The sequence below is a fragment of the Bombus terrestris genome, chromosome 13 (assembly GCF_910591885.1).
Source record: "Bombus terrestris chromosome 13, iyBomTerr1.2, whole genome shotgun sequence".
NCBI classification, from domain to species: Eukaryota; Metazoa; Arthropoda; class Insecta; order Hymenoptera; family Apidae; genus Bombus; species Bombus terrestris.
In genome coordinates this window covers 1144525-1432882 of record NC_063281.1, presented here as the reverse complement: position 1 = coordinate 1432882, position 288358 = coordinate 1144525, and the positions used below count along the sequence as shown (strand labels likewise).

General features: G+C 38.0%; 2 protein-coding genes, 3 long non-coding RNA genes and 1 other non-coding gene across 8 annotated transcripts; 2 read left to right on the top strand and 4 right to left on the bottom strand.

Annotated features, from left to right (window-relative positions):
• Nucleotides 1-62454: 62454 nt before the first annotated feature.
• On the bottom strand, nt 62455-72535 carry LOC100643707 (transcription factor HES-1). Of its 2 annotated transcripts, none has more exons than XM_048411249.1 (4): nt 72283-72535; nt 71075-71704; nt 70412-70507; nt 62455-65860 (listed from the first exon to the last, which is right to left on the bottom strand). In XM_048411249.1, the coding sequence occupies exons 2-4, from the start codon at nt 71165-71167 to the stop codon at nt 64682-64684; spliced, it is 1368 nt and encodes a 455-aa protein (XP_048267206.1). In that variant the 5' UTR covers nt 71168-71704; nt 72283-72535; the 3' UTR covers nt 62455-64681. The 2 variants fall into 2 exon arrangements, with proteins under 2 accessions (XP_048267206.1, XP_048267205.1); XM_048411248.1 differs by lacking the exon at nt 72283-72535 and adding an exon at nt 71761-72161.
• Nucleotides 72536-103041: 30506 nt separating this feature from the next.
• Nucleotides 103042-206574, bottom strand: LOC125386185. The gene is made up of 3 exons (XR_007226127.1): nt 205103-206574; nt 169138-169332; nt 103042-103369 (listed from the first exon to the last, which is right to left on the bottom strand). It is a non-coding gene; the product is annotated as an uncharacterized LOC125386185 (long non-coding RNA).
• A 1606-nt stretch (nt 206575-208180) lies between these two features.
• LOC100643823 (EF-hand calcium-binding domain-containing protein 1-like) lies at nt 208181-209841 on the bottom strand. Its single transcript, XM_012315274.3, has 5 exons — nt 209642-209841; nt 209418-209578; nt 209280-209360; nt 209087-209197; nt 208181-208911 (listed from the first exon to the last, which is right to left on the bottom strand). Exons 1-5 carry the CDS (start codon nt 209766-209768, stop codon nt 208723-208725), a joined length of 669 nt encoding a protein of 222 aa, XP_012170664.1. The 5' UTR covers nt 209769-209841; the 3' UTR covers nt 208181-208722.
• Nucleotides 209842-210307: 466 nt separating this feature from the next.
• On the top strand, nt 210308-210381 carry TRNAI-AAU. Its single transcript has one exon. It is a non-coding gene; the product is annotated as a tRNA-Ile (tRNA).
• A 15447-nt stretch (nt 210382-225828) lies between these two features.
• Nucleotides 225829-232725, top strand: LOC125386183. Of its 2 annotated transcripts, none has more exons than XR_007226121.1 (3): nt 225829-225961; nt 231755-232094; nt 232331-232725. It is a non-coding gene; the product is annotated as an uncharacterized LOC125386183 (long non-coding RNA). The 2 variants fall into 2 exon arrangements; XR_007226120.1 differs by having other exon boundaries at nt 225829-225986.
• Nucleotides 232726-268085: 35360 nt separating this feature from the next.
• LOC125386182 lies at nt 268086-271986 on the bottom strand. Its single transcript, XR_007226119.1, has 3 exons — nt 271797-271986; nt 271614-271733; nt 268086-270443 (listed from the first exon to the last, which is right to left on the bottom strand). It is a non-coding gene; the product is annotated as an uncharacterized LOC125386182 (long non-coding RNA).
• Nucleotides 271987-288358: the final 16372 nt, after the last annotated feature.

Below are 288358 nucleotides of genomic sequence, written 5' to 3'. Positions count from 1 at the left end.
ACACTTCACCACGTACGTCAGCCAGAAGTTTCTTCGAGCGCAAGACATTCTTCCTCGGCTGGAGAAATCGTGTCAACGACGTCGAAGAAACTGGAGGAAGTCGATGATATAGAGGGGGTAAAATTAACCCTCCGATAATTTGCATAACCAGGGTAGACGTGTGCCTGGCACGATCCTAATGACAGGGTCCGTGAGGCGAGGCGCGTCGTTATTAGAAATTATTAGAGGGCACGCTTAAAATCAAGACTCTTTCATGCGATGAATGTCCAGTGATTAAGAAGATAAAATTATTCAGTGAGATCGCACGGGAAATCATTTTAATTAGTAGAGATCGTGACGGTGAATCAGCTGCGCGATTCAAACGTCTTGTCGCTTTATGAAACGAAAAACCCTTCTTATCCAACCGACGGCCAATCAGACCCCCGTTGTGCCACTTTCCTACCATTCAACCGTTCCTAATTAAATATTCGCGATTAATTCGTTCAATTATTACCCGAACAAGAATCGCCTTTTTCTCAATGTCGATGCTTGTTTCACCCTTTTTTTCTTTTTCTTTTTTTCTTTTCTCGCGGTCCTTTTACTTCTCCCTGGATTTCCCATAATAAAGCATTAACGAGCGTAGAACGCGCCTTGAATGTTGCATTTACTCAGCGCGTAAAACGTTTACCAGGCTCGAAACGAACGTCAGACAATTTCCAAGTTTCACGTGGATGTAATAGATTTTTACTCGTGAATCATGCAGAGGAAAATTTGCCAACTGTTTAAAAATTACAACGATGCCACCGTTCATGGCATAAATGCGCTAACACCTTCCCTACTTTTTATGTAATTCCGTTTTGATGTTTCTTTTAGTAAAGAGTTGAATGGGGCTGAATATGGATTTCTTTCTTCTGTATATGAGATAATTACTGATATAGAATATGGAAGCAAGGCAAAGTCTTTTTCAGCTATCTGTGTCTTAAAATGTCTTTTAGAAAATTATTGAACTATTTTTAAGGAATTGTTTTGAAAAACTGAGGGCTATCAAGGATTAAATTATATATACGAATTTTGTTCTAATTGTACTATTCCGTAAGTTAATAATCATTTCATTGCAACGATACTTGTAACATAGTTTTATATGTTATTTGGTTAATAATCGATAACCAAACACATATTATTTGCGACAAAGCAAGCTATATCAGTCTTAAAAGTTATAAACCGTTGGAAATAGAAATATGAAATTACATAAACATTCACGGTACAATTTTTCAGGAAACAACTTACTTCCGCAAATAAATTTACTTCCAGAAACTGACATGAATAATCATAAATACTAAGAAAGTTCTTTAAAAAACGTTCGCAATGTCACGAATTTTCTCTATATTTTAATACATGATATCGATCGCTGTGCCTTCAGTGCGGCTCAAATTGCCCTGAAAAATAAACTGACGGCGATTTAACGACGCAGCTTCTTAATTTAATATCTCGTATCAACTGCGATCGTGCTGCGCGTGATGCCACGATGTAACTTTTATAGCAACCGCGCTGATTAAAATACCAGGCCGCGACATTACGAATGCAGCCACGACGAAATGAATGCGTTTTGCATTACCGCGGTTTCACGGCCGGTGTAACGTTCGTCAGTGGAGGAAGGGCGACTGCGACCTCCTATCTTTTATGGCATAAAATTTTGTCGAAATGAGAATTGCTGTTGAAAAATTGATAGACTGGCCCGCGTACTGCCCCGTGTTTCCCGCGCTACAGATTGAGTTAAGGTTCATTTGTTCTTTTCCTCCTCTCGTCTCTTCCTTTCCTCTTTCTCTCCGTTTCTCTCCCTCTCTTTGTGTATGTATGTATGTGAATGTGTTGTACACGCGTGTTAGCTCGCCCTCGTTGGCACACAACATCGTGTCCTCGGGCGTTTCGCGACAACGCGACGCAACTTGTACGGAAACAACCCGCTTACAACGCCTCTTAATTCGGCCACGGCTAACGTTGCGCTTTAAAACAGTCGCGTCGCTTCATTTTTACGTTGGCCCGCGTCTAAAAAATTTCATTTCTACAGCCCCTCGGCTTATCAGAATTCCGCCACGTTTTGGCTTATTCAGTTTTCAATTAACGATTAAAGTGATTGGTTACGCATGAAAGTATTAAGATTCGTAGGCACTTTGAGTGGATGTTAGAAACGTTTAATCCATTCAGTATCAGTGCTCTTTTACAGGAGTAGTTGCGTGATACGATTTTGCGAGCCGCGAACTCCATTTCTGTATAAAAAGAACGAGTACAAAAATTATGGAGCTTTTCATGTGAAATATATCGGTAAAATGATATTTTACTTATCTCTTAACTACTTCAAAAAATGAATTTATATCGGATATTGATAAATTTATAATCAGAATTGATATCGGCTAAGGATTTTTTAAGTATTTTGAGCTAATTTAGAAATGCGTTTCAAAACTTTGAGATACGTTTTGAAACATTTCGTATCACCTAATTTACCTCCCAACGTTTAAATTGATAAACAGGTAATCCATCAAAGAACGATATTATTATCTCCCGCGTTTTAATTGCTCTCACTTGAACATCTACTTAAACATAAACAGGAAACAGTCACTCCGATGAAAGGTTCAAAAAATTCTCTAGAAAGAGATTCTGAATAAAGAGATTCTCAATAAAGATCCTTAATCAATAACTTCAGTCAAAAGAAATCCACATTCTCCTCCCCAAGCCTAAGAAACAAACTCGACGTATTTCAATATAGCACCAGCACCACATACATCGTGACCCTTCTCGCGATATTTCACAACGCGTTAACAGCTCGCACGCGTAGGCTCCCTATCGTAGCGCACTCATTTTACCGGCGTTAAACAAAACTGCCTCACGGCAAACGTACAATTTTCAACGATGCCGCTCGTTTCCGTCATCTAATATTCAGGCTGCAAAATCGCTACGAATATAAGCTAAATATCCTAACGAAAATAGTTGAGAGGCTGGGTTCCAAGCAGAGAGAAACAGAGAGAGAGAGAGAGAGAAAGGGAGAGAGAAAGAGACAGGCAGAGAAAGAGACCAAATGTGGAATTTTTATTGCGAAAGAAATATGAATATATTCCATTAACTAGCACAACACGCTTGAATACAATAACGAGTTAGGATGAGCTCACTGAAAAGATAAAAGAAATTTAAACAACGAAGCGAGATGTCGCCGAGCTCGCCGTAGGAAAGAAAAACAAAAGTAGTAGGCATTAACTCTTACTTATTGTGGCGAATAAAAGAATTAAAATTACTATGAATTTTAGTAATTTTTGTATTAAAACTTATTTATCGTATTGCTAATAGTTGTATATTCTGTAGCAAGCTTATATTTATTCATTGCTCATATTAAATATAAATTTATTTTGTAAAATTATGTTGCCTTTGTATACCTCGTTGCCTATTGTATAATCTTATTTTATAAACTTTCTTCCGACACTGCATATATATCGAGTGGTACATTTGAACTGCTCATTTCATCATCAAGGCTATATACCACCTTTAGTTAGTTTTCGATATACGTTCATATTCCTCGCAATACCACTATATAATCAAAAACAGTGGATTATCCTTACCGTATAAGTGAATTGTATTAATTAAAATAAGCTAACTTCTTGTTTGTTTAAAGTTTACAAAATTAATGTAACTATTATAATAGATTTATATTAATAAAAGCCAGCAATAGACTCGTTTAAACTTCAAACTTGAGAAATATGTATGAAACGCACTTAAATACTTTCCAGGATATATAGAACAGTAAGAGTCTAAGCCGATCCGTATCAGGATGCGTCGCACACACGTGTATAATACAACCGCGTAAACACGCGTATATCCTCGATGATCCCCCGCACGCGAACGATCAACGTTGCAGAACGAAGTTTGCGATAACTTTATTGTAATAAGATGAGCCCAGGCATAGGAGAAGCTACTCGCTCGATGTCACGGACGGCCTGTGTACGGGGCTTTGCGGCCGGTTTTCCAGCGTGTCGGTAAGTGAGAAGGGTGCTTCTGGACTTTGGCCTGCTCGTAGAAGATCATTATGAGCCTGAGTCGCCATGGTTACCAACAGGCCACCGATCCCGAAAATGTGAGGGGAAAGCCCCAAAGCGAAACGGTCAGCCAAGTATCACGTTTGACTTTAGAGCCGATTCACCGATGGCACCCCGTCCCTCACAGTTTTCAATGGAGATTGTTATGCTTATGTTGCCAAGGCATATGGTGTTTACATATGAAGTATGTATGTTCCTTATCAGGAGCTACAATGAGAAATATTTCGCTTGATTCCTGTTTTATGGAATTGGGGTGGCTTCTGGTGTTTGTTGAGGATTGTAGAGATGGTTTTGCGAAGATTGTTTATTGAGACTTTCTTTGGACGCTATATTTGTAATGCATGTCGAAATTAAAATTCCTATTTATGTAGGAACACTTATTCGTAATGAAAAATATTCATTCTATGCTTTAGAATTATGTTGGCATTGAAGAATACGAGTATAAATTTTGAATTGTAAATGATAAGAATAATCTTGTTTTATGAATGTTACTTTCTCTACTGATTTTATTAAACAATATGTCACGATCACGATTAAGTTCAAACACAGACTTTCGCATATTTCAAAAACTAATATCTTAATTTACTGTAAATTTCGAACGAAACTACAAGATCATAACGATCAGGATAAAATATTTTTACAAAGGAATAAAGAAAAAAGATCCTTCCACCATTAAAAGTAAAACTACAAAGAATATGGAACGCCAGAACGTATCATTAGAACGATCTCGTAATTCAGTAACTCTCAAAAGAAATTCCAAATCCACCACAATTACCACTGCGATAAATCAGAACGATCGTAAATCGTAGACAAAACTCCTATTATCTAAGATCGACTGAAAAAGGGTGCAAAGGATACGACGAGTAACACGTGAATATTTTCCAAGCGAGCGTTTCGCCGGTTGTGTGTCGGTGGCGCGCAATAAAATCCCATCTTGCGGTTCTCGCGTGCTAAATACTTTCGTTTTTCTTCACCAACGATGTACTTGGCCAGCCCCCGTTATTCCACAGGTGTTTGGCACTTCCGTAAGCGATAAAAGCCCGGCTCCAGGCCGACTTCCCGCCCTTTTCTCTCTCCGGCAATCTTTTCGCGCCACTTCGAGCGAACCACCGTTTCGTCGACGCCGTTCGTTCGCCCCGTTCACCCTCGTTTCTTCCTTCTTTTTTATCTTTTCTTTCTTCTTTTTCCTTTTTTTTATTTTTCTTTCCCCTCTGTACATTTTATGCCATACATATAACACATCGATTCATAGGTGAGTCCTTGGAACGGAAAACAATTCGTCGTACCCGAAGTATCTACGAATGTTGGACTATTGTAACGACACGACCTGTACAAACAACAACAACGTCGATAGAAAGAAAGAAAAAAAGAAGAGCTTGACAGGATGTAACGACACACACAAGGATACAGTCGTTGAAGCCGTGGTACAGTTCGGTTATGGTACCAACGACGTATCGTCAGCGAAACGCGCGTAACCGGCCTATGACGGATCGCAGATGGCCGATGGGCACGGCCCATAAAACTTATTATCCACCTTTTACAGCCCGGTGGTAAATTTAAATTGGTTTTAAAAAATTCGCCGGCGAATGGCCTCGCAAAAAGGATCGGGTTTTCGAAATTGACGACGTCGCTGAAACTCGATGGACGAGGCCCTCCGCCTCCGATGTTCATCCCTCTTCCGTCTCAGTCCGTCCCAACCAAGATTAATATTATCCACGATTAATTTGCCCTTCGTTTGAACATTATCGATGATATCGTCGTGGATATAGTGTATTTTATGCGACGTTTCCCATGTTTTGGAGGATTGAGGAACATTAGACTGATTTGTAAAGAAATTCTTGTTATTGTGTTTTTTAAAATAACTCTTGTAGGATTAGGAAAACAAATTTGTAGAAAGAAACTTGTCTCGAAGAAGATTAATATGCTGATTCTAAGATTTCTGTTTCTATGTATATATAAAGCGAATGTAAACAATATAATGATATATTCGAAGAGATACATGGCGTGAAGAATACCTACTGCAATTAAAGAAACTTTATACAATATGTATGGAAGATTTCAGATCATTGTCTGTCTGATGAACAAATAAATCACTCGATTATAAAATGTCGAAAACCTATCAATTGGATTTATTCATCTACACTATAAAACATACTTTCCAACAACAGACCCCGTCCACCGTATCATCCATTTCAACGGCTAGACTAAACATGGCGTACACGACACGTACTAAAAATATCTAAAAAAAATGGCTAACTTCCTCCAAAAAAATTCGATCTACCTGCGATTCATCCTATTCTCAGAAATGGATGCTTATTCTACTAATCCATTCCCATTCTTAATCAAGTAACAATCCAAGAAATCACTAAACTCATATTTCACTCTATCTATATTTTAACGAAATATTATCAACTAAAGAGTAAACAGAGCAAAGGAACAAAAATATTAAAAACAAATGAGTAAATAAATAAGGATTGCGAACTCTGGTCTTCAAACTCCTAAAATCACTAACTTTAATTGTCACCACCCATAATGTGAATACTTAATGTGAAAAGTGAATGTTATTTAAGAACAAAAGTTTCAGAATGCCTAATATCACTAACTTCAAGTTTCATTGTCTATATCCTAGAATAATGTGTAGCCGATTATAAATATCGGAGCACGCACTCATTACATTTATTGGAAAACTTGAGCAAATTTCGATGCTAAATATATGATATAAAAATATACGATACAAATGACATAACTAACCTTCTTCAAGAACAAAAGTTTCGGAAACCAATGCGGATAAATAAAGATTAGAAACATTCATCTTCAATTCCTAAAAACATCCGTAACTTAAACTTCCTCTATCTATACTCAAACTTTAAATAAATTTAAAGGTGAATATAGAATAGAAGAAGGATGGCAAACAGCAAACTGGCACGTAAACAGATAAGAATCGCCAACACCGGTCTTATTATTGGCCGAAGTTTCGCGATGTTCTCCCCGGACGGGTGGACTGCATTCGAAAAAGAAGGATGCCCGGTCCCATCTATATGCTCCTCTATCGATGCTTTGTACACGGTCGTGTGTGGAGGTGGACATACAGATACACGGCACATCGGGGCAGGGGTCTACGAATCGATAAAAACGCATCCCAGGCAGGCGCCAGCCAGAAGAGGACCGCGCGGATGAAAAAATGCGAGCGGGGTTAATGCGCTGATCATGTCATATCGAGGTGCTCGCTAAACAAATACCCAGCCGTCGACGGGGACACGACGTGGATGTACGAATGTGTCGACACTCGCCAATCCCCCTATGATCGACGTTACACACAACCCCCTTCTCCCTCAGAAAAAGGGAGCGGGTGCGACAGAAACGTTCGCCGCCTCGCGATTTTCTTTCGCGATGTTCAACTGTTAGACGACTTTTTAACGTCATTTCCAGCGAATCCAATGAAATTGTTACTTTACTGAGAATTACGAGACTCCGTAAAGTATATTACAGGATAAGAGTGTTTATGAGTGATTGCAAAATCTGTAAGAACGTTTTTAGAGAGAACGGGTGGAACGTAGATAAAGTAGAGCTACAATTTACAACTACTAAATGGATATACGTATATGATAAATTGTTTGGAATTATTATTTCCTGCGCGTTTCGTAAATTGTACTTTTATGTACGAACATATATTACAGTGTGTGAATTCGATTATTTCACTATATAAAAACTCATCAACAAAGAAGAATTTGTTTTTTTAAATTACCAACACGCGTAACTTTAGTAACGAGTGAAAAAAAAACATGAAGATTTAAAGATATATAAGACATTCGATATTACAGTCATTTATAAAAAAAAAATCCATTTCTAACCATCCCAAACGATTCTGTCCTACCGTACTTGACAATTTCTCCAAAACACTGCCTCAAAGAATCAATCCCTCCCTATTTCAAATCTCTGTAACTTTATAATACTACCGATTTTCAGAAGGTCCCACGAAAGTATGTTCAACTAAGGAGCACGACGATTGGCGAGGGAGCCGCTGGCGCACTCGAGCAACCCCCGAACGGGCGATCCTCTGGGTCGACAGGCAGAGCGGGGGTGGCAAAGTGGCGAAAGTCCGCAAGAGTCCGGGGCAGTCGGTTGAACGCGCGCGTTAAGGCTCGCCAAGGTTTCTCTGATGTAATAATATTTCCATCCAATTCGACCTGAGGCCCACCCCCGGTATCCAGCACCGGCACCCCCTCGATATATGCACCCCCTTGGGTGGCGCAGCTCGCACTCGACCGCGCGCCCTCTCACCATCGTCTCGCGTGCATCCCCACCCCCAAGCGTGCCGGGGGGTGGCACGTCGCTCACTACGTCATCTGTCCCCTCGACCAATCGACGGGCGGCGCGCATTTTTTCCCCGCGTCGAAAAAAAAGCCGTAGAAGCATAGAACCGAGAGGGAGCGAGATAGGGTGAGAAAGTCGGACGGGGGTGGGCGCGTGAACGAAGAGCGGAGCGTCGGAAGAGCGAAAGAGGATACCGATACACCGGTGGTACCGACGGCCGGTTGCGGGGGTAGAAAAAGAGCGCGCGGTTCGGCATTACCCCCGGAGCCCCGTTGCGGACCAATCGCCATACGTAAAGAGGCATTTTTTATGGGTGCCGCTCGGTCGGCCGGTTTGTGTGATAAAAATTGACCTAAGTCCTCCTCTTTTTTTTTCTACGTCGACCCCTCCTCCGCCTCCGCCCGTCGTCCGACGACGAGGATAACGTTACACTGGCAGGACGAATAACAGACAGAGACGCGTGGACCGGTTGGAAAATGAAAGAGACACGTTGCCGGAACGAACGAACGAACGAGGGAGAAAAGACGAGGCCGTGTATTCGGGTAAGCAAGAAAGAAAGAGAGGAAGAAGTACGAGAGAGGAGGCGAACGAACGAACCGCTCGCGTTGCGCACCGGCTATAACTGCCTAACATTAAAAAAGATGGGCTGTGTACGGGGTGGCGGTGGCCGGACGGACGGACGGACGCGCGCGAGAGAGCAGGATAGGAAGGGGTTAGAGGAGCAGGCGGAGGAGATGGTTGCTGCTGGCACGAGAGGTGGAGAACTAGAGCTAGAGGAGGGAGGGAGAGGGTCGTTGGGTTGCGAACGACGAGCACGGTGAGATACAACTGCGTTCCACGTATGTGTCGTTTCGGGGGTGAGGAACGCCAGGAAGATGGGATGGGTCGCCGTGAACCTCGGGTTTGGGTAGACCTCTCTCACGCGCTCCGACCATTGGAGGGGGCGCAAAATAATGCGCATAAAATGTAGCGTATTTATCATGGAGATAAAATGATGTGCTCGACTTTCAGGCGACCGACGCTGTTGGCATGCAGGTACAGTCCCGTCAGAAATTCGCCGTGGTTCAAGCTTGTGATCGTCGTAACGCGGTGCAAGTAGCTGCAACGAGACGAAACGGGGTATGAAACGGACTCTTATGAAGGGTGGCCGCGACATCGTGCGCGCCGCAACACGTGTGAAAGTGCCTCGATAACTTCGGCTATTAGAGAGCCAGAGGCCGGCGTACGCGACATTGTAATTGAAATCGTTCGCCCGAGTATGAAACGTGTCTTTCGTTTCTCCGCCTTCCGGCCGCGCTTTATCTTCCGCCGACATAAATATCGGCAATCGGGATTGCGTTGCTTAACGCATGCTTAGCAACCGTTCCGATACTCGTGTCGCAAATTGTTTCGTTCCTTCTTCAATTTTGATGTTCGAAATCTTAAGACATTGGCATGGTATTTAGAAATTCGAGAATGACGAAGGGAAATAGGAGGTGACTTTTCATACTTGACGTCAAAGTTCGACGTTCAAGATTAAGATTTTTATAAACTCTTAGTTTGTAAATAAGTTTCAAATTTGCAATTCAAAATTAAAAATTGACATTCGAAATTTAATCTTTCAAATTTTGAATCGCAAATTTAAATTTTCGAATTCAAAAAATTTAAAATTTTTACAGTTTGGAATCTGATATACAAAATTTAAACAAAGAAGCCCAATCTCTGTCCGCTAATCGGTATTTTGGATAACAATTACACCAATTTTTAAACAAAAACTATTGGCGAATCGATTTTCGAAAAACAGATTCGCCTCGTGATCAAAATTTCTGTCTGTCATCGTGCTTTCATGAAAAAGGGATCCTAATTTCCTTTTCCAGGCAAAATAGGGAGCTCCAGGACGAATTTTCCAGTGAAAAGAGTTAATTATACTGCATTCGACGAAAAAATCTCGAATTAATGATTCGTCGATGCCGTCGCTATCCAATAACATGCATTATAAACACCGGAACACGGGCGATGATATTCCTTTCCTCCTATTCAAAATTCATTCGTGTTACTACTCCCTGTCTGACTGTCGTTGTTGTTGAAAAAAATATTCCCGCTATGCGCCCTTGTATTCAAGCAGAAAATGATTCCCAAATTAAATTCGCCACGAGGATTTGTGTATGTGATACTCCTTTTACTTCGAAACACTGCGTAATTGCACGTCCATCGTTCCTATTGTTTTCCTTTCTCGTTGATCATTTCGAATAGCCTGAATTATGCTCTTCGGTCGATTCCTTTCGAGCAAGGTTTCATTGGAACATCCTAAGGACCATCCTCAACGGGACAAGATGAAGCTCGGCTCGATCTTGGATCTAAATTCCTGTCAGTGGACGTGTTTACCCCTGCGTGAACCCTGATGGATCGTAAATTGCCAATAAAATTATGAACTAGCGTCGAAAGGAAATTGGATGAATGTCATTCGAATCTTTCAATTTCGGCACCCCTATTCGCACCCTTGCGTTACCATATCCGGCCCGTTAGCAAAGATCTTGAATCTGATCGTGCTTCTTCGATGACTTTCAATGACGAAAGAATTCTCCTGTTCGATGGTACAACTTATTTATTCACCTATCTGGAGAATTCTTGTAACATAGTGTTAAATGATTATTATTGATTGACACATTGTGCTGATTACTTTTATTATATTATATTAGCACTTGTATTGCTATGTTAACAGTTTCTAGAGGCACTGACGTTTTGTCTGAGGCAATCGAACACTGTATTGTGTAAATTTATAAATGCAATGTTCAGTGCGTTGTATTTAAGGGGTGTTATTTACGAATAATTTTGTATTTGTGATTAAAACAGTAGCAATTGTATCAATTTCTATATACAAAATTGGATTTCCTATATACATACAAATTAATATTGCGCGTAATAATCGCCGTCTGTGTATAATTCTGCTTTAATAAAGATCGAAACAATTGTGATTTTCTATACACATATTTAAAGTATAATGTGTAATTAATTTTAAAAAACATAGAAGTGTAGATATCTCAAACAACACGCAAGTGGATTAAGTAAATAATACAAAGTTAAAAGTCAGAATCCATTTGATAACAATATAATTAATTTAAAGGATACGACAATTTAAAGGAAACGATCAATCTTAGATCCCATTTTCTGAATACGTTGTTCTATCAATAAAATATTAATATTCGTCTAGATTAATCGAAAGAACGTCAGTCGCGGTCGATAAAGAGAAAATTTTAAATAATAATAATTGAAAGTATTAAAAATGGATTCTGTGGAATACAAACCGGCCGCAAGTAATTTCTAATTACATTTCCAAACGATTGAAATAATCAGGATATTGCAGCTTTTCTTATGTTTCGCCGCGGAGTTACTGTAACACATTGTCTTAACTAAAGTGAAACAATTTTAAAGATTCCGTGATTAATAGATTATAAATATTGGTATTATGCAAATTTATATTTTTTACAAACATGATCAAACAAATGCAACGTACACAGAGATGTATTTCGCATACTAAATATCATAACGAGTGCTGTATCTTGAATATTCTATATATTTTCCCGCACTATGTGTACTTTGAACCTTTAAATTTCTTATTAATGTGCATAAACATTCCGAATCTATTTTTTGAAATATTATAGAAATAACTTATTTAACAGGTTTTCAAAAATTCCCTAAAATTCGATGTAACAGAATGCATCGCGACGTCTAAGAGAGCGAAAGGGGCAAAGGAACGAGACGGTCGTTCCTCTCTACTCCTTTTCAACCCCCATAGAAAGGACCTCATCAATTTCCCGTTTCCGTGGGAAGGGACAAAAAACAAACTTAATATGATTCTGACTACATGAAGATGCAGCCCAGCGAAGTCCTTTGTTTTAAACGAGGGTCGTTTGTGGTCCTGTCTATGTACCACGCGGTTCTATACTTATACAGACGCAACAAGGATCGCGCTCGCACACACAAGGAGCTTTAGCTACTCTGTGTGTCCACCCTTCGTAATTCTATCAGAAGCCAATCACGTCCGGCGGAGAGGGTGCTCTCTCATATCCATACATGCGGAAAATCGTTCAGGCGGAGATGTCGATTCCTGTCCCCGTGTCTTATGAAAATATTGCCCTATTCGTGTGTGGGGGCGAAAAAATAGAAACATCTGTGAATTTGACTTACTCCCTAACTTCGTGGAACCCCACAGATTCGCGTTCTTTAGGATGAAGAGCCCTTCGAAAAGGTTTCTTTGATTCGGGAGGTGTATGGTCAACGTGAACATACTTGAGAGTAAATGGGATTGAGAAGTGATGGTTGCGTGATAAGACGCGAGACGAAGTTCGTTTGTGGATCTAAAACAGTGAAATTATAAAATGATAAAGAAATATTAAGAGATAGAACAGGCGAAAAACTTTACAATCGACTGAGTTGATAATTATGAAAATTTATCACTTACAGAGCGAAAGAACATAAAAATGTGAAAGAAATGTAGCTTTGATAATTACATTTAATTAATTCGGAGGAAATAAATGTTCGGAAGATACTCTAACAGCAAAATGTAGAAGAAACTATATAAAATAATTGTAAAATTAATCTCATGATCAATACCAGATTTTTCAATCTTAATTTCAACCTTTCAAACCTATCTACTTTCATGAATTATTAAAAAGAGGAGATGAATAAAGAAAGCATATCGACATTGTACTAAAAACACCATGACTCTTCAATAACCCTCGTACGCATAAACTTATAAGAAAATTTTCAGGAATATTACGAAATCTTAACATAGAACTTATCGCTTACATGGTTGAAACAGAACTGACTTTGAGTCTCGGTCATGGAAAGTCGAACAGCCGGCGCTCGAAATCCACACCGTATTCCAAACCAGTCAAAATGCCTTACCTGAAAAATGTTATTTTGTATAGATTTCGTTCGTATCTCTTGTAATTCAACGAAGTTAATTACCGCCGAGGTTTCTCTGAAGACATAGGAAATATTCCCCAACTTTTAATTTATTTTCACAGCAAGATAAATGATAAAATAAATTGATTAAATAAATAATTAAAATAAATAAAATATTTGAAATTGATCGTCGTTTTATATTTTTGATTGTATCGAAAACACATTAGTCTTTTCCTTGTATAATACATAAAATTGTATAATTCACTGATATTTAATCGTTTCATTACCGGTAATTTTTAACGCAATTTTAACCTTAGCCAAGAAATTGTTCTGCAATTTCATTATGTACTACATACGTAATAGAAAACGATTTTCAAAATGTAGTATAATCTTCTGTTCCTTGCATTATACGTATATGCGATCAATGATTAGATATCAAATTCAATACATTCATTGTACCATTGCCAATGCCTGCATACATTGAATATACTATATCGTTTGAGGACTTACAAAATGCATAAAAAAGAAATAGATATGTACATCGTTAAAAAATAATAATAATCTCGTATAATCTTACTGGCGTGATTATAATTAATTCCAAAATTCGAAATTCGTTTTCAAATTACCAAAATTCAAATCCCAAAACATCCCATTACATTTATATACGTATAATTGTACATATAATTATGTAACGTAATGATATACGTTAAAAACATACGTTTTGTACATTTTATCAATCATCATTGTACGAATATTTTCATTTTACAGCCACGAAAAGCAAAATAGTGAATCTTAATAATCTGAATATAATTCTCATTCCGTAACAATATTTTCACGTATATATGCCCAATTGCAAAAATTCGACGAAAACCATCCTCTGGAAACATCCTGTCACCCAAATCCCCAGAGAATCTAATTCACCGAGAAAACAGTAATACAGCATGACTGTGCAAGACACATAAAGAGCTTCCGCGAAACGGTGTACAATTCCGTGGAAAGGAATAACGTTAATTCCGATGAAAGGTGGAACATTATCGTTCCGGTTTCCGTGGAAATCAGTTCGCATACGTAAGTGTGTAAGGTGGCCGCGGGGGGTGTAAGCTTCTTTGCCTTCGTCTTATCCTTCGTTATCAAATGTCAGGCACGCTCTCTTTCGAGGTGCTTAAATCCTTCCTGTTCCCTATGTAATATGAGAAAAGTACGCGCGACGCGTTACGTCGGCCGCAGAACAAGTGAGAAAAAGTAGCTTAACGGGCTTTAAATTCACGGTATCTTTCGCGTACGAGAAAGGTCCACTTACAAAACAACGTCCCGTAAATCCGGCCCACCCTCAAACTCTCGACATCCAACCCCTTCTCGCCAGTAGTTGCATTATCTTTCGCGGAAAAGGAGGCAAACATTGCACGCGTCGGCGAAAGCTTTTCGTTTCCGTAATATTTTAAAGTTATCGTGTCTCGCGGCCGCGAATTTATGCCTCAATAAAGTTTTTTGACCTCTCGCGAAAGACTAACGAAGAGGCAACGCGTGTATACACGAGATAAATCGGATTTACGCATCATGTTAATGAATCATTAAACGCTTTATTCCTCTTTCTACAAGTTTCCTCCTTTTCTCGCGTACATTGTGAAAATTATGAATCCGATTTATGTGTTCTCCGGTGACATGTATGTTTGTCGTTTGGATAAAACGTACTATATCATTTTCCTTTTTTATTACAATTGTCTGTGCACAGATAAAGAAACGAAGAAATGTAGATGTTTAATTAATCTTTAATTCTCTCTTCCTTCAATCTTTAATTACAGAGAGGAGCACATAAATTGTTCGATCGTATAAAAAGAATTAACACGAAAGAATAAACATTTAGAAAAAATAAACTGATATATTTTTTGGAATCTGCGTTGGCTAAAATGCGAATAGAGGAAGAAACGATACTACTATAAGTAAAAATTACTATGAAAGAGACACAAGAGAGTAACAGCATTCCCCGTCGACATCGACGACATATGGAAACGACGCGAACTCCATACGAGACATGCAGACGCATCGTCGAGGGGTTTTAAGGATTTCCTCTCCTTTTATTATATTTTTCTTTTTTTTTTTTTTTTTTTTTTTTAATTGAAGGGTTCGACGATACGTCCTCAGAAAGATCGCGGCGGTGAATCGAAGAATCGTCGATACGAGTCTGATGCGGACGTAAACTCCCATTCTGTTACGAGTTTTCGTATACATCGATGGCTATAATTAGTCATCGATGGAGGGTCGATTTTCATTGCAACATTTATAAGCGGATAAAGGACCGTTTGGAAATTCAAGTGTCTCTTTCCCTTCGTTTGGCGTACTCGAGCACAGCGAAAAATCGCGAAATCTGGAAACAAAAGTACGTTCCCGTAAGAAGAGGGTATAATATGGATCTCCATTTGAAATAAGCTCACCCCGGTTCCCTCTACCGACCTCCTAGCACCCTCCGTTGTATCTAGTTTGTTGCGTTTGAATATTCAACGCAAGTTTTTTCTCCTTCTCTCTTCCTTCCCTTGTGTGTTTTTTCTTGTCTTCTTCCTTCTCCTCCTCTTTCCTTCCTTTTTTTATTAGCCTGCTGCCCCTCGCTCCTCTACGTTTCTCTCCTGCTCGCGCGCGCAACTACGGCAACAGACATCTTTATTCATTGCCTTTCCAAAGATATAATTGAGTAATTATTTATAATATATCTAGAATATGCATGCTTCACTTCTCCGGACGGAATACATTACCGCTCACTACCCCTAAACGTAACCTCTTGTTACCGTTTGGATTTCTAGCTTGCACAGTGGTTAACACAGTGGCTCTCACCATACTGCGTTGCCTTCAGATCGCATCAACGCAATTTCTGTATTATTCTCACTCTTCTTTCTGTCTTTCTTCCACTTTATTTATTATCTCCGTTTCTCCTTTTTATATTTTTACCGTCGCGTATAATTAGGACCGTGTTTCGTTAAATTTGCAAAGCTGTCGGTCATTTCGAGAACAAGACGAGGAACTGTGTATAAACGTGTGAATGATTGTTAAGAACAGAACAGATACATGGCGAATTAAAGGCAGCAACCTTGTAACAGCAGTGTCAGGTTTGAATCACTTTCTGCAATATTGCTTGCGATTGATGAACTTTTATTACGTAAAAATTTATTAAAATACTGCTCTATGCAGCTTTCCTTAGAACCCTTTGCGATAAATTACATTCTACGTTTACAAAGAACATTCATCAAATCGAACCTCCAGATCCATAATTTACTTCATTTATAATGATCACCGATAAAGTTGCAAAGAAATTGCATAAAATATAATTCCCCGAGGAATCTAATCGTAGATGCAAATTTTGTTAGGAATATTTAAATTACCGTTGCAATAATCCAGAAAATAAATGATTTACTTGATCGTTAGTCACTTTCAATAAAGTTACACAAATCTTTGATAAAGTTGCCAAAGGTATGGCGTTAGTTTCTCATCGGGCTTGAAAAAAACGACGATTCGAAGAGCAACGAGGGATAATGAGCCAGAGGATTAATCCTTGGCTTGTCCTGGAGCGTGTAGTTCGTATTACCTGTTTATGATTGCTGCTTATCAACAAACTTAGCGTTCTTCGTGCAAAACGGGCGCGAAACATGAAACCCTGTAGAGCGGGAAGCCATAATTTCGCATTAAGCGGTAATCGCAATCGGAGTAAGTAATCGATATATTAGTCGTCCGTTAATTAACGTCCTTGTGATCGCGATATAGACTGGCTGGCCTGTCAACAGCGAAAATTTATGATCACGGTGCCCGTGTTAGAAATCAGCACGAGGCATATCCTTTTCGGGTCGAGCGTTCTGATAACTGGTTTATGCAACCAAGAGAAAGGCTCGCTTCTTTCCTCGTAACGCCAGATAAAAACCGGTCAAATCCCGAGAAAATTATTGGCCGGTCAATCACGACTGGCGACACTGTGTGTTTAGCTCGTTCTACGACGAAAGGATAATCGAGAGAATGATTTCGTGTGATTATCTGGTTCACTGTTGAGAAATATAGGTTGAAAGTTTATTTTATTACGTTGGCGAGGTTTGAATTTATTTGATTTATGTGAACGAGTGTTTTCATATTTTCTTTGAGCACTCGGGGAATTATTCTCTTAACAATTTTCAATGAGCTCCTTTGATTACCTGTTGAATCGCCGAGATATGTATATAGATTGATAAGTTCTTTTATCACATTGTTTAGATTTGAATTATTTAGTTTATAAATGAGCGTTTCTACATCCTCTTTGAGTAAATTGTGGGGAAATTATTCTATTAATTATTTGTAATAATCGTAATTTATAGGTTGAAATTTTATATTGTCACGCTGTAGATTTGAAATGTTTGACTTATAACTAAATGTTTCTTCATTTTCTTCAAATATCTTTTGGTAATAATTGCTGACAAATTTTTTCAAGATTTCGCCATGTATCATTTTTAGAAATTATTTGAAAAAGCTGTAATCGCTTATAACGCAAGTTCCTCTGAACTGATTTTCATAAAATAATAAAATTATAATACTGTCGCTACGAGGAAAAATTTTTCGTCCATAGTAAATTAATCGGTTTGTTGATTAAAGAGAAAAGTTAGAAACGGTAAAAAGTTTCGTATAAAGGATTTAGAGAAAGGGAGGTGCTAAGAGTCCAGCCGTAGCTAGCTGCAACGGGCCCTATTTCACATTTGGAAGAAATTATGGCGTGTCTGTCGCGTGTCTGGTCGCAGTTAAACTGCACTGTTTGACCTAACCCACGTCTTGCTCCGATCTTTTCATTCTTTCCTTTTTCCGTCGTCTTTATCTCTTCCGCTATCAACTTTTCATGGCCTTACTAATTCCTTCCATTTCCTATTTCCTACTCGCATCTCGCTATCCGATAAAATAGAAGAAAATTACTTGTTGATTCTTGAATTTAAGAAACCTTAAATAATGATTCAAATAAAATAATCACCAGAAATAGGTATCACTATGACAAATTGTTAAGAATTGTAATTTTATCTTTTCCTGACAACTCTGATTCTCATTCTAAACGTTCTTTAACGTTCTGTACAGAACGTTTCTATACTTCGGAGAACCTTCTCGACTATTCTCTCACTCAAATCATGATTTTCAGCCATTGCTAAAAAAATATAAAAGCCAAGCTACTTGATACTTGACGGGATCTATTCAAAAGGAACGAACCATACTATTCGACAAAATATTAATTCTATAAAAAGGCATCCCCTTCCAATTTGTCTCAAACTTTACAACATGCTCTTTTTAACAATCCAATATCCGCCAGCTTTCTCCATTTAAACAACCTTCCAATAAGAGACAATCCGAGCAAACCCATAGCTTTCAAATACACACTAACGAAGGTAGCATAAAACGTCTCGAAAAGCGGTTCGTCTCGCGCACCATACAGTTCCATTGATCATTCGAGCACGGTCGATCGAGCGATTCCCCGACTAGCCTTTCAGAAAAATGCCAAAACCGTCGATGAAAGGATAGAAAGAGGAGAGGGGGAGGAGAAACGGTGTAGGAGGATACACGGTTGGTATCCCTGAATGGCAAGTTGCCGAAAATGGCGTTGGGAATACATCCCGGCAATTACCATTACGTGCCTGAAGTTGGTTTGCTGGCCGGGTAGCATAATGCTGTATTTAATGGGCAGGCACTGCAGGCCGTGTGTGACACGATATACGAGGCTGAGTCAACATATATCCTGTCAGATTTTTAAAATGCCCTGATTTACAATGACCATTGTACTGTCCGCCGCATATCTATTGTCGCGCCCTTGCCAACGGGATATAACCGGTCATCTCTGTCTAACTACCGTGTTATATTCACAGCGCGATCTGGTGCACCTTACGCGAAAGGACCTTCTAACTACGTCACGTGCTCGCCCAGTTTCAAGACCGTTTCTGCCAAGAGATTCTGCGATAAAGAGAGTTCGATCGTTCTTGCGCAAGTGGGCAACTACCATGTGGATAATCATGGGAAGATTCGTGTTTGATCGAAGATTGAAAGTAGTAATTTCGTATGAATATTCGAGCTTCCTTCGTAATTACTTCTTTGTTGGTTAGTGCTCGGTTTGATTGTCGTGATATATCGTAATTCGCTTGTGAAAATCCGAGTTTTAGATTTCAAACTTTCACGATCACTATCGTGTCACTTCACGTCTGCCCCGAAAACATAGACTGCAACGATGATTATGAAGAATAAAATCATTGTGGTTTGAAGTATGTAGAATACGAAGGACGAAGTTTGGCTTACTCGTAACGTTGTAATTAAAATACATCTTGTCAAAAATCAGAATGTTTTCGGGCGGTAGTGTACGAACGTGAAATGAATCGACGACTTTTACTTTGGGACGGTGAAATCCGACAAACTCGAGACCCTCGTTAATGGATAATTTTGTACAATATCGACAATGTTGGAACTTCTACAATTTTGTAACGTCTTAATAAATACTGTAACGATAACCGACGTGAAATGAAATAGTAGATCTAATTTTATAAGAAAATTAGAGCGAAGAACCTGTATTGTTAAGTTTTTCTAATAAATTTTGTCCATGTCAGATAAGAGTAGATCTAATAAGAGATCTATATTTTTGAATATCCATCGATATCTTGATATTCGCACGAAGAACTTTTGTTGACAATATGTATGTTTACTACATCTCATATAAATATTTGTTGTTAAAAAGAGTGAAATGTTCAATATCTAACAGTGATAAGTCACTTTTACTCATAAGGAAAACGTAAAGTAAAAAGTAACGAAACTTTTAAGTAGATACGAGTCATTTGTCGTCAGGCACAGCCTATAATCTGATTCTCTATATCCACTTAAATATGCATCACTTGAAAAAACCTTTTTAAACCGAGCTAGTTCACGTTGCTAAGTACCTCCACATCCTCTATAAATTCACCGACTGTTCCATGAAAGTTCCTTAAATTGCAATATAAGCATCGTAACTAATAATCAGCTTATAGCCAACGACTTCTTGATCGGTAATCTTTACACGGAATACATCTTTGTATTTCCATTTATCCGATCGGAATCAGGCATACAAAGTCAGCAAACAAAGAGGCAAGAGACACGCGGTAGCGAGAGGGTAGCAATTTCTCGAGGTATCATTACATCAATCCAACATTTGTAATAAAGCGTCGCAACACTGCAATTTACCTCGAAACATTCGAGACGACGATTAAACCGTGCCAAACAAAACCTCCTGGAGAATACATTCTTTTTTCCAAATGCTGCCTACCGGATCTTCGTGGTCGTCGAGGAAATACACGTATCGAGAATGGAATATTAACGACGCCCTTGAGTTCGACGGACTTCACCGTCCGAAAGTAAAAATTGCCGATTCATTTCGCATTCGTACACTATCGCTCGAAAGTATCCTGATTTTTGACAAGATGCATTTTAATTACCGAATTATGGGTAAATCAAATACATGGGTAAATACATTTGTTTATCTTTTACTGATGTACACATTTCGGAGAATGTCGTAAAAATTATTTAAAAAGTGTAAAGATACACGTATCTTTTTATGAAAGATATCAATTTCTAAAAAATAGAATAAATAAGTTATTTCTTGGAAGTAATAACATTTGATGTGTTCTGTTACATAAATGAACTTTACTATTCAAACTAATATAATGATTTTATTCTTTATCATCGTCATAGATACATATTATAGATTATTATAATACGATTAAATTGATTCTTAAAAGTGAATATATGATAATAAAATCGGCATTTGTAGTCGTCTCGTGAAAAAATCTCTGTCTTTGGATTTTTTAATCCCTGAAGTAAGCAGTTCTGATATTAATACAAGTAGCGATACGTTGCGATGTTGCATTCTTAGTAAACTGCAGATATTTATACATTTATGACAAAGTATGCAAAAATGAACACAAATGCAAAAATATGCAAAATATATTTTATAACAAAAGACATACTTCTATCCGAGTTTCTATGTCTATAAAAATATATCTATGTCTATAAACATCCACAATCTAATTATTAAAAAATAAATAATTACTAAACATAAATATCGATACCAATCCCCTCCGATCGGTTTTCAACCAAAAAGTTCTCCAGGAGGGATAACCAGAATTCCAATTTGTTCCAAAATACAAATTCGATGTTCCTTTATAAATCTGTGGATTCTGCGGAGCAGATAGCAACCCCAAACTTTTGACCGGTAGTGTATGTACGTACGTGGGCACAATAATTGGCCGATTTTACTCGTCCCAGTCACGCACCATCACCCAACGAAACGAAGGAAGACGGTTTAATGAAATCGAAGGCGATATAGTTTGCTTTATGATCAAGGAATTGTTATTCGTATCCGTACAATACGGCACGGGTACCGGCTATGAATTGATTCACCGCGATTCTCGCTGGACCGGGCCGGCTTAATTAAGTTATCGATTTATTTTCTATACATTGTCCAACCGTAAAACCTCCCTTAGCCAGTAAGTAAACGTTTATGTATCTCGTCACGTTTCAACGAAGAGGATACACAGATGCTTTAACTCAACGTCCCCAGGAAAACGATGCTGATGAGATCGAGACGCATACTCGTGAATCCCGATACCAGCCAAGTTACGTACATCTTTCTTTCCCCTTTATTTAAATCACGCGATGGCTATGATACGAGTTCACGCGAACAGAAATCCGTCGATTGGCTAAGGCGAGACACCTTAGCTGCCGTTAAGGGAACTTTGATTCGTACTAATTAGCGTCTTCTCGGTAGCGCGATGATTATTCATAGGTCGCGTTGGATATTTAAATCGAGGGCCCTGGCTACAAAGGACTGCATTTATTCCAGCTTAGTTCGCGGTCACGAAATTTTTTACAAAATTCCGACAGAGTTAACGTAATTTAGTCTACATTGTGTTGTAAATTATTCCGATATCTGATAGTATTATAATTATGTCACTATTATTAAGATAAATGAGTTTTCTTACTCTGGATAAATATATTTTCGACATTTCCAAATAAATTTCACTAAAATTTATGTCTGTAACTATTCTTCATTCATACACCCATCGTTCTACTCCAGATATTTTTGAATCACATAACACAAACTCCTATCATTCCCACTTATTACAAGTAGGCTATAAATGTTTATGCAAGTTTATATGTTAATGCTCAATGGAAACTTGTCTCAGCTAAATGTTATGATGCCATACTTTACTTTAAATAATATTCTATATTAATTACTACATATATTTTATATATTGCAAAAGTTGTCATCTTTCATCTGTACTCTGACTGTAATTGAAAAAAAGTTTTACACATACGGTACTACACATTCGATTTTCATAGTATCAAATCTTTATAGTCATATAAAAGTACTATCAAATGGTACGAAATTTAATATACATGAACCCAATTATAAATTCAATGATGTCCCAATACTTTTTGTAGTCGCTCTATATGCAAATCATTGCAGCTTCTAAGAAAAACAGATAAATCGAATTCGATCTGCATCCTAAATCCATATCATAGAGTATCAGCAAATGTATCTTAAAAATTCGAGCTAAAGATCACAATACCGATCTTGGTAAATTATTTCGTGACAAAGTCTTTTCGCGTGACGTTTTTCAGGGTTTATCGAAATCTCGTCTCGCGTACGGTAAATTGCGAATCCATTAAATTAGGGTAGCGTTCGGGGCGGTCGTAAATTCGTTGGCTAAGTCGAAGACTCGCGCGATGCCACGACGAGGTTCCATGGTAAAAAATCGGTGCCGGTAGCCGGACGAGAAGAGACCTAGGAGTGAAACGAAAAGGCAAGCAGGGGAACGTGGCTGATTGTAAGTTATATGCGACTTGGGTTGCTTTATATCTCCGGAGCAACTTTCTGCTCTCGTAAAGCTGCTTCTCGTCCCGTCTCTTTCGCGCTCGAAAAACGTTCCCCGTCCTTCAAGGCTTGAACACGTCGCCGGTTTTTAACGCTGTAGATTACTTCGAATAATTCCTTCTGATCCCTGCAACATCCTCCTCTCCCCTCTTTCTCCAAACAAAACATCGTTAGCGTCAACGTAATTACAACCTGTGTAAAACTCGTTCAACGGATAATGAGATTTCTTCTAGGTGAACGGACCGGGTAAACGCGCCATGGAATGTTTCGACTATTCTGAAGACATCGGAGACGTGATACGTAAAGATTCGAGCGGAAAAACGGCACGAGGACTTGTACAATTTTTGAAGAATTATGAGATTATCGTCTCCCCTGTTCTGTATCATTTTCATATTACTTTTTGAAAAGTTATCTGTTGTTTTTGATTAGTTGGGATGGCATTCTTCAGATATTACATTCTGCAATTACGATTAAACCGTGGAGTTTAACACTTACAGGAAATTAAAAAGCGCAAAAATGTACAAAATGTAACGTAATAGTGCAAACATATAAAAAGTGTTGAAAGTGAAACAAATCTTTATGTAAGTTCATCCAAGTGCCTTAGTTATGTTAATACGAATATGCAATTGCATAAGAATCCGCAATCTAATAGTTATAATACTTTTCAAGTATCATCGTAAATTAATAGAATAAATCAAAACTTGTTAGACCGTTTTAATAAAGTATGTATTAGATTAAGCAAAAGGTCTTTCCTTATTAGCTATTAAAATTTGTGTGTATCCATAACCGTAGTAGTTAAGGTTCGTCATTTTGAACCTCTTCGTACACTCGTTTTAATTGTAAACGGATGACGTTATGAATTTTGAATGGGATATTGCGTTACCGTCGTTGTATGTGGGGTTCTGAAAATTCGAGGTGAAAGTGAAATATTGGCAAATATTTGAACGTCGATGATATATATATATATAGTAATATATATATATATATAGTAATATATATATAGTAATATAGTAATATATATATATAGTAATGAAATGAAAATAATAACGGAGAGATAATATGTGAACCGTCATTCGATGATTTTGCATGTATCACGATCTTTGCTTTGTATTTATTCGTGTGTAATTTTCATTTAATTTAAATTTTCGAGAATTTAATTATTCAATGTAAGATAATTATAAAATTTAAATATCCTGAGGTATTCTAGAATTAAAACTATTCATCAGTGAAGATTACTAATTATTCGAATTGTTTGAATAATAAAATATTCAAACGATATTCTACAATTTGATCAGAACATCTGCAAAGAAAGTATCCAATTATTCATTACATAATCTTTGTCTTCCTTTTTTTTACAGATCCAATTATCTAATATATATATAAATATATGTAATTAATAATATATATTAATATATATATTAATTACACATATAACAAAATTTTATTTCCATACTAACTGCAAACCATAATTCTATTTATCCACATACCCAATATTTTTTTATAAAGTCCCTACACCTAGTATCTGTTCTAAAATTAAAACTATTCATCGACTGCCAACTATTCGAATTATTTGAAATGATAAGATATTCTAACGATATTCCACGATTTAATCAGTACATCGTCTACAAAGAATCTACCTTGTCATTAATTTCACAATTCCTATCTTCCTTTCTCTACAAACGCGATTATCTAACTCATAAAATTCAATTTCCGTAGTAAACCTTAAAGCACAATTCCACTTGACTATCCAATATTCCTCTACAAAATCTCTACACCTAGTATTTACATCATCCCTCTCATTCCCTTCATCCACCCAAGTAGACACACCCTAACCCTTGCCATTAATGAAGTACATATTTAGCAGGTCCTACGGAAGGAACCTTAATGGATGACGATTACTTTCGAAGTTTGAACCCTCTGGCTAGTTCCAAGCCCTTCTGAATCGAGCGGAAATGCAGCTGGTGAACGCAGCGAGTGAAGAACGGACAAGAGGTCGAACGTGTTATTCTTCGGATGACCTGAAACACTTCCTTATACAAACGAAGCGAAGTTGAGGTACGGCGTTACCCAGATCTCGGGTCGCTGGCTGATGGCCATAATCTGAGCGGGCTGGTGGTGGAGTTGGCCGCGCGCGCGGGGGCTGGGGTTAACTTATAATAACAGAAGTTGCTCGAGAGTTCAGTGACTGGACAGCGCCTAGAAGCTCGGACAGCTACGACAGGGATGAGGGATGGGTCGTCGCCAAGTGTCCGGCCAACAGAATGTGAGCTATAGTACCGGTACAAGACGTGAGACCTGGTCTCACGTGACCACCAGCAAACTAACCGTGGCGTATGCTGCACAAACAGTGTCGAACTTTGGTGCAAATCGTGAATTTAGAACTTCGATATGTCTTGGTGATACTGCTTGGGAAATTGGCCGGTGCGTCGGAACGAATTTCTTCGACGGATGTATGTCCAACCATCTCCGGCTGGATTCAGGAATTTCGATGGCACCGTTGCTGCTTGGTTCCTCTTCTTACAGATTTAATCCATCGAAATGATTTTTAAGACGTAATATATATATTCCTTTCCATACGTTTTCATGTTCTATCAAGAATTGCGCTTTCGATAAGTAGTTGGTTGTTCTTCTTGCGTGTTTCGTTCATTAGAGTATCGCAGAACTTCATTTATCTCTATTTATTGGAACGAAATTTTAGTCAGTATCGGATTAACTAAATTTTTGCTGGTTGAATTCACTTATCCGGGCGTGAGTTACTACTATGTGAACAGAAAATAATATATAGGTAGTGAGGAAAATTTATATGTTTATGTTTATTCGCTCTACAAGTCCAGGTAAATGGAGTTCTGCTGTAGTTTCCAAATCTAAATTATATATATTGTATTGTTTTCTATACGTCTTTCTTTTCTCTTTCTCGAATGTTGCACTCCTCACTAATCGTCTTCAATATCTTTAATGTCAATACAAAACCGGTCGTAAACTGAGATTTTTACTGACTAATTGTTTGTTTATTTCTTATTTATCTGCGCAACGTTCTGACCTCTACCATAATGGTTGATACTTAAGCTTTATAAAATTTATTGACTTATGTGGGATTAAATTCACAGAATACACAGGATTAAGAAACATAGAATACTGAAATTGTGATGAAGTCGTAATTTTTTTGGATGAATAGTCCTTAAGAGATATTAATAGAAAGATTGGAATAAAACCTTTGTATAATCCGTTGACTAAAATAGAATTTATAGGTAAAAGACGAATTATGATTTGATATGAATATTTTTATTGTTACAAAGCCTAAAGAGAGAAAATAAAATATCTTTCTCGGATATGCTGATAAATAATTGAAAAGATGACATCTAAGATTTACATCCAATATTTACCCAGAGAGTTAGGGTTCTATAAATTACACTGTGGTTGCTCGCCTTCCAGAATTCTCAGAAAATACAGCTTTACATTAATATTAGTATTCCGTTATAACTTTCTATTAGAAAATTGTGCTCCGATCAATAAAGCTAATTGCAAGACCAAGCTTACACCAATTAAACCTTGAAACCACTTCAACTTTCAAACAACCATTTTGCTTACTAAAATAATAAACACGCGAAACACGATCTTAGCTACTAAATCATCCAACCAATTCAATAACATACGCCATAAACGTTACACCTTGAAAGTTGCATCTCGTTTTATACCATAACTTCTAACATTACATCTACTAAACATTTATCCTTCTCTTATCCTACTCGGATCAATTTCGGTCAGCTTTCAAAAAATCCCAGACGCCATTATCGTGGCTGGCGAGAATTAGAATAACTCATATTAAATGAGAACATCCTAGAACCTAACAGTGATCGCGTTCGAGTTTCAGTGTTTGAAAGACAAATAGATCGGTAGCCTCGAACCGGATCAGCCGAGATTTTGAAGTAAAACGTCCGCGAGCTATACTGCGATATCCCGAACGCGACGCGGTAGGTGTACTCGTTAGAAAATGTCGAATCGATGTTCTTGCAGGTACTCTGCAATGCTCGGTTATCTGAATCATGGCCTTCATAAACTATCATTGGTAAACAATTAACATTCGTGTAGAGCTGCCCACGCGGTATCGCGTTACCAGCCAGCTTAACACGCTCGTCCGATCGGCCCTAACAATTTGCCTAAGGGCTGTTACCTCGTTAAGTGACAATCAGAGGCGTTGACTTGAAATACTGCGTGCTCTTGTCAGACATCCGATGCTGTTACCGTCGCGTCCGTCTTTTCAATTTGAACGATCGATTATTGAAACATAAATGGAATACAAGGATCTTAAGGTTCTTGCTTGATAATTGTTCGAATTTGAGTAAATGAAGTTGGATGTTACGATTGTTGCTGTGTAGTGGTGAAAATTGAGTTGCGTAGGTGGAATATGAGGCATTGCTTTATGATTCAGTAACTTTTTATGGATAAATATTTCTATAAATAGATAGCATATTACAAAAATTTGTCCATGAATGGACCTAAAACATATTTTCTAAATTGTCTGATTTGAATATAAAATGTTCAAAATAATTTTCATTCAATATAGGGTTTAAAGTTTTTTAATTTCCACAATTCTCTTCTAATACTCTTCTAAGAGGAAACAAATCCTTTTCCATTCATTTCCCGTAGACATGAATTTGAATTTGAATACTCCCCGGAATAAGAAAGAATTTTCAAAACTTTCGATAAAATTAAATTTCAGAAATGTTTAAGCTTGAAACTTTCCCTCGTGTATTCAAGAAACAATTTAATTCAGTAATAAGAAACACGGCCGAAAACCGGCGAGTAGTAAAATTTATGGAACGCTTATAGAATAAAGTGGTCATTAAAGTAGAAGGGGATCGAGTACTTAAACAAAATGAACCGTCAGACGGAACAAGCGCCGATCGAAATTACAAGAAGTCCTGCGATTTATGTCGATCGCGTTACTTATACGATCGCAATCATACCACCGCGGAATTGAATATCCTTACAGTGGGGCAAGATTAATTGTTACATTCCGGATACATCGATAAATTACAGCAACTATGATGGCAACTAAATTGCATAATGATACAGTGGCGTATTAATAATGCATATCGAGGATCGGGGTGGCGCCGACGAAAAACTCGGTTAGCTCGATAACGATTAGAGGGAATTTATTTTTCCTCCGTCCGCTGCGTCACCCGCTAATTTCGCCTTGAATCAACCCCCTTCTGACTTAAACAAGGGGACAAGTGGCATTTTTTTATCACCGCTTCCGGGCAAAAACTCGCGAGTTATTATCTTCCGAACTTCGTTTCGACTCTCATTACGAAAAAGTTAAGTCCGACGAATTATCGAGAATTATTAACCCGTATCAGAAGGGTAGAAGACGATCAGAGGCTCGTTCCATCGGCACTGAGATCGGTATCGATATACGTATCAATTAGAGAACGCATATTAATGAGTGGCCAAGCAACCGGGCGACGTGTTACTCTTTACTGCATGATCAGAAAGCGAACAGGTATCCGTGAGTATTTGACGAGGGATCTAGAGTTGTCCCAAGCCTCCAACCTGGAAAGGGAGAAGGAAAGAGAGAGAGAAAAAGAGAGAAAGAGAGAGAAAGAGAAAGAGAAAGAAAGAGAAGAGAAAAATAAAAAGCAAGAAGTTGATTGAATTTTACCACGGCCTCGTGTACCCGCGGCCACATATACACGCGAATACATCGTATAGAAATACGCGGCGAGGGTTAAGCGTGTGTATCGGTATATACAGGTATGGGAAGGCTCGCGGGACACTTGTGTGTGTATTTAGTAGTCGGCTGAGCGAGCATACTTACGGCGGCCACTTTCGATGTGACGGTGTTATAAATGGGAATTGAATCGAACCACCGTCCACGCCTTCCCAAGGTTATCGCCCGGCTGAAATCTATAGGGCAGAGATACAATCTAGTAGACACGCTCCGTAAATTCAATTACGCATTAACAAAAATCCGCGCCGCTGCTATTCACCCCCTCCGCCCGGAGGGGGATAAATTGCCCGGAGATAAGATGAATGGTGACGCGATATTAATTCCGATTTTCAAGCCGGTGCAACGATTCTTAATGTGATCCTCGCTCTACTCCGGGACCTGGATTCTAAATGGCTAATATTCTTATGGCGGTGGGTACATTGTATCCTATGTAGGAATGGGCTTTGCCATGGGAACTGCCATGGAGACAGTATTTTGTGATAAACTGTTTTTATAAAATGGTCTGTAGGTTTATTAAAAATCGTCATTATGGAACTTACGCTGTAAGTAAAATAATCCTTGGTATATAGTAGTTGTAGTTAGTACTAGTGATAAAGGAAATAGATGTTAGATGATTGGTCCTTACTGATAAAAATGAAGAAAATATTTTACACCTTTGTTAAATAGGAAGTTATAATTCTAGAAGGTTATATCGTAATTAATTTATCCCTTAATGTACATACATTACATTTGCGACTCTAGTTAACTCTAGTGATAGAATGAAATAACCCTTAATTTTCAGAGCTGTTAATGATTTCTCGAGTATCATCCTGCAGGATTAATTTCTTCTTTTGTAATTGTGGTTTTTAATGCAACTTATAATAACTTATGAGAATTAATAAATGCCTTCGACTTGAATTCATATACTTCCAGAGCTTGGAAAAATTGAATTTCCAAAAATAAAACTTCGCATCAACTTGCAGCGAGCACGAATACGTTCTTTCGATTTTCCCATTGAGAATATTAAAACCAATCGCTTTAATTACGATTAGAACCGATGATGTATGAGGAACGATCACAAAAGAAAATTGATTAAATTACCAGGAATAAACTTTCTACCTTCAACAAAATTAACTTTCCCACATCTTCGACTAGAACTTGATACCATTTAACCCGCATATTAATTATAAAATTATCTCTACAAGACGAGTACCAAGCATTGGTCACGTTCTACCAGCAAATTAAAATCTACAAACTTCGAACGAAACTCTAATTTTTCTTTCCAGTGAACTATTCAAAGATATCAGCATCGTAACAAAATTGTTTTTAATTCTGATATTAAATAAAGTAACGCGAAGAATAATGAAAGAAAAACAAAGTAAAGACGATCTTCTCGAAGCTGAACCGACCATTCGATCTTCCAGAAGAAAATCACACATACGTGATACTCTACGATTGATATTATTTTCACCGAGAGGAGCACCCCAAGTAGACGCCACAAGGCTCTATACTGCTATTACGCGTTATTTGAATGCGTTACGAGAACACATAATGAAGTGGCCTGCCGGCATTTTATTGTACACCTTCCTGGCCGGTTTTTCGCGTCATTCGGCACGCAGCTGGGTAATCATCCGCTCGGTATGATAGGACTGAGGCTACTGGGCGTGGATAAATCTGTAAGCTCAATAAGGCTAACTGTGATTAAGTGCTTTTGAGGCTGTACAAGACACCTAGCAGCGTTGCAACCTCCACCAACATTTATATCGGTTCCGTGAAAACGGTGGCGGATAGAATCCAACGATCGACACAGGAATCATGGATTTTTCCATAGAAATAGTTCTTAATCATTTTTAGATTTTAACTATTAGAATTTAACTTCAAACCACAAATTTTCATATAGATTCATACGCAATCTAATACAATTCAAATACAATTAATAGACTGGATCAATACAATTAAAAGACTAGAAGCTAAGCAAAAATTTGTTTCATCAACTAAATATTATAACGAAAACAGTACTTTAGAAATTTCATATACATGTATATTTGCATGTTACGTGTATTCTACGCTTTCTTATAGCATTAAATTTCCCATAAATGCATAGAAATTTGCAGTTTGATAATTACTCACTAATATATTGCCCCTGTTTACTATCAATAATTACCAAAAAATTTGTTTCTCCTAGCTCAAGAAATATTCATTTGTGAAATAGTTAAAATAACTGAAATAATCCTTAGACGTCGATTAATGCTGCTTCTCGATAGGTCAATGTACAATCTTACGCAATATTTTGTATTATACGTTTTAATTCATACTTGCCAGCCTGTTCTTTAACTGAACGATGAAGGTATGCGAAGAAGATCATGGCGAAGGGAAGCGTGCAAATATCCATTTCCTTTATCGCGGTAATTTATCTGTCAAGCGTTTTCGTTCTCAACTAACGGTACCTTTAAGTAACGAAACATTAACATAATTCGTGTCGCGTAAATTAACGGTGATCTACGAACGGACATATGTAAATTAAAGGCTCTTTTTACGAGATCATGATCGAAATATTTGCTTAATATACCTTAACTAAGTTGTTTGATAGACGAGCATGTTTAAGAAATCTTGTTTATCCATGGTATTCAGAACAGACTATAATTTATGGCATAAATGAGAAAAATTCGGCAAAAAGATAGTTTCACGGTGATTTCAAGGAAATCAAGTCCGACAATTCTCCGGGTATTCGTGTAACGACTAATTACGAGTCCTGATTAATGAGACTGCTTATAAATCATCATTATATTATTTACCGTGTAAGAATTAACCTTCCAGTATTTGCTCAGTTGTATGTATGTACCCACGTTTACGTCAATCTTCCTTCTACCAGTAATTACAGTCAAGTATTTTTAAAAATACCAAATAAATGCCTTGTATGTTCGTCCAAAGATTTTTGCAAAATACACTATTCCTTAAGAAGTATGTACGCTTTAAACTGAAATATATCGTCAAAGAAATTATATTGAAAAGTCCGTATGTTTTTCCAACTAGAAAAAAATGGATAAAAAATTCAGAAGAAGCTTCTGCGATTAAAAATGTTCTATAAGAGAAACCTCACCCCTTTTTTACAAATAAATTATTATTATTTGTTGAATATTAAGTCTCCAAAAAAATAAATGAAATTTTGCAAGTGAATTTCGCAGACTACTGGATATTTAATTATCCTATTCAATATAAAGTTATTAAATTGTAAAATTGTAAAAAACGTTATGTAATTCTCATGGTAAAAAATCTAATCTTTATTTTAAACATATTTAAATAAGCTCAATTATTCTGAAATATTCCTCATTGCTCTGTTAATTGCTGTCTTTCATCTTTCGGACAGTATACAGATTCCATTATAGCAATGTTTAAAAAATATCTCAGAATCTGAAATTATGTTATAGACTGTAAAACCAACAGTTTTCTACACTTAATGGAAATTATTTGCGCAACAAAATTCTAGACCTGCGACATGTCAATTAATTAATAAATTATTATGCAAGAAAATTCTAGCAACGTTAATTAAATACTCAATTGCTCGAAGGAACCAGGTTTCTATCGTTACTTGGTCGAAAACAGAACGTGCAGGAAACTCAAGTAATGTAATACCAACAACGGGGGCAAATAAAAACAATTTAAAATGATCTGGCTTGTCATTAAAGGTACAATTAAAAATGGTTCTGCAATAAAATTGCGCATTAATGTAACGAGTGTCGAAGCCACGGCTGGTATCCTTCCATCGCATCGCATCGTTGGCGTTTATATCGCCGTGGCAATTGGGAACCCGTCCAAGTGAACCAATTTCAACGCAACACGAAGAAGGTTGCGCCTCGTCTCGCATAATTAGCACGTCGAGAAGAAGCCCGGTTCTTTGTCCAGTTCGGTCTCGCAAGGTGCAGGATGATTTCCACCTCGCGAGGATACCATTACCGCCGCGATGGAATTATACGCACGCAGAAGTCGCGCGGGTAATAAATCATGCTCGTAAAACGTAACGCGAAAAGTACGGTCAGCTGTCCTCGGACCACACCTTCAGAAATTCGTTCCGTGTCCATTAATAAGTAAAATACCCTGCTCCAAGTAGGCCGTACACCACGGTTAACTCGAGCCGAGTAATTAATTCTCGTGTCGCGTTGAGACGTTGCACGGCTACTTTTTTGCAACATTGTTGCTTTCTACACGAGGTGTTGCGAGACTTTCTGATCATTTTATGCGAGCTTGTATAATTCTTAAAAGGGTGGTAGAGAAATGTGTTAAGGATACTATACCTTACAACTAATATCTGTGGTGGTTGAGGAATAGAAGAGAAAGAAATTATTTTGGATGGTCTAAGAGATTTACGATCTAGTGTTATGTAATTATCAAAATTGAAGGTGACAGGTGTGAGATACGACTGATCTTTTGAGGGGAGTATCACGATATCCAAATACGACATTCCAAATTTCGTTAAGGCTTGTACGAATTCATGATATCGATTTGTGCCTTGCACTAACTTATTATATAAAATTACATACTATGGCTGCAAAAAGTATTTAATACCATTGTGTTTATTATAACGTCTACACAAGTATTATATTATTTAGTCCCAAATACGTTAAATTTCGTATCATTTAGTAGTATTTTGATATGAGAAGATTCACAGAATTACAAAAATATTATACTGTGAAAACGAAATGTTGATCTAATCAAAGAACTCTTCATTGGAAATAAGGATATGTATCAATACCGTTTGTAGCCACTGTAGTTATCCAACGATTTAACAACTATGTAATTTATGTTCTTAAGTATTATGCTAATTTAAGATGTAGCAAGTCATCACAAGTTTCCAGCAAACTAGTGGTACAATTTAGAAAAAAAATGAATGTACACGTATAAAATAAATCAATAAGATCGATTAAAGTTTTTTATAAGAAGCATCATTTTCTATTCGAATAATGTTAAATATTCGTGAAATATAATATGGTGAAATATCAATTTGTCTAGTATGAGTTTCTGAATTCAGAAAAATTTACTTATGGCGCCACATCAAATATTTTATTAGATATACAACATTGAAATTAAGAATATGTAACAACTGAAGATAAGAATCGAACTGTGGAAAATGGTCACAAGAATATTCACAAGAATACATGGAACATATTTATTATGTTATTAGAAACACACGGCTTATTTCCAACAAATTTAAGCGCTACATCGCAAAGAATCGAGCGCGAGCTAATCAAATCCCGCCACTTTGTTGATGCCATTAAGCGAGAGGTTAATAACTACGGCACCAAGAGGACAACTCTTCCGCGATTACGGCAATTGGAAGATGCTATCTCGTTGACCGATCAGTCAGAACTTCGATACTCCATTGGCGCATTAAAGGATCGTTCACGAGAATTGAATTCTCATGTAATCATCCCGCGCTTCATTTTCGTCTTCTTAACGAGTACAACGGAACACAAAGCGCGGCGGCCTAACGAATACCAAATTGAAGCCAGACTACTTTGTAGCCTGATTAGTCACCCCGTCTCCCATAAACGTCAAAATTATCCACCATGAAAAAGAGAACAGCGAGTAATAAAACGAATTGGCAATTAAAATGCGTGCTGATTACCAAGCAGCTCGGTAAAAAATCACTCCTGCGTACGGTTCATCCGATGACTTAGACGAGCGGATGTGAAACGCCGCCATGGTCCAACTGTTCGCAACAATGTACGATAATGAAGAATTATCGTCGCATAAGGTCCAATGGAATAGGCGCTGGGCTACTCGTTAGCGGATCGAGATCGTAAAAATCATCGCGGTTAAGCGCGAACAGGGCATACACGCGCGCTGCGTTCGTTGTCAGCCAATCGAGACCCGAATGGTATCGCGACGAGACGAAGAGGAGCAATGCGGCGAATGCGTCCAGAGGCGAAGCTCCGCCCGGAGGACCTGTCCGAAAGAAGCCCGTGTTGCTCGTCAACTGCAACTCCTTCGAGCGGCATCACGGGGCCCATACCTCTTCCGTAAATCCATACAAACTTGTTTATCGCGATCGGCCGTCAGTCGCGCGCGGCTAAGTCCTTAAATCGTGCTCGTTGCCGCGGATTACCTGGTGGATAAGATGACGCCGAGCCGATGTCGCTAATGAGTCCGAAATATCGATGTCTCGCGATTGTGAAAAGCGGCCCGAGATACTTTTATAAAGGTTGATACAAATGTAGATTTTGAGACTAGATTTTTGTAGAATCATTTAGGTCTTTTAATAAGTTACTGAATCATTTGGAATTTTTAGACTTAATTAGATCTAGGATAGATTATTGAGTTCTCTGGAATTTTTTAATTTCTTCAAATGGAATTTTTGGGAATAATTTCTTTGGTATTGTTGAAGTTCATCGAACGAAATCTTTGATATTATTTTCATCATAGCAACACGAACTTGTCTCTCGTATATTTATTTGACAATTTATATTGTATGTCGCCAATTATTGTCTCGAAATTCCATGAATTAAATTAAATATATCCACATCGCCTTAATTGCAAAACACTATAACCTTCTATAAGAATCGCACCTCAGATTTTATTGCCATTTTAATTACACTTATTAATTACATTATTATTAATGGGAATAATTTCAGCGAGACGTCTGACCAGTTCAGTTCTCATACCACTTTTACAGTCTTGCAATCAATGGTCATGTAAAACAAAGTCGCCTCACATGTTTCATGTACACTAAAGAATTTATATTACATCCATAAATAAATAAACAAACATATACCAAATCGCAATCTATAAAAAAATATAAGAACTCCTTTGGGAACTCGCATAAAAAGATACGACATAAAATAGGAAAAGAAAAATGTATCATACATTTCGATGAAAAACAAATGAAGGCCGCATGATTTTCTGAATTTTACATTACCTACTTGGTAAGTAAAGAAAAGTACGTAAGTATCTTAGTACGTAGTTAATATAGAAACAACATACTGTATAAATTCTCAAGATTTTATATGAACGGAGCGTAATAAAAATACTTCATTCTAAAATCGAATAAAATGTGTTTGTATGATCTTGATAAAAAGAAAAATATGACTCGTCGTGTCTTTCTTCTATAATCTTCAAATATCAAAGCTTGCAATTCCGTTAGGAAGAATAGTTGGACGGACATGCGATCACTCGGTTGCATTGAATGCAGAATAAACGAGGCGAATCGAGCGGCGTTGTAACAAAGTTAAACGGTTTGAAAGTCCCTTAAGTGAACTGTCCGTGGTGTGTTCACGCCGTTTCAAGTCTACCTCCCTGTATCCAATGTAATCGTTCCGCGTGCTAGCCTTCGAACAGTAGGAGCCTTTAAGGAGAAGGTTCGAGGGCACCTATCGGCCTCTCACAGAGCACATATAAGTATTGGGGCAATATTTTAGCGGTACTTTTAATTTCGCCGTGATCGTAAACATTTCGACGAGCGAGGGAGCGCGAACGCTGGCGCGAAAGAGCTCACGCGCGTTACGTGGCATGCAGGAGAAGCAAGGAAACAGAACGGACCAGCCGAGAGCTGTGTATTTGCATATTTTAATGAGGCGCTGCCCGTAGAGTGCCGCGGGAGTTGGACGATGCAGCAGGTAGCCCTCAGTTTACCCTGGCTAACGTCAGCCTCAAATGCCGATGATAATGCGACATGGGGAGCCTAACGGCGAAAATGCGCTCCTGTCGGTGCTTCAAACGACCGCGACCATTCTCTGTAGTTTGGAAAATGTCCCTTTTTGACCCGTGATTCCGCTTTGTTTCTTTGAAACTGCACGGGGCAAGAATTCTTTTATTGTTTTATCCTGTTGCTTTTTTCCTTTAACAATAGTATTGGAAATTTAAGTTGTAGGATTCTATCAATACATCGGTTCTTTCTTTTGAACGTATATAGTTTGCAAGTTGGTTTTTGAATAATTAAGGCAAATGTTAACAGCAAAGTTTCGAGTAATAAAATATTTTAATTGATTTATATCTTTTGCACGACATTATTTACAATAGCATATTTCAGTATCCTCACATTTCAATTTACTTAGAGAAACACACGCACACGTACGATGTGTGAATTTTACTATGCTGTATACAGTAATTACAGTAAATACCCATAATTTTGTAATTATATTTTGTTAAACATAAGGAAGTGTTCAAATACATTATACGTACATAAATGTGACGAAATAAATATCATATTACGAAGACAATACGCCATAGTTCCGAAACTGTTCAACCTTTAAAGTTAAATTCAAACAATATCATTTACGATCAATTACAAAATTCTTCATATAATCCTCAAATGATTTTCTAATAAATTTTCATCTCGCGTTTTCATTCAAAAATCTTTCTCACATTTTTAAACTATATTTCTAAACGCAAATTTCTAAAACACTATAATTTATTGCATTTGAAGAACCGTATCGAGAGAAACAATCGATCTGCAGAACAGCAACACGAATCAATTTCCCACAGACGATGAAAGGCTCTCTGGGAAGGAGTTAAAAATCGTGGCAATAAACAAGGGACTTTGCTAATAAAGCTAGATTACGATTCTCTCAAGCATAGACAAGCATTATCTCGTGCAGAGCGCATTAACTCGATCGTCCGCGCGCAGAGAACTCGTAAACCGCTTAGGTTACTTAATCAAAGAAATACTCCTGCCCGGGAATGCAAATTTTCCCTCATCGAATTATGATCGGTGTTCGATCAACAGCTCCTTTATTACGCGTGGAAACTCGTGTATCTGGATTTCAAGCTCGCGAAACTCGCGAGAAACGCGTCGAGAAATCGACTTGGAAACCGGTCCAAAATACGTTCGTTGCCTCTTCGAACTGAGACTCGGCAGAAGAATCCTTGTGATCTCCTTTAAGCTTCGCGCACCGTCGATCCTTCTCGATCTGTCCTTTCGTTTTGCATCGTTCCATCGGCGCTGTCGAGGCCATTCCAAGCCGAAAGGCGTTAATTATAATTAGCAGAGGCGAGATTAGTAATTAACACTTGGGGGTAATCGCGAGCGTTGCGTGAAGATACAGCACGAGCGACCGAGCAATCGTGTTTATACGTCTCTGTGTGCTCGTTTTTCTCTGTGTGTCGGAATCGTGTATACCGTGCACAGGCTGTGGTTCATCCGAGTGTGCGAACGCGGATAATAACGCCTGGGCTCTCGAGAAGGCTGCCGAGGCAGGTCGCCCGATTTATAACGCAGATAATAATTGCGGGCCGAACTTAATATTCATGAGCCAATCAGATTTGCTCTCCGACTCGACGGGACTCTTGCAACCTCCGCGGGCCCTTTCTTGAGATTCATTGTAGTATCGTACTCGCGCGACAACCACGCTCTTTATGCATTCTGACATTGTATCGTAATCCTTTTATTTTAATCGGATTTTTAACGATCGACGCGTATGATGGATTTTTGAAATATATTTGTAGCTTGATGAGTCGGTGGGCGCTGCTACAAGATTTTCTATGAACTCCGAGATTGAAAGATTATCTTTCAAGAAGGAGATTATTATATATGGTGTTAAAACGTGATGATTACGACGAATTACGAATTTTAAAACTGATCTGTTTCAGAGAATACTATTTAAATCTTACACTATTTTCATTGGCGAGGAAGGAAAACAGCAGGAAAGATATTTATAACCTTCCTTTTCAAATTTAGTTTCGACAACTACGAGAATGTGCTGGAATTCTTGGTTGATCGTATTATGGAAATTTCCAAAGTGCAAAAGATAAAAATGCTATCGATCTACTCTTAGATTCCTTGAATCGTCAAATATCCACAAGGATAACAATTTCTAGGTCAAAATATTCCATCTTCATTTCACCGTAAAATTTATAATCTTAGAAAATAGTTCTCTCCAAAGTCGGATTTGTATTGAAAATAACAGGTAAGACATCGTACCTATTCTACCAGTAGTCGTATCATTGGCGACTATATCTGATAATATAGGTATATAGGGGAATATCGGATGAAATAACCGTGAAACGAATAGGATTCTATGACGGCGCGATCTACGAATTGTCAGAACGGAATGGTTATTATGTCGGTTGATTGCATTCGTGGCGGACAATATTAACGACGATTCGAACGTAAGAGGGTGGCTATCGATGCACCACTTCCTACTGATGAGTCACTTTAACCCGAAGCATGAGCATTGATGCATGCTGGCAGTTAATCGACGTTATGCACCCAGTCGAATTACAATGGAACAACCTGGATACGAATGGTCAATAATCTGAGCGAATATACGTCCGATCGTCAGATCCATCACGTTCTCGAGGAACATCGTTAATTTTATCTCGAGGATTCTTTATCCTGCGCCCGTTTAAGGCCAACGTCGTCGTATATGATTATGGAAGATATATCCGTGCACGATCAAATTCGCGGAATACCATCGGTGTATATAAAGTATCGGTCAACGCGACAGTAACATAAGTATACTTGACTGACGTTAATTGTGCATAATTTCCTCTGTGCCCTTCGCCTGATCCGCCTTAACGAAACACGTACGTTACGTCTTACGGCATTTCGGCCCGCATACGAATGAGTTGGAACGAGATCCCGATGGGGAACGCTCGTATTCCTTACATCTCTTCTGCTTTTATATCACTGTTGTTGGGTTTGATTGTCTTCTTGGAATAGGAAGTGAAGATATTTTAATCTTCGATGGTCATGAAAAACCAACGTCGACAAATTAACATCAGTTATTTAATAGACAATAGCTTGACGAAGATCCATTTGATCTATCCTTCTATATCACTGCATTTTGAAAAATTGTATTTTACAGCATTACTTTGAAACGTATTCAAATAAATTACCACACACAACAAATAAATGCCACAGACGAAAAAAAGTGCAAAGAAAAACTTGAAGAATTAAAAGGTAAACAACGGCAACGAATTATCAAATTATAATTATAGTTTATTATACTACAAGACACATCATTGTGCCATCCTCATATATTAACATACTTTAAACATTTCATTCTAAAATTCCACATTTACCTGTTTCGTTCTTTCGATTATTTTCCATTCAATTTTATTTTTCTAACAAATATCTCAAGTTCATACGCGTGATTTCTCATTTTAAGCGTATATTAAAATCTTCTTGAAACATCGCAAATCCTTTTTGCCTGCTAAAAGCAGAGCGGGATTAAAATATAACAATTCGATGCTCGTAACAGAATAAAATTTTAGGTCTTGGTATATATACGTATGTATGAGTGGACTCTAGATATTTATACAAATTCATATTTTTTATGAACACGACTGAACAAATTTCGATTTGTCGTATCAAGGACCATTTACAGCATCTTAGTAGCTTATAAGCTATGATTAAAAGCATTATAAAGTAAAAACTTAAAATGAATCATAACTACATTCTAAAAATTCTTAAACTGATCTTCTGTCTGTCATAAAGTAGCATTATTACCTCTGTTTCTATTAATTTAGAATTATATTCTTTTCGTAGAGTTTTCTTAAAACAATGAGGATCTTTGCAACAGTCCAGTATAAGCAGTGTAAATTACTTACAAAGGTCCTCAACGAGTTTAAAGCTCTCTCTACCTTTCCCACTTCGAGCTTCCCACGCTTCGTCTTACAACTCTGCCACGATTCTAACCTTGAGAAAAATACATCTCTCTACAGCTTCTAAATTCCTCTTCTCATTAGAAAGAAAAGAAAGGGAGGAAAAAGATCATCTTCAAAGCTCCTTTACTCTTACCAAAATTCTTCGTAACATAATAAATTCCTTAATTTTTGCTTAACCAAGATCATGAATGTAATATTCTATAAGTAAATCGGTTCTTTTCATAAAATATTTATAGCGATCGAAAGTATCGCTAATATAATGTTGACAAAAAATATCCATTTCTCTTGGTTTATTACTTAATCGTTTTAATCCTTTCTTGAATTTCCATTTCCTTCGTCATAACGTTGACGAAAATTCACGCAAGGCAATTCGTCTCTGGCGCGTTTCTGCCATTCGAAATCGCCGACCATTCGCCATTCATCTCTCTGATTTCCCCTTGAACGGGCGGAAAATCGAGGGTGACAGGACGATTGCACGTAACGGCAGCGGCGCTTGGAGGAGTACGCGGGCATAAGTTGGGACCATTCGAAACATTGCGCGGCCACATTTTTTCCTGGCGGCCACGCGCGAAATTAATAACCACAATGAAGCGACTGAATTATTCGCGGCTGGTCGCGCGGCTCGAAAACAGTCGCGGGAAAAAAAGTGTCGTCATTTGCAGCGCGCGGATGACATTTTAATCGCGCGGTTGAACTATCGCGAGTTTTCCACCTCCTTCTGTCTGTACGCGTTGAAAAAAGAATTAACGAACAAACAAACAAAAAGAATTAAAGTAAAGAAACAATAGCATCAAAAAAAAAAAAAAATTTCCCCAAGAGGAGGCAGGGGGTGGTTCTGAACGGGGAGTGCGGAGCGTATGACAGAAACAAAAACAGCGGCGACCGAAAAAAATAAAACTGGGGATAGCAAAAGCAAAGAAGAATAGAAAGGGAAAAGACAGAGAAGCTCGAACAAAAATATGGCCACGATTTTTGCAGCCGGGGAAACTCACGGCGGTGCGCGGCGCGGCGTTTCGAATTTCGACGTTGGATACACGGACGCGGGGACACGGTCGGCGGAGCAGTTTGGCGGTGAACGCGGCGCTCCGAAATGGCCGGAAGCCCCGGGTGTTTGTAAGTTTCGGCTAATAGAAAAAAATGACGAGGTGCCGGGTGTACCCCCCGTGTCCATTTCCAGCCATTATTTTTATTCCGGTGCGTTTTACCGGAATGGCCGCGCGCGCGTCCGCTCTGCCGCCAGACCAGAACGTACCTACCAACCGCCATCTATATATGAAGGCGGCGATGGCGCGGTTCTATCTCTTTCGTATCCCATCCTCTCTTCCCGTCCTGTTCCTCACCATCGCCAAGCGGTTCCTCTCTCTTACCACTGCCACTCTTTCTGCTCGGTCCCGCTCGTTGTTTCCTCTATCTGTCTCTTGCCTTCTCCAACGCCTGTCTCTATCCAACCTGATCCCCCTTCACTCGTGTATGGACGATCACCGCGCACTTCGATCCGTGTATCTCTGTCTGTCTCGTTCCAGCAGATTTACACACTTTTTTTCGCGGCCAACTGTCTGTCATTAGACGCAGCACGTGGATCGACGGGGGAAGAGTGGCACAATAGCGCGCGCGAACGCGCGACCAACGGCATCAACGGCCGTTGCGGGGGTGCTGGTGCATCGGGTGAGAGGGGATCTACCGGCCAGGGATGAGTTTCGGGGGAGCCGGGAAATGCATTTAACAAGGACAGATAGTGATTTAATTTTAAAAAATTGACGGAACGGCACACGGGCGGAGCTGCACACCACTGCCCTCTCTCTCTCTCTCTCTCTCTCTCTGCTCTGCTCTTGTCTCTTCCTCTTTTATCATTCCACTCTCTCTAACCTTCTCTCGGTTTATACTCTCTCGTTCTTGCTCCCTAATTCTCTCTCTGTCGCTCTCTTTCGGCTCTCTGCAGCCCGCTACGGGGGCATTGATTAACTTTCGACAATGTCAAATCGCCGGCAACGCCGCTCTGCCGACGCCGACTACGGCGATGCAACCTGCGTTTTTTAACTCATTTGTCTGCATTTTCGCCGTATCCGCCCGTCGCCTCCAGCCCCTGTCTCTCCCCTGCCTCTCTTTTCGATGTCCATACACGCACTCACACATCGGCGGACAGGGCTCGACGAGGAGGCGTAGGGAGAAATCGTCCCCGCGACCGGTTCGAATAACGCGGACAAATTACTACGACGCTAGTGCATTCGTGGCGTGTCTAGCCTAAGCGATCGTCGTGTTGCGCGATTTTAACCGGCTAACGGCCAGCGATTTTGCAGATTTTTCCGACAAACGATGCGACCCCGTTGTCCCAGGAAAGTTATATCCCTCGCTGGGGGAGTATTTTGTTACGTAGCCTGCATACACAGCCTCCACGTATCGTTCGATTCCGTGCATTTTTTTATGTATACCATTTTTTATGTGTTATATATATATATATGTATAAAGTATACACTTCGACAACGATAATAGGCAACATGGAAGTTTTCTATAAATTTTCATAGAAATTGTTGGTTTTGCGAGCGCGGGCCACCACGTCGATGACCAACAGACAGTGAGAGAACACCCTTGCCAACGTATCAAGGCATCGATCCGCGGTATCGATTTATGGGCACAGAGATGCCCTGGTCGGTCGCAGCCACCTAAATATTTATAGAATAAAAAGGCCGCGCTTATTACTTCCACGGTTTACCGATATCGCCGCGCCTAAATAACATCAAAGAGCGGGGAAAGTAGCGGCCCGTGTGGAGTGTAAATTATTACGTAGGAAACGACCGGCCGACGTTCAAGCGGCCAAGTGACGTGATCGGGGTTTGGGGGCCGGCAGGCAGCCGTTTCGGTAGGCGGAGGGATGAATCGCTCTCGAAAAGCCGTGACAGAGAGAATCTAAAAACCGGGCAAGTTTCCGCGAGAACGATGTATAGCGACGACTAATGAATTAACGCGCGTGCGGTATGTCCGCTTTGAAAAAGACCAGCGGTGGCAACGGAGGCAGCGGCGGTAGCTTTCACGTTACTGCCACTGCGAGGAAAATAAAGCACAATGTTGAATTATAGGATAGCCAGAGGGCCGGCTCGCGGCGGCTTTTAATGCTAATTTAATTATTTAAGCTTTTTATAAGTCAATTAACGGACGCGCCGTGTTCTATTATCGCGAGCCGACGAATCTCGAAACTTTTCATCTTCCGACGTTTGAAAAGTCGATGGTTTTAAACTGTTTCTCGTATGAATGTATTTTCTGAACAACATACTTAGGTGTCACGTAGAATTGCGCATGAAATGCTAATCGATTTATATAGCTAGAAAGTTCTTAAGAAGACGGATTTGATCGAGAGCGAATATAAAAGTTTGTGATAGTTAAATGTAATTGCGAGTAAATCATTTTGTGTGCTATTTTTTGAAATTTTATCATTCAATTATTAAAATTTAGAATATGAAAAGGGTGATGTCGAGTTGTCGATCTATAATATTATCCGTCTGTCATTTCCCTAGCCATGTTTTAACTAAAGATTCTGTACTTACAAATTTCCGATTGTTGAATATAAATCAATTTCAGTTAGATTAATTGTAATTTTTGTAAATATTAATACAACACTATTTATTTTTACTAAAAACGGAACAGTACATAAAGAGATAGAGAATCTCCAAATAAATTCTAATAAATATTCCGTAGAAATTTTGACTTTCTGAATATCAAACATTTTAGTATGCTTGAGGGTCAAAATATAATATTCATCCCGCTTTACCTACCTTCTATTTTCATAAATCGGACCGATTTTTATTTTACATTCTACTACACCATAATGAAATCCTAAATATTATCTACGAACCCATCTCTCTTAAAATTCATCATTCGTCAAGTCGATTTACCTCTCTGACCGTCAGCCACCCCTCGAATATCTCACCCTCTATTTCTCGCTATTTTCGTCAGTCTCTTCTACAATCTTCTACTCATTTACCACGTATTTATCACGAATCATACGAGCCAGACTTTCGCGTAAATTTTTTACATACTAATGGCATCATCGGACGATCAGACTGCAGCGTTAATTAGCCAAGACAAAGGAGCACATTACTCCTCGTTTAAACAGCTCACAATGAATCTACATTACCATCGTGTATATAAAACGTTCTACCTGCAGCGTCAGACCCGCTGGTTGTGTCCACGTGTGCAATCTAACCGTAACATCGGCCTTAACACCGTTTCGAAGCTACAAAGTCGATTCACGGTGAACGACGATCGAAAATGGCCAACGTCTACTAGGCGATATTCACGACGTTGCTTCGAATTATAATAAGTTATTAAGTCCAGCCACCGGATCTTGGGAGAGGGGAGGGTGTGCTGACGAGGAAACGTGTAGCCAACGTTGGTTGGCAAAAGGTCGACGATACCGATGCAGAAGAGCGAGAGGTGAAGGAGGGGTTGGTTCGAGGATGATTAAACCCCCCCGAGACGGTAATTTTTCATGTCCGATCATAAATTACCGGGCAGCGCTGGGTTCGCATGCGAGGTGTACCAGTGTGTTGCGAGTTACGAGAAAAATTTCAGCCGGTATTATAATTAGCTATGTTAATTATGCATTAATTTATTATCCAGCACCGCGCGACGTTTTAATTATAATCTTGCCAGGGCCGCGGGGGCAACTTGAAAAGTAGTTTGGTAGTTTCGAGCCGGCGTACTCGGCCCTTCCACCTACTTCTCCTCCTGCCCTCTATCTTTCTTTCTTCATCTCGCCCTCTCGCGTCCTTCGACGTCCGCTACTTTCTCACCCTGGCCACCTTCCCTTTCTTCCTTCTTTGTCTGTGTGGATTCTCAGTCGAACTTTCGTCCTTTCTTTCTTTCCTCTCCTTGGATCGTCTCACTCGTAATATTCCTCTCCTTTCTTCTTATCGTATCTTTCTACTTGCTTTTTCTTTCTTCTTCTTCCTTCTTCTCGACGACGATCGCGCAAAAATAATTTCATTCGAATGCGCCGAGTTAATTAGGTTCCTTCGAGATCTCCAGCCGCTTCGCTGACTCGTCGAGGCTCCAGGTAGCAGTATTATTCCCGCGGACTCTTTATTTCGTCAACTATGCGCAACTTCTGGGGAAAAGATCCGGCTCAAGATGCATTTCTACCCGAGGAAATCTTTTCAGACTTTTTCCCCTTAACTACGGGCTCCTTCCATTTCTCGTTAATTGATCGATCTTGTTCTACCGACAGATATTTATTAATTTCACCGTGACCTTTGGATCGTGAAGCAAGAAACGGCTATGGATCGTCGAACTTTTGTCAAGTTTATCACATTGGAAGATCCTAATGTAAAAATACGAAGTGTATTTTAAACCGAATTAAATTGAATAAATTTTGCTAAAAAGTGACAAAACGATTAAACGAAAGTGTTTTATAGACGTTCCTTCAAGCACGCTGAAGAATCCTCTCTGTTTGCAATATTAATTTTTATCCCGACTTCATAATGCGAGAATTGTGTCCTGGTCAATTTTGAATATCAGATCCCGCTTCTTTATTCGATTAATTTACATCCAGCGTCGGTTTTAACAATAGCGGAACGCGAAAATCCAACAAAGATCGCCGAACGAATACTAGGTCAAGCGATGATTAAACTGAAATTCCACGGATCACCGATAAATTGTATTATACTTGAAGCAATTATAACGTAGGCTATCAATCTGTTAACCAAATTACAATGGTCATTCAAAAAAGATCCGCCCGTCTGTATAATTTTATTTCTCGACATAACTTCGTTTCGAGCAAACGAAAACGGCGTCCTATCCAGAGTTTCCAATGAGAAAAATATCTTCGGACAGAAAGATAGTTTGATAAACTTAATAATTATTCGGTGAAGACTAGTCAAGCATCCGAGCATCCTTGCGTTACATCTTGATATCTAATCTGTGGATATTCGAGGACTTTCAATTATAGTAAAATTCACGAGTGTAGGGGGAGTTACGGAAGAGAAGGATGAAGCGGGAGGACAAGAGAGAGAAAGAGGGTGAGAGATCGCCAATCCATGGTCGTGGCCGTGCAAATTGGATTGCAACGTACATAAGTATTCAACAAATGAAAATTGATTTTGATGCGGTGCCATTAATAACCTCGGCGCGCGCGGCACCGCATTGCCGGCGTCATTTAATGAATGCAAGAACGCCGAAACCGGTAAAGCGGCGTAGTGTATTTGTCATATTAGAGAAGTCAGGATAGACACAGCCCGTTAAAAGCACTTTACTGTTTCGCTAATTCCATTTATTAATGCAATAATATGACCAACGGGGCCGCTATTTAAATTTTCGCGGTCCGGCCGGTTGAGAGACACGCGGTCCGTGCGTTCCGTGTGATTTGCACAAGACTTCCGCGTCCTACGCACGACCGAATTCGAATGTCTCCGCGTCTTTTTAATCTTCCCGGTTTTCATCCCACTGTGAACAACCGACTGTTACCAAGGCTGGAAGTGCTTTCATCGCGCGTTCTGCACGTTTATCAACCGGCCCGGATACGTTTGATCGATCGGATAGATGGAATAATGCGGATGATACAACATTGTTCGCTTAACCGCGACGCGTGCATGCAATGTGTACGAGTAATTTAATTGATCGCACCTACGTGGCGTTCACACCTGTAGCAAACATTTTTTCGTTCTTTCGTGTAATAAGATGCGTACAAAGACAGTTTACGGAACAACTACTTCAATAGATAGATTAGAACCTTGCTTATCCCTAGCTCATTCATACGAACAAATTAATGTTGAGCCTGTATTATCTGAACTACGATCGACCTTAACTTCAATTGTACACATATGAACAAGTATTCTTATAATAAATATATTAATATGTTTGACCTTTGTTTTTATTCGAAACAAATTCAAATACGTGTAAACAAAGGAACAATTGAAATTGTAAATTTACAATTAAAATTGTAAACATTTAAATACTAATATTTGAATAGAATAATAAAATCCAATAATACGAAGAGCTTGTCAGGATAATTATCTAATGAACATCTAAGTATTATTGAAACTGCTCGGTTATAAGGAACAAGTTAATACTGAGACTCTGTTATTCATACGATCATCAAATTTAAGTTCATACGTGCGTATGTTCTTCGCATAGTCTTCAATAACATCTTCCCCTCCTTCTCTTCCTTCTCCTTCCCACCTCTTTACATCTCCCATTTGTTGGTTGTTTTTCAAACGTATTTGTTCGAAGCAAATTTATAAACATTAATCGAAATAAACAATAGGTATTGAAAAACGAAAATTATGATAAACATAAACTCGAAAAAGAAATTGAAAATAATAATAAATAAAATATACAAAAATAATGTACACACGTATGGCTCGTGTGTATTTCCGAATCATGCTTGCGAGTTAAAACTAACTCGATTAAAACTAATTTCCTATAACAACTCCGAAATACCAGTCTCCGATAGTTGAACACATAATCAACAAAATTGATCTGCAATAAAATCAAATACATTAATACATATTTCATACCCGCGCGAGACTTTTGAACTTTCGAAATCAACCTTTTGGCGAAATATAGGGGGAAAGTGACCCGAACGTAAATGTGCGTACGTATACATATATAAGTTCTCATTTTGGATAGGGTATGCATCCGAAAAACCGATAGAAAGGAAGAACAGGTGGGTCGGAGTCCTCGATGGTCCCGACCGAAACAATGCGGTTCTTTCCTGGTTTATCAGCTATTTTTCGAGGGAACAGGGCCGAGGCACAGGGTGAGGCGCGGCCAGGCGCACGCACGATATTTAATTTTCGTCCTGTTCCTGCGTAATAACTGGTTGCGTCAGTACTCGAAGCGACGTGAATCCGATTTGCGCCGAGTATCACGACAAAGCGCATCCCCGGGGGCAGGGTCGAGCCCGCGCCACACCGAGTAGAACTCCGAGGATAATAACGATTTGAGTAGTCGGGACATAATGCTAATTCGCAATTTGCAATTCTTTTTACGCGTTCCAACCTCACCCCGTTCCACCGTTCGCCACCATCACAACCACCGCTGTTGTACAAGCCTCTTGAAAACGAACGACGTCGTGGCCCGACATGGTCCACGGATGGGACGGGACTTCCATTGGATTTCTTACTAACTATAACACCCGTACGACGCCTCTTGATTACAAATTGCTTATTATGCCGTGGCGCGTTGGGCCAAGGGGTGTAGTCCTTCCTCCTCTGTTCGTACCGATATTCGGATGGTCTGACCGTAATTTTCGATGCATAATTTATAGTCGATTTAATGAGCCGCGAAAAAGGAGTAAAGAGCCGCGGGGACTATTTTTAATTATCTACCGGATGAGAGAGGGGCGGCTCTCCCGATCACCATCTCCTTTCTACCGTCCTTTCTTCGTCCTTCTTTCGATTCTGCCGAGCTTTTCATCTTTCTTCCTTTTTCCGATTTCTTCAATGTCTCTCCTCCTTTCTCTCTCTCTCTCTTTCTCTCTCGATCAGAGATACTTTATTACTGGCTGTTTCTACTGTAGTCTTTCCTCTCTTCTTTCTTTCTTACCTTTTCAGGAAGTTAGAGGAGCGAGGAGATGGATCTTTTTGATACACATTATATATGACACTAGTGTATAAAGTGGTTCGTAATGAATGTTGCGACATTTAATGAAGTATAAATAATTTCGGGCCATGAGATAGTAAGATCAAGTTATTAAAATTCTAATTTCTTGTAAATTGTATGGTTTGATTGAATATAATTAAAATGAACAATGCAAGCTGCGTGTTACTTCGTATTAAAAAACTCACAAGTTTTCAAAAACATATCCTTTTTAAATTATTTAATATCTGCTAACATTTATAACGTTATGACAATAAATTGAATGAAATCTTGTTCCTTGATGTCCAGGAATCAATTTTGAAGAAATGACGCATGTCTTCATTTATGAATCACAAATGTATACTGTGCAACAAATACGATACATAGAGAGCTATAACTGTTGTTAAACACGCGCACAAACGATGAATCGTATTAAAATTAATGCACAGATATATTGAACTATTAAATCATTGGTAGCTAATATTTTAAAAACAAGGTAGCCCGTTAAATCTTTTTCTTCAGACTCTCTACTCTAAAATTTCCTCATAAATATCGAGTCGGTAATTTAGACCTACAGATCCGATGGCCATAAATAACGAGATAAGGGATTAACCTTGATGGTATGCTGCGATAAAAGCTGCGATCGTTATATCAGGCCGTTTCTCTCGTTCGATTGACCAAATCAACAAAATCTTTCGGCGGTGCGTGATCGTTTGCAGGGTTTCGTCTCGTTCGAAATACATTCGCGTTTAAATTTCGATCGCACAATTTGCGAATTTCGTTTCGCGGTGCTTCGTCTGTTTATTCGACCGCGTGTCACCTTTGCTCCCATGGGCTCCTGCGTCTGTTTGACTTGGGCATATATTTAAAGTCGTCATTTACAAAGCATTCAAAAACAACAGAAACGCGTAAAATTACCTGAAGAGCGTGCGCAAAATCAGCGTACGCATTATGGATTCTCTTTTCCACACTTGTTCGCCACTCTGAGCTATCGCACCCTGTCATGTTTTGACTGTTTTGACGATGAAACTACGTACAATGAAAGACTGAAAACATTGAAACGTTTAGGGAAATATTTGATAATAATTATAATTAATTAGTTGAATACTGTATTAATTTCCTAGCGTGACCAGTTGTTTGTGACAAAAAGAGTAAAGATGAGAAAAGTACTTCACAAAACATATTTCTAGATTATGACTAGATTAGACTTCATGTGTGTACTTTGGATAAATCGTAATAAAAGATTCTTTAAAAATTCGTGACACTTAATTTGCATATACATATCGTAAATGTAGCTCGAATTCAAATCATAACACGGCGAACGCGTCGTCTGTATATTATTCGTGCATTTCATCACATAAATTGCGTAGAATATCTCATTTAACGTGGCCATCTAAAATATTTTCGTGCATTTTAATTTCCAAATATTCCATGATAGATTGAGTTATTTGTATTATCTCTGCTGAGTCTATAATTTTTTAAACTTCAAGAGCTATGCATCGCGTGTAAGAATAAAAACGACCTGAAATTATGAAATACACGATTTAAGTTTCATACATCATTTCGTACGATTCACGTAACATTGCCAGAATAAATATGTAGATTCGAAAGATATCGGAAATCTACATCTAATAAGAGCAAACTCGATTCTCAGCTATTAATGATGGATCTGGGAAATCCATCTTAGTGCTCCTAATAAATCTTCGATTCGAAATCGAAACAAACATGAAAATCTACTAAATATTCCTGTACCGCCATTACCTCACCCCTCGGTCAGCGAGCAGAATGACGGAAACGATTCCAAAAGAAAAATACGGTTACCTAGTTCTTCCGAGCATTGTAACCCCCGTAACGTGCTTTCCTTTTTTTCCCCCAGCAAACGTTCCTCCGCAAACCTCTCCGCAGAGAAATCTCTGGTTACAACACACGTCGCAGGACTAATAAACTATACCTAATAACTATTTCCATCCGGCAGCAATAACGTCGCAGCAACGGAACACGTACTACAGAACGAGCGCCCCTTCTTTTTCCGCCGTTCGACCGCCACTATTTTTGCAATTGCTCTCGCTTCCTCGGCCGAGCCGCCGTCTCTCTTCTTTCTGTCGCCTTCTGCACGCCGCACGTACACAACGCGATGTCTGCTTGGTGTTTCACGCATACACGCGTGCCACCCACGGCCAGCAACGCTCGCATGTTGCCCGTACCTATCAATCGTGTTCGGGGGACGCATTTTTTCTCCTCCACCACCGGGCGGACCTCCAGAACGTGAGGCGGAATGAAAATAGAAGTGCAGTAACGCCGACAAAAAAATGATGGAAGCCCCGGGCCGTGCAGTGGCATTTGGACGACCAGGAGGACGACGATGGTGACGAGGCGAGGACACGTCGCGAGCGTGAATCGGACACCGGTTACGCGTTCGACGAAATCACCGATCAGACTTTATGCTCTTGTTGTTTTGCGCCACCTTCTTAACGTTCTCATTCGTTTGATTCGTGATCGCAGAAAGAAATGGCATGTAAAAGGTTTAGAACGGAGTTGAGGGACGTGGAACAGTGGTGAGTTGTTAAATTGTTTGAGTAATGTCTTCATTCTGGCGAGTGATTGGTACAGGGTGGTAAAATTATGATTGGTGGTAAATTTACGGCTTCGGTCACCAGTAAATTGTTTTCTTGATGTTTTTACTTCTGAAGAATAGTCGGCGTGAGGAAGTTAATTCAGTTACTAAAATGGCTTATAAATCAAATGGTTTGAGTAACGTTTCCATTTTTTACGTGCATAACAAATGTTAGAAACATTATACAGTAGCGAAGTTGTGGAATTCCTATATATATTGTTTTATATACACTCGTTTCAACAAACAGGAAAATTTTTCATATTTGTTGAAAATTTGTGAAAGGAAGAATTGAACAATCTGAAGATTTTTATGAGTGTCAAATTGTCGTTTAGAATTCCTATCTTCATTTTTTGTAACTGTAGAGTTTGGAAGAATGCGTGAAAAGTTCCAAATTCGATGACAATCCGTTGACAGGATTAATCCATTATCCGAATCGTTCACCGCCAATTCCTCACCTTTCACGTTCCAACTACCAGTATCCAAAATAAAGAAAGATATTCCTCCAATTTCCCATGTTCCTCGAAAAAACAAACGAAGTCAATCACCGAGAGTCCAATCATCAATCACCGGAGAGGTCCGCGACGCGAGTCCATAAAAACCTTCTCGCCGGGACGTCTGTCACGAATCCATTCTTTCACAGGTGGGTCCAAGCGAGAAAGCCCAAAAAGACAGACAAACAAGTAAAAAAAGAAAGAAAAAAAATAAGAAGGAACAGTCGTTAACAGAGCAACAGAAGTTTCAGGAAAAGACATAAAGCGACGATGTATACGCGTCCGCGTGAAACGATCCACCCATGTCGTTTTCTTTCGCTCAAATTCACACGCCCCTCGCAGCTGGTAGACGGCTGTCACAGGAAGAAGTGCCGTTTCCGCGGAACACGCGTGTCGTCGTATCTGTTTTAATGGCAAATGCGTTTGTCCCAATGCATCAACCACTTCTGTCCCGATCCAGCCACTCACACAATGTTACGTCATGTACGTTTGTCATTCTGTCTTTCTCCAACGTTCCTACGAGCTTCCTTCTTTCATCCCTTTTTAACCAGTCAACTGGTTTTCCTCTACTGGCACGAGCATAGTCGCACAATAGTGGAAGAGGGCCGCGTGTCCGGTCGCGGAGATGAGAGTAACTGGGCATCGGGCTGCATCGTTCCTCCACCTCCTTCAACTCATCCCCTAGTTTCTCCGCTGTTCCCTCTATCCTCGCCTCTGCTTCGTGCCACAGTCGCGTCGGTCCTCGTGCTTTTTTAATGCTAAATGTAGCCTTTTGTTTGTGCGGGTGTATGGGAGATTCGGGCGAGGCGACCGGCCGGCCGAGGGCTTTTTTCAAATGCTAAACGCGCGCTTCGTGTGCCCACCCATTCCTGTGTGCCAGCCGTTACGTGTGGCATCTACAGGGTCGTACCGAACGAGGAAGTCGACGCACGCCCGTCGGCGTGACGCGTCGCGACACCCGGCCCGGGACCCGCTGATCCTTCAGTCTTCCTCGTTGTATGGCATTCATAACGCGTTGCTGACTCGTGGGGTAAAGTAAAAAGATTCTTTCTATAGCCGAGGATTTTAAGGGTTGTGGAGATTAATAAAGAACGAGGACGATCGTTTGGTTCTTGAAGTTGTAGAATTGCTTGCAATTTAGTCGTCGCAGGTCAAAGTGGTCATAAATCCACTTTCTGAAATGTTCAAAGATTTTGTGCTAAAACACTTGATCGATGCCTATCTTATCCACATAATTTTATTAATTTTCCCTGCTGTTTATTTTGTTCAAGTTAACCGATTTGAAATGATAAGATGAAATGATCGAAATGACGAGAAGTATGTGTTAATATATAATATGTATGAGGATTGAAAATTTCTCCTTGAAAAATCTTCTAATAGAGTAGGATAGTTTTCTGATCCTCTCTTCAGAATCAGACAACATGTTAAAAGTGTCAATATTTTACATATTAATAACGTATAGGGGTTGATATAGAGGATGTTTACACAAATTCCTGAAGAAAATTCACTTGAGTATGACGAGTATGTTGAGATACATCTTACGGATTAAGTTTTTTGCAGATAGACAAAAATGATAGAGCATTGCAGGATTAATTGAGAAATGGAAGAACGATTATAATCTATTGGAGAAGAATCGGGACAGATGTATGGAGAATATATGGAGAAGAAATCTTCAAATTCCATTGAAAGAAACGATGTTTCATATTGATGTTTCATCCTAGTTTCAAAACATCTTCCTTCCCTCTGCACTTTCAATCTTTAAAACAATGACTAATCCAAGAAATCCCCCAAAACTCCATCCAACGCTTCCTTCAAATACCACCTCAAAATACGACCGTCTTCATCGTCGATCATCGGCACGACGAGTATTATCAGCAATTTCCTCGACTCGCATCGTGTAGTTATTTGACAAACGCTATCAGACGACAAGCGCGGGCAAATCGAGGACGAATCGACGACGGTACAGACTGACTAGGAAAGCACGAACGGGTGCAGATTGGCCCGTAACGTATCGAGAAGCCACCGGGTACGTGAAAAGCTATAATGCCACCGAAGCATCGTGGGTGTTTCGGTGTGTGGGTCTGTTTTTCGCACACCGACTGGCCGTTCTTTTGTGCCGCCCGTTATTGGTATTGGTTAGTGTCCGTTTCATCCGCGAGTCGGCGCCAGTGTGTGAGGGTGTAATATTTTTTACTCTTTCCGAACAGCCACCCCTTCGGCCGCCCCTTTGCCCCTCGCTGTTAGCCCGAGTCACGGACCGAGAACCCCTTCGCCCCTTGCCCCCGAAATGGCTCCACGAAAGCGTCGCATTCGTATGCGTGGCTTCGATGGGTATTGATATATTATTCCCAATAGTTCGCGCTCCTTCTCTCTTCCTCTTCTTGTAGTCGGCCTCGCACCCTCCTCTTTCAGTACGTCCCTCTTGCTTCGACCAATTCATCCGCTCTCGCTCTTCGTTTTTTCTTTTTTTTTTTTTTTGGTCAGCACTCCGCGTTTTTTTCAATTATAATTCTTTTTCGTATCCAATCAATCATTAGTATTTCCATTGTCCTTCGGTATTTTCATTTGGCGTCGCGCTTCGAGCGAGATGGAACGACGCACGGCGGGGGTGCGACGAACGAAGAGCGATCGGGGGGTTTCCAAGTTTCGACGAGAGGTGCGAGGGGGGTTTCGTTGGTTGGTTGTTTCAGCTAGCCCGTTTTCCGTGGCCCCCTTCTCGCGCGTCCATCGTCCTCGAGCCAGCCGTACGCGTACGTTCCTGGTATAACGATGGCGTCGCCAACGACGATTCGTTAATGCGATTGAATATTAATTCTCACTTTGTCGACGCCTCTCCACTTTCCCGGCCTATTTTTTTCTCCCTTTCTCGGCCCGCCGATCTGTCTGCCTCCTTCTCTCTCACCTACACCTTCCAACCTTTGTTTCTCTCCGTCGATTTAGTAGTTTCCTCTCTCTTCCACCCTTTCCCACCCTTTGCCTTCTGCATGCGATGCGGACGAGTCCGCCGCCGGACGAACACCGCGGATGACGTATACCCGTCACCGCTGACACATCTCATTGACGGCTGAAATAATAGATGGCTTGCTTCCTCGGCTCACTATAGCTGCGCGTTAACGATGTATGCAATCCTTTTTTGTCTTTCGGACAGCGTTAATGCCGTGTTAAGGACCGGGAAAAATGTTTGATACGCTGATCATGGGACGTGTACGAAGGTGAATCCGGATGAACCGATGGCGGATAAGCTTCTGTGCTTCGCGGGAGGGGATTTTGTAACTCGTCGTTACGGTTGCATGGCGAATCTAACGTGCGATTTGTCGTGAAATATTACGACCCTTCGCGGAGAAATATGTATATGGCTTTGTGTTTGGTGAAAAATGTGATCATGGGAGATCGGTGAGATTTAAGGTTGAAATAATAGTCACGATTGGGAAAATCTATCGGTATCGGTGTCTTTTGACACGTTCGGTGCGTTCATCTTGGAGCAGAATCGACGTATGTTTCTGTAATAATTTTTGTACTGTCGATTAGGATGTGGAACGTAGATTTTGTAAAATCTTTCGCCAATTTTGCATTCAAAGCAAATACTCTTGCTATATAGTAAGTTAGCAGATATAGAGTATAATATTTATAGATACAGTGATGTTTAAAAACGTCTTTTAGCTGTTAATCCTTGGCGATAAAAAATATTACACAAATATTAGGACACCTACTCGTTACAATATCGTAATATTCCACTAAATTTTATTTTATTTGGAATTTTAGATTATAAGGCATATTATGACACGAATAAATTAACAGATTTATAATAAAATAATGAAGAAAAAGAAGCGGCAGAAAGTATGTTAACATCGCGAAGCGTTCAAATACTTATGGCTAGCAGCGTATCTTGAAATGGAGCAACATTTGATTCTCGCTTACTTTTTCTGAAAATATTCGTGGATTTGCGTCTCGTATGAAACCAAACCGACGATAGGATACTTAACTCAAAGTGCAACCAAACCCATCGTCATAACCGATCAAAGCACGTTTAAAAAAGCAGTAAAAAAGAATTAGCGAGCAAAGAACAGCAACGAGCAAGCAAACGGACAATTATTTCCACTCGAACGACAGAAAAGAAACAGAGAACAGGAAAAATCAAACGCCACCCTCGAAGGCCACTGGGGTCGTTATCCAGATACGTTAAGTAGAGATCTGTGGGCGTACACGAGACGGCAGAAAATAACGAGTTGAAAAGTGTAACGGACTGTTTCAAATGTGGTCCCGCGTTATCAGCGCTCCCTTTAGCACCTGAAAATTGCCTCGCGCTTTTTCCACGCGCGACGCACTTAATAAAACATGCTCGCGCTCCTCCCGCTCTTCGGACCTTGCTCATCCTCCGCAGCCCCTTCTCAGTTGCTCTCATACGACCAAACACGCACACGTTTCTCTTCGTGGACTGCACACACGTGCATGTACACATATATACACACGTGTATACAGTGCACACATGCCTTTAACACAAATCCACGTTTTACACGGTAGCATTCTGTTTTCCTTTCCCTTTCCTCTTCTTTTTTCCCTTGGTCACGCTTCAACACCTTTCCACCGGTCCTTCTCTCTCTCTTTCGAGTTTTTGCACCGCATCGGGAACCAGTCTCTTTATCTTCCTTTCTTTCTCTGCTCCCCTCTCGTTGTATGTCTATGTTTCTCTCTGTCTTTCTTGTTCCTCGTACTTGGGGGTTGCTTTCTTCCTTGTCTATCGTCCCTCACTTCTCCTTCCACTTGCACACAGGCTCGACCAAAACCTCTTTTGCTCCCTCGGTAGCACGATGCAGAAGTTTCCAACTGCTCCAGCGACAGCCAAATAAATGTCTCTCCTACTCCTTGCCCCGACGCTTCGCTCCTCTCTCGCTACACTCGGCTAATTCGGCACGCGTACACGGTAAAACTTCGTAACCAGCCCCCACTGGGGAATGTTTGGAGATTGGACAATTGGTCCGGATTTTATTTCCGCTTCTCTTTCGTTTCTAGAGAGGGTTGGGCATCGCGCGCTCGTCACACCTACGACGCCCCTTCGGTCTGACTCTTGGCGAAGCTTACGGCCGGCTGGATAATTGAAATTCTTCCCGCGTCAAGCATGTTGTGACGAGAATTTGCGTTACGCTAGCATCGAGTTTGTTAGTCCATTTCTTTCTTCATTTCTTCTTCGTTCGACATCTTTTCAATTCCTTCACCGATTGTGTCTTAGTCATAGATCAGATAGTGGCAAAAATTATTTGCGGTGAAAACTTTTGAAATTATTTTAATATCAATTGTTGTCACCTGACAACAAGGGTCCGAGATCACCAGAGATTAAGCGATAGTAAATAAGATTAATTCTAACCTTTTAACGTGAGTTAAACAAGAAAAAACTGTTCATTAACCCTAAGAAAATTGTAAACCTCCCATATTGTATTCTTTTATGTTTGATACATTGTTATGTATTACTGTCACGCGGTACAGCTTGTGTACCAAGTCTGGTCCAAAACTGTTATCTAATAAAAAAAAATATTGTCAAAGATTGTGACAAAGATTCGTTTTAGATTTTATAATAAAATTCGATCTTGGTTTTAAATCGTAAAGTTAATGTGAACTGTTTCTTAAATTATCTACATTGCATCACATTTCATTATTCCATAAATTATTTATATTACATTAAATTATATTTTTACATAGCATCAAACAGACGAATCAAGTGAAACTTGCGTCTAGAAAGCACTGCTCATTGTACTTGACTGCACATTGTACATCTGGAGAAATATTTGACGTGAATGTACATAACGAATGACTGACTGCTAGTTTTGAATATTAGGTATGAGAGAAAGCATTTGTATTTCACATGAAGAAGCAAAGAAAGAATGTATAGTAATACAAGGTTTTAACTATGCATGACTGAACATGTTTCGAGGATAATGTGTCTGCATAATTTGTCTAAATTCTGTAAAAAAAAAGGAGATTATGTGATTACAAGGAAAATAAATATTGTGTAGAGAGCGCGAGCACGAAATAGCTGATTGAAATTTACAGTATAAGTCAGGTTGTATTGTCCCTTTTGTTTCAATGACTAATATAACTATACCGATCCATTAAGAATTATTTGAATCAATTTATTTATATTATTATTTAGTTTTAAAATTATCTTCTAACCCTACCTGTATACTACATCAAAATAGCTACATATCAAAAGCAGGCATCTGACAATAGAAAGAGTCAAAAGATAAGGCGTCAAACTTTCTCACATAACTAAGAAGATCCAAGCACTTCTAAAAATTGCTCGATGCAACTCGGAAACTTGATAAACGTCCTCATAAAAGACTACACTTTATCAAAGCCGTCGAGATAAAAACGAAAAAGCGATGCCGTTAATTCCGACAAGAAGACAGCGAACGCCGACGTTCCCATTAGCCGTATCAACTTTATTCAATAAAATCGTTCTCCCTTTCGCTGTCATAGCGGGCGTTGTGCACGCGACAGTCTCCGGTGTTCACGGACGATGGTGTACACGTGTACATAGGACATAGGAAGTGCGGGAAAGGAAAGGGAATACCACGATGCTAGAGCAGAGAGCCCGTGGTGTACGTAGCGTTGTTCTCGGCCGATGGGCGTGGACAAACGAGCGGAAAAATGGCGGGGTTTGGAAATGAGATTTGCTGGTAAACCGACAATTTATCGTAGGTATCTGCAAAAGCATCTCTTGACGTTCCTCTGACCAGAGTTATAATTAATACGCTCTCGTCACAGAGCGGCCGACCAATATTCCGTCGCGCCCATACACGTATCGCCACGTACACGTATTTAATACACATTCAAACCTATATACCCGTGTCACGAATGACAGAGAGAGAGAGAGAGAGAGAGAGAGAGAGAGAGAGAGAACGGTTGAACCAGCCGTTATACGTCGCGCGCGCTCGCGGCTCGGCCTCGCGCGGACTCGGCGCGTAACTGGTTGTTGATTAAGTTTGAATGACTGATGCCGCAAAAACACATTAAAACTTGAATGAGTACAGATGAAAATTTAGTCGCTAGGAATCAAGAGACCGCAGAGGCAAATGGCCTGGCAGCCGCACATACGCGCGGACTAAACCGCTCTTCTCTGCCCCTCTCTTCGTCTCTGGATCGGACGCGCGTTTCTCTGTCGTGCATCCCGATCATCGGGACACCGTTACAGTCGGGCCGAAATATAACAACGCGAAAAACACTCCACGATTGCTATATCCGCTGGGCCGAGACACTCGCCCTCGGTTGACCACTGTGTAACGGAAACAACTTGCACCGACGATTTTCATCGGTGATTTTCCTCGATCTACTCCGCTCGTGGAGAGATCGTTCATCGTGGGTTTGGTTAAAGTATTTTTCGCGGGTGAAAACTATCGTGAAAATGTACTATAGCGTTTCTTGGAATCTCCCTGGTTGATTGAAACAGGCAATTTGGCATCGGGGAATTTTGAAGTTGAAGAAGTGGAGAAATTTTTGTACAATCTGATGGGCGTCTCTCTTCGTCGTACCTAGATTAGCAGTAGATTTATTCTTTGCAAATTGAACCTCGACAGATCATTTATTTATTGATGAGATTCTGAAAGAGAGACTCCTTTCTTTCTCTTCTTCTTGCAACACCACGGAAGAGTATTTTCTGTTCTACAGAAATTAAATTACTCTCAAAGAATAATTGCTTTCTTAAAGCAGGCTTATCGTGCTATCGACGATCAAGCATGAAAAATCGACTTCTATCCTGAAGAATATATCGCAGGTACTTTGTACTTTCTGTACACTCTCATCTTCGTTTCTTCAAATCGATAAGTTGTAGATTGCAGCATTGACAACCGACGGAATAAATCAACTCTCCGTCTCTTAAACTAGGATCAAATTTAGAAGTCGATCTTCCCAAAGCTTTCCCAGTACCATACATTTCTCCTGTTCTTCGAGATCTAACATCTTACCGATTATTCACTCTGATTCGCCATAAAAATCTTGTAACTCGTGTCCTAATTGGAGAAATCCACGTCAAACTCGTCTCCGTAAACGTATATACCCAGGATCTGGCGTTCTTCGTCCAAAGACGTCGCCCCGCCTCCCAATGCGCAGATAACCAACGAAGGCAGAGAAAGTCCAAATCAGGCAGAAACTGCAACTTCGATCCAATCGCGGTTCGAACGATCCATCTCGTCGTCGAGGCTCTTCTTCGATTGTCATAAAACAATTGGCCGGGGAGATTATCGCGATCGGTAGCGTCGTAAATACTTCAAAGATCGATCGGAAATCGCAAATCCAGTTTAGCGACCGATCGAGGACGGAATGGGAATGGGCATCCATCAACGTGCGCGCAATAGTAAAATGGCGGAGGGGGGAGGGCTAGTACAAGTGGAGCAGAGAAAAGGCATCGTTGCCCGTAACCAAGCGGGATGATCGTTTCCGTAATAAAAATCGTCAACCAGATCGTAGCTCACGTACAGATACCAGGACCCGATGTACACCACTCCCTCGTCGGCCAATCAGCTCCTCCCGTTCCGCCGTTTAATGTATTCAAATGTAAGCGGTAGCAGTGTTTATGTCTTGACATTGCAAATTGTGCCGGCTAGGCCATAACTTATAGTAATTGCTGCACACCGGAGTAATTATTTATACACGTGATATAGCGTATAGATGTCCTCCTCTCTCTCTTTCTTTCAGTCCCTGTCTTCGTCTGTCTTCTTCGACGAGATGGTTATTCCTACCACGGGGTATCTGTATCTCTCGGATGCTACGTAATTGTGAAGCGTGAATATCGAGAAGGGGGTCTGCCTCTTGCGGAACCCGCGATATTAATCTCGAGCCGTACGCCCGACGAATCGGCGACTTCGATGCCTCGCGCCACAGACAAGACGGAATCCACCGCGCAAGGAAAAACTGCTGCTCGCCGTTTCTCGCCGTTTGTCGGTTGGTGTCGTACTTATTCTACTTCGATATTCGAGTGCAATATAATGGTGCGATTGGAAGAAGCAGGAACATGATCGATCGTCTCCCATTTTAGTAAGATTTAGTAGAACGAAAGTGTAAATGAGTATTCGATCACCGTTTTGGCGATTATTCGCCGAGTCGAAAATCGAATATCCAAATACTTTAAAAATACTCTGAGAATGCTCCACAAAATGCTGGTTCGATAACCGCGGAAACAGTGAGCGAATTATGTCGCGCAACGTTCATGTAAGTGTTTGGTTCGGTTCGAATGACGGAAAGAAACTGGTGATGTGCAATTTCTCGGCTATTTTTTTTAATAAACATCATTTTCGCGTGTGTGAAGATAGTTGGATTCATTTTATCTCTATTGATTATATTAAGTTGTCCGAAAAGTTTCTTTCGTTTTATAAGGAAATAATAGACGCGATTTATCGAAATTTGCACGAACATAATAATAGAAATAGAACGAAATGGATCATACCTAATTCAATGAAATAATATAAAACAGAAATTGTTGTTCATCTATTATCACCTTATGATACGAAAGAAACTTTTCGGACAACCTAACATATAAACATCTAATAAAAATTTGGTAGAGGAAAGTAAGTTTCTCGTGAAATATTTGAAACAATATAAGTTTAATTTTGATACATGACGGAAAATGAATTTTCCACGGCTATCCTGTTTCCGTCTTTATCGAATATCGAAACGTCGTTATGCTCCAAAAATATTTGTTCGATTCTTTCAAAAAAATGCGTTTAGCACAAGCAAACGAATACTTGTTCCTCCATCTCTTTAATAAAATGAAAATACGAACGAGCATTATTTCGTCGGTTGTCGAAGGTTCGCTCGCGTTCATCGCGAAGAAACTCTTTCGGCGCAAATAAGTTTACGAACAGATTGCTCAATAATTGTTTATACTAAACGAACGCGAGCAAATGCTCTCGTTCTCATTTTACTCGTTTAACAAACAATTCATACGTAAGGTGAGAATTTAATAATTCATCGTACTTCCGTCATTTTTCTTTGCAATAATAGAAGTTCGTATATTATACAGATAAGTACATTCAATCGGTAGCAGTTTTGTTAACTAAAATTTCGTTCCAATAAATGGAGTTTAGATATATGGAGTTCTACCATAGATGGAAATTTCTGTGATCGAGTATCGAGGTTTTGTGAGATGAACAGGAAGATATAGTTGTCCTGATAATCTATTTTAGTGTATTTCGGTATTGGTATTAATCACTATTAGGATGTTTTGTAGACGAGCCGTTTGACACCTTGAAGGATACTGAAATATAAATTTGTGGAAAGAATACGGAAAATTAACGGGAAAACAACACTAACTTCTAGTTATTAATTGACACGTTTTAGTGAAAGTTACATACCATGTATTATTATAAATATTTTATGCATGTACATTTCGTTTTTCTTAATTGAAACACAATTCCAAAAGACGCAAAATATAATAGCCACCTACTACGTGTATACATATTATTTTCCTCGGACGACAAAAAATATTTTTTCAATGTTATATTTCTTGTCGAATATTTATAAATATTTTCTAAACAAATAAAAGCAGAAATTAAAAAGTAATTATCTTTTTCAGACCTTAACAAATTCGTCTCTGAAAAAACTAGATAAATACGCAAGTTTATTTTATTGGAGAAATATACACTTTCAGAGTAACGTTCGTTTTCACTTCTTTTTCCGCTTTCGAGCAGACAAAAGGTAAGCGATATAAAAAGTATTTTCGGTGATGTAACATGATTTTGTATTTACAATAAATTTAAATACTCTTCTAAGCAATTCGTCCATTTTGAATACTATAAAACGTTGAGAGCAGAATTATTCATGTCACAATGGTTACAATACGTCGCCCTAACAAAACTGTTATAGTAGGCAATATCAAAATATTTCATGCTGTATGCATGTATTTACTTTTAAAGTCGTTGCTGTTAGACCTTACTACGCTATCCATTGGCAATAGCAGAGAGAAATATAAGATCGCCAACGTAAGATCACTTATCAATTAAGATCAATTTTAATTAACGTGGCCGCGATCAACAAGCAAAGTTAGAAAGTTGTCTAACTAATAGTCAAGCAATTTTCTTGAAAAACACCAACACGAACGAGCATCTTTTGTTCTGAATACTATCGTGGTGCCATCTCGACCAACGCGAACGAACTTCTAGCCATAAAAAAATCGCGTGAAATTTTTTCAAAACACATTCACCTTTAGTCCACCGTCATAAACCGTGTAATCGATACATCTCTAGAAATTCTCAGCCAACTTAATTTTACAAAATGGACGAGCTATACGCGTACGTGACGCTTCGCCCGCGTATCGATAGGTCTAGAGTCTAGAGAAAATTACGGTGTTTCTCCTCCTACTGCCCCTTTAGTCCCATAAATCACGATCGAAATTAAGAATTTCAGCGACTAGAAGGGAAGACGCGCTCGTTCGTCGAGCAAACGCTAAGGGCATTCAACAAATTTCACGGTGTCTGTCGATAAATCAGTTTAAGCATTCAGCCGATGAGAAAGGGGGTGGTTTTGCGGTGTAACAGGTGGTTGAAATTCTCATTCGCCGCGCCTTTTTACTCCTTTATCGGCAAAAAAGGAAAGAATAAGTTCCAGTTTATGAATCGGAGCGCGTTTAACGCTTCTTAAAAGGATAAAGCGGCCCCGACGGCTTTTTCAACAAGGGAAATTGCTCAGCCTTTTACGGCTACGAGACTACGGGACATATCGATAGAAAGATCAGCTCAGACGATTTTTCTTTCTTTTTCCTTTCTTCCTTTCTTTTTACTCTCCTTTACACTTAATGAAATTTATATATCAAGCAGAGATTCGTTTCTCTGCGACGATTTTTATCGCTCTCTTCTTCCGAATCACGGAATACGGGGAACAACGGAAAAAATTCGTTTCATTTCTCTTTTCCTTCTATTTTTTCCACCTTTGTTTTTATCACAAAAACCGGCAATAATGAACTTAATTCGTAACGATGGTATTACATCGACTGAAAAAAACACATCACTCTTTTTAAATTCTTAGATTAACATACAAATTAAATAAGATCGACGATTATTTACATGACTATTCACAGTGAAAAACTTATCGTACAATATATAGTATATTAAAGCTTGAAAGTCTTTGTCAGCGAGGATACAAGTTGCATATTCCTATTCTGTCGACGTTACATCTAATTAGTCGTTGTCGCGTTTCTTCTTAAATACTATTTCTTTAAATTAATACTTCTATTACTATTACTTACTAAGCAGTCGGGATTCCTATTATATATAATCATGGTAAAACTAGTTTCAATAATGTCCGAAAATGTTTGAAAAGTAAACAATTATGTTTCTTCTAAGGCACAATTTTCAATATAAACGATCGTAATGTACTAGCCGAGAATTGTTTTAAACTTAGATCTAACCAGGAGACATCTCAATTGTGTAATACTTCTTTATAATAACTAGCTATTGTCAATTTTATGTACTTCGGTTTAAAAAGAATTTCTCCACTTCGGTTCAAAAAGAAAAAAATTTTTTTTTAAAGGAAGGGAAATTAAAAAACATGAGAAGGCGCGTTATATTTAAATCACCAGGGCCTCCACATATCGCCGTTGACGCCAGAAGGACCAGCCACTGCTACAAATTTGATAGGATTAGGATTAGAATTTCTATTAGCCGAGCAAGTCGCTCTACTTGACAAATCCTCCACAGAAACCGGCTGATCTTCCCCGGATTTTAAGGGACTGTTAGAAGAATTCATGGTAGAGCTGATAGGTTCTTGGTACCTGGCCTTCTTATCAGAGATTACTAAAAGACAATCCGAGCTATGTCTCTTGATTGCCTCTTTCTTCGCCACCATAGAATCGGTGCAATTATATGTTTTGTCTGTAATTACCGAAAGGGGTTGTCTTAAACTGTACGTCGCCAGTCCGTTGCCGCTTAACGATTCGGAAGATTCTGCAAATTCTTTTCTGTTTATATAACTCGTGTTTGACTTAGGTTCCGCAAAAATTGGTACTGGCGACTTGCTATCGCTGGTTGAGCTAATCTGTGGCTTTTGAGTCTCTGGCGATGAAGAGAAGCTCTTGGAAGCTTGATCGGGAATCTTGAATCGACGTTGCTGCTCATTAGGAGAGTGCGCTTGAGGATAGTGTTCAGATTGTTGACTCTCTTCACCATAGCTCGAGATGGATGTCGACGGACTCAACAGAGGACTCTGTGACCTATGAACAGTTGTGAAGGCGGAGCGCTCTCCAATTCTAGGGACAGACTCGGGTGCTGGTGGAAAGAATGGAAAGTTTGCCGAAATAGCAGCCGATTGTGGTACCAAAAGAGCTAGCTCTCCGGTCGGCAGTCTGCTAGGTATCAACTGAACACCGTTTGGTATCTGTATTCTGGCACTTCTATTATTATTCTCGTCGCCATTCTGGAAATCACTCTGGAAACCGACCTTCACCTCCGGATAGAGCCGTTCCGGCATGTAGGGCACGTAGTGGCTGTAGAACGGCGCCATTTGTTGGAGATTGCTAACGCAATTGTTCAAATGTGATACCAGTCGTTGCTTCACAACAGGATCCACGTTCTCGAGGTGACTGACGTACCGCGATACTTCGGTAGCACATTCAGAAAATCCGGAACGGAATTTCGTTAGCACCACCGGATCGGTAGCGACCGCCGTGCTCAATTGCTGACGCTGTACCGCTTGTAAATGCTTCACCGTCATCTCGAGGATATCGGCCTTCTCGAGTTTAGAATGCCTTGTCGGCTGTAAAATGGAAAGAACCGCATGTTAATAATTTATTTTTCGAGTTACCAGTAAATTTTCATTGATTAATTTCGATTTCATACGCGTACACCGACTTTCTATAAAATTTTTCGTACAATACGACGCTATGCCAGGGTAAAAAAACGAATCTCGAACGCAGTCGGTAATGCAAGAACTCAACAAGACACGGTCGAGAGAGGGAGATCTGTTTTATCGACAGGCGGTGAAAGCAAGAAATTAACCGGTACGATGAAAAGACCGTTTCCAACATGTTCAGAGGATAGCAATCGGAACCGTAACCCCAGGCTACCCTTCGCAAGCGAGCATTAATACCGATCGCTCGTTCAAGAAATCTGTGACGCCTCGGTAACGCCCACGTAATTGACTTGATACGACCTGTTACCTTAATAATAGACTACCAACTTCGGTAGCTAGTGTAGAGCAATTTTGTAGTTAGCCTACGGCCACGCGTGTTACATTTCGCGGGAATTTTTTCATCGCGATTCCCTATCGCGTAACTTCTGCATCGCTCTTATCGACTGCATACAAATCGTTTTCTAAACGACCAAATAAAGCCACTTTACGATGCGTGATATTCATATAAATTAGAAACGCGTTCAGGGAAACGTTTGCGAGACACGCATTTCCTCTCGAAGGAAAACTGTAGCAAGTAGAAAAAGCTTCCGTGGGAACCCGTTAGAAATTCGAAAGCGTCTCGAAAGTTTTTTCTCCACGGAGCACAACACTAGCCCTTTCAATATTTCTCAGATTGCCAGCAAGGCAATCCTACCTTTCAGAGGATCGATCGTTCAATACCGATGCACAACAACGAAATCCTATTGTGCCTTTCCTGTAGCATGATCCTCGTCCCAGGATCAGCCGAGTGCTCGCATTTTTATGGTAAACTAGCGGTCACCTTTAAAATAGGCGTGGGAGTCGAAGAAGAGATCGCTTACACATTGAGGCTCTTCTCTCTTCCCCCCAGTCTCCCTCGAATAAGCTTCCATTCGAATGAGAATAAGTTGACGAACAACAATGAGTCTTTAAACTATATTCGAAACGGCAAATTGCACCATTCAGCCTTTCCATTGCAAACAGAAATTATTATATTTATCCATGATTAAAAATTTTGTTCTTGGAATATCAAAAATATTAATCGATCTTTACATATCCTTTATGGTACTTGAATAGGATTTAAAAATTTCAGTCGTTATGTTCACGAACAATCCGTTCGAATGTTTCGTTGTTTCAATAATTTCAAGAGCCATCGACACGGTACAAAAGGATACATTTATAAAACTATTGCAGGATTCAGTTTAATGTAAAATTACAATTGACAAAGATTCTAACTTCTCTAAATCCAAAACTGATATTTTAATATATTTATCGAATGCTGTCAGAAACCAGAAAAAGTGATTAAAAATGTTTGACGTCTTCGTAAAATAAAGTTCACCAATAAGGTTCATGCTACAAGCAAACGCCTGTCAAAGGTTGAGAGGAAGAAAATCGATGCGGAAATCGATTTTCTCGTAGGCGAATACGACACCGAAGATCAGAGGGACGAGACACCTGCTAAAAGAGCAACTAAAAGCAAAAGCGTGGAGCATCGCCTCTTTTTTTTCTCATTTTTCTTTCTTACAGCGATCGGTGCCGTCTTCGCGAAGTTGGATCCTTAAAGATGATACGGTCAACAAAGGAAGGCTGCAACCCGAGATGAGATTCTTTTTTCTTCGTAATAATTATTTCGAGGTTCCCACGAACGCGGGGGGCGTTTCGTACGGGCGAACGGGACGGACACTGGAGCGAGCAGGTAGCGGAAGTCATCTGGACGCGGAGGAGAGAACGGTGAGAGCGCCTCGCTCTCTCGTTATGGCTCTGCCTGAGAAATCAATCTCGTTGGATCGAGTTACACGGTGAGGAACGTACTTATGTCCTCGGACGTTGAGAGGAAATCTCGCGGTTCCAATCGAACTTTTTATCGAAAATTGATCTTTTTAGATCCCATGATTTTTTATTTGCCACATACATTCAAAACTCAGAAGTTAGTTTGGCTTCGAAACTTTTTAATCTATTACGTACTGTACGTAACTTTCTAGCTTTGAAATTTTTTAACCTTGCAACTAAGATAGGTTTCATATTATTTAACACTCTGAATAATTAGTAACACTCGATGAACATATTTAATTACAAAACCCAGGTTGCTTTAAACCCTTTTAAATTTTCTACTATTCCATTACTAAAATTTGAAGGTTTGTTATCTTTGGAAGCTTGTTAGCCAAGTTTATTAACCTTAAAATTTCCTATTCTTGTCGAAATTAACTCAGTGTTTCAATGTTTCAACACGGTATTTAACAAAGATACTAGTTAATTAGTGAAGCTTCACAGTTATGCGAAACTAACGTAATTAAAATCTGTTTAAGACGGCAATTAAATGGAATGTGACTGACACCGGTCAGGTACATAGCCGAATAGACCTGAAGTGCCATTGTAGAGTCTCCAGTGGAGATTACGCGTTGGCAGAGAGGACTTCCACCATCCGTTCCCACGCCGAGGCGTCTAAAACACTAAAACTATACCCGTCCACCTCTTGCTACCACTAGTTTACCGACCTTAGTCTTGATTCTACGGTCGAAAAACAAATCGTATCGCGCAAGAGAAAGGCGGCGAGGGAAAAAGGAGACGGCCTGTTCAAACACTTCTGTGCCAACATCCGTTGCATGACCTCTTCCTATCAGTTTAATTAAAAGATCGACTCTTGACCTTTAGGCTAACAGTACCGAAACAATTTCGACCGACTGATGCTCCGTATATGACTGATGTGGCCTATTATAATTTCGGCCAATTTCAATTGTCACTTGATCATACGTGTGAATTATAATAAGAAGAAAAACTAGAAGATATATAAGTTACATTACGATAAATTATTAAACGAATTAGAATTATTGACAAACATAAGATTGCTAGGATAAAATTGTTATAAGCGATGTACAAATTTGTTTGTTTATATCGTTTGAAGTAATTATATGGAAGAATACAGCTCACTGATTTCAATGATTTGAAATCCCGATGTGGTGGGAAGCATGATTCTGACCAACTTTTCCTACACATATAATCTTCGCTCGACTTTAGCTTCTGAGATATGTTCATAAAAATACTCTTGCTACTTTTTATCTTACAATTAGGTTTAGAGTCAAGTTTAGATTAGATTTATGTACAGACATGATGGTACTATATCTGTATTCGTGGCTCTTGCTAAACTAAGTTGAGTTCCATTCTTATCTCTCTATGTTTACAAATTGAAACGTAAGACGTATGGACGCATCACAGCACGAATACGCCTATAAAATCATCATATCCGTACATAAGCTAACCCGACTTAACCCACGTCAAGAAAAAGAGGTAACAAAAGTATTTCTACGAATATCTCGGAAATTAAGCCGATGGTTATATGTATAGGAAAAAATTGTTTAGAATGTTAACCTCAACAAAGTATTCGAAATTCATCAAAATCGGCAAGGTGTACTCTCTCTTCTTTACATATAATTACCGTGTTTGATAGTAACTTAATACAGGTAATGCTATTGAGTTATTTAACTTCCACGTTTGGATCTTATAAATGATTCTACTAACTATCCTTAGACACTGTCGCGATTCATAAAGGTATTATAAATATTTTATCACAGAAAATGTATTCTGAATATCGTTATTTATTTTACTATTGTTTGAAATATTATTCAGCAGCCTAAATCTTTCTTCAGTTTCCATGAATAATCCTATGAAATTGACACTGTATCACAGCATACAAAATAATTGATTTAGAAATATAAACAACCACATTCATCTTCCTAAAACATATTATCTAAAATCAAACCAACATTCCAAAGATATTTCTCAATTAAACATCGTCAATGTGTCACGCTACAATGGAACATATCGGAAAAAAGACTAAACACCAAAAAAAAAAAAAAAAAAATAGCAAAATAAAAACCGAATACGTTATCCAAAAGAATAAAAAAGAACCACAAATACATATTGATTGTCGAGCCTTTGAATATCAACGATTCTAAATTTACCAAATATCATCGAGAGATCTCTCATCAGGATTCATCAACGCGCGCAAAATCCCATCAGTCTAAGTGGCAACGAGAAAAAAAATCTACGTTCGGTGTCGGTCGACAAGAGAGGCTGCGCATATTTTCGTGTTATCTCCCGTAAACTCGTATCACGTCGCTAGATAAGTCGTGTACCGGTCACGTTTTCAATGGCACGTTTCGGGCGCCGGCGACAACGTGGATTCCACGAGCGCTAGCTTCAAATCACGCGTATAGGCGCACACTCTCTTATCGTTTCGCGCGACCATTGCTGATGTCTGTTGTTCGTTCCTCGTCAAGAAATTTCGCCTGTCGGGTTTAGTTCGATTAAGCGATTAAAACACTTTGTCTGCTCGCGTGACATGTAATTGGTACGACTTCTCGATCGATCGCGCGAAGATCACCGTTATCAAACAGACCGATAAATGGCGCTCGACGGATGGAAAATAATGCTACTCACGTCTTTTTTCATCGCCTCGAGTATCAAGCTCTTCAACTCATCCAGACACTGATTTATCCGAGCACGCCTGCGCTTCTCCATGATGGGCTTATTGCTCTACAGTTCGAGAATCATTTCAGTTATGAAACGTTCGATGATCGTTGTAATTTTGATAGTTGCGGTTTTGGTAATTGATTTATGAACGAGTCACGTGAGAATTCGTGTTTCTTTAATCGGAATTGTATTTTACGGTATTTAAATATTTAAATTAATTTGCATTCCAACCAAGAGATTTAGAATTATACAAGTAAATAAGTACGAGCGTGCGATTTTAGAAAGTTCTTGATTCCTTAAATTTTAAATCATTTTTCCTTTTTAATATATAGCACGTGGTTTATTAAAGAAAATATAGACATATGGCTTGTTTTATTAATATTAATATTAACTATTGTTTAAAGAAAGTAGCCAAAACATATTTAATATAAGTGATAATAAATGAGAAAACCATTAAATTAATCTCCATAAATATTGTTTGCCACTCAAAATATCGAAAAATAATGATTTCATAACGGAAATACGAATATGAAAACTTTAATAAGACCTCCGACGAAATCTCCCATTGTTCAATTCTTTTCCCACAATTCCGCAACAACCAAAATAGTGGTGATTCAAACTAATTTTTACCCTTCTTAACTCCGCCTTGGTCATCCCTGGTTGCGTGTGCGATTCAGGTTCCTCCTCGCTGCCTGACATTTTGTGCTTATAATAATCCACCATTTATGCACTGCAGTAAAAATCACTATAACAAACCACACAAAACTGCACGTCTGAAAACGTCTTGCAATTCGTCTTTTTAACGATCCAAGATCACATCCACGTAAATATAACTAAACTATATTTTCAAAGTACTAAGAACGAATAGTATTCACAATATTTCTTCATAGTCCTTCGTGTGCACATCCCGATGGTGAAACTCCAAATGATGAACTGTCTTAAAGAAGGGGATGATCGTCAACAATACTGACGACGTCCTTCTTGGGGTATAGAGGGTAACTGTTTGACGTTTTGGATTCCGAAGACCGCATGCCGATGCACTCACCGTGTCTAGAGTGGGGTGAAGTGCGTTCTGGAGTGGGGTTCCGGGATAGCATTGGAGAGGGGAGGTCTACGGACCTACTGAGACTTGTTGATGTGTGGGAATTCACGCCGTCCCCTAGGACGCAACGATTTCGTCTCCTTCGAAATTCGAGTCTCTCTCCTATCGCTCTTCTTTCGTCCTCTTACATCCACCTCTTTTCTTTCACATGACGGTTTCTAAAAATTGGGAGAATCATCAGTATTATATATTGTAAAGCTCATATTTAATTTACCTGCCAGTTGTAATAACGAGTTGTTTGTAAAGTTGCCAAGTAAATTTATATACAGAATCTAATATAAAGTATTTTTTTTCATGATTTAAGTGGAAAACTATTCATATTGCAGTGATTTTTAGCGTCACGGCTATCGTATAAAGTAAAAGTTTGATAATATATTATGATTATAGTAACGATAAAATATATCGATAAAGATTTACTGTTACTGATTAATTATATACTACATCAAAATTTCCAAACTATTATTCTTATCTTCGTTGCTAGAACCTTTCTTCTTCCTGTTTTAGGATTTCTCTAAAATAATCATTGAAATCTGTAAATATTTCTATAGTAATTACAAAACATCTTTCCTCTTTCTATTTCCCGATCTCTACAAAATAGTTATAGAAACTAGCAGATGTTTTAATCGTAATTACAAAAGACTAATTTATAACTACCCACAAATTTCAATGGTATCATTCCTCATTCAAATCACGATGCTTTATCAAGGAAATTCAAAATCTTTGGTCGAAATCCCACCGATGTGGTTTTTGCGCGCAGTTCCGGTAATCGTGCACGATATCGTGTTTTCCCATGGGGTTGCGTGCGCGACGCGCGCGTTTCTCCACAGGGTCATTGCGTAAAAGAAAGAGTTCATTGATGAAACCGGCGGGCAAAGGCATTCGCGGTGCATGGCCCGGCGAGTAAACACTGTTTAACGTTTCAGAAGAATTCTCACACAGGGCCCTCATCCTCCCGTTGCATCGTTGGCAGCGTATCGCGCTGCGCACGCCAGCGTAGCTTATGACACACGTATACACACGTCCGGCACACGGTACCTCTTCCCTTCTCTGTTCGAACGTTTCTTTGTCACACACATGCTATTAACATGGCACAGAGTTAGGGTCGATCCGTGATCTCTAATCGACTGGCCTCTTGCAAATGCTTCGTGACAACGTTACTTTTTTTTTTCTTCATATTTTAGAGCCTCGCTTATCTCTTTTCCTTTCTAATTAAAAAATTTGAGACAACTAATATTTCAGTGCGCTTGACAGGCAGTATACTTGTTTTATTACCGCAGAAATTGAAACAAGAATTTTGGGGAATTTTGCAGACATTTTATTGGACTATTCTGTGAAATACGGTACTTTTGTTAACGTTGCTAACGTACCTTTTGGTACTGTTGTTAACGTAATTTAGAATAGAGAGTATCTTCGTTTCAGTATTAGCAATTATTAAACTGCGGATGCAGGATGACTGTACTTATGGGAAATTTGAAAGCGCAAAAGTGCATAGAATGCATGTAGCGTGAAGAAAGTACTTATATAAAATATTGAAAGTATAATAACATTTAATTGGTAAAACAATTCTCCATTTAAATCCCACTTCTTAGTTTCTACTAAGTATGTATTCCTAGAAATATGAATTTCCATAGATATCCACAGTCTATTAACTACTATAATTACTAGATACAAAAATGGAAGAAGGGTTGACGATTAGAGAATGTCTTGTTTCTTTCAAAATTGAAACATTTCTAGCGGTACACGAGCTAGAGGACAATTCAAATAATGTTATCCTGCTTCGGAGAATCGACATCGTTAGGGCATACATACTTTAATAATAAGTAAACTCCGGTCAAAAGCAACGTCGGCATTAAATGCAATCTTCAAACTAAGACGAATTTGAATTTTCCGGCACTCCCTCGACCAGTATAAGTAAACAAACACGATCGTAAGGAAACCAATTTTTCAGTCTGAGTCTCGAGCGATTTTAATAGCGATCAATACACAGTCTTAGCGAATTAGTTAGTAGCGAGCGTCTTAACAAACATTCTCTGCATCTATTATTTTAAAATATATTTAACAGTTTTCGAGTTATCTTGTCATTTAAATCAAACGATCAACGATCCTCCACATATTTCAAAAATACATACAATGGCTATTAAAAGTATTTACACACCATTATATTTATTGCTGCATATAACTACTAATTGGTAGGTATGTAGGTGATATTAAATTTTATATCATTTAGTTGTACTTGTATATGATCACAAAAATTTTGTATTATGAAAATAAAACGTAAAACATGATAAAAAAGCGTTTCGTTAAAAAATGAGAGTATGTGTCAATACTTTATAGCCATTGCGAATCAAATTAAATATACAGCTTGAAAATGCTTCATCCTTTTCAACAAATGTTAATATTTAAAAGCTTCATATATTTGTTCAAAAATGAAATCGACGATATTCTGTTCGTTAGAAAAATTCCGAATATGCTGCAATAATCCATATCACTGTTATATTTATTATATTGCAGGATGGAGTATTTTTACTCAGGGTCAACTAAAAAGAATCTCGACCTAACACGAGTAAAGCTGTAAAAAAAAAAAAAAAAAAAAAAAATGTCTTACGACAATCGTAGGGTGTTCACGACGAAATTGCAAGCGTGTAGATACGAGACAATAAACGCCAGACATTTGTTTCGCTGGCAAAATCAGTTACGGCCCGTTTCAAGAGGCAACGGCCACCGCAATAAACAGATAAACCTTTATGACCTACGATTATTGTGTCGTAAGCAAACTTTTACTTTAAAAGGTTCGGCACTGACCATTGCCAGTCCACCGACTTTGCACTACTTAAACGTCATCTTGACTGTTGATTTATTTCGTTTAGTCTCGTCAGATAATCCATAACGATTTTGGAATAGATATGAAAGTGAATTCATTAGATACATAATTTATGTCCCAGCTTAAAAAGCACTTTACATGTTATATATTTTAATTTATTAATAATTCTTTGTTAGCAAACTGAGTTTGGTGATCCAAGAGAAATTTAATTCTTGAGTTACTTTCCTCCCTACTTTTATTTTTGTCAAGGAAAGTTTCAAATATTCAATTGGACGAAATATAACAATCATCCTGAAATGTAAAATAGTAAAAAATATATACGAGGCTAGTTGACGAAAATTAATAATAGAGCTGAGACAAATTTTCTCAGGACTCTCTGAAATCTAAAACAATAAAAAAATCTAATCCTACGAAGTATAAAAAAATATATTTGTCTATTATCGATTATTATATCTAGAGATTCTAATAGGTATTTATTATCAAGCATCTGTGCTTTATTTCACGCGTGAAACAAGCATTTTGCCCACGAAATAATTCAGTTTATTCGAAATGAAATTCTCTCACGGTCGAACGTTTCCACCGAACCCGCATCAAAATTTTCCCGGACACTGATCATCGGCAATGGCGAGCACACAAATTTCAGACACACGAACCAACGCGATATTTGTCGAAGAATTAAATTTGCATGCTCAATATGCTTTTCATTATTCGATATTCGGCTGAATTTCACAGAACGTGGCTGTGTTTACCGAGATCCTATATTGTTGAATCAATGTTCGAACATTTATCTTGAAATTTCATTCACGTTTATCCTCCAAACGAACTATCCTGTCAGGACACATGACTTACAATCCGCGTTATCTCTTCGCATCAATAAAATTTTTATTTATTAATGGCTTAGATATTCGTCGTCGTTTGGATTTATTATCGTTCGTCATTATTGCTTCCCGAATCAATTATCGAGTTCATGTATCACAATTTCCAGACGTGACCGCGATAAGCAAGCTACGGTTCAAACAATTTTCAATTGCGTCATGCGTCACAATATGTGTGTGCGTGTGCGACGCGATAGTTTCGCGATAATAAATCGGTTCTCGAAACCAGCTGTGCCCCAACTCCACGAACTTCCGTATTAACATTGCTCCACCGTATTATACACGTGCGTGCAAAGCAGATGCACGAGCAGCTAGCCAATCTGAAACCTCTTACGCGCGATTCCAGATCGAAAAATCAAGATCCAACCCCGATGAGATCATGGAACGAATAAAAGCTGACGTTTCTTTGCAAATAAACGGGGTGGCCGGCCTTGTTTCTCAGTCTGTCGGTCATCGACTCGCTTTCAAATTTTTGCAGATCTGCGATAAAATATTCCAGGGGCAATGTGTATGAAATCTTGAAGGTTTGTAAATTTCGTGAGGTAATTATTGTTTTATAGTGCTTGATTGTGATAGTGGAGATTGCTTTGAAATTTTGTTAGACTCTAGACCAAAGTTGAGTGTATTTTTCTTTTTTTCTGTTTGCACTTGAGTCACGTACGACCATACTGTAGAATTCTGCATTGAACGGAAATTAATCAGACTTTGATCGAGTCTTTTGAGGGATAAAATATAATTTTAATTTATAGCTTCCTTTGCTAAAATTGTTTCTCTATGATCTTCTGGCATACGAACTGTCAATTTCAAAGTCTTCTATTATATTTGCATCTCACATACAACATTCCACATTTGAATGAAGTCATTTGTGAATGAATTGTTTAGAAATTATTAAGTGGAGCAATAAGTTCGTTCGCTTCTCATTAATGTACGGTGGATATATATTTGCAAGAACGTTACAAGAATTGCTTGAAAACTGTAAAGATATTTCAATTTATAGAAAAAAGGGATAAATAAATTACTCCTTGGTTAAATGGATTTTATGTGTAAATAGAAGTTGACGTGCTATTTTAGGGAAACGTAAATGAATTAATTGCTTAATTTAATATAATATAGCTAACTTTACACATTGAAAGGTAGAAAAAATGATGAAATTACAGATACTTTAAAAAATTTATCTTGAAATTTTGATTCATTTACGCCATCTGCTTTAGTAAATAATCTTGCGAAAGTTAACCAGTTGTCCTTTTGAAGTTAAATGTTAACTAAAAAATGAAGGTGATTAGTTCAGCTGAAGAATCCTTAACGAGTAGGAAAAGAGTAAGCACTTTAAAACTAAGTATTCTACGATTTTATTTCGGGTACTAATCATCAGTAAATAAATGTATAATGCGCTACGCTAAACTACAGCTTTGTCCCTGAGCTGGTATATTATTGCATAGCCGTGAAGGACCCCCTGAGTTACAAGAACGCTGTAGTAAAGACCCCTCCTTAATTCTGCATCTGCAAATTTTAGACTCAGAAGTTTCGACGAGGGTAGACTGGCTTCTACAATAAAAGAGGCTGCGGCCTTGAATTCCTTTTTTTTTTTTTTAAATTTTATTGTCTCTCTTGTCACGACCGATGATCAGAATTTACCGTTAACGTTCCTTACAGCACTTCTTACTAAGTGTTTTATTACCAGATCGGTTATCGAGGAAATACTAAAGCGTTTACATCAAAGTATATTATTGTGACAAATGATGTGTTAATTATCGCACACAAAGATTAAACAACGTTGTTACGTAAGAAGACAGAGGAAGAAGATAGAGTCATCGATAATTTGTGTTTTGGAATCGTTCCTTTGTATTTCAAGCTGTTATGTAGGTACTCAACAGTCAGATTTGATTTGAATCAACATATCAGATTTGTAGCGGCACATGAGCTGCAGGACAATTTGAATCATGTTGTTGTTTTGCCTCGGAGTATCAACATCGTTAGGACATACATAATGTAATAATAAATAAACTCCGGGCAAAACAATGTCGCCGCTACGTGCAAGATTTTATTAGCGATCAATACACAGTCTTTAGCGAATCTGTTTGTACTCATCGTCTTAGCGAACATTCTCTGTATTTCTTAATTATTTTTAAATATATTTGACGGTTTCAATATCAAGTAATCTCGTCATTTAAACCAAACGATCAACCATCCTCCACAAATTTAAACATAAAAACCTTAAGAAGATTACTTATAACGATTTTGAAATATTTCCCTTAAACTTTACAGGTTAATTTTCTGCAGATTCAAAATAGTAAATATTACAAATAGAAGAATCAGTCTCAAACTTTCTTACAAATCTAATTTTCAAAATGAAGCTTATATAACGGAACAAAAATTATTACAAATCTCGAACTTAAACAAATTTACATCCACAATTACTACATATATGTATTTTCATTTTGAAGAATTTTCTTCTCCATTATTCCAACTACAGAAACCAGTTCCCAAGCATGTGCTATGTATGTCCTAAGTATGTACTCAATATACCGGAATGGTGACAATCACAGGCCATGCTACAAAAATTTTCGGAACTTGAAACAGTCTGACGAAAAAAGTTCTCATCGTCCAGCATGAAATATATTTTCATTCCCATGATCCACAGTTTCCCATAAATATTCGGAGCTAGCTGTCATAACGGAAGGCGTTCGGTCAGATGTCGCGACCTCCTCATTAACCCCAACAGGCTGTTTAAAAGAGAGAAAGAGAGGCAAGAGGCTGGAGTGGTACGCTTGACCACAAAACCTCTTGAGGAAGATCAAGAAGGCGAAGCCACGGTCTAAATTTGGAACGCCCACCCTCTGCTACGAGAATCGATCTTGAGATACACCTGCAGCGAAAGGTCCGACAGGAAGGAAGCACAACACCGTTCCCTAGAATCTTGAAAATCTTTGCTTCCGCTGGCCGAGCGTGGGCTTCCTAGTTTCACAGGATCCATTTAATCGATTTCTTTCTTCGAGCCGGTTCCCTCGACCGTCTTAAAATTAATTTACTTTCACACGATTAATCCCGACTGTATTACGATCGCCTTACGGGTTGTCGGGATCCATGTAAATTTGCGCGAATCGATCGAGCTGAATATAAAGAGTGTGAACGAAGACTGAGTGAAACCGAGAGTCACCAAAAGAGGCCGTTTTTTGTATGAAAGATATAAGGTTTCGCGGTGTGTGAAAGGATGTTAAGCTGAGAATATTGCTCGTAAAAAATACCGAACGATATAGAAGCCATTGATAAAATTGCTTTAATTTGTTTTACGTACATACGCGTTATGCATTACGAATAAAAAGATAGAGAGTTTCAATACAATGGAATTAATTTGTCTTCGATATCTTCCCCACTACTATGCTTACAGAAAAATTATTTATACCACATAATGTCCCCCTGTATATCATACAACTTTTGTACGAACATTTTTTCGATAGTTTCGATACCTCGCGAGATTTTCATCGTCCCCATTTAAATCTAACACCTCGTATATGATACTATTTCTTAAATATCTTAAATTGCTGTAATTTCGCAAATTTCTAAGTTTTAATGTATGGGAAACTGTGAATGATTATCTTTTTGCTATCATTTGAATGTGAAAATTATATAGTAATCTTTTGAAATTCTAAAAAGATTCTACAGAGAATATAAATAATTGGTAAATTGTATTACATTTTTCATATTAGCATTAATAAAGGAGTAAGGTTTTTTCCATCAATGTACCACTGTACTCTGATATTTTTAGAATGATTCATCTTTCAAAAATTAAACAAAGAAATATTAATGATTGATAAATTGTGTAACATATTTTTTACGTGTATCGCAGCACTTCATTCTACAAAAAAAAAACTCGGATACAATTTTAATTGTGTCAGAAAGGCAGTGTGTTAGTAACGCATCTCTATATAGCAGTAGCGTAAGATCCGTTTGAAAAAATGCGTGTGTGGGGTCGTTTTTAGCCGACATCTGGATTACCGTCGCAGGGAAATGCTTAGATTGTGAAATATAGGAAAATATAACTCGTTTCCGTGGGAGTTCAATGAAAAAATATCTCGTTTGCGCGACAGACGGTGCCATTTATTACCATGGGGTATTTGTTTCAACGGGTGGGGTGAAATACCCATGAATTCTGTTGTAGTAAAAAAAATCAACCGTCTGCTTGTTTTACATATGCTTTCAGGCTTGTCATACGCTAAAATTACTTCAGGATATTTTTTCTCACATTTCGACGATCAAAGATTTCTTCTACACATTTCGTTCAAACAAGGTGATAGAAATTTCATTTTTAATAGTTAAGAAGCATTGCGAATATTGAATTTCTCGAAGGTTTATGTTTACAGTGTCATCTTATTCATTTCAAGGAGAATTTAAGATCTATCGTATAATGCTTTTAAAAATCTTGATCGTGAATCGAAAGAACCTTATTCAACTAAATTAGGTCAGTGTGTCGTGCCGCTGGGAATTGGGTCGTGTGCTGGACACACGCAAGGAAAACGATTACAATAGCGAATTCAGTCAGGTAGCTATCTTCGGAAGTACTGAAACCGTTCTTGTATCGAAACAAATCCTGCTCAACAACCACACGCGTGACAAATTTCACGATTGATTTTAAAGAGGTTTTTCAATTCTCGTTAGCCGCTTTTTTACTATATTTTACAACTTTTAACAAAGTAAAATCAAACCGACTCTTTCAAAAGCATTTATCAAGATGTAGTTATTCAATATATACATAGTAAAAACAACTACATAGATTGCGGATGTTTCTACAAATTAACAGTTTTATGAATATAAATGAAAAAATGGAAGCTAATTAGAAGTTTGGATTACCTTCTAAATTTTCTAAGAAGTATTTTACATTAAATATTGCTTATATTCTTGTATATAGTGGATATGAAAGGTATAAGTGGTATAAAAGGTATTATTTTCGTAATATCAAATTTTTTTAGATATATGATCAAAATAATGCGAAATTCAAGATATTTCAATTTAATGAATTATAATGCAAGTTTTACAATAGATGCAATAACATGCCAATACCTTTCGTTTATTCTAATATCTTTCTTTTATTACGTGTATATTGGACAATTTTGCATTTTAAAATTCCTAGAAATACACAAAAATTCATAGTGCTAAAATGCTAATCATTAAATGAATTTTCACCTCTCGATAATGTCCATATCACCCACCCAAAAACTCATTGATAAAATCCAAAGTAATTGAGCATCCAGTTGCATCGCGTTCCCAACAAATCATGGAAATGTCGTGCATCCGAAACCTCTGCTCCCTTGGTCCACCTCTCGCAGTTACGTCTACCCCTTTCTTCTCTGTGCACACCTAGTCACCCCGTATTCCTAGTATACTCCCTCCTTTTCCGGAGAATGCTTAGCTCGGTTGGCTCGTAGAAGTTCGTAGCTGGCTCCTCGACGTGGCGTAAGGAATCACCTGGCTTGGGTTCCCACGTTTCTGCGATTCGCGTTTCGCTTCACCCTTTTCGCCTTATATTCCGTCGTCCGCTTCTGGTCCTCGGCCGTGCCGGGGGATATTCCGGGCGCTCGTACTGCCGCACACGATGGAAAAGGGGGATTCCACCTGGTGGGGGAAGGAACGGTGAAAAGAAAAAGAGAAAGAAGAAATGAAAAAGAGAGAAGCATAGTGGCGAGAGCGGGAAAGAAGGAAGGTGGAAAGAAAGAAAACGAGTCGTGCCTCGTGCATCCATTATGGGGCCCTGACCGCTACGAAAGTGCGCGTGGCTGACACACGAGGGACCTGCGATAGGGAGCCGGCGTTTTATTGGCGAGGGAAAAAGAAAATGGTGCTAAGTCGGGATCGCTTCGTCAAACGGGCAGGTATGTATTTGCATAGAAAGGCAGAAATTTCATTATGACCTCCCTAAAAACGTAGCGTTAACTAGCGTTTCCCTTCGAGGATCGTGGGAGGTTACCAAGGCCCTTATGGGAATCCTTTATAAACTTTATACCATTCAGGATACCTGCCTGGTGAGCGAGCGACGCTTACAGTAAGTTCGTTTCTCGATTTATGGTTTTATGACATGTACTTCGGGAAGCGCTCCAGAGTGCAACCTAACGACGTGTCTGTGAGGAAAAAGTGGGTCATGTGGAAGTTTGAGAAATTAATTAACACGTTGTCTGTCAAGGGAATTTTATATATATTTTGTATATATAAATATATTATATATTTAAATATATATAAAATATTATGTACAAAAACAATATATATAAATATAAAAAATATATATATTTTATTGTATATATACATATATTGTTCTGTCCGCGATACATTGAGATACCATTTAATTTTTGCAAAATATAATATATATTATATTGTTGTGTACTGTATTTATATATTACACTGTATTTGTGCACTTGCTTGTAACAATGCTACCGTCTAAGCTATTCACATTGTTGACAATTTTTTGGTCCATGAAATTTATCACATTTTAATAATTCTAAAAAATTGAGTAAAACAGTTCCATGGTAGGTGACTATCGTGGCAGGCAACATGTTAAAAGTATGTAGCTACGAGTAGATGTTAGTAATGTAGAAAATCTATATAGGAATGTACAGATATAAAATTTGTTGCAAAATAGAATTGCGCGAATAAAAGACAAATAATGACCCTAGAAAGCATTTAATCGAAGTGATAGCTAATAATAATGCGAAAAACGATCTTAAGTATATGTCCTGGAAATAATATTCGAAATATAATAAAGTAACAAGCCAGCTACATAAATTCTAAAATGAAGTTAGAAGAATATCCACAAATCATCAATGAAATATTTCTCGTTAATGAATCATTGGTCTTCGTATTGTTCCATGACGAAGTTGAGATTAAGAATTCTTGAGACTGTTATGAGTATAGTAATTCAATCTTTTCAACACATCCGGCACAACTAGGACCACAGGGTCCAAACATGCGAGGTGAACGGTATTAAGAATCTGTTCACGAGTCCGTTAAAATCATTCGGCGGCCGATCTTTAGGAAATACGATCTGTTTAGTCTTTGCTGCTTGAAAATGAACCCCTGTCGTTCTTTCGTGGGACCAGGAGCAGAAAACTATCTGCTTCAACCGCATGAACGATAATCCGCAGCGGGGATTGTTTTCGTATTGTTCTTGTAATTGCCTCTGCTTCCAAGAATGTTACGATTTGCTAACGAGGGTTAAGTCATCCCTTTCTTAACTGAGAATCTTAACCGGAAGTAACGAAAGTTACGTTTCTGCTAATGAACATGATCTTGCGAAACAAGCTGTCTCTTTTTAGTTTAGTAACAGATGAAGATCACACGTGATAAATATGATTAGTGGATTTTTGTGAATTCTATGAATTTTGGTAAAAGGCAATAGTTTATTATAATATGGTTGCAGGAAGAACCGATTCGTTACATTCGAAGATATAAATTTATGAAGTTTCGTAAATGATATTTCGTAAAAGAAGTTTTGTAATGGATCAACAATATTATAATAACATATTTTAAATATAATAAATTCCACTTTGTAAAATTACATGGTGCATATGTATACTTCTTATTTTATAATTCTTCCTTTTTCACTATAATGTAATAATGGCTCACGAAAGCATCTGAACGATCTTAAAATATGCGTTCATATGTATGTTACACAATGCATTTTAAAATCTCATTATCTCTGCAATAAGACACTACTATCATGATTATTTTGGTAAAATTTGAAATGGATCTGAAAATGTATACATATAGAAGACGCGAGATATTAGTTGGAAGCATTCACCTTGCAATTATAATTAGTATTGGAACAGTCAATTATTAACTACATTAATTAATAACCCAATGTGCGAGACTATTCTTAGCGCTAATTGTATGTTGAAGACTAGTATTCAACTATCTACTAATTTTTCATTAATATACATCTGCATTAAATGTCTTGTAATTTCTATATAAATCTTCAGACTGATTTCAAATTTTACTATTACGGTCGCAATAGTGTCTACCGTGTTAACGAAATTTCCAAAATTTCACATGATGCACATAATATATCCATAACAAAATTCTGTGGCGAGTGTTAGGACACTTTGGTGAGCCATTGTATTCAAGCAAATATCTTTAAACTTAGCATAGCACGACATAGCTGAGCATCTCTAGCATTCTTGTAGATCCTCAGCTGAAAAGTCATAAGCAGTAGATTGCACAAGCGAGAGACAAAGGACTTGGCGAAAGCAGCGAGGAATATCACGTTGGGCCAGCTTTCGAAGCCGGTTGTCGTCTGCCGTGATTTCAGCGAGGTCGACTCGCAACCTCACCGCAGGTTGCTACAGCGACGTCGGCTACGACCTGGTCACAGGAGAGCGTCAACGAGAGCGGCGACGCGCACAACCTTGGTCCTCGTGGAGGCGCTCCTCGCAGTCAGGCGCCTCCAGAGAGAGAGAGAGAGCTGGTGAGAACACATCGCGCCACGCGTTCCCACCATCCTTCTCGGCAGTCTTCGTCCATCTCTTCGGACGTGTTCGGCTTTGGGTTCCCGATATCGGCGCCTGGGCTCCTCTACACGACGGGCCCGTAGTCTGCCTTTTTATTGCTCAAAATTGGCAGCATCGTCAGGCCCCTGTTTGCTCAGCCAAACGCCAATGATCAAGATGTGACAATAAAGCTTCGCAACTAGTTGCACGATGAAGATTCTTGCGTCCTATGTTGAAAGCAGGCAGGGTTAATTTACGCCAGAACGGATTTGGGCAGATGTGTTGTTTTAGGATTAGACGAATCTCCTTAGGAAATGGAAGTTTGTGATTTCAAAGTAGATCCTCTTTTTCAGGTTGCAGCTTTTTACGGATAGTACAGTTTGTGTGACTTCATCTTATTGAAGAGATATCCTTGGATAAAGTAGCAGATTCTTCGTAGAATCGGAAGTTTGCGTTGCTGGAGTTTATGTTATTATTTACAATTTTATGTTATTAATTTCTATTAATGTAAATACACACATATTTGGATAAAATATTAATTTCTCGTGGATTTTAGATATTTATGGCCCTGTAAACTCTTTGTCGGATCACTCAATGACTTTTTGCGCTGCTTCGCTTTCTTAACGTAGAAATGTCTTGAGATCCAATTTTTTATATAATTTCTCGCTCTGATTTGAATAATTTCATAGCTGCTCTCTCTATATATATTTTTTAATTATTTTACAAATATCATACTTTATTTCTAATGAATCATAATCCCAGTATACATTACCCTCTTTCGTTTAATCACCCGTGTTTCCTGGGAAATTCTATATTCAGCAATCTCTATTCCTAAGACACAAGTAATCTACCATTAATAACTGACCTAGCTTGATTTTCGACAGTTCCCCATATAATAATATAATTTACCTACGAAACAATCTAATCTTAATACAAACTCAGTTTCAATTCTGACTGATCGAAATTCCCCTTTAAATATTCGCATGGGTTCGCAGGCCATAGTTAAGAGAGAATTATATCCCTTATTCCTCTGAATTTCAAGGCGTTGAAGGATCAGCCGAGGCAGCAATTAAAAAGGACGATGCCCAGGCCGAATGGTTCCTTGCGCAAGCATCTGCTGTCCACGATGATGTAACACGACGTTTCAACAATAGCTCGTTCGTTGAAGCGGCGATCGACAGGTCCCGTTCCTCGAAAAGCAGCTCTATGCAAATTTTCCAGGACGTCCCATCGGGGGACACAGCACCTTCGGTGAAATTTGTCACTTTAGACGAGTTAGTTCACGTAAGTAAACCGGCTACTAGGCCCGCAGAAATCGCCACTGCTTGTCTCGCAGCGAGAACAGAGGTATTGTCTACGCTTTAGTTTATGCGAGAAGGCTGCTTCGTTTGAGAAAAAAAAAAAAAAAAGAAACGAGCGTAGCCTTTCTATTGCTTTGGGTTAGGTCTTAGCAGCTTCGTTTATTTCGGTGCTGTGCATTATTCGATGTTGCGAAGCCTTCTTTGGAACACGAAGGTCTAATTGGAGCGAAGAGAGTACGGCGAAGAATATAGTATTAATGGTACAGCTATGTTGAAAGTAAACTTTCTTGCGGCGTAGAATATTCCTGCAGTGAACTTTTCTGCAGTATAGAATATTCCTTCACTTTAATAAGTTTAAAAATAGTAGACTGCCTTGGTACATTCTAAACTAATTCATCGTTACTTTATACATACGGAAGTTATTAATAGTTTTCCTCTTTAATATTGCGCATAGTTCAAAATTTTATCTTTAACATCTTTCAATTCAATATCTTCAGCATCTTCAATACCCCAATATAATTAGTGTTCAACAAGAATCAATGCTAAGTTCAGGAATTACTTTTGAATAATCTTTATGTCAAAAGGCAACGAATTAACAAGTCTTACTGCATATCACTATGATTATCGTAATCGTCGGAAACCCAATAGTAGCCCAAACCTTTTTATGTCTCTGAAATGTCGGAACATTTATACTTCATATTTTTTTATGTAATTCGATGCTAACTAAGATGGTTGCATCAGCTGGAAGAAATATTCTCGTGCTTCGAATCTGAGGCATTGAACAATGCATCAGTCCAGTAGGAATTACAGGGGTCCTTCTTTCAGCAATCTTCGATTTGAAATGGCCTTCGGCTCCCAAAAATAACGGCACGCGCCAGAAGTCTGCCTGCAATAGATTTATTGATTTGCGGAATGCAGCTGGAGCGAAGAAACTGATGACGCACGAGGAAGACGTGGTTGACCTGATTCGATTATGTAAAATTTTAGGAAAACGTTTTTAATTATGTATTTTTGTATCACGATTCAGGACAGGAATAACAGAAACGTGCGAAAAATTTGTTAGAAATAAATTATTAAAAATTTTGTCATCCTTAATATAGAAGATATAAGTGTCATTGTAAGTTCAAAAATAATTTTTCCATTTAGAATTGACAATGAATTTATTATTTACATGAAATCAATAGACAGGAAGCAATTTTAATATAGATATAATCGTAGCAATCAATTTTCTAATTTCATATTATCCGTAATAATGACTCTCAAGCTCTATTCATAAAAAGTATCACGTCTTCCAATCCATGACTACAATTTTATATTAATTACAACAAATATACATCCTTATAAACCTCCTATGCTTTTAAAGGAAACATACCATTTAAACAAGCCAACAAAAATATCTCTAACCTCGACAACAATTTCTTTCTGTTTGGATACTGCCAGAAATCGTGACAAAAGTCAATCTTAGCGGGATACACGGATCATTTCAAGATGCACGCGCTATCTACCCAGGTTTTAGATCCTTGCCTCTTATTCCGACCTGTAGGGAAATCCCTTAACAACATTCGTCCAAGAAGGGTGCCGCGGCCTTCTTCGACCCTACGTTAAGAGGACCACAAACCATGAGCGAAGAAGGGTACATGCACAATGGTTACGCAAAATACATTTCTTGTCGGTAGTGAAAGGAAGGGGATCGCCTGGCACGCGACCAACGTCACCTGCCTACGTTTCTCTACGGCCTACCGAAGTCCTTGTATCGATTTTCTTCCACATGCAGCTGCGATGTCGTGCTTTCTTGCGTCGATCAGCGGACCGAAACGATTTCGTGTCGTTATCTGTTTCTGGACGACATATGGCAGAAACGTTGAGATTCTACTAAGTTTCGTGGGATTTCTCGAGGTGATTTCGCGCTACCTTCACTTGGAAATCCGAAGGCGTTTCCGTGCACCTGCTACTACTTGCTACGATTCGAATAAATTGCTTTCCGGGTTACATATGGTCCGCTAAAAATTTTCTCTGCCCCCTCAACCTTTGTTTCGTAGGATTTTGTGTTTTATCCGAAAATTCATTGTGTATTCAAGATATTAAAATGTAAAATGTAAATGTAAGAAAATGTGATTGAACGGTGTTTTATTACAAAGAAATGGTAGTAGTTCTAAAAGGGTTAATGTCATTTGTCTGGAACGTTATCGCTTGATTGTTTCTTTTTAAGAATCTTCTTCGCTGTTTATTAACGCCTTGATGATAGACGTCATACTTGAGATGCCATGTGTCTTAACTGTTAGCGTTGTATAGCGATGCCTACAGACATCGTTTGAGGCCAAGGAGTAGTTGCTTCTCCTCATACTAAAATATCATAAAGATATTTTAATTCCAAAATTACACAAATTGTGTCCTATTTTATTTATTCTGTATATAGAAAAGTAAGAAAGTTAAGTGTTGTTTCAATCGAACATTTCGTAAGTCAAGAACTTAGGTTAACTTCCATTTATTAATTTGTTTGTTACGTGCGAGCCTTTCAACAATTGTTAGAACCAATAGTACTTTGTTCTTTAATATTTAATACACATACATCTTTATCAGACGTTACTGCCAAAACCAATACGAAAAACTAAACCACGTTTCAATTTTGCTATCCAAGCATAAATTCCGTATGACCACACTCTGCATTCCTCGGTTACCTCGAATTTTCCGAAACCTCTATCAAATGAAATTTCCTCTCGTCGAACAGGAAGAAAAAAGAAGAGAAAAAAAAGCCGAAGAAGAAACGAAACTAGAGGACTTAGCATTTTGAATGGCCCCTCGCAGTCAGCAATAATCGTCTCTTTGATCGATTCTCGAGGCCGCCACGCGAAGTCACACGAAGGAATCCCAGCACGCATCAGAGACCGTGCTGATAAATGCCCGAAAAATTCCAGGTGTAAGTGACACCGGGCCAAAAGAGGAACGCGTGCCGTTTTCCCACGTGTGCACCCCTCGCGTGTGCGCCCCGCGCAATTCCACTTCATTCTCCTCGCACCATCTCTCCTGCTCCTTCTTCTTACCGCTTCTCCTTCGAGTTGTGATTTCTTCCCCCTCGATCCACGACCACACACACACATACACAGCTTGCAGATGTGCTCGAGATTTCGTGGCCCCCTTCGGTCAATCGACGTCACGCCACATGACGTGTGCATGGCATGACGTCACGAGCATGTGCCACGAAAACTCACGTGACGTAAGAAATAGGGGGACACGAGGTAATCATTTCTTTCTATTCTTTTCTTCTTCTCTGCCCTTTCTTCCTTTATTCGTTGGTTTCGAGAGTCGTCCAGGCTGATGATCCCTGGGGGTCGTGGGATCGTGAAATTTGCAGATGCAATATACGACAGATGCGAACGAGCACGTGTGCGTCTTGATACGTGTTTCTTACGTATGCACCGAGGAGGAAGCGTGTGCTATCGAAACACCGAGGGATTCCGAGCAAAGACGGGCGAGAACGAGTTTTTGTTCCGGTTTTCGACGTTTTTATGATATTTTGGAAATAAGTGAAGAATGCAGGAATGAAAAGAACGAGACTGGGGTAAAATGTAATGAATCGGAGGAGTTTAGTAAGTAGATCCATGTTACGTAACTTTTGCAAATCGAGGGATTTCTTCTTTATGTACAAACTCGGAGTAAAATCGGTAGAAGAAATATTTAGATCGCACATGTTAAGTTTCATTTTTCGTTTCTTCGAGATGATAGTTCTCGTATATAACGAGACGATAACGTCTTAACTATCGAGCTTTCTATCGAAGCCGATCAATGAAATTTCGCTCGTCACACTATGTGCATTGTCCATTCCATCTGTCAATATTACATCAAATACAGATATTATATTACGTACAACTTTATATTCAAATAGCGGGTGTATTTTGGTAGCTAATAAGACCAAGTCATACTATTGTTGTATAGTTGGAAATAGATCTCAAATAAAAATTTAGAAAACTTATGAAAATGATGAAAATTGAACGAATTTTTATGTTACAACACAGTTTGCGAATCAGATTCCAGAGTCCGGTTGAGCTGAGTGAGTCATTTCAGAGCTAAGTTACCATTGTTTTTTTTTTTTTTTTTTTTCATATTATACATAAATGCAATGCAATCCAATATTTCTGGAATATTCTCGGAGAATAAGCTGCGGTGAAATTATTATATAGACGAAGAGTATTCTATGCATCTGTTCTCAAAGAGCGAAGTGATTCTACGTGCCCTCGTATTTTTCAAGAGTAGGTTAATCTTTCTCGACATACAGGATGCGTACAACAGCTGGCAGAGCGGACTTGTTATTGTTAAATTTAGGATTATGCAAAATATGCCGGAATATTCTGCAGTTTGCTTAACTGGCACATGCATTTGCATCTAAAGACGCGAGGTCTTGCTCTTTACTCGATAATTAGAGTACTATTTTCTATGATAATCCTGTTTTTCCACAGAGAAAGAAATTAACGAGCTTAGATGTTCGATACTGAATTAAATATTATTAATAGGCTATCATGGCGGATCTTCGATCATTAGGCCGGTGTGCTATTATATTGAAATCGTTCACCATGAGAATTCGATACCAGGTGCTTCCACCATACACATGACATGTGCATGATTGCGAGGCTATCGTTATGGGAATGTTTCAGTTCAGATACAAAAGCAACTTTGTTTTTACTATCTACAGGCGTCGGTAAAATAGTGAAACTTATAAAACTATTTGATATCAATTACATACATTTTTTAACTGATTCGTCAAAAATGATACAAAGCTACGAGGCCAGGCTATTTGGAAATAGCTATCGGAGTTTGATCAAAATTTTATTTGAAATTTAAGTTTTACGATGAAATATTGTACTATTGTCAAAGATAGTATTATTAAAATTTATTAGGTATCAAACGCTGAAACTATGTAGTTTTATATCTGAATTTCTTTAAAAAATGCAACAAATCTTGGTAATAATTCTTAATCATTTTTAACCCTATTGTTTAAAAAATTTCACGTAATTTTGTTACGTTATTAACTGGTTTAATTTTAATTATTATGGTCGCATTTTCTATTTTCTTTTTAAATGTTTACGGTTGCTTCAATTAATTCTGCTCGTCCGAGGACCATAAAGAAGCGAAAAGTGTGTTTTTGAACCAGCAGATAGCACGATGCGACTTTAATTTATATTTAACGAGAAATAATTACGCATTTGCATACGACATCGTGTGTTGGACCACCGTGAGAATGCGCGATGAGTTATCAGCACAATTCCCATGGATGCCTCAACACCTGGCAGAATGCGGTCGAGGTGGGAAAAGTTTTGTCCTTAAAAAGCCGGGATCCGGTCGCAATGGTAGGTTCCAACGTTTGTTCCTATAGACAATAATTGTCTGTTAATAACGTCCGGTGGGTCGATGACGCACATGGCAAATAGTTTAACTCGTTGTGACAGATGTTATTAGATGAGCCTCGTTTTAAACAGGCGTGTTACGCGTTGAATATGATTAATTGTTCAAAAATATAAATATACAATAGATCGATACAATTTTTAGATATTACAAGGTATAATCAAAGTATGATCCTTATTGTTTGTATAAATATTTTATAAAAAGATTAGATAACTATAGTGATGGTGTAGTCTAATATATTTCAATATTTAATAAGTGTTACGAAATAGATTGATGTCTTAGTGTAAATGAAATTAAATAATATTTCATAGATAAGGTGTAAGATAGGTCTTTCCATGTTAATGTCATTTTCAACTTTATCGATTCAGGATAGAACACGATTGTAGCGCCAGTAGTGGTTGGAACTAGAACTACGGATACTGGGTATAGACAAAACATACGCTATAAAATTAATGTAGATGTTTTATATCTCGATATGTACTTATTCCAAGGATAATTAAGTGTAATTACAAGTAGAATTAGAATTTAGTATTCTAATTGGTAATAGCTCAAAAAGTGAGATTTTAGAAATACACAGGAATAAATAGGAATTAAGATAATTATATTTTATCTAGACGAAGTCTTTTATCATCTATTAGTAATTTAGTATTTCTAGATACAGGTACATTGACTGAGGGCTGAAAGAATAAACCTGATCACTGACGACATACAGAACCTTTCCTGTACATCGTTTGTGGTAAAGTTGGTGATCCTCAAAACGTAAAACTCGAATACGACTCGATCGTCAACTTGAAAAAGCACTGAATGTCATTTTTATTCCTGTAGTTCGTTTGTAAACTTAACGCATTTTTTCTAATTAACTATAGATTATTATTTACTGTAGGTCTAAAGAAGATGTAGCATTCTCTAAAGCTTCAAGCGTTCTCCGTTAGGTGTCGAATCGAACTTACGTTAGTGGTTCTTATTTCGAAATATATTAAATATACGTTTCAAACCTTTTACAAAAATGAATAAGAAAACAATAGCGATTGAAAGATTACGTCCTAAACAATTACAACGGATATAGCAATATATTTTTCTCGATATATTCACATATATATTCTTCTTCTTTATAGCCATCATAAGAATTCTACCACTTCATAGAAATGCGAAAACTGTATAACATTTCTGTATAAACTGTCTCTAAGTAATATGTTTGATACAATTTCCTGTGCACATCACGAAATCTAGAAGCATGTGAAAACTGTAAATCTTCGAACCGGAAGCAACGCCTTTTTATAACGGATACAAGGCATCATCTTAAAAACGCATCACAGGTAAGAATAATTCTTTTCATACTCTGGAGCATACAGCTTCCGGAATGCGTTTCAAGGAAAAGAAATCCTGTTATGTAATACAGTTAGCTTCTTATGAAATTCTTCACCTGCTGTGATCCCGCAGTTATCACAATTGATCCCATGTCGCAACAGCGACATATGTACAGGAAACAGACATTTTTGTTCAGATATCCCATGTAATATGTACGCTTATCTCTTTCTAACAACTAAATACTTTCATCAATTTTTAATATCCATTCTATAAAATTTCTATTTTTAATATCCATTCATTTTCATTCGATGTTTATTTCGTAGGAAAATATTCCAAGAGAAAAATGAAAATTAATGTTTTGATCTCCACAAATTCTTAATAAATTGTATAATAAATGATGATTTCTCAGAAAAGTAGCAATTCTTTTTCCAACGAATTATGAGCTCGTCTTCCCCGTTTCGTGTATCATTCAAGTATCATTTTGCATCAATCGAATAAATCAAAGTAGTTTCTTTTGTAATTTCAATGTCTACTAGATGAAATACATCAGAATGTTTTCTCTTTATTATATATTACATTCTTTTTTTGTGTTGAGGTTATTCGGTGTATAAAGAGAGAAAACCGCGTGGATAAAGTGTAAGGTACAAAATATATATATTTAATTTAATAGAGAAGTGTAATAATAAGTAGGAATACAATTTGAGCTGGTCCAGATCCGCACGCTAGCAGTGTTACCTTATAACTGAAAACCCCGAAGCCAACGTCGCCTGTCTACTGTTTATGGTCTGCCTTCCTGCTAGTCTTTTGTCTACATGCTGTCGATGGCTTCAGCGCTTGAGAAAACTAAAAAGACCAGATGTGGAGTTTTCCTAGAAGTGGCGACCACTTCAACATTTTGTACACGCGTAATTTATGATAGTTTGGCTTTCAATAAGGAGATCATAAAAAAATTAAATCATCCCCGAAAAGAAATCTTCCTCGGTTCTCGTGAATGATATTCAAATAGCATCGAATCATTGATAATTCGAATGGAGTACTTTCGATAGCAGACTTCACCCACCATGATTATAATTTTCTTTTCGTGATAATTAAAAGTACTTTGTCGCCCTTTCCGTGAAATTATACGCCAAGTATTTGCACAGCCTGTTTTCTCAGAAACAGTACAAAGTAACCAGACGTGTGTGTGGTCGAAAATTAAACACATAATAACCTGCATCCTCGTGGATATCCGTCGCATTTAGCCACACTCGTGACTCCCTTTTTTATAGCGTGCTACAAATACTGGCTCGCCGCTCTCCTCGTTAGCCCAATTTTACGATCTAGCTCCAACAACCGTTATTTTTCGTAATTCTGTGGCCAATTACGCCACTATAGTTTCGATGCTCTAAAACTGCGTCGGCCAGGGTAATTACATCGGTTGCAGCGTTTTATGGACTGCGACTATACGGACCGTGCCGTGTTTCTCCCACTCTCTTCCGTTCACCGAATCACCGAAATTGATTGTAATAACCGAGCGAAATTACGAATGCCATGCTATTACAGAGTAATTCGCGGAAAAAAGTCCGAAAAAGAACAACCCTACCATTCACGGCGTGTGTTACGACCTAGCAAATGGATTTTCATACTCTATATTCTATATAGATACCTTGTTTTTCTTTCCTTCCTATTTAACTGATATTTTAACCTCGATTGTTACACAATTTTTGACTCGTTTAAATGTGATTTTTATTAACATTACCTTAAGCTGAGTTTAGGGAAATTAATAGGTAGGCGTTGAAAAAATTGGCGTTGCAATTGGGGTGAATATTATGAAGGATAGATAATATTTGCCTCCTGTTTTTTTAATAGAGATTATAAAAAAAAAAATTAAAATATTCTCTAGGAGGAATAAACCTATATTCCTGTGATTTATCGAGTAATATTCGTTTATGTATTTGATTACTCTCCTCTTGAAGATTCAAGGTTATCTCCTTGAACTTCAACTACCAGCATTCATTAGTCAAATGGACCGGCACAAGGAAAATTAATAGGATATACAACGCGTCCAATTAGACCTTCTGGTTTCAGCAAAGGAGGAGGGCTCATAATTGCTTCTAAGGACATGATGAACTGCTTGTCTTTTTCGAGTCTTATAAACTACCGAATACAGAATTTCCACTTAAAAACCGATAAGCATTCATTGTTCAGAGTCGTCAGACTTCTCCATTACTCTTTTCTTCAAGTATTTCAAATTTGCTAAATCGTATTGTCATAAGTAACGTATAACTATACATTAAAGTATACAAAATAATTTACTAATTATAGTAATATATCAAGTTAGTACTTTATGATACGTCTAATTTATTTCAAAATTCTTTACTATGATCTAATGAAATTTGAAGAAAGTATTCGAAATGAAGTACGATTTTACAATAAAATCTTTCAAATCACAATGGAAGTAAGATATCTTAATTTGGATATTCTAACATATTGCTACGCCTACTTTTCTGTAATTAAACCATTATATGAAAGAAATTCGTATAGTAATACAAACAAAAATACAAACAAAATACCTGAAATAAATTTGCCACATTTCACGTTTTAACTCTATTAATACGTTGACCGTCGCGGTGGCCATCGATGAACCACATTATTACATTTTTAACCTTATTCCAGCTAACACCGGATATATCCGGCATGCATGAAATGATCCACACAGTCTAACATTGGTTATTTCTAGCATACGCGAACTCATTTGTTAATCAATGTTACTATATCAATTTAATATAGCATTCAATACTGTAAATATGAGATTAAAATTAAATAATATAATGTTTCAAGTATGTAAAAACAATATAAACATTTATAAAATAATTGCGATTCGTCAAAATATGACAGTAACAGTTAAATAATTGTCACGTTGCTTGCCTTATTTATTAATATAAAAATGATTATTATACTTTCCCTCGCATATTACTTAGTCCATAATTACATATTTTAATATACCTAATACAATTCCAAGTTTCGACGTCATCAAAATATTTTTTGAAAAATTTGTAAAATTTGTAAAAAGTTTCATCATCCGCAACATGCAATACAGATTAAGATAAGATAAATTTTATGGGCTAAAAATTTCTCAATAATGCGAATGATTTGCCAGGAAAAGGGCGCAAATATAATATTTTGCAAAAATGAAATAGCGATACGATACTTTACTATAATGTAGCATATGTCAATCTATTACAGCTCCCAGGGCAAGATATACAAAATTCGTATGGCAGTCAACGTGTTAAATCATATTCAACAAATTAAAAAAAAGATATTTTCAATTAAGATAATTTAACCATCCTCGCATCTTTCTACGCTCTCTCCTCTGAATTTTAATTTCTCCCGTTCGAGTACACCTTCCAGGACACTCGTAGCGATAAATTAAAATCAGCTAGATTCGCAGGAAGTATAATACCAGCATACAGTGCTCTAACAAAAGAAGAGTAGATACACGAACGCAATTAATGCTACTCATAGCGGTTGCGTGTTTAACAAGTTCGCCTTAATTGCACGACGCGGTGCTGTGCCTCACCCTCACTGTTTCTCGAGAGAGAATCGCACGGGGCGAGCGCGTGGGACTTGCTCCGCAGGATCGGAACACGTGGTAGGCATCGGTTCACGAACAAATCCGAGAATTACCGACTACGAACGACCAGAGGAACGCACGATCCACGTGTGGAGAGCGTGCCACGCGTGTACGGGTATTTGTTGGTGGGGGAACCCGTACAACGGATGGAAATGGAAGGGGCTCCATTGCATTCCACGAAATGACCACTGGACTCCTGCAGTCCCGTGGCGGCCTCTTGGAGACGTTCAAGGAAGCGAATCAAACGTCCTGCTTCGCATTTCGATCGTAAGAAAGTTTTGCTTTAATACTTTATCTTCAGTGATTTAATAAAAAGGCTGGAAATTTGCGGAGGAATTTTTTACTATGTTAGAATTTGTTATGATTAGGAGTGTGGAGTGGTGGTTTAAGATTTATGAGATACAGTGGTTATAGAAAGTTTTCGTACACCATTCGATTTATTACAGTATTTATATAACAATTAATCGAGTTTAATTGTATTAAGCTTCATATCATTTAATAGTACTCTCATATTACGAAAATTAATGAAATGGAAATATGAAACTTGATGCTTCATTGTAAAATAAAGGAGAATAAGTCAGAAATGGGGGAGTTCTGCCTTTTGAGGATTAAAGAAAGAGTTTTCTTCTTTCGAAAATGTTTTTCCTAATTTCGTTACATAAGAATATAATTGACATTTGGTTCTCAAGAAACAAGTAAACCACTTCCATTAATTCATTCATCACAAGAAGATGACGTAAACAGTGGTAAATTCTAAAGAAAACTTGAAAAGTACCACGTTTTATAACCATTACCTTTGTATACTTTACAATTTATAGAGTTGATTAACGTAGCTCCTGAACAACTGGTCCGTTTAAGGAATAAACGATACTTTTAAGAATCGATTACATATATTTATTCTCATCCGAATGAAAATGTTGAAAGAGAATGTATTCCGAAAAATCGAGAGAAAGGGAAGGATACTGACCAGAATGTGCAAAATATAAAGTATTTGAATAATGTGGCTTCTGAATGATTCAAACGTTTCTCAACGTAAGAAAAGGAGGAGAAAAGAATAAAATGGATAATTTTCTTCCTTCTTCGGTTTATCTACAATTTTTCAGTTTAAAAACACAATCCAACTTTCTTCATCGTTATATACATAATACAATTTCCCCTTGTGGCTTGTCTATCGAAGGAAACGGAGAAAAACGGCTCTGTCCGGCGGTCGCGAATATCTCACAGAGAAGGCATGCAGCGCGCAAAATGACCCGACTCGCTTTTTCCCGCAGTAAAAGTTAATTCGAACTTTTTGCCGGGTCCAGCTCGTGGTCTTGCCGAGCTCAGGTCGCGATCTTACCGCGTGTCCAGATATTTTGATGAGCAGAAACACAGTGGACCTGCCAAAGAATCGTAATTTAAATTAGCCGCGAGAGCCGAGGTTAATGATCCCTAAAGAGCAAAACCACGATGTCCGAGCATACGAGCCGACGATATTACGCTGATTTTACAAAAAAGCGCCTCACCGCTATCCCAGCACTGTGCAAATACACAAAATTCGTTTTTCTTTTATTGCGCTACGATATCGATAAACGCTCACCTCGTATTAATCGAAAAGAAATTAACGAGAGCTGCTACAATCGTCGCGCCAATTACCATTGCTAATATTATCGTTACATTTACTATGGCTGAATCGAATGTCACGTTTGGTTATCATTTTGTGATACGACTAAATGAGTTAGATTAAACGAATACGTATGTATTTGATATATCTCTTATATATACTGTGTATATAATATATCTATTCTTCCGGATTGAGAGCTACATAATTGTATTTACTATCGATAAAACAAGCTATTTCTAATGAAATCTCTAATTTTTTTTGATTGAGCAGGTATGTTATGAAGAGACATCTTAATAATAATGAGATAAAGATGTTATCAGATTACACTGGGAATATTTTGACGAGAATAGGGTTTGATTAGAATAGGGTTCTAGAAAGATGTTTGTGTAAATAAGAAGCTATTGCTCTCGATAAAAAAATATCTTGGATAATGAGTGATAGAATAATTGGCAGATAGATATAAAAAAATACGTACGCATACGCGCGTTACATTATTTCTATCGAAAGAATAAAAAATAATTACATTCTTCTAATTCAATAAATTTATGCTTGGGAAGATTAACATTTAAGAAAACAATAATTCCCATCTACTACCACCCCTAAAATCTCCTTATCATTCTTCATGATTCATCTACCGTCAATAACTCCTTCGATTCTAATTTTCACTATACAATACACATCCTCTGAAACCTGGATTTCAAAATACGAGCTCGAATTCACCTCCAGGGTATTACAATCCGCTTGTTGACGATGCATTACGAGACCATCGATAGTTTATGAATATCTACAAGCACGAACGATCAGCGTGGCATACGAAACCGAGTCGTCGGCATTTCCTGGCTCACAGAAAAGTCTCGGTAGAACCAACAAAGAGGAAGGGAGGAGAAAGAAAAAAATATGAAAGAAAGTCTGAAGATCTAATCGCAGTCCGGTGACGTGAGTTACGTGGGTAACCGTTGTCGGCGAGAGACAAAAGTGAGCTGGTGCTCGGCTTCAGGAGCCTCATGCCGCACGATCAGCAACACCCTTAGCCGCCATATCGCTGGTTTCATCATATTTATACACCTTGCCAGGTTGTGGCTTTCTTCGCGGCGTTTGAGGCTTCGCACGGTGTTTCGCTTGTTCGTTGCGTGCTCTCCATCTTGATACGCCTCATCATAAGTGTCATCGACGTTCCGTGCACGTAACAAACGCGCGACACTTTCCGGAACGGCCCTCGTGAGAACTTCAGGGACGATCGATTCTCCATGTTATCGGTGAATTCCAATTGATTCGCGGTTCGGTAGGAAATCGTGTTCAGAAAAAAAATGGTTGGTTCTATGGAAATTTGGAAGTATAATATGTATGTGGAGAGGGGAACGTAAGGGTCGAGGTGAATGTTTATGAGCGATGTGAAGGAGGAATGATAACGATTCCTATAAATATTCTTTTGATACTAAGAAGTAGGGAAATGTGAAAGCATCGCGTATTTATCTAGGTTAGGTAGATATTGAAATAAGGGGAAAACATGTTAACTTGTATAATATAAAATGTCTGTTTGAAGCATTCTTTACGTAAATTATATAAAAAATTAAGTGGTTTGCTTTGTATTGTGATTTAAATACAATGAATCTCAATTTACTTTATTTTTTGTTTGAAATAGTATTGGATGCCTTTTAGTATCCCCTTTAGATTTAATTAGTATAATAGTATTGATATATGTAGCGCTTCGAAACCGAATATGCATTTATAAAAAAGATAAAAAATGAAAGATTGAGAATCTTACTAAAAAATCCACATCCGCCTATTAGAGAACTTACGAGATAATTTATTACGATTTTAACAGCACTTCGATTAACAGATATACTCTTACGAATAGTAAAGTTACATTTATATAAATCGAAAGGAACGGGCAATTATGTTACTTAATAGAACGGTAATAGTATGGTACATTACTAAAGAATCGATATAAAAATTTTTGGAGAATACATATCGTTTATTAACCCATACTTTTTGATACTTTTCATCGTAACTTACGAAAGATATAAAGAATCTATATGGTAGTTCCGATTTTACCAACCATAATGAATTTTTCAATTAAAAAAGATGTAATCTTATACAGCCGGCACAGATTGCTTTGATGCAATTGAACGCACGTTATAATTGATATCCCTATCCTAAATGAACGTACATTTAATTAACATTCCAGCGGTAATTAATTCGTGAAAGTTTGTTAGAATCGGAGGAAGGATTACGTCACTAGTGGACCGGAGAGCTGATGAGTTTCTCGAAATTACACGTGGCCACGAGGCAATTTTTTCTTTCCGAGAGAGTCCAATATTTTTACACTTCCAGCAAAGGGGTTAATTACGATCTACGAGGGTCAAGGGGGAAGAGTCTCTCTAGAGGAGGATCGAGGCCGCTCTTTGCTTTTTGGCTTTGCCGATTTTACACGGGCAAGATAGATGAGCCAATTACGGAATCGACGAAATTTCACACCGTGGACGAAAATTCATTAGGGAGGTTCGTGAGTATAAATAAATTTCGTACACCTTTCCACGCCCATTCGGACAAAGGCAGGTGTCGGCGTGGTTTCTCGCTACGGACGACCACGTGGTTCCAGGATGGATTTACAATTTCAGGAACCTTTCAAGGAAAAGCCTTTCGTTGAGCTCGTAGGAATCCAGAGAATTCTTCAAAATGACGATCATTCGGTTTCTCGGCATCGGTTACATGGTAAGAATACACAAGGAGAGAGAAAAATTTAGATAACGAGCAATACAATCAGTAGAACTGTAGTCTCTCCGACACGTCGAAACTGTTCTTTTAGTAGAGAAAAGGGTCGATGTTGATCTGTATGGTTTGAACAGATCTCATAATATCAGAAAATTAGTTCGACCAGATAAACAGAGATGTTTAAGTAATTAAAACATATCCTATAAATTAGCTGACTCTTTTTAATTAGACGTGTTAGAGAGATCAATTTTATCGAGCGCGTCTATCCACTATATAGGTTAATTAGATGCATCAAATAGATCACCACTGATAAACTAGAATAATTCAACGAACCGCGGATAACTTATAGATAAATTCAATTAAAATAAATATTTATTCAGAGTAATTTAATAATCTGGTTTTCAAACTTGACAAGAATTAACTTCATCGATGCCCTTAATAAATGTCTAATCTGATCTTAGAAAGAATTTTATGACTCAAAATTTATACGTGACAAGCAACAAGGGTAACGATTTTTAATTAAGAATATTACAACAAGAATATTCAATATGATTCTTTTTCAAAGAAGGAAGATTTCGCGGGAAACGAAATAGGTCAGGATGTTCCACGTAACTGGCGGGTATCTTCCCCTTATTCCGTGAATTTTTTATCCGACAAGAAAGAGGAAGATAGTGAACGGTGTTTTTTATTTCATGGCCGGTCTTCATGAGCGGTATACTCGTAAATTCATCTTTTAAACCCTCAGCAACGTCTTCTCGCTGAGTCGGAGACTTCTTAGAGGCCGTCGAGACTCATTTATTATTCAGATTTATAGCCAGACTCGAACTGACTCCCACAGATCGGCAGGTCTTTGCGAAAGTCTCCAGTGGCCGCGAGGCCCTTGAAGAGAGAGAACCTTGGAAATTCGACGTTTTTGCATACGACACGATCTTCGCTCGATTCGAATGAAAGCGGCGCATAACAAGCGACTCGCGTCGGATCTTTGTGCCTGCCTTTTGCAGAACACGCGTCTCGCTGATCTTTCTGAACGAACAATCCCACGTATCTTATATCCTGTGTGTACCACCGCAAACTTGCTACAATTCCAACGCTGTTACTGTAGTAACGACATACTGTATATTCGAACGAGCGTTTTAAACCATTCACACTAACACGAAACTTTAAACGAACCACCATCGGAAGAAAGAGGAGATCCATCGGGAGTCCCCTAAAAACCGGGCAATCTCGTTAAACCTTGTCGCTGAGGCAACGTCCTCTAATCGCAATGAAAGCACGATACACGAGGCTGACTTGTTTTCGTTCAAGCCCATTGCCAGGGAGCAATAAAAATAATTAAACAATCGCGAGAAACGAGCAGTGACAGCCGGCTGGAATTCTTCGTGCCGGCATTCGAACGTTTTACGTGGTTTGGGCGGCGAGGGACTTTAGAAGAGAGGGAGAGAGCAGCGTGCGCGAGAACCGGCGACGGCGAACAGACGGAGAACGGATGGAAAGAGAGGAGAAGGCAAAAGCGGCGAATGGATGGACAGACGGACACGAGGCAGACAGTATCGGATTGATCTTACCGAGTGAACCCAATTACCCACCGAACGGCCAGATTTATTGTTCAGACGAGGCCCTGACTGAGGGCTCCTGATGGCCCGATGGTGGCAGCCACTCTTTACGACGGCCCTGGGTCCTCTCTTGGACCAACGCGATCCACTGGATCCACCAGTGTGCTCTCGAAGGGAGTCGTGTCGCTTTGCTCACCCAATTATCAGCGGGTCTGACAACGTAGAACTAAACCTTCTGCGTTTGACCGCTACCGTATCAAACATCGAGCCTTTCTACGCTATGAGCCGTAGGTGCCAAGCGATTCGATCGAATCTCGGGATTCCCGGAGACCCGCAATGGATCATAAACAATACATAATTGACGTGATTTATCGGTTGGCCTGGGCTATCTTCGCGGTCACGCGAGTGATCGACGCTGATACGTATCTCGTCAGCGGTGCTCCAGTGGATTGGAGTCTCGATAGTCTCTTGCTCGATCGCGATTTCCTATCGTAGAGTTTAACTTGTAACGTCGTAGCTAGCGGGAGAGCTAGATCCAGCGATGTGGTTTCCAGACCTATCGCTTTGGATTCAACTCGATAGGCTTTTGCGTAACTGCAATTATCGCTTGGATACTTGTCGGTATACGACAAGATAGAGGATTGTTCCTGGAAACGCAGGGTGTGTCTTTTATATACGATTAATTTGTTAATGCTGTTCGACCGGTGGTTATGGAGATAATTGGTGCGAACGCTGAATGGTTGAATAAATGCTACCGTTAATGAAGGGAACGCGCGTGGTAGCTTTTACACAAGATATATCCGACGATAAACTACAGCTAGCTAGAGGCTAGGAAGTTTACGTTTGACGGAAGAATATGTTGCTAGACAAGTTGCAGTTTACTAACTTGTAGCGGGTTTTTGTGGGAGTTGCTATGCTAATCGCGCATGGTATTTTCTTTGCAATGTTCCGATTAATTCGAAATAGGAAAGATTTCTTTCACTCAACGCTGTTTAAGTAAAATAGGCTCCTTGATAATGTATGTAGATGTCATAATTTGATTTAGACGGCGACGATGCAGTGCTGTTGTGTAATTTTTAATAAGGTGGGTTATGTATAGTTTTACGAGGAGTACATTATCAATTCATGGATAAGTATACCGACTTTTTAGTTACATTTTTGCGTAATAAAATTTTCTGCTAAATTTCATAACACCTATTGAGAATAGTTACTAATAATAAAAAGAGACATTCATATTTATTGTAGCACATCGTAGGTGTAATCAGTAGATTGCAGTAGACTACGGTGGATGCGGACGATTTATTATATCATCTACGAGAAATTAAAAGTGAAAGAATGTACCAAAAATAAAAAATATCTCAAATATTTCAAATAAAGTATTTGTTATAATATTTAAAAAAAGAATAAATTCTAAAAAATTGAAAAATACAAAAAATGCAAAAGAAGCACAAAGCGAGGAAGCTGGTTTAGGAGGCCCAACCCCATAACCAGAAGTTTTAATAGTTTCCCCAGAACTAAAGTTGACTGAAAATAGAGCGTTTCCGCGTCGTCAAAAGTGGCGTTTGGCCTGACGCGCGAGAGTTATGCAGATCGACGACAAAGGGGTGCCTGTTTGGCGAACGGCTGCAGCTGGCTGTCAGAGAGGGCGGGCATACTTTAGTCGAATGGGACCAAAGTGGAAGGATTCAGGCTCTTTGCGAAGCCGCCGCTGCGCTGCTGTCTCCGACGCACCGCCGCGATGCTAACTGACGCCTTAGAGGCCACTGATTGAAGTATTTATTGCCCTAGCCCCGGCTGCCTCGCCTTTATGCCCGTGTAATGATCCACTTTTGCATGCAGCCCTTATCTACGCAGCCTCCTGTGTGGCAATCTTCGGTCATGTCCACTTCTCCTTGGTCCACGTAGAAACCCTCCTTCTTCCGTCTTCCGTCCATTCTTCTTGCTTTCCCAGATTACGAGCAAACTTTTTAATTTCTTTATCCGCCGGCTCCAGAGAGATCAACAGAGATTTCTTGCCACGGATCATTTGCTGGGAATGGAAATTGCGACGGAGTTGGCGTGCCCTGGCCGCGGCAAAAAAGTTCCCTTTTTGCGTCGTGCGTGGACTCCACCACCGATTACGCTTCTGATCTTCGCAGTTAGAGTGTTCCTCTTTCATGAAACCACCTGTAGAAATGTTTTTTATGTAGAGTAGCAGTGTAATTAAATTCGTGATGATTAAAATTTGTGTAGACCAGATATTTGGCAAAATCTCAAGAAGTAAAAGAAATGTTTTAGTTCGTTCTAAATATTAACTTCGTTAATCTATTCTTTACTTTTTTAAAATCTTCTTCTTTTAAGTAAAAGATTCCATAGTTGACGAATCACATCCATTTAGCATACAAAATATCCCTCTTTTTTCTATCACAATTTAATTTAGCACATCAAAAAGGTATTTTTATAGAAAAATTTTATAGCAAAATCCAAGACTAAAAATTTATAACATTCAAGCAGCTACGGAAATATCAATGTTCTTCCAATCCTATCTGTCCTTACTTTCTCTTCATCTCCCGATTAAACTATTCGCAATGCCATTTTCCAATCGATTTCACGATTATCGAATTAGAATATCAGAACGTATGCTAAACACCTTACCACTGAATGGGTGAATCTGTTTTGTCAGTAATAATCAAAGTCCACTGACTGGTTTCGAACAATTACAACTGGTTCCGTTTATTACAAACTGGAGAAACGTGTCACGTGCAACTCGTTCCTCTTCGTAAGCAGTTGCAATCGAGTACCGTGCCGATGTTATTGAAATCCATCTACGTAACACCGGGCCACGAACAACAGTCCAAAGAATTAAAAAAGAAAGCGAAAAATGGAAAAAAGAGGAAACGATAAGAAGGAACCGGCGATCGTAAATCAAGTGCGCTTACGCGATCCGCGGCGTCTCGCGTAGAGAGGCAAGGGAAGGCAAGAAGTTGAAACTGAAACGTCGAAAGAGGCTGGCAGTCCTATAATTATATTATTACCCGCTGCGTAGCTCATGACTGCGAAGCCAATTTGTCTTCGGCCGCAACGAGTTCGTGCAATTTGTGATTTATCACTGTCCCTCGCCCTCCCCCTCTCCTCGCGCCTTTTCCTCTTGTCCGAGCCCGCCGCGGCATACAGTTCGAAACCGTATAATTTCTACAACGTCGCGCGGATCCTACCGAGCGGATTCCGCTCGCCAGACGTCCATTCTGTTCTCGATACGACTGACTCAAGAGGAAGTTGCCAAAATGAGTTACATAGATAAATGATCCTTCAGTCGGTTACGAGCCGATCGCAGCGATCTCTCGGTTGCTTCCTCTTCTAAAGAAGACCTTACGCAACCACAGATCTCTATGCGCTTGAAAATGATTATGAGCATAGTACTTTGATCATAAATGTAGATAAATTTCAACGCTGAATTATGTATTTAAACGATGCAGCATATAATACGTGCAGATCACGATCTAAACTTAATAAAGATTTTTTTTCAATATATCCTTATACCTTTATATACGCATCTCATTTAGAAATTATGAAGCCGAATATGAAAGTAGAGCAGCGCACTTTAGACTTGATCACTACAAAGATATAATACAGTTACGATTTCCTGTAATTCCCATAAGCTATGACCCTTATGTTATTATGTATATTGTCATATAGAGACTGCAAGTGTTCAATTCTTAAGGCATTAGCTCTCTGCTGATTATTATGTTATTGTAAATAAGCTATTGTATTCAAGATTGTAATTTTATGTGGCAATAAGCGCAAAAAAAGGAGGAAAAAACGGAAAAAGAAAGGTGTGACCTTTGAAGAATACTTCTTCAGGTTAAGTATTCTTTAATTCAAAATTCAATCCCAGAGTTTTCAATTTTTCTTTGATTATCGAAGTATCTAAAGCTTCTCTACGCTATTAAATATAACTTCCTAGTCCCGATAACCTGATATGGACAAAGTCCACCTTCCTGTGCTTTTTTCACTTGAAAAACCAATTCGTAATGTTGAATTTCAAAGGTCAATTTTGAAGACGGGAAATTGCAATTTCCTCCTCGCTTTCACAGAAAGATAAATTTCAGCACTTACACAGTTTTAAGAGAACACCGAAGAATTAATTGCAGCAACACGAAGAAGAGAACAGTATAAAAGGATATTAAAAAGACAGTCTCGGTAACTAAAGATAACAGCGAAAGAACATATGAAATAGAGATTCCAATAATACAGAACGCAGCGGAAGAATAAAAACGCTAGAATTTTGAGATCGCATCAATGAAAGAATCCATACTACATTAACAAATAAAAAAGATGTTACATTAGTACAACAAGCAATGCAACGTCATAAAAAAGGAAATTGCAACAGCAATTTTCTTTCTGGTGTATTTATGACAGGGCAAATACACCAGAAAGATATCGCAGAACTAAAAAAATAGCAAAAAGAAACACTTTGTAGAACCTATTCAGACACCAAAAATCATATATATAAATAAAAAAAAAACCCTCATTTCCACCAAGAGATAAAAGTATAACCGTCAAAGTGTTTCGGCCAGGGGGTCAGTTTAATGACACCCAGAGCGACGGATGAAGAACGATCGCACGAAATCGGAGCGGTACGAGACCGAATGTTGCGAATCACACGTTGCCCGCTAGATGATAAATCGCGGGGCGGCTCTGTGGAGTTCACCACGCGATAATTAAAATCGGTCGATTATAAGTGCATTTGGCCGCGATAATAGTCGGTTGCCCCGAATTCCCTCAAATAGCTACGTCTCAATTAGAGTTTCTTCCCTTACAGTTTTCGAGGCCTCATCCCCATGTTAGTCCGATGCTCGCGTTTAATTGGTCGTGCAGTTTTAACGGAATGCAAAGGGAACTCCGGTGGCTTTCAGGGAACAGAAGAGAGCAATTACCCTGGAATTAGAGCGGTGGCAATTTCAGTGCACGAATTACGCGTGCGAAAGAAATCCTCCAACTCTCCGAACGAGGAGAAGAAGAATGTCAGCGTTCTGGAGCCTCTTCGAGTCCTTCTCGGACAGGAGAAAATGTTGAAAACTTTGGCAGAAGAGAAGGCTTCGTGTCCTTCTTCTCTCTTCCCCGAACGGTTGATTAACGTTCCCCAGAGATCGACCGCTTCCATGAATACAGATGGCAAAATGAAAAGTTTGTTTGCAACAGCTGTTGTCCCTCGGGCTCGAATTAAATCAATTACGCATCTCGTCGACTTTCATGTTTTACGGTCGTTGCGATTTTGTTCCCTGAACTACTTCACCCTAGAAAACCATGATAGGGAGAGAGAATCAACTGCTCGTTTGACTCATTTTTACTGAAGCTGTTCCTTTCTTTGTATTTTTCTAATTTTCTGTAGTTTTTATTGTTTGCTACTTTACCCACCATTTGGGTGGGAGCATCGATTGTAATTAAATTCTAGTGTCATTGAATATCATGGAAATGGTGTACATCTTACTTGCTCATATTATTTTAGCTCCTACCACGCCGTTGTTAAGTTACGAGTAATAGAAAATATACTGAACATAATTCTCTTGTCAGGATTAATAGAAATTTCATTTTCAAATAAATTTCTGCCTTGAAAGAGAAAATCTCTTGTCCTGAAAGATATATTCGATAAAATACACCCTTATCTATTGCACTTAAACCCTATACTTATCTTGAACGAAACAAAAATATATTTTCCCAGAGTTTCCACAAACGTTTATGCAAATCATGAACATAATTAAACATATGGAATCTATGCAGAGATTCATTTCATACTCGAGTGTTATAAGGAGTATTATGCTTCAAATACTTTATATAGGTATCTATCTATATTTGCGTATTAGGTATATGCACTCTGTACATTTGTTCACTTTTAGAATGCATAGAAATGCATAATTTATTTATTACTTATTAGTGTGTCTAAATTTCCAAACCTTCTGAAGTTGTCCAAGTTTCTTTCTCCCACCCCAAATTTGAAACTTCCATAGGTAAACAGTTTCGGGGTCCACCGTTTTTCCTATTCGTTGGTCACGACGAATTACCGATTTCATCGGTGCAAATTAAATTTTCACGTGACGCCATTGCTGGCCCCGGTCATTAAAAGTGAATTTAGTCGAGATTGGAGCCCAGTGAAAAGCAGGGCATAATGGCGCGTGGTCGAAAAAAGGCGAAATGGCGGGATGGTAGCGTAGAGAAAAAACCGAGGCACCGTGTAGACAGGAGGCTCGCGCGCGAACCCGACAATGAGATTTGCATTTTTATGCACGGGTGTCGTCCGAAATTTTGTGGCAGTGCGTTTTTGTCTGGGAAGAGGGGCCGGTCGGGCACGCGACGAAAAACCGCGTATGGTCATTTTAAATTCATTAGGCGATTCTGAACGGGGCCATGAGTGAATCTGGCCGCTATAGGGGGAGGAAGGACGATTTACCGCCGCTTTCCGGCCCGCACGCCGTGATTCTTCGTAATTATTTTCAGTCTTGTTCCTCTGGCGGATCAAAGCGTGTACGGATACGAAGTTTTGAATGGACCGGGGCGCATAATGGCTCTAAAATTCGTCCGTAATTACCCGGGAGTTCAACGGGTGCGCGGGGAAAAAATTTCAATTTACCCGCGAGTACGAGAAACAGCTCCAGCCATCGAGGAATAAATTGTTCCGCGCCAAGACAGACCGTCTTCTTTGGGGGTGTTCGCGGTTATCGCGCGTCGCCAGCTGCGCCTTGACAATTTGGTTTTGTTACTGTTTCTTCTGGCTGATATTATTCTAATTTACATATGATTGTCAATGCTTGAAGATAATTAATGTCTACACATACCTATTCCGGCACAAAAAGGAATAAATGTTCTTGTAGCGGCACATGAGTCACAGGTCAATTCAAATCATGTTGTTGTTTTGCCTCGAAGTATCAAGACCGTTAGATTACAAGTAATGTAAGAATAAATAAACTCCGAGCAAAACAATGTCGCTGTTACATACAATCGTCGAATGAAGACGAATTTGAATTTTCCGACTTTCCCCCGGCCAGTATAAATAAACGGACGCGATCGCGAGGGAGACAGTATCGAGCAGTACATATCGAGTATCAACGAGTATCTACAAAGTATCTCCGAGTTACGCGATGAACAATAACGAGTATTTATTCCGCGTTTTACATTCTGTATCAACGACTCACTGTATACCTATTTATTTATTTACTTCAAATATATTTGACGGACTGCGACAGCAATATTTCGCTTTAGTTATTTCACGATATCTATCCACGACAAATCCTCCACATTCTCATTCTTATATATTATAATTAGATTCTTATATACAAAATTTATATTAAAAATTCGCAGTTAGTTTAAAAAATACAGTTAAAAAATACAAGAAATTTAAATATTACTCCTGTCCTTTCTTAATTTATTTTTTTAAATTATTACATGAACAGCTTAGAAGTAATAAACTGAAAAATACAGAAAAATGATGTTACAGACATTGCTTTTTAAGTTTACAATTCCTCTAGAATTAAATATAAACCATGTCCTTATGTGGATGAAATGAAGAAGCGAATGAAAGGCGAAGCTGATCAGTTTGGCTCCTAAAAGATTCATACATTTTATTGACTATATGTAATAATAAAAATATAGATACGGAGTCTGTAGAAGAATATAGACATTAATTTTGTTTACGGCAAAAATTGAATGTTTAGAAGTTTGTACATGTTTAAAATATATTTTATTAAAAAAATTTTCATATTCTGTATCGATATAAGGAACGATTCGCATCCTTCGTTTTACTCTCTTTCGATAGTTCATGAATCCAGCTAATCAGCTTAAAGTTGGTCGATTTTCAACCACTCCCGCGAAATTTGCACAAGACCGACTTTTTCGGCAAACATCAGGATTGTTTGTTACATCTAAGTGTCTAACAAGCCGAAGATACGGGAGCCACGTACTGCAACGTCGAGTTAATTAATTCGCGTAATAAGGGCGGGCAACCGTGTGCACGGCCATTCGCTTAATTAGGTAATGATCCGATCCATTGAAGTTGAATGCGACTTTCGATCAATCTCCACGGCGAGCCTAATTATCGCAATCGACCGGCAGATGTAAAGTTATCTTTGGCATCTAGGAATCTTACGATTCTCGTATACCCTTTTTCCAATCGGAGAGCTCGAGTACGATTGCTCGGAGTTAATTTAGTCTGTTGGGAACACGGAGATCCTGCAACATCGGCAATCGAATCGTCATGGTCGATTTATATCTCGCAGATCGTTATCGCTGATATTTACTTTCATCTGTCTCGATTGAAACGGCTCGGTTAATTGTGCTAAAATTGAATTAAACGGACTAGAGCTTATTTAGGATGAATGTTAATTAGGGATACGAGTTCTAGAAACTAGACAGATTCTTTTGTGAAACGGTGTTTTGAGAATTTTGTGTCTAGCAAGATGAAAAAATCTCTAATAAATTTGAGGAATGTCAAATAAATTCCTGTTGCGGAGCATTGATTTATGGAATCGTTTTACTAATAAAACGTTTCGTTGTAAAGTATATATCTACGTAATAAAACGGTTTTAAGATGTTAATTACTCTATTTCAACCACCCATAAGCAGTTATTAATTTACTCATTGAAATTTAAATATAATTATATTTCAAATAAATTAATATAGAATATTACGCTACATTTTAGAATATAAAATGTTTTTTACATTTCAGATTTTGTTTGCCATCTGTCAACTACCATAAGATTCTAATTAAAAAAAAATCACAATATATAATAGAAGAACGTTATGCTTAGTATCGAACAATTCAATATTTCATTAAATCCGAAAAATTTCGTACATATGCGTACATATTTGCATTTATCGATATGAAATAAAATTTCAGAAAATATTGCGCGTTTTATTAACAACCACCCGTGTCGCGTCTTCCACGGAAGAAAGCACGAAAAGAACCAGTTGTACCTGTCACTACCTTACCGGTCCGGCTGTTACACCAAAAAACTTTTGCAACGTAAATTGCCTTCGAGTCTCTACAGTGCTTCTCGATAAAGTACCGCGTGGCCAGAGGTTCGTAGCACATTGCCGCAGTGTGCAACCCTCTTGTATCTCGTTGCATCTAGCGATGGGCATTTCATGCGATTTCCTCAGAATTTTCAATCAAATTTATCGATACCCATACCGTACACATTCCACAGGTAGTAAAATATCGATTGCTTCCAGAATCGGGGAGATCTTTGAAGATGCAAACGACGGATATTTCTGTCCACCTGCACGGTTAAGATTTTTTTTATATATCGATACCTCGACGATACTGGAAACTGAAGTTTATTGGAATATACCATATGGATGAATGAATTTTATTACATTCTGTACAACCTTCTTTAAGTTTCCTTTATACTGTTTTGAAGCTTGAAGATCCGGGTAGGAATTACAAAACTATTGATAAATTTAAAAAATTCAGAATTAAGAATATAATTATATAGTTTCTTTAATAGCGAAACCATGAAATTTAATAAACGTACAGCATAATTAATTTTGTGCAATAGATAATTCAAGAGATTTAATTAAATTTAATTAATATAAATTTGTAATAAATAAAATTTAATATGTCGTCCCGTTAACCTTAATAAAAAATAATGAATAACGTAAAATAAAATACAAAATAAAGTAAAAATAAAAATATTGTAAATTAAAATGTAAACGGAAACAAAATCATATGAAGATTTGATTCTCCCTCCAAAACAATTATTCTCCATTTACTTTCACATATTTAAAATAAATATACAAGCAAAGTAACAGGATTCACTAACTTTTAATATTTAATTAATAATATTTGATACTTCCATAAGCAAAAAACTTGACTCGAATTCCAGTACACCTTGCTCCCATCGCTAGATCCAAGGCGAACCAATCCGTGTTTTCTGCGGGACCTCGTCGTTAGAAGGATGTTACGGGAAAGAAAGCGAGACCACGAGAACGGAAAGAGAGGCGAAGGTGAAAGGGGAGCGTGCAGAGAGTGTGTGAGAAGGATTGCCAGAGATGCTGGGTTCACGGTGACCTGTGACCCGCACGGTAACTCACCGCCCACGTTGCACCTGCTTCGCCGACTATCGCGCTGCTTTATTGGTTTATCTCGACTGGCTCGAGGGGTTTATGAACTCCCACAGGGTGAGATTTTACGCGAACCTCGTCCTCCGCGTACCACCTTCTGGGAACTGGTTATATGTAGGTCTTAATCCTTTTATTTCCTTCTTATTTCTCGCCGTTTTTACGACTAGTCTCGCTGATATTCCAGGTTGAATTACGCTATGTCGATAATGAACTTCAAGACCACCCTATTGGTAGACAAATTTACTCTATAATTGTATATTCAGTTTATTTGAATACGCCGCAATTGCTGAAAGGAATTAGTTTATTAGTGATGATTTTTTTTTTTATTTTTCCTAGTTTCATGTAATTCTTTTCTTGTAATTGAATTCTTAGCTTGTCTGCTTCGTCTTGCCACCTATTTATTCTGCTTTTGAATTAATTTGAAAATTCTTCGCTCTTTTCTCTTTGAATAATTTCTATCAACAGATATATCGCATAATAAACATCACATTCAGTGGATGCTTCTTAATCTATAATTAAAAATCTTTCCTACTGTACGTCGCTTATATATCAACTTATTTGATGTAAATATAGTTGTGTAATATTCGAACTCTTCGTTCAAACTTTTTTCATTATTTCAGAATATAATTCATTTCGAAATAAAATAGGTGGTTAAAAATTTTAATTCCGATACAAACCAATTTTTAAACAGTTTAAACCTTTACGCACGTACTTTGAGAAATTGGAACAAATATCTGTTATCGAGCAAACGAAGCATCATTGTTATCAAAAAATTAAAGTCCACACGAGTAACAATATGTAGAATCAAAAACTCGTTAAAGAACATCGATACAGACATGAATAAGATTGCTATAATTAGATTGTTAAATATTCTCGCTCATATAAACGCGTATACATGTATGTATCTACAAGGTTCCGCGTATTTGCGGTGAGCTAGACTCTGCCTCGCGATTATCTTATTTATTGTCGCATCGAAGACTATTATTAGCGGTAAATTTCTACTTTAAAGCGGAGATAGCGGCACGATGAATGCACGGTGCCACACACGATGCTCTTTCGAATTACCATGGCTGTTAGTAATTAGTTGTGCGATATGTTGGTTCAAGTTGCTTCTGTAGAATGCTTTTTCGCGGAATTTTTTAGATAGAAGCGGAATGTACTCAAAGAATTTTATCGATATCGTCGGAATTAATTATCAAACAGTGCCTGCAGACTAAAATGTTCGTAGGAAATATGCGATTTCAGTGTTCAATTTGCTTGTATCACGATGGCTCGTTCCTTTGCCTTCTTTTATAGGCATGCTAATTAAAAATCACTGTTTACGTTTCCTCGTTAATTTCGGGAATGCAGCTCAATTTTACTACCTTTGCGTCTCTCACGATCTTTATATCATTTTATTGAATTAAACGATGGTCGCGATAGAACAAATGCATGTTTTTCAAAAAATTATATTTCTCGACTAGGATTCAACTGTCACCATAGTTTTCTCGAATTAAAGATTTTGCGTGTCGTTGATGCAATATTTTCAACGAACTTTCTAAATTACACTGATTCAAGATAAATTGTAAAAAATTAGTAAAGTAAAACCATAATATTCCATTCTACTTAAAAGATAAAAAACACCATCTTACAAAAAAAAAAGAAAAAAAAAAATAGAAATATCTTTAAAGGTCCGTATTTTAGATCTTTGATTTAAAAATCTCTAAAATTTAAATTGAGAAAAAGTTTCAAAGAAATAGGGTTTAAAATAAAACGCGATGAAAAGATTGAAAGTTGAGGGTAAGTGTTCCAGTTCTGTGGCAGTGTACAACAATCTGGAGCACGATCGTGAAACGCTCGTTTGACTTCAGTAAAAATACTTGGTCACCATTATCGCAATCTTGCCGATTGTTCCATTGCGAAGAACGAATCGAAGAGACTGTTCTTTCCGACGATAACCCTAAAGATACAAACTTAACTGGTTTGGTCTCGATAAGGAAAACAGACGAAATAGTGTAATGTGTATCTGAAGTTATTTCTTTTATTACTATCGCTTAATCCGTACCATTAACGATTATGAAAACGATGTTACACAGACTCTCCATGTTATTTCTTTAAATGTAGGAACTTCGTTTGTTCCTACTTCTAATAAATATGGTTGGATAGTTCGAAGAAAATTTGGTTTGACCGATATGTAAAAATTAGGTATTATATTGCGACGTGTATACGTTTTATTTTCAGCGTTCATATAATAAATCTAAAAACAGGACAAATTTATGTTAAAACTCAGTATTATCTTAATTTTCAATTAATTTTCTTTGTTATCTTCCCAAATTGTGTAAGTTTTACATTTTGAAAGTACTAGTAGACAATATTTAACCGAAAGAAAGAGTAAAATTTTCATTCTAAAAATTTGGATAAGATGGAGATAAGGTACGATGCTCTTTGCATTTGAAAAGATTCTCTAAACGTTACAAAACCTTCTTCTAATTAACCTTTATCTTATTTATATAAAATATCTTTTTCAATTAACGCTCCGTAACCTGATTTTTCTATTAGCATAGTTAATAACGTTGTATAAAAATATATTAGAAATTGTGCGAGAAAATGTATCCCTCTGCATTGTCCGTCGAGTCGACGCTCGCGTGCGAATTGTAATCGGCGCGAACGATATCAATGTTGTAGCACGCGCGATTACTCGCTCGCGCCACGAGATTACCAGAACGTCCGCGAAATGTACACACGATGGACCACACAGAATATCACCTGCAGTGCGGCTTTTGCACGTGATCCACAGGGTAGTACGTAACGCGTGAGTCGCTCGACCGGACTCACGGCATAATTCGCGGCTTCCGGGCAAATACAGGACCGTTCTGAGTAAGGCATTATCGAATTTCAGATTCGATTCAGCCAGCCCTCCGCCCGTGTACGCCATCGCGTATAAATATTTAACGTGCCGATCGTTTCATTTGGCCCTGAAATACGGCCAGTAATTTTTGATCAGTCCGTATTCAGGATGGTTGGCGTGTATAAAAAACAAAACGAAAATTGACATCGGAAAACGTAGAAACGTGGAATATTTTTGTCTTAAGAAATTGTAATTTCTTTAATTTTTAAAATTTTCCAGTTTAAGATATTAAAAGAAATACGTTCTGAATTATTATCAAAATGTTTGCTGAATAATAGAATCTGACAAAAGTATATTTTATATGTACGGGTAAAATATGTACTTTCATAAATGATTCTCTCCAAATGCTAAAAAATAACAAAGCTGAATATTACACGATCGATGCATGTCATCGCTCGTTGAGCACAGCCGTATTTAAAGAGTCAAAGAAAAATTTCAAATAATTTCGAAATAGTAAGCAAATTATCTACGAAAAGAAACCTCGAGGAGAATTGTAAGCAAAACTAGAAGTAAAAATACGTAAAAAAAATCCTTTTTATAAGTATTCCAAGTATTTTATCGCCCACGGAATAAGTATCTCCGTAGATACCCCGAAACTAATTTTATCGCGGTAAACGAATATTTTACTCCGACATCCGTGCAAATTCCCAATATACAGTTCGGCATTCTCTTCCCAGCGGCCTTGAACAAGTTGCAATTATCGAGTGGATCATAGATCAACGAATTTTTCACTGAATACGCGAACGAAATGATCGAGTAGCTATTACGAAGCGGTGCTCTCCCGCGGAGACTCTTTTTGTCCGTGATCGTAATTAAGCTCGCGAGCTTGATAGAGACAGCGTTTTAATTAACGTATTGCATTAAACTGCCGATCAAGTGAAGGTGACGTCACTAAAAGAGACCTCGGCATCGAAGTTCCCGATGGAATTGACCCGTCAAACAGGTGATGCCGATGAGGCCGCGTGTCGGCATTTTTGCAGACGCCTTTGACCGCCGGCTATGCCTTGGCTATCTTCGATCGACCGAGCAAAATCGGATCGAGCCACCATCATTTCCCGTTACCACGTTTCGGTCTCATCGGTTTCACGACATTACTATCATCAGCGTGAAACTTCTCGTCGGATATAGTATCGTCGCGCGATCACCTGTTTGCCGCGAGAGATAATAATAAACTGAACGATCTCGTTCGACGCGACCGGTATCGATCGGAAAGTCTCTTTTATAAAGGGCTAGGGAATCGCTGAGACTGTGGTTAATGGTTTAATTGAAATACAGGAAGGGGCTGTGCTCGCGCGAGGATCTAGTGGAGAATACAAGTGGCTTTTAAGGATATAAAACGTTGTATAATACGATGATAGCAGGGTAGATAAAGCCTGAGTTTTAATTGGAAATTTTCCAGAGCATGCGATTTAATTCGTTCCGTGGTGAAATTGAACCTTTTGGAGAATTTTGAAGATGCGAGAAGTTTATTCAATATACGATATTTTGCAATTAAAAGTTGACGAAGTTAGAAGTATCAGAAGCGATCGACGAGGAGAAGCATCTCACGGTTCATCTTTACCAACACGAGTACCACACGTCCATCAAATCTCCTCTGAAAAGCTTACGAGTAGGGCCTCCCTGTCGGAGTAAGACGTCTCGCAGTGTGATCGAAGTTATGCACGCGCGCGGTTGCGGTCAGCCACGGGCGTAATTGAAGAAAGCGATTTTTTCCAAGGGTGGCCACCACCACTTCATTAAGTTCCACGCGGGACCGAAGATTATCGATTTCGTTCGGTACCGATATCGAGCCACAGCATCGTGATCTCTATCAGTCCACCGGTCTCTCAAAATCGACCTCCCAACCAGGCCTCCTGTTCGTTGCAACACGAGGGGCAAAACGATCTCAACATAATGAAATAACCATAAACATGCTTGCACCATTATCGAAGTATCTTCTTCGGTGGCCGTCCGCTTTGGGTCTACCAGTCACTGGAAGCCGCTTCTACATCAGCTTTAATGCGAATTCTGAACAAATTCCGAGGGCACTCGTGGACGCGATATCGTGAAAACCAGGTACCAGTCCTTAGAATTCGTGGATCACCGCAGTTTATCGTATTGCCCCGATAGCAGGAGAATATAGTTATCGATATAGCCGTGATGAAACGCGTGGGAAACACCAAAGTGATTCCCGCGTGTATGCTCGATGCGTCGATAGGATTGCTCTTTTTAATGAATTAATTTCTGCCTCGATCTTGGAACGTGTTTTCTCGAGGATGATTTAATGAGAGGCGAGATGAGATTTCTTCTCTGGAGGTGGAGAGACTCGATGGTCCTACACCTTCATGTTTCTTACGAGGGTGAAGTTGGGTTGTTTCTTACAGACAGTTTTTCTACGAAGTTGGGCTGTTTCTTACAAACCGCTTTTCTATGAAATTGGGCTGTGGTTTACATACCATTTCTCTATGAAATAAGGCTCTTCTATAGGATAGATTTCGTTATTTTAAGACACTGAAAACAACATTGAAAGAATTGGAAAGAATTTTATAAATGCCACTTATAAGAAATATAGAAGGCACTGATTATTATATTTTAAGTATAAATTCAATTTTATTGCCGGAGGATTTTATCGATTAAACGAATATTTTATAAAATAAATTTCTCGTTTTCGGTGATGCTAAATATTTAGCATCCATAGAAGTCACGGTTATACGTCGTTTCGTGGTATATGCATATTTAAAAATTCGAATGCTACAATAAAAAAATGGGCATACAGGAATGCAGAAATCCCCGCCTCCGCAACTGGAAAGGAATGACTTCGTTTCAGCTGATGGCAGTACGAAGCTTAGCATTATAATTATAATTGTTTATTCGACTATGAAATACGAGGGTAATTTCAGATGTCGTTAAAGGCTATTAAGTGGAATAAGCACTACGACCAGGCCAGATACACATTCTTCCATCTTCCCCGTGGTGCAACGCCGTAAATCTACCTTTATAGCCGTCGAATTCGCGCTGCGAATTCTCTTGTTCTGCCATTCGGAAGATCCTCCGAAATTCGCGCACGATTATTGCTTTACATTGTCAGTTTTTAATAGCTGGATCCGCATAAAATAACTACCTACATTCGTCTCTGAGTCGTAATTCGTACGAGATGCATTTGTAATACAGAAACGAAAGGAATATTTATTACAAAATTGATCTGTAGAATGTATCGTAAAAATGATTTTTAGAAAACTGGTTTAGAAGATATGTATGTTGTTATGCTGATGCCAAGTGTAGATATGACAAAATTATTTCAGATTTCAATTATTTCAAGTTCGCAGTTTTTATCGAACTAAAACGTGAAAAGAACGTATGTACTTAATGTTGTTAGTGGACATTATATTTATGATGGTTCTGTAAGTCCCAAACAAATTAATGTATGACATGATATTTTAAAAATAAAATAGACACTGTAATAAATGTTGCTGTAGATTGTAATACTAAAGATTTCGAATTCTTCCAAGGTAGATGGTTAATTCTCATCTCAATATCATCTTATCCATTCTTCTTATACTTGTTGCGATCATCGAATTCTTTATGTTTCAATCTCACTTTCGTTTCAATGAAGAAAAGAACTCTTAATCATTGAAGAAAATCTTCAGCATAGAATTTGAAACGAAAAATCGGGTATATCCATAACGATTCTCTCGTATCTTCTTGAAACTTGAAAAATCTTCTACCGATAAAAAGATATGGTTCGATGAAAAATGTCCCGAGATATGCACCGAGGTTACAAATTCAGCAACGATCAAACACATTAATTTCGTATAACGACCCCAAACATTTCAATATCTAACGTACAACATTTTCAACTTCCAACATCGTTACCAATTTGCTCTTCGCGCGAATCCAAAGTCATGTACTCGTCTCACGACGTCGTCCCATCTGAATCTTCGATTTAAGCACTCGTAAAGTTGTCGCATTTGCGAAACATAAATGCTAATGCCACACAGCGGCGTGCAGAGGTCTCTGTGATGAATAGCAACACGAGCGGTCGGTGTTAGTCGCGGCTTGTTCCTATATTTTTTCGTGGCTCGAGAAATTAATTGGAAATTAAGCGCGCTGCCACGGTAACGGTGATTCGCCGTTTTCTGACCGTAGGTCTCCCTTTTCTCCGACAGACGGTCCGGCCCCCATGTATGTATATCTTTGATCTACGACAGCTCGTTTCTAGTTATTGGCCGTTCATGGAGATCCCCTTTCGCGGTGTTCGGCCCCGCATAAATTATCAAGATGTGGAAACAGGACTGAGAAGCTTGGAGACGGCGTTCGCGCATTAAGGCTTCGTGCTGTCAACTTTTATTGAGACTATGGCAGAGTGTAAATTCAATTAAGTCGGGGGAACGCGAGTATGCACGCTGTTTAATGATTACTCGACACGGGTATGTAACGTGAAACGAATTGCAGTTGTGAGCATGGTGGAGTTGATCACGATTGCGAATGCAGGTAGCTTCGACTACCGTAAACTCGTTTTCGTAAACTGCTTGGGCGAAATTCGAGTTATCGTTAGGAGAATCCACGCGTCGTGTTGGGTGAGCAGCTGGGAAATATTCTGCCTTTGACGGGGATCATATGTTGCGTAGCGTTGTGGTGGAAACTTAGTGACGGAGAAGTTCGAGTTTACGCGAAGTACCATCTGCTTGACGGTTGGAAGTATGATGTAAAAGGAACTGAAATTTATGCAGTGTCTTCCGATTCCAGGCTACTATACTTGTAGAAACTTTGTAATTGAAAGCTTCGATAAGGATTCTGTCATCTATAGAAAATTCACATAGTCGACGAAATAATAAAATTCTCCTTTCGTCGAATTTGTATATAGTACTTGGAATAATTTAATTTTTAATCAATGAACTATACATTTTTGATGACGTAGAGTAAACTTCTCTTTCTTTTAAATCACATACCTTTCTCTTTGTTAACATGTTGTGAATAATTATTAAGTTACAACTACTCCTGATTGACATTATAAAGATATTGCCAACGATGGAATACGAGTCATACAATACTTCATCTATCTACAATGTGTTAAATTAGCTTATAACTTACGATACCAAATTGTGTCTGCTCCAAAATTATTTTTTCTTATTACACATTCTGCGTGTACGCAATGAGGTATTAAACTATCAAATCTTAGTGGCGAAAACAAAGGTCTTTGGATCTTAGAGTAACAGAACCTTGTATGGATATACCACCATGGTACATGTTGTTTGACGTAAAAATGGTCACTAATGAACTTAGCACTTGATGTGACTTTAAATAACAATAACATCAATAACAAATTACCTTCCCAGCAATATACAGAAAAAATGCTCTTTCTTTTAAGGAACAGAGTTCTCGTTCGTTGCCATGGACTTTCGATTTTGCTTAACTCGAAACGTGATCGTATTGTGAGCTGGTCCAATTAAACATTTAATAAGCTTCCAGTAGTACGAAATGTCGACAACAGCAATAATCTTCGAAAGTTTCATTAAACTTAATAACTTTAATTTCACGAAGGAGTCGTACTTTTGAAATTACACGCTGCCCTACGTAAAGAAAATTCGATTGTTGGTTGCGTTCATAATAATTCGAGCAATTCCAAGACCATAGTCTGTTATTAGCGAACTTTATGGATTGGCACGGATTGTAATTAGGTCTTTATCGATGATTACGCTGGCACGCAGATTTTTATGGTTTCCATTCGCCGGATGATTGGGCATAGATTGGTAGGTGAATATGGTGCAGGTATAGGTGCTAAATGCTTTCAGTGGTATATCGAAACAAAAGCTCTCGCGATAATTATTGGCCAGCAACGAGATCAGATATCGTTAATGTCCAATAAATTAGAAAGAACGATGATACTAACAAGTATTACAAACGATTAAACTTGTTTCTAATAAACACCTGACCAACGTCCAATGGTTCCATAAATATTTCCCGCGATGAGGAATTTAATTGACCTCGGATTAATGATCGTGATAACTATGACGGCCGTTTATACTTGAAAATATTGATATTCGACAATTGCATATTGTACTTCGCAACTTCTGACAGCACAGTTCACATTTTACGTTAACAGCTTTTTAATTTTGATATTGAACATTTTCTTCTAATTCTTTACTGATTTAAATAACACAAATAGTTATGTGACATATTTGTGACTCTTCGGGTTCTGATCGTGTTTGTAACAACAATATGTTGCGCTTTGTTCCAACATTTCGCGAACGTTCCAGTTCATCTCTTCGGAGCAGTTCATCTCATCGTAACCCGGGTAACCATCAATATGTCGGTAGTCGTGAAAATATAAAATCTAAAATAAATAATTATAATTTTAGTAATCCTGCAATAAACTATTTCCAATCGAAAGTTTAATAAAGAATTGCAATTGTATAATTTTTGCTCCTTTTTAAAGATCCCACAAAAAAGATAATAATTACATGATAACGACATAAAAACGACAAAGTATATAACATTTGTTTGGCTGTGTTATTCAATACGATATAAAGAAAGAGTTTCACGAGGCGGCATCAATATCGAACGATCCCCGGAACAAGGCCATCGTCCTTTTTCATCCCGGCTGTAAATTGATTTCGTGTGGTGGCGATATTTCATACCGTGTCGCGTTCTTCATCTGTCATTCTCGCCGTTCTCTTCTGAACATGAATCACGGCCTGAAAGAGAATCATTTCACCGACAACATATGAGCGTTGCGGGCTGCCGCGATGCCAGTACTAATGAATGAACGGAAGCTACGAGCATGGGCCCTACTATCCTCGCCAAGATGGTAGATAAGATTCAATTACATGGAAAAAAGCACGATACAAATAAAGACGCGTAATCAACCTGATCTTTTAACTGCTTTGTATTTTCACCGCGTCAGAAGTCTCATTTCAGACTATTCGTGTGTTAGTAGATTTTTATCTTATGATAGGAAAGTGGCTTTCATAGGAAATTGTTCATAACTTAATAAGGAATAGGAGAAAATTGTATATACGAGACAGAGGAAAATAATTACTGAGAAAATAGCAGGAAATGTGATAAAATAAAACTCGAGGTCACTCGGCTCAAAAAGAAAATATTTTAATACTAAATAGAGTAATTTATCATTCACGATTTAAAAATCAGATTACTTTCACATTCGTATTTATTATTCATTGCATCGCCTTTCGACTATATCTGCAAGCTGGTGCAAGCCACAACCGGTAGAACTTTATCAAGATATCGAATCAATTTAAAAGATGCTATTTAAAAGAAGCCACTGAAGCCAGAGTAAAAGGGGGTGAGTGTGTTTCTTATTGAAAATCTGAGAATGTCAATGGCGTTTGACGTGGCTGAATACATAAATCGCTTTCTTGCTCGGTTTCACTTTAAAGATAACGAGTAAGAGAACAGGTTTTGTAAGCGGCTGTACGTGCTGCCGGGCGTTACATAGTGAAGACAGCGATGATCGTGTGATAACGCACAACCTGGTCTTACGTCTCGAAGAATCATTGTAGTAGCTACAGTTCGTGCTAGCCATTTCCGGCAGATCTTGCATCGTTACGTGCGAGTAAAAAAGCGAAATCTCCTAGTATCGATTCAGGAACGGACGAACGAGAATGAATCGAGCAAGCTCGATCGCTAAGGGTAACAAAGTTGCAAACACGAAACCTACTTCCTAATGACATTTTCTAAACATTTATTACTTTATTGTGCTGTTATAAGTATTTGGTACTCTGTTACTATGCTTTTTAAAATTAAATCTGGAATCATAATTCATTTTATAGGTTTGATATACCATTCATGGATTGCGGGTATTTACGCATTTGTATGAAATTTAAAGATATATGAAGGTACAGTATTCGTTGTAATATTTAAAGATTGAAACAAATTTCTGTGTATTGTTAAACCTTATTTCTGTAGTCGTATTCGTTGAAATATGAATTTGAATTAAGATCCGCAGTTAAGTTATTTAATATTTAGAAAATGTCAAGGATTCACTAACCTAAAAGGTAAGAAACTTCGAAGAATCTAAAAAGATCTAAAAATCTACGATCTACCAATTTCCTTCACACGCGTAGTCCTACCATTCACATTATACAAGATATCATCTACTTTAACATTCACCATTAACCTTTAAAGAAACATTTCTTTCGACAATCTATCGACCAATCTACTAGCTAGTGGCCGTCTATAAAAATTAATTAGTATCGAATTAAACGATCAATAGACGTCGAAGTTTCGCGCGAACGTCGACTGAATATCAAACGGGCAAGGATCAAGCGGATCTAATCTAGGAACGCTTGGATCCACCGGGTCCTAAACCTGGAACCGGTCGCCAAGGCTGCTCGTTCCCGTCACGGCCTGGCCCATTTTTCAAAATCGTAATTGCATTTTTTATCCTGCTCGCGGCCTACCAGTATCCCCCCTCTTCTTCTCGTCGTTTTTCACCGTGTTCTCTCCTCTCGTGTGTGCTACGTTGCTGCTGTTGCTGCCACTTCTGCGGGCCCCGTGGGCCGGGAGGCAGGCATCCATATTCATACGGAATAAGGTGCAATTAAACTCCGCGAGGTGTCAGCTACGAGGAGGGCATTAATCACACAACAAAGCCACATTTGACGCACTAACCGCCGCGGATAGCATTACACATGGCCCGCGTAATAAGCCCGCATTACGATGGAATGATAATTTCACTCTGAGATTCGTAATGATTCGATCGTTCTCGCTTGGAAATGTTACCTTAGAATCTTGTCTCTGTTACTTCGTACCCTTATCTTTTCTTGTATTTTAAGCTTCTGCTTCTTTCTGTTTCTTTATTTCTTTTAGAGGGTGTTCAGGCATGATAAAGTCGCAGGTGTAAACGAGTTCTTGGTCATATCGCTATGGCGAATCTTTTTTTGGAGAGAGCGAATTGTATATGAGTTAAAATAGAAGTCAAAATGGTGGGAGCAACGACGAAATAAAATAAAAGAAGAATAGATAACGACAGAACGATAGCATAGCATCTCATATTTTAAGTCGATCTTAAATAAGAAAGAAGTACATTAGTGAAACATCTTTTACATCTGTAATAAATACGTAATATAACCATTTTAATGATGTAAATATTGTACATATCTACGATTACTGAATAGTAGTCGAGCCTAACATAGTATTGTATAAGTCTATGAGATACAACTATATGCTATGGTAGTCGCTAATAATTCTCAGAGGACTATGCGACTTTAAATAAATAAAATAAAAAGAACAATAATGTAAAAACGTTTCCAATTAGCTCCCTATATCCATCCCACGAAAGAAATAAACGTAATTCAGAATACTCGTATTTTACAAAGAAAGCGATCGTGTAAAATTACTCCAAGTCCCGTTACTCTGGTTTGCCCCAATTTTTAGTCGGTAGGTAGACACGTTCCATGAAAATTTCATAAGGTAATTCAAGCTTATAAGGCCTCCACTGTGGATGTTGTACGTTCGTCGCGGCTTTTATTTTTACTTCCCCGTTTGCTCCGCGACATAATGCCTTGCAATGTAAAAATACTCGCAAACGCTTGAACAAATTATGCCGCAGGTGGCCCTTGAGAGGGAAAGTAATGTCTACATTTACACGCAAGCATGCAAATTGCCCGGTGAATTTATTACTTATAAATGTGAGATTATTCGCCGGTGATTCATCTTTATTATAACTGCGCGCTCACCGGGGTTGCGGCTTAATTTCTTTTCACCATATTTTTGCCCATGATTGATAATCGGTCTCACGACATTGCATCACGTTGGCGACGAAAAGTTGCATGGTTATAACGAAATGAAAGTCCGAAGACGATTTAAGTACATCGAGGGGGAGAACCATAGCAGTCAGGGTTAATCATCGGTGAAATGAACGGCTGCCTAATCTACGGACTTCAAATCGGTCGATGATTTAGGAGGATCGCGCGATTTATCTCCTCGTTATTGTACCCTCGGATCAAAATTACTCGTTCAGCCTGTGACGATCGATACCACCGATCCTTGATGTGGCCACTGTCCCATAAGCAAAACGCAATAATCTCTTCGAGAAAAATTGGTTTCGCCGGACATCGAAAATTCTGCTTTTTCATTTACACGATGAATATAAACAATGTTTTTATAAGGTGGTATTCTTACGATACGATCGAGAAGAATTAAGGAGGACCTATTCATAATCAATATAAAAAAAGATAAATATATTGCATATTTCACGAAAAAAATCAAAGAAAAATTAATACCGTACAGTATATTATTTAAATAAATGGATATTCTTCAAATCCACTTATTTCAATTAAGATCAAATTTGTCTATTCATATGAATGCAATAGAAGAATTCCTCTAGTTCGAATAATTTTCGAGGTACTAAATCAAATATATTTATCATCCTTTTAAGGATTTTTTAAAAAATATGAACGATTACTGATAAAAGGAAATACCCGTGAAACATATATTTTTTTAAACTAATAAATACCAAACCAATACCAATAGAACATATACCAATAAATCAAAACCAATAAATGTCGTATATGTAAATAAAACGAAAATAGCGTAACTACTCGTATTAATTTTTGCAACTTAATCTTATTTCTCGTCCTAGTTCTTCATATGATACAAATTATCTTAAAACAGTCTTTTTCAAAGAATTTAATGACCATATTATATAGAAGTTACTTGCACAAAGCACAAAGTACTCTCTTAATTCTGTAACATAAAGTTCTCCGTTTATGCGGTTAAAGAACTACGTTTATCATGTGAGCGTTATGTTCAAAAATATAAAGGGATTCGCACGAAAAAACAAGACCGGCCCGCACAACGAAGCTCGCTAATTATTTCAAGCGGACTTTTTCACCAGGACAGTCGGCAATTAAGCGTCTCCCGTCAACTGGTTAAATTGTACGCTTTTCCACGTGTTTTTATTTCTACTTGGCCTGGTGTGGTTCGTTGTGCGTGTATGATTAATTAACAGCCCTGAGAGGAACGACAGACTGTGATTAAGGATACGTCGACCGTAGTAATAATTGTGCTCCTACTTTTACCGACTCGAAAAATTCGCGTTCGATGACGCCAAAGTTCATTGGAACAACTTCCAAAGACTTCCAAACGTTTTCGTCCTTTTTCTTTCTTCTTTCCCCTCTGCTTGGTCTGCTCGCTATTCGAAAGGAAAGGAAGAAAGCGCAAATCACGATCCGATGGTTCGTTGGCTCTGTCGAAGGTCGTGAAACGCGTGAAAGCGGCCGTGGTAGAGGAAACTTTCATCTACAAAGTCTCGTAGGTGTGATCCTTCATAATAGCGTGTCAACGACGCGAAACGTTACGAATCAATTTGTACGGGTCTAGAAGACGACTCACGAGCACCGAAATAATGTTTCACGGTGTGGTTTGGATCGAGTTCCAGGGAGAAAGAGAGAGGGAAGGTTGTCTCGAATAGCCCTAGGACACAAGGGAGGAGTGACTTCGATGGAATTCATCGTGTCGATGGGGATCGTCGATTGTAATAAAAAGGAAATGCTGAATGTCATGCCAGCATCGTTCCACGAACTTGCGATTTTCGAGGGGCGGTGGTGCAGATTAGCATGAATGCGGTGTTAACGGGTGGATGTACCTTCCTGCAGGCAAATCGAGAATAACAGTGACTGATGCTGTATTAATACGTTCTCCGTTTTACGGGTGGATTGTATGGATGGTCAGGTGCTACGAAAAAGGTTTCTGAAAAGCTTTGTACAGAATTTTGCGTCATGCAAGTTGAAAGCATAAATGGTCACATCTGTCGAACGATATTGCTGAATAAATTTTTTGATGTTTTACAACGATATCGTGAAGATACATTGTTAATCATATTTGTTCAATGATGTTATATAATAAAATTTGTTGACGAGGCTGTAGAGACATTTACATATCCTTTCTTATACGTTCAGATTGGAAATTATTGCTACGGTATAATTTGATGTTTATGTCTGTGTGTGTCATATATTCTGAAGAAATTCTCATTTATATAAAAATTCTGCAGTAAGCAAGCTGGTAGAGAAGACTGCGGTTAATCAACGTTTAAAAGCTTTTATTAAAAATTCACAAAAGAATTGACTACTTCCTTCTGTTGTAACGATACTAAAAGACGGATAAATAATCACCACTCAAAGACGGAAAAAATATCCAGCCCACATCTATATTCCTTACATTTATACAGTTTATATCTCACGCTGTATACCATCTCCTTCTGCCAATTCCGACACTCTTACATCACACTTTACGGTTCAATAAATAAATCGATCTCTGTTTCTTCCGCCATCTTTCAACTTAACCGCCAATAGCCGATCGAACGATTTGAAACTTCTCCATCCTTCCATCGAGAAGCAACCATTCACTGCTCCACCGAAAGTGTTACGTAAAGTTCCTTAACGGTGCCCGGCAGCGATCGTTGAGAAGAGAGGAGCATCAGGAACGAAGCCAGTGGAAGGAAGCAGACATCTCCTCGCTCGTAAACAACGAATCCTTTTCAGAAGGGACGAACGAAGCCCGCGAAGTGGCGCATCTGCCGGCTCGTTATCTAATGGCGGCTCATGCCGGCCGATAATTGAGCCCGCTGCCACCTGAGGCGAGGCTCCAATAGACGTTGCCTTATTAGGCTCGATGCTGCGTAGTCCGCGGTAGCCAACCCACGAATCGGTGTTATGTATCGATTCTTGATTAAAATCCACCCTCCGGCTGCCACCTCATTACGCCTTCCTCTCCGTCATTTCGAACTTCTTCGAGTTCCTCGTTTATCTCGATATCTGTTTGTGTTTTCACGAAATTGAAAAATCTATTGGAGGTGACAGAAAGAGTTGCCTTATCGCGACGAATATCATTGCGTTAAGAAACGAGCGTAGAACCGAGTGTAGGAAGCAGGTGCAAAGTGATACTCGACCTTGCGAAGCTGATCTTCGTAAGATATTTGTTGATCATGAGATCTTTAACTTTGGAACAAGCGGAAGTTTTCTTAGCGTGGGGATGAAAATGGGATGGAGGATCGTAAGAAATTGAAATGCCGAATTTATAGTAGAATTCTAGACTTCGTAGTTATAGTTTGGCAACTTAGCTTTCGAGAAAATTCTGACACGTAGTGTAGATTGAACTTGAAAGAAACAAGTTAAATATTTTAAAATAGCCGTTAGTGCAAATATTACGAGTAGAATATATTAGTTCAATACTCTAGCCGTCTAGATGCTTTTGCATGACATAAAGTTTCTATTTCTTAGTGCTTCAATAAACGTTTACTGCGCAAGTAACTACTCCATTAATTAATTAGAGTAATCAAGTATCGAGCAATTTGAAAAGTTTACACAAATATCGTGCAAGTTTCTGGTATACTAAGGATATTACATTTCTAAAGTCCAATAGTTTCACAACTACCACTCCGAAATCCAATACCTCGAGCCACAGTGCTAACTTCGATTAATTCTAAATTATCTGAACCACTTCCTCGAGAACTGAGTCTTGCAACAACGCTAATTGGAGTGAGCTATCGAGGCTCGAATTACCGGCCACCCAGAACGGTTTCAATCCGTTGCAACGATCCCAAGCAATTTATTGATCCCGTCGATTCTGTCGATGAAACGCTTCTTAACAAGCTTTCCGCATGAACTCGCGCCATCAGGATAAGCAAATTGTTGCCAGGTCACTGAGTAACCTTATCTACGATACAATTACGATATCAGCTTGTCCAGCAACGTTGTAGTTACATCGACTGATAGAAAGTATTCCGACGTTGCGTGAGTTACTGGGGTTGTAAGTCTCCCTTGGAGGTGCCCGTATGCATAGAAACCGACAACCGTAATAAATATACGCGACTGAATCGAGTTGCATCGCGACGGAAACGCTGAATACAAGCCAGATTATACCTTCTTCTCCGTACGAGTAGGTTTTGCCTTTATGAAGGCCAAAACGTGTATTTCATTGATAAATTATAGCTTTTTTTAAAGATAAAAGTTACGGAGGAGTTACTAGTTTCTGTGGGAAGGTTGAGTAGAATCTATGAATGCAGCAATATGTTAACTCGACATTTTCAGATTTTCAATTTCTCAAACATAATAACCTTTTTATTTGCGGATCTTCGTATTTATATCAATTTGAGACAATCTATTTGCTTGAAAACTTACTCTTTCAAACTGTGCCTTTGATGAACAAATTTGATCAACCTGCGTGATTATAGGACGTTCTTATTGCAGAATGATCTGATTAATAGACCAATGAAGACCATAAGCAAAGAGTTTACACGACAAGATGGAATATTTCAATAACTAGCAATATAATCTGTATTTTCCCGAAAAAGACTTTTTAAACTTCATGCTAAAAAATTTCTGTTAGGATTATTTTCTAATAGTCGACGATAATACGCTTATCGCGAAAGCAACAATTTCTATAAAATTAAATACAAACTGCAAAATATACAGCAAAGAGAAAAATAAGTGGAATCTGCAACAATGGGACTCCCACGAAAACTTTCACCAAGACCGACGATAATCCCGGTCATGTTTATGGCGACCACTTAGCATGTCCATGGGACTGTTGAATAAGGGAACGAATGGAAATAAACAGACACGCGTAAATAATGCAAAACGAGGAACGGACGAAAAATTGACGGTCTCTGGCGTAGGCTGGCCGATCGCGTATTCACCGATTTTTCATACAATATCCCATTTTCGCGAGCGTCGCCGCTTCGTCTGCATATAAGACGATATCGAGGCGTATGGTTTCACCATCCCCCGGGGAATCGGGCAAGATCGTGTCAATAAATCGGATGGCGTGCGCGAGCGCCCGACCAAAGAGGAAGAAACGCCGTTGCACGAAGAGAGTGTGTGCAACGAGAGAACATCTTGAAGGATCGACAATGTACAGTGGCTCCCAGGCATGATCGTACGCGATCGAGAACAGCAACCAGTCACGGCATTTCGAAGATTTAGCTCGAGGTTTCAGGAAGCATTTTGCACCTCCCCTAATCCAGTTATGAAACCGTGCTTCGGGATTCGACCATCTGTTCCGGGCTGTCTTTACAAAGCGTTCGAGTTTCGGCTAGTAGCTTTTTATAGACAATTTTGTCGCCCATTTGGTTAATATTTCTTGTGCTTCTGGTACGATATGTACTTTCAACTTTTTTATAGGATGTAAATATTAATTTTAAGATCACTATATTTGGTGATTCGTTCAAGTTTTTTCACACTACACCGCGAAAGAATTAAATTGCTATTTAAAAGTGTTTATAAAATATTTTATATGTGTATCCTCTTCCCGTTTTTCACTCTATTGTGCATCAATTCACAATCTTTTTTCGTCACAAAATTTATCGACAGAGTTCCGTAGATGTGTTTTCTCTCTTTTTCTCATTCCTTTTGTATATCAACAAATTACCTACTTCCAATTCCATAGCTGTTTCCGTCAAAAGTGAGAATATTCACGATATAACCATTTACAGGCTCTCTTGAAAACCTGTATTACATCGTAGTAACACATCTTAAGCCACCGGTGCAATCGATCGTAAATATACGTACACCATCCAACACAAGATCTAAGGGAGCAAAACTGTTGGAAGGCTTTCTGGACAATGATGTCATCAAACTTTTTGCCTGTTGACCAACATTGCACACGTACAACAAGTCATTAGAATGGTACATCCTGGAGCTGCAGAGGAATTTCGACCGCGGCAATAATCTAATAAATCGGCGAAAAAGACGTATGTACGAGTTTGGTTGGCGGATGGAATAGCTGGCGCGCGGTTATCGGGCTGCTGCATTCCTGATTCGATGTTTACGAGGCCGGTTGGGCGAAATTTATGAAAATTATTCGCGGCTACCTCGATTTCGCGTATTCATGCGCCAATGTCTTTCTCTCTCTCTCTCTCTCCTTTCCTTTCTCTCTCTCTCTTTCTCTCTCTGTGTTTCGATTCATGAACGTAGCAACGACATCCGGCCGGACCTTGTGTTCCCATTGTTCTGCCCGCGACATGTCGAAATTTCCATACGCGACGCGAGGTTATCCAATAAAGTCGGACGGAGATATTCCCGCTGACTTCGCTCGACTTACTCACCCGGAAGTTTCTACATCGTTGTGTTCTACCCTTTGTCGATGCACCTCGTGTTGTCTTTTGTATACGCTACTCGTCGACTGTATCGTTTTCAGGATAAACTATTATGCGAATAGTCTACAGGGTAATTTCGGCGACTGGTGGTTAAATTGCACCGTCCATGATATGGATTTCAAACTCTAATTCTAGTTCAGTTTGCTAGCGGTGATTGTGTAAGTTGATGGTACCAGTGTGTTGTATTAGTGGATCGAGGCGCTAAGTTTTAGACTCTAGGGAATTCGTAGAGTCAGCTAATTGTAGAAGGATCGACCTACATGAAATAGTTTTGGAATAATCTAAGTATTTACTTCACATTGGTGAAGTTTAAAGATAGAGAATTTTGCAAAAAGTTTTTGAACGAGATTATATACAATGCGACACAAAAGTGTTCGTATCGTCATCAAAATTTTCATCAGTGAAAATAATAATTAATTAAGTTTAGTTACATCGACATACATCATCGTTGATAAAAATTTTGATAAATCGTAAAAGAATAGTATTCCTTCGAAGTCGACAATCAGAAGACAGCAGTACGAATATTTCTATAACTCGCAGTATTAGAATATTTTAGAACAATTTTCGTAATCTTGCAATTGCAACTTTTAATTAAAAAGTAAGAAAGTTCTTAAAAAGTCAGCAAAATTTGAATCACGTTTGATAAGTATTAAATATATTAATTTTGCAAACCTGAAAGCTGATTTTACGAGCATAAGGAAAGTTTGCAATATAGGAGTCAATTATCAGGAAATCGATAAATTATCCATTACATGTTTTTACATTTACAACCACACAAGTATCGCATGGTAAAAAGTGTTATTTCACGTGGCTACATTTACTTTCTTCCTGTTTACTTTACACGTGCAAACACGAATGGATTCTCATGAACGGAAGAGAGAAATAAAAAGGGGAATCGAATGGACCCGAGTGTGTTTCCATCGAGATAAACGCGAGCATTGCGGTGACTATCGTCTCCCTTCACTGACCATGTTCTTCATATCCCACGGGTCTCGCTGCTATCGGCGTTTCTTCATCCGTGACCGGAAATATACTTCTTGCCGTGTAAAAACGAGATGCAGAGAGCCGTATGTCGACCACAGACTCATCAGGATTATTGTAGTCTAGCGGGTGTTCGTATAATTTCAGTTGCTTTAATGTCTCTCATTTTCGTTGATATCTCATAGTCCAAAGAATTTTAATGTCAGAAAAAGGTTTGCCTATTCTGAATTATTGTTTTAACTTTTTCAGACGAATGAAATAAAATATCAGTTAAATGAACTTGAACCACAAACACAAAGAATGACGAAGGAAAAATCATTTTATTTGTATTTTGTGCAACATCAAAGTGTCTTGAAGAACATAGAACTACAAAAATGCAACTTTCCCACTCAAATATTTCTCTCAACATGTAGTTTCGAGTAGCAAGATATTGTCAGAAATGTTTGAAAATATAATAAATCTTCTAGTTCGTCTTTTTTCGTTTCAAATTCCAATTACTCCGAACATTTCCTCGATTTTGAAACTCATCCCCCTTTCCCCAAAACTAATCACTCGTACAAACTATAACACCCTCTGCCCTCCTAGCGAAACTCGTATAATTTCAACTTCTGAATTCGAGCCACTCCCTCCAATCCCACGTTGTCAGAAGCTACGTGTTCAAGCAGCTCGTCTATCGAAACTTCAGAAACTTGAACAGACAGGAAGTTGAGTTCGCAGATAATTCAGCGTGAAACAGCCACTTTTGCGAGCCGACTGTCAACCTTCCTGGAAAACGATCTTTCAAAAACAGAGGGGGAGAGAAAGAGAAAGAGAAAGAGAGAGGGGGGAGGGGGAAATAAAAAAGAGAACAGAAGCAGGCTTCGTTCTGTGAGCGTCAGTCGAAAGATTGCTGAACGCTTCTTTCTTTCTTTCCATGTTTTTCAGCCGGCTGGTGATTCACGCAGTTCGATCGTCCAGCATTTTTATTCGCGAACGAGATAGCGCTAATGGCGCCCGCTGAGTTACGCGCTTCCATGGCCGCTGGTTAACCGGATGCTCGGTTATCCAGCCGTCAACCTGCCAGGGGTACCACCTGCTGCGAGTAACCTGCGCTGGACACGTTCCTAAATCCCAGATATGGCACGTAGGGGATTGCTTCTCCTCCTGTTTTCAGCCACCCTCCTTTTTTTCACCTCCACTATACTTTTTTCAGATTAAGAATACCGGGGTTCGATTTGAGCGTGCGGTTAATGGGCACAGTCTGCTGTTTGAATTGATTACCCCATTGTAATTAGGGTAGGTATTGTATAAACCGGGATATGCTTTCACAGAGGTTTTTGCTTCGGGGAGATATTTCATTACCTCGTGAATAATTATTTGATCGAATTAAGTTTTTATAACGTGTATTATTCTATGCATTACTATGTATTGCTATGTGTTGTATGTGTTGCTTCCAATTAAGGTTTCGGAAACAGTTTTGTTTCAGAAGTTATTGCTCTCTCCTTTCAGTATAATTATGAATCTTTTCCATTAAGTTAGTATGTTTATTTATGCAATTATTTTTATATTATTATTATAATATGATTTCTTCCTAAGAACGACTTTTTATTGAATCTGTATGGACTAGAATGTCCTATTGAATTTTCCATTACTTGAATGTAATTAAGTTTTATTACGTTTCCTTCATGACTGCAGGTTTCATGGGAATGGATATTTTACTGTGGATAGCGCCTAGGTACACGTTATAGAAAAGCCGATTTTCATCTCCAGGGATCGCCTTTGATTTTGTATAGTGCATTGAATGTGTTAAACTTTCTAACTGTGCATGGCTCCCTCAATTTTCTTCGTGCATTTCTTTTTCGACGAATCTCGTTAGAGTTTCGCATTCTTAACATCCCTTCTTGACATTTTTTCTTGAACCTTGTTTGAAAACTCCTATGTCTCTTTTGAAACATTGATGTCACAGAATTTTCTTTTTTTTTATTTTCTTTTATATAGTGTTTATTTTTACCAGTTTTTGTGTATTACATATTTGTATTTTCCATTATGAACGATGAATTTGGTTGTGAGGTGGTTCAGGCAAAAGTACCGATACGCGACGGTACGACATAGCCATGCAATATTACATTTTTTTTTTTTTTTTTAGGTTTACATTTGTAACTTAAATTTAAGTCGCTGTGGAGCGGTGCTTATGCACGATATTGTTTCTTTTCTTTCCGTCTCTGTCCTGAAAACCTGGTCGCAAAAACAGGACTTTGATGTCACAGAATGATTTCCCGAAAGTGATCTAAAATTCCATACACAAAACTCCACAAAGTTCTCCGCTCCGTCTATTTAATTTTCTACATTAGTTTTACTAATATAATTCTCCTTTATCTTTCATCTTAATGTCCTCTCATACAAATTTGTAAAAAATTTCTAATAAAAAATTACACATTCACGAGCAAAATTCCTCGTCGAAATATTTCTCTTCTTCTCCCGTTGTTCATTCTACTATTAAGTTAGTTGTAAAGTCGAACAGAGTTGCCAGGCGATTTCGCTTTGAAGGCCAATTAAGGCCGATTCGAAGCATCCGCGCAGCTTCTGTTCCCTCCCCTGGTTGTTCGCGATCGGCTCCAATAAATTCGTCTTTTTTATATCGGTCGCTATTAAGCCCCTTACGCGACCAGTTAAAATTTTATTTTCCTTCATTATTTATTCTCGAACGACAGAGGATCCCGCAGCGCAACGCGCAACATTCTCCTGTTGACGCTAATTGAACCGGGTCTCGGAATAATGCAACGATCTATCGGCGATGCCGCTCCCGGCTTTTCCCGCGGGAATCAATCAGAACTGCTTCCCTCGCCTGGAGAACCTGCACCTCGATGTCATTGCTTAATGGATGAAGCTCAGTGAATCAAGGGAACGCGACTAATTCGTGGCTCCGCTTGATTGACCGATCCAATTTTCGATGCTAACCAACATAGAGATACCATGTCGAGATTATTACATCGAGATTTAGGTAAATCGATTAATTGTTGCTTTGTATCGTGGGCAGGTTTAAAGTTTCGAAATTTCTATCGGATCACAGTGAAACTTTAAACATTAGTCGAGAATAATGGAGATTTAATTTACGTGAAAGAAGAAATAGAAAATTAGAAAGTAAGTTAATGGCTTTTACGTATTTATGAAAAATTTAGAGATGTAAAAATACACAGAATACAGATAATCTGCGAGAACGTTTAAAATATTCAAAGTATAGTAATACTGTAATAGCCTTTGTAATATTTAATAAATAAAGTAATTTTTATGCAAGTACCCGATTTTTTATTGTATTGGTGAAAATATGAATTAGGATAAATATCCGCAATCTAGTGATAAGTGATAAAGTTAATTATGAACAGATTAATCTAAAAATTCGTACCAGTTCGTAACACTAACCACATCTCTATTGAACGGTAATGAAATTTTAAGTATCGGTAGAACGATACATGTATGCAATCGATATCGAGAAAATTTCAACTTGAAAAGATAGAATAGAAAATTAAAGCGGTAACAGAGATGAAATTAGTAGTGATTATACCGATAGATATGCAAATTTAAGTCTGAAAATTACGAAATTTCCCTATTAACGTTAATTAAACGAATCACAACGCTTTCTCGATCCCCCAATGCCTTCCCACCGGAGCCAATCAGAAACAAGCCGCGCAAAAACCCGGATTTATGGCCAGTAGGTGGTACAGCAAGGATCTCGAGACACCAAGGAACCATTAACCCACGCAAGAAATACACCAGAAATTTAGCTAGATAAAGGGGTTGAAAAATAGATCCTCTAGAACTAGTAGAACTCGAATAAACCAAACGAAGAAATAAAACAAACATGGAAACAGGAGAGAAACAAAGAAAGAGGCAGAAAAAAGAAGATATAAAGAATGAAAAAAAGGTAGAAGAGTACGAAGAAGCGGAGAGAAATATCTCTGGTGTTCCTTGAAGAGGATCAGCGTCGCAGGTAATTACTTCGCGGCTGCACCGAGAAGGCGATTTTTTGCCGGCATGCTAAGTGTGTTCCTTAATTGAATTAAAGGTTATTTAATATGCTTTTAGCCCGCTATCTTGGATCCCCTTACATACTCCTAGAAACACGAAGGGACCCGATCGATCGAGGTAGCCACGTCGTGGTACCTTCTCTCCTCTTCACCAAACCACTGTATACGCTTTTCTCTTCCTTCGTCGGCGGTCCGTCTCCCTAGCGAAACGTCACCCATAAACCTGCTACGTCCTGAATTATGTCGGGGCCTTATCGAAAATACGGGCTTAATTTCTGGCCGCCGTCGCGTCGTTTCGATTACAAAGCGAGAGGCTCGCTCGCCGAGGGAGAGATTTAATTGATGCGAACAGCCAGCCGATTGTCTCTCTTGGCCCGGCGCTGTGTTCCATCAGTGCTGCTGTAAATCCTCGAGAAATTAACGATTCCGCGCCAGACTGTCACCGTTTCAGCCGCTGTCCTTTTATTTCGGACCACCGACTTTTGGCGATCGTTGAGTACAGAAGTTTGATAGTTTAATGGAATAATCTGAATGGTGGAATGTTTGGTACATTCCTCTGTTAAAATAATGATCCAGTGCACATTGTGACCGTTTGAGCGATTTTTCCTCTATTTGGAACTGAATTTGATGATCATTGAATATAGAAGTTTAAGAGTTTAGTAGATTTTAAACGATGAAATCACTGAAAATTTTATAAAGATAAATCTTTTTGTAAAGTTAATACGACTCAGCATCAAATCATAGCTGTTTGAATGATTGCTTTTTTACTTAAAACTTGAATTCGATTATGACCGAATATAGTTTGACTCTAAATGTAAAGCAGATAAACATAGAGATATAATAGAAATTTTAATTTTGTAAATTACTTTAACAAGTCTCTCAACCTTTTCATATAACTAATATAACCAATACTAATTTAAACATGGCAAAATGATTTTCCAATCCGCGAACAATTATTCTCTTTTAGTCAGTGCCGTTGCACCGCCCAATATTTAATCGACGTGACATTTTTCACGCCGTTGCCGCGAAATTAATCGGCTGCTGAAAAATAAATTTGAATATCAAATGACCGGGCTACCGGATACTAAATTACGAAAGTGGCCGCACGCTGTGACAAGAAGTTTCAACGACATACGCCAAAGTATTCCGCGAATACGTGCCTTAAATCAGATCGCTGGTATCGGTTCTCGAGTATACAGAGGGACAACCGGTGGCGGTTGCGATCCATGGACCGATTTACGGGGTGGTTAAATAGCCGATGTAATTTAGCCAGCCTCAAAGAGTAAACAACTTTCTTGTTGGCCACTAATTACCACCGGTTTACCACGAAATATCGACCCAAATCAAGCTTTCGGTCAATCTACCGAATATAGGATCTGATGTTCCCAGACCTTTTGAAGATGATTTAAGTTAAGAGAATGCAGAAATTTTCAATCAAAATTGATCAAAACATCTTTTATAATTAAATTGTCGAAAAGAAATTGTTCAGAATTAAAGATATGCATTAGTATAAGTGTTAGTAGTAAGCGAATATAATAGTATAAATGTAAATATTGTGGTAATTATGAATATAAAAGAAAAAACAAGATGTTCTATAAACGTAAGCTCACGAATATTTCCTTAGCATAGTTAATAAAAATATGAAATTATAATTTCAATTCAGATTGACAATGTTTGCCTCGATTCCATTTCAAAGTGCTCAGCTGTAAAATGAATTCGTTATATTTGTAAATTTCTTACTAATTTTAATTTCAGTGAATGAATTACAAATTACTGGCTCCAATCCCTGCTACATATTTATTTTATTTCTGGAGAATGTGCTATTATAATCCTGTAGAAACAAACTAGAACAACCAATGAAACTTACACATGGCACAAAAATATCCCTTGCATAAATTTGCATAAACCTTTTGCGATTCTATTTTATCGGAGAACAGTTAAAACTGTTTACCAGTACTTAAAAATTTTCAATAAACTGATCAAGAACAAATTTAACAACGAGTGTACTATCTACTAGGTAAAATCACCATAAACTAGTACCACACCTATTCTCGCCAAAAAATCAACACGAACATCGCTCCCTGCTTCGACTCCAATTAAATTAATTATCTCCAATTAACCTCGATTTCTCCCATCTCCCTAAACTTAACCAGACCGTGTAAACGCAGTTTATTAAAGGTACACAAAGGAGTTGGTCACGGTAGGGTATGGGTACCATTACCAGCCCGGTGAACTCGATTTCAAATCGAGCCTGCTTATTATTTCGGAGAGATCCCCGCTGTCGGATCTTTACGTAAGCCGACGTGGTGTCAATCAGACTGACACGAGCCACATGCAAGGCAGTCACGATCGTTAAATCGGGCAACAGTACACACTGGCCGTGCACGAATGAGAAGTCAGCTTCTCGCGTTAATTGTTGCAATCACTCTTCTGGCAGTAGCGCAGTAGTTACCTATAAGGAAACCGTGCAGACGATCGACTCCACTGAAAGACGCCAGAGGTTCAAAAACGAACATCGAAACCGGAGGATGCGAATCGAAGGATGCAACACTGTTACGGTACGATGCATTGTGTTGCGTTACTGAAAATCGATTTTACGGTCTTCCAACTCGAGGAGTTCTTTATCTGATCCTATGGTTGCGATAGGATAGCGGTGTTTCGTTCATCAAGAGAGAAGCTTGGTTCGTTCTAGCTTCGTGTTAGATTGGAGAGTTCGTTGATGAGCTCTATTGGTTGGCTGTTGGAAATTTTTATCTTATTATGCGCTTTCTTTTCGTCGGTGAAGGCTGTACATACCTAAATTGATATAATTTTGATGAGAAATTTATCTCGGTTTCAATGATTAAATTGAGAAATGAAGCTTTACTGTAATTTATAATTGTGTCCAATATTTAATAACTCACCGCGGCTTATTATATATTCAAATTACATATTAAATAATCTACTGGTATTAATCAGTATATGCGAAATTATTCATTAATTTCAACAGCACGGATTTATTCGATCCAGCGAAGATTTTAAGAATAAACTTATTTCGTGAAAATTAACTTGCTGAGAATTGTGGATCTTGATAGCCGAAATATTGTTATGCAAACATTAAATTTACACTGGGCATTACTATTAACGTAGACACATATTTATTTTATAAACGATTTCTAGAATATTTATCGATACACACTTGCACGCGTCTCACCACTTTCTTCCATACCCGACCTTTTGTAGACTGATAACCGACCGAACTGTTTACATTCGTCTGTTTCTCAGTCGCCGCGCACACACATATCTCCACGCACTGATATCCACATACAAACATCTCCAATACGCATTCGACCTAGTCCAGCACAAAAATTATACATATCTCAATAAAACTTAATACTCGTATTTTTAATTAAACAAACTTATAAATTCGTTCTACTTGGTCCAAGAATAATCCATTCAAAGGCTTCTCTCTATAAATATATAATATTCAAAGCTATTGCCTACAGAAAAATAATCTACTAGTCTTGAATACAATGCTCAAGATTACTTTCTAGGTGGAAAATGAATTAGATCGAAGATAACAATTCGCTTCGATACGCAGTTGATCGTATGGACTGACGTTAAAGAACCAGAAAAGTTAAAAATTTCGACACAGTCTACGGGAACAGAACGGCCGAGGTATCATATTTCTAGTTGAATCTAATTTATTCCGACAGGCGAACAGTCAAAGATTTCTAGATTCCGTCCTACCTGCGAGACTTTCTTAAATTGCCAAGCCGAAAGATTTCTTTGGAGGAGGAGAAGTTATTACCAACCAGCGGGGTGTCCGACTATTTCATGTTACCACGTTCGAATAACAATTACACGCCGAGCAATTATATTTTCCCCAGTGATGTCGGTCCCAACAAAGATTGACAGGTATCATTTGTCTGTCAGAAACGACGCGAATAATTAACATCCTCCTTCCACTCGTCCATCTCTAATTAAAGGACCGATTGGTTCGTACACGAGACGATCATCAACGTCATTGACTATTTTTAAAGCTGAAAATCGATATGATTCATATGTGGTATTTGCAGAGTCGTCAAATATTGCGAGATACTATCGTATCGTATTCTTATAGAAGCTGTAGTTTTTTGATATCGTATGACGAAACTTGTTTTTTCTTTTTTATTTGAAAGATTCTATCGTGTAATTGTTTTTACATAAGTACAAGGTTTCTAAATATTAGTTGATGAATATCGTTTCGTTCTGTTTGACTCAAGAATACTGGAAGCTGGAACTTTTAGATTTATGCCTTCTCTAGAAGTAAAAGAAGCTAACTAATTGTTGAATTATGAAAATTTGTAAAATATGTAATTATGTACTATTAAAGAATGAAAGACGTCGTAAGTGGCAAAGTAGTACAAGTAAATGATAAATATACCAAATATTTAAAGAATGCTTTTATAAGAAAAAATACTTGAAAAAGCTGTAAAAAACATAATCTTTCAAAGAAAAATCTTTCAAAGCGTACTCAGAAAATGTCCAAAAAGTTATTAAACAAGCATGTGAAGGAATATTTAAAAACTTAAAATGATGTAAAAGAAGAAGGTTCTTAGAAAAATCATCACTACTAAACAACACTAAGAAATTCCTTTAAAAAATCACCAAGCCTTCGATAAGTATCACTTATACCAAAAAACCGAAGAAAAATAGTAAAAAGAAATGTCACGAGGGGGCAATTTTAACACGATAAACCGCTCTTAGTCGTAGGTGGTAGCCGTGTCGCATTTCCAAAGGCTGGATTCTTCGTCAACTTTCGATAATTAATCAACGATGGAAGATCACTATCGCGGCTGAATTATCCACGTGTAAACTAGCCGTGTGGCTTGTACCTCTATTGTACGAGCATTCAACCCTTCCATTGTGACCGCATGAGAAATCGTCCGACGTTCGAACGGTTCTGTGGGTTTTGTTTTACTTGGAACGCTTCCTGCGAGACGCGTGCAGACCTCCTGCCTCAGCTTCCCTCGGGAAGCAATGTATCGCGCCGTAATATAACGACGAGGAAACGGTGGGATCGGTTTGTTGGGGCATACTAAACGCCTCGTTGGAATATCTCATCTCGACGTGCGACGCGGTAAATTGTCGTGAACGAATGGGAGGCGAACGTGAAATGTGATATTTACATTGTAAATAGTTTTACACTAGAACCTCTTCTTCTGCTAGAGATGCGAACATTTTTAACTGTTGTGAGAAACTGCTTTGACCTTTTTCATTTGAGATATACAGGCTCACGAAAGTATTCGAACATTCGTAGGCACTTTTCATGTTATATGTGATATTTCTTAATTTCATTAATATTGCAATAATGAGACTCGATTGTTATATATTGAATATACTTTACACAGGTTACAAAACCATTTCAACAATTAATTATCCATTACATGAATAAATCTCAATATACATTGAAGCCATTTTTAACGCTCATTATACGTTTAAGATAGTTATTTATACTGTGTATTATTTTTTACTACATATATATATGTTCGTAACAGATAAGAATACTCTGCAATTTACGTATACATTCTCAGATCGGTTGCAAATTTGCCCAATATAAGAATTCAACAGTCGAGTCTCATTACAGCGCTAATGAAATTTCAAAACGTTTTATGAAACGGTTCTGTGGTAAATTTCCAAATATTTTTATGAGCCAACATATGTCGCAGAGACATCGGTTTCGCGTAAATTTTCCCTTTGTTCGGGGAGGAAGCGCAGAATTTTTTCGCTAAAGTGTAATGAATACAGACCACATCCCACAACTCGCTTCGCCACAAACGATCTCTGTTAGCTTGGAAATTTATCCTGAAAACACTCGCCATAAAAAGAACGGCTTCCACATTTTCAGGACTTTACATATCCGTAATTAACCAAGGTCTTTTCGCAGGTGTTTTTAAACGCGCGAAAACAGCGTGTCCCGGTTTCCTCGTGGACCAAGTAGCATATCCGTGTCCTTTATAAAAATGTCCACCTCGTCGTTCGTAATTATCCCGGACGTCGTTGATGAGATCGCTGGGAGCAACGAGGAATGAAGCAACGTCTCGTCGCGAGATCTACGCCAATTATGTAAATTCGGCCGACCAATTAAGCTTTTCATATTTTTTTCTCCATTTTGCTCTTTCCTCCATCCACGCAGGACGATCATCGTACATCACTGCACGCCTCTCTTTTTCATCGTTGAAATCACACGTAACCTAACTGGCGTACCTTTAATTCGAAAATTATGACTGGCGCGTGGAATAATTTGAACGCGTTGATCGTTATCGTCGGACTGAAGGGTGCTGCAGCAGGGGGTGGAATGGATGATGCGGAAGAATCGTTGTAACACCGCTGGTTTTCGAGCTGAACCCTTAAACGTCCACGTCGAAACGTTGAACGACCAATCATCACGGACACCGTTCACTGACTGAGATAAGGATCAAGGAAAAATCATAAAAGCTTGCTTTTTCGGACAGCTTGCTTCTCTGCATACTAATTTCGACCGTTCCATAAGGATTAGTTATAAATTATACCTTTATGTTGCTTCCATTCGAGTTGATTGGCTCGTAAACAGCGTATAGGTAATTTAGTTCGAATGGTCGTTGTCATTAGATACTGCCTTTTCGAAGTCGTAAACGAATACTTCTAAGGGGTTAAATAGAGTTTTATAGGAAATTAATCTTGAAAATTTTAACTATAAAGTATCTATACGAAACTTAGTGGCATTTAAAGTTTCATTATCGATCAAAAGTCATTTTCAAACCGCTTATCACCTTTTTTTTTTATTCCAAATAAAGTCTGAAGTCAGATATCGATTTTTGAGAGAGATAGAATTGAGCCCTAATGGAGTCGTAAAATTTCTATAGGTGTCACGAAATATTTTTATCTTCTATCCTGCGAAAACAACTAACTTGTTCCAAGTCCGAAAGGTGTCCGAGATGACGGATGGGTGGTCACGAAGAATGCCGTAGGACAACGATATTCCTTAAGAATCTCCACGAGGAAACACCTGCCCTGTACAAACAATTTTTCATCGTAACCATTCCTCGCGTCTTACATCGTTTCTGGTTGTCCGTGTCCTCCACGTTGGATCTACGACATCTATCTATCTACATGCTGCAGGAACTTTTGGTGTCCCTTCCGTTATCATCTCGGTTTTATTACTTATCTGACTTTATTTTCCGTATGCTCCATTAATTTGTAGCATTGCTACTCTTGTTAAAGGTTCCAACCATTGCCAGAAATTAAATTCAAATGACACTTTAATTATTAACATCCATAATGGTATTCTCAAGATACATTGGAATTTTATAAACAGAACGGGTCGATTATTATAAATCTTCGATGATATTTCACGTTACAAAGAATTTCTGGTAACTCAAATCGGAATCATTGTTTAAATCTTATTTGTTTCATTGAAATTATGCGAAGATCTTGAGGTCTTATAACAGTGCGTCCAAGTTCTGAATATTTTTAGTAAGCAGAGCACAATATCAACGGTGCACCAAATTTATCAAATTTTTTACCGATTCACAAATATTGTAATCAACTATGAAATATTCACGTTACAAGGAATCTGCATTTCAATTCTCATACATACCTACGCCCGAGTTTTGATACTTTGCTCGATATCGACGAAGCACGTGTTAATATCTTCTCATATCGTCATAATAATTTCGCATCGGCTTCTTTTGGTGTTTGCCTCACTATTGACTTCCATCGAATCCTGGCATAATCCTCGCCATGCATTCCAGCTCAGGCGTGTCGAAACGAACAGAAGTAACATGTTTTAGTTCCTCTTTTCTCTCATGACACCAGGGTATCCCATTGTATAGCAACGTTTGTGTACAAAATACGGTATTGACACGTTCAGAGATGATCATTAGCGTTCATTGTTGACGATATATATGTCGAATAGTCCCTAATGCTTCATTTTGATGTTCTGGCACGTTCTAAAGAGATCAGTCTTGAAGGATTTCGTGAAATCGGCATACCGTGCTTCCGGCCTCGTTATCGCGTACTCGCCAAGTGAGAGACACCTCGGTTGGGTCACGTTTTCTACATAAATACAGCCTTTTCCTACCTTTAACTGTTGACACACGAGAAACCACTTTGTCCGTACAACTGAAGGAGTAACAATCAGTAAACCTAATTCAGACATCAGTCTTTGCCGTAGGTGATGCTTCTTTCCTTTATATGGCATTTACATTGACACCGTTTAATACTTTCAACAGTATTCTTTATTTGAGGCTACTCAAAGTTCTTGACATATTGCACAAGTATTCTAATATCCCGCTTAAGTGGCACAGAATTTTATTCATCGATACATTAGAGATGACTTCGAAGAAATTGTTATTTTCCACAATTTCCTTTACTAAATTAAAATTCAGTATGTATAGAGAACATAAAATGTGTTAATTCAATTATCATTTCTTAGCAGATTGTACCGTATCAGTTCTTTTTCTTTTGTCTTAAAACTTGTTAAAATTTTTGCTTAAAATTTACTACGAGACGTTAAATGTATGTTTAGAGGTACAAAAATATTTTGGGCTACAAGATGTGTAATTTCGTGATCATGAAAACCATACCAAATCTGTCATCGTATAAACACATTTCCGTTTAAATATTTAAAGCCTTCATATACTTTTTTCATTTACGTTATACCAACTTCCATCGTAAATTTTCCATCAAACACTTGTTATTTTTAAAATCCCACTTAAAATTCGTTAATTTAACCATCGTTACCAGAGTTACTTAGTGCACGAGATTAAAAGCTCGCAATTAGTAAGTATTCTGGGCAGTGGAGAAACATCCGGATCCTCTGCGGGGTTTTAATAATTGGAGCACGTGGAACGCGATACGACCACGCACAGGAGTGAAGTACGTGAGCGTGGCCGAGCGACATGCCGGTAGAGTACTTAAATCTGAAGAAGCCCGAGGGGAGACGAACGAGAAAGGAAAGCATCGGCCCTTGGAAGGCGGTGCAATTACAAGCAGCGACTTTTAATGGACCTGCCGGGAAATATTCTGCCCGTTTTCGCCGTGCCACACGTACCTACGCTCTGTTCGGACAAGACAATTAAAATTAATTGTCCTTCTTGTTACTGTACACCGATCACCTGAAAATATTCCGTCTCTTGTTCCCCAGCTGTTCCATGGGTTCACTTTTTACGGGTTCCCTTCGCCAAGGAATGGAGTTTCGCTCACGTTGGGGAATGTTGAATTTTTCTCCTCTTTTTTTCCTCGAAAATTTTACCTCTGTGAAGGTTTCGAAATTCGTCTTTCAATAATTTCGTCAAGAATAAGATTATCAGAAAATATTCTTTGTCATCGATTTATTAGAAAATGAGACGATATTCGTCCACAAATGTAATGTTTCAACTCATTCTAATTCTACATCTTTCAATAATTAAAAGACGTAAGAACCAGGATTCTTATTAGAAACTTCAGATTTTTCAGATCATTAATGTATCACAAACAAGACATCAGAAAATAAGCCACGTTTTTAAGATTTTGAGTTTAGTGTATTGATAGAAATTCGTAGAAAAATATTCGGCTTATTTTTTAATTATTGTAGAACTTCAGACATAGTTTAGTAAGTAAACATAGTAAGACATAGTAAGTAAAAGTTTATAGAACTTCCTCAGAATGTAGTACATAATTCGTATTCTCTTAAACAACCGACAGTTTTTATTTTCTGTAATGACTATCCATAATATAGGTGACTTTGTATTAAATTATGTATTAACTTTGTATTATAAGTATGTTCTTTTCCTAGAATTTCATATACCCGTTGCATATTCATGGTAAAAATATTGTTGAATAATTAACGCACCAGTGATTAAATCACTGATGTATCATCGAATTGTCAGACTACGATGATAATAATCTCGAACCTCGTTCGCGCGTGATACTTTCCACAGTATAATATCATAACTTCCTTTGAGAAATATATTTGACAAACTGGTCGATAAGCTCCTTCGAATTCATGGCTTGTACACGTTGGTAAAGAGTTAATAAGTGCGGAATCAATGTCAGGAATCCGATTAAGTATACCAAGCAACTTCTGCCGAGCGAGTGCCATCAATTTACTTTCCTCGCAGCAGATAGGTGTGCTCGTAATTACCAGCCACTTAATTAAAAGCGAAATTTCCTGATCACCTGTTGATCGTCAACTCGTTTTGGCTTCGCGCAGCTACGCAGGGAATACACGGCATAACATGATTAAGGCAATTTATAAAATCCAGCTTAATTCCACAGGATTCGCAGCAGTCTCGCGTTTAATAGCTGTAATTACGGGGTGTAGTTTTGCACCTTTTCAGACCGCCCTTTGATGCCATGCTATTTATTCCAACTTCGCCTAATTGCGCAACTGTATAACGTATGCCAAAAAATCAGTCCTGGAGTTTCAAACTTGATGGTCCATAGCGTTATTCGAGTAATTTTCTCGTTTTTGATATTTTTTCTCGCTGCAATTAAAGTACACAATGTTTCCTCACTTTTTCATTACGCATAAATTACATATATGTATCACATACGTTAAAGATTGATAGTATCTCATAATATACAACGAGTTTGGTTATTCTGTAGGAATACTTAAATAGAATTTTAAAGCGATGTTTAAGCCGAGTCAAGTGATATTAATATCATGCTATAATAATATGTGGAAAATTCAATATTTCAACTTAAAACAGATATTATTAATAGAAATATAGTCATTGAAAATAAATTTTCTGCTATGTGATTGATGCAGCATTACTGGCATTGATAGATCATTGGAATATGAGGTGTCATTGTTTTCGGATCATTAAAGCAGTTTAAAAATTTCACGCAGTCATCGAGGTTATGTCATTAATGCTCGAGGTCATACGAAAAATAGAAAAGTTATCATGACCATGTTAGTAACACTTAAGATAATAATTAAAGCTATGTCAAGGAAGTCATAAATTGATTTTTTAAGCCTTCATGGTTATGTTATTTATCGACAAAATAGAAAACTGTCAAATTTATTTCGAAGTCATAAAGGTACAACATATGTGGCTAAAGTGTATGCGTATACACTCTATACCGCATCTCATTTGCATCGGTATAATTAAGAGTAGAGGTTGTTTGCAAAAGCAGTATATTAAAACCCTTCTAACAATGATCCATATTTCAAAATTCATTGTAATACTTTGTTACATCCAACGTAGATATTATTTTCACCTTCCGTCCTGAATTCACGTTCCAAGCTTTTGCGGAATGTTTTACATTGTTCGTGGTTGCAATGGAAACCATTTGGATTAAAGTTGCCCAGGAAAGGCGTATGGTATCCAATTTCCGAGAACGCCATCAAGGCAGGTGTAAAATGTCGCAATTAATTCTCAGCTCGAAAAATTCTCCTTCATTCGCTGGCGCGAAAGTGGAAACTCGTCTTTTCAATAAATCGAAACTTAAATTTCTCTATCAACGATGCTAATTCATCTCCAGGATGAATAGTTCAGCGTAATTATTTGATGTTATCCGACGTTAAATGTGAAAAATATCGTAGATCGACGTTTATCTTCTCTACAAGAGCAAGTTGTTGTGAGAGACTTCTTGTATCAAGAATCATCCACTATCCACTATCCACTATCGCGAACACGGCTAGAAGATCGTTGCAACAAGGTTGCGAAACAAGACGATTAATGATCGGAGATCGTCGATCGAGGGAGATCATGGGAATCGGAACGCTGGTCGAGCTCCAGGCGTCAAATGCATCTGCATCGATCGATCGAACACGTCTGCCTCGTAAATTTCCTCAACGATATCGCGGGAAGTTCAGTAATGAGACGTCCATTATTTTTACTATCCTCGAATCACCGGTCGAATCGTTCGACTGTCGCAATTGAATCCCGTATTCTGGCGCTGTCAAGGAAACCAGCTGGAACTTCGATAGATCCTCGCGATAGAAACGGTGAAAGGCAAAGCTGGATTGTTTTCGTTCAAATTGTCGATTTAGCGTAGATTGAATTTTTGACACGATTGTTTCAAGAATTTAATTTTTTTATAACACAAACGGATTTAATCAAAGGACTTTTATCAGTACGAAATTTGCATTCATCTTTTACTAACGATTTCACATCCCTAACTAAATTTCTTTATACTCGTTCAATAAAAAATTTGACTCTTTCGAGATACAAGAAAGTGTAATTAATTTTGCAGAACGGTCTATTGTTAGTTATTGATTACATAATTTGTTGAAATTTCTACAAATTTTTGAATTATTTTTAACTAATAACCTAACGTAACTGAATTTTTATAATACAAAGTTGTATAATATTAACTTTCCACGAGTATATTCAAGCAATTACATACTGCCTCAATTACTTCACAATGAAATTTTCCCATAAAAAAGTTCCCATAAATACGAGCAATCAACGATAAAAAGGAATAGGTAATCGTTAACCGTAATTAAATAAAACATTGCTCCACAAAAAAAGAATTTTAATACAACTTCAACAAGCACGATCATAACGTCAAAACCTCGGAACATCTTTCAGCATTTACATCGTGGCAGCCGTATCAATTTAACGATGAAGATGACACAGGACCTGATCGAGACGTTCGATGCGGTGACAGAAGAAGGGAACGAATTTCACGTTTTCCTAACAAAATTCTACGATCGATTAGCCCGATAAAGAAGCAATTCCCTGGCAGGAAAGTTCGCGTCACGATAAATCACTGTCGAGGTAAGTAGAGGGCGGTAATCGACGTCCAGGCGAAACTCGTGGCGCGTTCTATCCGCCAATAAAACGCGCAGTAATTGGCTCTTAATAATCTCGTCATGACTTGGGACTGCGAGCCTGATCGGGATGCCCGCCACAGTGCTCTGTTATTATCTACGACGATTTAATTACAAAATTAATGCGCCCTATTAACCGAGTAAGCACGGGCAGACGGTCGAACCGTGAACGAGGGGTAAAAAGGGAAAGGACAGAGTAATTTCAGAGTATCCTGTGACGGACTGTGTTCCTGGAAAATGATAGTGAAGCGCAGGGTGCTTAGATGCGATGAACATTAGACGTGAGTCCTCCAATATCACTTCAGACAGTAGAGTAAGATAAAATTATTTGAGTCAAAAGAATTTTTCAATTATGTTAACAATGCGCAATTTCCCTTATAATTCATCAAATTTGAATATGAATAGATAGTGAATATTTATGCGAATTAATATTTTTATAAACGCTATCCTACGCAGAAATTTACTTTATCTGTTAAATATTATAATGAGTATTCCTTTTCGGAATATTCCTATTTCATATATTTTTTCATATTATGTATATTTTATGCATATTCCGTGAGTTTTTGCTCCTTAATATTTTAAAAGTCTAATTATGAGCAATTTTTTAACAATCTACAGTAGCCGACTGAGCTATTCGAACATTTGTAAACAACCATTTATGAATATATTATGCGTGTTATATGAATCATTTTTGAATCTCATTACGTGAAACTACAGTTTTACGCGGAATTGTATTTTGCAAGCTATTATGTAGGGACTGCAGTATCTCGTTACCACATTTCCTTTTATTTTTTGTACTCCTTTTGTGATTCTCATGCTTGAAACATAATTATACCATTTTTTATAAAGACCTAGTTCCATTAAAAAATGTTTACTTGTCTACTGGTAAGAAATATGTAGTACGTAACGGTTAAGACAGTTTTTGCCAGTTTTATTGCAGGTGAATTTTTGCATATTCAAATTTATCTTGTTCCAGAGTTGGAGGACTTTCAGCATGGAAAAATTTCTAGCAGAAATTTGACTATCCAAATATTTTTTACTACCATGCCCTAACTTAATCGTATTCGTTTGTTTGCGTTTGTATTTCATATTCTACGTATTTTCCCGATGCTTTACCTCGATGCGAGATATCTTATGTTTAATCGAATTTAATTCAATTTCAAATAACGCATATACGATGTAGTTAAAACAATTTATGAGTGAAAAAAGAAATGGTGATCAAACATTGGAAGGACTATAGAAATAACATTAAACCAAAACACGAGTCTTGTAGAAAGAAGGTTATCAGATTGAAAATAAGGAATAAAATTTTAATTAATTCTTGAGTAAATAACAATGAACGAAAATTAAATAAATTATAAATAATTTAACACTGTGTGTAAATTCGGTGTTTTACATGTTTCGTACAGCAGATGAACTGAAAAACACAGCCTTACAATTTGTTGAGGCAGCAGATATGAAACACAAGGTTTCATTTTATGATCAGCACGCGATATCGAGTAAATGTAAACTCGATAACGACGTAAGTGCATGTTTTGTATAGCTGGTAATACCCCCGCTGTGCCATTGGTTTTAATTAAAAGGCCGATTTATCTTGCTACGGATTACTACGTGCCGATTACAAAACAGGGTATCGTCGCGTATAACGGGCGGTTTTCGTTTGACGATCGCCACGGCTGATATCGGTTCGTTTAATTTTAATCGGCATCACTCATCCGTTAATGCAATCAAAAGAAACAATTCAAAATGTTTGGTACGCGTAACACGTTGCGATTCCTAAACCAGATAAAATCAAAATAAAAGGTATTTTCTTTTATGTGAATTCGAATATGGCAGCACTATTTTTAATTATAGAAATTCCAATTACGTGATTATTATTCACGATTATTATTTATTCAATATTATATTATAATTATATTATAATATTATATTATATAATAATTATTATTCAATGATTATTCACGATATAACAATCTGAAATCTTTCCATTTTGTATGTGTATGAAAGAATGAATATTTCTCTTTGTTTGATATAATTCTGGATTGATCTTTAATAATTATTTTTAATGCAAAAAGATAAGAACTAAATGTTGAAAGACTCGATGGAAAACTAATATGAATGCATTTTGTTCAGGTATGAGATATTTATTAGATTGTTTGGAAACTTCGTAGTGTTTTTCATGTAATTATTAAATTGGCACAGACTTTCTCTTTTCTCTGTTTCTCTTTTTTCTTTGTTACATTCGAACAATACATTTTGCTCTTACTCGAAAGAAATAATGTATTTATTCGATAAAATGTAAACCCTGTAAAAGTACATTTTCTTTAGATATTGCTTGAATTTCACTATGAATTTTTCGAACAACTTAATATTTACATACAGGAAATGATACAAAAAATCTATACTTACCCAGTCATAAAATGTAGAAGTAACAAACTTTAATCTGTTCTCGATTAAAAAATTATTTCTTTTATGTCATCTGTCTGAACGGACTTCCAAACAGACCACACAGAAACTGTGGTATAGCACCATAAGGTATCAGCTTCAAAATGTGCAACAAATACAAAACGAACTTAGTTAATCAATTAAAGATTCAGTTCCACCTGTGAGATAAAAAATTTATTAATAAATTTTTGACAGGTTTTTTTTCGTGTCAGAATGGACCTGGCGAAAAAAGCCAGATAAGATAATGAATTATTCATGGATATGTCTCTTTCGCATGTTCTTATGTTCGACCACCGGGGTATGGTTACTGTTTGAAATCGCAGTTGCTACACAGACCACCCTGAAAATCGTATTAGGTTAATATACCACGCAAAATCACGCTTATAATGAATGGATAACAACAGTTGTTACGAGTCCAATGGTTTCGCCGTGTTTCTTTCGACCAATTGCAACGAAGGATACTGTTGATCGGTTTCGTTCTCGCTAATATCGAATATGTATGGAACCGTCCGTGATTCCTTCCACTGAAACGATTCTTTAGTTCGATTCAGAAAAGTAATCGCGTAATCTAACGAAAACTATCAACTTTCGTGATAAAGTCAACGAGTTCGACTCTGTTTCTACAATTTTATCGGGTTTCAATTCGAAATAGTTTCTACTTTCACGGATCACTATAACAAAGTTAAATTGAGTTTGGGAAGCGCAAATGATAAGTCCGATCTGTCCCAATAATGCAGAAAATCTCGTAGTCGAACCATCCAGCAACTTTTATCTTATATTACATACTATGTTGTCCATAATTTTTTAAATGGCAGTTCTCGGGAATATTCTGTGGTTATTCGTCATTTTTACATCTCTCTTTGACATTCTCGCGTGTTCTTTTTATCTTCCAACGAAACTTGGGCTCCATCGATACGAATTCCATTCTACATTCAATAGGTAGAGGTTATTCATATACGCAACAAACATACACGATACATATATGAAGTTTTCGGAAATAGTTTAAAAAAATTAAACTTCCAAAAAGACTTTACTTTACCTTAGTTCATTCCATCTTTCCCAAATTTCAATTAGCGCTCTACTAAAGTGAACACCTACTCATTGAACATATTCATCTCAACGTAAAGTTCTATTATACGAAAGATTATATAAAATGGGAGTATCAATGAATTTCTATTGTACAATACGTTCAAACAAACAAGCTTCTACTATTAGTTTATTTAATTGTAACAACTATCATTAAATTGTACAAATGGTATCCACTGAACAAAATCAATTTCGAAACGCCCGAAACTGTTTCAGTACTAAATATCAAATGTTACATTAGAATTGTTATTTTATGATGCTCGAAACCTGCCTTACGCAAGCGGACAGAGAACAATCTTAATTTGGTATGAAAGAATCTTCGACTTTCCCAATCGAGATGATTAAAAATTGCCATAAACAGCTTCAGACTGCGTTGCGTTATTTCGTACATTGTTTTCGCGGGCGTCTTTGCCTCAGAAAATTTTCCTTGCATGTCAACGAAGCAGGCAGGTGTTTCTGTCGGTTCCTTCACGGTCGTCGCGTGGCAGAAGCGGGGTCGAGGCGAGACCAAAGCGAACTGCAAGCATTACCGGCTCTCTGCCTCCTCTTTTCTTTCGTTTTCTGTCTCTGTTCTTCCACAGAGATCGAACGAAGAACCCTCTCTGCTCCCTTTTTCTCTCTTCTTTTATCTTAGAACATGTAACTCCGATCTTCCTTGTTTCAGACTCTTTCTAGCGTCTTCTCCTCTTTCGCCCGAGCTCGTGTGCTCCGTTCTCTGTCGTGGCGAGTGCCTTGGTCCCTCTCCGGTTCTCCAGAAGAACGAGAACTGCCATTAGAAGCACTCCGTTCCATGTAATTTGACCACGGACAATGTGGACCACACGAAGCGCGATGCTTACCTACGCTACGGTACGCAGAGGTTCTCACAATTGCTAACTAGTTCGCAATATTATTTATATTGAAATCGTAGGGATTCATTTTGCGAGTAGAATATAGTAAATCTTAATTTTCGTTATGTAGATTTCGATCAACTTCAATTAATTTGTTTAGAAACTTTTTTTCAAATTCGATCCTTTTTGTAACTTTTAAACGAAAATTTAACTTTATGAATATCAATACGATGTTCATATTTTTGTAATCGATTAATTGAATTTGCGTTGACATTTCTCTTACATCAAATTGAACGAAATAACGACCAGCTCCAGATAGGATGACAAGAGACAGTTATAATAAATTCTGATCCCATTTATTTTAAATTCTCGTCTCAACATTCTTTATTTTATCAAAATTCATATAAGAATTTAAAATACAATTTTAAATAATCCTAGTCCTATAAAAAGTATAGAATTCCTCACTCATAACAAAAATTTAATACACCTCGTATTTTGATTTAGAAATTAAAGACTTTAAAATATCTTGCTATTTCGTATTCTCCTAACTCAATAAGAAAATAATTTTGGCGCTTATTATCTCAATCCAATGGATTTTTTTGAGATACATACAGAATGTCCAAGTTAAAGAAACACATTCAAAATACGGTACTTTTAATTGCGGCATTGAAATCATGCACCATCGAGGCTACATCGGTAAATCCTCGATAAACCGATGAAATTACGTCATATTGGTCGCACAGCGAGAACAGGACGGATTCTTTTCACGTTCCATTGCGAGGCAGGTGCACAATCATAAAGCGTGTTTCGATGAAATGTTTCGCGACCAAGCTTCATGCCTTACATTATTACTGCATTACCGCTGATGCATCGTTGGTTGCAAGCACACGTTATTATAGTGCTGGTTCGCGTTCGATACTTGAAAATCTCGATGTCGTACGATCGCGAAATTACAGTACACAGTCATAAAGGCGTACCTTTGGAACGTACAATTGTCCAGAATGACGAGTCGTCAACGTGGCATTATCATTATTAATTAATCACGAATCCATTACGAAACCGGATTCTCCGTAATTTCAGGACGTATAATTGAAATTTATTTCATTTTTGGGTATTAAACTGAACTGAAAATAACGTAGGAAAAACATTAATTGATACATCTTGCTGTAGAATTATCAAACAAGTATTTCTTATGATAACGTTCATTAGGTAACCTAATGGCTGAACTGCGTTTATTCTAACTGAATGATGCAGTATAATTAAGATTTAATATTCTAGATGAATATAATGAATTAATTTTATTGTTCACGTTTGAGCATCACTGAAGACAGATGCTACTTCTCTATGCAAAGCAAAATCGCTGTTCTTCGGTGTTCACCAGTCTTTGAAACCAGAATCTACGCGCGCGCATATAATTATAAGACGATCATCATCGTTCTCCTCGTCACCAGGAGGATCTTAGCGTTCCGTTCGCCGTCGAGAACGTTCCAAACCATCTGCAGAATTGCCTATTCATTATATTCGAGCGCGACCAGGACATTACACGAATCGAGTCCCATCGCTAATGAATCATAATTTAATAGCAATCAAGCGACACGAAAATGTCTTATTTTCCAAAGACCGAAGAGGTCTGTGTTAATAAACAGAGATAGGTATAACAAATGTCTTTCGGAAGATGATCGTGCGTCAAGATTTCATTATGCAAATATGCAGACGGAATTTTATTTTACAAGGAATCCAGACACGCGTTTGATCATCAATCACTTTCTGTCAAATTTGCAAAATAACTTCGATGCGATTATCATTCAATTCGCCGATACTCAGGTAGAAATCGTGTATCTGAATATGGTATGATGAAGAAAATTATCCGACGTTGTCGATGCTTTGCTGAATCACTATGATTTTCATTGTAACACGCGACTTTCTGTTACAGGTGCGAGATATTCATTTCTCGTAATACACCACAATGGCTTTTTAATAGATGTGCAAATTGCCTTGAGAAAATAATAAAATTCAGCTACGTTTTTCTCTTCGAGATAAATTGAAAATATTAATGTATAGAGATATTAGATTGCATAATGAACTGTAGGAAATATTATTTCATTGATAGTAGGATTCTTCGATTTTTATATTAAATCTGTGAAAAGAATAGTTTGTCAAAGCCACTATTGATTCTATAGGAAACAGACATAACGTCGAAATTTGCGAAGCAATCAACTTCTACCATCTGCTATCGCATTCAATCGTGTTTTCATTAAAGAAATCATTTTGCACGGGGAGGTCACAACGTCATCAAATGCGCCGCTCTCTGGTGGAGGTCCATGTTGCGATTAATGAAGGTACTGCCGAATCACTGGCCGAAGATAGAAGCTGTTGCACATGCGAGCGGACATGGTAGGCACTTTTGACTGACTTTCAATTAGGCTTCTTTGACCATGACAGAGGTTCTCAATTCGCTTTATAGAACGTTTGTTATTATTTAATTGTAAATTATTTTTACTATCATAGCAACTCGTAATAACTTAACATTGATCAAATTTAATAACTCCAAAAACATAACCAAACAAATTAAAAGATATTCGGAAACTTATACGCAATGTTGAATTACTGTTTAAAAGTAACATATCTATTTATGATTTGTTACGGTTTTCACTATTTTTAGAGCAAGAAGTAAGATAATGAATTTTTGCTATATTCTAAAGTATGATTTGCTAGCGACAGTAGAAAATATTTGGAACGGGTGCAAATTTCGAGTGTACAGGAATTTCACGGTGTAAACATCCATGTAGCCGTAATGTTCGAAAAATCAGAAAATTACGCGAGCCGAAAAGGATAAGTGCCGTACGAAAATACCTCATTTGCATACCTTTGACTCTCTCTTTTTCTGCCGCCGTAATAAAACATCCTTAAAGAACGGCCCGCCACCGATACACGTTCCTATAGATCGCGCCTTAATTGGCAGAATATGCCTTACGTAATCAATTCAACGGCTAATTGCAATTATAGGGATATCAGATTTGAGTAATTAAGAAAGGACACTTGATTACATTACATGCAAGCGGTTCAGCAACTAAAGAGGAAGATCCATCGTTCCAGCAAAGAACGGTAAAATTAAAAATTGCTCCAATTATTGCTTATTGCTCGGAATTACTAAACACGATCCTTTCAGAGTATGCACTTTGGGAACGGTTAATTATTACAATTTTAAAAATTCTTTTCTAGGCGCCTCTTCTCGCACCATCGATTACATCGAATCGAGATTTGTAGCGAAGAGTTCTGTACTATTTTAACACCCAGTAATCTATGAATTCTTCAAGACGTGTCATCTATGTTCTCCCATGATCATCAAGAATCATTACTATTACTTGTGAGCACACGGCAAAGTTTTTTTTTTTAAATCTAATACACGTTATCGATTGCAATATTTAAAATGCATAATTTAAAAATACTTCCTATTTTACAGATACTGAATTTAAAAGATCATTAATCGCGTAACAATTATATCAATTGTTCATATTTATCTATCATTTCCACCAATTTCTATTATTCTAAACTCCAAAAGTCTTCGTTAATGATATTATTGCTTCTCTAGATGGATTATTAATGTATTAAATTATTTGTATAGCTAGGTCCTGATTGCAATACAAGGAAACGATGGGTATTGCAACGGTGGTAATTTTTTATTGGCTGTGATGTTTTGCGAAACAATTCCTGCCGTGGTTTTTGTGAAAAGAAACCTTGTATCGCGAGGACCATGCACTCACAGAATCACGTCCGTCCGTGGTAGGGTCAGGACCCCGGTTTCCCACAGATTACGACGAGGCATGCTCAGCAGGGAATGCCATTACATTCGCGATCGCCGATCTTTATGATTCCATCCAGCCAAAAAGGTCGGGCCAATCTTAAAACCACCCCACCAGTAATCCTCACTGATAGCTACGAGTCGTGCCACAATCTCGGAACAAGTTAACCAATCTCTCTTTTTACATAAATGTGTAACAATATTTAGGGAAAAAATAATACCGTCCTATATATGTACCGTGTGTAAATTTGTGCAAAATATAGTGAATTTTTTCTTAAATTAATTTGTGGGTACAATTTGTTTCTTCATCATTCGCATTAAGTACAATATCTCACCTAGACGTATTTCGCGATAATTTTCTTCTTTCGTATTTCTTTTGCAGGATATCTTCGATCAATTAATCAACGAATTTGCTAAATAATAAATTCAGGTGTAGATGTTAATTGGTAATGAAGAATACCGGATAGAGAAAGGTTTTCCAATCGACATCTGTGTAATAGTCATATCATATAGTTATACTACTGCGACACTGTTATTGCGGCCGTTGAAGTCCCTAAACATTAGCCCAGCGCTTTCGCTTAAAGCTTTCGCTTTTCGACATTTAATCGTATCAATCCCAAACCACAACCAGTTATTACCTTACATTCTATACTTTATCTTCCACAGATCACTGTTAACAAATATTTACAATTTATCGAGAAAAGTAACTTCTGTGCTCAAAAAATCTCTAACACTCCCCACCCTTATGCATAGGGTAATATAGTAAATACTCCAAATTACTTCGATAAATTGCACGAAATAAAAATGGATTCCTCAACAAATTCTTTACATTAAAACACCAACAAGAATTTTACAAACTGTATTGTATGCATTATGTATTTGTGGTTCTTCGGGTTTCAGTCATGTCTTTGTTAGCGCATCGTGCCTCATTTATGAAACGTTGGAAGTATGTCATCTAATTATCAAGACAAAAATTTAAATTTTAAACTTAAAATTTTTGCGAAATTTCGTGGCTCTTTCAGAAAAATGTTACACACAGATCGTCGAATATTTGGTCAGCAGGAGTTAATGCCAGGGGTTAATACGCGTAACCAGAAGAAATTCGTTCTCTCGCGACAGTTCGCTCCGTTCTCTACTTAGAAGCCGGTTCAAGGTCACAGGGCACGCGTTATACGACTGACTCTTAATTAGGTTTGCGCTACACGGACGAGCGAAAGTTAATCTGGGACGCGTTTACGATCGCAAAAAACTATCGACTGAAATTGGAGACGCGCCTATTAGTCCGTGTAGTGTGTCTAGCGGCGATAGTCGACTGCATATTGGCGGTCTCCGATCAAAAGCAAGCGAACCAAAGTGATTGCGAGCGGATATGTTTTTTTTCATTGTACTAGCCACCGGCCTTGTTGCTGGAATGAGTTTTTAGCGCAAGATTCGTCTCGGTGATAATCCTCTAACGGCTACTGGTTATTGCTCGATATATAGAGAAGTCTGGAACGGTAGGTCAAGGTAATCCGATACCTTTCAAGCCACGTTCCATCGTAGATTATGCTATTACCTTGCCTTCCAAGGTATTCTCGATCGTGTTTCATCGTACAGACCAAGCGACCAAGCACGGTAACTTTATTTGCTCGTGAAAAGATGTCCACGTATCGGGTTGGGACATAAAAAGATTAAAAAAGTGTTAAACGAAATGGATGGTTTTTTGTTTCGAAGATGTTGAGAAAGATTGAAAGGGTTCATAGAATACGAGACGCAAGGTGTTACATTTTTTGCATGTTAAGTGGTATTCTTCGTGTATTTCTTGCGATACCTAAGTGAACGTAGTTATTAATATAAAGTAGGTTTCTGACAGGGTGATTCTATCGAAATATGTCATCAATCTTGCCAGAGAATAGGGCAAAGACGCATATCAAGCCTAACATTTTAGACGTCTTCTCAAGAAAAAGAAACACTAAACCTTTTATCGTTGTTATACAATAAAAAATACACCTAACAATTAAAAAAATAATTATACTCTCTAATAACCAAAAGGTGTATATTACTTAAAAATTTACTACGCTAAAGCAATAAAAATAACCAACATAGCCAAAGTCGATCATTCTTCACCAGATGGTCAAAAAACACTGTCGAATCCATTACTAGCGAATGCGATCTCTCGACCAATCAAATTTTCAAAGAGCTAAGAAACGAATCACAGATGTTAGGTGAAAATAACCGAAAGCGAACGCTGCGTATTTTTAACTCGTTTTCGATCACGGCGTCTGAGTTACGAGGAGGATTCCACGAGCAACTTCTGGGCCATTGTGTGGCTGGAAACGCCTCGCCACGCTTTAACGCGCATAACACGACGATACTTTTGGGTACCCACCACTTTCCTAGCACATAACTTCTACCTCCGGCACCGGTTACGCCTATGCCAACTGACTTACGCCGAAAAACTTCTGATTCGAGCGGAGCAGGTATGCTATTTCACCTCGCTGCTGGACCGCAGCTACGATTAGTTGTCACCATAAAGCACAGGAACGCTTTGTTTGGGAGCCGTTCTAATTTTCCGACGGTACCTTACGCACGTGAAAACACATCGTTTACGTCACATAACTCAAACCGGCCGGGAACAAACGCTTGAAATTTATTCGCCGTAACAATTGTACGATTATTGGAAAATAATCTGAAGCAGATGGATTACACGGTCACTGGTGAAAGTTGCTTTCGTGAAGAGAGTCGAGCCTCGCGAAGCGCCACTTTTCCTCCGTGTTCTTTTTGGATATTTTACGAGACGGTGTGGGAGGACGTGAAATAGAATTTCGCGCGAAGAGATACATTTGGCAGCCTCTGGTGCTTTGGAAAGACAGCTGTGAAAATGGAATTGGTTTTTAATTTTATGGAAGGCGGATGCAGGATTTGTTAATAATGTGTAGAGGTTTATGTGTAGAGAATGGTTGTTGCGTGAGGTTTAAAGGACGAGATTGCTCGTTGTTGAAACCGTCGAATATATTTAGAATAATAAATTAATGTACAGCCTGTATACAGTCGTTAGTACAAAGTATAAATCGCAAAATAAAATCGCGGATAAATACTCGTTAATGCTCGTCGCGTAACTCGATAGATTCTCGTAAGATACTGTTAGATACTCGGAGATACTCGGAGATACTATGTCGCGCGACTAATTGATAACTGAGTGATGACTGGTTATTAACTGATAGAGACTGTCTCACTCGCGATTGCGTCCGTTTGTTTATACTGGTCGGGGGGAGTCGGAAAATTTGAATTCGTTTTCATTCGATGGTTTACCCGGAGTTTATTTATCATTACGTTTCTGCGTCAAGGCTGTGTCAATGTCCTGAGGCAAAACAACAACATGAGTCGCTCTCGATTCGCGTCGTTCTTTGACTCCTGTGCCGCTACAAAAGAAGAGGGTAACAAGTTACAGTTTATGGAATAATAAACTCGGGAATTCGTATAAATAATGAGAAGATCGAGAGATTATTTTATACGCTATTTCAGAAGGGATAGAACGAGGTAATGGGAAAACTATTTTTGCCAAGAGGAGTTAATGAAGCTTCTGTTATGACAGAAACTACAGAATCATTAGAGTGATTAGTCTGAGGGGATCAAAGGGAACGAGCAAAGATCGATCGAAGATTAAAAGTTCTCGATAAAGAGACCGCTTAAAGCGTGCCTAATGTGAAACTATTAACCCGCCAATTTCTGAAATTAAAAATTCCTTATTCGATAGCGTTTGAAAGAGTAAAATGTTATCGGCCGTACCCATTTGCGACGGGATCAGGTAAAATGAGCACGGAGAGTATGCGAGAGATCGATCTTCGAGACGAACGAGATACTGGCCCGAAGATCGATCGACTTAAATTAAAGATTCGCGATAAAGTCTAATCTAAGCACGAATCTCGGATGCAACGGATCTTTGATTAAAGTGTCACTCCTTACACCATAGAAACGTCTTTCTGTCGAGATGAAGATAAGTTTGTTTCGAAAATTAACATGTTTCTACAATGTCGGTTTTAATAAAGCAGAAATGGGACAGACACCCGCTAAAGTCGATTTGTTGCAAGCTTGTACTCTTTACTTATTATATGACTCTCATATAAATGTTATACAACCCAACAATGTTATTATTCTGTTGGTCCAAATACTCCGACAGAACATACATTTCCACGAAAATTGAGAAGAGAAAATTTATCGTGGGATCACGAGATGATACGACAAATGGACAAATGTCATGTTGAAAGCTGAGCTATTTCAATTTCATGAAAGTAGAGTTCTCTATTTGAGAGTCAGTTTTTATAAATTATGAATATATATTTTCTTATTCTATTTTTAAAAACTTACCATTATTTGATATTTTATTATGATTCAATTTTGAAGAATGCACCATTTTATAATGTTCATGCACCTTCTTTTTGGAGGCAAAAGTGACATCACACTTTGGACATTTATGATCATCATGATTTTGGATATGAGCTATATATGTCTGTTCAATACTAAATGTTTGTAAACATCTTTTACATTTAAATTGTTTTCGTGTGCAATGATTTTCTTCGTGTTCCTTATCATCTTCTTCTACTTTCAACATTTCTCCACAATCTGAACAAACTTTGCCATTTTCATAGTTGTGTTTTGCACGATGACGATTTAATAAAATACGTTTAGGAAAACTACGGGAACATACATCACAAGAATGTGGATATTTTGTTACTCTTTCACCATGTGAAAAACGAACTTCAAACTTTTAGCTAACAAGTAATATACGTATTTACAAATCTAAATTTGGCTACATCAATACCTATCGCTCCATGTTTTCAATTTACGTTTTTCCACCAGTAACGCCTTCTTTTCGTTGAACTTATCAAACAGAACAAATCTATTCACAAGCAATATACGTCTATTATACTCTACGCCTATGCCAAGCGCAGAAAACGCATCCTAGATCGGCAACTCTATCGCGAATCTCTAATTTCGAATCGATCGACGCCAGCCCCCTCGGTTTCGTCTAGGATCGATCGTGGACGAGATCCTACGGGGTCCTTCCTTTTGTGCGAAGGGCGCGCTTATTCGGGCGCGGACATCAAAGGGCTCCCTCGAAGCGACCTGTCTGTAATTACAGACACGAGGCGTGGCCCTGTGGAAGAACAATAGGACCGCTCTTTATCTCCCTCCCCTCTCACTCCCTCAGACGCGATGGGATCTCCGATCTGCGCGCTTTTCGGCCCCTCTGCGATCCCATCTACCCGCCGCGGAATATCGATCGGCTATCGATCGTCGATAAGACGATTTTAGGCGCTAAGGAGTTTCCATTCGGACGGCATACATTAAGCCGAATGGGCCTACCCTGCCACCACCCAAGGGAGGATTTGTCAGATCTGAAACACTCCAACATTCGACGAAAATGTTGCCTTCCGCCATTGCTCCGGAATATCAAGAGGATTGCAAGGGATGCTGCGCGAAATACGACGGTTTAATGATTTAATGCTGAGTGTCTTGTACGGCAATAAATGTGTTTAAGGATGACCGTTGGACGCGTTCTTGGATTTAGGATTTGAATTTGGTGAAGTCGGAGATTACTGTATTCATCTTGCGATGAAATTTGCAAATTTCGTTTGGAAATGAATGGACACATTTGAAAAATTCAATCGAAAACTTTGTTTTCTTGAATTTAAGTTTGGAGTTTAGTGGTAGTTTTTTTTGATAAAGGAAAATTGTAAATTCCCTTAAAAATGAATGGCTCCAAGAAGAGATGATTATTATAAATAATTTTATGGAATACGTAATTCGTTATCACAAGAAAGTCGATGATCTTTATCATATAAAACAACGAAATAAGAATTTGGAAATTCATACAAATAGAAACGTTAGAGAATAAAAATATAAAATGTCTAAAATAATAGTCTCAAGATCGTAAGAACAACTTTATATGTAAGAAAATAAGCATAAAATCTTGTATTACTCTTTCTTCCTGCAATCTACGAAAACCATCAGTAGGTATTTCACACGTGATTAGATCAATTTAGCGTGTAAAATGTATCATTCTTAATGAGCCATGTACTTAATGAATTGAAACAAGTATATAATAAAAAGAATCAACAAAAATCGCTTTACTGATCGTTTAGATCGCACCAAGAGATAGACATAATGGGCATAATGCAATGCTCGTAAGTACCTATGCACCTGACACTTGGCGAACGCCTAAATATATGCTTGGCCGACTAATTAATGATGCCGCCGAAAAAAAGGAACAGTGTGAAACTGTTCGATCCAGGATGCACTGTGTTTCGTATCGCGGTCAATTTAGATAGCCATCGAGTGGATCAAAAATTTAAACGAGGATGGGGGTGAGCGTAATATTCCCCGTCAGTATTATAATTAATGAACCTGACGCACTCTTACTGTTCCTTTTTTTCAAACTTTTTATTACACTTTATCATTGCATTGTCTAATAAAATTCCGACAATCGTATACAAAACTACCATTTCTATCGATATTATCACAGCGACCAGACATATGTTGGATCGGTCGATCCAATCGAAAGGAAGATAGCTGCGGAGCGGACCGGATAATCGAGCGTGCATCGCAATATCGCGAGTCTTTATCAAGCGTGAGATGGAGACAGGAAGTAGTGATCGATCGGGTGAAAATGAGATGCTTGGGCATTGATCGATCGAGAAATTCGTCTTTTGTTTTTGATACTTCAGATACGTAATCGATATCTTCTTCGTATCGAAATTGCTCGCGCTCGTTAATCATGCTGTCAGAATGTTTAATACATAATTGCAAGGCAAAGCGACGAATGCTCTGTTTTTCGAATAAGTTAATCTGGGATCCAATTAAACCTGGTGCGGTTCTTCGATCAGTTTCGGCTCCTACGTCTTTTCGTTAAAACATCCCCCAATTTACCGAACGATACAAACAAGCTGTTATTTTACAAGATCTTTTTTTAAAAAAAAGAAAATTCTTAATCCCTTAACGCTTATGCCCGTGAGACACGAACCAATCATCTTTTTTTTTTACAGAAACACTTGCTTTCTTGTTTCACTTCCTGCCACACATTTTGCATCTTATTATATTAAATTGAATTGTAAGGTGTATAGCACTGGAATTATAAAAAGATATATTATTATATAGCGAAGAAGCAATTCCACGAAAAAAAGTTGTGCATCGTTGATCGATTAAAGTATAAAGTGAAAATATAAAAAAAATTGTACATTAAGGTATTAATAATAATTCTTAAAAAATTCTTTGGCGATCACGATGAATAATGCCCATACCAACCTACTGTTACAATATACGACATAATCAATACTTCAAGCACCTCTAAATAAGGTTTTCTAATTATCATACCAGCAGATCCCCATTCGCCTCATTCCCTCTACCAACAATTAATTTCCCTTATCTTCTCGCAAGAATAGTTGCACTTCTTCCACCCGATAACTTCACAAATCAAGGAGTCTCCTAACAAAAACTTTAATATCAAACTCCATAAATCCAGCCCGAGCAACGAGGAGCAAAATCAAGATCCCAGGGAACAATACCGCGGCTTCCAATTCCGCCGTTCCATCCAGGATGGGCGAATTAAAACGGGTATACCGTGCGGCTCGTGCCTAATTAAAATTAGCAGAACAATGCCTTTGAAATAAGAAGAACGCCCTTTTATACGCTGGAGGGTGGGCAAGTCGCATAGCCGCGAATGTTCGAGGGGGCAAAACCGCGAGTCACGGTTAGAAATTGGCGAAGGCGGAGAATAAAAAAGGTAGCATCGACAATACACAGCGAGCTGGACCGTTATTCTGAACGCATGAAGACGTCCCGGGGCGCGATCACGCGTGAAAAATATTAATCCACGGTGACGTGGACGCTCGCTAACGGGCGTCGTGTCTGTCAGTCACATTGGTCCCCGGAGAAAGACGCATTGCCGTGCACTTCGCTCGCTAATAAGCGGTTATGTCAACCGAGCCACCGGTAGATCGGTGAATGATAGTATTTTCGGCGGTTCGTGCCTCCGTCAATTATGCTAAACTAAGTGCAAGGATACAGCGCGGACGACAATGGCGGCGCGGCGCTACCGCGCATAGTGACCGCGTCCAACAGAAATCGAATCGGCGATCGGCGAGATATCGCGCGTCAAGAGAAAGATTTTGATCGATTATCGGGACGCAGATGATGAATAGCAACGAGTCTCACTCGCTGTCTCATTCTTAGCCTTTGATCGATGTCGATCGCAAAGGATTAACGGCAAAGGGACAGGTCGATCGATCCTGATTCTACAACCGTGCCTCGCGAATGCGATTAATTTTCTTTACGGAGCTTCGTGGTAGTTTTTTGGAGAAGCAGATGCGGGCAAGATCGATGGATTAACTTCTTCTTTCAGGTACTTTGACCAACGTTTTGGTCTTTCATTTTAATTGACTAGCTTGATTTTTTGAAACGTTGTGTACATGCAGTGCTATTTGCGCGCTAATCATTTAGTTCCAAGTATATGACATTTCATATCATTTAGCGGCACTTACATATGACTACAAAAATGTGATATGAAATGGAATACAAAACCTAATAAAAATACACTTCTTTGGAAAATAAAGGCATGTGCAAATACTTGTCGTAGGCATTGAGCTTCTTCTTGTGTTATTTTAGAATGTGTTGAAATTGAAAAAGAATGAATTTAATGTATTAATAGATCTTAATAGATCTAGTGTATTAATATAATATAGTAGATCTCAGATATTAATAGATCTAATAAAGAAAATCGCGAGTTCTCTTATGTCTAATAATATGCCAGTGAACATATTCAATTATATTATAGACTTGGTGATTCCGAGTAACCATGCACGTTCCAACACCAATTTGTTGTTTTACGTACTTGTCTCGTTCAACGTTCGACATCACGCGAGAGCCTCGTTTTCCAGTCGTAAAAGGTACAAGAATCAACCTGACTGCCAATAAGCTACACCTGCCCTTCAGATTTTTCAAACGATCCGCATTAACCGAGTCATTCAAGCTTGTTCTAACACACTTTGTGGTCTGACATGCAGTTATTAAAATACAAAGAAATATATCTTGGATAATTTTTGTATATTAAATATTCATCAAGCGGTTTATTATTTCCATTGCTTATTACAGTGTTCACACTTTAACTCGTTACAAAGCAACTAAACCTCTTCAGAAATTTATCAAGGCCAGGAAGAGATAATTATCTTCGTTCCTTTTTATGGGCTATAATCAATGGAGAAGTATTAATGTAATGTTGTGGATATTATGGTTAACTATTCACGGAAGGACTTCGCAATTCAATAGAGATTTTATATGTTACTTTTACATTCAGAGGTACATTACATCGTATAATAAGCATTTTATTTGCACACTAAAGCATGCTTTGTACTTTAAAAATATTTTAAATATTTTTTTATATGTATCAAGTTTATTTGCTATCAATCAATTACCGGATATTACAAACAAATGTGACGTCAGTACAGACTTTGAGCAACACGGGTTGCGTTCCTCTATACTTTCTAACTTCAAATATATTCAACCTTTCAGTGCTTTTGTTGTTTTGAAAAACGACGGAAGAGTCTAGCATGTGGCGCCTCCTGAATCTTGATATCTGTAGGCTATTGTCTAAAAGATTAGTAGCGTGGAGATTCGGATGAATTTCTAACCTAGGTTTAGGTTTCAAAATTGTAAGAGAATACTACAAATAACGCTCTTTCAAAGATCAATATTTCCTCAATACTCTGGCTACGAATTAAACATTCAACACACATTGCTTAGCCAAGTTCAAAGAGCTTTTCAATGCCACTTGTAAGCACCTCCCGAGCTACCGTAAAGCCTCTCGCGTGGCGCGAACTTGCGAATCGCGAGCCACGCAAAGAGAAAAAGAAGGAATGGCACGGAATGGTCTGCCCACGTAGAGGTGGTTCCGTAATAACGGCTAAGTAGGATCTTTATATTCCTAGCCGTGAGGCAGAGAACGTAGCCCCGATGGGAGAGCGACTCAGAAAAGGCAGAGAGACGTGAACGACTACGAAGGAGAAAGGCCAGACACGGTAGAACAGAGGCGCGAGCAGAGAGATGAAAGCAGCGAAGAAGAGGGAGAAAGAAGGAACGAAACGGGCGAAGGGGAACCGAGAGAACAAGCAGCCAAAGTGAGTCTCATTTTAATTAGCATCAGCTGGTGCGACGTGTACTTAACAACTACGACTCGCCGTGGAGGAACCCGCGAGCGTCTGCGTCGTCTTTCTTTCTCTTCACCCTCGCGGCGCACACAGGCTGGAATTCCTCGCGAGAGATGTTTTATTCAGGGACACTGCGGGCCTCTGCCAGGGCAGAAACGAGCTGCTGCCCTTCCACCAGCCGTTTAAATGCGCCAGCCTCAAGTAGCCGCTACCGCAATTTGCATACAATCCACGCTGATTCGGCTCTTCAACCGAAGAAAGAGCAAAGGGGCACCCACGAGCGCCTCTCGATCCTCCAAACGAAAGCAAGCGCCTCTTCGCCTTCCTGAAACGAGCGCCTTCTTGAATCCGGTCATTTCGATGGACGCGTGCTGCGCCAATTACCGTCCTGGCGAAAATCACTGTGTTTTGAGGTACAAGTTGTCGACGAGGGCAATTGGCATCGTTCAAGAGAACATTGTGTGTTGATATTCGATTGGCTTGATGAGAGCATTCGTATCATTTGAAGGGGTGATGCGCATATGTAGGTTTAATCTTGTAGGAATGTTTGAGTGTTTTGGGAAGAGTGATGATATTTTATGGAGAGGATTTTGAAATTCTATGGACTAGAATCGAATAAATCGAGAGTTAGGTATGGAAATAGTTTAGATTAAAAAACTATCTCGGACTATTTGAGTTATCCGTATAGAATCAAGATTAATTGCTTGATTTCTGAAGAATTGAATACCAATTATATGTTTTAACGCTGAAAGTAAGAAACTTAAAGAAATTAAGTAGATCAATTTAGCTCCTGTGTGACTTATTTATAGAATACCTAAAAGTAAGAAGAGTATATAAAATATTCTTCCTAATATCGGCGTAAATATTTTATCAAATTTCTTCCCCAAAAGTCATTGAATGCTAAACATTTTGATAAATAATGAAATCTAAAATAAATAACATGACTAATTTACAAACGAGCTAAGAAGCGAATGTCGAAATATATAGAAAATTTGATCGCACACCAAACAGTATATAGATTAACGTTTTTAAGATTTTCGGAGAAAACCAGGCACTAAAGAGCAGCGCAAGAAACTTAAGCACGGTGGGAGGATCGCTTAATTTGTTTTTAATATTCGGGAAAAAGACAGGGGAGCAGTAAATACTTGTAACGTGATCAACCACGTGCAGGCAATCTGCAGTCAGTGTGCTTAACTTCCGAATTGCAGGCATTCGCCTAAGGAGGAATAACCCTTGTAGAAAAGCATCAGCTTCTTCGAGCCGCGAGCGACTCGATTTGCAGTCTTGCTACTGTTTCATAATTACAATCACTCACTTCGAATCTACCAGTAGATGCTTGGATACATTTCGTTTTATCATAAACCGTTCTACTCTAGATTTCTTCCATATATTTCTTCTTATTTTTTTCTTTTTTTTTTTTTTACATTCAGATTATGATACACACCCCCGCTAAAGCTGACAAGATGGTGCCTCCTAAAAGCATCCCGCTAAGTCTAATCAGTCGACGTCAAGACGACCTCCGGTGAATGATGAGGAGAAGAGTAGGACAAGACGTTGCACGCTACTTATGCATTATTCATTCGTGTAATGCAGCCTGAAGGGGACTCGCTCAGAATTGGATTTTGATGAATTTAATCTCGAATTTGCTCTGGGCTCTGTGCACCTCCGAACGGGATTAACAAGTTCTTTCGGTTTCGTTGTAATCTTACCTGACCACGTGTTACATCGCTACTTTCGCTATCCTGCGGTGGTTGCCTCTTTAAGTATCGAAGCAATTTTACAAAATTTATCTTTTAGACACTTTTTCTCTGCTTCTTCGTAACGACAGGAAGAGAAAATCTAGAATATTTCTTGGAATAATGTAATTATCAATATCCTACATAATATATAATATAGAGATTCTAGGAGAAAATATCTATAAGAAATCCAACGAGCGAAAATGTATTTTAATTTTCAAAAGGACATCAATTTTATAAGCTTTAAATATCCGCCATTATACCCATTCATATGATTTTTATATTGAATTCCCGAAAAACGCTAACTCCTCACCTACGCCTCACGCAACACGCGCGACACAAAGAATAAACGACGATTACAAAACACGCTCTACCAGAAGCACCATTCCACTTGATAATTGTCTTCCACGTGTATCGCGAGTTTAAAGGAATTTTTTAATTAATCCGAAGGAAGATACGGAGGGCCGAGGGTCTTGCAGCATCACGGGCCGATCGAGAGCAGCCTGTAAAGGGATTGCTCGAACGTATTGGTGAACAGTGGGTTCGGTGTAGGCGGAGAGTCTGTACGTTCCTTGTCGGTGAAACGAAGAAGAAGAAGACGAAGAAGAATCAAACGAGAAGAAGAAGAAGAAGACGATGAAGAAACAAACGAGAAGAAGAAGAAGAAGAAGGAAGAAACAGAAAGGAACGATGGGATGGTGAAACGGAGAGGCTTAATTAATGAGACGTACGCGGCAGCTGCAGATACCAAGATGCATTGTAAATATACTGAGGCCAGAAAAACTATTGTCCCTGAACGAGATTTATACCTGTCCCAATTACACTCGCGTCGGACCGTTCAATTTTTTTCGCTCGCTGGACAATTCGTTGAGCTTCGGAGATCCTTTCTGCATGAACCCCGTGGCTCGATAACGTTCCTCCGTTTGGTCGACCGCGATCGTTACACTCGAGCACACGCCAGACAACAAAATGTCCATCCCAACCTCCCCGATGAACGTCCAAAACGTAAAAAGAGTCGTAAAGCTCACCCACGCGGATTAACGTTGGCGCGCAAGAGTCGCCAACGTTTCCATCCAACGTTGTATCAATCTTCGCCAAGGTACGCCACACAGGCATTGCTCGTGTAGACCCAACGCCTAGCAATTTGTTTCTGTGATATTGGCTAACAACAGGAGAACGCGGTGCACGCGTTTCAACAGGTGTCGGGCGGCTAGCCGGGGCCTCTGGAATTTAAATATAGCGAAATATTATGGATCCAGAAATTGATAGACTTTGCGTGCATAAAATAGGTTGCACGCAGATCGGGATGTCGAGGAACGGTCTCGTTTAGAATTTCGATTTTTCTTACTGACGTGTATAATGATCAATGTATTAGCACGTCGTTGATTTTTTGATTAATCGTGATCGAATATGACGAATTCTCTGTGAAAGATTATTATGAAAATGTATGACTGTCGACACGTTTTAATAAACCGATATTTGAGAGAGAAATTTTGTAAACTGTATTATCGTGTGTAGTGAAAATTGGATTTCGTGGGTTATTCGCTAGAAGCGAACATCAGATACAACATTGCGACACAGTAAATATATTACCTTAATAAACATCTGCTAACTTACTAGTCAATGTACGTACATATTAATTTGATGAGTAAGTGTTTATATTGCGATTATTCATCTTTGACGAGTAATGAAATTCAAACTTTTATTAGCAGAAGTATACCTACTACAATATCTTGTAAACGAATATATCTTGGCTACGAATAATATGCACATTCAAAATCTTACGTAATGCATATATTGACTAATCAGTATATACATTTAGCAAATTCTACGCTTTCGCTATGACATACACAGAAACATCGTAACCAAAATCCTAATATGCATTCAGTGGCTAAATCAGTTAGAAGCTAACAATAATATCGTTGCTAGCTTAATGACCGAGGAACCAATTTCAACCTGGCTAAATAGTGCTTTCTTCCAACGTGTAGCTCGCGCGTTAGCACAAACAACGGGTAAATTACATTCTAGTTAATTGTACATGCAAGCCGCGTGCGACGTCCAGCAACGTTGAAATACCATTATTACGGAGGAAGTGTACTCGTTGGTCGCAACATATACGCATAATTACGGTAATTACGCTCCTAAGTACATTTCGCGTTGCTCGACGACCTGTCGCCTCGGCATGTTCACGAATTCCTGCGCCGTCACACGTAGGATAATTCTACGTCATTTTACGCGGCTTGTTTGAATTGTCCACGACAGCTGTGGTTACGTGCGAACAGGATTTTCGTGAAATGGCAATAATCTCGCCGACTACTCTCGCGGTGGCTGTTGTCAGAGAGTAATGACGGCTTTAAACATAGTAAGCGATAGCCTGTTTCGACATGATAATACCATGGCATTAGCATCTTTATGTGACATCACGTATGGACGCAAAGCGCTTGCTGATTTTATCATGGATTTCGCGCCGGCCATCTTACACGTACGACACCGTGTAACGCTGTGCCGTACCTGTCAATAAGCATACGACCACGAAGAAATCGCCATTCGTACGCTTCCATCGTGTCGATTGCGGCTTACTAGCTTTCCTCCGCCGTCTCTGCTTCCATCCTATCGCCAAGAATTTTAATGCAGCCGATCCCTGTAACTCTAAATGCAACGCGTTGCACTTTACACCAATGTTTCAGGAGGTTCGGGCTGTCTGCTCTTCCGCAAAAGTCGTAAAACTGACATAATGAACAGAGAATAACTAGCGATTTTCTTGCCGAAAAGAGGCATGCGTGCGAACGAAATTTAAATGATAAACACTTCTGAAGAATGCAAGGGAATTTATTATTCTAATAATTATATTGTCGATCTATTGTCGCATGTATAATTTCAGATACACAGTCGAGGACAGAAATAAAAGGATAAGTAGTAGGAGTAAGCATCGATGAAGTTTGATCGAACTAGTGCTATATATTTTAATTTTACTTAATATATACTACTTAAATTTTATTTACAGTGCATAGATTATTAAGTAAATGATTGAAATTAATATTTACGTTTTTGTATAAACAAACCGTATTTTCACTAATACCTGTTCCATTATCTGCCCTCTTATTTTTATTTCCGACTGTACGTATCAACGCAAGTCGAAGTAAAAATAAGAAATATTTTTCGTGCGATTCTGGTTAAGTTTTTAAGTCCCCAGCCTTCGACCTTTTAACTTCTCTGAAGTTGCGTGTTAGAATATTGGCTATAACCACTCAAGTATTTATGCAAGAAATGTGTGGAAAGCTTCTTGAAGTTATCTGTAGTCAAATATATTGAAGCATCAAGCTTGAGAAATACAACTTCCAATAAAATGTTGAACGTATGATGTTCAATCCTCTCTGTAAGAAAATAACAATAGTTTTGTATTCGGAGACACGGAAATATGGACTTAAATTTTCAACAAGTATAGTATTTCATCCCCTCGACTATTATACTTTGTCCGACTTTACGACTACGCTATATTTCTTTCAAAAGCAACGCATAGTTTCGATACGAACAATAAGATGGACAAAAGAACGATTAGGAACTATAAGAGGAAAGCAGCGGCAAGTTCGCATAGGCAGAACCCAATGTGGTTGAACGATGTCAAACCGAGTAGTATAAAAAGTCTCGTATTTTATCGCGAGTTATGATTGCCAACGCAAAGAAAATCGAGCCACAATTTATCGGGCCCCGCGCGGCTGTCGTAGCTAAATCATTTTTGCCCGATCTCGTTTGCTGCTGTTCTTTGCACAGCTGGACGTGAGAACCAGCATGCGAAATCACTGAATATATTCGCGCGGATACGAAAGATAAATTACGCTCGGCGTCACACTCGTATGTCCCGGCTTATGCTTTATGGTTATCGATTAACGTAATTTCAATATCAGTTTTCAATGCTTCTTCCCCCTGATCTTCCATTATCCAACCCGTTGGATCCTTCTTATTCGCATTCTTGTTTCTCATCGGTGTTTTGTAGCGGAGAAAAAGAGCGTGCGCGTGCTCTCGTTGGCTTCTCTTTGCGATACTCTGCATTGAAACGAACGCAATCCGATTCGAGGGATCGCGTTTGATTCGTTGACGTTTCAGCTGGCGTAATTCCGGCTTAATGAAGTATCACGTGGTGCTATGTTTATCGCGCAGGTGTTGCGATTCCGAGCAATGAAAAATACATAAAAGCAAAAGCAACAGAATCAATTTGTCAGAGATAGATCGACATTTTCTAAATATCCGTATATTACCATCCTCCTGATGTTCCTCGAGATTTCAATAGCGATGAAATCAGCTCTACCTTAACTCGCAATTTGCATGCTAAGATTCTGTACAATTAAAATAGCGGTATTCCCTTCCAAAAATCTTCCAAAAGTATGCCAGGTAATAAAGCGTGATATCCGAGGTTCTGTCTCGTTAACTACTTCCAAAAATTTCGAACTTTCTACTGGAACGTCTCCAAGATGATTCCCCTGTCGCATGCATAATGTAACAAAGTTTACTCGTCTGGTCGATAAAAGTTCGTGGGCTTGTAACAGAACCGAGTCTGCTTGATGGTCCATTGTCGAGAAGTACCAGCATACGATGTTCTCTGAACAAGGGGTTAGCGTGTCTCGCAAAACGTTGGTTAATTGGTGAAAGTATAAAGGCTACAGGTTGAAGCCTGTGGTTACACGAGGATTATTATTTACAGCGTCGTCGATGTGATTCCTTGTAAAGTAGAAGCCTCGAAAAAGCAATAGCCAATGGAATGCCAGGCGGTGAGCAGCAGCAGCTGGCCGATGCGCCGCCAAAGTGCTCCCGTTATTGATTTACGTTGATAGCTTCTTGGATCTTCGGTGCGCGACTCCTCTTCCCTTGCACGCTTGCGTACCGAGGCCAGTGTAAACAGTGCGTAAAATTACTTTTTGAGTCCGTCCATCCACGGCATTTCGAACAGTATGCCGTTCCAAAGCAAATTACCCAAGCATTCACCAGCATGCGTTTAGAGGGAGCTTCGAGTTGTGCGGCGATTATCGTGATATTTTTATTGAGCTCCGCCAACGTTGGTTTCGCTTCGTAACAGGCAAGCTGCGTCATCGAGATGGAGATCTTCAAACTCCAACGTTAATTGTTCGCTTCTGTAATTGCATGGGCAACTCCACGCTATACGAGTTGCGGAATATACAGTTGTGGTCAAAAGAAAGTTAAAAACTGGAACTTGTATACGTGTATTGGCAACTTTATACAGATTGCTTTTCACCATATTAATCATCTATATTGAGATATACATATTGCCGCATTGTCCAATTTTTGATCTAATCTTAATAACGAACCAATATTTCAACTGATGAACAGAATTGTATTTAATCGTAAATATACACATCAAATTTATTACTCCTGAAAAATTATATAAATAAATTCGCACTTTGATTATCGAAATCCAACATAAAATAATCTTAAAGCACTTTACACTTTACATCATAAAAGTCATCACAGATGCTCTCATCATACCTTATTTTCCATTCCTACCACAATCTCTTAAAAAGTGCATAAAAAGACACCCTCCGCGAAGAACGTAAAAGCCAACAAATAAATTCCACGCTAGAGATATTTCGTAGTTTCCGTGAACCATTGATATCGATTTGTAATCAAACGAGCGGAAGATCGGGCAGAATCCGACAAATCGGAATTCATCCTGTGTGTTCCGCGATGTTACCCCGTTTCCTACCACCATTCGTTTCATCGCTTCGAACCGATAGCTTTCGTTTTGTGCGAAGGATGGGAGAAACAACGCCCCTGTTACCAGATTTTTCGAGTTCTGGCTAATTACGCGTTGTAAACACTGGTCCCAGGAAAATTTATGTAGCTCGTTTGCTCCGAGGGGGATGCGCTGCCTTCTTTCGACCAGCTACAGTCGAGTGCTCAGGTGCACAGGGCAATTACGCAATGTTTCCGGCCGCGTCGCCAGCAGGAATGCATCGGTCGAACGCGGTTGTTCCACCCAGCGGCCATAGTTACGTCTTCATGCACGAATTTCGCGGAGCCAGCCCGCAAATTTTCGGAATTGCCCGATCTCGCTGCGGGATTCGCATATATACGAATGAAATTAAAATGAATATCGAGGTTCGATACACCTCAGGCAAAGTAATATTTTTCTTTTACGAAATGAAAAGTTGTTGCCTTCTTGTATAAACAGAAAGCGTAAAATGCATTAATACATACAAAGTCATCGCGAAAAATTACACGTTTCTTCGAGATTTCACTTAACAGATACGAGAATCGTGCTTGCGTATATTGTTCGTTGTTAAAAAGTTGGATAGCAGAAGAAGTACGGGTATAATCGAATCAGAAAACGAGAGCACGATCTTTTGTGATACGATATTACAATTAAAACACATGCATCTCCAGTATTGGTTACAATTAATTATTGACATTTACAAATCAAAATAGGAACGAGCGTAGTATGTTCCCTGTTGAAAAATCGACGCCTCTAACAAATCTTCAATCTTGAGACACTAGAGAAATTAATTATCTTTAGTAATAGAAATATTATTAATCTACCTAGTCGAAATATGATATTTTCGCAAGAAGTCACGATTCAAAAGTAGATTTAATGTTTTAATAGTAAGCAATGTACATAAAGAACATTTTATTAGAGACTCCTAAAACTCGAAGATTGTCATCCAAATTTTAAAAGAAGATAGTTCCATTACTAAATGATCCATTCGTTAATAACTTTTTCACTTCGATATAGCAAAAAATTTTCACTTTTCCTAATCGTGTCACTCCTGTGGCAAATCGTGAACACATTCTTCGAAGGTACAAGTTTCTCGATGGTGATAAATGTTTCATAATTTAAGATTGAGCTGCGTTTCTATGGAAATGCGAGGTTGAAACGCGAGATTCGATGAGGCTGGAAAGTGGTCGAAAGCCTCGCGGGCCGAGTTAAGGAATCGTAAAGCTCGGTCAGTGCCGAAGTTATGTGAAAAGGCGAAGCTAACGTTCATATATCACGCGGCTTTAAATTAGATCACATAATAAATTCTTCCCTCCCGGCTGCTTGGTAGCAGCATTCTGTATGCATAGGGTAGCCAACATCTTGCCAGGTTACTTGTTGCCGTTGCAGGTTCTCGCTCCGGGCACCGACATACCACCTTTGATTCCGTGAAGAACAGCCCTGCTTTTCGATATCGGAAACTTCTAGCAGAATCAACGTTCGATGTGATGATTATAGACCCCGTTGATCCATAGTGATTTATTTAGTCCAACGCTGGTAGTGATACTCTTATTTTCGAAATATTATTGGCGTTATTTATTATCGTATTATCGAATTATCGAGTTGCGAATTACCGAATTATCATTCAGCGTGCGAACCTGAAATCAGACCACTTCAAGTCTGTGTCTAGACTACGCACATTTTAATTTATTGCAAATTTTAACGATACTAACTAAGTATAACTGCATAAAGCATCAACAAATTGTATCCTTCTGTAAGAAACCAAACAAATTCTACTCGCAAAAAGAAAAATTAAAATTTGATCAAAAATACACAGAAGTAACGCGCCGTTCCTTTGCTAACACGAGCCAATTTCCATTTCAAACGAAACTCTGGAAATTCGTGACCACGTTGGCCGAGTGCTATCCTCAAACGATCATTTTGACGAAGAAGCAGGTTGCAAAGAGCGAAGCGCCATTGTTCAGCGAACAATCGACCGTCCGCTGGGTAAATTGGCAAAGTGATAATTTGCGGGTCACGATTAAGACGTGGCATTATAAATCGTCGTCGTGGCACGTTCGTGGTGCGTGACCAATCGGCCATTAAGGTAACGTCCGAATCACGCGAGAGGTGCCGGGTTAATTTGCGAGTCGTGTTTCTCTAAAATTATTTCCAAGCTACCCGAGATTCGCACGCATGCCACGAGGAAGCCCGATTTCTCCCTCGCGGCTCCATGTTTTTTCGACGATTTCCGGAATTCGAGTCCCGCACTCTCCCGCATGACCCACTAAACGACGATGAAATTTCGCAAAAGTCGTGATCACGCGCGGACTGACACACGCTTTAAAATCATCTTTAAGATCGTTTATGACCCTTTTAACTCGACACGCTTAAGAATCTCCCGAGGATATTTGCTATAGAGTGGTCGTAAAATTTCAATTACGAAGGAGAGTCGAGGTAAATTTGCACGCAGCGAATTGGGTAATTTGTGACACACAAGCGAATTTTTGGATAACTTTAAAATCGTGTCTTAAGGTCGTCTGACTATTTTATCGGAGAACTGAAGTTACCACTTTTGAATATTTGATTTATGAAACTTTACTTCGTAGTCTAATAGTATATATATTTTCTTCAATGGACAAAATTATTCTTAAAAATTTAGCATTCTTATACAAAATTTAGTTGCCTTTTAAGTAAAATTCCAAAATGGTCGAAAAGATTGTTCGTGTAAAAAAGTCACGAGAGCACGTGCGTGACACGAGAAACACTCGAGGCCAGTTTGCATCAAAGTATCGCCGCCTCCTCAGACCGATCGCCACGTTGTGTCGTGACATCTGGCACACGGCAATCTCGTTTGTCTCGTTATAAATCGGCGAAATTGGATAATGCGCGCAACTTTCGCGCCGCGCCTTCATCTTCCGCTAAGAATTTTACATTCCGCAATTTACCGTATTTCCTCCGAGGCAAAGAATAAACTGAAACTAAAGGTGAAATAATTAAAGAGTCTACACGATGAAATTGTGGACTTTCGCAGTTTTACGAGTTCCCCTCCACTCTCACGTTGTTCAGAAATTCGTCCCAATTTGGCAAACACGACTGACTTTAAAAAAAAGGAATTTAACGTAGAAATCGTAAACTAGTACACAGAAGAGTCTCTCGAAAACCAAACGGATCAACTCTATTTTTTATCAATTTCTTAATTTCGTTTTCAAGATTGTAAGAATATATTTCGATTTCGTTGAAAGTTACGCCACTGGTCGGTGGGTTCCATCGTCGCGAGGATTCACCATGGCAATTTACGCCTCATTATACGGGGTTACGCTAACAAGGCGCGCCCAGAGAAGGAAGCTGAGGCGCGTTTACGTGAAATTGCGGGCACAAGGATCGCGATGACTCCGTAAACTTGCGCACGAGAAAGGGCGTCGCACGTTCGCGTCAAGATACGGTTGCGTAGAACCGCGATTATTTCGTCAGGTTATGAGGTTCTTCGCCCCTTTTATTCGTTCTGGTGACGGAGAAACGAGAGATTCGCAAGCATGTAGACGAGTTCACGCTGCGATGCTCGACAAACGACACTCAAGATCCCGAAATTGGTCGACGCGACCGAGCGAAGACAGCTCGTGAAACATTATTAGCACGCAACGCGGAATCTGCAGAAAAGAAATCGGATTCGATGGTTTTTATTCAAGGAGGAAGGAGGAGTTTTGGAGCTCGTTTGCCCAGGCACCGAACCTTCCTCTCCACGCATCCCTATCATTTTATTTCCAACCGGCGCGACATCCCATTGTAGTCGTATGCCTCGTAACGCGCACACTTGTCTGTATATTGAAATTTTAAGGGTGAATATATTTCCGTGAAACTTTCGAACGCTTCGATGCGCACTGACGGATTGGGAATTGACAGGAAAATAAGTGATTCCCTGGTGCCACTACGATGTTGTAATATAACTGCACTTTGTTGTTTCGGTAACGTTTCTTTTAATAATTTCCCAAAATTATGTTTCTTTTCATGATGGCGAAGATTCTCCTTTCGAATTTTCATTATGAAAAATATCTGTGTTGAAGCTTTAAGAGAGTCAGCGTTAAAATACAGCGATGTTTACGTATATTACACTTATTACTTTAGGATACGTTACTTTAATAAAAATTATGCAAGGAATATTTTCTAGTAATTTTCCAAGGCGGAGTTTCTTTGCACTGTGAAGAGATTTTACTTTTGACTGTTATTACTTCTTTGATCGTGAAAATAAAAAATGAAATACGATGAACCTAGATTCTATAAAAGATTCAAGCTTTTAAACAATCTTGTAATTCTACAGCCAACTTCTGATATCCAAAGAAAGATACTAATCTACATGTATGTATCGTAATTAATAACTAGATTAGAGTAATAGATATATCATGCGTATTCTGTCTGCTATTTAATTTTCCCATAAATGCATAGAAATCCGCAGTCTGTTAACGACTTTCATACTATCTAATCCACCAGTATGTTCTCTACAGGAAATATGTCCCCAGTCTACAATATTATAATCCAACTTTCCCGCTATACAATCTATCGAATCCCGAAACTCCAAAATTCTATTCACCTATCTGAAAATAAATTTCACTAAGACCTAACTCGAACCAAATTGTTCTACTCGATATTACCACGAGATCCGCCGACTTCCATCCAACTACGAATCCCTGAATATGAATCAGCCCATACTGTTTTATCGTCCTCGAAACATTTCTCTGTTCGTTCAACCGACGGGCAAGACACAGAGAGTTCCGCGGGCAAATAGCATTTCACGTGGAACGCAATCGGCCGCGCGAACGGGGTCGATTCGTTGACCGGTTTGAACTTTTCGCGAGAAAAGTTAAAGTCACGACTCGGTCCGGTGAACACGAGTGGGCAGCAGTTGGTCCAGCATCGCAGGCGGGTGGCCTGCGGACGTGACTTTATGCGATGTAGGACTCTCGCTCGGATCCACGAGCGCCGGTGATATAACGCGCAAGCGGCCGGATACAATAGAGTGCCATCCTCCGGGGTACAAAAGAGGACCAACGTTTCTCCCAGGCTGGTGTCCGCAATTGATGATCGTGATTCAATTCCAAGAAGTTCGCGTTGGGATGCGTGGGCGATCTATTAAATGCGATGTGATTGATAATCGTTATTCGTTCGCGGACCAATTGCGGGTTATTCAGAAGTTTTAAGTTTGGAGCGAGTATAACTGGTAATTAGACTCGTCGAGTTTTCGAAGACTATCGTGATTAGAGGTACTCTTTGAATTAAATTTATGGGTTTGCTTCTGATGAAGAGGTTCTGCGAGTAACTTTCTTAGGAACTTTCTCTGACTTTTTCATCGAAGATTTAGGAAAAGAAGAGGGCACAAAAATTTATGAACTGATAACGTGCTGTGTCTAAGCTACAAAAATAAGTTATTACGTCTTTCTATTTTAGAATTTGATAGATATAATATGTTTAAAAGCTTAAATACTTCACGCCTCTTTTAGTACCATCGTCTTCAATAATACTTACGATCCATTAACTAAATAAAAATACTAAAAATAAATACTAAAAATCAAGTTTCTATTCCAAAACAACCTGCTTAGTTAAGATCACATTCTACATCGTATACCAGACACCATCTGGACCCAATACCTACACAGATTGAACAAATTTCATCGAATGAGATATAATCGGGTCTCGTTAACACAGTCGCCTAACTTCGAATGCTCGACTTACGCCCTCGGAACTGTTGTCGCTCGTTCTTGGAAGTCAGATGTGCTGTTTGAGCGTTCCAATTAAGGGAAGACACGAAACGATCGAGCTCGAATCTCGAGACACAGACCTGGGAATCGTGATTATCACGCCACAAGTACGTTACGTGACTATCGAGGCTTACCGAATCGAGCGAACGGAATCACGGCCGAGGGCAACGTATCCGTGACAATAGTCGGCTTATTTCTCCCACGGTGTCAGCACGAGGTCCGTGAAAATCGGCCGACGATGCTTCGAATCGATTTCAACCGCCTCGAAAAACGGACTAAACCCCGATGGTGGTCCCGAGTCATGGATCGGTGGCGACGAACGAGCCTGATCAAAGCAAGGTTCGTTTGGAATTTCAGCCGGAAAATCTCGATCTTCGAGATAAGGTTGTATCGATCGTTTAGTGTTCTCTGAGGTTACATGGAGAAAGTAGGAGAAAGAAGGAAAGAACAGGAGATACGTGGACTCTTCTTATCGTAGGTATCTGGTTTGAAGATTAATTGCGTGTCGAGACTGTTTCCGATCCTAACTTATTCGACGTACTTTAAGGGAGGTTTTCTAAGTGACTGGAATTTAATTTGATGTTTTCTTCGTTACTTTTAAAATAAACTTATAAAAGTTTAAAATTCCTCGAAGAAATAAAATCCGAGGAAACATAAATCGTTGCTGAAAAATTGCATTTAAGAGTAGTATTTTACAGTAGACACAGAAAACGTTCAACTAAATCTTCCTTTCTTTCAGCATATACTCGATTACACATTTGTCATTCCCGAACGAGTACGACTATCCAACTTAATTTCTTCAAAAGTTCATTTTATGGCTAGCAATTCAATCGCTCAATGTCTTCACATAAAAATATTCCTACACTATATCACTCTTTGTCACTCGGTTAACGCTTCAATTACAAGCAGAAAAACTCTTCCCTAAATCACGTGTCGGCTTATCGGCTAATAAATCTGAAGCTGACAACCAAAGAAAAATATCATATGGACCACATTTGCAATCGACTACCTGAATCTACACAAAAAGAAAGATGCTCATTGTGTTCGATTTGAATGCAAGAAGCAGCCACCGAAATGTGCTTTATCGCAGGTACGATAACTCAACGTTAAAGCGGAGAAGCCGCCGTATTTGATCCATTTAATGCCGCGACGACGACAACGCGTTGTCCCCGCGGGATGATTTGTGGCGGCGTGATTCCTCGTTTTCTAATGCCGCGGCTGGAAACCGGGCGATAAATTAACGGCGATACAGGCCGCGATAAACCAAGAACTCGATCGCCGCGCGAGAATGAATTGCAGGCGCGTGTTCTTCGTGGAAAACGAAGAAGGATGGGGCGCAGGTGTAAACGCCGATAGGCGTAGGAAACTGGAGAACGCGAAATTCGTCTGTAAATCTCGTCGCCGCAGGGTTCCACAACACCAATATCGATCTGCAATTATAATCTCTGCCGCGTAGACAGAGGCGACCAGTCGTTGACATTCTACGAGCCCGAGAGCTCCAGTATGAGGAACGTTCCCGTATCGCAGGCAGTATCGTGCCTGAACGAGTTAATTCAGACAAGTACTGGAAGATTAATTGCACGTTTCTCCTGTTCCCTTCTTTGCACATTGTTGTAAGGATTTATTAAAGCAGTAGAATTTCAAGTGGAATTTCACGTAGAATTTCAAATAGAATTATTTCTTCTTAAAGGAAAAAGAGTAATTTATCTCTATGTTTTAACATTCCTGTATTTAACATTTTTAAGATTTAAAAGTATCCTCCAAAAATATTGAACATTGATTAGAATACGGAAATGAATTTATCCTTCCGAAAGAAAATTCTTTTAGATTGGAATCATAATTATAAATTCCAAACTTCGTAATATTATTAAAGGGAGGGGGAAAATGTATTTCTAATTTACTTTATCTTCTTGTAATATTACTATCTTCTTGATATATTCAAACCGTATCTTTAATTTATGACGTATATAGATCTTGCAAAGTAGTCCATCGTGTCATGAATATTAATACTCGTCGGGCTTTTTTTAAAGTGGTGATAACATAAGGATAAAGTACATGTAGCCCTATATTAAAAGAAAAAAATAATAAGCTGCACCAGGAACTTACGCGCTCTGGTGACAGGTTTAAGAAATAAGATGTCCCTTTACTCTAATGTTATGGCCTAATATCTTTATCATTTCGGATTTATAATATTCTCAAAATTCAACAAAAAACATGCCAATAAAAGTTACTCATAAAACACGTGCAAATTTAATTTATCAACCGCGTAATCGGTTTATATAATCGGAAAATATAGATTCTCTACAGAAGAGAATTTTCTTCTTTCGTGTGCGCAAAGTAAAACACAGAGAGGGCAGGATTTGCCGAAATAAAAAGGGGGCATCTGTGAAATCTGAAATTATGCAGATCGCCATCCATAACCCGGAATTTTGATGGCTATGTGCTCCAGATTAATATTAATTTAATTCCTTACTCGCGGCTATAAGGGTAGCCGGACGTTCGCTGTTGCACGTTCCTTCAAAGGGATTCCTTCGTTTTTTACAAGCAGACTAATGATTAAGAGCGTGGAACTCGGGCATGCTTCGCTTCTGTTATTACGGTTCGCTTCGCGTACGATTGTCTTACCATTGAAAAATGTTGCCTGGATCCTCAGCCAACCGGGTTATTAAAATTTATCCAACATACCATCCGATCGCGCGGTTGTAATTAAAACGTACGGTCAACTGACTCGAGCAAAAATCTTTCTAGAAGACTCCAAATATGACGTTTCAAGAGCAACGTTCTTAGACGTCTGAGAATCTTCCAAGCGAATCGGCTAGCCTTGTTGACTATTCAGCATTTAAACAAGACTGTTCGGTTCGATATCTCGTTTTAAGGAATTACAAATATCTCGAATAAATATATCCGCATTTTGTTCACATCGAATACAAATTAATTGTTTATTGCTTGGATTAATTTTACAGTCCTTTTAATATCATTGCTTTGAAATAGTTAATACATCAGACTGCTAAAGATCTAATTAATGAAGAATCATACGAGTGCCGTAATTGAGTTATAAAAAATGTATTACTTTCAGTGCGGTCGATATTTTTGCTGTGCTTCAAAGGAGAGATAGAGCTACGTCTGTTTCGTGTATCGGCGCGCCTGAATACAACGGACCCGGTCATCACCGTTGTAATTTCAAGAACCTTGAATCTTTTCTCTCTTATGCAAACGTGAACCTCGGAAATTTTCAAATTGCTTTTAAATTGCCCACCACTCACCAATTTTAAGACTGGTTTTAAATTGCAATTACCACCGATACGGTTTTGTGCTATAAAAGTTCCTTTATTGACCGAGAATTTTTCACTTTTTGTACATTATATACACCTGTGGTATGTCATCGGTTTTTACCGAAATGTTGGATATATTGTCATTCTATGCGTATTTTTTAGAGCAACTTAATATCAGGTTATAAAAAATAACGATTTTAAGCGATAAAATATATGCATTAAACACTTCTTGTTTATATTCTACGATGCTCTACATCAATTAAAATTCATACATAATCGTATCGATTCCTAAAAAATACAACTATCTAGATCCCCAGACGCAATCCTGAAACCCGAATTCTCAAAACTAACGAGAAACTAGAACGCAATAATCCTTACAACGATCACATCTGAGATTCTAACGTTAAACGCGCATCCAATATTCAAACCAAACACTAATTCGTTACACCCACATAGACGAGAAAGCTCTCAAAAGAAACGCAACGATATATTGGACACTGGATACCACCCAAACCTCTCGGCTCCTCATCATCAAAGAAACAACATACGTTCTCCATTTTCTTTAATTAAAAGCAAATCGGCACACCTTCATCGTGCCCGATAATCAAAGCGGCTCGGTAATTAAACAAACCATGTTCTTCTCGCTGGTTCTTCATCCGCTGTTTAATGGTGGCTATCTCGTTGGAGCAACGCGTGAAAGTGCGTATACACGTCGACGAGCAAGCGTGATATCCGCAACGTGACAGTGAACGTTCCTTTGCATGACCCCATGGCACGCACCTGCCTGACCCCGGCCGACCGACCACATGCACTCGACCAACGCGATGCACACTACCCACGCGCCTCTACGCAACGCTTATGCAATTCTTGAAATATCTCCAAAGAGCATGCAAAGGGCGTTGAATCTGTACTCGCCGCGAAATTACCGTAAAACGTGCAAGGATCGAGAGGATCCGTCTGAAATTATTTGGCCATCGGCGTGATGGAGATGCCGAAAGATCTGAAGGTGAGTGTATGGATTGAGTAAGACGCGATTGGTATATTGGAATAAGTGAAATTTGGTAGCGTGTTTATCGAAAGTGACCGTGGAAGGTTGGATTCTTAAATTTGGGAAATATTAATGCAGCAAGAGAAATTTTTGCGGCGTAAATTGTGAAAATCAAATTATTTTCATAATCGATCCAATTTGCAATAACATGGGGCAATCTTTTCTTTTAACATGAAATTGAATTCCTATGTAAACGATTCCTTTTGTGCTGTGATTGTAAACTTTTGTGAGTTTCAATATTGAGAGTTACATTATTTGTGGAATTCCGATATTAAAGGTATTTTCTATGATTACAGGATTGAATTGCAACAACAATGATTTTATTTTATAGTTACAAAATTAACATGTATACCTTCCTTCTTTTATGATTTTAATGGTTGCAAAGAGAATTCAACTAAATAAAATGAATCTATTCGTTAAATATTTCTATAACAAATTCACAAGATTCAGTATAAAATATTTCACCTACATCGTAAATTTTAATTCCTAAAATGTTTTCAAATTAAACAATTTTAAAAATTATCAAAATATCCAATACGAATGCACAATATACTTCTAATTGTAGAATCAAGTACTCAATACTACAAATAAAAGAAGTTAAAACGAAATAAAAGAAAATATAATTCAATACGAAAGGTACATCTTCAAGAAACTTCACTCGTGATTGTTCGCAGATTACTCGATCGAAAGTTCGTTTCTTCTTTCCCTCGAACATGCCTCTTTCCCTTTCCTTTATCGATCAGGCACCGATGAAAATTAGGGCGGAGTGCAGAATGGTTCGAAGTGGGGTCAAGATTCAGAAATAGTCGATTCCATGAGATTATAGGTTCGATTAAAGCGGCGCTGCGGCTGGCCGGGCGACGCTGAAATTACCTGGGCAGCTCGTAAAAATCATGAAAACCGAGGGGATTCCCCGAGCGCGGGCAAACAGCAGACTTTATGGTGATTGAAATTTTACGGAACATGCTCCAACCACGAAGTGTAAATCTCGGCGCGAAGCCGATATTATTAAACGTTTCATTGTAATTAACAATTGGTGGGGCGAGGCGGCTTGGATTAGGAAATCTTAATTAAAATTTTATGCCCGTTAATATTCAGTTGGCCGCTCGTGACGCCGATGTAAGAAACACCGTGACTACCATTATCGATGAACCATCTCCTTTTCAAAGCTACAGTTCCTTAACTTGATCTTGATGTGAGTAAAAAAATAAAAAAGGGAAAAGTCAAGTCTAGGATTTATATCGTGTTCGTTACGGTTGATAATATCACCGAACACTTTTTACGCCTTAAAAAGTATCGCTATCTAATTGTTAATTCATTTCTTCGCTCAAGAAACTAAATTTTTCTCAATGTTATACGCCATTCGAGACTTTAACTAACAACCCATGTAACGTTTAAAAATCCATTACACATTCTCCTCTAAGTCGTAGTCTTGCTATTAAAAGTGAAACTGGCCGGGTATATGCGTGTACGGGTGAGTGAGTACTTATCGGAGACACATCTCATAAATTCTGTTTTAACAGGATAACATCGATTAAAAGCTTACGACCAGTTGGATCTTATCTGGGCGCGTGGACACGTGGACTTACAGAGAAGCCGCTTTTAATAGTTATCGATTGGGAATCTTTGGCATGAGAATTCTGGAACTAGAATTTACGTTCTTCATGGGGTTTCTTGATTCTAGAAGGTTGAATCTGGTAGTAGAGGACCACCCTTGGAAGCTGCAACCGGGTGCACGCACGAGCAGTCGTGCTATCTCTAATTCAGGAACTTGTTTAACTTATTAACGAAAATAATCAATTGGACACTTCTCTACTTCTTATTTTAACTGACGTGGATTTAAATATTATTTAAACCGATTCTTAATACGTGGATACGTATCAGATATCATAAGTTCGATAAAACATTACTAAAAGTTTCTTGTAAAATTCGGGAGATTATAATATTACAAAACCATGTCTAGTGTGAAAAATCAGTATGTAACAAAAATTGAAAGTTTGCTCTGCAAAAATCATAGAACATAAATTATCAAAAAACAAAACAATAAATCAAGAAATGATTACAAATTTCACGTACATCGTCAATCGTTCAAATCAAACTTGAAAGCCAATACACAATTTTCCAATTGCAAATTAGGCATGTACCCATTTTCTGGGATCGGTTCGGCGAATGCCCAGAGGCGCGTTAAAATATTCAAGCGTGCAATAACGACTGTTACCCATGGTGCATTTATTCCCATCGATATCCAACGCTGCCTATGTTTATTATCAGTCGCAGACGTTCAACGCAATTTCTGCGGTCCAATGCGAACCGCCAGTAAATTCAGCCGACCCACTTCTACGCAATTTCACGTGGCAGCTTTTCGTTATTGCCGCGTCGTTACACCGTCGTTCGTCGAGTATAACTTTTGCCACGACGACCACGAGAAGTTCGATTTACAACACGAGTCTCGGAGAGTTCGTATCGTTTTGGTATCTCATGCTGGTCCACGTGTATCGAAAGGTACGTTACGGTGCAGAACAAATCGACACGGCCCATCGATGCTGTTGCACTTGTGATTCCCAAACGTTTCACCTGGCCTGGCGACCTGTTGACCCTCCACGTCAAGTACGTCGAGTCAGGCCCGGCCTTGGACCACGAAAATGAGAGGAGGCATGATTTATAATGGTGTAATGGGAGCGCGAGATGATACCGCCGTTATTGTGGAGCCGCGAGGCATTATTGCGATGCCTGACCTCGGACTGCCTTCCAGGCGAATGCAGCCTCCAGAGGAGATGATTCTTTGAGAAAAGTCGACCGTGATCACACGAGATTGTGTGGTGGAAAAGTATGTTGAGGTGGAGAGCTTGATTACTAAATGCGAATAAAATTGATAGTTAGCATAATAAATTGAGAATAAATGGAAGAATTGACATAATAATTCTTTATGATTCACCAAAAAGAACAAATGATTCTTTGATCGGTATTATTTTCTTTGCACCTAGAAGTTTAGAGAAATTAATGAATTGTCTACATACAGTAAATGTTCTTATATTTATGAATACAAATGACGAAGAGTATGTGGAATACGGTATATGTATAAAACGTATACAGAATATGTTAATACAATCAAGTACAGGAAGTTTATAATGATTAATAAATCGTATTCTTTATTGCCTGAAAACATTTAATAATATATTATAATCGAAAAAAGGAAATTATATTAAGTATAAAGAAAAAAGCAAAATTTGATAACAAGTCCACGATAAAGATTAATTCTTTTGCAGCGTTCAAGTTATTTCAACTTATATAAAGATATGTTTGAATACTGCAAAGAAGTATCTCAGTTGATAAAGTGTGCTCACTTGATAAAAAGATAAAAGTAATCGCAGGAAACAATGTATATAATTGCGATCTTACCATTACATTCAATTTCCAAGAAATCACTACTAGTCGTTTGGCCGTTCTCGTCGAATCTCCTCTCGACGTATTCGATATCTATTTCTCGATGAAAAATCGCGACGACGCCTATGAAGACCATGAGGCGACCTCGGTTATTACCATAATTACGCACTATGTACAATTAAGCGTACTCATCGTTGTAATCATGATTACCACCTTCATCAGAAGCAGCAACGGCAGCATCATCATCATCATTATCGTGGTACGTTCGGTGCCGCGTTTCTGTTTCGAGAGGGTTGCATTTAAAAGCCGCGACCAGGACTATAATTTCCCGAATAATTCATAAAATAATGCCCGATGTAATTGAAATAATTTCATATGTACTTGAGCGTTTAATAAATTAACCGTTGACTGTAATTTCGACGATAATTTCACCGGCAAACTGGACGCGATCTTGAATCGATAAGCAGACTCTCGGCCACCGAACCTGCCACGGCCACTAAAGTGAATAAATCAATCAGGTTTCAGAGCGATCCACCAGGTTTCTGTGCATCACTGACAGAAAGATCGTTGCTTCTTGATTAAGAGATGTCGTTAGTTAACTTATCGTCCATTTTAATGCGTACAACTTTCAATCAAGATTATTCTTGTAATTATAGTGCTTTAGATTATTATTAAAGATGTGATGCTATAATTTATAAAGTTGCAGAAATTTCGACATACTAAATCCAATATTACGTAAGTATTCGCACTTGAAGATTTTAGAAATGGACATCGAAACGACTACATACATGCCTATCTGATGTGTTTTAGTCAGACGAAATGAACAGTGAAAGTACAATTGAATGATATATATTATCGTCATTAACGAAGAAAGTTTCTTCAACAATTTATGGAGTGATCACAGTTGCACATTTCCTGGAACATCCTAATGTAGCATTCGTATACCATATTGCAGATAATCAGCCGATTAATCACTTTCTATAGAACATAAACTTAATGGCGTAAGATACGACAGGAAGCGAATAAAACATAAGCGAAGTCCTTAAGCACAACAAAGGGAAGGCTAAAACGACTTTAATCGCGCCACGTATACACTGTGCCGTTTTCATTCGCGAAAGACGATCGTATGTTCCATTTCGATCATAACGATCGCTTTCGGAAAAGAAAAAAAGCGCGCAGGATCGATCTCACGGCACCCACAGTGCCTTGTAATTCATTATCTGCCACCAATGAATAATCTTCCGGTACCGAGCAACCCTGTGTTTCACCTCTTGGCCATCGACAATGTAGTTCGCCGTTACACGTACAGATTTTTTCAGAGAAGAGCCCCGAGAACTCAATCCACTTGTATCATCGCTGGAATTACCTATCGAACAAAGTCACCGTGAAACAGCTGCAACGTTTGACGTTTCATAAAATCACTCGAAAGATCAAAAGGTTTCTGCTTATACTAGGATGGCTCGTAAGTTTGCAATTCTCATTTCAAATTTCTTGTCATTTCATCGGGATAGTCGAGGAACCTGAGTTTTCTTTCGAGATCAATGTCTGACGTTTTCTGTCCCTTTTCCGCTATATTGAGCAATGTTCCACGCCGAAGACACCGCCTACCCAACGGCATTCAATGATTTCATAAATAACCATTATTGTCCCGTTTAGAAGGGCGACCCGTTAAATTCTTTCAAAGTAAAAGAAACGGATATCGTAATTTCGGGGCTGGTTTGAAGCTGGGTTCAAGATTGAAAAATATGTCATTTCGAGAAGAGGTCCTCTGGTAGATTTGGAGAAATTGAAACGATATAGAAAAGCTTAAATTTCGAAATGATCGAGCGTGATGAATCGGAATCAAAATATCCTGTATCGAATATACACCCTCGTTCAGGGGTATTGAGAAATTTATGGAAAAATTAGGAAAACTTTTCAGAACTGCTATCTTGTATCATATTTCGTATCATAATAAAATCAATTATTTAAAATAAAATTAAATATTTTCGTATTATCTCTATTTATCACATCTTTTAATTTTCTTTTTCATCGTCAGATTTTCTATTTTATTTATTACTAGTTTCATGCACGTTGCTAATAATCATAAAAAATGATTTCAATTTGATCAGATTTCTGAAAATTCCCTTATTTATCACAAATTATATTGTAGTATCGTAACTACTTTAATTAGTTTATTAATGATAAGTAGATTGAACAGGTATTAATTGAACAGAGAATAATGTTTGATAAACATGAACTAATCGCAGCAAACGTATAATAATTAACACAACTGAATAATTAATCAACGACTCTCATCAACGCAATCCGCACTCTCTGACATCTCAACTTATACTGCTGTTAATTCGTTTATTGTCCCCTAGCAACCCCTTGTCTTTTGTCTTAGCCTCACTACATACACGCTCAGCAACCACTTGTTTATAATCCGCATAACACGCCCCAGGTCCCTCATCCATGATATTACAATAACAATACCAATATCAATATCAATATCAATATTAATCATCAGTTTAGTAAATGTAAAGATCAACATATAATTCTTCTATAATCCTTGCAAATTGTTCAATCTTTACAAGTCTGTTTTGTCCTTCATTACGGGTTGTTCTCTAATAGGGGTACAAACAAAATGAAAGCAGCTTGATATTATGCTTATGAATGTAGGTGTGCAAACCTCTTTTAAACATTTCTTTTATCGTACAATTCCTTTCGTCGATGTTCCTCCGTTTCCAGTAGACAAACCTACCGTGCATTATGTTGAACATCTGTCGTTTCAGTAAAATTTATTGGACATCGCCCGTCAACGCGCAAGCAATGGCCGCGACTGATAACGCGTGACAGTTTAAAAACACGAGACGGCTGTCAATAACGAATCTCCGTTGCGTGGTACCGCGAGACGGCAATGAGGAAGTCGTCTGACCTGCGGGACCACTCGCGTAAGTTCACACGGGCGTAAATTTACCTGACCCGAATGGGAGAGACGAGAATCGCGGACGACAGAGGCGCGAAACCGCATATGACTACTTTTTCTTTTGCCTCTCCGACTGGGCCGCGTCATAAATGTCGATGGTCAAACCCGGTAGGTTCCCCGGACTTTGTCATTTCGTGTTACACGCGTGTGCCAGCAGGAAACGTAAATCGTTACAATGTTGAAAGCGTTCGTGGGAAGGGAAGGTCTTATTACGTGAAATAACCGATGATAACGTGCGAAGAAATGACATTTAACTTCGTAGAATTTTTCAAACGTGGGTGTGGAGAGAATATTTTTTAGTACAAAGAGAATTTTTATAGCACGGGACATTGGTTTCTTCTCCCATAGGATTGTATAAAATATTTATGAATACAGCGATGTTGGGTAATTTGATATCTATGCTTTTCAAATGGAGATTGCTATCTAAATTGAGTCTTGAAACGAGGGTTATGTAAGACACATTCAGATGAAAAGATGTATGGGTGAAGCAATTATCGGAATTATTGTGCAGGATGTCTGCATATAAAGAGTACTAATTAAAATTGTTGCGTGTCTTCGAAAGGGCATTGGATGAATTAATTGTTCAAGTGCATACATAGAGAAACGTTTACAGGCGAAAGGATACTGGATTAATTAAGGTAATCCAAATGATGAAAAGATACTGACTTGTAATCCGATGGAAAATATATTGCATCAGCTAATGTAATACTTTATATAAAATGTCAAAATTCTATATTAAACTAAAACTGGTCTTACCTGAAATGTGGTTGAAGGCGAAATGTGAGCAGTTTTTTTCACTCGCCCCATCAAGATTAACTTACTGCATTTCCACTTCACGAAACTGCATACCCATCACTTGCGATACATTCTTACTTTTAATTTATATCCTGCAAGTACCATGGATTGCAGTATCAATTCCAACACGATTATTTTCGCGAGCATGTGATAAAATTGCACGTTACTGCGTTGTGCATCGCACGCATAAATTGCTTTCTTCTTTTAGTCTCCGCAGCCTTTTTTACCCTCCCTATCAGTTTCTCCCTTCGTCTTCAATTATGTTCCTCAACTTCAAAATTTCTTCGTTATTTCACTCCCTTGTTAAAAACTGCTTGTTCCTTTTGTAATATTCCATAGGATTTCATTGTTTGATATCGTATGTTCATATGGACCAAAAAATATTACTTCAATTATTGGAAAAATAAGATGCATACCTAACAATGTTTTCGACAAAAAGTATAAGTGGAAATTAGATTAAACCATCCTGCATCGAAAGACACGTTTATCAACTATAGATATTTTTCAAACCAAACACGTTAGTCAAAATTCATGTATTATTTACAAGTCCTGGAAACAGATTTTGTTTAGTCATACAACAATCGAAAGAAAAGTTTTCGCTGTAACATATGACGACGATGATTTTTATTATCATCTTTCTTGTTATTTTTATTCTTCAATCTTTACATTTCTCTTTTCAATTCCACAACTCGACTTCCCTAAACATTTCGCATCTTCGCCCTTCTTCCCCAACGCTTCCATATCCTTACTCTACCTTACATTCCCTCCAACAATTTCATTTCCTTCCCCTCTTTCAATTTCCTCTGCCTCGTCCCTCTTCTCCATGACCTTTCAGGTTCCTTCCTCGTTCATTCCTCATCTTTCACCTTCCTTCGCAAACTTATCCCTTTTCTCCCTTCGCTCGGCGCGGCGTGCACGAAGGGTACGGTAGGATACGTGATTACCAGCAGCCTCCGTGGCAGCAGACAGTGCCCAGGGGTTAGGGGTCGTCCCGCCTCGGCTTACCGGCCAGGCTGCAAGTAATTGCAGCCGACTGCAATCCCGGGAAACCGCATCCTGGCCAGCTTGTAGACGAAAAATTGCGCGACCCACGTGAACAAGCGCACCGTTCTGCGTCAGACTTTCGCGTCCACGCGAGAAAGTCAGCATGGAATTCGCCACACGAGTCCGATCTTAATGGCGGATTATCACAGATATTATTGCGGCAATTACACGATGGACGAGATATCGAGCGTTTCGTGCCGCTCGAACATTCAATCGGTTCTTCTTTCTCATATTACTTCTCGATCGAGTATCGTGCTACAAGCAAACGGTTGGTTAATGGTTCTCCAAGTTCTTTATTGCTCGTTCCCAACGATGAAAGTATTCGTTGTATCTTCTTTTATAATTGGTTTATTGAATTAGTAGAAGGTAGGATGTAATTTTGCATCGTGACGGTGATTGCATTCGGTGGAATGATAATAATTTTTCGTACACCTGTTCCGTCGCCCTGCCGTTTCATCTTTATTGCTGTTAATTTTCATGCATTAAAATATATAAATCCATCTTCTCGAAGCAGAGTGTTAAAGACGTAAAGAAATTCGAGGTATGCGTTTCATCTTTCTTTGTCAGTTTCTCGTCGTTATTCACCGTGTAATTTTCTGGATGGCGGTTACGACGAGAAGACATAGGAATTTTGACACGACTGGGGACACACGCGTGTGGTACTGTACAGCATATCAGTTGGGAAATTATTAGTCATTATTGAAATTTGCGACCGAGAGGTACAATTTTGCGTACAGAGCTTTTGGTTATTCAATGGAATATCAGTTAATAAAGTCACACGATCACGCGCGAAGAATTCTCGCTCTACGAAGCCGACACCTGCGTCATCGTGCCCCCTATTTACCACGTATCAGGTGATGGTAAACTCGGCATCGTTTTACCCAAACCGGTCATTTCCCCCTCGGCTAAAGTGTCGATGCAAATCTATTAAAATTTCTGAGTATATATATATGCTTTGAATGCAACATCGTCAATGTAGACTGCGCTGTTAGTAACGAAGCAGAAAGTATAAGAATATATTTTACTATGATCTCACTCGTGTTGCACCATTGATTTAATATTGTTAGTGAAATTTTACGAGGTTCTTGTAAAACGGGTACGAGTCTGGCGACGAAGTAAATGAAATTTGATCAATATATTTTACAAGTTACGAGCTGTTCGATTATCCTATTTAGCGAAAAATGATAAGATCATAAAACAGAAGTCTATATGCTATAACTTATACCTTGGTAATTCTCTATTATTATTAGTTGGTCAATTCGTGCACAAGAGCACCATCTGCAATTTTAACAATAAAAAGATAATTAGTTTCGAAGCTATTCTTTCCTCGTCACATCATTCTCTACACCGTGAAAGAGTTAAAACTTCATCCACTTTCTAATAATAGATGGAAACCGATACAGTTTCATTTTCATCGAATCACTAGCCTAATTACGAGCATAAGGAGAACAAGTAGTCTGGTGTTGTAAAGTCGATAAATCTACAACGACCAAGTATGCAAACTAGACGAGTCTCGATCATCGTCTGTAATGAAAGATCGAGCCAGCTTCAAGCAGGCACAAATATCCCATGAACTCTCGCGTTACACTCCTCCAAGCCATAAATACTTATCTCTAAGCACGCACCTGTCAGCGATTCATCGTCGTCCGGAAATTGATCCGTTCGTAATTCACGGTAACTATGATCAGCGGCAAATCAGCGGTAATAATGAGTATTAAATAACGACCGCCGTTATAGACCAGTCGATTCCCATGTATTGTAATCAAGTAATTCGCGGGCTTCGTATCGCCTTCAGCCACGCGGTACCAGTTGCTTGGCAAAGTTGCCGAAGATTCACCGAGAATATCAAGATATCTTTTATGTACAAGCCTCCTATCGATCCGTATCGATAAATATCTACCCACGTATAGCCGATATCCGGCAAACGTATACACTCATCGGCCATACTCGTAACGATTATCGATCATTTCCGCGCCGCTAGCCCGGTCGGGTCAAAAGTTAATGCAAAATCAACGCCAATTCGTACTGCTGCACGTTCACTATGATTTGCTTCGATGTTCGTGATGTATCATACGGTGGAAAATGTGTTAGATAAGAGCCAGAGTTGCAGATTTGGTTTGTCAGGATGATAAATTTGTACTTGAGAGTTGGAATATTCCAAGTCGATCGGTTTCTAAAAATTAAGTTACATATATCATCTTAGTGATCTTTTTCCACTTTATTAGAATAATAGGAATGTATTTACGTTACGTTCGCAAGAAGATGTTACGTAAAGAAACTCTGATATTTATGCATTTATAGTTTTAAAATTTTAAAAATGCATGAAATAGAGGAAAATATATAGAATATTCAAAGTATGACACTCGTTATAACGTTCAGCGAATGTGTTTACATTTCATTCCTTAAGCTGCATTCACAAAAATATGAATCTGCGTGAAAACCTCTAAAAAATAAATAAACAATAGTTAGTAGAACGCCGACTTAGATCTGAAGAAATTGACTTAAATTCTTTCGTTTTTCAACCATTGTATTGTAAACAAATTGTTTCAGATATAATGCAGACTTTGCAGATGCAATGTTTCTAATCTGTATCGGTGTGCCAATTCTTGTATGAATACTATTCAAAATAAAGAAAATTCTGAAATTAAAAATCTCACGATATTCAACAAAAATATGTTAATAACGAATTTAACTCAGTCAATGGTTTATAATATGTAGACACAGTGTCGTATTCACAAAACTACCTCCGCTATACCTTCATGAGTCAGCGCAGAAAATATTTTCAAAACACACTTTAAATATCAAAATTGGAAAGCGGTGGATCGTGCAGGCGGATCCTCTTTGATTCGATTGTTCGTAGTGCATTAGAACCTACAACGACGACGACAATGGCCTTACAAGAATATTTGCAAACGACGTGATTCCATTGTCGGCGTGGAAGCCTCGTGGATTCCATGGGATACATGGAAAGTCGAGTTTTGAAACGCGTGACGACACTCGTATAATGGCTCGCTAACGACTCAACATCTGTCGTGGAGTTATTCGAGGCAAATGATGCTCCGACGCCTTCCCGCAGAGCGAGGATCTATCCGTCTAACTTTTTGAACGTTCTCCCGTAGTTTCCCCGGCATTTCGTAGCAATCCGACGCTATTTCGTAACTCAATACAAAAAATTAACAAATAATTCTAAGGGAAAATTCGTGTATTCCTTTGCCAATAGATCCCAAATTCTTTAATTTTTCAAATCCAAATTATTCTACAGCAATAAAACGATTTTAAAAAAATATTCAGTATGGCAATAACATATATAGCAACAATAGGCGAATTAAGAATTCAAAAAACAAAAAAAGATATTTTCAAGAAGATCGAAATTGAGAAACTTTTGATAAAAATAACCTGCAGGTCTATCGTAAATATACAGGATGGAGTATTTAAGTGCAGATATCTAAATATCTCTGTTATTAATGGTCATATGAAAAACTTCAGAGGACAATGCTTGCAAATGCACATACAATGGCAAATGATATTCTTCTTGGAAGGCATATTTTTTTTAGATTTTAAGATCTTGATCGTTGTTCAAATGGAATCATATATCTTTTAATATAAAAAGTTATTAGCCTATTTATATCGAAAAATCGTTAGTTTAGGTATTTAAATTTTCATCCCGTATAACTTATCGTATGGAAGACAAGAAAACAAATAGGAAATAGAATTACTATAAAATTTTCCAAGAAGCTCTTCAGATTCTGCAAAATTTTTCTTTCGATTCCTATCAACAAACAGTTCCTACTTACCTATTCCACATTTACAAAATCGTTCCACGATAAAGCAGCGAAATTGTTTGAAACACGTTTGCGTGCAGGAATAGGGTAACGTCTATAGTTTTAATTTTTTATGGTTCCTACTTTTGCTATGGTTTCATACTGCTACGTCAAAGACGGTGAAAGCGAGATCTGGTCGTGTTCGCAACGAAGCGATACGAAACAACCATTACCGGTGCCGTAAGGCGAGGAGGTTGGTAAATCGCGATTGATATGCAAATTCGTCGCATCATTAGTGGCGCGTACGTGCGCCGGCAAAGAAGCAAGAGGAGGTGTGACCATTGCAGGAAAGAGGATTCAAAGGGTGCACGCTGTCGTACATTCACTCTCGAAAGGAGGAGACACGGATGGTCATCGGTCGTTAAAGTGAAAAATTATGCTTTCCTACGATCCTCTTTCCCTTCTTCCCGGATTCAAATTCAAACGGTTACATCTGCACAATGGTCAGCTGCACGGGGTCAAGCCAATTAGAGACGAGATGTCGTGGTGAGAAAGTAACGACCTAAAGGGTGGGTGAAATGGAATTCTCGTGACCGATATGCTGGTACATAAATAGGTTGTTATAATTAGGGTGTGATTATGGAACCATGTGAATTTAACGGAAGAGACGAGTGGATGTTATTCCTGAAAATTCTTCGAGAAATTTCGATTTTAATAAAACTTGTTCCAAATTAAATCCTAAACAGTAAAGGAGCAATTTTAAAAGAAAGAAAAATCAGTTTCTTCGGTGGTAATACATGAATCACAAAGTGTAATTGGAAGTTTATATGTCAAATTAATTTTTCAAGAAACACTATTTCAATAATTATGACAGACAAAAATATTTTAAAAATCGTTCAATGGTTTACGATATTGCAATAAGGAAAACTTCATAAAACATAAAGAACAATCAGATGCAACCAACCGCATGCATTAATACTCTTCCGGTTTCATAGAAAATACAACATAACAATATTTCCTAAATACACCAATAAATATTCCAGTAGGCTAGCTAAAGTCTATTATTTTCATTGTAAAGGAGAAATTTGCTTGGAAGACTTAATGGGACGTGAACAAAAGGATCGCTCCAATGGTTATTGTCGTCCTTATATAATTACCATCAAGTTCAAGTTGGATTAATATAAGTACCTACAGCTTCATCGCGGATCCGAAGAGAGCCGGTGACGACGAGAAAAGCACAAACGCACTTCTGGTATTTAGCGTGAAGAATGGTGCACGTCAGCATGATGGATAAACTCGGTTTCCCAGCGTACTTTATCGTAAATGGCGGAGGGAATATTGCGGAGGCGAAAACACAGGTGGTCACGGCTGTGCATTACACGGAGGAATACTAGCTTCTAAGTAAGAGATTCCTTGGGAATAATTAAGAACATTTATTTCCAAGCAAGAAGCTCGTTAGCAGTTGCCATTGCTAGGAAAAGTTCAACGTCCCTCGTTACGAATATTCAAAAATGATGAAAGAAGCTAAGTACCGTAAAAAGAAGTATAACAGTGGAAATTCTCAAATTTAATGAAAATTAAAGCGAACAAATTTTGCATGAATACTTATAGTAAAATAGAAATCAATGAATTTTATAAAGGCTCGTGAGAACTGATTATTGAATTTTAAGATTGCTTGCAACACTCTTGATCTGTGGTTTTTATTTATTTCTTTTTATCCATTTTTCAATTTGATATGGTTTCTATATTTCTTGACTCTTTCTTTTCTTCTGATAATCATTAACCTTAATTTCTAATATATTTCTCAATGATAAATCTGTCTTTCTAAAAGTAATAACTGCAGAAGAAGATAAAAGTTAAAGAAACAGCTTGGCATTTATTTAACCCGTTCTATTATACAAGAAGTTTCTCGTCTCACTATGCAAATCTTCTTGATAATCGCGCAACGATGCAATCGTTATTACTGCTATTAAAACGAAAAGAACAAGAACCGACGATTATCTTTCACCATATTACGCGGAAAGTTGTTAACATCGACATTGGGTAAGTCCATCGAAACCAGCTGGATCTTATACGTGGAGGATCGACGGAGGATAAAGTCAGCCGTATCTTTTTGACGAGTCAAAATGTTTCTTCTCTATCCCCGTCATTATGCTAATCCTACCGTATTTTAAATTTCATGCCGGCTATGCGACCTATTTTGTGGAGACCTGTCATTTTCCCCGCGGGTATCCTGACAGGATAATGAGCCATCCTGCGAGCATCGGCTTACGTTCAACGAAACGAGGAAAAATGAGTTGACACGATACTATGCAGTATCGTTGGATTTCATGAGAAAATAAATTAAATAAGATTCTGCTAATCGATCAAAGATAAATTAAAATCTTTTTCTTTGCCTTTTTTTAAGAACGATATTTTTGTAAAACTACATTAAGGTTTAAAAAGTGGAAATAATATTTTTAGTTCCTTCACTGTTAAGTATCAAGATGAAAGTTCTCTATAAAATTATCTTCTTCGATGTAGTGATTGTTTCGGATATTTTTACTGCAAATAATGGTTTCTAGAAATCTACTTTCTTTATAATATAATTTCGAACAAAAATTGATAACATTGCGCAACATCATATTTTTCAATATTTTAAAATACTTTTATATTATTACTTGTTATTTTGAATATTTTTTAAACATAATAGACATAATTTAAAAATAATTAACAGAGATCCAGCAATTCAAACGCCTCGTTGTAGCATTCATTATAAATTTAAAACTTCCGTTTCTCAAACAAAAGTTTCCTCAAATATACCACCACCGTCTCGCCGAGTACTGTTCGCAGAAATGCGCATCGTACGAGAGCAGGCACTCGGGAGAAAAAATTTCAAGCACATAAAGACGAAAATAAAAGAACCGAGAATCCTGATGCAGTTGGAATCAGATCGTTCTTACGATCTCTCCCAAGATTCCCCTAGGGAACAATGCGAAAAGCCAGTGAAGAAGCATAGTCTAGCTCGCTCCTTGTGAATGAATGGCCGTGCAATGGATGTTTAAACCGCTCTCGATATCCCTCGAATGTCCGTAGACGTTCGACACCAAAGAGGGGTAGCGAAAGGAAAAAAAATTAGACAGAAATGACCGGATGTGGATAATCCCTCTGGTTACCCACGGCTACGAATCGTAGCGAAGAGAGTAGGATAAAGAAAAAGAAGGGAAAAAAAGAAAGAAAACAGGACGAAGAAACGAGCAACGAGAAAAAGAGAGGAGAGGATGTCGCTGAAAAATGGACGATGCACGTTTCGCAGCCTGAAGAGATACGGCGCTGAGATCCGGTCGACGCGACGCCTAATCCTGTTTTGAAAACTCGGTCTCGCATGACCGTGACAAACTCGACACCTACAGATAGTTTATGGCGATGGCTCGATCCTGAGCCAAGGATCCAGCGTAGCTTCGCCATTATCTCATGCCGGTTGTCTCGAAAGTTTTGCGCGCCTCGTTCGAACAGGCTGCTGCTGGCAAGCCTTTGTATCGGAGGCGAATCTCGCGCGTTCTTCTTTCTCGCGTTCATTAATTGACCTGGTTATCTGCTGACGCCGATCGAATCTCAAGGGCGAGCGTTCAATAAGGCGCCACGATATCGGTCGTTCATTTTTTACGCGCCTTTTATTCAGTCCCTTATTAATCTTCCTTTGTACGACCGATCAGATTTGATAAATATTTGAAGGAAAACATTCGCGGCTATCTTGATGGAACTCAATACAGGAAACGACTGCTTCGCTCATTTGCGTCGGATAATTAATTAGGAACGTGTCGTTGGAGAGACGATGGAGTTTTGAGAGATTCGTAGAAATTTATATGAAGAACTTCTCGTATACCTGAAACGAAAACTGAAGTTTCAAAATGTTTAAGGAACATTTTATCTTTAAACATACATTCATAAATATTCCGATCTGCCAATGTGATACAGTTTGAATTAAAATTGAACATCCAGCCTGTTCGGTAGGTGTGTAATCTGAGGACGCGTTTCTTTAAATTTCGTTATCTCTTTTCAATTCGAATTACGTTTAATATTTCATCCAAATTAAGATATTTTTCATATAACTCTCTCAAAAGTCATTTATCTAACAGCATTTTTATATCCGTACAAACAGCTGCATAAATGTATTTTTGGATAATGCGTAATACATATTGATCCAAAATTAAATCAACTAATTTGATAACCATAATATAATCATAATAGAAAAAGATCGTTAAATGCAAGATAACATCAAGATAATACTTCGATTACTTGAGCTACGTAAAATTTAATCTTATTTCCACTCAGGAAATTTGATAATATGAAAATTGTTTCTTTTATTGTTGCATCGATAAAAGATTGAAAAAGGTTCTTTTTTAATTATTGAAAAATTATGAAAAAAAATCTGGATTAACATCGTAGAACAGTACTCTTCAATGAGCAATATTAATGACATACGGAAACTATTATATTATTCTTTCAAATATCTCGAGACGTAGATCTTGAACTTGTATTATCCTCCAACTCGTCAATTTAAATAAACCAAATTCTTTTCATGTACCTGAATTAAATTCTACCATTAAAAGACACGTTTCGGGAATTAACAATATCACGATAAGCCTGTAATTCAAACGAAGACCGCCAACGAGGCCAATGGGGCAGAAATGCAGGCAGTTGGCGTGCGAATTTCGGTCGTCGCTCGATTTGTGAGACGTCCGTAAGAAAATTGAATCTGGCCAACGCAGAAACAAACAGTTTGAGTGACGCGGGATGGTTTAACGTGGTCGTCCGTCACGACGCGTGTTTTATACGACGAGATGAGGCCACGCGTGACAGACAGTTTCCCCTCTTCCTCTTGGAAATCTGTCTAGTCGCGTGGCAAGTCGCGGGCGTTACCCGAAGCACGCCTTTCAAAGATCCTATCGTTCCTGTCTGACGTTCCCTTCGTCCCGTTTCGCCGAGCTAATTAACTCCGTGCCACGCGAAATGAGAAACTCCCTCTCCTGCTTCGACTAGCGTAGTACTATTTTCGGGAGAAACGTTTACAAGCAACTTTAACGTCCCTGTTTTTTGCTCGAGACCTGTTAAAGAGTTAAAGGAACAGTTTCCGATGCTTAAAGCCACGTGTTTCTGGAAATATGATGAAGCGATGAAGTTCCGTGTAAGATTTGAAATGAAAATCCTTGTGCTTTAGCATTGTTAAGGGTATACAGTGTGTCACAAAATATGTAGATATTTAACAATATCCAATAATTAACTTTCAGACATTATTATAACCAATCTATGAGCGTATTATTAATTCTCGATACTCGATTCTATTCACCTAAAAACCATACCATAAGAAATAGGTGTCCAGAAAGCAAAAAGACTAAAGGACAGACCATAAAAATTACAAAATATCAGGAAAATGAACGTAATAAATTCTCGATACTCGATTCTATTCACAAAAATGCAATGTTGTAAGAAGTAAGAACCGAAAAATCAACAAAGCTAACGAGTAGATAACAAAAACTACAAAAGAACCGAGAAATAAATCCACGAAGCTCCTGTAATCCATTCTCTCACGTAACAGTAGCCACAAACCACTCCTTCATCCCGTCTCTCTATCAGCAAACACTCATCACCGCCTAATCCCGGCAACAATCCTCGACATTGTTCCCAATCCGGCCGTGTACCCGTATTTACCATCCGTTTCGCCAGAAACAAACCGCTCTCGTATTTCCGTGGACCATAATTCTTGCTCTCCGATCGCCGTACGTAGAAACTGACAATCTACCAAGGAAATGGGTCCGCCACGATAAATCAGCGGATTCGTTAGCGGAATCTTCCTGAATCCATTTGTCTGGCAGTTGTGTCAGCCGAGTAGATCCCGCTGTTTCGACAACGCGGTGTCGTGTTCGAGCGGGTGACCTCGTCGTTTTCAAGTCCCTTCTCTTGCTTCGGAGTAGCAGACCGACTCCCGACAGTCTCGTTCCTCCCTTGGGACCGGTGGTACGCGCATCTGCACGCTTCATTGAACATTCCGCGCGCGAGACATTGTGCAACCCGCCGCGACTCAGCTAGAGCAGAACGGCTGCATCGATATTTATGGATCTCGTGTACACGCAGACCGAAAGCTGGCCGAAAGATTTTTCTGGCCAACTAAACAATCTGGCGAACGATCGGCCGGTTCATGGTCCACGCTTTCCCCTATCCTTTAATTAAATTTATTGGTGGCGCGGCGGCCGACCTTTCGCCTGCTTCCACCATACGCGTGTCCCCACGTTTGTATACGTGGCAATCATAAATTTCTGGATGCTTGATATATCGATTTACCCGATCGCGTGTTGCTGATCCCTCGTAGGTGTTTCTATATCGCGGGCGAATGATTAACGCTCGATGAACGCGATTAAGCAGTCCCGATTTCTGTAGAATTCGTGGGAGGAGCGATCTCGCGAGGTTTCCAGATCGTTTTAAGGCTTTGAAGCTACTGTGAGTAATTGGGATTGCACAAAGATGAGTATTTGATACAGACTGCGAATATTAGAATTTAGATCAATTACGATAATGACAAGTGTAACTACACGAAATTATTGTACCGCTTTGTAGTTAAGAATAAGGAATAACACGTGTTATATAAATTTTTCTATCTGTCGAAATGGAAATTCGCATAAGTGTCACAAAAATTGTAATTCTAGCTTGCCAAAACTTTGATCTTCCTGTAAGGTTCTCATTTGAACTCTTCATATATAATATATCTTGCATCCAATTTTCTTTTCCACAGAAGCACAAAATTCTCATTTCTTATTACACAAACATTGTAAAAACTGTGATTCTTCTTCTAAAGATTTTAATTTTTAATAAAGTACCTTAAAAATACTCCAAATGTTCCACAGAACAAAATCGATTTTCGGCTTCGCAAATTGCGCGTTTGACTGGATTCAAAGGCCAGGAGGTCACGTGTTGCGCGAACAAGAAGCAAAACATTTTTATTTCTCCTTCCTCACCTTTCACCTTTCCTAAACCCTCCTCGATTGCATATGAATGCGTGAATGCGGTCTACGCATTGAATTTCACATGGATCGTGCCCCTCCACGAATTCACCAGGTTGGATTTATCGCCGAGGAAAAAGGCTCGTAAGATATTCTCGTAATCCTTTGGCGTGGATCACGATGGCGGCTCCTTTGATGCGTGGGCGTGGGCCACGCAAATCGAATCGGTCGTCATCTCATCACGTTCTGTCCGAATCACAACCATTCCACGTAACCGAATCTGATTATAATTTATGCCCTTTTTTCGATCGACCTTGTCCACTTCCGTCGTGTGATCAACACTTCTGACCATAAAAAATGGTTTTTTATATGTATAATTGCACGTCAATTTCTCTTATTTGAAACAGCAGTAGCTAGTAATCGAAGCTGCAGTCAAATAAGATTCTTTTAGATTGGGTATTTTGAAAGACCATTAGTTCTATTAAATTTACTTATTGCTAAATACTTATTTAATTTAATAAAGAGTATAACGTGACCTTCTCTTTGTAATTAAATAATTAAGCAATGAAAAGTCGTCACTCTCTGAATCTAAATTTTGATTGACTCACTTTCACCCGAAGCTTTATAAATCATTATTAAGTTATTTTACTAAAGATTACAAAATGACTACCTCTTGGTAATAACATAACCGAGCAATTATACATTCCTGAATCTAAGTCATGATTGATTTAATTTTATCTAATAGTTCACAAGCTATCGCTAACTGACATATTTGTTTCATGCCATCCTTGCAGTATTTACGTATGGTAAACCGTGTAATTAAACGCGGTACTAAAAGTTGAACGGAGCGGTTGGTTACGTTCTAACCAGCACGCTCTGGAAGTTTCGCAATATATATACGGTTAATTCCCGTAGCGTAGACAGTGTCTTATGAATAGCGTGAACGTGTGCAATGAATCGTGCAGCGTGTGCACCTCGTGGAAAAGATATTCCATAGAAATCTGGGTTATTCCGCGCATCCGACGTTGATTATAATTTATTCCGGTCCCAGGCAGAAACGCTTCCGTCGTCGGCAAAATAGTCTATCTTCGAGATCGTGTTGCAATATATCATAAGTCGTGATTTCACCGTATGTAGAATGTGAATCCGTGCTATGGTTTACTTAATGTTACATACCGTATATCTTCCTCAAATCGAGATAAATATCTTCTCTCAAGTATTATTTCTCGGTTTAATCATATTAAAAGAAGTATCTATTTCTTCGATACATTGCCCGAATTATTTTTTTACATTCGTTTCATGACCTAATCAACTGAAATAATTGAATCGTAATATTTTATATTTTAAATTCTACTGCAGTTTATATGCAAGTATATGCATGAGAAATAATTAATAATAAATAATTTTTATTGTACTGTATTGTCATTATGACTATGTAATAATTGCAGGTTTCATAGCAACGAAATCGGAGGACATATTACTCCTCTACCACGAAATGCTGAGATCAGGTTATTTCAATATTTATTACTTTAATCGAAATATTCGTGTTTCATTAATTCATGCTGATATATTCATATGGATGTCTGTCTTCTGCAAATATTTATACTGATTTTATAATTTAAGTTTATAAACAATATATTCTCACAAATCAAATATATATATGTATATCCAGATTAATTGTTAAAACTGCAATGTGCAGGGAGAGCTAATAAACCCTAAATACCTTGAATTATTTACTACTAGTTACTACTCACGGATATAATAAATAGCAGGGGTCATTATGGTCGCAAAAAATTCTACGTAATACAACATTCCCCCGTGCCGATTCGGATCCTACAAAATGATCGGAGGAACAAAAATTTATATTATATTATAATGTTATCGGTGTTACAGGGGACTAGAGGAAGTCGTCACAAAGAACTTTATCGAGAAAGAACTATAGGACCCTATTATAGAAGTGGAGATTGTAGAAAATCTATAACGACGCATGGAATATTATAATTTATTCTTCAAAGCATAATATTGGTCATTTAATAAATTAATGATAATGAAAGGTGGAGGTCTATTATACTTGAAACATTAGTAGTAATAGTAAGAATTGAAAATCTAATAATAATACAAATTGGAAAATTGATAACGATTTGAAATTAAATATATTTAATATTGAAATTGTAGGTTCTCTACATTTCATTTCAATAGAAGAATAATAAAATTAAACAAAATGGGAAATGTTATAATTTATTTTTAGAATGAAATTAATTGAAGTATAACACATACAGATACTTACATATTCTTGTATCTTCGAGAGATTTTATCCTCTTGAGAAAACACTGACTCTAATACCGAAAACGAATATCAAAAAAAGATATGTATGAAAAAAAAAAAAAGAAAAATAAAAGACTACAAGCTCGTCCGTTCGGTTTACTTTGTAATCGACGAACAAAGACTTTAATATCGCGTGTTATCATTATAATTAATAATTATATAATTTAATTGAGCTATTGCACTCTGAAAAATATTTAAGAACTTATTGCGCAAGAAGCACTGACTCTACTGATCGCATTGCGAGTGATCACAAAAATTTTCTGAAAATAAAACTAAAATAGTCGATAGGGGTTAGATTTAATAAATATAATTGAACTGATTTGCAAAAATTATATCGTGAATGTTCCTTGCCAAAGAAAAGCACATTTTGTAAGAATAAACTACGTAATGTTTTATAGATATGCGAAAATACTTGTAAAACACTAAAAATTCCTGAACTAAATATGCTTGAGCATATTGACATCACACAAACTCGCGTCTAACCTTATTTCGAAATCCATGTTATCGCGCTTCCTCCCAACCATGGCAGAAAAAGGTTATGTATAATATTTACGTACCATGTTACTAGGTAATTTACAACCAAAACGTCACCGAAACGTAAATGGAAATGTGAAGGTTATTTCAATTTCTTAGTCGAGTCATTTTCAAATTACATATTAAAAATTCCACAATATAAGTTGGAACAATAAAATAATACGTTTAATCTACTTAATATAAGGAAATGAATTAATGATAATTAATTAATATTAACACTAAAATTAATGCAAAGAAACGTTCCTGGAATCTTTTCTAACTTCATCTTGGTATTTTTAATAAACTATGTAATTATTTATGATAATTAGTTATCTTACATATTAAGTGATTGTGTGATGTGTGACTGATTTGACAGACATATGTATGTATGTATGCATGAAAACGTATATCTGAATATATTAAAATAAATTTAACATTATTAAACCTCCATGAAAAAGCATCAGGCTGTTAATCACCATAACGTTCTTACATTAAGTCCTTATATCATCCATGTCAGCAATAATCTTTATGCAAGAAAATCAAGAATTGAAGACGAATGTCGATACCAATTACATTAATATAAAATAATAATCTCATTCGAATCTTGTCTCGAAAGTAGAATTCTGACCTCCAAATAAACGATCTATGACCGAAGAACGAAAAAAGGTCGAGTGACTGACTTTTTTATAATAATGTTCCATAAAGTAGCAAATAAACGCGTTTTAATGAAGCGTATTAATATATAATAAAATACACTCGTAACGAAATAACAAAGGAAGTAACACTTAAATATTTAATAAGTTACTTTAGGTTACGTTATGTACCATGAGCAAAACAATACGTCTTATCGGTCCGATTTTCGATATCTGACTGATGCCCCTCATCATGGCGTCACTACGCGAACTTTTAATTGGTGGAGATTCCGGTGCGCCTCTTAAACATAACCGCGCGGCGAATTGAAATTCCGTATGCTTAGAAATTGTATATTATTGAATCTCTAATAAACAACATTAACAACATTAAATAAAGGTACATAAAATTAATTCTAGATAAATATAAGCAGGAAATTGTTTTTTATATAATATAATTCCAGAATATATACTTCATAAGTATTAATTATTATAATTAGTAATTATTATCCATATGTTTTAGGAATTGTTAATATCATTATTAATTATTGTTAATATTATTAATACTGTCAAAGCAATCACTATTATTAATATAAATATTACAATACGTTATTTAATTATATTCACATAGTTATTGCTAGTTAATTTCAATAAAAGATGTTAAATAAGAAGATCTAGTTCTAGAAAAGCGTTCTTTGTTTCTCTAATTGAAATATGTTAATTAATGGAAAAACTGGAGGAATATTCAATCGTATGAATACTCGTATTAAATATAAATATTACTTTGAGAAGAAAAAATATATTAAAAGTAACTTTTAGTGTTTCCACTACAATTGACTATATTCCATAGAAATCTCCAAACTGCTGTACAACTACATATAGCAAAGAGGAGAGCAATGCATATGGCCACTTTCCGCGTACGCGACCTACGAATTTACGAACATCCTGGACTACCACTATCTCCCCTCCACTTGGACATGTAGCGCATCCATGCCGACACAAATACGAACATTTCGCTGTCGACACGCCACGGGCATGTTTTCTCAGCTGGTGCCCTAACTCTCGATCTCGAACGATCCTCCTTTCCCCGTCTTCCGTACTATGGTGCAGACCTGGTGGATCCTTTCAAGACACGGTCGGCTACCCACAAAGGATCTGCCCTTTCATACGCACGTTATTATACTCTTTACAGAATATCGTTCCACCTTTTCCCTTTTAGAAGGAAGGAGAAGGCAGAAAACGGAGAGAAGGAAGAAAAAGGAGGACTCTCAGCCTGATCATGTGCATGTTGGTGTTTTACACGTGTATACATACATACGCCTACGCTTTTAGAATCGAGCCTAAAGGCAGGGTGGACGTTTCGACGAAAGCTTCGAGATTTTCTTGTTTAATTTGTTGTTATAGCTGCTTGAGACGCACAGATCAGCCCATTCGCTCAGTCTACGATCCTCAAACATTCATTATGTTTTTTTGTAACACATCCCCCAATGCGACTAGAATTGCGGCTTTTACACGCCACCCTGTTTGCTCTCCAGTTGTGCAGAGATCTGTATTTCACCGCGTTCACCATCCTGCTAACCGTCTTTATTAATCGAGGGAATACGAGGGCGGATTATGGGGTTGCTATTGTGCGTGTGGAAGAGAACTGCGAAATGTGGGCATTGCCTAAAGAAAGAGATTGAAAATACTAAGCGATTAATGATGTAATAATCTAAACATCTCTGAATATTCCAGGATTCTTTCATTTAGAGAGTAAAGGGGTAGTTTAGTAACAGCTGCAATTAAGACATTTTATGTCTTACATACAGATCTTGAACTTTATAATTTTTTACTCAATTCTCTGCTATTTCATTACTAGTATGTACAATTAAGAAGATACAAATTTATTAAATACAAATTTCATACAGCTTGCAGAATGTTATATAAATTGTAATAATTAAGAAACGTTAGCATATTCAAGTAACTATTTACACAGCAAAAGCCGGCGTTCGTATTATCATATGTATTTTTCAACTTGAATAAGAATGAAACGATGATGCGTGATAGACTGAAATTGAGCTCACGAAATTCAATTGAGCAATTAATGACATCCTATCGACGATTGCGTCACGCTTTGCATCTGATGCGATTACGAGATGCTATTATCGCGGTCCATTAGCGGTTGTTTGTAAGAAACAGCAAGTCAATTTTCCGCGTTCGATGAATCGTGAGGGATTCAATTCAGACAGTCTAGAAAACTTAGTGAACCGTTTACAGGCCCTAGACGGTTCTCTTCTGTCTGATTTGGCACATTTTCCTCTCCGCTTTCGGAATGTACTGTTAGCTTTTCTCGATGAGCATCATGCTTGACAAAATCTCACGGCGAATTGGAAGATACATACATAAACGATGTATTTCCTCTTAAGAAATTATTCTTCGGTATGGATGGCTCCGTAGATTGTCAGTATCTTCCTACACGATCTGTAAAAGTAGTCAGGAACACGTGACATGCGTCTCTCGAAGGAAATACTGGACCCATGCATTCTAAAAGAAGTTGATTTCTCTCTTTTACGGCGGTTTTGAAATCCTCCTCTGATACTGCGCCATCGCGATCCACGTCTAGCTTTTTTATCAACAAATCTATCAAGTCCTATAAAACGGATAATATATTACAAATATGGGACTGAATCGAGAGAATTTATTGAGAATTTAAAGAAAATGTAAAAGATATTGAAATTTGTATAGAAAAACATACAATTTTTATTGTGAATCAATTATTAAAGCATTCTAGTACGATACCTACACCTATATATAGATTACTATACCTTCACGGCTTCTTCTGGGTTTTCATCATTCTGCAATTTAATTAAACATCCGCGCATCATGGGAAATATATGCTCCTTTTTTAATTTGTGAGTTCTCATGTTATCGTACACCTGGAATTGAATTTCGAGAAGGAGGGTAAGAAAATTTATTAAGGGAATAATATTGGTTGAGGGTACAAAGATGGTTGTATACTCTATAAGCAAAATGAATTTTTTCGTCTAAAGTTCCGCGAAGAATCACCGACAGACCTTCGATCCATTGTTCAGAGTATATCTAAATTATAGTTTACAATAATTAATCGATATTTAATACTTCTAAACAGTTGTTTACCTGCAAAGCATTTCGTTTGTCGACGACGGAAAACATTCTGTCGATCATTAAGTGACGAATATTTTCTGTGAAATCCAAACTAGCGTGGAAAATGTTTCGAAATATTAATCTACTTATTGGACCCAGCATTTGCACGCATTTACGATGGATAATTGACAAAGCTATCAATAAATTAATCAGACTAATAAAAAACATGAAAAATTGTGACACAATGAATTTCTAACCTTCAACTTCTCTCACATCAAAGTGCGTACTACGTGCCAATCTTTTGAACCTTGGCATATTTTTCGTTCTGTAAACGATCTCTGCCAAGGTGTCATTTAACATATCTATTGGTTGTTCTGCCGGCATTTTGAATAGTTATACTTGTTAATTTTGGTCACGAAATTTGAAAAGTCAATTTATCTCTTGAACGACGTCACGTATCTTCGGATTTGTTTTTACACTACGATAGATTTTTCTATTATTTTCTAATTTCATGGTGTTCTATGTATTCTGGTGCTGATGATGACATTAATGTGAGGATAAAATATTTCTCAGAATCAATAAGTGACTCTACTTATCGGTCAGCATGTTGACGCTTTCCCGAGGGCATCTGGAAAAAGTCCACTACCTTGAAACATCCTATATACAAAGGTATAGAATAACGGGCGAAGAACAACGGAGGAATCTGTCTCATTGACTTGGCAATGAGAACCGTGCATTTTGTAGCAGCGAATTTACTGTATCAAGTTGTAGTCAGAGACTGACAGAATTGTAGAGACAGCATAGTGTAGTTTTTATTGCATATACAAAATATTAACATTTCATAAAATATATTTCTTATATTAAAGTAAGTTTACTTGTGTAATGTACTTTATTAGAAGTAGAAACGCACCAGTTATCACAATGGCCCATTAGCTCAGTTGGTTAGAGCGTCGTGCTAATAACGCGAAGGTCGCGGGTTCGATCCCCTCATGGGCCAAATTACTTTTTTTTAAATTTTATTTAATTTTAATTAACGTAAGTGCTATAATTTTCTATGTAACAATTTGAGCAATAATTTTATAATGCTTTTAAATACATACATATATATAGATAGAAGAAAAGTAATCACTTGAAATGAAGGTTTACTGTAATAATGTATACTGCACTTTACAGTATGTTGAAATAGCGCTTTTGGTTCACTCATATTAATTTACATTTATACATTGAATCTAGTATATCTTATGTAAGTAGATCTGAGTTTCTTCTATTAACAAATACAATGTTCATTCAAAATTCTATATCTGCAATATATTTTATCTCCTCTAAATGACTGTCATTTGCTACATACTATTGCACAATCTCATATCGTGAAAGTAAGATAAGAAACATCGATTACCCAACTCGCAGCGATATCTGGCTTACAAATCCAACACAAGCATTCATATCTAATTCTTCTTTTCCGAAAAGTCATAAGAAAGATTACCATAAAAGCGCGTCCAGTTTCACGTGGAAAGTTGCCGCGAAATAACTCACAATAAGAAAGACCATAAAAGATTCTCACGTGGGTACGATATTTAAGTGAAAAAGAAATTTAAAAGCAAGACCAATGATCGAGCATCCCCTTGGCCTTCGAATTTATTTCGGGAAGTTGTTCAACTATTATAAAGGGACGCCAACAAAATTCTTCCTAAGTATATCTAATGACATCATTTAGATGAACCACGTAATATACATAATGTCATGGGAATTTCGTTTATCGTGTAAAAACATGAAAACGACCGAAGAAACATCCGCAAAGGTGAGCATGGAGTTCTGAGGACATCGGCCATGTAGAAGAGGTTGGAGATACAGGACTGGAATATCATATGGGGTTCGAGGCCCTATGGGAATAAACGAACAGAATACGAAGTTTTGGCTCCTTCTCCTGTCACATGCGAATAGTCGCGTGATGTTAGAAACCGACGGTTACTTGGCTTTGAACGTAGGACGAAGATTTACAGTAAGATACACATTAAGATTCTTGGAAGAACGAGGTTAAGAATTTATGCAGGGTTGCATGGAAGGTTGAAGTTTTATGTGAATGAAGCTAAACTTGTGAATGAATATAAATTGAGCAGAGCTAGCTACGCGATGTTCATTGTGATTCCATGAAGGGTGGGATAATTGAGGAAGAAATGGATTGTGCTTGGAATTAATGAAGGAACAAGACCTGTATGCAACTAGTAGCTATATAAAATTAATCGCGAATTTGTGTAGCATGGAATAATTGAAATTTAAATATCTTTCTTTTTTGGAATCCTTTTAACGAATTTGAAATTTTTCGAAAACTGAAAGTAACAAGAAATTTCAATTTATTTTTCAATGTTCTTCAATCTTACTTGATCTATTTCCATCTTTGTCACATACTTACGCTCACATCAAAAATCTCATCTAAACATTACTGTTTCCTATCAATCGCATTTTAACATTTTTTAACGATGAAAAGATTAATAGAATTTTACCATAATCGTACCATGTCCATTTCTCATCTTTCTTTAATCCTCCATCGCCACCGCTGAATTTTCAAATCTCAATCCTACGAACTCCGCGATTACAGCGAATTCAGAAGAATCCCAGCAAAGTGAAAGACTTCTCCAACCTATGGCGATGCGAACGTAGCATCATCGAGCATACTCGCGAGGCATTTCAATGATCCGAGCTCGGGCCGACCCCTGTCACCGTTAAGCACTCAATCAAGCCCAACAGGCTTCGAGCGAAACAATGCGCGTTCGTGTGTACTCGCGAATGAAATCTTGAGTCGCGCGTGGGCGTCGCGCTTGATAATATGCATTCGCGACGAACAACGAGCCTGATCCGCGACGACAGACCAAGCGGGGACGCACGAACGGCCGCAAGAAGTTCCCTTCTCGCACGGTCCCTGTAATCACGGGCTCATTAGTCCTCCGCCGGCGGATAAATAACGACGAGGGAAGAAGGCAGCCGCATTGTTTCGCGTAAGTGGGCATCCACGAGTACCAACCACGGTTGGATCGGTTTCAACGAAAGGCGCCATAAGCAGTTGCTCGACTGGACCTCGTGGTAGGAGGTGAAGAGGGGACGAAAAGAGGGAGGCAAGACGCGATGGAGAGAATTCCTGGTGTCTTCTCGGGCTTGAAACCGAACGACCGTAATCTTGGGCTATCTAACGTTGTAAACGTAGCGAGGTGATGATTTGCGACCTCCCCGCAGCGAACGTGGAACGCTCGGAGGAAGGAACGCCGGGACCAGCCTTCTCTTTTTCTCTCCCCCTGGACCCCTTTAGATTCAATTTCGCGGGGCGTCAGCACGCTGACGCGACGTCCGCCCACCTTCTTGCGGGACGTTGATGTACGATACGGTGCACCGGGCCGGACGCGTGAAACTTCGGAGATTCGCGCGAGACCGGATTGTTTTTCGACCCGTAAACGCTTTGCAAAGTAACGCGTTCGTTTTCTTTCTTTGGATACCGCTGACGGTTTCAGCTGGCCGAGAAGAGATTGAAACCGTGAGGAAAGAGGGTGGAGATGAAGTGTTGCTTTTGTAGTTTAATGGTTTGAAATTTTTACAAGTTTTGCCAATCGTGGAACAGAACGATTTAAAGTCAAGTGTTGAGCAGTACGAATTTGATACGAAAGTATGTAATTAAAGAAGATATGATGTTTTGCAATATAAGCGATATATAATGGTTTTTCCTATATATTACATGTGCATAATTTCTTTGATTTTTAGCAAAATTAATAAGACCTTTCTTTAAAGGAAATAAAGAAGTTCGTAAGATGTTTCATTTCAAGATATTATCATGCAACTCGTTATCTAAATAGGGTACTCATTGCATTTCACCACAAAGCCATAAATTTGTAGCAGCAAAATCATAAAAGTGTTGTATCGATGAAATGACTAACGTAATTTCAGCACAATTTCATGTTTCTCTCGACGTAGGATGTTTCATTTTAACGTGAACACCGAAAATAATACCAACATCTTGTCTAATATGAAATTATATTACATATTTAGGAAATAAGGGGTACAATCTATATAAAGAAAGACATTGTACGATTGACAAGCTCTTTACATTAAAATAACACATTATGAGATTCCAAAATTAGCGATACCTTTACAACTATTTTATAACTATCATATATATTTTATTTTATTTCTCGCACAAGAAATTCTATTGCCACCATTCCCACAGCCGAACGATTGCGGCCAAAGGCTCGCTAGAGCGTATCGATCTTTTGAAAACCCGCACTCTTCGCTTTTTAAATGTTCCATAAAACAACGTTGTTAGTCCAGTAGAAAACCTGAACCAGTGAAGGTATATACAGCCTGGCGCATTAATTAAGACACGGACAGGCCAGTAAGAGTTGCAATATCTTGCCAGGTAGCTTGAGCGGTTTAGGATCCAGCCGTGAGAAAGACGCATCCCCGCGCATGTTTCACAATTTACATTTCACAAGGTATACGGGAGCGGATCACGTCCTCGATCGTTTAAAGCTCAATTTCCACCGGTGTCCGAGGAAAGACAGGCTTAAGTGAAAATCACAATCAAAACTTTCTGATTGTCAAAGAATATGAATGATTGTTTTGTGATTGCTAGAGTGCATTTTTATGTGAAAACATTTATGAAAAGCATTTATGCGATATTTGAAGGTAGGAAAATGCAGATAATGCAGGTAATATACAAGGATAATATTGCTAAAATATTAATTACTGCTTGTAACATTTAATAGCTCAAATAACTTTCTATCTAGATTTTAGTTTGTTATCTATATTTATAAAAATATAAATTTGCGTAAATATCCGCAATTTAGTGATTACGATAACAGCAGCTTAACTAAGCTTTAACAACTTACTAATTGTTTTTGAAATGAGATGAATTCATTCACAAATAGAAATATTGTGGATAAACCCAATAGGAAATTCGAGATGTTGGAGACATTACACGTTAGTAATATAATCTTGAAACTCCTTGAACGCAAGTGAAAAGCGAACTTAAGTATCTCGTGTGTATCGCGTTCCAAAGAATTACGCGCGGTGCGGCGGGAAGAATTAAAGATCGTCTATGAAGAAAGAGGCACGATCGGGGAGGGTGGTTGATCGAGGCTAACCTGTCGTTACGCAAGCATCAATACGCAACGTTTTCATCGTTTACTCGCATAGATTTCACGTACCGCGGCTTTCATACTATACGAGCAAGATAAAAACTGTGTAATTAGAAATGTTCTCGGTAATTGGTCGAGATCGTGGTTTGGAATAGTTTAGATCGATTTAAGAAGCGATACGTCGATCGAGAAAATAACGAGGTGTTCTATAATGTTTCCACTGGCATGACTCTGAGATAAGCATAGTTTGATAGCTTTGATGAATTGGATATTGTATTGGAGATTAGAGCGATTGCAAAGGATGTAATAAGAGGATACATGTGATATTATTAATATGTATATCTCAAGAATATTACAGGTGAACTATGGTATTCGTACTAGATCTATATTAAGTTATTATATTTTGAATTTTTTTTAAATTTAGATTACTACATTTTTTAATTTTATCTAATTATTTTAATTGATATTATTATATCGATCATATATCTAATATTCGTTTATCTAATTAAGAAACTAAATCTGTAGCAGACATTTATAAGATCTCTATTTATCTTACAAAAAGTACATAAATTCCCCGAGAAAAGAAACAGTGATATCAACCATTACTTCCATTCGTCCTACTACTTTCAAAACCTTTCAAACCACTCCTTCCCGGCCACATACCTTGCAGTTTCTAACCCTCTAACCAAGTTCTCCCAAAAAGATCATTAACAAGGTTGGAATTAATTAGAAATTCAAATCGCGACGAGCCGTGGTCCCATAAACAAGCGGATGCTGATCGAGGCTGCACACGAGGGCCAGATAAACGCCAACATCTGAAAAATCGTGCCTGCCCTCTCGCGCTTAAACACGCGGAACGTTTTATAGGCGAGGATCGCGCAGATTCGGCGCGAGCTGGTTCCCTCCGCGTCATTTACAAGCGGTGCAAGCGGTCCATCATAAATTTGGCTTCCTATCGCCGACTGGGATCGTATTTATCTAACAAATAATTATTCCCGATTATCTCGCGGGCTGATGCATGCGTTGGCAAACAGAGATCAAAGATAGGGCGACCGACATCACCGTGGGCCTTTGTTTAACGCTTAAACCAAGCCGAAAGGCAGGCGGTCAACAATTTTCGCCATTATTTACGATGTGGCGCTGCCTTGAGACGCCACAGGCTGGTGTGCGTACACGTGGGTGTTGATGCAAGGGTTGAGCGCCTATTACCATGGTTGCCTTGGGGGTAAGACTACCCCGATGCCCAGTGCAATCAAATTTTAGAGTTATTGCCGTGTGACTGCACGTGTTCTACGGCCATGAACGAGCGGGCGGTTTCACGATGAATGTTTGTTCGTGTCGTTCGAGACGTGAGGCTTCGCGGTCCCTTCATTCCAAACCAACGGCTCCAGCGACGAGAGATATTTATTTGACGTTAAAGTGCACTCGTCTTCGGTCGCTTTGGTCACAGGATGCGGGAAAATAGGGGGAATTTGGTCAATAGACGTGAAGAATGAATTTATTGCAAGGAGAAATGTATCTGATGAGAGGTTTTGACCGCGTTGTGGAGTTTAGGAAACCCTTCTAAATTCCATGGAGGATGCATCAATGAATTCTGATTGTGTGAAGTGTGATTTTTAACATAAAAAAAGGAAAGATATTATAGTTGTGTAGTCTGCAACTTAGGGGATTAAAATTTTTCTTAATGAATGGATTTATCGTAGTTCCAGTGAGGAATTTCAGCTGTAGTATGGTAATGTAACGTGATTTGCACTTTGTGGGAGCAACATTTTTTGTGTAAATGATAAATAAAATTGTCGAATGAAGAATAAATTGCTATTTTGAAAAATAGCTGCTTGAGTCGTCGAGTGAGATCAGGTAAACTTTTTCTGGGAACAAGTATTGCTTCTGTCACGACAAAAAACGAAAATCAAACAAGGATTTCCTCGATGTAGGAGGAGATTGATTAATTGCCTGAGGAAGTAGTCCGTGAAATGTTTCCTTAGGCATTCTGTAAAAACAGACCTGCGCGTGTTAAATTCATCAGGGAATTTCACCCTTCTTAATGACCTACACTTTGCTCACTCGAAAAACGGAAAATGATTGATGATCATCGAATATTAATTGCTGAAACTTCGTTGGTACAGCTGCCAATGTTTTCACAATTGTCAGACATCCTCTCACGTGCAGTTTCCATTATTGCATTTTTTACATTATAGTTACAGTTATACATATATTAAATAATATTGTTTCGATACCATTACTTTATTTTTCTAAAATTTCCTGCCAAAGTTCAATTCTGATTTTAAAGAAATTAGCTTAGTTCTTAAAATATTCTTCGTCATTGTCGCTTTTTCATCTCTTAAACATTGGGAAATTTATCGAAAGATCTCAATTGGAAACATATATGTAGATTGTAAACCTAAAGACGCAAGATTCTTTGTTAACATTATTATTTAGTAAAAGCTTCTAAATTGCATCGTGTTCATTAACACTAATTAAGGATATGCGCAGATACTTTTGTAGTTACTGTAAATTTTCAAACAAATATTTCTTTTTTATTGCAGAAAAATAAGTGTAACAAACGATGTCTCCACAGATTGTTAGAATGGCCAAGTGCCACGAGAAAGAAGCTTTTAACCATCAACTCACAAAGAGCAACCAGGGAATCTCAGTTCCCACAAGACGGTCGTCGACGGGCGGTTCGCGTCATGAACACGCGGAATTGTTATGTAACAACATCGTAGTAAGTTGTACGACAAATGTCGAACGAAGGCTCGAACTAAGTGAACCGTGAATCGATGGGATCACGGGTTCGCAAGCCGCTCCGTTAAGAATTCTTCTCGTTGCCGCGTTTTCCCCCATTGTGAATGGAACACCTTTGGACCTCATACCGGGGCATTGTGCAACTTTTACGAAGAGAGAATCGACGTTCCAGAGAACGGAGGGCTGCTTTTTGTACGATGAATGCGTGGGTGGCAGAGTCACACGCCGCCAGAAAACTCGAAATCCGGTCTAATAGGGCGTTCCAACGTTACAACACGGCTTGTTAGATTTCTCAAGCGCTGTTTACCTCGTCGCAGGATATATATTTGCAATAGTATCTTCTTTAGAAAAATATTTCGAAGCGTATAGAAACTCTGCGAAGTCTTCTTTATTCGTATAACCAATTTGGTGTTAATAATCCTTTAACGCTAGAACTGCAAACAACTAAAGAATAACATATTTACCAAAGAAATAACAATGACAGATATTATGGGAATAGGGAACAATAAGCCTTTATCCACATAGTTTACAAAAGATATTAAAATATCCCAGGAGATGCATTTGTGAATTTATAAAATTGTTATGGAAAATTATGAATTATTTCCAGCACTTTCGATGTAGTTTGGTAATTCCACTGTTAAAATTCCAAGAATCTTCTAAAACTAATTTCTTTTATTTTAATCGCCACATTTTTTCTTTGCGATTTATTCGTAGAAACATTTGGCAGAATTAAAACTAATGTTTTCGGTAACTGAGAGAAGCGAAAGTTTTTAAGTAATCTTCAAATTCAGTCGTATAATCTATAAATACACGATTGATTTCAAATGGCGTGTAACAGACCGCCCCCTATTATCGCGAGCTTACATGAAAAGGGTGACGAGAACATGAATAAACTGCTAGCAATTTCCGGTGTATTTATAACAGAAGGATGCGTTCAACCCTTCTTATACATGGACTGAAAGGGATCAGACAAATGGGGTGTTCTATGTCTGGTGTTTCGAATAACAGTCAACAAGTTCGCTCACGAAAACCTATCACCCGCTATCAACGCGTTGGTAAGACTGAAAAATCGCACCAACTTTGTCACGATGCCTTTTTTGACACAACTAAATCAAGCGAGGCACCTTAAGAAGTGGTGGGCGTTGAAACGCAGTCTGTCTTGCCGTAATGGCGTAAGTTCGGTTGTCGTCGGGCACAGGAAAGCTTCTAGTACTAGATCGAAAGAATAAATTGCCTAAGTCAAAGAGAAAAATGAGGAAATTATTCCGGAGTTTTTTAAGACGTCTTAGGTGTGTTTCGTAACTTTTTGTCCCCTGTTCGTTTATAAACTTATAAACATTTCACAGCTTCAGAACATTTGTTGCGGAATATCTTAATCAGGAAAGCGATTTTGATTGAATTTATTGCTCAGGGATAGGACATCTTACCGTAGAGGAATATTCCTGAATGTAATTTTCCTTGCATGAAAATCTTTACGAAGCTGATAAATTGATAATCGCTTATAACGGATTGTAACAGATCGCCTGTTAAAAATGGAAGAAAAATTTCTTTCTAATTTTTGAGTGTCTGCTTTTATGAACAATAAATTCGCCTTAGAAAATATTTTATATACGATTATATAATCTACATCTCGATACTGCATACAAGGGGGCAGATGTCCACCGACAAAACGGTGGCATAAGAAATATTTAATATACAGGAGTGAAAGGGCCAGTCCTAATTTTCAGTCTGGCCAGCATCCAATCTGAGTGGTCGAGATCCACAATGCTGCTCTATTTCCTTGACGCGTACACAATCGCGTCATAGTAATCCTGTTAGGAGACGCTTCGCTAGCCAGAATACACCCTGCTGGGAGGAGAAAAAGGGGGTGCCATCTCTCAGTCGGGACCAACCAATCTCAGCCCACGTTAAAGCCAACTCGATTTATCGCAAAATAGGTTCTGCCCGTAACTATCATCGAGTAGATTTGCCGGAGACAAGCAATTACGAGGTTTTCACGAGAATATTATCCAACTTGAATGATAAGCTTCAATTGTAATAAAATTGATGGGTTTTAAATATTCAATATTTTTAATATTTACATACATAAATGTTAGACATTTCAAATATTCGCATCTTCAAATGTTCAGATTTTCAAATGTCTGAATTTTTTCATTTTTTCAACTCTTCTCAAATTTCATTCACGGCAAAGCTAAAACTCATATTTCTTCCACATATTTGCTTCGTTCTCGTTTTCCGAATAAAGACAAAGCAAAATCATTTACCTTTACCGTTCGAATATCATGTTATAAAGCTTTGATCCTACCTGCCCAGTTTACACACAACTTCCATGTTTTTCGATAAAACCCCCAAAAAGTATGATTCAGAGGTAACAATCCCGAAACGCTTTTCAGCTTTTCGCCCAGTAAACAGTTCCCTATTCTCGAGCCAGCGGACAGTATACATACAGAGAACTAGTCGAATTCCTCTTGATCCGTTCCTCTATGCATACACAGAGAGAATCTCAGAATGCTAAATAACAAACATGACCGATACGTGGGTATCGGAATAATTCACACTTTTGTGAGCGCGTAAAGAACGTGTTTGACAGACATTCCGTGACAAAACGCGTTTCCCCTGTCCAGTCCAGGTCTGGCGAATAATCCTTTCGCAGTAAATTACACTTTTAAAGGAGGCTTTTGCGAAGATCGGCCACGAGTCGCATTAAATCCCTTACACCCGGTATTGTAGAATCTGCTTGTAAACAAGATTTAAGGATTTGTCCCATAGTACGAAAATATGATAAGCCTTTCGTTTCTCATCGTTCCCTCTTCTTCGTCTCTCTTCTCCTTTCAACCCCCTCTACGTAACCCCTTGTACTTGATCTTCCCTCGGACACATCGTCGTGTTTATGAAACGTAAAACCGTGAAAAGGCTTGCAAAGGGGATTTTAAACTTAACCATCGCTGGATATATCCAGCATCAAGCGAAAGATTGCTGGGGTATACTGTTGGTAGACAGTTGGTTTCGGTGCATGGACCGCGGCTGCATACGGTATAATATCGCGGAACATGATATTTTTAATCCACTTTTTCTACCGAATATCAAGTACACATTCGGCTCGATCCAGGAAACTTAATATTTGATCGAAGCTCTCGTGTTCCGCTGATTCCCGTATTATTTCTCCAAGCATGAAGGGATTACCCTGTGAACGGCTATATATTTTTTAATCCCAGCCGCGCCGCCCCGTAACCGGATCACGCCGATAGATCGTGGTTTATCGATCTTAAATTACCGATACACCGGTCTGGAACTGGGTCGCGTACACCCCTTTTACTCCCACGTGCGTAAAGGCTTCTTCGTTTTTCGCCGACTAACCTGACAGCCGACGCATTAAGAATTACCCCTGGCGACGGGGAATCTCGATTAATCACCGAGAATGCGTCCCACCGCGAAACAAGAAAAAACCACTGACAGTTTATAATGCACGCCGCCACATTCAAATATTTTTTCTCGGGTTTTAAGGGTTTGATGATGCGCGGTATTTATATTTTTAAACGAGATGACGAGAAATTTTTATTGCTGAGATATTTTATCGTTAGCTTAGTTTGGGCGAATTATTGTCGAGTGATAGAGTGTTTGGGGAGACTTAGAAATTCGTGGAACTCGTAAAACTTTCATTAATTTTCTCTTTATTAATCTAGAAAACTACCATTCTTTCTCGAACTCTCAATATATCGTGATAAAATAATTCTCAAACCAACCTAGAATTACATTTCATTGATTATTTTATAAAGAAGTATATATGCATAACTATCATCTTAAACATTTCTTCATATTTTTTAAGTAGCGTAATACTTCTGATCTGACAGCCTATCGCTTTATAAAAATCAATTTAACCTTTCGTCGAATATATTCCGTAAATGTGAAGTACATCCATAACGATTTCAAATCTCAACGCGCTATCTCACACAGCAGAAAATACGTGACACAGGAATAATTTCGAATAATTTAGCCCGTTGCGATGGTCTGTATCAACTAAAACAGAATCGCGAAGCGTAAGTCGTGGCAATGATTTGAGAGAAGCCCGTAATCTAAAGTGACAACCTCCATCAAAATGTAACCTTTGTGATTCGATAATTCGTGTAATTGCGACTTTCGCGGGCCGGAAGTTTGAGAATTAATGGTTATTCCAACGATGCTCGGTTGGCAGGGATGAAATCGATGCGCGGTTCCTGGACCTTTGCCACTGAGACTATTCATCAAACATCCACGTGGCCGAGTCCTTAATTAAAGCTATGCATACAGCGCAATTAGAAACACCGTGCTATAGAACGGTAGGCGTTCATGTTCTTTGCCAAATAATTTATACTTGGACGAAATGTTTCACAGACTCTCGACGAATCGTGCTAACAAGAATCCATTTCCTGATAATTAAGGGGGAAGCCTGCAAATTAACCGTGCTTCATTTGTAATATTTCATAACCGAATCTTGGATTTTATAGGAAAACGTGCGGCGAATTGCATTACGTACGCTTCTGTTTAGTGTCAGCTGCACTTTCAAACTTGAGGGAAACTGTTCTAGAAGCCACATAATAAATAGTTCGCCGAGGCATCTTGTGAAAAATTAACTTCGAGGAGCGAAGTCGAGAGTGTGGAAAATTAGCTGCTACTGAACAAGTTATTTCAAGGAAATAACTTTCCAATTCACTGCTCCCTAAAGGTTGTGGAAAGTGACGTAAGATTGTAGAGTACTAATTAACTGTTGAGTTTTGGGCAAAGTGATGACGATCATGGATGTGATAGAATTAGTGCTCGACATTTAAAGAAATTTGAAAAATTTTGGTGGTTAAAAATAAAAAAATTAAATACTTAACGCCACTAACAAATCATAAGTAATTTAAAAATATTTCTTACAGAGAAATAATCTTACTAAATATAATTAGCAATGAAGTAAAAGCTCCTGAATGTGTTAAGAAAATAAAATTAAACAGCGTAAATTCGCAACTCACGCTGCAAGGTTCGCGACTTAATATAGACAACCATAAGTAATTCATATAGTGAAAACATAATCTTCCTCGTCAGAATATCCACACCAAGCGTGTCACGTACGAAATGCGTTTCTCTGATCATATACGTTGCTAATCATCGAAGGAACCTCGATACGTTGATCGTCACGTACGCTTCTGAATTTGCCAATCGACTTATCGATGCCGATCGTTTAATTGACGTTGCGGAGAAAGTGTTAATCCGACGTTGTTAAACAGATGTCCGATCGATACGCATCTTTAATTTCGTTTCGGTTCTCCTGTAATTGGCTCGACGAGATACGCTTGTGCTCTCGTTATGCTTGAACGAGTTTGCTTTGTTAATATCGAGTCCCGTAGCATTGTTTCAATGTAATAATATCGTATCTGATAAGGGGCATGTTCCTCGTCCGTTCGAGATCACGTAGCCACAAGATCTCTCCCCTTCACCATTTTCTCCTTTAACGCTAATCAAATCGCTTTATCGATAGAAAGTGTCAAGTAAGAGGAAAGAGAAAGTCTGCCGTCGGTTTTGTATCTGTTGTTCATTGTGTTCCTGGACGACTAAGTTGTCAATCGAAATCGCGACAATTTTATTTCTATGAGTTTTAAAGAGTATTGATAACTATGAATTTTGTAGGGGAGAACTTGTTTTGTTAGAAAATAAATTGCTGTACTTTGATTTAGACATTATGAGGTGATGCATAGATACTTTTTTAGTTCTATGTTAATTTTTAAGAATGCAGATCTTTATAAAGCGAAAGTTAATTTTGTGAAGTTTTAATATGCAAACATTGGTATTTAGCAAATATTGTTAGAAGTTCATAGAACTTGAAATATTTTACTTTCTACTTCTTACTAGTTACTAGGTAACTTCGGGATACTGAATTAATTTATTACTCCAAATATTAAATTTGAAAGCTTATCAAACACATGGAATATTATATTTGGAAATTTGCCAGACTTCAAGTATCGTATTTGGTAATTAACTAAATGGAAATACTCTGTAACGTAATGAATTCCAAGCGTTTTGTTCAAAAATTGACTATACTTTAAATATCTTATTCGAAATACGAATCGTTATACACGGAATGTTACGGCGGAATAAAACACATGACGGAAACTTAAGTAGCGTTGTAGATATTACAAAGAGAAAAATATTTCTCTTCAAACAGGAAGCATAAATTTGCGAGAGCACTTAAGCCAGGAATGGAGATTCGTAATTTTGATTGCAAGAGAAAAATTATACGCAACTTACGATTATTATTTCGGCCGATCGAGGATCTCTGATGCAACGTGAAAGTACAACTGAAACGCAGTCAGTGCAACCATAAACGTACCTTTATTGGCCATATCGAACGGTACTAAACAATAATAATTCGCAATTTCGAAATGTAGGAATGTTTTATAATGAATGTTGTATAGCAAAATACCCTCGTGTATCACGGTACTGTAGCTCGTAACAAAGGAAATGAAGATTGTTTTAAAACGAATGGGCACCGATCGAGGGGTACAGCAATCAGAAAATCCATCAAAAATCAATCAAGGAAATCGGTGATCACTATTATTACTTTTTTTCAGCGAACGTTGATAGCTTTTGAGGGTTCGTTATTCATTCTATAATTCCGTTACTAAATTAGAACCGATCACAAATAAAGAATGAAAGGTTACATGATGCGATATAATATGCATAACAAATACATAATAATGAACTTGAATTATTCTTTACTTCATTGTACATATAATGTTTCTTAAATAAATTTTGATTAATGAACGTTGGTTGCTTCTTTCCTAACACATAAGTACCTAAAGCTATCTTATTCCTCCATTTTTTTTTAATTTTTTAACGATGTTAATGATACAATTTCTCTTTCAATATAATATTACCTACTGGATATTACGCCAATATTTAGTATTAATTAACTGTTATGCTTGTTATTGTTGTGATCATTATTAATTTTCTAGGCAATTTTATGAAAATTCTCAGGATTTAAGATTTGTGGAAGATAACAAACGTTTCTGTGGTACATACTTCGCAAAAAGAACATAGTAATGGTTTGGAAGCCCGAAAGTGGTGAAAAACTCGCGTGCCACATGTCATAAATGTGAAAAAAGAGAAAATTGATGCGTGCTTCCGGCGAAAAGAATAGTATGCCGATTGTATACGATTGTATTTTGAGAAAAGAAGGTCGCCGATAAATACAACCAACAGTTTTGTAGTTTCCTAAATAAGACCCAGTGAATCTTTTTCATCTGATCATCGATGTACGAAAGTGTAATGACCAAAAGCGGAATTTCTTTGTAGTTGCTTTAAAGTATACCATTGAGAAATCTTCCAAGTCTATTGTGTTTTTCACAAGTGAAGGAACAATGAGCTGAATTCTTATGAAAATCTCCAGCGGCCACTTAGTGACCACGCTGTTTGCCTCGAAACCAGTTTGAAACTACTACCAGGAAAATTTAGTATCTATAGATTCATCCGTTGCTTTTACTTTCCTTATTTTCCTTGAATTAATTTAAATGAAATTCGAATTTGAAGTTTCAATTTTATTTAAACTAGTATTTCACATTCAAAATTTAAACTTCAAATTTCACGCGCAGTTTCAAACGTGGAAATTTCTAATTAATCAACTTGCAAACTCTCTCCTTTAACTTCATTAAATCTCTTCCATTAAATCATTAAATCTCTTCCCATAAAATATCTTCTCCACGAGCAAATCTTTGAAATATTTGGAATATTCTCTATTTCACAATAAATTTTTCCACATCAGACATTCTATGCTCCAAAATTTAATTATGGCATGCGAATGTGAATCGACGATACTTGCTTTATTCTTAAAGAACCTCGCTCTTTTGTTATTCATCTACGAAATAAATAAAAATTAAAATCTAAAATGATATTTCAACTCACTCAGTACAAAATATGTATAGTGGCTACGTAAAATATTCGTACAGCACTGCATTTATTATTGCATTTAAATACTATTTTTTATTAGGTCCAATTATATTAAGTATCATATCACTTATTGTTAGGGTTAGGATTAGGATATCATACTATGAAATGATATGCAATAATTGTATACTATGAAAATGAAATGTAAGACCTAATAAAAAAAAAACGCTCATTGGAAGATAAGGTTATAAATATATATATATAATAAATATATATAAAATACCTTTTATAGTAACTGCACATTTGCTATAGACTAATAGACCTATTTTTCAGAACTCGTTAATTTTATTTTCTTTAAAGCTCTCGTAAACTCTTATCTCAATCTGACAGAGCAATTCACTAATTCCAAAACCTCTTTGCCACTCTATCAAAGCAATTTCCTCTGGAAACAGGAGGCTAACTAAACGTAGTCTCGATCTTTAATATCCGCGCTTCCATCCCATTCCTTATTTTACTTTACAAGCCCTGACTCGGTTCCGATAACGATCGTTAATAGGAAGTTTGTTCAATTAAACTACCTAGAACTCCGATTCGAAGGGGCCGTCTCGTCGGGGTCATCGCGGTTGCACGAGGTGCTCGAACAGTAGAAAGAGACTGCGGTAAGATCAGCGGGAGGGAAGGAGAGAGGCAAGAACGTTATTTCTATTCCACGGAGAACTGGTTCTACCATTGGAAGAGGCGAGCGCGCGCCGCGCGTGCCACTCGCGTGTGTCACGTGTCCCTACAGAGAGGTAACAGGCAAAGAGGTAACAGGTAAGCGGCAAGGCTGGAACCGCAGGTAAATACACTCCGCGTCTTCGTTGCGGGGACGCTCGTAAATCCGCCGTGCAACGCGAATTATTGCGAAATTAACGGCGGCGGCTCGATCCCGCGGCGCACGTGTTGCGCGATTAACGCGGAAAAAATAAACGCGTCCGATTATGCAGCCGGCTGTGGCTGCGCGAGATAAGCACTGTGTTTTATCATTCGCTCGGTTTGCTTCTGATTATTCGATGCTTGATATTTATCGTTCAGTTCTCTCGTTCGAAGTTTTGTTTGGAGAATTTGATTTTGTGATTTAGAAGATAGTTTGGGGCATGGATAATCTTTTCTTTTTTTGGTAAAATGTTACTTTTCTATTTGCAGTTACAACTGCTTGTGACATTTTTGTTACAACGTGTGGGTAAAATTTTGTTTGATATTTAGAGATATTATGCAGGCACTTCAGGAATGTCACATTTAAACTCGGCTGTTTAATGCAGGAATGTATTCGGGTTTGTTATGTCGTTAAAGTATTCGTAATTTATGTTTCGTTGGTATTAAGAAATTATCATTTTGGGATATGACGGCGTGCGTTTAAGAAATTGTTTCAGCTTCTTTGAATCGTATAATATATCGCAGCTTGTAAATGACTTCGAAGTCATAGCAGATTAGGAAACAAGTCTCCTATAGAATTCGATGCATAAATTTGCAACGTTGACTTTGCATTCTTCTGTAGATTAAACTAATACCTTTTTTCAATGGACCAATAAAATGAAAGATCAAAATATATGAAGAATTTAAAAAAAAACAGATTTACATTATTAACATTTGTAGGCTGTTTCTAAATAATTTTACATATATTCCACGATATTTAACTACGTAATTATCAAAAGAGAAAATCCGGAGTCGTGTAAAACTAAAAATAAATAACACTACATAGAAAACACTTCTCAAAAACATGTTCATTTCTCATTAACGAGCCAGGATATTGATACCTTGATGTCCTCGCTCGATAATTTACCAATTAATAATATTAGTAAATTAACAAAAGTTACAAATTATAGATAAGATAATCATATAATTTGCATCTTATAAAATTTGGTCATAAAATCTCCTCTGGTTCGTTACCAATCTTGTTACCATCATACAAGGAAATATATCATAGTGTAATTTGTCACTTGTGACTTGTAAAATTAAAACTAATATTAGATCTAAAATAAAAAAAATTAGTCATATTAGATCAATTGTGTAAAAAAGTCCAGTAGTACATGATCCACAACTTTTGCACAGTACTGTAGTCATAACACACAGAAATAAAACTCAGCAAGGAACTTATAATGGAGTAATACTCGAGGGAAATTCTAAATTATTTAACGAAACATTAAGAAGCACGATAGCGGCAGGAGCCACGCGAGATCCTACGGTCTTTAATCTGCCGGCGGAGCTAAGCCTATTAGGGATGCGTGCGTGTAACCACGAAGCGGGTCGCGGTTGCCGACGCGGATGCAAGAGGATTCACCCATCTTTGAGGGCCTCCGTTTCGATTCTCGGTTCGAGGAAGGAACGCGATCGTTGATGCTTCTTGTTATTCCACGTAGGTTAAGTCCCGACACACGTATGCACGTTGCACACGGTCAAGCGTGGCCGCGCGCGTACCGCACCGTGGGAAGCGGCGTACGCCGATGGAAATGCTAATTTTATGCGATTCCTTCGAGACTTGCCGCTCCTACGCCTCGCTCCCCGGCGCTCGCGCGAAACGTGGTTACGCAATAAAACCGGCAATAATTGTGAGAACGTTCTCCGCTCGATCGAGCCAGTGCAACGCGCTGCTACGCACTCCCTGCGTGACAACCCGCCATCAGGATGGACAGAGTCTTAATTCCTGACGACCCCGTGCTTCGCTCTCCACGCGATTTACGCGGCTCTCGCGGCGCATATCGTGCCGAGAAATCTGAATACTCCGTGATTTACTCGGTGGAGATGAGGAGAGCATGCTGGTGGTGGTTTTTATGGGAAGGAAGAGTTTCGTGGAGGTCAAGATGATATTTTCAGTGAGAGTGGTTTTTACCAGGCATGTTTCGAAGGCTTTGTTGTTTGGAAGTACTTTATCTTTGATGTTATACAGTGAGTCAAGATCGAAACCACGAAATTTATTTAAAAAGAAGGTATACAGTGTTTCAGGGTACAAATTATATAATGGTGATATAAATAAGAATATAAATTATATAATGTTAAAAGACATAGTTACGTGAATGTCATACGAATTTCATTTTTGTAAGGTGTATAGCCATTTTTGATACTCGCCATATTTAGAAGCGATGAATTATATTTTTTAAATTCATATATGGTATCCCAAGCTTTCTGATGTAAGGTGAAATCGAATACGTAAACTAAATTTATTTCAGTCTCGTAAAATGTAAATTATGATTCATTAGAGATGCTTTAGCGCACGATTCTCTGTCTCTTAGTCGAGTTTCATGAAAATGATTTCTGGAACGAACATCTGAAATACTTGAAGCTCGAGTTTGGAATTCGATGCTATTTCGGAATTTGAGGAGATCTATGATAATATTTCGTGCTCCAGAGTTTAAGCAAAGTAACTGTATCCCAAATGAACGTAGTAGACATTGGCGAATGAAAATATTATACAAATTAATGAACCCGTTTTATACCATTTATCTCGTAACAATTCTGCAATATCTAGAAGATTTCACGAAAATAAGTTCTACCATTCAAGCCAAAGTTAAAATTGTGTTAAAACAATGTTCCACCAATTATTTGACTATCGCTTCAAAAACCCAGGATACTTTCTTAGCCCAAGTAAATTTCAAAAATGATACGGAATGGTAATTTATCAAAGCATGGGTGGAATCCGTAGTGTCCAACTCTAAACTCGCTCAAACTCCTTAGAACATAAATCAATGTCCATAGCTGGAAACGAGCATCGTGAAAATTTGGTCTGATTAACGTCGCGACGTCTGCCCTAGGTTTTAATATCCACCCAAAGGATTTCGGCCAGCCACTGGCGTTTATTAAAAATAAAGAGTCAGGCTGGTCCCTCCTGGAACGGACGGTCGCGTCGCCTTTTTACCATAGACGGGTAGATCGAGATATCGCGTACCGGAGGTGGAGACGCCTGGTTCGAGTTTCGTAAAATAAACAGCGAATCGAACCACGCGGTTCTAAGAATGTTTCGCTCGATTATGAATATTCATGAGATCGGCAGTGTGGCGGAGGCTGCGTACGTGTCTCCCGCGGCTTCACCATACTTTTATTTTTCTATAATAATAGCGTCCTGGCGGCACGAATTGGCGGCGGTACGATGTTCAGCGCGCCGCTTAAGCATTTTATCGGATCATTTATATCTCATGAAGAGCCATAAAGACACGCGTACACTGGAGGAGGGATGGTGATGGTGTTTTGCATGAGAAGTGGTCGAAAATACACAGGAATTAATTAGGTTGCCATAAATAGCGGACTCTATCGCCCTTCTCTTTTCTCTTGTTTCCCACATGTTTTCTTTCCTTTTTCCTTTCTTTTCTTTTCTTTTCGTTTCTTTCTTACAGGGAGGAACGATTCTTCGACGTTGATACTTGTGGAAGGTTCGTTTCGCGCGGAGGCGTGTTTGTTGAAAGAGGACTTTTGACACTTAACCGTGCCACGTAACGCGCGCTTAAAAACATATTTCAACGTCGTAACGAACCAATGAATACATTAACGTTCCCATCTTGTCGATCCCTTTTCGCAAACCGATCCTTCTACCGATTTCTTGTTTAATTTATAACATCCGCGAACGAGATGATAGAAAGAGAGAATTAACTCGAGGAATTTGCATTTCCCTGCTCCGCCTATTAAACAAAGAGCTCCGCTTTTATGGTCCCTAAATCATCGTACTGACTCGGTCGGTGCTTTAAAGAACGATCTCTTTGCTTTTAGCACTTAGACCATGTTTGTTCACGCATGAATATCCGGTATAGTCGAATAATTACATTTTTATAGTAAAATCAACTCTAAAGATATCCAGACTATTTTGAGACGCTTTATTATCTTATTGGAAAAAGATTTACAAATTGTAAAAATGTATTTATTGGAAAAAGGGAAAAATCATCAAATGTAATATTAAATCCTGTGTTTAATCGGATGTTAAACAAAATTATAGAAAATATCTGTAAGCAATTAATTTCGAAAGTTTCATCTTTCAACAATTTACAATTTTGTCAACAATACTATCGAATTTATTGATATCTAGGCACGTAAAATCTAGGCAAGAAAAATATTTGGAAGTGATCGATTTCAAATGTTTTTTTTTCCAAACGAGATAACGTTACAATTTTGTCTAAAATATTGCATAAATTTAAGCATGTAAAATTCGAGGCTCGATATCGCATATTCAATATATCAGGTATTCAACCTTCGGAGTTCGCGAATTTAATAGTCACATGGTCGATTTGAAAGCCAAAGAGAGTTTCGATTTCACGGTCGATTCTCGCCGATCTCGGATAGCCGTTAATGGAAAATCGCCTATGAACGCACAACTTTCCGGGACAACCGGCTATTATAACGGATTGGCAACGTATCATTTTACCTCAGTCCCCTTCTGCTTTCGATCCGCTCGTTTTCCACGCGCGTGTGACACCCAACCACGAGTTTCGATAAATATGCAAAGCAGGCAATTCGCTTTTAGGGAAAGCGAAACGTCCGTTTTTCTCCACGTTCATATGTTCTTCGGGTTCTGTGGCCGACATCTCATCTCGCGTGGACGTTTTAATAACGTGCTGAATACTTTTATATAATGTACATGTCTGATGATGAAAGCTTGAAATATTGGATCGTTTCGTAAGTTTTGTCGCGTTTCTGTTAAACTCAATCCGATCATTAAAATATCATCTCCTCGTATGTGGGAAGTAACTTTTCTATCTCTAATTTATGAAATCTCTGTAATTTAAAATTAAGTCAAAATTGTTTAATTAAACATTTCCTGATGCCTTGAAAACTACCTTTGTTCGTCAACTGAGAATTTACAGATTCACTGGGTTGATCGTTTCGCTGTTGATTTCTCTCGATTTTGTCTCTCATTCGATATCCTTTCACTATTCTGTCAATCTTCGAATTCAATGGCGAAATTCCTATACACAGAATGCACATAATATTATGCACAAAAAGTATATGGGAAACATTCAAATTATAACTGAAACAAATCTTTACATAGATTCCATTTCTTCAACACGTTCACTATCTATTTCACACATGTCCTGAACGTATTTTGCCCTCGAAGCAGCTATAATATTTAAAATTTGCAAAATATTATATTGCAGTTTCGCATACATGTGCAAGTCAATCAGTTTATTGAATATTCTTCAGTCCATAAAATTTATTTTATTTTATCATTCTTGAAGAATTTAGTAACGTGGGTCACCAATGACCACCGTGACAATCAACGTGTTATCTATGTTTTTGAGGATACAAAAATGTACACTAATATGCGCAGTATAGGAATGAGTAACGGGGTGCTGACAATAGCCAATAATTAACGAAGGTAGTAGATTTTGTTGAATTGGTGGCTGCTTTCCCAGAAAAAAGCTCTGTCACGATGAATCCGACGATCGATCGATCCTTGAAACAAAGGTCGTTCTATCTTTTTCTCACGTTGACGAGAAATAGAATGAAAAGGTTTGGAACGTCACGGGTGTCAGTTTTGATTTGGGTCGAGGAAGGAGCCGATTCGAGCGATCGATAAGGAAAGTGCTCGAACGGTAGTCTGTAATTAACGACGTTAAAGAGAAGGATTTTCGTTTCTGTTCGCAGGCTGCAGCTGCATTGTGAACGTTCACGCGCGCCTTTTCTCTCGTGGTACCGTGATAAGCTGCAATTAAATTGATTGGCTCGCGGAATTCAGCTGCGAACACACACACCGGAATATGCATTTATGCCGGGGTCAAAGGTTGCCACGAAGGGAACCGCAAACGCGCGAGAAAAGTGTTGAGACCTTGAACGAGAGCGTGAGTGCCTCCGCTCTCGGAATTGATGCAATAAGAAATAGTTTAAGAGATACGAGCTTAGAAAGGGTTCGTTTTTACTCGAGCGTTTATCTGTCGTGGTAGAGGAATGTTGACCGAAGTCTAAGGCGATAAATAGTACTCAGATGGTAAGTAGATAGTAATAGATTGCTACAATCGGGGCAGATTAAAAGAGCTTACTATGTAGAGCCAATGATAGACGTGGAATTTCCTTTATCGTGGAATTTTCTTTATCGTATAAAGTCATTGATCGAGCAACTCGACAGCAGAAATTGATTCGGAAGTTTGGAATTCGGAATGGTTTGTCAATGAAAATTGAAGTACGGACTCTTGATTAATATGTCATTTTTTGTTTTTCTTGCAGCCAGAGACGATATACTTTGAGCAGTACTATGCCCTGTATATTTTACCATTATTCGTGATTCGTGTGAATTTATACAGAAATCTTGTTTCTTTATCTTTAATAACAGGATTTTCAGATTTCTAACTGTTAATCTTTTCATTATATCGAGTCTTTACTATTGCATCAATTTCTCAAGAAGCAATAGATTAGTACAGATAATAAGGGAAGAACGAGTGTTAAGCTGTCTTCTTTATGAATATTATGTTGCATTAATATTAGTGTATACGTATATATTAATAAGTCAGTATCATTAATTGCTTTACACTCTACGTTCAAAATTATTAATGTATTTACACCCATAGCGTATCTCTATTAATATAGTTTCAACAAAATGACGATAATGGTCGAATAAATCGATTGCAGTAATTAACTAACCGCAATAATTTGATTCCAAATATCAACTAAACGTTGTATAAAATGTTTACAAAATCTATGAAACACGATCCCAGCAATTATTTCTTTCCTCCGATAAATTGTTCCCCCACCAATACCCGTCGTCCTCAGCACTCCTCCTTGTTAGTCATCCAATTTCCAATCCACACTAGAGCCTCACCCAATACTTACTTTGCTTAGAAAAGATACAAAAACTGCCAGTTGCAGCTTCTAAACACACAGTAGAGGCAGCGTTTCAAAGTACAGTTTCTCACGAGGAAGGTGAAAGAAGGTGTCTAACTTGCCTAAACCGGTGATTGTCGAGCGAATCTATCCGGCTGCCGAGCAAACGGCGCGGTTGCCAGTCTACTTTTTCAACGGCGCGCCCGCAGCGATCGCGAAACGTGTCATTAGAGCAGCGTAAAAGGGAGCATCGATAAGAAAGGTGTTGAGAGCGCGAGATACGAAGCGGACGAGTCTTCGACGAGATACGAGGCGATCGCGAGGTGTTAAGAGGCCGCTGCGTTATGAATAGGCGTTCCACGCGAGCAAACGAAACGGTAGGCGTTCGTAACACGTGGTTTCCTTTTATCGGTCGGGCACAAATCATCGCGAGAAACGAGGCAGTGCAGCACCCATCTGCATCATCCTTTACGATTCGATGATGCACCGTTTGCAGAGTGTAGTATACGAGAAGGTGGTCTCTAAGCTGTGATTATTTCAATGTCGGCAGTCACGTAATGCGTGTACTTACAAGAAGGGTGGAGTACTGGCGCGTGTGCTGCGTACCGTGATAGTAAATCGTTTGTGGTTTGGGTCAATGTGTACTTCGAAATAATTATTGGAGGTTTAGAGATGTAATTGAGATTGATCGATAGTTGAAACGGTTTGTTTACGTGTAATCTCTCTTCCGTTGAATGAAAAAAAAAAGTTTGTTAAGTGTAAAGAATTTGCGAGACTGTGTTTTCACGTACCAGATTTTCAATTTTTTACGTACGTATCAATCAATTTGGTAGTATTATTTTAATTACTGTAGAGAGAGATAATGTTCTAATAATAAGTATCATTACCTGATTGAAGTCATTCTGATTAAGAAATAAGTAGTTCCTTTAGCATTAATAATTTTGGAAAGTAGCTTAATCCTAAAAATAATCTCTGGTGCAAGTTCTAAATTCGTAACTTTTGTTAGTTACTTTCGATATGAAATTTCGGGACGAGAACTGTAGTATCATGGATAGCTCGCAGTTTTCGGAATCAGTATATGCAATTCGTTTAATCCAAGAACAATCAACTTTTTACAATTTTGATTCTCTATCTTCGATCATCGAAATTTTTTACCAATTCTTTCAAATTTCCATAAACACACATCACAATTAAATAGAGTTATTGTGAATGAATATCAATTGTACATACAAATTCACCTACAAATCATTTATATTCCCTGTACTTATATACCTCACATAACTTAAAAATATTCCACTCCAATAACAGACCCCATCGAAGCATTATAATTCAGCGAACACAAAAGAGAATAATTGCTTTTCCGGTCTAAATCATTTCAGCACAATGTAGCGACGAAACAGAGGCGAAGCGATTCAACGCTCATGGTCCAGGAGCATAGATATTCGGAGCGAAAAATGATCAGCAAGGAATCGGCCTTGGGGCGGCATTTCGCGCGGGTCGCGCAGCGTGGAATTAACCGGTGCTTGGCCCTTTTCTAAAACCAACACGTAATTATCTCGCCGACGGTTGTGCGGTAATTTTCAACCCGGCGGCCCTTTTTCCACCGACAGGTACCGGACCGTGCAGATAACCGATATTTACATGGCAGGTGATATCAATTATCGTTCCAGAGGCGCCGCGCTTCGCCCCGGGGGCTGAAATTGCAGCCGGGCTTTTTCGGCCCACTTCTACCGCCAATTTACTCGATTCGCGCCTTCGACGACTTTTTTTGCGGAGACTTCTCTAGCCTCTACATCGATCGTCCCGGTGAATCACGGCTCCGGAGTCCTTTCGATTCAATAGGACGCCGCGCAAAAAATAATCCACCGTCCCCTGATATTCGTTTCCAGCCGGCGATTAATTTCCACTACACCATCCACCGTTGTCTGATGGAGAACGGGATTCTTTTGAATGAAGAGACTATATATTATTTTCAGGCCGATGGAGAATTCTTTCGGATGTTCTGCTGGAATATTTTCGGCGTTTTGAATGGATATTCCTTCGGCTATGGTTTACCGAAGGTGATCTGTAATAAGTAGATTGTAGGTGATTATGCATTTATAGGAAATTTTAAAGGGCGGGAATATGCACAATGCATATTTTTTGAAAAATCATACACGGTGCTTTCGATCTTTTTATGTGAAGAGTAGGAGCGTGATATATGCATAAGCGAATACAAGAGAAGATTGTTTAGTTTCACATATAATTCCCAAAGTTACCGACGGAATTGTATGAAGCTTAATATATTACTAATACCCTCCTCAATTAGTCCCCGATACCAATCCTATCACCATTCCACCAAGATTCCACGTAATAAATTTGGCCAAAAACCTGGCATCGATCTTGGGGAACAAAATGGCCTCTCCAGGAGTGGACCAAGTCCCAGCACCCACGCTTTTTCGGGGAACAAGCTGGTTCGTCTGCTCTTATTTCACCTGGAAGAGGATTGGGCGTGACGCACCGTTGCAGCTGAGGCAAACGGTGACTCGATAAGTACCGTGATGGTCGCCCAGGGCAAAAACAAATAATAATTCGGCCAGGAGAAGGCCCGTTGGTTAGCGGCGTTTGCCCCAGCCAGATCGAAGCAATCTCACCTTATTTTCGGGGCGACTATCGCAATTTTCAGAATGGTTGTCTCATCACGAAAGCTCGACTCTGACTCTACCTACTGAATTACAGGGCGCCCGTCACCCCATCGTATTACGGTGTTGGTTTTCGAGCCTTTTGTGTTAAAAAGACACGTGTAATCATCTCTCTCCCGTCGATGCCTTTCCGGTCTCAAGGAACCCTGCCGGATACCACAAACTGCCGTTTACCGAATCTTGAATGCTCCCTACTCTCCACCCATTCCTTGCTACCTCTCTCTTCGTCCTTATCCTTTTCTTCATTCCTTCGTTTCCTTAGAACACGTGAAGAGCCCTGCTGACGCGCAATGAGCCTCATAAGATTTCAGAAGCTCAGGCTACTTTTTCTTTCTCGAGTTCTTTTTCTTGCTACCGCTGCACAATGTACGTTCGAATTTGCATGAGAATCATAGAGAACGTGCGTCTCGATAACAGGTGTCAGGGTGGGCTGATGCTGTAGGCAGCCAAATTGTAGACCGTGAAACCGTCTGCGGACTCGATCGCGTGATTCGATTCTTGCTCGAGTTTCGAATTCGTGAGTTTAAGTGACCTCATGAAGGTAAGTGAGAGTACATTTCGATCGGTTTCGTGCAATGAGTTTGTTTTAGGCTAAGGAAAAAGATCGTTCGGACGGTTCATTTATTCAGGCATAATGAGAGGCATCGCTTGCCAGAATCAAGAGGATTAACTTTTTTTTTTGTCGAGTCTCAGGCGTACCGTGCGTGAGAATGTTGCATGTACGGAGGTAAAGATGACTCAATGATTTGGGCAAATTAAGTATAGCGGATTATTATTGAACATAAAATAAATCGTTAAATGAGATAAATTTTTATAAAGCCTTTTCGTACTATTTGTATTTAGTGTACACGTATAAATAGCTGAATTTCTCAAATTTAGATATTTTACTTACAAACGCGCTTAGTCCAATTCTTGATTTACAACAATTTCTAATCATTTTATCAGCATCACTTTTCGTATTCACTGCCTATAACAATATAAATGCATTAGCAATAATATAATAATATTTTTAATATCCAAATTATTTCCACATTTTTTAATATCCAACAAGAATATCGCTTTAATTCTTTGACACTCGTGCTTGTGCGAGATAAATGCACAACCGATAAATCATTTTTAACACATTTTTTCTACTAATAAACAATCATGTTTCCGTATTTATAGACACTTGTTTTTTTTTCATTTCCCATTATGTTTTGTATCTTATATGTAATAACAATAACAAAGAATATATTGAGTTATAGTCAAGAAACAATTCCACTAAAAAAAAAAAAAGAAAAATGTGTTTTTCTGATGGATTAAGTCGAAAAAAATTGCACTTTAAGATATTAAATAAATTCTGTAACATTTAATTCGATGCAGTACGAATAGAGTCAGAGTGACTACCCCAAATCCCATTTAATTTACCACCGTTTCCTTCACATCCTCTCCAATCAATCATCGCAATAATTCTTCTGGCGACAAATGAGAGTAATCTACCCTCCCCAAACGTCACGAAACCCTCATATCCCCATTCTCTGGTCCACCTCGTGCAACTCGATAAAAAGTCAACGAAATCGTCAAATTCCCCGCGAAATTCCAGCTGCAGGTGCCTCGATTTGAAGTCAACGAACCGAGTCCCTCTCGTTTCGAGCCTTTAAACGCGGTTTACTTTATGATTTATAAGATCCATCTTCCCACGACAAGGGGACAAAAGAAGAGAGAGAGTGTTAAATGTCTCGCGGAACGCGCCTCCACGTGCACCAACGTCCCGCCCTCCTAAAATTGGCCACGCTTCTTCCCTTCCTCAAGTATGTTTCTGAAAGATGCGATTTGTTTTTGCGCGATAAAATTGCTTGTCTTCGGGAACGTCTTCCGCAGTGGGCCGCGTGTGCGCACCTTTGATGCGTGTATTTTGCACCGTGGAAAGAGGAAGAGAGAAAAGAAAGGACTAAAAAGCGAAGGCTCGTTTTGTCCATCGCGAGCATAGAGAGGAAGGAAAGGGGCGAAGTTGCAAGTGGCAAAAAGACACGCGCCGCGAAATTCGTTTCTGGACAAAGTGGCAGCTGGATCGCGCTGATCACAGGTCCGTATTAACGATGGTCGATGGAACGTATCATTATGGCCGGCGACTCGATAGAAAAACCGTTTGTCCGTTAACATTAATGAAATTATTCGAATCGCCGCGCGCTGATAACACAACACGCTGACACTCGTGAGTGGCTCTCGTTATTTAACGATTTAATTCATTTTCCGGGATATCTTTATTTCCGCGTGTGATTTTTATAGTAAATTGAGAGAAAATTTGGCTTTTAATTTGGAATTCTATACTTGATGAAAATCTATTTAAGTATGTTACGTAGGACTATTAATGAATTATTTAATATTCTAATGAAATTATACAGATTAATTTAATGCGATTTACATTCGAGATAAAAGATATCGATCGATGTTAATAACGTTCCGAATAATCAAGTATCTATATCGAGTTCGTTCGTTTAATTACTGTTTGAGCATCGGAAGTTCCGAGAAACGGTTAGCGTGGCAAACCTTGCGCGTTATTTAAATTACGTCAACAAATTAACTATTAGCAACGCGGCCTCTAATTATAAAAATCGCGTGGGCGGTGCTTTGGCGCCATAGGCCTTCATCAATCATCCGTCAATCCATGACCAGAAACCGGCGGTTCTTTTAGATTATCTGATCTTTGTCTAGGAAGATAGACTACAGTTGCAAGACAGGTTGATTCTACAACTTACAATTAACTGCTAAATCGTGGTTCTGTGCTATTGTATAATAGAAAATTGCTACTCAGACGTTGCTAGGTATTTAGAAATATTCTTTTCATGGTATAAATTAAAATCAAATTTGTCGAACAGAATATGGGTAGAATTAAAGAAACATCATACTAGAAATTTCTCAACAATTTCAGGCAAAAATATTTTTAAAATCTTTAGAGACATAAGACTCGCTACATTAAAAAACTTACTTCTGATTACAATTTCATCCAAAGAATCGATCTCTAAATCTCTTAAGGCTCATACAGAGTAATTTAGTTGAGTGGCAAGTAATTTAGTAACGTATGATGTGTAGACGCTAAAATTTAGTCGAATAGTTTAGTAAAACAATCTGGTCGAGTAGATCTGTTTCATCAGATTTTCCAGAACGAGTAGAGTTCCTCTACCACTTCTAACCAATTACATCTGTAACTCAGCTGTTCTAATTCCGGACGCTTTCTCTAGATTAAATCATTTAGTAGCACAAGCAGTCGGTTTTCATTGATACTTATATACCTATTCACCTATTTTATCCCCAACTGTACGAGCCTTTAATCGTATTGCGTATACCAAGCTTAGATACAGAATACGCGAAGGATAGAAGATTTATGTTATCCGGATATTGTTTCTTCGCCAGTTTCGTAGAAAAGAAATTTCAAACTATGTGTTAAACCCTGTGCATGCACAATAAGAAATCATCGTCTAGAGGAACAGCTTCTTGGGTGCGAAGGTTTAGCGCGGTTCGCGGCAAACGGCGAGGATTTTTTGCCGGCGGTGATGGACAGGAATGATGAATCGTGCAGAAGCGGTGCCAGTGTCCGGCCGATTAAAATCTTAAGACGCGGCGGTACACAAAATCGCGGCAGTAAATCATGAAACAGAGAAAATCGATCTTCACGCCCAGTCTTGACAGAATCTGCGCGCGGATCGCCACGGTTACCTCGGGGCTACGCTTCTGGCAAAAATTCAGTCCGCGATCAAACAACGAGCCGGACCTTAACAATTTTCGCCTGGCCGTTCTCTTGCACTACACGGTGCACTTTCGTATGTGCAAGGTGTTCAATCGGGGATGTAAAAGGGGAAGTTGAGAAAAAAAAACAAGAAAAGAGAAACGAAGGGGAGAATAAGAACGACGAAAATGCATCATCCAGAGCATCGCCCGCGGTCGATTCACCCACGTCGACCAGGCGATCGAGTTTCGAAAGTGTGTATGATGAGCGTGCAACGGTGATGCAACTTCATCGACGCGGATGGTAAAGGTTCCGATGGTTCATTGAAAATTGTACGAAATTACCCAGGTGCGCGGAGTTAAATCGATGGAAGGATATTGAAATCGTTTATCCAGGATGAAGGCATACGCTTGTTTCAAGGGATGAAACATGGTATACACCGACGGAAAAAAAATGCATGAATTTTTAAATTTAATAAATCTCTCAGTCACTCGTGTTAATGACTTCTCGAAATTTTTACGAAGTGGCATCGTATGTTTCTTAATTTTCTTAGTTTAATAAGAAAAATGTTTTGAACCCTTTGTGGTCCCATGTCGAGTGTGAATCGATATCATATTTCGTATATAATGATGTAATATGTGTGTAATATACTTAATATAATTCAATATTTAATTTATATCTCTATTAATATGGATAAACGTGATATCCCATTAATTTACTGTTAGAATATTGAAATAATACTGATTTAATACTACATTTACTGATTTGACATCATAGTGAATGACGAAATTTTAAGGACCTATATATTTCAAATTAAAACATTTCTATTTGGATTTCAGATCCATGAAATGAAATTAAAAATTACATCCAACACATTACAAACTTCTTTTTATAATCTTCAAATCGTGATCATGGAAACTAATGAGATGAATTGTAAATTATATGTTGCTTTATTTTTCATGGATTGAATATATGTACGAATTTTTCAGAAATTTAAATGTAATTTCTTCGGTCATGAAAATTTTATGCAAACAGAAAAGGGGTACGGTAAGAGGCGAAAAAATTTAATGTTGTATATTCAACTGTATTTGGACGAGCCTACCCAGAGTTTATTCATATTTCTCCCGCATTTTAGCAACTGGCCCCTGTTCTGGCTAATTCCCTGCTGTTTGACGAACGGTCTGACGAGCCGCTCTAAGTTAACACAGATTGCTGTTTATCCTGAGGTTGAGCGTTAGTTCACGTATTGGCCGAAAAATATGAGAATTTGAAACGCAAAAGTGTTTTCCTTGAAACTACTCGTGGCGTTACCATTTTCACAGAGGCAAATTATTTCGAAACTAGAACGACTTTTCCTCTGTCTCTCATTATAAACTTGCGTGTAAAATTTCAATTTCCTTTTCAGTAACTTTCGTCACAATTGTCAAATTTATAACATGATCATTTTTTTATTTAATAATTGTTTTGCATAACTCTTTTTTCTGTTAAAAACGAACTATATTTGCTAAATGACGAAAATTATAACCGTCCTAATTATACTTGACTTATCTTCATTGACTTCTAATTCCATAATTATGAAAATTGTTGGTTTAATAAGCTACAGTAAGAAAAACAACTTCCACAAACTCCAAAGAAATTCCAACAACTATCATCATACTCCGGATAAATTCCAACATCGTATAAAATAAGCAGCGGTTAGACGCAATCTGAAATCATTCAATTCCGATCGACCTTAGTCTCAATTTAACGGCTGTTAAGGGTATTTCAGGTTGCGTTGTTGCTACATAAATTGCTCTAAAAGCTCCGCAGAACAGGGATATAATTTATCTCGGGCGATTCTCGCTGTCAAGAAAATTTGTTTCCAGATCGTACGATTCGAACGGGTGCGGGACGGACCGTTTCAAAGTAGACAGTTCCGAAGTTTCCGATCGGGTGTTTACTCCAAAGATGGAATAATCGCGGCCATTTTCTGATACGTGTCTTGGCTCCGCGGCAATTGCCGAGAAAATTGCAGAAATACCGGCAGAAGTGGGTCGATTATATCGCGTTCTGTAGCGGCTAGCGTCAGAAACGTTGGCCGTGGCGCGACTCAGCCAAGTTACAAGTGACTGTTAACTGTATGGTTTTCGCTTTTATCGGGACGAACGATTCCTCACGCGCACCACTAACCGAATATCGATTGTATCTGTTGCAAGAATGCGCGATAATCCATCGAGGAATTCCACTGATTATCACAAAACGGAGAAGGGAAAGAGAAACAGATGTGCCCTGGTTTGCCATTGAAAAGAAGATTCGTATGAATTAATGCAATAATGCATATTTACTGTCTATCTGTAATTATCGGAGACCGAATTAATATTTCTGCTGAGAGAATCCTTTTTCTATAGATAGTAGGTCGAGTGAAGATTATTGTTCTGGTTCGAGCGTTGAAAAATGATCGAGATAGTGAGAATCGGTTTTATGTTTGTGAATAGTGAAGTATATATTGAATTGTCCTATATATGTTTGGTATTCTTTCTTTCTGTGGAATATTGGAAAGAAATTACTTTTTTTATTTGTTTTGTTCTTTCTTTCTCTCCTCCCTGTTTCACATTAGAATCTCAGATAATGTTGCGCAAAATTTTTTTACGTATCTACTTTAAGCCATATAATCATGTTTAAGTTATAGTGAGATTATATAGATTCTTATATACTGTTGGTTCTTAGTTGACCATTGTTATGTTTTAGTTAAATTGATCGAACGTCTGTGTTTTTCATTCAGTTTTAAATTCGTATTTTCTTTCGTCATTTTATTTGCAAACGCAAGTATATCTTTAGCTACACCTTCTCTTATGAAAATAACATTCTTTTCACGAACAAGCGTAAATTCCAACGACTTTTGAGAAAGGAAATTCCGTGCTACTTCAAAGACGAGCAATTACACGCCACAGATTAATTGCCATTCTACAATAAAATCAGCGCGAACAACAGAAAAATTCTGCCACTCGTTAAATCCTCGTTCCATTGGCGACTTTTCACCGTAGTCACTCAGCATCTATACTTTCATTCTATCTACGGTAGTGAAAAAGAGAAGAACGCTGAAGCAGCAGATTTTGCCATCCACTTTGCCGATTCGCGACGGTTTTACCGTTCTCCGAACAATCTCTCGCGAGAGGGAGAGTTGCCGGGCCTAAACACGACCACTCCTCGAGCCTGCCAATTATTCCCTGCCACACGTCGGCGCACTGATGGAACAGGCCGCGAAAGAGGCGTAGGGACGTGATAAATCTCCCTCGGGGAAAAAACTAGCTGCCCAAAAATATATGCAAGCTGTAGATGGATGGGTGGAGTGCCAGGGCGGTGCCCGGTCTCGAACAGTCTCGTCTTAGTTTGTTTCTCAGGACTCTTTTTCGACGCTGTTACCACCGCGTTGCCACCCTCTCTTCCCCATCGGCGTCCTTTTTGTGAATTTTTTACCGATCGAACGATTAAGAGGGGGCGGCGCTCGTCAGTCAAATGCTGAACTCGTTTCTGGCGTGTATGCAGATGGGGTACGTATTGTCTTCGATGTGTTCGAAGGGTTCGATGATTTCCACGCAAGATACCAGAGATTGTTCTTTTATTTCAAACGTTTCGTTCGGTTACTTGTAACAAGACAGGATTAAGCAGCATCTAGATCTAATTAAAAGCAAGTTATTTAACCCTCGATCGGTATGGAGCAGAATTGTAGGTGTGTAAATTAACTCGGTGCCTCTAGATTTATCCACTCTTATTTTAAATTCAAATATTGCATAGTCTTATGTTCTAAAAGGAATTTCAGTTTAGAAATTAAACTTTTATAAAAACAAAGCTTTCGTTATCTGACACTTCTATCAAATTTTCCTGGTTAACCTTAGTGAGACCTAGTTTTCCTGCCCGAGCCAAAGCTGTAACCAGAGTAACCAATTTTCTAATAAACACATCTCAACTGAACGAAGAATTTTCCTTGCCGTATAAAAACTGTGCGAAATATTCCACACAACCTATCTACCACACGAAACATGCGTTTCTAGATTGTGAGCATTTAACGTTATTTGCTTTTCGTTGGCACAGCGCTACAAAGTAAGAGTAAAAAGCGAACGTACTTTCGCGAGCATTACCAAGTCAGTTCGTTTTGCTGCTCGCAATTGATGTAACGGACGAAAGATACGTCGAAAAAGCCGCGGCGGAGTCGCCGCCACGTTCGAACCAGTTATTATTCAACGTAGCACCTGTATTTGTAAAGACTTGGTTATTTCAAGGTCTATCATGAGGCACGCCGCTCTACTTCTACTTTGGTCCTAGTAAAACACTTCTGGAAACCTTCGTTTCTATCCTCTCTATTCGAGAAACCTTGTTGCCATCGGTAAAATCGCTAATTTCAACTTGTCGTTACAAATGAAAGGGTTCGCCGAGTCTGTAACGTTCCGTGGCACAAATATTTGTTATTCCAGTCGCCGGATGTCCTTAAGGCCACGCGGAGGGATAAGAAGCGTTCCGTTCCTTATGGAGCAGCCGCTTGGATCGCAATGGCGTCGACGCACTCTTCTTTTCCAGCACGAAAACGCGGCGCTCGTTTGAAGTCCAACGCTGTTTGAACAGCGGTCATTGTCTTGCCTTCCCTTTCTCTTCCAGCGTCGTTTTCTTCCTTTTTCCGTTTTTGCTTCCATTCTTCCTCTCTCTTTCTCTCTCTCCCGTTGCCTCGCTCCCGAGTTGAACATCGCCGCTACCGAAGGCGGCAAGAAGGCAGCTCGTTTCAGATAAGAACCGACTTAAAAGCTTCCCCCGGGCTCTCGCGAAAAGCATTTTTTTACGACACCCCACGATTGAGGTGTCTTTGCGCGGGGACGGTTGATTTAAGAGAGATGCGGAACGTTTGGCAGACGATTTCCGGGCCTCTTCGTCTCCCGGCTATTTCGACTTCGAGTTCTTTCGCTGGATTTCAATTGACAGCGTTGAGCTCCGTTGCTCTTTCTTTTGCTTTCTCGTCCTTTTTCTCTGCGCTCGGATCGAGTTAAGTAGCGAGAGATTTAAAAACGGGAAACTTCTTGTCCTTGAATTTAGAATGACTGGTATTAACTTGCGGTTGTTATAAATTGACCGTAGATGGCTTAAAATAGTTTGGATTAAGTTATTTAACCCTTTAATACCCATGCCCGCGTGTAAGACACGGGCATAGCCAATCAAACATTATTAACATATTTTTTGTATCAACAAACAGTCATATTCTTTTCCTTATTTGTAAAAATACTTGCTTCTTTCACTTTCTGCTTTGTGTTTTGTACCTTATTGTATTAAAAACGTAAGACGTAATATTAGAATTACAAAAAATGTATTATTATATATTTAGAAAACAATTCCGTTAAAAAAACTGCGTATCTTTAGCCAGTTAGATCGAAAAGAATTACGATAATTGTGTTCTACGTTAATCTTACATTAGTTTATCCATTAACCCTTTGAGTGCTGAATACTCGTGGCCTATGTCGTCCGTACGGACGGCGCGCGTCTAGCGCTGACGATCGCTGTGGACGGAATACTTTTTCGTTAGACTGAACTCTGTTGATTGACTATTCAAAGCGCAAATCGTAATAAGTTATAGTAATTCTTTTGTACGAAATTAAATGATTCAAGAGCGTTATTTTCTAGTTATTTTTAATTATTTATTATAAACATTGAAATTTACAGAATTTGGGTAATAAACTAAAAAAACAATAAACTAGAAAACTAAATTTAGTAAATATAACACAAGTTAATAATTTAGTTGTGTGTGAAAAATTCAGTGCTTGAGAAAACTAAAAAAAACCAGATATAGAGTTTTCTTACAAGTGGTGACCACTTCAACGATAACGAGGCACTATTGGCATTTGTTTACTGCCGTAAGGAATGCATTTATATTTATTTCACACAAACGTAACAGTATTACTTCTGCGTAGGTGTTCGGAAAAATTGAAAAACCCATACATGCGTCCTTAGTCCATGCCGGGCACTTACAGAAAACGCATATATATGTCCTTAGTCCACACCGATAGCTTTCGCCAGACACCTATATGCGCCCACAGCACTCAAAGGGTTAAGGTTGCATCGACACAGCGTTTCATTCGCAATTTTGCAATGCAATTTACAGCATTGAAATCTGCCTCCTGCGATTACGAAAGGGTATTCCAAAATTTCTGCTTTATATTTCCTCGTCGCTGTTTCTTTTCGTAGGTCTCAGATCCTAGATCCTCGATATTTAAACTCCTTTCGTTGCAGAATCTAAAATTCTACGGAGTTTGAAGAAATTGAAGTATTTGTAACGCTATGATCAAGTAATCGTTTTATGATAAATTATTCTCATATGTGTTCCAGCATTCTTAAGGTTGGATTTGTGGATAATTCTTCTTAAATGTGTCACTAGAGAAAATAATTTTTAAAGATTAACGTTGGTATCAACGATAAAATGGGATTAGAAAAGGATGGCGTGACTCGCCATTAAATCGCGATGACTTAAATGGCCCGCAAAACCGCGTTCTATTTAGTCACCTAATATTTGACTTTCGCCAGATTGGACTGCGGTACCCTCACGTTCCGCTACCACCGTTTGTTTGCAGTCTGCCTTCGGTTACGGCTTTGCTGCAGGTTGATTTAGGATTTAAGGATTTCTACGTTTGTTGTTCGAAGATCACGTGGATAAATATACTCGAGATGATTCCTCTATTTAGGGAATCGCGGGTGGCCCTCCTTCCGAATTCACCTAGCGAAGTAACGCTACTGAAGTAGATTAAGTCGAAACTATATTTTGAGAGAAATCACGTATTTAATTCGAATCATTGTTAATAATTTTTTTAAAGCGTTAAATTTCACGCATTGTTCTCGCGTAATATTAGATTTACATTTGCTTTTATATTCATCTTACAATTTTATCTGAAGTCCATTTGAAATCAAAATTACGTTTTACTAATAACAATGATTTTCTATTTTCGAACAATTTTCATTGCACGTATCGTGAAATGGGATTTTCTCTAATATCAAGTCCTTGATTTCAATCACTGAGAAATTTAATACAGAAGGAAATTGATAGTTGCTAGAAATTTAATAAAATAAATCTGTTATCCGATAAATGAAATCAATTTTCAAAAATACACATACATACAGTCTCTTACAAAAGTATTCGAACGCTTACCACAACATCTTTTTTATGATTGTATTATGTGCATTATATCAAACTTTCTGAAAATTCGTTAGCACTGTTCTAGAAAAGTTACAGGATATTTATTGCAAACACTTAGTGGGTAAGTAATGTACAGCATGAATAATGATCTTGATTATACATTTAGTACTATAGACGATCTCGTCACGTATCGTAGCTTTTTAATATAGTGAATAATTGATTGTTTAAATATCTTGGTCACTTTTGCCAAGTTGTGCTTCCAATATGTATTTCTACATGTATTTCCAGATCTACTTCAAATTTTACCAATCTAATGACAATAGTCGTATCTCGTTACAGTATTAATGAACTTTCAAAATCTTTTGTATTGAGGTGGTATCTGTTGTCAGATGTAGTTGCCGGCTGTAGATGTCGCTGCTGGGGTACTGCTAATTATTTTTCTATTTTGATGCGTGGAAGAAAAATCGGAAAACGGGCGCCGGGAATCGAACCCGGGTCCCGAACGTTCGAAACCTAAGGCGCTAACAACTGCATTTTTTTTTGTTTATTATTACCAGATTTTGTGTATTACATGTTTGTATTTTCCATTATAAACGATGCATTCCGGTTGTAAGGTGGTTCAGGCAAAAGTACCGATACGTAAAGTACTGACATAGTCATGCAATATTGCATTTTTTTTTTTTTTTAAGATTACATTTGCAACTTAAATTTAAGCCGCTGTAGAGAGGTGCTTATGTACGATATTATTTTTTTTTTCTTTCCATTTCTGTCCTGAAAACCTGGTAGCAAAAACAGGATAGTACTGCGCTGCCGTGTTCGTTGCGAGTTAGTATCGAGTGGCGGTATTTATTGTCGAGTGCCGCCACAGTCTATTTGGTTTCGGAGGAGCTGTGGGATTTTGGGAAGGGATGGGAAAGGGTGGACTGGGAGGGAAGGGAGGGGTGTCCTGTAGAATTATTTACAATATTTACAGTTTGCACGGTGGTAGATTTGAGCGTTGCCGTTTTGTGGCTCTTTCTCTTGTTATTTTTATTATGGTTTCGGTATCCACCAATATTTTTTTATGTTTTTTCTGTGATTGTCTTCTGTGTCTTTTTGGAGGAGGGCCATGTTGTATCTCTACCTAGTGTCTGCAATCCGCCCATCTAAGTTTTTCTCGTATTGATTTGATCCCTATTTTTCTTTTTATATGGTATATTATTGGGATATTACTTTGGTCTTGGAGATAGTTTCTTTCCTCTAGGTATAAAAAAGCTTCGGGGGGGGGGGGGGGGGTGTAACCTGTTGTCAGTGTATTTTTGTAATATGAAAATCTCGTTTGGAAATAAGCAACCGAAGATTAAACTATTTTCTTTTATTTTTGCAGCTTGCGCGAAGTGGTTTCTTGTTAGTTTTAAGATGTGACAGTCAATGCGGTGGACGTTGGCTAAGTCGTATATTCTTTTATTTTTCACATATTTTTTGAATCAGCTGTGTTCTGATCTGTAAATACTCAGGCAAGCTCTGACGCATTTTCTTTCGAATATGCGAATTTTTTCCATTAGGGAAGCTGATATGTTGTACCAGATTGGGCAGCCGTAGGTTATAATGGGTCTGATTAGTGCTTGGTAGCACACTGCGCTACCGTGTCCGTTACTAAGTAGTGTCGAGTGACGGTCTTTGTTGTCGAGTGCCGCCATAGTATAATATGTGCATAACAAGTTTGCAAATAATTTCGTGAGTCACTGTATATAAAATTTTCTCCTCAAAGTCTCAAAGCAACGAAAAATAAACTTCTCGCGGGTTAAAAATTTCCGAAAAACGTTTCTTCTTCCAGACTAATCGGAAGCGCGTGATAGTTTATGCAAAAAACGACTGCCGACCACGGGTCAGCTCTATTTCCTTAACAAAAGTTTACCATGAGAAAGCACGGAAGGTCTCATCGAAGCAGCCGGTAGGATCTTATGTTTGGATAGTCTTTAACTGACTATTACACCTGAATGGAAGGTCGTGAAATGGAAAAGGCCAGCATGGCCCTTGATCCGACCGGCCCACTTCCTGTCGAACCAGAATGGGTGGATTCGGAAGACCAACGGTCAATCGTAATAGTGACGAATGTTTCCTTCGGCGAGAGAAGGAGAGAGACAAGCATCGATTCGCCATTTGCGACTGGTCTTATCCGATACACGAATCTGTATCTCTTTCTTCTTTTCTTTGGTCCTCTTTCGAGGGTCACTCGTGGAATCAACGAGATTCGAACAAAGAATCATCGTAGATTCGTTGATCCTCAAACAAAGATCGTGTTGGTGATCACTGACCGTAGACTAGGAAATGGTATCTCGATCGGGAACCGTGTTTCTAATCTTCGTTTCTTGTTTCCCTTTGAGAAGAATTTGTTTTGTCCGTCTTTTTGGCAGTTCCGTAGGATGAAAATGATGAAATGAATTTAATATAGAAAGCTATCGAACTTTCGTATCTCGCATATCTTATTGTAAATCTTTACGTTTATGTTTAAGATCTCTATGGCATTAAAAGATCGTACAATTTCAACAGAAACAGATTTAACAATAATTTTTTTAAATTTTCGGCGAATGAAAAATATAAATTTCTAGTCATGAAATTGGTACAAATTCTTCATATATGTATTTTATACAAAAGTTGATAAAAAATTATCCCTGTATCTTACAAAAAATCTTTCGTATTTCCATCGTAGTAAGTTCAGCGAATTTCTATTTATAAAAAATTCTAAATTAGTCATACCGCTCTGTAAGGTTTAGTGACAATGAAGTAAGTAAATTGATATTTATGCAAATTCATATTCCTATGGATATAATTTAACAAATTGTTTTGCTTATTAAATATTATTAAATATTTTTAATATTAAATATTAAGATTACCGTGTTTTGATTATTTTATACATTTTATACATTTTTGTACATTTTGGGCGAATCTCATGAGAAATTTTTGTGGAAGGTCTAATTTATACACCTGATTATGTCTTTCTCTGCTAGAGGTTTGACTTTCTGGATTTAGGAGGTAAATATATCGCGTATGCACTTGTTTAATTTGTATCTGCAACGTTTGAGAGGAAGGTTTGATTTATGTTGGCTCAGCGTAAGAGATTTCAAATTGGATATGTGTTAGTTTGTAGACTTAGGATTAGTTAATTAATTAATTTCGGAAAAAATGACTTTAAATGCAAACTCTAAACATTAAAAAATTTGTATATTTTGATATTTGAGATATGAATTTTGGAAAAGGAACACTTTTTTCTTTAATGTTAGAACATATCTGTGAGTTGGAACGACTGCTATATATATAAGTAATAGTGTGAAATTTGATAACCAACGATCGTGCAACTTTTTAACTTGTTTCGACTATTGTAATGACGAATAAGTAAAAAATTCATGCCGATATATTTAGGTATAGTAAGCAACAAAAGATCGCATGCCTTTTAATCCCGGTGATCCTACTGACGTTAAACGAATATAACGATACTCATTCAATTGGATCAGCTCGAGCAACGATTTCAACGAATCACACGGCAAAATGTGCATAATTGCAGCTCGTTACGCACGATCATCCCGCTTGTAACATGTTCGCGCTGGACGTTATTATTTCCATCCAGTTGATCCTCATTCGGTCTCGGGAATGATCCGTGACGGCGAAAAATACACGTTGCGTAATGGAACTTCATACCGGTTAGCTGAAATCCGCTTTTTCGCGCGTATGGTAATTTCTGCCGCGGCTGATTAGCGTTTTTCTCTGGTAACGCGTTAAAACGATTCCCTTGTTGGACAGGAAGTATAATTCAGAGTAATGAAAGCGGAGTGGGACGTCCTGGAATCGTTTTTATTGGCACGCTAATGGAGCCTGAGGAAGATTGAAGAGTCACGTGTGCCGACTGGATGTGCCAGCTTCGAGGAACGTCTCCTTCCATGTGGTTTCCTACTACCGTGTATCAGCGACAGGTAAAATATATCAGGTCGCCTTGGTATATACGTTAACTCGACCACAGACCACACTCGGCTTCGGTAGATTGAAGTTCTCTATAGCAGCTGCGAGGATGTTGCTAAGCCACTAACAACACGAACTATCAAACCTGTGATGGTAAACGGTACTTCAAGCATCGACGTTTAGGCTTTTTCCCTTCGCGAGATGTCTTGCAGGCGAAAGACAATTTGCTACAACGCAATTTGCCGAACGAAGTTCCACTTGAATAACGAGGAGGGTATCAGGTGTTATATCATTGTTTCGATGCAATTTTGTGAATAATGGGTTCTTAATATAGATGTTGAGGTAGATAAGATGATGGGGTAAGCGAATTTTTTGAGTATGTTATTCGATAGAAAGAAATACAGTAATTTGCATTGTGAAGGATTCTGTATTAGAAGGTGTTAAATTGAATGGAAATGATAGGCATTAAAGAATATTCAATAAATACAATAAAACTCAAGAACTTAAAAAAGAAAATCAGTTTCAAACTCCGTTCCCTTAAGCTCTTGGACTTCAATGACGAGGCTGACTGGTTACAGTAACAGAGTTAAAAAAAATTGTAATTGCAGCAGAAAATAATTTTGAATTGATTACAAAATAGCGAAGAGAATAATTCTAATTTCTTGGCCAGTAGTAATATCTTCAAATTCATAAAATTCAAAGATTCATAAAAAAAAAAAAATTAGCTCAATAGTCCATGTTTTCTTATAAAATGTTTTCCAACCACCCCATATTTTCCAAAATATTTCCCAATTTTTCCGAACAAAGTCTGCAAATTCTTTAGTAGAGAAGCTAGCAAAGCAGAAGAGAGAAAATTTGCCAACAGAACGACTGCAGAAGTTCCACGAAAACGCAATGTAGATTTCGGAAGCGTGGTCACGATTACAGACACGCTGCCTGTCAATCGATTTGTCCCAGATCCCCATCCATCATAGTGTACAGCCAGCAAAAGCTGGGCCCAGATATTTTGCCCTCGTTTCATTATCCGCATACTCCCACGGGAATCCAAAGTAGACAGGTCGTGACATAACAACGAGTACTATGAAAGGGGCACATTCACGTCCATCGGGGTTAGGAAACGACGGCTGTGTGGGTAGCACCTTTTTTTCCACCTTCGCCGAGCGATTCCTGCTTTTCTCTGCGTCGAACCTGCCGCTCTTCCGCGACAATACAGGCCATTGTTGCTGGCTGTTTGCTCGAGGGCTGTCACAGAAGAGAATCCCCGAAGAGGAGGGGATGCTGTCGTGTGGCTGTGCGCGTGTTTATTTAGGATCATCCCTGGCAACCAGCCAGCATAATTCTACAGCCTCGTGCAGATCCTGGAAAAGGCCCTTACGGATTAGAGACCTTACCGATACATTCGGACCAAGTTCCGGTCACGGAAGTCGCCTTGTCATGCGAAACTCTTTTGGCGAATTATTCCGTTAGCCTGGTTTGCTCGATTAACGGCAACCGGAACAAGGACACTCGTTTTTTGGATTTGTAATATCTTTGGCGCTTTTATTTGGTTTCGCTCTTTCGAAGGAGGAGGAAGAACGGATTAACAAATTTGACATGGTCTGGTGATTATTTTTAGGTTGCACACTTTTCTATTAATCTTCTGCTTCTATGGCTTGTTTTTATTAGCCTTTTTAATACATTTAATTCTAAATATCGATGGAGAGAAAGAAAATGATAGTTCAAGATATGAAGATATTATTTCCTATGGGAATATAGCATGTTGTTCAACCAATAAGACTTATTCCAAGTTTATGAATTTGTATTACTATCTCTATAAGTTTCCAGACCTCCTAGTTATTATATAAGGTTTTTCATTACATTTTTGTTAAATTAATGTGTTTACATTTTTCCGACGAGTCTGGCAATCTTATTATTTTAAAGGCTAGGAAATGTTAATATGTTGTGTGAATCTCGTATTGTCTCTAAGACAAAAACCAAACACGTCAAAATTACAAATGAAAAATTTTCTTCATTTACAATTACTAAAAACAATATTGATTGTTGTTTATATAAAGATATAATTACATGAATCTATTAATTTCATTTGAATTATATTGATTTATCTATAAAATGTTCAAGTACATATTGCAGACCGATAGTTCTAATCTTAACGCAGTTATTAACTAGTTGCGTTGGTAAAGAATACACTAGCTTTGTGTTAAAATATGACAGAATTTTAAATCAATAAAAAATGTACTTTTTATAAAACGTAAGAAAATTTTCCTAATTAATTGTAAATCTCCCATAAATGCATGAACATTTACAATGTATTTAAAAGATTCATAAAATTGATATTTCTTTACAAAAAGACAGCAGCAAGTTCGACTCACCAATTCCATTAATTTCACTTATTTTCTTGAAGAGAAGTAACTTTACCCTCGCTTACGTCACCCCTAATGCAACCATTGGACAGGAAACCAGGTGGTTAAAGCCGCAAGTGCTGTTCGAACGCTTTTAATGAACCACCGTCGACAGTTCAATCTCTGGATAATGTCTCTGGCACGACACGACAGTTGGCGATCTTTCAGGGTGAAAGACGGGAAAAAGGGGCGAAATTACACGGTCGAGAGAGAAGGTTTCCAGAACTGGTGACTTTTTGTTCTCGTTTGCGACTATCTGGCGAACTTCTGGCCAGCAAGTGGTCTCGGTAACAAAACACCGAACCGTGTGGGGTTCGACAACAAACAGGAACTGGAAAGGGCGGTGAAGTTATCCGGTTACTTGGCGCAGCTTGGCTCGATACCATTGATTTACTGACGGAAGTCGATTAGGGACAATCTTACAGTTAATTAGCGAACCATCGTCGCGTGACAACGTATCGAAGATTACCGCGGATTCGAGGGCGTAACCCTCTTCCATGGCAATGATTTAGTACGATCGTATGCAAACGCCCTGGACCGAACAGGAAAAGCCCCTTCATTTCGACCCTCTCTCGTGCCTCTGTGAGTAATTCATTTTCGTAACGGGAACCAGAGTAGTTTTTTGTCAGATATAAGCAGCTCCTGAACGAATAGCTATTGATTTTTTCCTTTCTGATCTTTTATGAGTATGAACTGTTGAAGAATTTTATTAACTCTCCATATGTAAACGATGGCAAATTGAATGGTCGACAGTTTCAGCGAAATTTAATCTTCGAATTTTTATTTTAGGAATATTTTATATTTATTAATTTAACGGGTGCTTGTGTAATGTAGCAGAAATGTTTATAAGTGTGTGAGAACTTTTAGTGCTTAAAAATCTGGAACAGTGCAGAATTTAAAGCCAGGTTGCCTAAAATCGTGGAAAAGATATTTTACTCTATTTCTATTTCTCGTACTCAAAAGGATAGTATTAATTTAGACGAAAGACTCAGAATTTTACAGAAAATTATACGCAACAATAATGAAGTTTTCGTTAAACTGTATCAATTATTTGTGTTTGAAATAACTATCTTTGTCTCATTCCATAAACAAAAGAATTTCTCTGCTTTGCATTTGAAGACATGAACACGTTCCCAGCTATCGTATATCGCGCAATAAAGTAGATTCATAAACAGCAACTGCTCACAGCAAAACGTTCGGATTCAATGAGAGTAGTACGTGCTCGCTTATCCTTACGATTTCCATTTATTCATATTCCATTCGCTACCGAATTACGTGACTCGAAAATGTAATTGAAATTTCTCCATTTTACTCGAAACTCGCTGGAAAAGTGTAAACACATCTAAGTGACAAAAATGCGAGGAAGAATGTTATATGATCATTGGTAGATTTAGAAAATTGTAAAGATAATAATACAAATTTGTAAACGCAGTAATTGAGGGGACATAAAAATAAATTTGTACTACAGAGATATAAAAATAAGTTTATACGATTGCATGGTGGATATTATTAACTCGTGACATTATTAACTCGTTTTCAGCATTAATTTTAAATGACGATGTTCAATACCGTTCGTTTATTTTAAAGACAGGAAGAATTATGCAATGATATCTTTGTTACATAAAATATGTAAGAGATTAGAATAAGCGTATAGAGTTTTTGAAGATTTCTACAAATCTCGAGACAGTAGTGAACGTTTGTTCGCACCAGTTATCGCGAACATAATTTTCCAAGTTTAACAACGTAACCAGCACGTGCCTTGTCTTTTTTCCACACCCATCGCACGTGTTCGCCATGGTAAAAGTGTCGAGTGTCCTTTCCAGAAAATAATATATCCATTTAACTTCTTACGGCGCTGGGGTATCTTATATCCAAGTCGAAAGGGAAGTGGGTGTTGCGGGGTGTGTCCGTTTCTACCGATTCTCGAATAGTCGCAATGAAAATCCAAACCCCATAGCGGGATTAAGGAGTAAAATCAATGAGGAAACGAAAATTCTTCTGATAATTATATGATATATGAGAACTTCGCTTCCATTCCCTATGTTACTAAAAGAGAAAGGAAAAGATATAAAAAATACATATAATGATATTTACATATTAGAATTTATTTTCAAAGTTACTCATCTATCAGTGTATCAGTATTACTTTAAATTCATAAAGAGCTAGGCGTTACGTTTTATCCTAATACACGATACTAAGTTAAATAATACGAAGTTAAGTAATGATAAATAACAACAATAACAACAATTATTACTACTAATCATTAATATTACTATTAGGTCATCCCATAAGTTCGTTCCGTTTTTCGAGCGGTTATATATGTTAAGATTGTTTACATACCTTTCAGTTTCATGAAAAAATGTAATCCCCCTCTCGTTGTACAACTTCTTCCAATTTTTCAAGTGCATTGGTCCCTTATCGCCGTATGTTTATAAATCGACACATGAAATGTATACACAAAAGTCGGCACGAACTTACGGGATGACCTAATACATTAATACTAATAATATGATTCTTTGTATTTAATGTTATCTAGTCGCTAATAAAAGATACATGTCTTTGCTTATTCTATCCTTTGTTATTTCACCTTTCTAATGTTAATTACCAAGAGAGCATATTATTGTATATGTTTCTCAATTATTTTAAATAATATCCAATTATTCAGCACGAAGTTCGTTATATTCTACATAAGTACAACTTCTCGAAACTCGAGAGTGCGCTAGAAGAACTTGGGATAATCTTATTCTCAGTACGCCATATACCCGTAGCATTTCTCTGAAAGCGAACGACGAGGAAAAAAAAAAGAAAAGAAAGAAAGGAAGAAAAGAGAGAAAGAAAATTTTACCAGCGAAAGGACGCGTCTGTACTACGCTTCGCATGGCTTAACTGCTAAGGGTAGTTAGATGAGTCGAGAATGCATTCAGTGCCCGGAAGTGGGCGGAACTGCAGCCTGCGCTTCAGCATTGTATACAAGGACTCGGTTTTTCCCCGCTCATGGGCCAGCTATTATAGAAAACGATAGAATGAGAGATAGATAAAGAGGAAGAATGTGTAGAAGCGGCAGAAGTACCAAAAGGACATTCGATATCCGTAATACCGTAATAACAAACGCTGCGTTTTATGGAGCCTCGTTCTTACTTCGTATACAGAAAAAGAGAAAATCGCTCGAACATTCGTGATCGAAATGGTGACGTAAGGTTGCCGTAAGAAGGAAATCGGATGTTCGCGATTTTAAGGGAAGGTAAGTGGCTGGTTTGACGCATTGCAGCCTATTGTCGGACTTGTGGAATTAGCGTGCTTAACCGGAAGTTGAAATGGAACGCGTGACATGCTGGGAGAAGTCTTCATATTTGACAAAGGACTGCGATTGGAAGCAATTCTTGAGAACGTAGTATTTTTTATCTGATTTGTAACTTTTTTTGGTCGTCTAGATATATTTTAAGATAATTAGTAGACTGAGGACTTTTATTCACTGAAGAGAAATTTGAAAGCTGCAGAAAATTGATGGTGCAGAAGTGTGAAAAGGTATAAGATAGTTACAACATAGTAAGTACTCTTTATAATATTTCACAAGACAATCGTCTACCTAGGTTCTATTTTGTTAATTAAATGCATGAAAATATGTGTTTGCATAAATATGTGGGGTGTAGTAATTAGTTTCTTATTTAGGGCTAAGTGTATTCTATATACAGTGTATAAAGTTGCTATTAGATTTATTCGAATTTTATATTGTTGTTTATCGAAGATTACACAGTTCCCAGATTTTGTTTTCAGTCCTATCAGAATTCTTAATAAATCCTTCAAGAATTTTTAATAAATATAGATATAAATAAAAAAGCTTTCAGTTTTTAATTTTTGATAAATATAAATATAAGTAAAAGAATTGAATAAATATGAATTGAATTTTTAATAAATACAACGAGCAACATTCTATACATTGCATTTTACTATTTAAATTATAGAAATTAAAATTTTGATTTTCTTTTTAACTGTTTCGGTAAAATCCAAAAAATCTCCGCTATTCACATACTTAAAAGTGGAACTCCAGCTTCCGCCATTCCAATCATTGGAGACGAATAGTTTTAGAATTGCAATAAAACACTTTGCCCGGGGCACGGTGCAGAATTTCCCATTGCTAACATTTTTCCTTTATAATTCTTCCATCTGATTGCAGATTTCTCGAATCACGGGTTCCGGTATGCAAAACTTTTCAACCAAAAACCAGTTTTTCTTCCCACGAGCGAATGACACACTCGGTTGATAGCGAAACTGTGTTAAAAAATTGCAAACATTTTAAACGTTGTATTAAGTGAGCGTAAAAGGCCAATTTGGAGTACAATGGATTTTCGCTGAGCTCGTAGTGGAAGATCATCCGCTGTTCAACACATGCACACAAGAGTCTGTCTGCACCGAAGCCACGATCGAGCTTCATTAAAAATGAGATTGCCGCAGCGCGATCTCGAAATGGAAGATTAGACAGCCAGACCCCTTATTTGATTTGCAAATCGATATTTTTACGTCTTTCTCTGTCACGATTATCTGAGCCCTGCATCTCGATGATTTTATACTTTTGTCGATCGTTTTATACCATTTGGTAATATATTGTCTATGGAAAAGAGAAGGACACTAATGAGCTTATGGGGTTTTAGCGATGGTGAAATTCTTAATGGCTCTGCATCGATATAAGTCACGCCAGGTGTGTAAAAGTACGAGGTTTTTTAGAGTTGGATAATAAAATTTTTTTAAATCTTCCTCTATAAAATACGTAATTTAAAAAAGCTGAAGTAACACTGGCTACGTTCCAAGAAGAATAAAAGTTGTTGCTTGTACTCGAGGAGGAATATGGAGAACATCGCTACGTTTATTCGTTTTTGAGTGACACTCAAGTTTTATGGGAAACTGTAAAACGTGTAACGTTGAGAATAAGGACGAAGAACCGAAACTAGTTTCATGCAACATCTACTACTAAATTAGATTCGATACATTCGTACCACACAGTATACGAGAGAATTTTTACAAATATTCCAAAATCCAAATTGATAAATAATTTTAGCACTCAAGTACATGATTTAGTAAGATGATAGAAACAAATTCGCAAGTTTTCTGAGTATATAATGCTACCAATTAATCGATCTTCAACGTTGGAACTATTCATCGAAACTTTTGTTTTACCAATTACTAAAAACGTACAAATGTTTTCCTCAAAATTAATGATAACTCAGTTCGATAATTCTTATTTTAACGAAGAACGTAGAAGCCACTGAACAGAATATCTTCTTCTCAACTGTCATTGAGATTATCTCCCAAATCAGTACGACAGATAAAAATCACATAAATAAAACGTACAGATCATTCAACGTCTGATCCACGAAGCATCTTTCAACCCCAAATACCGAATAAGCAAGAGGACCTACTGTATTTTATTGTTTCTTTTGTCTCCGACAGTGCACGGCTTCTCGAGCAGGATTAATTTCGCCGATTGAACCACAACACGCTTTTGAAAATGCTCTTATCCGGTTGGTCCCCAAAGTGGGCACTGGAACGATCAGGTTTCGTCGAATCTGCGAACCGGATGGCGAACGATAGCACGTGGACAAAAAGGAATCTGTGGTGGTTTTTAAAACGATAGAAGCTGTATCTCGACCGTAGCTCCAACACCGACCATTGTCAACCAAATCGAACAATAACGCGCTCGAAAGGATTCTGTGCGCGAATTAGGATAAATCCTTTCCTTCTGAATGTTCGCTCTAATTCGACAAGAACTAGCCGCAACGAGAAACGCAGCGGGAAACCATTCACGAATTCGCCCGTGAAGAAACGGGTTCAGAATGAATTTTCGAGATTATCTGGTTAGTCGTTAACGGAGCATTGAGAACAACTCGTTCAGCATATTTTGTCAGCAGGACAATTGTCCTGTCACAACATACGCCCTGCCTGACGAACTTCGTCATTGGTTTTTCACTTGTTGGATGATGATATCTTTGAAGAAACTGTAAGATATATTGATAAAGTATAGGTAGGTATAGTCGTATAAATAGAGAAATTTTTTACTGTGGATGTTGTACTGTGTTTGATCGGGAAATACGTAAGAAAATAAATTTGAGTATCTCTTTTAACGAAAGAGATAAACACTGATAAAGTTATAAATTCGCGACTACGTAATTTATTATATTATTTTATAATATATTTTAATAATTGAGAAACTGGTTAGTAAATAATAATATTTCTCAATATTTCATGGCTCTTTTCTTTTTTTATCAGTTTTTGCTTCCAACGAATTTTCTTTGATAAATTTAATAACCCAGATTTAAATAAACTAAAACTTAGGTTGATTTATTCAATTATTCTATATTCTTCGTACACTTCTATATTTTTCCTTGTACTATCCTACGTCATTGAATCAAACATTTAATTATAAACAAAATCTTTCTTTCTTCAGTCGTTTAATTTACTTCTTCTAAACGAATTCGCCATGAAGAAACAGTGTTATTTCCTCGTCACAAACGCGACACTGCCGGTGTCGAAGATCACAAGAATCCAACGATTGTTTCCAACAAAGCTCTAGGCGGCTATAATTACGCTAGCACCTCCAAAGGCTAATTATCTTTGGACCCGAACGCCCAGCTTGTCGCCCCCAGATGGCCGTCACCTTTGGCGAGAGGTTACAAGTCGATGATTAGAAGTCGCCTCTTTCCAATTAGTTGATTTCCAACTCAGTCTGCTCTCTTATTAACCGTCGCCAAAAAGCAGAGAAACCGCGCGAAAAACTGTCAGAAAACTGTCGGGTGCCGGTAATTACCCGAGAGCGCGTCGAATTTCGTCGGAGACTCTTCGACTCTCTACAGAAAGGGGTGGAGATCACAGCAGGTTTTCTTGCCTACGGTGAATGATTCTGGAATGACTCGGCCGCAAAATCTCGTACACCACATGTCTCCGCGAAACCTACCAAGAAACTCTACCTTCTGTTCTTCCTTTATTTCCTTCTGGATTAGTCGAATTAGTCGAATCAAGCGTGAAGTCACCGCCGGCAAGGGTAGCAAGGGGTGTGGTAATAATTTGCGAAATGATTCTCCGATCTTTGGAATGTAAAGGCCTTCTGTGATTATGGATTCCGTTTCCCAGATGTTTTGTATGGTAGAAAGTGAAACAGCGATTTTTCTTCAGTTTATTTTATATTAGGATTTATGTGATATGAATGTATAAGATTGGTATAACAAAGTTATTAGTTAATTTCATAGAAAATACAATACATATCAATTTCATTTCTTTTCTTGATTTAACGAAATAGAGCAGTTGATTATTTATCGCGTAACAAATTTTTCCAAGGTTATTTCTAAATAAACAAAGGCAGCTTGTCGCTTATTTTGCTTGCTATTATTAATTTATAATAGTATATATTATAAATACATTAATTTATAATAATAATAGCAAGAAAAATAAGCGAGAGAAATAAACAAGGAAAAAATAAGCAAGAAAAAATTAATTATTCTTTTGTCACGTTTTAATTTTCACATTGCCCAATTGCAAGAACAAAATTTCTGTCCGTTAAAAACAATTTATGATTGACACAGGTTATATGTTAAAAATTGTGCTCAGTCTATTAATTACTAATAAATTAATCAACTTAGAAAGAATACGTGAGATACAACTAAAAATTGTGTAAAACTCAGTGGTAGATTTCACGTTGGATAAGCCTGACCGCTTCAGGATGTAGAAAATTTAACACGATTCAGGCTACCGTAGCACGGATTGGTCATAAAGAAGTCGAGAAAGCAGCGTATATCATACGGCGAATCTGCGAGATAAAGTTGTTTTGCAATTTTAATCTTTTCGAGGAAGATCCTTTTGAAGATTCCACAAGGCATTAGGAGAGTGAAGCTTACGGAGCACGTAGAAAGCACCGTTATGTTAGGCTGGCTTTCTTGAAAACGGCCCTTCAGGGCATAGGGCAGAAGAACCCTGCGGTGGCCGGCAAATAAATTCCGCATGCCCATAAATAATTAATAGATTCGTTACGTGGGCGTGTGTAAATCATCGGTAGACACGCGAATCCCTGGTTTTCGGTTCGCTCTCGTTGCAGGCTTCCCGCTGCTTCTTCCAGAAAGCAAATCAACGAAATTCGGCCGTAAAAATTCGTCGTTTCGAAGAAACATTAAATAAGCCACGGCAATAAAGTTCTAATCCTCCTTTAAAGCCTGAAGAGCCTTTAAACTTTAACCTTTTACTCTTGAAATATTCCCATTTTTCTATTTTTATTTTTATTTTCATTCGTAAAAGGTGGACATTAATCGATTCTCTTGACTCGCGTGATATATGGCGAGCGGCTGGGGAATTCTGAGAATTTTAGCATCACTCTCCGAAATAGCACTTGAATCCTTTTTTTTTTTTTTATAAATAAAAATCCCTTTATTGACAGTTACTTTTTAAAAGTTTCCAAGTATTCATCATAATCCATTTGGCTAGACTATAAAAAATTTGGTTAAAACCGACATACTACGCTTAAATCTTCTTTTTAAATAATACTTACATTGCCGTAGGAGCTTCTTTGTCCTTATCTATATAAAATGGAGCAAACTATTCATTCTAATTAAACGTAGATAGATCAGAAACGCAATTTGATCGAATCCAAGAATCATTCGGACAAAATTTCTCATCTAATCCATCATCCCATATTCGCAGAATTTCATGGAACACCCTCTGCAATTATACTCCGAATACAGACATCAGTTTGATGTTAAAGGAACGAACAGGGGAGAAGAAAGGGACTCAGGGGTGCGGAATGAACATTTGCAAGATTAAAAAAAAAAAAAAAAATATGAGAGATTCGTTGCCACGAATGGTCCAATTTTCTCATTAAACTAGACTATAAGACCACACACCGGAATCCCAGTGTCCCACTGCCATTTCCACGACTTTTTGATCCGCCCAAACCCTTGGAAGTCACCGCGATGATTCACAATCCCGTGGTGCATCCCCCTTGGGCGTCGAACTTCCGGTTCGCGCCGGATAATGATAGCTCTCGAATCCGAAAACCAAGAAGCAGCCTTCTCTAGACTTCTATTATACGCCTTCGAACGCGAAAAAATTTGACCTGCGAACATGCAGCAGATCGAAGCGAAATTACCGTGGTTCTACCGGAGGATATACACCTGCTTCTTTCTAAGGAGACAGGATGCTCCTCTAGGGATTTCTATTCAATGTCCTTTATTCGGTGAAAGCGAGATTCATGCCGCCAAGTGGTGTTTCCTAGTGAAGAATGTGAATTCACAGTTTTCTCTTCTATTATTAACGAGATAATCTTCAACCCCCTGCTTTCTTTAAATCGAGGCAGTTGATGGACCGCTGAAATTTGTAATTGAAAAGGTATTCGAAGAATAGTTATGAAATTAATGGTGATTTTTTTCAATCGACCAGGGGGAAAGATTCTTGAGTGAAGCGTCATATATATTTATGGTTTTTAAATAGTTTCAGAAACTATAATGTCTCCAATTAAAATATACAGGAGATAGGACAAATTATTCCAAAAATATAGTTCAAACAATTTGATTACCCTCCAGTCGATAAATGTATAAAATTCATGTTTTTGAAGCAAATATTTAACAATGCTTTACTTTTTAGTATATTCTCAAATATATGTACATATATTATATCTTATATATATATATAAGGTTTAATAATTGGATAATTCAGGGATCGATTCTGAAGTCTGAAAATCGAGTTTTTCTTATTATGAAGTAATTAAAAATACAAAAATACAATTAATATGCGTCTATAACAATAAATAACGATAATTATCTAATGTCCTGAGCTACCGATCTTTCTTCTTCACTCTTTAAATCTTAAATCTTCAGTCTTTAAAATCTTAAATAACTATTCTGTAACCTTGTCTGTCTCTCTAATGTAACTCTCTGTCCGTCCATTTGGGAAAAACGTGCTTCTTCAAATGGTCGTCCGTAAAACAAAGGAAGATCGCTCTGTCCGTGAAACACAGCCTGTCGTGCTACCCGTAAAACAAAAAGAATCCCTATCCTACATGAACTCTAGGGAGTTTACATATATATCTAATAAAAGATGATATCTTTTATTTTGTACACTTTATCCTTTTATCTCTTCATTTTGTATTTTGTTACAGCATTTTTATGAATATAGAACAACCAATTATTCTGTCTACTTCTAGAACACACGAATAATTTCCAAAAAGACGCTCACATCCAAGAAACTTTTTTAGAAAATTATAACAGTCCCAATATTCAACCAATTCAAAATACCTACCCCTTTGTCATCATCCACAATCAACCATCAGGTCCAATTACGTCTCTCAATCGTTGGAAATGAAAATAAAGCAATTACACGTTTCACGCGAAAAAGCTGAGCATATCGCGCAAGCGTGTGAAGGAAGAAGATGCCATAAAATGGAATTTAAGGTCGATTCGTAAGGAAAATGGCCGCGGCGTGCGCGTCCGCGGAATTCTTCTGCGAATGATGGCGATGCGACGAACAATTGCACGCCCGTTCGACGAAAAACCCTTTGGCGGCCATGAAAGAGTGTAAGATGCGTTCTTCTTGTTGCTGAAGGAGGCATCTTTTGTGACACGGCAATTGCCGATGCCAGATGCCTGGCACGATCCCTCTGCCTGCATTCCGTTTCAGGGCGACGATTTGACGGCGTCGGTATTTAAAAATTACCTCGACACTCTCGCCACCGCGATCAGACGGTGTAATTACTCGGTTTATGGTTCTTAATTCGCTCTGGTTAACCGGTCGTCGCCGTATTCGACGATATCAAATGGGCCGCACCGAAATTGCGTTAATTTTTATGACTCTGTTCAGTTGCTCTTAAAGGAAAATGGTCCTTTCGTTTTGCGCTCAAGAGAGAGTTCGAACGTGGCAACAAAAATGGAAGTTGCTCCTTCGATGAAGTCGTATTATAGTCATTTGGGAATTCCTTGTGTTAGTTCCGGGACAATTAAGTTTCTGTCGGCTTGAAATGACGTTCATTCTTTTCAAAAGTTTTGAAATAATCTTTTCTTCTTCTTTTTTCCTTCTTTTCAAAACTTTTGAAATAATCTCGATTTGAAGTATTGTGCACTGTAAATTACGGACGTAAAAGCATGCAACTTTGGAATATTCTATATTAATTACTAAATTACTAAATTAAAATTAAAATTAAACAACTACATTTTGCTGATGTAAAAATACCTAATATATTACCTACAAAAATTCAGATCATTCTCAACTAAAAGTGATCGTATCTGATTAATGACAATCGAAACAAGCACTTTGCGGTTGCAAATATCCATTTAAAAGATCAATTTCTATTAAAGTGTCCATTAAAACAATTGGCCATTCAAATCACAATAAAGATTCGACTTTCCCCAACTAAATAACCACAATCGTTATTGAAAATCGCCAAAAATTAATTTTACCTCGTAAACGCGCGAAATTAGGAGAAACTTCCACGTGATATATTCAAGCTATGATTATTGCGATTCATCCTGCTATTCTAATCGGATAATTTGTTTCATCGGTCGCCGTTAAAGTAAGCCGGACAGTAACTCGCGAACGGGCACGCAAACTGTCGGCAAATTTTCTGTAGAAAATCGCACGTGCTCCCCGCGATTCAATTCGAAATCAGGCCGTTTGTTTTTCTGACCTGAATTACGATTAGGCATCGACGCCGAGGAGACGCACGAACAAAAAGCGAAATTGCGGTATTTACCAACGATGACTCGAAACAAGTGACAGGACACGTTTAAGAGCGAAAAACGCGAGGGCCTTGTGATCAAAGGATCGCTTTCGATTATAACTTGGCTGCACGCAAAAAGGTCCACGATATTACCTACTTTTTCGTAGACGCGAAAGAAACGTTTCAGCCGGATTCCCGGGGTCTCTCTGTTTTAGTTTACAATTCGCCATTGTATACTGTCAATTTCCTCGGCTTCGTATCTTTCTTTACCACGCGCTACGAAATATCAAATATTGTACAAAGTCTTGTTACAATGGAATTACATAGATTACAGGCATAATTGGATCAAGGGTTGCAGTTTTTATTCAGTTTCTCTTAAATATAATTTCCAAAGTCTAAATTATGAACGATGATGCAGCTGATTTATTTAGGTCAGATCAACGGTATAAATTAAATCTTTACATCCAAGTCTGTACAGGGCACGAGCATAGCTCGGAAATTTCTGACACATTTTTTGCACTAATAAACAATTACGTTTTCGTGATCATCAAAATTACTTGCTTTCTTTGGTTTCCTATTCTGTGTTTCGCATCTAATTGTATTAAAAACTTAAGACATAGATCAGGTATTTTATATTAGACAAAAATATTATTATATAGCCAAACAAAATTCCATGAATAAAAATTATGCATTTTTGACTGATTAAGACGAAGGAACGTTGTACGTCGAAGGTTTAAAGTTTCAAGAGTTACAAACAAAGTTATAAATTCAAGGTATTGATTAAGGATTAAATAAAAATTTCAGTTTCCAAATATTTTCTCCCTTACAAGGAACAAATTTCGAATGTACCAATTGTTGCTAACTGCATGTTACGTATCTGAATCTATAGAGAACGATAAGCAGATGATTAACAATTCGATATGTTTCGACTGTCGCTGTAAAAAAAAAAAAAAAAAAAAGCGGCAAGCCGGATTAAGTACCGACATAACGCTCTCGTTTGGTCATAATATTTCAGCATAATTATATGTAAGCCTCGATCCGTGGGCATTCCATGCGTCGCGTCGCGGTGGTAACGGGACGAACCGGTTTCAATAAGGCGAAGTTAATTAGCTGGTCGTTAATACGCAGCGGCCCCCTCGTTGCGGCGACGTTTACGTTTTAAAGCATCGACGGAAAACGAGCAGCAAAATTTCAATTTAACGAAACTGTAATTGTCCAGGGCCATATACGTTATGCGAGCGCCGCAGTTGATGCATCGCGCGAGGCGATCATTAACACGAAGGACGTTTAATAAGGGCCATCATTAATTACCGTGCCGAGCCGCAAATTACTCTCAGCAGGCACGGACCTTGCAACCCAACAGCATAAACTGATTTTTCTACGCTCGATTTCAACGCCGAGATATCGTAACCGAGATACCATTTATGTTTCCGCGTAATTTTCACGCCTTTGCGTTGTGAGTTTCGGACGCGGCATTTCGATGTTATCCCGGTGGATCGTTTATTTCTGTTCTGACGATGCGTCGAACAGAACGGTACCGGAGATTCCCGATAAGCTGGAAAAAATTAATTTAACAATTAATAAACATTTTTTCTGCTATCTCGAGTATCTTGGGCGACGGTATATCCGCGAAGATTCCTGCGGCTTTCATTTTTGACGGAGATTAATATTCTTTGTGGTTTTATCTGAATAATATTTTATAGGATAGATACTTAAAAAATCCATGGTGTACTTTTTATGTCTGATATAAAATGTTTCGATAACGAAATTGATCATCAGATAAATTTCTCAATATTTTTTAGATGCTAGTAAACATTTAAAAACTCATCATTTAGAATTAGGGATATTTTAGAAGATACTAAAATACGGTAGAAGAGTGAAATGAAAATAAAAATGATCGTATCGAGATCAACTATCTGCATATCCTGTCATTCACTAAGAATATTGATATTCCTAATCAAAAATCCCGAGAATATATTCTCAACGAATAATTCTATATAATAAATTCTGAGAACCACCTTTGCAAACTGAATCTCATTTTCTTCCAAACCCAAATCTATAAACCTGCATTTAACCCAAAGAAGCAATCACAATATCTCTTAAGAAATACATCAAAAAGAGAAAAAGAAAAGAAAAATGAAAGAACACGATGCATCAGATGACTCTCGTATCATGCTCACCGATCGCTACGCTAAAAGCACTTCTTTCAAAGTATTTGTTGCTCCCGTCACTTGTTCGCCGAGACGCGGTACGGCGCAGTGTGGTAGGGACGAAAGGGCGATATTGGGGATGACAGGCAGCCGCATTAATTCTAATTAATCGGCGTCCGTTCGCGCTTCGCGATCGGTAGTTTGCACAGGGAGGCAAGAAGAAGCCGTGGAAGCCGAGAGAAAGAGTACCAGTGGCGACTTTCACGCGCACGCGCTGTGGATCGTGCTACGCGTGCCCCACTCTGTTTCTGGGATCGAGCGCGCACCTGCGTCCGATTGCGTGACTCCCGCGGCTTCTCTTCGTTTTCCTTCTGTCCCGCGCCATTGAGCCGAATCACGGCGCGTTCTCGCGATTTAATGCAGGCTTTTACGATTGTCACTGCGGCCGTGCGATAATCGCTTTGTCGTTAATACAGACTGTCACGCGAATTTTATATATTTTGCTTTGGGAGCCGTCGTAAATTGAAATATACTATACCCTAACATTTAATTTTCGCGAAATATTATATCGTATTTGCGCGCTTTTTCTCTGGCTGTGATATCATTAACATAAATCATTCACATCGTTGAACATCTTTTACTCCGTGAAATTTATCCTACTTTAATCATCCTAAAAAATTTAACAAAATAGAACGTGGGTCACCGATTAGCACCGTAACAGTCAACAACTATGTACACATTAATAGTCATGAGAACGTTTCATATACATACAAATTTATGTATAACGCACAGAGTTTAGAGAACGCCGTTCGTTAGCCACAGATTTACGCGCTTAATCGCGCCTAATCGCGCGTGCCACGTGTCAACTCCTTGCCTTAAGATATTATATAATACTCGTGATGGATTAGAGGTTTAATTCAACGCAGTTTAGTTTCACCTTTAATCCTAGCCACAATTGACAGATTGAAATCCATATTGGTGTAAATCAAGATCTTAAGAGCTTGAATTTAGTCATGTATTTCAAGTTTGAAATATATTATTCCTTTAGTTTCATAATTAATTAAATTATAATTCTTTTTCTGCCGCAAATACGTTCTTATGACTTGAGAAGATGTAATAAATTTGTTACATTATAACAATAAGGATAAAATATTGGTTCGTAATGAGACTTACAACAATATGATTTTCAACTGTTTCATTCTTCAGAGAGAATCATTGATTATAAATTATGTATAATCAGACATTGTGCGTTGATGCATTTATCAGGGAGGCAAACGTGTAAAATTATACAGAATGTAGATAATATAATGGAAATATAGAAAATTTCAAGAATAAATCATTCGTTAAAATATTTAGAGGATGAAACCAGTCTCTATTTAGATTCTGGTTACCGTCTACATATGCTTTTGTTTGTATTCATAAATATTTAATTTTATATTAACATCTGTTGCCTGTATATAATATTTCATATATTTTGTTTTAATAACGAATAGCTAAGATTTATCAAAGTAGATATTTCAAAAGTCATAAGGCAAGAAGTTAACTATGGTCTTAGAATTTTCGTAGTTCGTAGCTTTTTGATATCACTTTAGAACTTTTTGCAAATGCTATTTATGGAAAGTTATTCAGATTGATTTTCTATTCTTCTGCAAGTACATAGCATTTTTTGTTGGTAGATGTTTTACTTCGTCAGATGTTTTGTTTTCGATTTTTGGTATAAATCTTTCGTATAAATTGAGATTAAAGGGGGAAGAATTTATCGAATAATAAACAATTTGCTTAAAGAGAAGAGAGGCAGTTTTATCCGACGAGTGAAAGTTAATGAACTGGGTTAATTGAAGCTTTTCAGGGTGATGGAAATTAAATTTCTTTTCAATCAGTAAAAATATGACTCGATATCAACAGCCTTAATAACACTTTATCCCTCTAAACCATCGCTATAAATTAAGAGGTATATATTTACATGTAAATAAGATATAAGTATAATAAGTAAAATTTTCTGAGATGATGGAAATTCAATTCCAATTTTTTTTTTTATCAAGGAACGACAGAGACACGAATACCAAAAAACTCAATCTTGGTTTTTATGCTAGCCTTTTTATAAAACTTTAATTTTCTTCAATATCGAAATGGTAAGGGGGATATTTTAACTAAAGAGGACAGTATACTTTTTTTCACAAAAATCCTTTTATGTTCCGTGACATCCAATACTTTAAACTTTCAATAACTTTATAAAAAAACACCAGTAAACGCTTCAGGGCAAATTACAATTTTTCTTTCCAGAATGTTAATAAACTTTCATATTCAATCACCCATTTCCCAGCTAATTCTCGTTGAAGTAATTAATTCCCTTTTCAAACAAGTCTTAGTCATACATATATACATACATAAGAACGCACCTAATACTTTAGATCTTCAACAACTCTATAAGACATTACACTGAACATTATCGTGCAAGTTACAATCTTTTTCCCTAAGAGCGTTAATAATCTTTCATCGACCTCGTCATTCGATCGCCCATTTACAAGCTTATTCTCGCCGAAGTAATTAATTCCCTCATGAAACGAGTCATAGACTTGTCAGTAGACATGTTGTGTACGTATGACCACCAATCTCGACGAACGCTACGAAGAGGAGAGGCAGGTGTTCGATGCACCAGAGATCCTTTTCTCGCGCGTTTATGCGCGCACGTGCTTTATTGCTTCGACTCTCGGAGACTCTGGCGCTCGTCAATCAGCGAGAGACACTCGTCCGTTCTTTTTCTTTAGCCACCTCCGCTTCTTCTTGCTTCGTCGGCGTTTCCTTCCCTTCACCCGAATAAGAAGAGGTCACGGCCCAACGAGCAGGTGGGCAAATGCACGCAGCACGCCCGGATGCGGAGCTGACACGCGTTCAGATCTCGTGCTCCGTTACATAAAGATCTGCCATGTACTTACATACTTATACTGGCTGACGGCGGCATCTGAATACTTTTTGCATATTAAATTTTCACGATCATTAGATGACATATTTGTGGTGCTCTGAAGAAATGAATACTACTGAAAGCACGAACAGTATTAGAAACACGATGGAAACTCGAAGGACGACAAATATGTTATCAGACCACTTACCATAGAAAACTTTTACGTATATAGAAGCTATGACATATATTTACTGCCAACGTATATTTAGTAACAAATTAGTATAAATAAGCGTTAAAAATGGTCTCATTGAATATTTAGGCTTACCAACGTAATGGATAATTGACTATTTAAATACTTTTATGATTTTTGCGAAATACATACTTGCGCTAAATATCTTGTAGTTTCTATATACATTTTCAGATTTGTTTCAAACTTGACCAATGTAATTGTAATAATTGTATTCCGTTACAGTATTAGTGAAATTTCAATATGTTTCCTATAATACGTAGTTTTCGTACCTGCCCCGAAGAAGCAAACTGAAGTGTTCACGAGATGTCGAAACAAGACCTAACGTATTAATAAAAACACGACCAAAAATCTAGAAACTGGAAATATGTTATTTAATTATCGTGAAATTTTAGGATTAAAAATTTTAAAACAGTTCGTAAAAGATTTCCATAAATGCCCGAATACTTTTGTGAGTGAATGTATACATATATTACATGCTTGTTCTTCCTTTCTTGTGTCGTCTTCTTGCAGTTCCACTTTTTGCCTGTCGGCAACATCGGTGTAGGTAATTCGGATATCGGAACTTTTTGGGAAATCGATCGAGAGAATTGACGTGGACCGTGACGAATCGGACGTGACGGACTTCCTCGGTGCTTGTAAGAACCATTTCTTGTACAGCCGGTCTGTAATTGTGGTACCTTGATATCGATGCCGGAGGAGTGGATAAAAGAGTTTTACGTCAACTTTTTTTGAAACAACGGCAATGCTGTATTGTTCAAGGGATCGTTTTTTGATAGTAGTAAGTAACATTTAATTTGTCATTTGGTAAGAATCAAAATACTATGATCTCGATAGCCATATTATTAAATGTGATAGTAAAAAATGAAAAGATAACATATATAGAAGCGAATATAAAGTTGATTAAAATGATTCAATTCAATTTTTAGCTGCTTAATTATTTATACTTTCATTTCTTAATTTTTTCACACCTTTTTTCTTCAACTTCCTAATCCTGTTATTTTCTTATTTTATGGCTTTTCAAATTTTTACCTTTTCCAACGTTTTACTTTATTATTTTACATCTGTTGTTTCCAATATTTAAACTTCTTAACATTAACTTCACTATTAGGGAACTTTTAAATTCCTGAGCTTCTGGCACACATGCTGAGTGATTATTGAAGAATAAAGCAAGACTGAGAAAGGAAAAATAATAGGTAACGAGGAAAATTGGTGAGCTCCTATCATATGAACTTCAATTATATAAACTGTTTGTCCCCCGACAAGTTCTCATAAACGGATTTCAACTGTAATCACTGGATTGCGAAATTTTATGCATTTATAGAAAATTTAAAATTGCAAAATTGCACATACATAATATGCAAAAATATACAAAATATTCAATGCACTATAATATTTATTTAATAAGTTTAAGCGAATTTACTTTTTCTTTTTACAAACTTATCATTTTAATTATATCTCTAAACGTGTCATTATCTATTAAATAGTGCGACCTATCATGCACTGTCACTAATTCGACGCATGCATTCACTATGGATAATCTAATTTTGCTTTTTTACAACTTTACTTACCATTATGATTAAAATTATTTGTGCTGTGTCTTCCTTTCTCTAACATTACTGGTGAATAATATGGATAGAATATAGAACCGAAATGAAATCGATATCAGAATCGACGTTAGAACCGCAACCGTAATTAATATTAGGTCAAAACCGATGTATAACAGTTTGAAACAGTTATTTTCGGATCTTTTTCAATCCTTGATTCATTATATTATGGTTTTATATTTATTATATTATGGATTTATTATATGGATGAAATAAATTTCTACTTACAATTAAACTCCGTTTCCCTGAGTTTATAAAAATAGAAATATTCATAAAAATTCGCAGTAATCCAACAATATACTCCACACAAAATCCCCATTATCGTCCCATCTCTGCTATCTCAATCCCCTGAAATATAACATGTCCTATACCAGTGGTCGGATGATCGATCAGCATTCTGTGTCCATTAACCTTCGTACTCGTACACGACGCGCGTTGTCGTCTCAGTCCAACCATCTATGTATGTCTGTATGTAACCGAAAGACGTACGACTAGTCGCGGACTAAACGAACACGGAGCACTGTCGAAACGATGTCGGTCCTCGCCTTTGTCCATGTGAACACGTCCATCAGGCTCTCGAGCGTACTGACGAGGAGCTACAAAAAGCGACGATCTCGCCACGTCCAGGAGTTGCCGGTGTTGCGTTTCAACTCGTCAAGACGTACGCCGTACTCGTCATTAATCAACGAAGGGGAGTAAATGATTACGCCGATGGCACTCGCCGAGGTACATTACGCTAGACCGTCGTGATTGGACGACTGATGACGGATGAGCCTTTGAACAGATACCTCGGACTTGTGCACACCGACGATGTCTTTCGAAGAAGTTTGGTTACAGAGAACACTAACACGAATGAATGTAAATGTTAAGTAACCTTCATTGTTACAGTAGAGAAGAACATTTAGTGTTACAGTAACGTAAAATATATAGAGTGTTACGTTTAAACGGCAACAGTGGAATATCTCTTGAGGGATTGAAGCTATCAAAAACATGTGCTTGCAAAAGTTGTATGGCATAAAGACAGACATTATGTGGTATAAGTAATTTGTATTGAGGAGGGCATCTCAAGTTAACTTTTTTAAATCGAGCCCTACATTTTCTTATTCATCGTATGATAGCGCATGTTGAGAGAAATTCAACGACCTGCCATATCATATCACTCTGTATAGTGAGTGTATGTACAGTAGTATGTACAGTATATATGCAGTATATACACAGTATGTACACAGTATATATACAGTATGTACAGTATATATATAGTATGTACAGTAAAGCTATAAGTCAGTCAAGCTATAATTATAGCTTTTTACTATATAATTACAGCTCGAGCCGTTGTCACTGTATGTATTTTAACACTATATATCCTCGATCGCGTTTCTATCATTCGTAATGCCCGAGTCATAAGTATTATTTGGCTAACCCCTTAAGTACTATTTCTGTAAAGACCGAGATCAATGGAGGGTTGACTATGTACACGGTGATCGATGATCGAGAGATAGACCTCGATGGGTATGGAGAAGATACTTGTTACTGATAAGGTGTTTGGGAATCAAAGTCGATGCTGTTCGTGTCCAATTACCGGGGACACATTGTGGTTTGGGAAGATAAGGAAGTTTTGTTTCTGATGAGGAGGTTGTTCAAGAGAAATTGGGAGTGATTGGATATTTTGAATGCGTTTATGAAACGTTATTTAGAGGATGTTTTAGCTTGCGAAAGTAGGTTTAGTGTGAAAATAAAAGTTGTATTTTTTCCTGGAAAGTATTTCATATTTTAAGTTTGAGTAGACATTGCATCGAGTAGACACCGAATAGACATAGAGTTGATGCATTACGATGTCGTTAAAATGCATGAAGTTGTCATTCGATAAAATAACAGTATTATCTCATGTAGAAAATATGTAACACTATTGTATTGCGCATTCGAATGTATTAATATTATTAGAGTACAGGATATAACACATAAGCGAATGAATGGAGCGTCTGTCCATAACTATCTTATTTTACTTGGAAAAATGATGCGTATATTAAAGCATAAACGCGTGTATTTCTTCCAGATACATTTTAGCTTAGTTATAGCTAGATGCTTCAAACTTTTAAACATGTGGAACAGTAAATAACGTAGAAATGATTTAGATACATGCATCTAAATATGTACATGATCAAATACATGATCAAACACATGTATCTTTTTCTTTTAGAAACGTGAATATACTGAATCGTTTCAGCAATTCTGTCTTCAACTATCATTTCATCATTTCCACGCCAATAGAATTTCAAACTTCGAAGTATTCGATTTAAATTGATTCATAGAAACTTCATGGAACTCGGTTTGTAAGAAAAAACAATAATATCTTAGCTTAGAGGCTCGTATATGTCGATCACTTTAGATGTCATTTTCTACTCCACCATTTTCCATTGAAATAAAATTTCAACTTTTGAAATATTTAATATGAGATGATGTGTAGAATCCTATGAAACTTGACTCCTAACAAAAGACAGCAATATCCCAACTCAGAAACTTTGATGCACCCACTGATCATTTTACAACTCACTCCCGCCTCAAGAATTTCGTCAAAGGCTATCACTCCATTCCCTCATCAAAATTTCAAACTCTAAAGTATTCAATATGAGATGATTCACAGAAACTCTACAAAACTTGGCTTCTAACGAAAGACGTTAATATCTTCGAAAACTGTGATACATCCAGTGATCGCTTTACAACTCACCTTCTCTTCAAGAGTCCGTCGTCAACCTCTCTCCATTACTCTCAGCAAAATTTGAAACTTTGAACCTTCTCGACCGCGATTCTCCTATTTCTCTGGGGAAATATCCTCGAATGCTCGATAAATCTCGCGAAACGTTTCTCCATAACTCATACAAGTCTCGATCCCCGTTTCTTCCTTGACGCTCGGCTGCAACGTAGCAAAACGTTGCAGCACTAGGTGCCGAGAGAGAGAGAGAGCATATTCAGGGCTGCATAAAATCATGGAGTCGCGGGCGTCGCTAGGCTAGCAGTATAGGAGGAGGAGAGAATAATTTTCAGCCGCTTTGTGAGTCAATGTAGCGTAAGTTATAATTTTATGCGTTTCCCGCAAACGAGTTTGCCGCGGCGCGTCACGTTGCTCCAAGCCTTATGTGATTCGCACACCTGCAATAACATCGGTGGGTTTATAGCGACGACCCATGACCCAGACCGCGTTCGAGATAGAGAGGCTGCTCGATGCGTCGAAGGGAGCTTATAGTAGTACGCCGATTATCCAGTCATTTTCCCAGACCCAGACTCCGAACATCGCCTTCGTGTTGGTCTGGATATTATGAGAGACGTCCGACGTCTGTTTTGATTATTACTAGACTATTTCTACAAAATCATGATTCTACCAACAAAATATTAGAAAAAGAGGAATGTAAGTACAGATTTCCAATAAATAGACAGACGGCATTTACGCAGATGCAAATTTTTCTCATCATAACTAAAAAATTGGAACCTCAGCAAAGCCTTTTTTTACGTACTAAATATTATAAGTAAATTGCAGATTTGTATGCATTTATAGGAAACTTTAAAGTGAAAAATTGCATAGATTATACATAATATGAAAGAAAATATAAACTTTTTAAATTATAGACTTCCTATTAATATTTGATATGTAAAACAATTTTTATATCTTGTCTGTTCCTTTGTCAATTATAAATATTCTCAAAAGTATGAATTTGCATAAAAATTCACAGTCTAATTATAACGTACACCCTACATTGGATATTTTATACTTCTTTGCACATTATGCGCAATCTGTTTATTTTTATATCTTCAAATTTCCCATAAAAGTTACAAATTCAAATCTTACAAGAAGTAGCACATTTTGTATATTCTATGTATCTTCACGTACTATGTGCATTCTTTTGTATATACTTCTCCCTTAAATTTTATATTAATGCATAATAATTCGCAAGCCAACTATTATATTCGAACATCGGACTGAAGACAGAGACTAAAGGTTGGGAGAGAAGCTTAGTGTCGACTGCGAGAAGAAAGGAATATCTCTGATGCTTGTATTTCTTCTCCATTACCTTGCTTCTTCTTGCTGGCTTGAAGAGGAAATGAACTGATGCGAAGAACATGTTGAGTGAGGCAAAAGCAGTATCAGTTTTAAATGATAAAATGAAAAAGCTGAATGGTGTGAAGGATAAATGACTTCTGTTTTGTAAGGTGGATGAGTCGAGAATTTTCTCAGGTCGATGATTTCAGTTATTTCTAAAGGGATTTAGTTTCTATAACGATGAGAATGGAAGTTAGAGAATAAGCCTTTGTAATATAGACAAGAACATTTTTCGGATCGTAATTTATTTTTTGAATTAAGTATATTAGGTTGTGTTTAGAAAGTTTATTGCGAAATTTGAGAAAATTTTCAGAACTAACATTTTGTTTAATTACCATTTCATTCAATGACATTTTGCTTTATACAGTATTGCAGCATTGCAAGAGTGATCTTACTTTATGAACATTTTTCAAGAAATTTGTCCTTATTTTCCGGTAATGGACCACGTCTAGTATCTTTCACAACTCTTTAGGGTATTCGACAAGAAACTTTTCGTCGCTTAGTAAATTTCGGAAAGTTCACAATAAATAAAATTGGAAGTACGTCATATTTGCCAACTGATAGAATTTCAACATAGGAAGATCCGATAGAAACATTTCAATGCAAATGTAAAAAGTATATTAAAGAATATAAAATAGAAATTCGATGCAATTATCAATCGGAATAAATTCGATGTTCGCAAGTTGATAAAAGTCGAAAGAATCGAGTCGATGTCTACGCCAATGTTCATAGGGCCTCATCTCTCGGCATGCACATTAAGAGGTCACGCTCCGGCAGGTGGTGTACACGTGATTCACTCGGTCGCTCGCTTCGAGCTAGCTATACCACCCCTATTCACTCACACGAGCGAGTTAATTGTCGCAGGGACGTTGATTTAAAGCCTCACTCGGACGATCTCCCTCGCTGGGATAATGAGAGAAGCACCAAAGCGACGAAGGAGTCCTCGCGTGGCTTATATTACGCGGCCAAGACTCGTCCAACCGCGACCGATCTGTTTCACAAAGGGAGAACCAGCTACCTTTGATGTGTCTCCGTTTCCTCCGACCTTCCTTCGCATAGGTACATTATGCAATTTGTCGAATGTAATACGCTTTACGTAACTTCTTGCCGTGTTACGAACTTGTTTAACTAACGATATCCGTAGGGGATGATGATAACACGAGTTAGACGATTGAATTACTGAATTAGTAACACTTGACGCGTTGTAGTTAATACATTCGTTGCTACTGAAATATGTTTATCCTTCTGTGAGAATTGTATATTTTCTTTCACCAGAAATTTGTTTATTTCAAGTAATAATTATTGTTTAAATATACTACTCGTTCTTTTATCTATACTCGTAGATCTTTCTGTCGAAATAATAGAATGGACGCAGCATATGTATCGATAGCAAGGGATGTGATGAGAAATGAAACGTAATGTAAATTAGAAATGTATTTCTTTCGAACATATTGGAATATGGAAAATATAGAATATAGAATACGAATATATGAAAAATGGAGGCGGAAAGATATAGTAAAATGTTGGAATGAAAGAAGAAAAATATACTGAAAAATGAAGTATTTTCCAGTGAGATATAAAAATTTAAATTGCAGAAGAAATATACAAAATTTCCCGTATAATAATAAGAGAAAAGATCATCTCACAACGTCTGTAATATTTCAACACTTTCACCCAACCCCCTCCACTATCAAACTTTCAAAAAACCATCCCTGGAGAAAAGAAACCGGCAAACTTCAGTCCTCAATTTCACAACTTGTATTCACACGACAAAAAAGTATTTCAAACCAAGACAACACAATCAAGAAGGCAATTGTACGGGCCAATAGAGGCTTACCAAAAACCAAAAGAACTTGGTGACATTCGTTTCGGTCCAGGTCGGCCGGAGAACACCTCAGGGTCTTACCGGGAGCTCATAAATCTTCTTAAATATCTTCTCTATCTGTTCATCATCCGCGCAACTACGGGCTAAAAACACGAATCCGAACAGCTGCCGCTTAACAGTAGTTGTAATGGTCATGCAGAGTGCGCGGGAGTGCAATCGGATTTCATCTTGTTGCAGGTTTCTGGCCGAGGTGTATACTGAGTGGTCATCAGACTACTTATTAATGAACAAATATGAGCAAAGCTTCAGAATGTTGAAGCTTAATTATACGAACATATATAATACAAAAAAATGTCAGTACAGCGGACAAAAGAAAGTGTATCAAGTAAGAAGGACAAAAAGACACCATAGTTTGCAACATGAACTTATATTCGAAGTATCCACTATGTACCTTTCGCAATCACTACAATCTCTGAAATGTTTGATTCTTTATCTCAGCAGTTATAGAACTTCTTTTAACTCGCGAATCTTTTTACGAACATTGGCAAATTCTTTTATTTGGAACAATGAAAGTATAGAACGTTGTACTATTACGTGTAAATATTTTTACTGGGAAACATTTCCTCGAGCAGAAAAATTCCTACTTCTAATGATTGATATATACAAAAAAAATTATATGTATGACACAAAAAAAGATATTACATATATACACAGTCTTCTGTATCAAATTTTGAAATACAGTGTCATCGTTTAATTTTCGTGCGAAATTTTAAACAACTAAATGTTTTAAGTACGCTGATGGTCACATGGTATATACATCATGAAAGCGATGGAACGCAAGGCAGTCATGAGCGGCTTCGTTCATTGTTCCGTTGCTTCGTAGCCCGGAGCTCCGCTCGTTTTCGCTCCATTTCTTTCGCTTTCTCAAGGACGCATCGTCTTTTCTTCCTTTTCTCCCTTCTTATCATCGCCTTCCTTTTTCCCTTTCGCGAAAAGGTGCCACGAGCGCCGCTTACCTTCGTTAACCTCTTCTGTTCATCCTTAATGAATGGTCGTTTCAAAGTCCAGCCCGTTGCAAGATCACAGCTTAATGGGGGTTAATTCGAAGACGAATTTGAAAAGACTTACGAAGGTGGAGTTGACCTGCCGCCTTTGAGTGGTTTGAAAGCCGGATGAAATGTAATCGACAGGGTTTATTCGTAAAAAGAATGGCGATGGTGAAAATGTAGTTGCAACACATACGATATTAATGGGATGTTCCATAATGACCTAAACTTTGTGACAACATTTTATATTATTGAAAAATGCTATGTCATATCGTAAAACTTTACAGGTAACACTTTAATATCGCATGGTGTTGTTAAATGATACAATAATTTGATATAAAATGGTAAAAAACTCCAAATATTATATTGCATTATCCATTACATTTACAAAGTGCTCACTAATGATTAAAACTTTGCGATAATTTTGTACATTGTGCCAACGTGATGAATCATATATTAAAAACAGGCATTTTTACTTTCAATGTTGCACGAGGTCGTATAGTTATTTAATACAAAACGGCAAAACAAGTCTCCATATTTTAAAATCACTATGTTACTCCCTTAAGTTCTAATCCGAGGCAGTGCGCTAGTTTCAAACAGTTACAAACTGCTTCTCTGCAATTTGGAGCTTTATGATGATGTAGTATAAAGTTGCACAGGGCCGTTTGTAATATAGAGAACCATGTTGATTTAACCATAAGTTATAAACTGGTACGTTGTGATTTAGTCGTTTGTAGCAATGTTACAAGAAGTTGCGGAGTAGTTCGTAATAATGTTGCACATAGCTACAACTTGCGAAGCGGTAATTCAAACCCGCTTTCATGTTCCTATACTTTCTCAAATATCATTTAAAAAGTCGCAGTCCTTTAGTAAAATAACTTAAATTAATCTTCTTGCACATTATAACTTACATATACGTAATATATTGATAAGTTATAAATTTTAGATTGTATATTTGTAGTATACTTGTACTATACTTTTATTATACAAACAGTTCTTTAATTTTATAATATTACGTGAAATAAAACAATCAATTAATTTATCATTTTTTAGATTAGGACTTATTAATAAAACTCCGTTTAATTTATTACGAATAGAGAACTTTTCTTGTACTTTCTAAACGAACAAGATGTCTACGCTTGGTCAAAGTCGAATTAACAGTCAAGTATGGTTATCCAGTGTCTATCGATCGTCCCAGTAAACGCAAGTTGCAGATATTTCGTCAGAAGGGGATGTAATGTTGGAAACAAGAAGCACATTATATGTTTATTGTTATTTATTATTTATATATTATATTATGTTTGAAACTTGTGAAACAGCGTAACTTAAAAATCGCTGAATATAATATCTCAAAATATGCTAAATGTCCTTTATTTCAAATTTCCATCCTAGAAACCATAATTTTCCCAGAATTAACTATCTTATTAAATTTTCCATTCTATCGTATCCACTAAATATTCAACCAGATCAGGAAACTTGCTCCAAAAACGATTCGAACTTACCAACCATAGGCAGGTGCCCCAACTCCAGCTTCTTGCTCACGTACGACTAAACCTGGGTATAGTCGAGGAGGATATGAAGCGGATGTGACGGTAGGACGATTTCATGAAGAGGAAGCACGTACTTCGAACGAGATCCGCTACTTCGGAACGATAGTAGGATGAATCCTGATCGATCGTAATCGAGCGGCAAGGCGCGCCAAGCCGGCGTGCCAAAGGTTAAGGAATCCTCTTTGCGCGGCATTCTCTGCACGTTCCTCGTAAACTTCTTCGAGATCGTTCTCCCTCCCTTCTTCCCCTCTCTCCTCGTCCTTTTCTCACTCAGCTTACTCTTGGAACACACACTTCCAAGGCTACACGAGTTCGCCGTTTGCTACAGGCTCGCCGGCTCAATCGAGCGCACGACAAGACACAGTTGCAATTGCTCTTGCTCACGGATCTTCCCTTTCCTTTTCGTTCCATCCTGCTTCAGCATCCTTCTACTACGTAGCTCGTCGTTTATCCTGGCCCGTTCCAACGCCAACGATCGTGCACGACTCTGGACACCGCAGCTGCGTCCAGTTCAGCCTTTTTCCTGCGAAAACGATCGCTGCTTCTGCTTGATGGGATCGGTCAAATTTCTTTCTGACGCTGTTGGATTTTGAATTCGATGGATTGTTGAAAGTCTAATGCGAAGAATTTGCAGCAACGATTTTCATCTCATTGTAAACTTAAACGAATTAGCAAATTTTCTATGGAATTTTCTATGGAAATTCATATTTTTCAAAAGACCGCAAAAGATTCACAATAGACGTGAATGTATGTCTGGCGTGAAAAGTTTACAGTTTTAGAGAGCATATTTTAGAGTAAGAGATGTTTGGGAATCTCTGATCGATATTAAAGATGCACTGCTCAAAATAATTGGAGATTGTAATAATTGAGTAATGGGAGAATCGCAAATACGTACAATTTCATTATTCTAATCAACGGCACTTGATAGATTGATCTGATATTCATGTGATAGTGTACGGATATAAGGAATACGCATAAAATTAACATGATACGGAAAATAAATCCTCTAATTGTTTTGAGCAATATATTATCTACCCAGAATGTCATGTTCCTTGAAAGTTTCCTTTATTTTTAAAGTTGCTACTCGACTTCGACAATTTATTAGATGTTTAAATTATTGATATTAAAATATTTACAGAATAAGACGTTTATAACCATAAAAATTGTGTTTCAATTTTGTCAGATTCTCACATTAAATTTCATTTGCCTCTATCAAACGCGCACGAGCTCCAACCACATCCTCCCACCTATTACCAATTTTTCAATCTTGAACAATAGCATACCAAACGATTCAAAGAGTACCTTTTCATTCCATCAGATTTCCAGGCATCGCCACTCAATTTCCATCAACGAAAGTTCACTTAGAAATAAATTCCACCGCGAAAAGGCTAAAACATCTCACCCAATGTAAAGGTCGCGCGTAGACTTGGACACCTATGTCGCGAATCATCGAACGCGCTATTTCCATTGTTAAGTCACAATCAATACATATACGCGTAAACGAGTGGAAAGGTGAAAAGAAAGAAAGAAGGAGAAAAAAGAGGATAAAGGATAAGCTTTTTGAACGAAACCACGCAGGACATTCCGATCGGTTTGCTCACTGGATCCGTTCGTTCGAGTTTCTTCCAGCTTCGGTCTCATTTGCTCTCTCTTCCTCTTCGTGCTTTCCATTCTCCGGTCAGGCCTCCCGTTCTCGGAACAATCACGTCGGGGCGTGTGCATACGATTGCGCTTCGCTCGTGGCACGAGCACCGCGTCAGAGGCCGCAGCTGTGCCTGGACTCCTTCTTTTGCTCCTGAAACCGTGTACAGTCTCTTCCTTTTCTTGCGGCTACCGTCTCCACTCGTCCCCCTCGCTTCACCAACAACAGCCTTTCTCTCGATCAAGCGCGATCTTTCATTGTCCTGGCTCCTTCGATAATTACATCACGCCGTCAGTGGAAATTCTTCGCGTGGATCGAATGATTTGTGATGGGATAAAAGTGAAGTAGATGTTACTTTTTCTCCTTCGATTGCCTTGCTTTAGTAGTACCTTTACTTTAAGTTCCATCTTCGGATGAAAGCCGGCGAACTTTGCCACTGACGCATACGTTGCGCCGCTTTAATTACTGCAATCATTACATCTTTGTTTTTTGATATTAAAAAATAATTTTTTGGCAATTTTCCTTTCAATCAATCCATTACGTTATTGAAGTTTTGTTTTTTAACACTGTGGCGGTGAAGGGAACTTCTACGTACTTGCTTACATTGCTGTGATAAAATGTTATTTTATAAATCACACAGAAATAGCTATCATATCCCTGAATCATGTAATGAACTTGTTTCTCAATAATGTTGCTCTTACGCAACAATTTTTAATCCTGGAGTTAGTCGAAGGTTTTCATGTTCTTATTAAAAATGGAAATAACAATTTCAGGAGTGTTTACTTCGTTACGAAGCATAATCCAAATCATGCGAAGATGAGAAAGTGTCATAAAGATAACAGAAAATTGTTCTTTTATGGTACAAGAATTTTAAGTGGCCTCTTTTTACGTGCCTTTAATCTTTCAATTTCCTAATTAAAAGTTTTTTCTGTACTAATCTTGATCTGAACTATACGATCTTATTATCCTCTCACAATTCTTATTTTTGATATTATCTCCCATTATACGCGTCTCTAAGTTATAATTTCAGACACGTCTTTTATATCACGTTTCTCACCATTCTTCTTTGAACTTTGGAGTCTGCGCTTTATTATAATGTCAATAACTTACGTAAATATATATATATATATATATATATATATATATATATAATTAATGTAAAGTTGTGGTTTATAATAAAATTAGATAATGACATCCTAATGCACGATGACATCCTCAAAGCAGAATGTATTTAGTTACCGACTAAATGTCTCGTTCGAGATAGACCACGTCTGGAGAATGTAAATAGTGCGTTGTGCAATCTAGTGGCAGGCCTGGACGACGATTACAATGCCGTATCCATAAGATACATACCAAGGATAAAACGTATGTCCATAATAAATCCGTGCAAATTGCATCGAGGCGTCGGCACACCATGGGTAATTATCGGTAACCTACGATCGCGGTATAATAGTCGCTGACAATAAATTTCGCGCGCAAGAATACCCGGTTATTATAACCGCGGTGCGCGATGGGCGTATGTAAACGATCGTTTACGAAGATTAATTACACGTTTTATTGCATTTGTAACGAATCCAGTGCCGTCGACCAATGATCCTTTGATTTATTCGCCGACAAATTGAAGCTTTTATTTCCATCGATAAATCACATTATATTATCCAATAATTTGGATATAATTCTACCAGAGTTATATTCCATTCTTTGAACGTATTGCACGTATTGAATGTTAAAATTGAGTAAATGTTTCAGAAAAGGACAACAGATCAACGCGATCATTCGATTTATTTCTTTTTCTTTTTTTCGAGATTTAAAGATTTCGAGCGAATCTTTGCAAAACTTTGAATGACGATCATGTAGTGGTACAGACCACCAAGGTGGTACCCGTAGCTTCAAGGCTGTCGAGCCATTGTTGTCACCCACTTGTCACGATCTTTCGCTTCCTATCTTCCTTTACCCTGTTTCCTTCAAGGTGTATCAGGCCACCCCGCCATGAAATGGCTAATGCGTCGGGCATGGTGACGCCTATCGTGCACTACCATCTCTAAGCTCGACTAACACCTTGGGTGGTGCTTCGTTTAGTGAAGATATCAACGGCAGATCTAGGAACCAACGCGAGACCAAGTGTTTTGTTTCCTGTCACGAGGCCCACCGCTCACGAGCCTGTTATTTATACGCAAGCTCTCGTAGGGTATCGCGGTGAAGACGCGAGAAGCCTCTCCATGGAAAAATTCAATAGGTTGTGAGTGTTTTTCGAGTGACTCGAAAAAATTCGACAAATATTTTGTGCCATTCCTTTTATTTCTTGAATTTTTATTTGAAAGATTTTTGTTTCTCTTATTTCTCGTATTTCTTGAATTTTTATTCGAAAGTATTTAAAGAAAAGAAAATAACATGTGGTAAAATCTGTGTACAGATTTAAAAATTATTAGTGAACTTAATGCAGTAATAATTTTAGACCAGCAATTCAATTCGCTAGTAATTTTTAAATCAAATACTTTCAGTCAGAAGCCTTAAAGTAGACATAAATATTATCTTGCAACTATTTCTTTGGAAGAATGGTAGACACACTCGGATTTATTTAAATTGATCCGAAATAATTATTTTAAAATTCACAAATCGCCTTGAATAATTCACGAAGGTCACATTTTACAAACACAGAATATCATTCAACTCTTACGATTTCCAAATTTCCAATTTCTTTCGCCCATAAATCAAAGAACAGTAAGCTCTTGAAATGAAGATCTGCATATAAAATGGAAGCTACAAATCTCAGTTACAAAAAAAAGTATACGATCATGGACGAATTTAATCCAGAAGAGTAGTTCAGTGACACCAGGAGGAACCACTAAAAATTTGCAAATTTTACGAGCCATAACGTTAACGAGTCGCTAATCTCTCAGACTGGCGTCTACTTTTTTACGGACGGTTTTTTTTCCCAGGGGATGTTTTTTTCACTGGCGTGAACTCAAGCGTGCATTCAGCGCCATATAGTCCAAGACGGAGCTCTATATATTCGGCAGAAGACCGGTATTTAAGTCTTTATAATCCGTTGAAGTTCTGCGGGGGAGCGGTCGGTGAGTCATGGCAGGTGCTGGCCGAGGAACCGACCAGAAGACAAGCATACTCCGTTCTTTTGCAACCGCTGCATCTCTCTCTCTTTTCTCTCGTTTTGTTCCTCCGCTTGCTTCGAGGCCGTTGATCGTCGTGGAATTGCATAATAGTTGCATAATTTTTGCGTTCAATTTAAAGCATCGAGTTTGAGATGTGGAAGCAACCGATGATTTATTAATTCCTCTTCGAGCTTCAGGTATCGTTTTTGCATTCGAGATTTACTGTTCTTGGAGAGGAATTTTTTCGGCCGAGAGTTAAGATTAAGATAAAAAGTATTTGTCATATAATTTAATTGTCTTGTATGTGTCTGTTGTTTTACATGAATTCTAATACAGTACAATGGAATTATTCTGTATGTTAACAAGAACGGATAATACTTTCAATTAAAAGGATGAGGACAAAAATCGAAAAGTTAAGCGACCAAATCAAATAAAATTTAATAGGACGACTATAATTTTTTAGTACTTTCTCTGTTATTCCATACTTTTTTATACTTTCAACTAACTTAATTTAAGAAATAAACACGTTAGAATATATTAAACTTAAATTACTTTCTATATTTCTCTATTACATACTACCAAACATTTCTAAAATTTGATAAATAACGAGGAAAAAAAAGTTAATGAAAATGAAATAAAATTTCATTTCAACAAACGTCTACTCTACAGACCCACGCACATTATAACCACCCAACCATTCGCTGTCAGCAATTCTCAAAGAGCAGCTTTGCGTTAGCCAGAAGCTAGATAACAGATCGAGGAATGCTAGCTGTGATCCATAATTAGTAGAAACAGCCGCTAAGAGCGTGGTTGTGGAACGTAACTAGAGATAAGTACAAAGGTACGAAGCGAGGTGCACGCGTACTACCTGGCTCTACCACCTGTCCCATCATAGTCTAAGAATAGAGCGACGCAACATCGCGCGAGAAGAAGCGGCGCTGGCAAGATGCTGCACGCTCTGGTGGGGTCACGCGGCTATTCCTCTTCGTCTTTTTCTCATCCTCGCGTCATCCCCCGGAGGGGAACACTCGGCTTGCTTCTCGTTCTTGCTCCGTTCCGACCAGCTTCTTGCAGGGTGCACAGCTAATGAGAGAAAAAATACAAGAATAATTGCCACTGCCGCGTGCCACGACTGTCGAGCAACGACTCGATCGATCGAGATTCATCGATGACGTCATTATGATCAGAGTTCCGTAGATAGAAATGATCGAGTCGGAGTGTTTCTTCGGGACAACGATTGGTTTGGATTTCTGGGAACCACACGTGGGTGGTGAATGAGTCGACGAAGTAGAAGCATTTGGGTGATCGTACTGATACTCGATTCTTTGATTCTGGCAGTCGTGAGTGAAGTAATCGGTGCTTCTTGTGCGATTCTTGTGGATTCTTTTTATGTATTTGAGAGTGTGTGGAAATTTTAGTTTGTTGAAATTGAAAATGCAGGTTTGGCGAATTAAAGATTATTTATTCAAGATTATAATAAACAAATTTTGGATAATTTTCACGTGAGTTTTAATGGAATAATAAAGTATACCTTTGGAATAAAAAATGGTGGAATAGTAAAGCATAACACTTTTGTTTACATCCTTTACTGTATGTATATACATTGCGATTGTGTGACATTCATTTGATGTAAATGTTGTAAAAATGAAAATGTTCGAACCTTTAATATGTAAGAAAAAGTAATTTAATCATAGTATACGTACTAATCGTTGAGATAAATAAGAAAATCTTAAATGAAAGCTGACAATCCTAGATTCTATATTCATGTACGCTTTTGATAAAGTCTCTTGCAATTTTTCCTAATATTTTTCCAATTAATCAATACTGAAATTGTCTATACCTCTGACAAACTTAATGTCCCAAAACTCGGTACCATCATACAGAAACGATCTAAGATTTTTCTCCATTTTAAATTAGACAAATTATACCCTCCAGCGTAACTTATTAGCAGCTGCTTACGCTATCTAATAAATCGATCGTGAGCGTGACGCGGTTCAACAAATCAACGAACCTCTTCGCTTTATAGTTCCCATTACTGCAAACATGCACTCGTAAAGCGACGCATTGCACTTTACAACGTTCAGTATTACGAGCCAGCCAGGCTGCTCGTCTCCTTATGCAAATCTCTCAGCGACGATCTTCATTCCTTTATGCTCGCCTCTCTAGAGTTTCCCTAGTGTGTAGTTGTACCCACAACCGCTAGACAGTCAGCAGATGTTCCTTCGTCGACTTGCTAACCGTGCACGTTCGCGAAACAAATCGCGAAGCGATCGTCGTATCGAGGTTAGAATTCTGCCGTGTTTTCGAAACAAACATTTCCGCAGCCTTTTGCAAGTTGAAATTGTAGGACGGGAAGAGAAAAAGAAAGAGGATTACAGGCGATGTTCAGGATTCTTAAGAAGGTAGCTATCGCGTGGCAACCGTGCGATAACAGAAAATTGTTCTTTTGTGGTACAAGAATTTTAATTAACATTCTCTCCCTTGTTTACATTGTGTTCGTGTGTTTTTAATCCCGCTGCAGTTCTCAAATATTTATATTTCAACCTTGCTCTCATTTTAGCAAATAAAAAGGATTTTTAATCTTTCAAGAAGATTTAATATAAGATTTAAATGAGAAGTGATACGCATTAATGAAAGTTTGTTCATATTTTGTTCAAACTGGAGATATTTTTTAACACTAAAAAATTACAAATTAGTTGATATTGACCGAAAGAACACAGCGGGCTTAATCTTCGAATTTCCTAATTAAAAATTTTTCCTACGCTAATCTTATTACCCTCTCGCAATTCTTATTATTGATATTACCACTCATTATACGTGTCTCCAATTTAGAAACATATAATTTAGAACACGTCTTCTATATCTACTGTTCTTCTTTACACTTGGCAATCGTTGTAGAGTTGAAATTGTAGAAGAGGGTGAGAAAAAGAAAGAGGATAAAAGACGTTCTGGATTATTATCGTAAAAGGAGAGCTACTGTGAGGCTGCAAAAGAAACAGTAAGGATGTAAATTGCTGAACAAGTACGCTATAATATGCTGGGAGCAATGGAGCGTAAAGATCGGAATAACGTTCCTTCAGTTGGCGAAAGAAACATGGGAGCAAAACGAGCAACCTGGTTCCGTCGAACTTCCGCTTTATCAGCTGGGTTCCGTTGGAACACCTCTGCGCTTCAATTTAACCATGATGCGATCCAATTTGAATGTGCATTGTAACATGAACTTGAATTTTATTCCATTTCTTAAAACAACAACTTCTTTAATGTTATGTCACTTCAATGATGTAATCTACCAGCCTTTGTCTTTATCAGTGTCTTTATCAGTGTTCCACCAGTATTCTATTTTGCATTAGGGACTAAATTCATAATTCGGATATTCTTCAAAATATACATAACTATTGTAGGAAAACTTAGATTAGTCTAATCTTTAGTGTTTCTAACTGACCAATTTTCATTTCCAAATTATTGGAATCTTTCATTTCTAAATTCTTGATCTAAATTTTCGTAAATTATTTAGTTAATCGCTAAAGAATTTTTGCCTGTTTTATTATTCAAAGTAGGACTTTCAAAGCAATAATATTTTTAAAAATAATCATCCTAAAAGATAGTATTTTTGATTTTACAGAAAATTAAAAATATGACTTACGACAAAACTATCTTTTCCTATGCCACTATCTAAATTAGCATATAAATTCCCTGCGACGATGCTG

Coding starts and splice junctions, on each gene's coding strand:
- LOC100643707 (XM_048411249.1), bottom strand. CDS start 71,167: ATGGTGGATTATTATAAGCACAAAATGTCAGGCAGCGAGGAGGAACCT. Junction 70,508..71,074: donor CCAAGGCGGAGTTAAGAAGG/GTAAAAATTAGT, acceptor CTCGAACTGTAG/AGCAATAAGCCCATCATGGA. Junction 65,861..70,411: donor TCGAGGCGATGAAAAAAGAC/GTGAGTAGCATT, acceptor TCCATTTTACAG/CCGACAAGGCATTCTAAACT.
- LOC100643823 (XM_012315274.3), bottom strand. CDS start 209,768: ATGCCGGCAGAACAACCAATAGATATGTTAAATGACACCTTGGCAGAG. Junction 209,579..209,641: donor TGATGTGAGAGAAGTTGAAG/GTTAGAAATTCA, acceptor ATTTATTGATAG/CTTTGTCAATTATCCATCGT. Junction 209,361..209,417: donor ACAAACGAAATGCTTTGCAG/GTAAACAACTGT, acceptor ACTATAATTTAG/ATATACTCTGAACAATGGAT.